Below are 243,583 nucleotides of genomic sequence, written 5' to 3'. Positions count from 1 at the left end.
GCTTGTCTTTCCCATTTAGAAAAGTGAATAAGCACTGTTGTTTTTTCCCCAATCCAAACATTTTTTCCTAGTATCCTTTCCTGAACACATCTATCCAAGTCATGTACTCATATCTCTCAGTTATTATGTAGGGCACTGTAAGAATAATTCAAAACTTTACAAATTTAGCATCAGCAATCCATTTCTACAAGAGGTGTAAACAAAAAGCTAATAATGAATTGAGTCTGTTATATGCTACTTCTTCCATGTTCACTTTAAATCCTCAATAACTTATAGTCTGCATGAAGAAATAATTTTTCCTCTTGAATTATTTTTACTCTTCGTCGTATAGTGGTTCATACAGGCAGCGATCTCGATCAGAGGTTCCTAAACATCTGCATGAGAGAAGTGCATATTTTTCAAAACAAATCAACTTATATAAATTGCATAAAAGTCAAGAAAGATCCCCAGAAAAAGATTCATTCTTAAAATAGCACGTTTTCTACATTGAGAACCTTTTCTGCATCACAACAGGGTTCACATTAGCAGCCACTGTTTTCATTGGTGGGTTGAAGGCATATGTCACTGATGTTCTGCTTCATAAACACAGATCTGAGTGACGATTTAAATGTGAAGACACATGAATTATTAACTTTTTTTTTATCGCAGGATGAAGGGGTTTCAAGAAGGACGACCATCAGCCTCGTTTAAGGAGGGTCGTACGTGTCGAACCTGAGTCGTACCTTTACGGGAGGTGGAAACGAAACTAACACCGAATCTACTTTAACACCTTGGGGCAAGTGGGTGATGAATCTAGACGCAGTGCGTCAGCAGTCAGAATTACAAAACTACGAGCACAGTGAGGAATAATATGGGCTCAAACGTGGGCTGGGCTGAAAGTGCGCACTCGGATTGTGCTGGTGGAGAGCTAAAAATTGTCAGGAGGGGTGCGAGAGAAGCATGAGGACTGGTCTTATTTTCTGATCAATGGCAGTGAGTCACTGTGGATCCACTTCGGGTACAGGAGAATGATCCAAGTGATCATGTGCCCTGAGGACAGGACTGAAACTTGGGCAGACGTGGGCACCGACAGGCTCGTATAGACACTTTCTGGGAGAGTGTAAGAGGCTGTGTGAGGGTAAGGGAGCTGCACCTGTTAAGTGATAGACCTCAGCAGCAGCAGCACGATGGCTGTGTGGGTTTGTGGTCTATAACGGATGTTTGACAGGCTGATGAGCTCTGGCACTCGCACACTGCTTCCTCCACACGTTCTCCCTCCTCTGCCTGTCTTCTCATCTCTTCAGGCGGTGGGCGAAAGCTCTCTCCCTCCTTCCCTCTCACATCCTAAACACAGTGTCTTCCCAGTTCCACTATTTTTCCCTCCTGCTCTTCCAAATCCATCTCTGCATGTTGTTTTGGCTGATTATGAGTTTGACAGGCCTTCAGAGAGAAGCGGCGAGGGAGGGGAATCAAACAATCTCTTCAATTAGACAGCCCACACAAACGCACGTCTGAACTCTACACCGTCTTCATCAGCTGTCGCAGTTTTCATCTTTCAGTCTCAGACACCTTTGTTCCAGAGCTGAAAACACACTGTTCACAACAAAGGCGAGAGAAAACCATTTAGCTTTGAAGAACAGGAAGCCACGGCGAGCTTTTAAGGTTTCTTTGCATTGAGGAGAGGGACTCTCCGTGCTTTCTATGCTTTAATTGACCGGTTTCCCTGAAATTTGTCATCTCGCCACAGTGGTACCTGAAGCAAGGGCATTTCTAAATAATTACGAGTTTAAATATCACATTTAAATGGGTGTTGCTGTGTTAAAGAAGATCGTGATGGAAAGTCGCTCTGCATTAATTACACCTACTTGTTTGGAAGATTGAAAAATTCAGTCCGAATTGTGATATTAACACTGATGCAAAGCAAAATTATTCATATCCTTCCATTTTTTCACACACTTCAGTGTGTTTTGTTGAGATATTATGTGATAGACCTGGGGTGATCGATTCCAGGCCTCAAGATCCTGCAACGTTTACACACCTGAATCAAATGGCTGATTCAGGTGAGTATGCAGTCAACTTCTCCAGAGTCCGGCTATGGACCTCATTATTTGACTCCACTTCCAGTGTTAAGTGGTCTTTACTAAAATTAAAGTTTATTGGTTCTTGAGAGCGTGACTTTGCAATATTCATTGTAATAGCATTATTCTGCTATTACAAATATACTACTTGAAAATGGTTGAGATCTTATCCTACAAACTACTTCTCAGTGCATCACTAATGGAGAGACATTGTGATGATGCGCTGAAGGCGGAGTGTTGGAAAAAGCAGGACCTTCTTAAAGAGACAGAGGCCCAATTTCAAGTTGTTGAATTGAAAAGTCAAATTTCTTTTGAAGTGGCAGTATTATGAGTTTTCCAGGCACATAGTGCCATTTCATTGCAAAATCAAGTAACTAGGTCACGTTTGGTTGTATAAAAATGTTGTATGTATCCAATACGTACTTAACTTAAAATTGGGCCTCTGTCTCTTTAAAAACTCCTGCTCTTTGTGAAACTCTGTTCAGGAAGTCATCGCAACATCACTCCTCTATTAAACCTTGAGCAACGTTTTACCAGTGTCACCCAGAAAAGTAACTTGTATAATAAGCAGTGCAGTTCCACCAGGTGTTTGCTAATTGCTGCTGGCTAGTCTAAAGGAGCTGAGTTGGGGAATAGCTGCAGTTTTCCAAGTAGCTCTGAGGTGGAGCTGCGCCTCAAAGGCGGCGCTCGGTTTACCCCAGGCGTTTCGCGCAGCTGAATGGTTGCCATGGAGATTACAGGATTTCTAAAACATTCATGAAAAATCATCAAGGCAACACTCCAGGTATGTTTTTGATGAGGGAATAACATTAAAACATGATGTAAAGCTCAAAAGAGTGAATTTTATATAATATTGCTTCTTTAAGTACCATAATAAATGAAATACTAACCAACATTTTGATGTGTAATGACGGCGTTTGGAAAATTGTAACGTTTCACTTGTTGATTTTTGTGTTTTTATACACTTTGAACTGCCTTGTTGCTGAAATGTGCTATACAAGTCAACTTGACTTGATTGATTTATTACGTTATGTTGTTATGTAAAGCATTTTTATTACAACTGAAGGTAAGTGACTTGATTATGATTATGCTATAAAATAGCACATTGTGCCTGGAAAACATAATACTGCCCTTTTAAAACAGATGGTTGCACTAGAATTTATTTAGGGGAATCAGAGTAAATAGAGCTGAATACACATGCATGTGATGCTTTTCAGATGTGTAGTTGCAAATATTTTTTTTAAATCATCCCTTTTTTCCATTCTGTAACTATATTATGTTGGTCTATCACATTAAATCCAACTAAAATACATTGAAGTTTATGACCAAAATGTGAGAAATATTTAGGGGTATGAATGCTTCTACCAGAGTGTTGTGGATTTCTCTGAAAGCGGAGACGCACATACAGTGTTTTGATGACTAAGTACCAGAGAAACACTCTAAACCTAATGATGCCACCACTGCGGAAGGAAGAACGTTCAAACAGAGCGATGGAGGAAGTGAGACAGATGACCTCCGGATAGCATACACCAGATGAGTCAATACTGTAGTAATAGTGATGGCGCAGTGCAGCATACCTGTAGGGGTTTAGACCTGTTGATGCAATCAGCACTGGATTTCTTGAGTTCTCACTCCGCTCCCATCTGTCTCCTCTCCGCTCGGCTGTCAACCTCTCCCATCTTTCCTCCCACAGCTCCTGCTCTGTTCTCCTCCTCCTCCTCCTTCTCCTCTTTCACTTCCTCCTTCCTCATTATGAATGTTGCTGGGAAAAGCAAACATTTCTGCAAAAGCCAGTTGTTCCAGATACAGATATCAGCTCCATACCTCATGGGGTAATTTACACTATCTCCTTGTGTTATTTTAGTTTTTTTTGTTGTTGTTTTTGTTGCACATCTGCTCTGTGACGTTGCTTCTTGGGTGGTGTTAATTATTGTAAAACACGCTGAATGCTAATCCGGATCCACTGAAATGGTGTTGAAGAGTTTTTTTCGGTGCTGTAACATGAATAAAAACAAACCTGCTGACATTTGGGAGATTTTTTCCCACTCCCCTCCTCCTGACAGCAGTGACAAACTTTCTGGCTGCATCCCTTCATCAATCTGCCGCTACAAATCCAGATTTCATCTCTCCCTCTGAATCTTTTCGGTCATCCCCCATATTGATCTCTCCATCTTTCAGCACTTGCTCTGCTGACCCGGAAGCCTCTGAGCCTGCTCTCGCGGGCATCATGACCATAAAGCCAAGACGTGAGGCTATTTATATTTGTTCCTAATGAGGTGAGATTTCTCTCCGCCATAGCAACTGTCTCTATGGATACCCTGCACTTGGATACCAGTCGCCCCCCCGTCCCCACCTCATCACCCTGTTTTAAACGTCTTATTATGGGCTGCTGTCATAGTCTAATTAATTCCAAGTTGCCGCCTCTGGTTGCGCGGAAAGCGGCTCGACGTCAACGCAAGTTAACAGCTGAGCTCTGGGTAATTTGCAGCATCAGGTTTATCAATATTAAAATCACCAACCTGATGAACAAATCAACACAAACAACAAGCAGCAGGGAGGAGCAGAGACATCTACAGGTGCTCTGAAGTACACATCCACACATACAGAGTACACAGCATGACAAAGTGCTCATGCTCCTGAAACGTTCTCCTGTTTTGTCACGTTATAAGCAATTTGGAGTGACAGACTAACTCAAAATGGTGCACATAGGAAAATTACATATGTAATAATATAAAAAAATTATTAAAATTAAGGAAGATTGGGCATGGTGTGGTGGCGCAGGGGCTTGGCAGGCCCCACGTTTGGAGGCCTTAGTCCTTGACGCGGACATCGCTGGTTCGACTCCCGGTCCCGGCGACCTTTGCCGCATGTCCTCCCCGCTCTCCTCGCCCTCTTTCCTGTCTGCCTACTGTCGCAAAAAAATACGAGCCACTAGCGCAGCAAAAACTCTTCGGAGAAAAAAATGGGGAAAAAAAATAATTATGGCGCAACTAACCCAGCTGCCCATTTAAACTGAAAAGTTTGGCACCATGATTACTCTGGAGGAGCTGCAGAAATCAACCACAGCCAAAAATAATCTACTGACAGGGCAAACCGTTACACACGAAATGCAAAACACGTATCTCTACGGAAGAGTGGCAAGGAGAAAACAACACAGGGAACATATAAACAAGACACTTTGGGCAGGTGAAAACAAATTGAAACTTTTCGGCTTACAAGAAAAACTGCACTTGTGGAGGAAAAACTAAAGCAAATACACAAAATATGCAAAATATAATCCTCCTCAGTGAAACATGGTGCTGGCAGAATCATGCTGTGGGGATCCTTTTCTTCAGCAGAGGAACACGGTCTGACTTATAAACTGATAGTCAGATATGCTCACCATCCTGGTCTGCGTCTCTATATCTGTAAAGCCAGTAGAGACACAGGACTGTTGTAAAAAGATGTAAAGTATAAAGTATGACTTTGGGAGACTGAATTCAAACACATGGCACACTTTTTAAATCATTTGAAAAGAAAATAGAAAGCAGAAGTAAAGAAAAGGGAGATTGTACAGTCCATCCGGGGGTTATTTGCAGCTTTCTCCACAATTGCAGCCTTATTCCAAATTCTGTTAAATTAATTTCTTTACTCAAAGTTTTACAAATACCTTATCATGCCAACGTGGAAAACATTTGTTGAGATTTTTGCAAGACACATTTGCAAAATCATTCACAGCCTTTGGCGTCAAGCTTTAAATCGAGCCGTTTCTCCTGATCCTCCTTGATGTTTCTACAACTTACATGTAGTCCGCCTGAGGCAAACTCAGTTGATTGGACTGAAGATGGAAAGGCACACACCTGCCTATCAAGGGTTGACAGTGCAGGTCAAAGGTCAAACACCAAGCATGAGATCAAAGCAAGCATCTGTAGACCTCCAAGTTGGGATTGTCTTGAGGTGACCAAGAACCTGATGGTCACTCTGTCTCAACTCCAGCATTCCTCTTTGGAGAGAAAATATCCTTCTTTGCAGCAATCCACCAATTACACCTGTGTGGTAGAGAGGCCACTCTTTAATAAAAGGCTCATGGCATCAAGTCTGGAGTTTAACTAAAGGCACCTGATGGACTCTCAGACCAGGAGAAATTAGATTCTGTTGTCTGATAAGTCTTTTCTGTGAATGCCAGGCGTCATATCTGGGGAAAAAAAGCACCTTCCTTACATTGAGGCACGGTGGTGGCAACATCATGCTATGGGGGTGTTTTCCAGTAGCAGAAACTTGCAGACTGTAATTGCTATGCAAAGTGGATCAACAAAGTATAAAGCAAAGGCTGTAAATACATGATTTTGTTTTGTATTTTTAAGAAATTTGCAAAAGTCTCAAACTTTTTTCCACATTGTCATGATGATGTGAAAACATTTTACCTTCCACCTCACAGCTACGCACTGCTTTATGCTAGTCTAAAACACACAAAAAAACATCAAACCCTCTTAAGTGCGTGGTTGTAGCACTATGGTTTTGATTACCTCAGCAAGCCAGTGAAGACGTGTGATGTCTGCCTCCCGTGCAGACACCGATGGGCGCGTCATTGATCAGGTCCGCTCAAAGGAAGGAAGTGGCTGAAGCATGAGACCCGAGCAGAAGAGCTCAGATCATTACAGGGAGTCAGCCCACTGAGGCTGGGGTCACACAGGTGTTGAGCTCCACCGGCTCATTTCCTGCCACAGAGCAAGACAGCCAATCAATAAGGCGGCAGAGCAACTTCTGGAGAAAGCCACAGAGAAACACAGAAACAATGAAAGGTCGGGGCGTATATATATATATATATATATTTTTTTTTTCTCTCTCAAAGTTGCCTGCTTTTTCCTGATGGCAGACACTCTGAGACAGCTGCATGCACATGTACACACACACACACAGGTACACACACACACTATACAGTGACAGGTGCGGCATTGTTATGGCATGTCCAACTCTGGCAGCTTGTTTTCCTCTCAGACCTCTCACCCTGTGTGATGACTCAGAGACGGGGAGACGAAAGGACAGGCAGGGACACAGAAGAGGAGACATGGGGGGGGGAAGGAGGGAGACTCTGACAGGAGGGACTGCAGGGATAACTCAAGTGTAAAAAGGTTAAGTAAATGATACCAGCAATGCTATGTTAAGAGACCACTATGACCTCTGCTTGCCTGTCTGCATATGCAAATAGCTGTATATATGTCTGACCCTTTGTCCCATTAAAGCAGGTGGCACCAGTGATGTCCGCCGTCCTCTCAGCAACACACACACGCACACCCCCACACACATAGTGGTGCAGCTAAGTACTTTCTGAGGTGGATGCAGACACATTATAGGGGGATTTCAAGGCACAAGCAGCTGTTAAATATAGAAAACACCCACTAGAAATAATTTTGCCGCTATCTTTTGGCGCCCCCTCTAGCGTCACCCCAATGTATAGACCTGAATGTTACGGCTGGAAACCTCACTACTGTCCTTATTGATGACAATTATTGATTAGTTTTTTTGCTTTAAATATCTGAAAAACTCTTATCCACAGTTTTCACTCCATGCCATTGTTTATTTTTAAGCAGTTATGAAACACTGTGGCGAAACTTGGAACTGCGCGAGTTACTCAATAGGTTGTTGCTAGGCAACCAAAGAGCGAGTGAGTTACTAGGTAACCAAAGAAGGAACGAGTTAGTCGAGTCCACCGATCTTTCTTAGCTAGCCTGAGAGGTTGAGCGACTAACGATGCGTTCACACACCAACTGCGTTTTTCAGGCGCGTCTGGTTTACATCCAATGTCTATGTGGAGGCCCGTCGAGGCCCGTCGTGGCGGGTTCTTGTATCTAGTGCGGCGCCATTGTTTTAGCGATTTGAGCGTGTCAGCGCAACCGCGTCCTGCGCTCCACATATACGTCGACGCTCAAAACGCGTTTGTTGTGAACGCACCAAAAGTGCACATGCGTCGAGCTTGAAGCGTCAGAAGCGTTTTTGACTCGTGTAACTCTTTTTGGCGTGAACGCACCATAAAGCTTTTCCTCTGCCTACTTCCCCCAGAATGCTGTGCGGTCCTAGATCGGAGTTCAGGTAATATTTTCTACATTAAATATTCTTCTAGTTGTATTATCTATTGATATTGCGAAACATTTTGTTTTTGATTTTTTTTTTTTTTTTTCGTCCGGCCCTACAGCATACCCACTTTTTGCGCCACTGCACACACACACACACACACACCCACACACACTCCTTTTCTCTACTGTCAGTCCCACTAAATCTATCGTGCTTGAAATTCACTCATCATATCAGGTGGCCTCGATGACACCAATGTGTGCACGCATGCAAACACACCCACGCATGCAGGAATAACAGCATGCTGGACCGGGCTCGATTATACAAGCGGAGCGGCTCAAAACCTGACAGGAGGAACAGGCACCGAAAAGGAAACACGAAAAAGAAATATAAAGGGCTTATTTGCTCGTGTTGTGTAAGCATGTTTCATCTTCCCACTCTCAGCCCACCCCTCACCCACACAGGTTAGATCCAATAGCTGGCGCCGGGCCCCTCTCTAAATCTCGCAAACACAAACATCTCCATGCGAAGGAATATTGCAGCCGAGCTCTTTTTCATAATCTCTCCTTCCCTGCACGCCCACACATGCTCACAGAGGGAGGGGGCGAGGGGAGAAGATAGGGGGGGGGTAAAAATGGAGAGCTGGTAAAAAAGAAAATGAAAAGAGAGGGGGTGGTGGCTGTTTGGGGCGGGGGAGAGGTGCTCTAGAGGTAGTTGTTATAGTAACTGTGTTTCTATACCTGTCAATCAGGGTTATTTCAGGCATCTTGCTTCAGTGAGGGCGAGATGCAGAAAGAAAAAAAAAAGACGAAAAAGCAGGAAAAACGTTCAGGACAAAATCTCTGAGGTAAAATTACCACCGTGGCTTTAAAGCTGCAACTGCAGATGAGTCTGTAGACGGGATGGACGACATGGGCTTAGCATTTTTATCACCATACATATCCTCCTGAGACCCAGAAAAAAAAAAGTTTTTGAATTTTTTTTTTTTTTCACTACATGACTCTTTGGAGTGAAAAAACATCACTACAATTGAAAAAGTTTCAAAACATGTTATTATTTATTTATTACAGTATGTCCTTTGGAGAGGACATCGGGACTCTCTTGTGGCAAATATGAACACATTTTGAGGCCCAGGATGTCCTCTCTAAGGACCAACAGGATTTAACACAGTGGCATGTATGGTTTCAGAGTTATGAACAAAAAAACCTATGTCCTCCACAGAGGACAAAAATGTATTGCTGGGTCTCAGGAGGATATGGTAGTATTGTGGTAGCGATGCAAATGTTGATAAAAAGCTATTTTTGCTTCTTTTTTTAAGGCAGCTGTATGGCTGTGCACAGGACAGCATTCATAGAGCCACAAACACAAACATTATACTTTGATATTTCTTACATCTTACTTAAAAAGGTCCGACTTCTGTCATGAAGCTGCACACAGTAACTGAATGTAATCATTTTTTCCAATGTATTGATAATTATTGGTACTTTCATTGAATAATTAGTGGAGAAAGTAGAAAAAAATAACATTTACGTTAATTGGTCATCATTGAATGAGATTTATTGAAAACCTGCTTATCCTAAACCAGTTAACCTAATTGGAGTACCTGGGGAGAACCCACGGCTGCACAGGGAGAACATGTAAACTCCATGCTGAAAACCCCCCAGGCAAGGATTAAAATACGAGATGTTCTTGCTGCAAGGCAACATTTTAATCTCAAACATATTTATCACTTTAACCTGCTAAATATGTGACCATTAATTGATTCATTAAGCTATTATATTCAGTCTTTTAAGGCAGCTTCCAGCTCTCCTGCAGCAGTCGTCGTCGGCCGCTTCTTTAAACCAACCAACAAAACCGTCATCGACATAATTGCAGTTTAACCATTCCTTCCCATCTAAATGCTCTTCATTAGCTCTGTCCAACTCCATAAGACGTCCCACAGCTGTCCGCCGTAATTGTTCATCTAAACACCTACCATTCAGGTGTTGACTCACGACGCAACTACGTTCGGCTTGTTCCCAAATTAACCGAGCTGCTGCACACATAGGCACTCTGCAAATGACAAACAGAGCGTCCCTAATAGAGTATCTCTATTTAATTACCAACATCATAGCCAAAGAAAAGCCTTGATTCAGCCCCCACTATGGACCAACACATGGTGAGGAGGAGAGAGAAGCGATGAGACAAAGGAGTGGGGGAGTAAGAATAGTGTGAGCACCAATATGGCTGAGTGCTGAGTTTTTGGAGCCATTAGGCAGAAGGTAATTAATACCTGTCACTGCAGTTCTCCGTTCGCTGCCTTTATTCTCTTTCAGACCAATTAAAATATGACACTCCTCCGGTGGAGAACGCCTTGTTAAAATTAAACGCCTGAGACACCTTTGATAAACATATCCAGAGCTACAATTGGCTTTGGCAGCAACGGCACGCCGTATAGATAGAGAGGGAGCGGAAGAAAAAGAGAAAAGGAGAAAAAGAAGAAGAAGAAGAAGGGGAAAAAAACATGGCAGCATCTATGTGTTGTGTCACTTCCAGTAGGAGCTGTTAGATCTGATTAAAAGTGTGCCTCCATGAGAGTTTGACTCGCACAGAAAGTACACACTGGAGATTGACGCGAGGCGATGAGATGGTTGCGAGCCAAGAAGAGACGCTGACCAGTGTGGACGCCTCGCTGCTGCCAGCACCTCACAGCTTGGGCAGCAAGGACAGATGAATGGTAAGCAGAAACAGATAAGCCATGCGAGCCGCTGAAGACGGACAAAGACAGGTGGTGTGCAGAGGCTTGAAGAGCAGAGCGAGTCACGGTGAACAGTGAGATGGGAAGGGGAAACAAAGTGCGGGAGCAGAATTAGGTGAAGGTGGAGGGCTTTTTCTGGGATTCAAAAGACGGATGAGTGGGAAACAGAGAGGTGGAGTGATGGATGCAGGCAGGAGACCAGCAGCTTATTGCCAACATCTCCATGCATCCTTCCAGACATCACACTGCGCCGCCATCTGCCTCCCAACCACACACACAGAAATACACAGGCACCGAGCACACACACACACACGCCCACACACACAGAGGGAGGACATATGTGAAATCATTAGTGTCTCATGACACTGAATAAAATATCCAGGGATGAGAACTGTCTTTAAAGAAATCACCTGCAGGGAAAATGTGATTGGATAAGATCGCGACCTCACTGCAACGTAATTTGCATGTCATCTAAATGGGATCTGACCTCGATGCTGAGAGGGGGTCAAAGGGCCTCCGATTAGGTTGAACGGGACGACTCGCGCTCCGATTGGCTGAAAGAAGCAGTAACAACAACTGCAGGTGAAGCTCCGCTTTCCCCTGTGAGCTGCAGGACTGCCCTCTACTGGCGGCCGGTCAGAAGTTCACAAACTCCAATCACATGCAGTTCTTTTTGGACTTTTATGAATGCTTCTTTTTTCAACGTGGGCCGATATTACAAAATCCATCTCAAGCGGTTTTAGTAAGCAAAAGTTTACATTTTGAAATCCACAGTGTCAAAATTACCCATACAGGCTCAAATATACACAAAGAAATTCACTATTTGGATGTGTGTCGATTCAGAAGCTGCATAACAAGCTTTTGACTTGATTCTGATGTCTTATCAGCATCATTAGTCATTTAAATAATTTGATCTCCAGGCACAGATGTTGCCTTTTAAAGGCTGTACATCCCTCAACAGCGTCTCAGTTTGAGGCCCAATGTTTTCAAGGTTCAACCATCCAGATGTTGACTTGAGATGCTTCTTTTTTCTAATTCCAACAGCGACACAACCCCACAGCATAATGCTGCCACCACTGTTACCGACAGTTGTTAGGATTCTCAAGTCCTCTAAACATACGTCTTTAAATGGCCAAACAGCTCAGTCTTTTTCAAATGTTAGAAAAACTTTCTGCAGAAACCATTTAGCTCGTTCATGTTGGACGCTGGAGATTGCAATCAAGAGCGAAGGCTTAAGTTCTGGGATTCGTGCTGCTTTGTTTGCCGTTTCTAACCTCACTTCTCAGTGGACAGTGATAAAACTTCCAAGTTCATGTCTAGAGATTCTGTGGTGCCTGGGTAATTCCTCAACATCCTCGTCAATTTCCTTTCATACAAAGTTTGGGTCAGATGGTTGAAGCCTTGGATGCCACTGAGTGAACAGGACAATGACCTCAAACACATCTAAATTTGTTGTAAAAAAGATAAAGCAGATCAATATACCTGTCAAACTACTGCACATCTACCTTTTGTTTTAATGCTGTTGGAAGACACAATGGCACCGGAACATCACGGCCCCACATGTCAGCTGATCAGTGTTATAACAAAATATTACATTAAGATGAGATCTCCAGCATAAACACCATTTTGTCAACCGGAGCACATCAAAAGTAGGTTCAGACCCAGATAACAGGTGCTTTTCAAAATGCCAACATTGGAAACGGCAGCAAAATCTTCTGGGACAGCCACAAACTAAACCAGTAAAATGAATGGACTGTGGTTAAAAATCAGTCATGAAAGGCGATCAATTTAAATGACCTCTACCAATCCTGTCAAATAATAAGCCCCAATTATGCCAGAGGAAAGATTTCACTATAGATATAATGGGGCTGAATGTACATATTTGAAGATATAGCTGCTGACAGAAGCGTTGCATCTAATTGCAAAACTGTAAATTAAATTCTGGAGTCTTTTAAAAATATTTTCACTGGAAATGCATCATCCAAAACACTGACAGATGTACGTTGATCTATCAATCTACCTGTACCTCTAAACAGCTATTGATTCTTGAACATTTTGAACCCATTGGAATAAGAGAAACCTACAGGGCGCTGCGGTGGTGTAGGGTGACAGAGCGGGCGACCCATTTACAGAGGACGTGGTCCTTGAAATGGGCATCATAACTTCAGACTCCTGGCCCGATGACCTTTGTCTTATGTTGTCCCCCTTCTTTCGCAACCCGCTTTCCTGTCAAATAAAGGCCATTAGAGTCTTTATTAAACCTTTTTTAAAAAATAAATCCACAATAAATCTAACCTTGTACAGTCAATTCCTGCTTCTAAAAAGTGAATTGATGATATGCTTTATCACTGCACCATGAACTACAAATGTTTAAAATAATTCAAATTAGCGATGAAAATTTGGGCCAATATTGATATCTGATATCAATATTGCTGTAAAGCTCAATAACTGATGCATACACTTCACTAACCTTTCTACACATTGAAAAAAACAAAAAAACAACCACACCGCTGACTTCACACTGATTTGTTGCTTCAGTTAAACGTCCCACAGTCCTTTGCTGCATCACAATCACATGACCAAACAAACACCATATGACCAATCTCCTCGCCGCCTCCTCCAGAAACAAACAGGACGGAAATAAATAAATAAAAATACTGGCTATTAACATCGGCTCAGATGTATTTATCGAAATGAGACCGATGTGCTAAAAAATGACTAATACCGATATTGTTGGCAATATTTTGTGCATCCCTAATATAAAATGAATGAGATTCCCAGCAACAACGAGAGAAGTTAAAATTCAGACCAGCCTTGTTCCTCATCAAAAACACATAAAATCATGTAAAGATACACAAACCTCCAACTGGTTGTTGTCTTTTTTAATCACATTAGAGCTGAAGAATAAAAATAAAAACATAGGATGAGAGGGCAGCACACAGATATTTTTAGTTAACCACATACAGAGTTTTATTTATACATATATTTATATAATAATCATCATCTCTCCCACTTGTACAGCCTCTGATTGTAACACAGAAATAAACCCACATTCCCTGGGCAAAAGAAAATAAACAGAAAGGTCATCCGTCATCACCTACAGTAGAAAAACCTTCAGGGCCATCTGCTTTTATACATGAGTGAGGCATCAGTATTCATTACAAAAATAGGATTATAGTTGATAGAGAAGCAGTGAAGTTTGATTAACTGAGCGAGGGAGTGACTTGAAATGACCACTCACCCAGACAATAAAGACAACCCTCCAAACCAGGAGCCTATCAGAGATTCGTCCATGAGTGTTTGTACAGCAGTCCAGCTCATTCAAGGAGTCAGTATCGGCGGGAACAAGTTAGAGTTTAAATTAATCAACTAAACCGCTAGAAAAGACAACAGAAGAAAACCTCAGGAGGAAAGTGGCTGGGATTAGTGGAGTGGAGAAAGACGGACTAGTTTAGAAAAAGTGCTGTTCAAAGACTGAAAAAAAAAGGAAAGGCAAAATTAAATTAAAAGGGGATTTGAAATTACTGAAGTTAATCATTTTATTTGGAAAAAAGTGCAAAGCAGCTCTGAGGTCCCCTGTCCTGCAGCTGCTGTTGGTGAGAAAAAACAAACTAAAGTTTAAGATGAAGAGGGGATGATTGAAATGAAGTGTTATTGCTGAGGATATTTTTTATTTGGTGTTAACATGTGAGAAGATGAATGAGGGGGATGAAGAGCAGAGTTATTGTTGGGGGTAGTAGGGCTGCTGCTGGGGGGGCTGCTGTGGGTAGCCAGGGTAGGGCTGTCCTGCAGGGGGCGCTCCGGGGAATCCGCCCTGCCCCGGGGCGGCCTGGTAGGGCATGTAGGGCATGTTGTACTGGCCGTAAGCGTAGGGGTTGTAGCCCATAGGCATCTGGTAGAATCTGCAGCGACAAAACACAAGACAAGGTGAGATGTGTTTGAGAAACGTCAACAATAATTCAGAACCAAAATATGTTTAAAATGAAGAAAAGTCATCAATAGCACCTGAAACATGCGTTTCATTACATCTTTTTTCTTAATGTTATTAAAAAAATTGCTGGAAATCAAGTTTATTACTTCTAAGAGTTGAGAATATTGTTAAAGGTGATGCATTAAGCTTTCTTGAACAGGTTAGGGTAGGTCTATGGGCTATAAAAAACAAAAACAAAAAAACATGTTCATCACATTTCTGCAAAAAAAAAAAAAAAGTTAGATAATGAAGTTTTAGTTTGCTCAGTTCTGCCCATTTTGAGCTCTTATAAGAATGAGCAGCTCAACGTTTACGCTCGCACATGAAAATAGCTGCAAACAGATGCACGTTTATACAACCATACATTTTTGAAAAGCAGAAGTGAAGCCTTCTGCACAAACAACAAGAATGCAGCAAGTGGTTTCTGAGTGGTGAGTCAACAACAAAACACAATGGCTGCTTTACGAGCACCAAAACCAGCTGACCACTTCTGCTCGAATTCCATTTGGGTTGCTATGTAACAGGTTGCTAGGTAACAATGCAGATTTTTGAAAAGGCAAATTTTTCACACACCAAAAAGCATTAACTTATTGCCAGAAACAGGTGGATAGTGTTTATAAGGGCTTTGCCTGTTTTTAACAGAAGTTGAGACCCAACTGGAAGTAAAAAAAAATGTAACAAAATGTATTTAGCATAACAGGCTCCCTTTAAAATAAGTAAACTCCAACATCTGGTTCAATTTTCCAGCTAATTTTGATTATTTCCATGTTGGAAATAAAAAAAACTCACCCTTGGTAGCCTTGGTAGGTGGGATAAGGTGGTCCTTGTGCCTGTGAGGGAGGTGCTGCAGGTGGAGGGTTACTGGTAGGAGGCCCAGTGGGTGTTGGGGCAGCGAGGGTGGCGGAGGCTGCCTGAGGAGTGAAGCTGGGTGGAGGTGGCCTAGAGGGAGGCTGAGGTTTTTGCTGGGGCTGCTGCTGGACTTGCTGAGGTTGCTGGGCCTAAAGTAAGAAACAAACAGAGGAATTAGAACGTCAGGGCGAGGATACGTCAAAGATGGATTTAGCTGTTTTTAGCTTGTGATTGCTTACAAAGACGGTTCTGGGAGCAGGGGTCGGACCCGGGGCGAGAGCTGGGGCTGCCGGGGTGGACTGGTAGGCGGGGACGTTGAAGGATGGAGCACTGGGCTCTCGGGCGATGCTCTGCTGCAACTCCCTGAAACAGGAAGTAAAGCGTTACAAGCCTCTGGTGGGACATCTCCAACAAGGCTCTTACTGAGTTGGGCCGTCATAAACAAAACATGTAAAAACGCCATAATTCTCCACCATATTTAGACAATTATGAAAATAGAAAGTTTAGCATGAGAGATATCTCTACATCAGGAAGAAAGGATGGATATAACTTGTAGAGAATGTCTGGAAATATAAACTTTTTCTAAATTCACCACGGACGTTTTCCATACTTATCAAGACCTAGAAAATAGTTCCTGTTGAAATAAGTAATAGATCAATTAATCAATCAACTGCATGATAAAGTAGAACAAGCTCAATAATTTCCATTCACAGGATTTAAAATTTTTCTTTCCTTCTCTCTTTCTACCAAAAACTGGATGACAAAAGTCTTCAGTCTGGTGAATTTGGTCTCTTTATTTGAAGCCCAACTGTTTTATTTAGAGACTTCATAGTTAATTTTATTAGTTTTTTCAGCTGTGTTGTTTATTTATTTTGGACCTTCATTAGAATTAAAAAAGAATTGTTTTTTGGGCACGTGTTCTTGCGTTCTTATACCATTACTATTATGTTACTTGAAAACAGGTTGAAAACAACAATATTATCGTTTATTGCAATAACCTCTGGAACAATTTCATTTATGAAATATTTGTTACAATAACAGGTAACAAATATTGTCATCCAGTGCATTTTACAGAACACAAAGTCTCTCACTTTGTCAAAATTAAGATGGTTTTTGCTTCAAGTTAAAAAGTACAAATCTGACAGCCAGAATACAAGGAGCTTCGTGTTCCTGTTCACGCTCTGCTTTCTCTGCCAGCAGTCATGAAATGCTCCAGTGAGTACGTACTTGAGCAGCTCATCGCGCTCTGTCTTGCGAGCGAAAACGATGTCGCTGCATTTGTTCTGGAACTTGAGCAGGATTTCTGTCAAGTCGTTGTAGAACTGAGGAGAGACGAAGAAGGAGACAAAAATAAACGGCCTGGTTTGAAGAGAATGAGAAATAATGGGCAAAGTTTCTGACACGACGAGCGTCGCTACAGTCGGCGTGTGCAGATGCTGCAGAGCGGGTACCTTGGTGCCTTCGCGCAGGTTGTTGCAGATCTCGACGTAGCTGTCGTGTGCGGAAGCCAGTTTCTTCAGGACCTCCTCCCTCTGGTTGGCCTCGTTGTTGGACTGCTTCAGGCTGCTGAACTCCTGGTGGGCCGTCTGGGGAAAGCAGCCAGATACAATCAGAACCATCAATCTGGAGGTGAGCACCTCTCACCACAGCTATTTATACAGATCCCTGCAGATTATACTGCAGAGACATTTTTAAAGTTTCTGCACCTGTTCTTTAAAATGCTTACATGTATTTTTTGTTTTACAGATTCCAGCAGGAAAATAAGCTTTTTAAACTGTTAGTTTTAGCAACAGAGAACAATGCAGACATGTGGCACGGAAGCAAAAGCAACATCAACCTGATTGTACAGCTGCAACTAGCAATTATTTTAGTAATCAGTTAATCTATTGTTTATTTTGACAATTGGATGAAATAAATGGACACATTCTGCAGATTTTTACACAATATTAGAAATACCTAAAAACTAAAAATAAATTCAATTTCTTTTTGAAATAAGAAAAACATTTTACTGTCTAAAATGCAATACCATATGCATTACTTTATTGTAAGCTTGATTGTTTGTTGCAAAGGATACATGAAAAGCCAAAAAAAAAGCTTCCAACATCAACTGGTAAAAATCTTTTCTGCTCGACTTATCGGTGCAGAGGAGGGCTGATATGCTGATACTTTTGTTGATTAACCAATTAATAACTGGAAAGCAAAAGAGGATTACAAGGTGTTTTTTTTTTTTTGAACCAGGTACAACTTGAGTTTTTGGTAGCTTTTAATTTAATCTTAAAGAAATAATGCATGTATTTTTCTTTACATTTTTGGCTTAATTACTGCTGTGGATATGTTGTTCTCTCAGAAAATGGCCTCTTTTTTTTGAGTTTGTGTACTCCAGCTAATCGATTACTAAATTAGTTGACGATTATTTAAATAATCGATTGATCCGATTAATCGCTTCAGCCCTATTAGAGCGTACCTGAACTTGCCCCAGCAGCTCTTCCTGCTTGGAGAGGCTGGCCGACACTTTGTGGTTGTAGCTCCCATACGACTGGTCGAGCTGGGAGAGCGACAGCTGCTCCTCGTTTATGGCTCCGTCCTGGGCGAGCGCCTTCAGGAAGGCGGTCGACATATCGAACGTCACGGCTTTGATTTCCCCCTCCAGCGTCTCCCTCTCTTTTTTCACCTCGTCCAGCTGGGCCAGCAGGGAGCGCAGCACGTTCACAACCTGCAGGGGGAGACGGACAGGAAGACATTTTTATCAATCCAACCACCCAGCTCTATCAGGACGACTGCAGACCGCAGCACATCAACACCTTGTCTTTTCCCCCCTAAGAAGGCAACATCGTAGCTGGAGAGATGTGTACTTCTTCCCTTTGCTCTTTCTCAGTTCTGCTTGCTAAGTTGTTTAAGCTCCCCAGCGACACACAATGCCAAGTCAGCAAACAATATGAAAAATGGGTCGGAAAAGGCCATAAAGCACACAATGTCCTCGGGGTTTACGCAGAATCTGCCTGACAGTCCTTAAAAACTAACCAGAATTCTAAAAACGAAAGTTTAGCATCATGTAGTGTAAAGAGGACAGACAGACCTCGCTGCCCTGCAGAGTCCTGGTGGGGTTGGCCGAGGGGATGGCGGCGTTGAGCTCGTTCTCGGGTTTACACAGCAGGGCGATCATGTCGCACTGGGCGTTGTAGCGGTCCCTTACCACCTGGTCGGCCTGCACTGCCTTGTCCAGGACGTTGCGGAAGTTGGTGCCCTCTGGGAGATGGGAGAGAGTTGGGGAAGGAAAGGGAGACAAGAGAAGAGAAGCACGAGTGAATAAGAGGTCACAAAGAAAAGAAGAGACGTTTGGAGAGCGTTGAGCGAAGGCGATGGAGGCGAACCTGCACGAAGCGGCTTGTACAGATCTCCAGACGGGGTTCTGTTCCAGCGCTGGTTGAACTTGCTTCTCAGCTCGTTGTCTGTTGTCTCCTCATCGTCCAGCATTTTCAAAGACTGAAACATAAAAGCAGAGTTTACCATCATAAAAATAAAAAAAATAAATATAACATTCCTCCATATGCAGTATCTTGCTAAAACATTTCAAGGTTCCTGCAGGTTTTACCAACTTAAATGTAAGACTTTCAAGGAAGTGAAGTAAATTAAAGACAGAAATGTTTGAAGTTTAATCTGCCCACTTTATTCCTGACCTGTCTGCTGCAGTCGTTCATTTTCATAAAGCTCATGTTCTCTAATGTTCTCCAACAAACCTCTGAAGCCTCTGCATTTATACTGGTACACTGGTGGAATATTAGCTACCCATGTTTTTCACAAGGTAAAGCACTAGAGCTCTGAATATGAATGCAAATCAAAACGTCCCAGATTTAATTTGCAGAAAGTTTTAAAAACCATCCATTCCTTTTCAACCACTTTATAATTGTGCACTACTATTACTATATTGATCTATTGCATAAAATCAGAAAAAAAAAATACACTGATTTTGTGGTTGTAACCTGATGAAATGTAATGTTTTTCCCAAGGCAGTGCAGTCCCAACTGCTTTTGATGGAAACTTGTTTCTTGCAAATTGATTGAAATATGCTTGAGCAATTTATAATAGAAATTTAAATTTCTGAGATTCTCAAAGATGCAAAGTAATATCTTAAGCATTAAAATTTGTAAAAGTTGTGTGTTACTTTCTTTGTGTAAATATTCAATTATTTGCAGAATGGCATTTGTCTGTTAAAAAAGCTACAGATTTTTCATATACAAATCTAAAAACATTTTTAAAAATTATCGTATTTTTAATTTATCCTCCTTGTACTTTAAAACCCATTAAGGGGATTTTTTTTTTTTTTGCTTGTACTTTTCAACTTCAACTACAAACCTGGAAGCTGAACGTGTTTTATGTTTTCCTCCCATCTGTTTAATTGTTTGTGAGCAAGATGTTAAAAACACGCTGGCTGGAGATGATAAGACTGATAGTCCTTGGCCCAGAGATCAGTGGATTAAATTCTGTGATGATTCTAATCTGGGATTCACGCCATTCGGAATGATTCTGAGTTTTTGGTATTAATTTGCTTTTCTGGTAGCCTTGGCAGAGACCGGCAGCACTGATGCCGTCCAAGCCAGCTATTAAAGAGAATTACATTCACACGCTGCTTTCAAGAAAGGAAAGCCATATGGCAAACATGCTGTCTGAAGCCTGCAGTTCTAAAAGTCTCTTTACTTTCAGAAACAGATTTGGGACTTGAATGAAAGGTTAGATGAGTGCAGTGAAACTGGCTGAGTGTTTTCCACCGGCCTCGTCCAGGATCTCTCTGTTGCGAGTCAGCAGCTCAGGCAGGTCTCTGATGAGCTTCTCGATGTTCTGCAGTCCTCCTTGCCCCACGATTGATCTGGACTTCTCAGCGATGGATTGTGGGATAGAGTCTCCAGACAGATCCTCCAGGGCAGCAGGCAGGTTCAGAGAGGCCAACACCCTGACAGAGTTAAAGACGATCCGTTACCACAGGTTTTTAGTTATTCATTTTTTAAGTTGAAGGCCACAAAGATGTTATATTTTGTTATAACATTTTTAAAACAAACTTTTGTGCATTTTTTCTTTTAATTTATCTACTCAATAATAAACTCTTTTTTTTTTTACAATCTTAGTAAGATCAATAAAATAGTCACTATTTTGTAGAAAACAGATCAGTACAAAATATAAAAAAGATGCTGCGAGATTGCATTAGCAGCAGGGCCGGTCCAAACCATTTTGGGGCCCTAAGCAGATTTTAATTTGGGCCCCCCCAGTAGCAAAATAGTAACATACCTGCTATTATTAGTGCCAATTGTAATTAGCTTACATCATACTGGTGGTCTTATGGCTTTTGTTTTTAGGAGTAGCAAACAAGCAAAGATGCTCTATTTGTATTGTGAAATTCACAGATGTATTTAAATGTTGCATATTAATTTTGCTATGTGACAGTAACATCTGCTGACAAACACTGAATTTACAGCAAACAACTTAGCAAGTTTAATATCTTTTGTTTTAAAAACCTGGAACAAGGTGTATAAAATATGCCATACATGCAATCTGTCACTGCAAAATAAAATCAAACAATGCTCTTCTGGGCCCCTTGATGGTGTTGGGTCTCTAAGCAGCTCCTTAACTCCCATATACCTTGGGCCGGCTCTCAGGTTAAGACAACTTCACAGTTTAAATGTTTTTGGGGGGTTGATTGACGCACGGCTCTGGTTCTGGAACCAGTCTCCTTGAGAGGGGCTGGACATACTTCCACTCTGGAGTTGCCCAAGGTGAGAGGCGTCGGGCAGGAGTGGGCATACTTGTTGCTCCCCATCTCGGCGCCTGTACGTTGGGGTTTACCCCGGTGAACGAGAGGGTAGCATCCCTCCGCCTACGGGTGGGGGGACGGGTTCTGACTGTCGTTTGTGCTTACGGGCCGAACGACAGTTCAGATTACCCACCCTTTTTGGAGTCCTTAGAGGGGGTACTGGAGAGTGCTCCTCCTGGGGACTCCCTTGTTCTGCTGGGGGACTTCAACGCTCACGTGGGCAATGACAGTGAGACCTGGAGGGGCGTGGTTGGGAGGAACGGCCCGCCCGACCTGAACTCGAGCGGTGTTCTGTTGCTGGACTTCTGTGCTCGCCATGGATTGTCCATAACGAACACCATGTTCAAGCATAAGGGTGTCCATATGTGCACTTGGCACCAGGACACCCTAGGCCGCAGTTCGATGATCGACTTTGTCATCGTTTCATCGGATCTGCGGCCGTATGTCTTGGACACTCGGGTGAAGAGAGGTGCGGAGCTGTCCACTGACCACTACCTGGTGGTGAGTTGGCTCCGGTGGTGGGGGCGAAAGCCGGTCAGACCTGGCAGGCCCAAACGTGTTGTGAGGGTCTGCTGGGAACGTCTGGCGGAATCCCCTGTGAGACGGAGCTTTAACTCCCATCTCCGGCAAAACTTCGAACACGTCCCGGGGGAGGTGGGGGACATGGAGTCTGAGTGGACCGTGTTCCGTGCCTCCATTGTCGAGGCGGCCGATCGGAGCTGTGGCCGCAAGGTTGTCGGTGCCTGTCGCGGCGGCAACCCTCGAACCCGCTGGTGGACACCTTCGGTGAGGGATGCCGTCAGGCTGAAGAAGGAGTCCTATCGGGCCTTTTTGGCCTGTGGGACTCCGGAAGCAGCTGATGGGTACCGGCGGGCGAAGCGGCATGCGGCTCGGGCGGTTGCTGAGGCAAAAACCCGGGCGTGGGAGGAGTTTGGAGAGGCCATGGAGAAAGACTTCCGTACGGCTTCGAGGCGATTCTGGTCCACCATCCGGCGTCTCAGGGGGGGGAAGCGGTGCAGCACCAACACTGTTTATAGTGGGGATGGTGTGCTGCTGACCTCTACTCGGGACGTTGTGGGCCGGTGGGCAGAGTACTTCGAAGACCTCCTCAATCCCACCAACATGCCTTCCACTGAGGAAGCGGAGCCTGGGGACTCTGGGTTGGGCTCTCCAATCTCTGGGGACGAGGTCGCCGAGGTGGTTAAAAAGCTCCTCGGTGGCAGGGCCCCGGGGGTGGATGAGATCCGCCCGGAGTTTCTTAAGGCTCTGGATGTTGTAGGGTTGTGTTGGTTGACGCGACTCTGCAATGTCGCATGGACATCGGGGGCAGTTCCCCTGGATTGGCAGACTGGGGTGGTGGTCCCCCTGTTCAAAAAGGGGGACCAGAGGGTGTGCTCCAATTATAGAGGGGTCACACTCTTAAGCCTCCCTGGCAAGGTCTATTCAGGGGTCCTGGAGAGGAGGGTCCGTCGGATAGTCGAACCTCGGATTCAGGAAGAGCAGTGTGGTTTTCGTCCTGGTCGTGGAACGCTGGACCAGCTCTACACCCTCGGCAGGGTCCTGGAGGGTGCATGGGAGTTCGCCCAACCAGTCTACATGTGTTTTGTGGACCTGGAGAAGGCGTTCGACCGTGTCCCTCGGGGAGCCCTGTGGGGGGTTCTCCGGGAGTATGGGGTACCGGGCCCTTTGATACGGGCTGTCAGGTCCCTGTATGACCGGTGTCAGAGTCTGGTCCGCATTGCCGGCAGTAAGTCGGGCTCGTTTCCGGTGAGAGTTGGACTCCGCCAGGGCTGCCCTTTGTCACCGATTCTGTTCATCACTTTCATGGACAGAATTTCTAGGCGCAGCCAAGGTGTTGAGGGGATCCGATTTGGTGGCCTTAGGATCTCATCTCTGCTTTTTGCAGACGATGTGGTCCTTTTGGCTTCATCAGATCGTGATCTGCAGCTCTCGCTGGAGCGGTTCGCAGCCGAGTGTGACGCGGCCGGGATGAGGATCAGTGCCTCCAAATCCGAGGCCATGGTCTTGAGCCGGAAAAGGGTAGAGTGCCTTCTCCGGGTCAGGGGGGGTGTCCTGCCCCAAGTGGAGGAGTTTAAGTATCTCGGGATCTTGTTCACGAATGGGGGAAGAAGGGAGCGGGAGATCGACAGGCGGATTGGCGCAGCGTCTGCTGTCAAGCGGGCGCTGTACCGGTCCGTCGTGGTGAAGAGAGAGCTGAGCCAAAAAGCGAAGCTCTCGATTTACCGGTCGATCTACGTTCCCACCCTCATCTATGGTCATGAGCTTTGGGTCATGACCGAAAGAACGAGATCGCGGATACAAGCGGCCGAAATGGGTTTTCTCCGTAGGGTGGCTGGGCTCTCCCTTAGAGATAGGGTGAGAAGCTCAGTCATCCGGGAGGGACTCAGAGTAGAGCCGCTGCTCCTTCACATCGAGAGGAGCCAGTTGAGGTGGCTCGGGCATCTGGTCAGGATGCCTCCTAGACGCCTCCCTGGTGAGGTGTTCCGGGCACGTCCCACCGGGAGGAGGCCCCGGGGAAGACCCAGGACACGCTGGAGGGACTATGTCTCTCGGCTGGCCTGGGAACGCCTCGGGATTCCCCCGGAGGAGCTAGAAGAAGTGGCTGGGGAGAGGGAAGTCTGGGCCTCCCTTCTGAAGCTGCTACCCCCGCGACCCGACCTCGGATAAGCGGAAGAAGATGGATGGATGGATGGATGGGTTGATTGTTTTCTCATTTGGACTGGGTGATTTGCTTTTTAGTAAAACCGGAATGAATAATTTCGGTTCTAATTGCTCCAAAATGAATATGAAGGCAAAAACTTAGTTAGTAAATGGGAATATATTTTTTGCACAAACTTTTTAGGAGGATATAAGGTATATGTAAACATCAAAAATCTATGCTAGTTTTTCTCAATTCTTGAATTGAGTTCAAGAGGCCGTAAAAAGTTCTCCAGAGGGCCACAAACGGCCCCAAGGCCGTACATTGGACACCTCCTGGTTTAGAGCTTCTAAGAAACATCTCAGAGAACTGAACTAATAAACAAAAAAGCTTTTATCCGCAGCGCAACAGTACCTACTGGCCCATTAGGGCGTGAATTATTAATATGCTTACAAACAGTGGCGCGTGATGCTCTGCACAAGCGAATGCAGAACATCTTAGGGAAACAACCTTCATCGTACCCGTTGCAGAGATTGGTGGCCTCCCTCATCGTTCCCACCAGTCTGTTCACAGTGTCGGCCTTCCTCTGACCGTAGATGCCCATGGATTGCTGAACGGCCATGGGAACCATCTTCTCAAATAGATCTGACAAGAAAAGACAAACAGTTTTAGGCAAATATATAGTTAAACACGTTGCAAAAAAGATTTTAAAATAGTCCACATGCACGTTTTACAGCTATTCAATATGTTGAACTGGAAAGGCAGCAAAGTTATACAGAAATAAGTGCTTCTAGCAGATAAATCTCTTAATTGTGACATTTTAACACTTATATAACAGAAGTAAAACCATAAATAAAGGGAAACGTAGTGAGAAACCGAAGATGCCACAATAAACACATTTTACAGAAAGTAGCCAACTAGTTTCTGTGAAATCTGATTATTCTTGAACCTTTGGTCAATCCACATTGGGGGTAGTCACAAACTTGTAACCTCTGTGAACTGTGAGGAGTAATATGGGAAAGCAAAGACAGCAGAAAGTCTGCAGGTGAACAGCGCAGAAACACAAAATGGTGAATATACTGAATTATCAGCCAATCTGGTGCAGGCAACTGAGGATGGTGCACAACTACTTTGTTTATATTCAAAGCAATAAATGGATTTAGACGGCAACACGGCGCTGAGCCAGATGGAGGGTAAATCCTAAACATGTTGTGCAGGTTTCTTTCAGTTGAATGCTGAAGGTTGTATCTCTAACACTTTTTGGTTCTGCAATCCCAGCTCAGTGATTTTAAGGCATCACACAGAACCAGTGATCTCTTCCTTATTATGAAGGAAGAAAATAATGTCTAAAGTTCTTTATTATTAAATATTTATAGATCCAGTTGTGAAGATGTCTACTGAAATGATGAAGAGGTTTCTACATTTGGTCCCTTCCTAAAAAACTTTTTTTTTTTTTTTGCCTAAAACATCTTTTGGGAAGAAAAATTTGGTGATTTTCTAAAAAGGACTCAGGGCCATTATTTTAGAAAGGTGACAATATAAATTAGGACTGACACAATGAATTGGTGTCAATTAATTAATCCCAATTAATTGGGATTAATTGATTATTGAAATAGTAAAAATAGATTAATCATTAACTAGAGTATACAGACTCAAAAAAGATCAGTTGTTGAAAAAACAACAGGGTCAGAGAAGCAATTAAGCCAAAACTGTACAAAGGAGATGTACATTTTGAATTTAAGATAACAAAAACCTTAATCTTTAATTATGATCAACACAAAACTCCTCAAGGAGCATAGCTTAAGCTTCACCTGGTTCAAATTCATCAAGCACCTTTTGCTATTCAATTATTATATATAGAAAAGGATGATCTCAGATGAATCCGTTGCTACAAATAATCATGTGTTCTCTAAAGGAAACTTGTTATTACACTGTAGGCAATAAAATGTTTATTTTCTTAATTATTTTCATTTTTTATGTATTCCTAGTATTGTATAAAAAGATTTAAATGAAAAATCTACAGAATGCACCAATGTTTTCATCCGATTAATCGACTGATTGTCTTGAGCAATCGATAACTAAAATAATCGTTATTCCCCCAATACGGATACATAATCATACCTGTGAATTTCTGGCTGAGTGGAGGTGTGATAGCAGTAGCTTTGACCAGCGCTGCCTTGCCGATGTGCTCCAGGTCTTTGACTTCGGGAACGCGGTCATGGTAGATGAAGTCGTTGTCTTTCTTGGCGGCAGTGAGCGCTCGGTTGATCTTGTCAGTCAAGTCCTTCACGCTCACGTATTCATCGTAGCGAGATGCGACGGTCTTCACCAGCTCTGCTGCGTGCTACAGGGTTAGACAATTTGATTCATAAATATAAAGTTAAATTTGTTTCTCATATTTTCTTCAATGCTTAACTGCTTACACCATACTGACAAAAGCAAGCTTTGGGAAATTTTGTTTACCTGCAGACGAGCAATTTCCTCCCCAAAACGCTTCTTCTGCTTGGCAAGGATGCTCTGATGCAGCTCGGCGTTGGCCTGCATGATGCAGTGCTTGGCTGCCAGCACAGGCAGCACTTCCTGAAAATAAAAATACTGACCAGGGAGAGGCAACCACAGAGCAGCACGCAGGCACACAAACATGAATATGCACACACACGTGCGTGACAGCAAGGCCAACCAAAAGGAGAGAAACCCACACCAGCAAGGTCAAATCACAATTGGCATCATGACAGCCAAATCACAAGTAGGCACGAGCAGCGAGGGGCGTGCAAACATGGCAGAGCACGACACAAGCACACGGACATACAGACAACAAGAGCCGCCACCAACACGAGGGATGCAGGAGAAAAAAAAAAAAAAAAGAAAGACAACGGGAGAGAGAAACAGAAGAGGCCATGAGTGTTTAACCTTTCAGCAGAAGCTGCTACACCTCACAGAAACACCCAACAACTCTTCATGTTTGTGTGTTACTGAGACTTTCAGCCACAACACAGACAACACAGTCTGGGTATGGCTTTACAGACTAGCTTCTAGTAATAAAACTCAGGACAGAGAAAGGAGGATTTCATCTTCACTTAAAAAACTATTACAAACAGAAACACCATAATCTATTTTTGGCATAAAAAAAATGAGAAGAAAATGTATTTATCATCCATCCATCCATTTTCTGTACACCCTTGTCCCTAGAGGGGTCGAGAGGGGTGCTGGTGCAGCTTTCATACTAAGAATTTCATCAAGGCCCATGTTTAGTTCTAATAAAAATTAATTCTCTAAACATCTTCCAGTAGAAACTAGAGCTCACAAAGTTAAAGACGACCAACTTTCTGACAATAAATACGCCATTAAAATATGACACGCAATTAAAATGCATTATTTTGTGCCACTAGTTAATTTAATTAGTTACTCTATTTAAGTAGAATAATACAGATTGGTATGTAGATATACATAACAATCTGTGATTAAAACTGACTATTTTTAAAATATTAAGCAACTTTTCTCATTTCAATTCACTTGACCTTCAAAATAAAAGCTTTCAGCATGAAGCTTTGCATATTCTTTTTAAGCTGCTCGTGATTTGATGGTGAGAAATCAGAAAGAAAACAGCTCAGCTTTGGTTTAGTTAAAACCAACCAATAACAGTGAAAATAGGATGAAAAAGGACCAATGAGACCAGAGAGTCTAGAACAGTCCCGCAACCCGTCTCACATGTACAAGAACAATCTGACACACAAAACCCATCACACACAGTCCAACGTCTGCATGTCTTCATCAGCAGTCTAATGGTTACACCGTGTGACTCTGGTCGATCTGGCGGCTTACCTTTGGAAGGTTGTCTTTGTATTGACACTGCTTGAAGGCTTCGCCGTAAAAATCTGCGGCCTGATTGGCCAACTTTGCAATCACAGCATCTTTCATCCGGTCTGTTGGGCAAGCAAAACATTTTACAGTCAAAGAACAAAAACAGACATTAGGATTCTAGGGAGGAGCTGCACTTAAAAGCAAATATATATATATATAGTAGAGCTGAAACAATCAGATTAATTGATTAAGATAATTCTCAACTAGTTTAGTAATCGAACAATCGCTACCTGGAGTAAAAAAAGACTAACATATGCCATATAGGAGCAGTAATTAAGACAAGATTTAAGATGGAAAAAAAACTCTCTCCATAAACATGTTCTACCAGGAACTTCTCAAATTTTAACTTCACCTGGTTCACATGTAAATTTTAAAAGTATTTAATTAACTGCAGGTGAATCCTTTGCAACAAATGAACTCCCATAACTAAAGGAATACCTTTGCTTTTCTTATTGTATTTCAGGCAACAAAATGTTTATTTTCTCATTTCACAAAGGAACTGATTAATTTGTTGTTGGGGGTTTTTGCCAAATTTTATGCATTTACAAAGACCTGCAGAATGTGCCAATTACTTTTTAATCCAATTACTCAATAAACTGCGAGAATAATCAATAGAATACTCGATTACTTAAATAATTGCTTTTGATCAGCCATATTGTAAAATGGCTACAATTCTCTGCCCGTCTAAACTAATACATGCATTGTCTCATCACAGAGCAAGAACTCATTTACGAGTAAAACGTGAACTCGGCAGATGACATATCTATTTTTAAAAAGAGGGCTGAATTCCTGGTGTAACGTAAAAAAACCTTTATATAAACGTCGAATGAGCAGCTCTGCAGACAGAATCGGGGCAGAAGCTGTGTGCAGCCTGGATCAAAACAGCCCCCGTCATCCTTAGAAATTAATCAAGACAGTAAAAATGCAGAGCTGTGTAATTAGAGAATTGCAAAGTTTGCTGTACTTGGTAAAATAAATAAATAAATAAATAAATAAAATGAGTGCAAGTTATTTTGTGATGCACATTTAACACAAGTTAAAATGTGCTGGGACATCTAAAAACATAAAGGAAGAAAAATAATAAATGAACAGCAGTAGGAGAGCAGTGTGGTGTCAGTCTGGCCTTCAGTACCTGAAGTGGCTTTGAGGAAGAAAACCTCCTGGGCTTGGGCCAGCATGATGGTGCTCAGAGTTCCTACGGTCTCAGGACAGATGTCCATGGTCGGCTCTCTGCTCAGCGCAGACAGCACTGTGTCCTTGATGTGACTAAACGCTCCACTGGCCAACTGGATGAACACATTGAGATCAGATTCAGATTTTAAAATTACAACTATCAGCTCAAACAACTCATTTCAGGATGAGTATAGTAACTAGAAATCAGATGCCGATTGCAGTCAGTACATTTTCAGCTTGATCCAACACATCTCGCGTCAAATCTAGTCAAAAACTTAAAATTCCAATCCTTCTCCTCCCATTAGTGAATGCATCTTCCACAAATGTCGCTGGGTGGCAACACTCCTGCTTTTACAGAGGGAAGAAGAGTCAAAGACTCAAACAACAAGAGTCTTATTTGACGTTTTTTCAGTAAAATGGTGAAACATGTCTGTGAGAATGAAAGAGACTTTTTAACCTGAATCAAGAGGATGAATTTCTTCAGCGTTGAGCGTTTCATCTTACAGTAGTGAGCTAATCATTTAATTGAGGTGTGTTGGAGAAGGTCTGCATCAAAATGTTTCAGGACATATTAGCTTTTGGAAACCCCTGACTAAGGTAAATTAGGAGGACTGTGTAGAACTGCATGCAGGAGGGAAAAAGCAGCCATTTGAGTCAGATGTGTTGGACTGGGGACAGATCTAGAAGTTGCAGGCTGTGGCCTCGAGGCCTGGAGTTTGACACTCCTGCTGCAGGAACACCAAAACTGTTTTAATCACTCTAAGCTTTAACACCAAACCAAAAGTTTAAAACGTCAAGTTCATAGTTAGTCTTTGTTTTAAAATAAAAATGGTGGCACATGGTGTGTGACATTACATCTGCTCCTAAATATTTATTGCTAACTCAAGGAAGGAATGCAAAATAATATTCTTAAAAGCTGTTCTTGTATCTTTTTACCTTGCGGTTCCTAAAGCAAAACTGGCATCAACAGTAAAGCTACATTATTTTGGAGTGGAATAATAATTGGCGAATATTTTCCAAGTGTTATGAACTTGCTTCTTTTTTTTTTTTGCCAATGCAATATTTAGCCAGTTGGACAGAGTCTTGTGGCAGCAGATGCTCACATCACAAATAAATGGCACTGCCCAAAATACTGAAGGTCACAGTGATGAAATCACAGATGAAAAAGAGAGGAAAGACGAAAACAGGCAGATATCACAACTGAAAACACCACTGAAATATTTGCAGTTATCACCAATGTAAGATTTTCAAATATTATGCAACCTTTGTGGACAGCTCAAAGTTTTTCAAAGATTTTTTGTAAAAATCAGCCATTAAATTGCAATCAGCGCATCTCCAAGTTTCCAACTTCTGGGACAAATAGAAAGACGTGACACTGACCCACTGACAAGGTGTGACTCCCTGCAGCAGTAACTTACCTGGACGACCTTCGGTGAAACTAAACCAAAAAAAAAAACAGCTGTTGCCAAAATAAGTGAAGTTGTAAAAAGCTATCTCTGATCTTTATAATTTATAATTATAATTTTTTTCCAGAACAAAATTGATGAAATCCTCCTCAGTTAAAGAAAAAAATGAGTTGCCTTACCAAATGGGATTTTATTGATCGCCAGACATCTCTGATGATTTCTTTTAAAAACTAATATAGATGATTGAACCCACAGTATCCACGTTATAACAAATAACTCAGGGTTGGTTAACTCCGGTCCTCACGAGTTTGGGCCCTGGCATGTTTTAGATGTTTCCCTGGTCCAACACCCCTGAATCATATGAACGGTTCTTTAGCACTCTCTGAGAACCTGGTGAAGTGCTGAGAAGGTAATTCAGCCGTACGAATCATCTGCATTGCAGCAGGGATAAAAATAAGGATGCTGGTTCTTGTGGGCTGGAGTTAGCCACTGCTGAAAAACTATGAAAGTTGTGCAACATCAGCAGTTCTGCTGTTGTGTTTCTTTATGGGTTAAAACCTCTGTCTCCTGAGGCTGGGTTATGAAAAGATTCAACAATATTTCTTTACTCTAATATATTTAAGTATGAGCTTCCAAAAATATGAAACTACATACAAAAAACAAATACTACTACACAGATCTAAACACACCTGATAGTATTTAGCGGCAGCTTTGAGACACTCGTCGTTGTCGATGTTCTGCTCTGTGGCGATCTGACTGGCCAGAGCTGCACAGTTGAACAACACGCATGTCTTCTCATAACCCAGACTGGCCAGTGCTGCAAAACAAACACAACTGTTACAGCAAAATCATCTCTTTACTTAAACGTATTACGTTTATTTTCCGTAACCTTTTATTTGATGTCAAAAATCATTAACTTGCTTATTTGACACAACAAAGATTTGTGTGGAGTGGAACAGTGTCAAACCCTTGATAAATATTTAGAAAGTGTCTCTGCCAAAACACTTGAACCCCATAATTAGGTCATTAGCAGGACTCTGTTGAGCTCGATTGCTTGCTGAGGAGGAAACTCGGTCTTTGAGCCCTTAAGGATTGGATTTTGACACCACTCTGTGGGCCAAAGTTCACTGAAAAGATTCATGACACAGTCATGAACTAATCTTTAATAATTCACCAACAGGAACAAAAGGTTCAAATGATGAGAAAGTTGGGACATCAGAGATAAACAATGTTTAAAACAAAAGATTTAATACATTATATGCAGGTTTCTTAAGAACACAAACTACTCAGATAAAGTGCAAGACATCTTTGCTTATTGTTAGGCTAACTATGACATCTGATTTAGAGGACAAAGTCAGTGCAGTAAAGCTTTGTTTCTCACAGCATGAAAGAAGCAAAAGGGGTAACGAAATACAGAAAACCAAGTGCCACAAGGGCTGAAACTGAACGCTAATGGACTGCCTGTTATTTTCTCGACACAATTATGTTTATTGCAGCATTACTCACAGAGCTTGACGGAGCCACCGAACAGAGATCCTTTATCAAAGGCATCCTTCCATGTAAAAGTTAGGCAGAGCTGCAGAAACAAAAGCATGCTTTGTTTTCAAGTTCCTTTCCATTTAATGAAGCGCTCAATCCAGAGTCATATGCGCTGCTCAATCAATTACCTGGTTTTCACAGAAGGGAAACTTGGGCTCAATAGAACACAGTTGATCGTAGTATCTGCGGACAAAAAGATAAAGCAGAATCAAGACAATGCTCGGTTTCACACTGTGTTTTACCAAAAAACAAGTCTCTACATTGTTCAAAATAAATAAGATGTAACTTATAAAACAGCCATGGGCTGATATGTGAGCATCAGGTTTTGTGACTGATAGATGTGACGTAACAGTGGAGTGGTTTGAGGAACTGCTGCAGTTAGGAATCTGACAATGACTCAGGGAAAAAATGACAAAGGAAAAGCTTTTGACCTCAGTACATCTGTGAGGTGATGTCAACAGTCTATTTTTAACTTTGAGATAAAGACAGTCAGGGAATCCCCTATCACTAGGCCACCAACCCTTCTTTTCTTAAAGAGCTGGCTTTCTATTGAGATCCCACACACTGTGCGTTTCCAGCACAAACACACACGGAGTGAGCTGTGCGTTCACACAGGAAAACTGAGACGAGGCGTGCCTTGTGGCGGAACTAAAGGCAGAGAGAGAGAGGGGGGAAAATGTCCCAGCAAACACTGGTCACCAGAGTAACACTAAGCCGTCTGTGAAAAGACCCGTCGCTGTGACTACGAATGCTGAGGACCGAGGAGCGACAACAGCAACAGCCGATTCGTCGCAGACATGTTAGTCTCAAGAGAACTGCTCATATAAGCATATATTTACAAAAAACAAATGTAATTTAGACAAAAGTAACACTTAAATTAAAAAAAAAACTTTAATACAATAATTTAGTTACTGCTCTAAGTTATTTTGACATAGTCAGTTTGCCCTGGATTGGCTCTGGTCTGTGATTTTCTTTTCCTTATTCACAAATGGGGATAATCTTGTAATTCTTATATTTTTATATGGATTAAAGTAGTACCTCTGTCAACTACCTGAGGTACATTTTTAATATGGTATAGTTTAATAGTTTTTCATTAAAAAAAATAAAAAATTGTCAGACCGTGAAGTAAACAGGAAGTCTGTGTTAATCAGGAAAAGCTCAATCTGTGCATCTCTGATTCTACCTTTTAATCCAATTCATAGAAAAACATCAGTGAAGTTGTTTCTGATTTAAAAAATAAAATTCAGAGCCAAGATATTGGGCATAAATGTCCATCTTTAATTTAACCTGACTGAAATGGATCTAAAGTCTTGGCCACAATGTCAAATCATAGATAGTGTGACAGAAGTCATGTGACCAAAAGGTGAGTAATTGCTCTGCACTGCTTCCTGTTTGGGGCCTCCCAGATGTTAACTATAAATAATGGTGAGAAAAATTATGGTTCCAAAAAATAATAATTTTAAAAAACAACTTTTGGTGGTAAAACAGTGGCACATTGGTCTAGACTAGAGTAAAATAAAATGATCACAAAGTGAAAAACTGAAAGACAATTTGAAATGCAAATACCAACATATTGATACAGACTGGGCTTTATGTTCAGACTGTGAGTCAGAACAATGGCTAAAATAAAAAGGGCAAAGTTTCTTTGTATTATAGAGGTCTGTTAATATTTAGAAAAGGTTTTCTGACATGGGCAGAGCATCCAGTCACTAATATGAGGCGTCAGTCATTGGGAAAAAAAAGGTCTGCTACGCTAACTAACAGAGCAGCTAATAAAAATCTGGCTGCAAACATGGAGAGGACAGAGAAACCTTGTTAAAGCCCAGGTGAAGCTTGTGTACTGTAAACTTCCTTTATGCAAAGAGGCTGGAACGGGGACATTTTGTTAGCCATATCTGGCTGATAAGACAGTGAAGGGACTTTCTTTTTGCTGCTTCAAATCCACAGTCAGACAGCAACACATCTGTCAGTATTGCTTTAGATGAATTTTTATGGCTAGGTTTTCCACTGACTTATTAAAGATTATTTTGTATTACATATTTTAATATTTTTCCTAATTTTTTCCCCCCACAAATATTTATAGTCTTCTTGCACATCTAATGTAACATTATTTTTACAGCACTATTTTATTGTTAGTTTGCTCTTGTTTAATTAAATGTAAATGTCAGTTTTCTTTCTTTGTTCCTCTTTTTCTCCTTTATTATTTCCTAGCTGTGGCACTTTTATCATAATATAAGAATCTATGGTTCAAGGTATTTCTACCTTGTGTCCCATCATCATTAGGAGAATTGTATTTCCAGAGTCCTTCAAAGCAACATTTTCTCTGTTGACTAAATATTTCTTTACGTTTATATGTATTTAGTTTTTCCTTTAATGTTTACCATTTTTATATCTCATTGTCTGTTTATTTTTTATAAAATAGTCACCTGTTTTTAATCTTATAGAAAACATTTTGTGTTGTCCCCATTGTGTATGAAAAGATCTATATAAGTTTCAATGAGTGAATGTCAAATTTCTGTCCCCACGTTTCAACTTGAATGACATTTTCTTGGTTTGTTTGTTGTGGGGTTTTTTTTTTTACTACAATTTATTTTTTTACTAGTTAAGTCTTAATGTTTCCATTGTAATGTTGACAGTAAAACATTACTACTGTAAGAGTAAACTGTTTTCCTTTTAATAATTCATTGACCGCCTGGCTGTTGATGTTGACCAGGAATGACTAAGCTTAATAATGAAGGCCGAGGTTTGTATAATGCTTACACTCACTGTATGTTTATTTTGATTTATGCTGTTATTTCGGAGCATTGTGTTATAGCTTATGTGTTTTGTGTTTCATGTGGGAGAAGCAGTTCAACTGAAATGAGCTGTATATGACTTATTTTAACAGAGCGTCTGGAACAACGAACACCTGAAATGACACGGATAATTAAACTTGTTAAAAGTCAACTAGCTTAATTAACTGATATATATTTACTAATCAGTCAGCCACGTTTTACCAGTGTCAATAAATCTGCAGTTGTGGCTTTTTAGCTGCCATGTTAGCAGCTAAAAGCTAACCTCTGGGTGCGGCAACTAAGCCAATTCAAGAAGCCAATAGCTAAATTATGTGTCCATTCATTTTGACTTTTATCGTAGTTAATTTTTCTGTTTCTAAGTGGGTTTTTACCTCAGTAAGATTTCCAGGGAGCTCTCGTGTTTGTCGAGCGGCCTTCCCAGCGCGCTCTTGCGGAGCTTGTTCAACTCCTCCACGGCTCGAAGGTACTCTGACTGCTCGTCCCCCGCTGGATACGAGGCTGTAACAAACTTCGACAGCGGCTTCACCAGATCAACCTCGGAGGACTTTTTCAACGGGACTGAAATAAACGTTGCCATTTCGGCCCGTGGACGCTTTAAACGAGAAAAGAAACAGGCACCGAGATCTTGAGCGAGGAACACAAACAACGGCCACCGACCCACTTCCTGGATTCTGACAGAGAACGTCAATTACGTCATGGACAACGGTGAGACCTACTGCGCAGACTCAGTAACGTTTTCCTAACGCCTGTTTCAGCACACACACAAGAAAGGTACAATAGGACTATAAATATAATATAAATTTGGTATTTCATATGTCAGTGTAAAATATTTGCTTATTCTTTAAAGTAAAAAATAACTAAAAGAGGACAATGGGTGTATAAAATGACGAATTAAGACAAATGGCCTAAATACAATATTTAAAGAAAGAAAAAAGAAAAAAAGTAAATAAATGCATTTTTAAAAAAGAAATAGTCAGTGTTGTTCTCATTCCAGCCACTGACTCATTTATTTATATTTTAGGTTTATGTCTATATAAATGACGTGAACAAGTTCTACTATTCTAACTACCAAAGTGTTTTAAAATACAATAAAACGGGCAACAAATACACAGAGCACTCATGTTGTATTACTGGCACTATCATTATGTAATTGGGTGTTTTTCAGTCAAGCATAACAATAGAATGGCTTCTTAAAAACGGGTCTTATCGTAGCTAAGCAACAGGATGGTGACCCTAAAATTACAGTCAAAGCTACAATGCAATGGTTCTGATTAAAGCTAAAACATGTTATAGGGGCCTAGTCAAAGTCCTGTTTAAAATTCCATTGAGAATCTTTGGAATGGTTTGAAAATTTATGTTAATGGGCATTTTCCAACTAATCTCAACAAGCATAAGCTATTATACAAACAAGGATGAACTAAAATATTAGAGTGGATTTGGAAAACTGGTGTAGACAGAACTTGTAGCTTTAAACAAAAAGCTTCTAGAAAGTATTTGGGGTCTGAACTCAAATTCACTACACATTTTTTCTTTTTTTAATTGTAGAAATTGTTCAAAAACAGTACATCAAAGCCCTTCCTTTTCTACTTCATAGTTGCTTCCTTTGCAACTTCACGAGTTGCACCACTTACCATCATATTAAAGACCGTCAAGTTCATGGTTGCAATGTTGAAAAATCTCGTTGATACTGTAAAAAAGCCTCTCATGTCATTCCAATTCATGTATTGGAACCTATTCCAGATTATCTGATATCCAAATGCAATTAAGTGTTTAAATTATCTGCTTGGAGGGTTCTTAATCTATGCTTTAAATTTATTTGACAGAGTCTGCCACTTGCTCAGGGGACAAACTGGGCACATATATTTGTTGTATTTTTTTCCTAATGTTCATTCAGTGGGTGAAACATAATTACATAAAACAGTAATCTTAGATACTATGAGAAAAGAGAACAGTCATCCTGAGTGCCAATCTATGAATATGAGAAAGTTTTTTTTAAACATCAGATAAAACTCAGCTGAAAGAGTATGCTCTTCATGTCATTTTCTTCTTGAATAAATATGCAGAACACAGGAGAAAGTTATGAAATTATTTATTCCCAGCACATGTGGTTGTGTACATCTCCAGCATATGATACTGTGCACATGAGAAGCATCAGGTTAACAGTGGTCACCTCTTTCCGGCTCGTGCTCACACAGATAGGCCTTTAGCAGACTTAAACTTTTTTCGTTTTTTATTTTTACATCCACTCTATTCTTATAAACGCTAGAGTTGATGAACACAGGTTTCTCTGTTGTAGCACTCGCATCCGCGCAAACGCCTCAAGAGCTACAGTCCTGGCTCTGGTGCATGTCGAGACACAAACAGCTGCTTTCATAGCCTTGAGAGTTTTATTTGTCGAACTCCTTCTGATCTAGTAAGAAAAGGATGTTGGGGGTGTAGGACTAATGACTACACATCGAGCTAGAAGTTTGTGAATTTCTTCAGTGCAGGCTTGGTCTCTAATGTATGGAAAAAGTAACGGGGGAGAAAAGTTCGGGGGATACACTCACTGACAAATTTATCTGTCTCCCAAATATCCACATGCTCTTTACTAAGTAGCAAGCTAAACACGACTTCTTTTACCAGCAGAAGAAAAAAAAAAACAACCAAACAAACAAACGTTTGACATAAACAAGATACACATGCACACAAATTCTGACACCTTGACAATGTAAACCTCTTCAAAAATGCCAAAACGGAACAACTTGAACCAAAGCAGAGGCTTCAAGCGTCGTGAGGTTTCCTGTCGCTCTTTGATAAGGCCACTCAGAACGCGACCTGTACGTTCTGCGCTAGGCTACGACACAAAGTTTCCAAGAATGATGTGGCGTTTTGGTGCATTACCACTGCATACAGGAGCATCCCAATTATTTAGAATACCATGGAAAACCTCATTGGTTATTAATTAAATTCAAAAAGTGAAACACATAAATTAAACAGAGGGAGGTCTTTAAAGCATTTATTGCTGTTAATTTTGATGGGCTAACGAAACCACAGAATTCAAATCCTCAACATTATAATACAATAAAAGACCAAGTAAATAAAAAAAAAACAAAAAACTTTAATGCAGAAGTGTAATGTTATGGCCATTTTATGGTCCACGCAACCATTTCTCTGAGACCCTCATCAGGTCATTGGTAAAGAAGCTGGCTGTTCACAGACTGCTGTATCCAACTGTATTAATGGAAAGTTGGGTGGAAGGAAAAAATATGGTACAGGCTCATAGAATCACCACACAGATATACTCAGGATATGAAGCACAATGGTCCAATTCCTCGTGTTAAACCACTCGAAAGCTAGAGACAATGGCAGAAACAGGAGTGTTGCTCAATGGTCCAATGTCCTCCATCCATATTGAAAACTAAATTTAGCATTTAATTTAAAAAAAAAGTCCCAAAATGATCCTAAGGGATCTTAAGGAAGAGTGGAGAGGCACATAAACTAAGCTGCTTGAGGTTCTTTGGGAAGTTTTCAGTCTGATCATTTGGGGCAAACTCACCTGACCTTAACCCCACCACAACCTTTTTCCTTCTTCCACTAAACTTTCCATTAATATGCCTGGATACAGCCCTTTGTACAGACTCATTGAGGTTGATAACTTTCTGCTGCATAACCATCAAACTAGCACCTTCTACAACCTGATTCTAAAGGCCTTTACATTTCTTAATGATAATAAAAAAATAAACTTTTTTGATCTCATGTAATAAGCCAGTTTTTGGAAAAACAACATTTTTGGTTTTCACGGATCATCAAAACGAACAAACTTGAAACAAATCACTCCGTGTGTAATGATCTAGTTGAGCTCCACTTTTTCAATTAAGTTACTTAAAACAATTTGGTGATTTCTAATTTATTGAGATGCCACTGTATGCCTCACCTGCTGCATAATGTTTACAGTAAAAATGGATCTGGAATCAAGGCTTCGGCACCCGGTAAAAATTTGCAGTATTTAGTCCCCCTCCCCCAACTTTTAAACCAGCTTTAGTGCTTTAAATTTGCACAAATTCAAGACCCACTGCGGTTTATTCCCTCTCAGATCACACCAGTCAGTCAGTTTCCCGTTTGGTCCACTATAAAGTATGTTTCGTTTAAATAGGCACTAATGCTCCACTGGATAGCATCGTCGAGGGGTTTCATCAACTAATTTCCAAAGTCCTCTCGCCATAATTCTGTAAACCAGTGTTTTAATAAAGCAGAGAAGTCAAATAATGATGCGTATGTACGCCGTGTATATACTTGAATTTAAAAAAAAGCCAAGCTAATGAGCTGTTATGGCACCAGAAAGAGAGTAAATTCATTAAGAGCAACAGAAAGAGCCGACTCATAATTAGGCATCAACTAAAAAAAAAAACCAGTAAAAGCGCAGGCCATACTGGACACACGTTAGCTGAGCGAGACGCAATGTCGACAGAGATATGGCTGTAAGTTTAAATCACATAGTGAGACAATGTGATAAGAACTGATGTCATTTTAAAATAGCAAAAAAGCAACAAAAAAAGCCAAAAATGAGAGCATTTCCACTCATTTACCCTGAATATTTGCTCAGCCAATTAGAGAAAGTTAATTAAGACATCCCCGTCAAAGAATGTTAAGTAAGCAGAGTAAGCGGAGTTTGTTGTTCAAGCAACTTGGTATGGATTGCATGCTGTTCAGCAGTACAGTTTCATCAAATACTGGCCTAACGCTGGTTGTTTAGGAAGGGCAACAAGCAATAAGGTGACTTTTTCTTCCTGTCTCTTGCATGCCAGAGCACCATCCACCCCTCTAACTTGGAGCCTCCAACCTCCACACAGAAACCATAAAAAAAAGACAAAAAAAACAATTAAAATTAAATCAAAATACATTGAACAATGTCAACTACCCCCTGATCTCAAATCCTCCCCGATCTCTTCTTCTAACCGATCTCCTTCATCTTAATAATGTTTTCAATATGAAACAGTGGACACACCCATGTCAGATTCTAACATTTACATGGCTTCGGCGCAGTCACTCTGCTTTCCATCGAGCGATCGCTAAACAGAGACGGGGAGGATGCAGAGCGACAGAAGGAGGCTTCTGCTCCAAAGCAGAGGGTGGAGTATTAGTGACGCCATCTGTGCTCCCCACTACTTCAAGATTAGATGAAGTCCTTCGCCCAACTCATCTGGAAAGAGAACAGTAGAGAGGAAAGGGACAGTAAATCCTAAAATACGGAGAATATGGATCATTACCAGCACTTCCTTCATTTTGGAATCATGTGCTTACCTTTGACAGTGCTGATCAAAAAACAGCTCTCGTCAGACAAGTTGTAAACCATCTAAGAGAACAAATGAGGATAAATGTTGAATTTTGTTCAATATATCTGCCAAGATTCTCAAAATATGATTTCCTGGTGTTGTAGAAGTAACATCAGAGTCAATCTGGTAATGCAAAAACAGTAGAGTATAAATAAGATTCAAATCAGAGAGATTTGCTGTTCAAAAAGCAGCAGCGTTTATTTCTCTCCTCAGTTTACAGATTCAAATCAGCACAACATGAACCTAGCTTAAGAAAATCTGTCATTTGTGAAATATTTAATATTTAACATAATTAAATGTATGTCATTTAAGTTTATATTTAATTTTTTTTCAAATCTGTAATCCTCACAGTAAAATAATCCTTCAGCTGTTTTAGTTTACAGGCGAAGTGAAGCATTCAGGCAAAAACTGTCTCAGTTTTATAGTCAAATCTTTCTCTGGGTAACAAAAAAGAAACGTAAATGTTTTTGTTGTAAGAAAATTTGTAATTCATTGTCTACATCACCTAATCCAATCAATTCCTGCTCTATTGCAGCTCACTTTAACATTGATGTCAGGTTTGGGCAAAACTGGACAAAATCCAACTTTTTTCATCCATCTTTAATTAGTTTAGTCACAGTTAATCATTTACAACCCATGACTATTTCCTCATTTTCTTTGTAGAGCATTTCCTGTTGTTTTTAAAAAAAATAATAAAATCACTTTCAGTTTCAACATGTTTACTTCTACTTTATGTTTCTCCTTTGCAATCATCACTACAGTCTCGTTTGCCTTTTCAGACTTCCACGCTGGTAAAACAATTCCTTCCGGTAGAAAGCTTAAGGTACATTTTTAAAACATACTTTTTAAATAGTCAACTTGATTAGGAGATTGTGCCAATGATGAGATTATAAGTGGAACTGCATCAACTGCTCTTTACATAGGAAACAAAAACAGATTAGAGGGATAGATGAGTATTTTGAGGCTGGAAATGATGTTGCACCTGAGTTGAGCGCATTCCTGTTGCAAGTTAAAAGACGGATAAAATGCAGCGCAACAGATTTCCAAACAACAGATTCTCTTGACTCAGTGACTTCAGGTGAATCGACATGTCTTGATAGGTTTTCATTATGGTGCACCAGACTGTATTTAGAGGTATTGGCATAAAAGGGAACAATTTTCATATTTTTAATGGGAAACACTGATTAAAAAAAAGAATGCATCATTTTCTCACTTGTGAGCAAGGGATGTGAATATTTTTGCAAAAATAGTTCACAACCTGGTCAGTGAAACAGATGTAGTTTTCCACTATAATTAAATTGCCTGCTTTTAGATGATGATGTGGTTAAAGGGAGTGGTGTGTGCATGCCGATACCTGGTCGCTTAGTAGGATGTGTATGCCTGTCGGACCCTGCCTGTACACCTGGTGGATCCTTCCCAAAGGAATGTCGCACACAGATGCAATCTTACGGATGAGTTCTGCAGCTGTGAGCTCCTCTAAGTACAGAGCATGGTATACTAAAGGGACACAGAACAGTGATGGTGTTAAAGACTTGTGCAAACACGTTTCAGTACTCCACTAGTATCAAGGAACCTTTTGTTCACCATGTAAACTAGCAGAGCTCCGGTGTTCTCCGTTTTCTATTGTGCAGTGTCTCTCCAGCAGGGGGCTCCCTTGTGGAGACTCCTGACAGACATACACTGTCATTCTGGGACGCACTGACCTGCAACAAGAGGGGACAGTTTACTCACACAGCCACATAGACAGGCTCTCGTTCAGTGTTTTTCTTCTTACACCAGACACTTTTCGCACCTGGATTTGAGAGCATTGAAGAGTCTGATCCCATCTGCCGGCCCACAAATCTGGACCAGGTCGTCCCGGGTTAACTTCAATAAATCAGAACCTGTGACAGGACAGGGTAAGAGACTTGTTGAGGTCTTGCTCCAATGGTTCTAGTGGCCCTAATATTTACACGGCAGGGCATCTGATTACAGAAATAAAACTTATAAGACTTTTATTCTGGATCCTTTAGGTGGAAACTCAAATAATTTGTACACTCTTACAGTGAAATTCAAGAACTGTAACAATTTGAAGGTATGTTTTCAAACTTTTCCAGCACCACACCTCGTCTTTTTTCAGTTCATTTGTGTTGTTGTATTTTTATTTCCAGTTTCAATTCACCCTTATATCATCTATTACTATTATTAATGTCTTGTGATAGTATTCTGCATTTTACAGCAGGAACAAGGCAAACTAAAATCTAACAACATTTTATATTTAGAAATGTTTCTCTCACACACACCGTGTATTGTACACCTGACTGGTCCGACTACAAAACACTAATTTCACAAAAAAAATTCCCCCAATTTCAATAACTAACATATAAAATATAAGCCAACTTTTATTTCAATTAAATAGCTCAATGTTGTTTTCTGGAGTCAAGCCCTGGTGGACTGGAAATACCTCCAAAACATGACTAAGGAGCCCATCGCCAAAAACTTCTAATCCACCAAATCTAATGTGTATGAGGGGTGCTGTGGTGGTGCAGTGGTTAAGCACAACCCACATACGCGGTCGTCGCAGGTTCAAATCCCGGCCTGGTGACCTTTGCTGGATGTCTTCCCCCTTCTCTCACTATCCACTTTCCAGTCAATTCACAATCAAATAAAGGCCACTAGAACCAATAAAAGCTTAAAAAAAATGTGTACCAACCTGAGAAATGAGAGAAGAGTCTAGTGTAGGAACTGAAGCGGTTCTTCAACAGCCACTTCTGAGCATCCTGTATGGAGGCAGCGGGGCTCAGCTGCTGCACAGACGAGACAACGACTTCAGTCGCGACAACATTGAGTTCAACTTTCTGTCAAAGCAATCATAATGCCAAATTTATTCATCAACATTTGACTAAATAAAGCAATAATAATCTGACCACTTGCATCGTCCTTTATGCTCATAACCCATAAAAATCAAAATAATTGTCAGAATAATTGATTGCTAAGATAATGGTTAGTTTCAGGCCTAATTGTGACCAAATCAGCCAGGACAGGCCCCAGCTCATCCACTTGGAGCAGAAACACAACTAGATACTAACCTCTGAGTTGCCTTGGCCACCAGTATCTGCTTGGTGATTGGGTGAGGACGAGTCACTGGAAAACAAAAAAGTAATTAAAAGATCAACATGAATGACTTTTCAATGCGACCATGAAAATGAATGAATTCACTAAATAATAAACTAAAGTACCTGTCCAGCACAGAAGAGGTTGTGTAGGTGGAAAGTGGGGTGGAGGTGAAGGAGGGGGTAGCTGCCTGGCTGGTGCTGGTGTAGGCGGCGTCTGGCCACGGGGAGCACTGAGCAGAGACACACACGTGTTAATACTGCAGTGATTACACACTAATAACAGTAATAAAATAAGTGAAACTATAAGTACATCTAAGAAAAGTGTGTGGAAAAGTAAGTGTAAATACTGGGAATTTAGCTTTGCACCATCCCCACTCCTCCGAATTACAAACAAGTAGCATTGCACTATCCCAATCACACCAGTTGAATGTTTACTGGTTTGAAATGGAGACAGAGAATAGATAGCAGGACGAGGAAGGAGCGGGAGTGGAGAGCAGGGTGCTTACACTGCCTCTCTTGGCCAAGGAGTCGCCACAATCAGCGGGAAGTGTCCGCTTGCTGGACTTTTTCAGCTCATGGTCACCCGAATCTTCTATGATGGGTTCAAGCCTCGTCTGCATTCAGACACACAGCAGAGGTTAGGCAGCCTGTGACTCACACCAACACACACAGACAGATCGGGGACTTCTCACTTATTACCAAAAGAAAAGTCCAAAAAACCCTAAAAGATTTTTGGCTCCATATTCTTAGGTTTCCTACACATTATTCATGTAAAAACTCCAGACTTTTCTTCAAAGTTGTGAGTTCTTTACGCCCAGGTTAAAATAGAAACGTTTCTGGAAGGAAGGACAAGCAAGAAAGGAAAGAAACGAGGAAGAAAAAGAAACAAAGAGAGGAAGGACTGAAGGAAAGACAAGAAAGGAAGGAAACTAGGATACAAGCAAGTGAGAAAAAGGGTAAGCAAGAATGGAAGGAGACTGAAGAGAAATAAAGAAGTTTATAAGATACAAAAGGATATTAGGAAGAAAGGAAGGAGGAGCAAAGGGGGAGAGTCAAAGAGAGGGAAAAAGAAAGACAGGTGGACAAGGGATGACCAAAAAAAGAAGGGAATGAAGGAAAGCAAAGAAGACGACACAAAGGACAAAGGCATGAGGAAGGAAGGAAATCATTTATGGCATAGGGAATAGAGTGAAAATACAAATATTTTTGCTGCATTTTATCCTCCATTCTTGTCCAGACTTGGTAATACTAAAATTTACTACAACTGTGCTTTGAAGGTTTTAGCAATCTACAGACCCAGCTTGTTGCTGATGGTGTGTATTTACATTTTTGTTTCTTGTCTGAAACATGCGTATCAATTTCATACAAAAAAGTTAAAAAAACAACACGTCAAATACAAATGACAAGTCGTCGTGTTTCTGTCTGACGAATCTGTACTGAGAGACTTTGGAAGCCAATCACACGAGTCCATTTCGACTCCCGTTGCATTACAGCGGTGCAGAGCCAGCAAGCAGTTTGCTGTTTTAGAAATAAGTAAAATATTAAATATTTCTACTGATGTTGGACTCTGTTAAATCATGTGATTTTCTTCCCCCCTCCTTCTCTCATGTCACATCTGTAAAGCTACATTATTAAGATAATTTGTAGAAAATAATCAGTGATCTGCAGATGTCCTGCTTGTTGCTCAGTTCACCGTTCACTCTGCGATGCAACTAGGCGTTTATTTAAACATGAAGCAGGGAACTGCTAAGATTTAAGGGTAAATCTTTTTTATTGAGATTGTCCTTAGTGTCCCAGTGTGTTTGTGTAGGTTTATAACTCAGGCTGTTGTTTCTATAGTAAAAGTTGTGAATAACAAGAGGCAGTGCACCACAGCTTTACTTCAGAAAGCCGTTTTTGCGTCATTGCAAACCGTCTTCAAACGCAAATAACACACTGCTTTCTTTTAGAAGCAGGAAGTGGTTTTCGCAACTATAGCAGCAGCCTAAACATTATATATATAAGAAGAGGCCGCTGACCCGCTGCTCAGGAAAAACTGCAGTGTTATTCTTTGAAGTATCACCAGTGGATTGAAGCTTTATGCAGCAACAGGTCAAGATGGGGTTGTTGTCACTAACCGTATCAACTTTAAAGGTTTGTTTTAATCTATTATTTTAAGAAGCCAGTTTTGCTAATCCAATGCAGCTGGATTAAGCATGTGAGCCTAGATAATTAATAAGCTTAAGAATCAAACTGTGCTTCAATTTGTTAGTCTGGTGGATTATTAATGAAATATCAATCAGGAAGGGTAGAAGTGGATGTTCTGTATAAAGATAACATCGCTTCGCTCTGTGTTTCCTCCCTGGCGCTTTTACCAAAGAGGTTTTAACAACACCTTTGTTACCAGAGACAAACAGTGATGTAATGATATGAGTGACTCTCTGGAGTAAAATCCAGGCTCTTAAAAGGACAGAACAAAACGAATGGCAGTTCTGCCCATTAACACATAATTGGTTCAGATTATTGCTAGGAGTGATTCTGCTGGAGTTAATGCAGTGTAAAAAGCTCTGGTACCATCAATAAACTGTGTTGTAAACTACATTGCTACATTTCCTTTGTGAAAAAGCAAAAATAAGCCTTTAAGGGAAATCATTCTAACCTCTGATAGGATAGTGGTATCATAGGAGGGTTGGTACTTCTCCTTCTCCTGAGGGGTGCGCTTCTCCATCTTCTCCCTGTCAGTCTTCTGCTTACGGTCTGCCCCCTTTGGCTGAACATTAAGAAGACAAGGAGAAACATAGATATAAAAAAAAAGCAACTAAATGTATCTCTTTACCACAGGGGTGCTCAATACGTCGATCCTGGAAGGTTTTCAGTCGATCTCGGCAGTAAGAGACAAACTGAACGCCGCCAAGAGGCTGAAACCAGCGAGTCCTCTTCTGATGCGCTTATCAAAATATTCAAAGATCCAAAACGCTTGTAACTTTACTGAAGAATAAAAAAAATAAATCAACAAAACGTGTTCAAATTAATTATTGTTTCAACAACGTGTTGCGCAATTCAGTGCGATATGGTTCAATTAACAAAAAAAAAGAAGACGACTCAAAGACCGACTGACTAGCAGAGCAGGAGTTTAAATTAGTTAATCAACCACCGCTGTGTTCATGAGAGGCTTATTAATAATCGAGAAATAAAAATCAAGCCTGAAAACTTGATATCGTAACGGACTGAATGTTATGTTTTTAATATAATCTCTGCTCAGCTTGCGGGGCGCAGCCGGTTGCCACGGCAACGGGTGTGCTTACAAGACAAAGAGAGAGAGAGAGTAAAAAGTTACGAGTGGTTTTGAGTTGATCACCTGTTCGGGTTATTTTACCTTTGTTTACCTTTGCTGTGGCGCATTACAGCCGCTGTAGTTTCTGAACGTTCAATAAACGACAAACGTTGGACTAATTACCTCGTTCGTCTACGTCATTCGCAACAAACATCAAATGGGACAAATATATTTCATTAAGTAACAAACAAATGATTTCTACCGAGATAATTATATGAAAATAAATTGTCTATTATTTACAAAAAAAATTGTTTGGTGCTCTCTGGCATCTTGCTTTGAGCACAGAGTGAGAGGTTTTTCCTCTTTTAAACATGCCATTTATTTTTGTCTCTTATTTAGTGGAAATATTGATGTTGATGAGATTTTCTCCAAAACGATCATCTTTTTCAGCCTTTATAGGTCCACTGTTGAAAATGAGGAGCTGACATTCACAAATGACATTGAAATAAATTCCAGTCCAACATTTGGTTTGAGATGCATCAGGAAAAACTGCATTAGGTTTTCTATCACTTTAATATTTCTGCTATAACTGACGTATACTTGCATATAAAATAAGTCAATAGAGTTTCATTTACAATTTTTATATCTTCGTGTTATGAGGTAGATCTCAAGACAGCTGGTTATAGAAAAAGTAGATCTCGGTCTCAAAAAGTTTGGGCACCCCTGCTTTACCAGGGGTAAAGGGGAACTTTACAGAGTGCGTACCTTAAAAACTTTAATCTGACAGGAAGCAGAGTGGAGGTGCTCTGTGTACTCTCCACCGTCTCCCTGGGTAAACGTGTCGATCTGGATCCTGAACGGGACGCCCTTCTCGCCGCCATGCTTCCTGGGAGTGAACTCCGTGCTGATGCAGTGCACCTGCAGACACAACCAAGGCGACATCATCAAGAGACGCCGTTTGATGTGGAAATTCAGCGGTACAGGTGGCAGCAGGCGAAAGGAGAGCGAGTGTGGTTAGAGAATGCGAGGATGTTTTTTTTTTTTTGTTACCTGAACGAAAACAGACGTTCTTTTGTTCATGTCCCACAGAAACTCTGCAGCATTGAGCTGGGAGGGGTGAGTCTTGGGCTCAACAATGCCCACTGACATGGGAATATCTGTTTCAGACAGAGATATTTGAGCTGCGCATCACACAAACACACAAACGGGACGGTAGAGAATAAACATTTCTCTGCAGGCTTCTTTACCGATGTCAAGAAGACGGTCCCCAGGACGATTCCACTTCCAGCCCTCCAGCTGCTGGTGCTCCGTGTACTGCAGCCGCCGGTCATGAAACACTACCCGTACTGTGCTCTACAGACACACACACACACCCCCACACACACATACACATGTTAGATATGTAGATATGAAGAGCACAAGATGTAAGAAGCAGATGTTTCTCCTCTAGCTGCAGCAGTTCTCTCACCTTCACCATCTTGTTGTTGAGCTCTGGCAACTCCCCTGCTTTCCTGTTGTCCAACATGCGGATCTCATAAGATTGGCCTGAACAGAAAAAAGGAGAGAAACCTGATGCATGTGCTTCAAAGATAAAAAAAATAAATAGCATCCTGGTTTTGGAATAATCCTGGTTTTGTAACAATCTTATACATATATATATGTACATTTCTTCCATACAGTTCCCAGCAGGGATAAAAACACTTAATAATTCATGAAACTTTTTATTTATCCAGCAATGAGCTGCAACGTAATAAAATGAAGAAATCACTCAGGTTTAACAATGAGATGGAAAAGAGGCAACACGAGAAACGCAACATGAGAAAAACTTACATGGCCAAATTTACAAACAAATTTACATTCCAAATAAGACTGCTTCCTGCACTCCTAGGTAAATAATCAGCTGAATAATGGCTGCCATTAAATTCGTTGTTTACATCATTCATCATATAAAAAACACCCTGATGAAGTGATTATGAAGCTACATGCAGTTTATTTTTGCTGTATGTGACACATGTTGTTTGTGTTATCAGTCTATATTACAAAAACAATAAACTGGCCATTAATGTACAGATAAATATTTTCTAATTATTTGAATGGGGGAAATTTTCATTAAATTCAATTAACCCGATTCTGGCCAAGTTAGAAGTTTTTGTTTCTTAAAGCACAAAACAATCTAAAGGCAAAATTTTAAAAATGCTTATAAAATGCATATTGAATACAAAAGGATTTCTTAAAATAAATATAACGTTTATTGTAATTTCCCTTCTCCACACTTGAAAGTGTTTAATGCCCGAGCGTCATGATGTGTCACTCATGATGAATCACCTGCAACATGCAGACTTACAACTTCTCTACCTTTGAAAACAACAAATGTCACCAAATGTACTACAGACAATGAGAGCCTGCACAGTGCTTAAATATTTAACTGACATTTATTACAGCTCATACATCCTGAATGTTTTGGGCATATCCTTCCCTCCAGACACCTGACTCGGGTGGGTGGGTAGGTACAGATATTAAAAAGTCTACAGTATGTAGCTAACGTTGCACCATATCCTGAGCTGCAATCATACTGACAGCGAACAAACAGCGAAGTAGGTCTTTACATTTTGAGCGTCATGCCCAAATCTCCTATAGTTTGTTAAAACTCAAAAAAAAGAAGAAAAAAAAAGAGTTTAACATTACGATGGAAGAACAGAAAGGAAAAGGAAAATTGGGTGTAATTTCTATCAATGTAGCTGTCTTGATATTCAACAGTTTATCACAGTTGAATGTTTTCTTAAAATTGAGCAACACTACTTGGAGTTTAAGTAGTTTAAGTGAATTAAATATCCTGTTACCTTGGTTTAGGTATGTGAGCGTCTCGTCGTGCAGCTTGACAGCAGGCGAGGTGGCGGCGCACAGCACATACTGGAATGGGGGATTTTTGGTCTTGCTTTCAGGTGGAAGGTTGGAGTCCTCCTGCTTAAAGATGGGCAGAGCCAGCACATCGCTGAAAGACAGAGACAGATGAATCAGGAAGGCGGCAGGATGCAGAAAAGACCAAACGCAAAATGACATCTGGAGAGCTGAAGCACAGCTTAATAATATCCAATATAAAGCTCAACTCAAGTCTTAATGTTGCAGAGTTTTTATCTCCTCTCTAGTGTTTATCTTTATTGCCTCATAAGCGCTATAATATTTGGAAAGCATAAACGATTTCTGCCTCAATTTGTCAAAACTGGATTCTCTTGATTCTTATCTCAAATACATCTGTCACACGTAAAACTCCCAGATTAAATTATTAAACAAATCTGCCTATTTTAGGGGTGATAAAGGCGCTTCATTGATCAAACTGGTCTCTTATTATAGATGCACGAGGCTTCAGCATGACACATGATTAGAAACACCCGCAGACCGCTCAAGATGCTGACGTATTATTTCTCACACTTCCCAGCTAATCCAGACAGTCGACCTGTCCTCAGTTAACCCAGACAAACACTAATATTAGCTGAATCGAGCGTGTGTGTGTGTGTGTTTGTGTGGATCTGCGTCCAAATCAGGAAAAATACCGAAAAATTAACTCCATCACTGCAAAGCATTCCATGTATAGGAATGTTTCACAGAGTCATGAGCGAAGCAGGAATGCCTAAACTTTCTGTTTCCTTGGTGTAAATATATGGCAGACCATTCTATTGTAACCCTACTGAGCCGTCCAAACCGCCACCCTTTGACCTATACTGGCCACCTGAAACCTGAAGAGTGGCTTCCACTGAAACATTTTGTACCCACCAGCTGCTGACTTCCAACCCAGCCCGGGTATCACAGATAGCACACTCTCTATTTTCACTAATTCACTTTGATGCATGCCATGAATTCAGCACTGGTGAACTCGCTCGCCCTCAGGGGCGACTGGCACACACACCAACGTCACACACAGATAAACAGGCAGGAGGAGGAGAGGGGCGTCTGATAAACACACGCTCATCCCTGGAGGTCTTGCCCCCTGAACGCAGAAATATCAACACCTCCCAGTGACCTCAGAGCATAGTGAAAACCCAGTAAAGGAACAGGTGCTTCACCGCAATACCACTTGCAACTTCTGGAGAGTTTAAAATAAAAATAAAATTAAAAAAAACATGGGAAAAATGTATGGATTGACTGTAAATGCTGACTTTGCCGCACAATGTTTACGCAGCCAGGATTCACTCCAGCACACGTGTTAATCATTTCAGGTTGACACTAAGAAGACAAACCTGGCCGCACAAATTAACCAGGATTTCAACAAAGTGACCGAAGTTTGTGTGATGATGCTGCAGCCAGAGGAACTGTAGTTTGTGATTTGATTGTAATAAGTAAGTAGCGATTTCCGCCCCCCTTGTGTTGCTGAACAGTCAGTCAGCTGGCTGAAAGAAGGATACAAAAACTATCCCCAAATCCTCTACCCTGCCAAATTTGCTTAAAAATATTTCTGGTTGAGAACAACAATGATAGGTTTATTTTGTCATAACCTGCAAAGAATCAGCCAGAGACAGAGATTAGGTTTCTTTTAATTTCTTTTCTGCAGAATAGGAGAATTGAGAACAGACGCGACGAATCGCTGTCAAACACTGTCTGGACTCAATTCTGCCAGATCTTTCTTTGCATTTCTCTTTATTGTATAGAAAAAGGAGGTTGGGCTTCTTCACACAGTCACACAGAGAATTGACCAACCGTCTTTACATTCTGAACCCTCTGTGGACATGCCCTTACAAGGGCATGTGGCTGACCACAACTAATCAGTTACAGATGGAACTAATAACACATGAATGTTTAACGTTTTTAGCTTCCAAGCAAACATCCTAAACAAAGTTAATAATATACTACAAAAGAAAGAGAAGTTAAGTAAATATAAAAAGAAGAAGAATATGAGAGTAATAATATAAAAAGAATAATATGAAAACATAACTTGTAAAATAAACTCATGAGTAAATGAACAGGAGGATAATTTTTCTAACAAACAACAAAACAGAAAATACAGAGAAACTAAAGCAGTATCACCTGCATCAGAGGTCTGCACCTCTCGACAGGTACTATCCTGCAACTTAGATAAATCTCTGCTCAAACACACCTAAATCAGATGAATGGCTCATTACTGGGCCTCTGCAGAACTTGTTGTGTGCTGAAGAGGAAAATCAGCCTCTGCACTCCCTGTGCTGGAGCAGAGATGAGTCTAAACGTAGCAGGACAGTGACTCAACAACTGGAGCTGGAGATGCTACAGTCTATTAAGGCAGCTGTTTTTAAAGCTACTGTTTGCTAAACTAATGGCATTAGCAAATGCTAATAAAACATTTTATACCTGGCTAATAGTTAGAAGTAACACCAGTGACTGTTTACTAATTGGAAAATTGGAAGAAATAGAAAGGTTTGATGAACAGCTGGAGATTGTTGACAAAATGTTCCTTTTTTTTTTTTTTACATAAAACAATCAGAAAAGAAAAGTTTTTAGTTAAGAGAAGATAACTCGGTGAACTCGACAATGTTCTGTAATTCTGGTTTGTCACATCAGTTTGTTATTAATTTCAAATCAATGCAATTTCTTAAAGTGTGTGCAAAACATCAAAAAAAGTAAATTATTTATATAAATGAGATCATGCATCCGATATATTCATGAATTACTGTGAAAATTTAGCAGTTTAATTTTCTGCAAACTACAGAAAATTGTACATTTAGCTTCCAAAGTTTTCTAAATCAAGTTTCTTTACCGAATATTAATGCCCGTCCAACATTTTTTGTTTATTCTCAAGAAATACTTATATTCTTATTCTGAACCATAATGGCTAAACATTACAAAAGAAAGTATAACCTCTTCCTCCCTCCAAGTATTAATCATTACTCCACGGATCGATAAATAGGTAAAGTTCACAATAAGCACCTCCCTTATTTACACAAACTTGTGCACAGCATGTTCCATACCGTCACATGCGAGCCCAGAAACATTTAAACAGAGTGAGGCCGCTGGCTCAGACCCAGAGAAAACCCTTTGCTTTCCACATACCATCAGAAACAAAGCTACAACCGTCTCCCCACGCACTTCCTAGTTGAAACTAAGTCTGTATATGTTGTAGCAACAAGCCCATTGTGCGTGGGGGAACAGGGTCAGCTGATCCGACGTGTTTACCGCCCCCTCTTCACAACATGAAACGGGATCTTTTCCGTCTACGGTTTTGTGAAATCTAATGTTTGACCTCGATCGTGGCACCCCGCAGTGACTGCTGTGCTGCAGTTCGCAAAACAAAGAGAAACCATTACACCCAATGCAACAGGGAACAACAACAACACCTCCCCAGCCAAACATCTTTAACGATTCACCATCCAGACAGTGTGTGTGTGCGCATATGTGTGTTTTTGTCCTGCATGTCTCTAACCTCATGCTGTAAGCTCCAGCCCCGAGCTCCTGTCCGATGCCAGACAGGCTAGCATCGAAGTCATGCACCAGCCCCGACTCGATGGTGGCATCGTCCATCTTCAGCACCCAGGCCATGGACCCCAGCTCCTTGTCCTCGGCTTCTACCCGGAGGGCCGCCAGCTTGATTCAGGTAAAGGCTCGGCTAGCGAGCGAGAGAGAGAGGGCTCTGCAGCTTGTGAGAGACACCCGTCGGAGCAAAGTTCTGCTGCTAAGCCCGTTAGCTGCTCATCGGCAGGCTGGGAAGGCGAACAGGTAGTTTTGCCCGGAGACTGAATTCACCACCATAATTATGTTTGGCTTATTGAAGCTGTTTTCCCTCCAAACTAGTGGCAAACTGCCCCAGAGAAAGAATAAGTTAGAACCCCATCAGCTAGCAAACAGTCGTGACGAAAGATGCGGACTGATCGTCAGCATGCTAACGTTAGCTAGCTTTACAGAGCCATCTTTTATAAAGCCTGAGCTAACCCAGCAGTCTCGTCGTCGCTTCGTCGGGTGTTTCCCCAACAGCCTGGCGAGCGTCCGTTCAGCAGAATGCAACAAGCTGAGAAACTGTATTGCAAGAGTCCAAAAGCCGCATCCCACGCAGCGTCCGCACAGCTGTTGCTACCTGGCTACCAAGCTAACTAGCATCAACTTCATTTGCTTTGAATCAGCTGCTCAGTGACCTAAACCCAGCGCTCGTCTAGCACGCTCTGTACCGTTCCGGCCAGGTCCTCTCTTCTCATAGCGGTTGGGAAATCACCGCTCGGGCTTCCCGTCTTTCAGACGTAGTCCTTTAACCATCGAAAATGTACCGTTTGATACAAAAACAGACATCAACATGGCTCCCTCGACGTTCAGACTGACTCTAGCTTCTTTGCTGGGTCGCCACCGCCAGCCTGAGGAACCATACCAGGACGAAAACCACCCAATCACAAGCCGTCTTCTGTGCCCACTGCAGACGCATTAGCCAATCAGAGGCTTCCCAGCTTCCGTCATTGTGTTTCACTAGCAATGGGAATTCCGAATATTTTCAGGAGATCCGAAAGATTTGGATCATTTTATAAACAAGAGTTGGCTGTTTTGCTGTTACGGAACTATTTATCATAGTCAATCCAGGTTTTGGTATTACTTGTATGAGTGATTTTCACACACAAATATATAAAACAATATCTCACATTTGATGTGTAATATTCACCGTCTCACACACTGCACCCACTCTCCCCATGAAAAATAATCGGTCTGTGTTTGCTTTATCTGCCATTACAACTCTTAGTTTTTCTTTCATTTTTTTGACAAGGTGTTACGACTCGTCTTTGCATCAAAGTTCATGCTTGAAATTCACTGGGTCAGTGATTCTAACCAGTTCATAAAGTATGCACAAGTAGAATTATGATTCATCTCTGCGTCACCTATAAACATGCATCAAGATTTTTGACATCGTTTAAATGAAGAAACAAATGCAACGAATCCCAAACTGTGCAAGAATCAATGTCGCATTCAAGCAGAATGTACACGTATGTTCGGAACCGTATAAAAAATACACACCGACTCTCAGTTCACATAAGTGAACCGATCACTTGAATCGGTTCCTTCTCGACTAACGCACACCACCGTGTGTTTAGCTCTCAAGAGAAACTGTATATTTACAAAGTAATAACTGTCAACAAAATATGAGCAGTGCAGACTCGGCTCGGTGAGCTCCGTACCGTGCGTAGCTGCTGCTGTCTCCATGTCTCTGCACCGGAGCCCGGAAGTTTTCGGTGTAGGACTGCCAGAACAACATTTGTGCGTCCCAACAGCTGCTGTCGCCCCGGTGCGATTCAGTTCTGCAGTAAATCAACGCGATTCAGCCCTCGGCACCACGAAGATCCAAACGAAACCGAAGCGCTTCATTTTCATGTCAGTAAGAGGAGAAGTGGGGGAAAAACACGACGTCTCTGCCACAGACTTCTAGTGTTTATCTCTGTTTGCTTTTCTCCGCTCCGCCTGGTTAGTGATTATCAGCCGGAGCCTGACTGTGTAGCAAGTGTTGCGGGGTGTAAAGTTTTTTGGGTTTTTTTCCCAAGCAGGCTATAGGCGCTATTTTGGACCGAGGGGCCCGACCCGCTCCACCCCTTAATTAGCGTCTCCTCTTAGGAGATCCAGCATAAGCGATTTATATCGAGACCCAAAATCCTTCAATTCAATAAACAAGTGATAATTGAACACAAATGAATCAATATTTTAATTTGTAGAAATACATAATTAATTGAAGGTGTAAAATCATATGTTAAAAGCGTCGGAAATTATTTATTACGTAATATAAGTAAGAGCGCTAACTAACTGAGCTATAAATAAGGTGATTGGTCTGGAAATAAACTGCTGTGCTGATTTACCAATCAGGTGTTAGGTTCTATGTAAGGTGCCAAATAGTGACATTTAAATCGTTACATAATGGAAAATAGTAAAAGAAAACATAAAAAATGAAACTGATAGGCCTTAAAGTTGTGTTAATCTAAATATTAAATGGTTTTACAAAAATGTTTCTTAAATACTTATACATCTTAACTTATTTTAAATATTTCTTAATCTATCAATGATCAAAAATACAGTACAAAATAGGAAAAACGTAAAAACACACTGTAAACAAGGCAACAAAGGCATTTTTTTCTTGTAGATATCTGATGCTTTTTTTGTACTTAAACCTAAAATTAGGGATAAAGCAAAGTTTCTTTAACAATAAATAAACAGACTTTATAAAGTAATTGTTCAAAAATGGAAAAGTAAAGCTTTTGTTTGCTGATGCAGCACATCTTCAGTAAGAAAGAATAAGAGGTTGCTGTTTGATTCATAAAAAAAGCTGGGATATGTGGACTGCATTTCATGTCTATTTCTGTATTTTTAATAAAATAAATGCATCAAATAATTTTGATTACATTAAAAAAATCAACAAGTACATAAAGGTGGAAATACTATCTTAGTTAATTTGTAGTTAAATTATAAACCAGTAAAGTTGTGGGTTAAGCTCATTGGTGCAGTCAGTGTCTTAGAAATGTTTTCACTTTCAAACTTTTTCACTTCTTATGCAACCACAAGCTTGAATATATTTTACTGGAATTTCATGATGCACCAACACAAAGCTGTGCATAATTGTGGAGTGAAAGGAGTGTTATTTCCTTCTGAGGACAATTACTACACAGATTTGAAGAACATTAGTTCACCAACAGCATCATTAAAACAAAGCAACACAGGAGAAATTAGAAAGTCGCTGGTTGTAATGACAAAATGTGAAAGACATAATGGGTGGGAATACTTTTGAGAGTCATAATGATTGATTTGAGGGATGCGTTCACTGACTTGGCCGTTTGGAAGCAGCTCCCTGGGAGTCCAGCAGATTTACGGGTCAGACCCGAGTCTGGTTCTCTCTTCAGCGGCTCCTAAATATACAGCCCAGAGAACGAACCAGATGCATACCTGAAATTCAGTACCACCAACTCAAATAGCCATATTGCAGGAGGATTAAATGTTATCTTTTACATGATACCTGGACAAGGCTACTTCATATTTAACGGCTGCATGTTGTCCACATTTCCTTCTGCCTTGCACAGCTTTCAGCAGGATTTGCTGCTCTCTTTGTTTTCTACTCAGGAGTAAATTAAAGCCAGGTTATTGTTCTCTATCAACTATAATCACATGAACCTCGCTGGTTATTCTGTTCACAATCAAAGTGATTCATTTGAGAAAGTCTAGGTCCATTCCTGACATAATATTGAAATCTTTAATTCAATAATATGTATTTGAGCAGTCACATAATAAATTAACAATACTATTCAAAAAGAAACTTCTCTCCTCCTTTTTGTTCTTTTCATTTCATATTTTTGCAAACTAATTGCTAATGGCTATTAAATATATAACAGTCCAACATCCAGTTTACCATTGTGTATCAAAAGCGGGAAAATGTGATTTAACTTTAATTTGATCTTTTATTAAGTTGTTTTTTTTTAAATAAGGCTTTCCCACCGTATGATTTTTTTTCATTAAGAGGAGATCTCTGTTGTGGACTTTGGTTGTTGGGAATAATTTTGAGAAAAAAAATATTTGTATGAAAAAAAAAAAACAGTTTAAAATTAAGTATCTGTCTTACATTTTACAAAACAGGCAAAGAAATAGTCATTTTTCTCATAACTGGTTTGAAAAGTGGCTTTAAATGTGAAAGAATCCAAAGGTAAAATTTGTTGTTTGCATGTATAAATGTGTTTTTAAGAGGATGTTAAGTACTGCAATGTTTGCTGTTATAAAAGTAATTTAAGACTCAGTTTAAATATTTTTTTCTTCTACTTCAACTAGTGACCCATTAAAAAACCCTGAAATTATTGAACTGAGCTGGAAAGGGGGTAAAAACGCGAAGAAAATATGAAGCGTTAAACCACTGATATCTATCATCATGATCTGTACAAGTTCTTTACTTTATTTTGAGCACAGCTTTTGTAAATGCACAAAGAAAACTAGAAAGTTGTAAGACAGAGGGAAAAAAAACAATGGAGAGGAAAGAGAAAAGTGAAGAAGACAGGACGTTTTCTTTCCAGATCTGTAAATAATACATTTCTACAAATTTCTTCTCAGCAGAGAAAAACAAAACAAAAAAACAGTGAGTCAGTAAGACTACGGCACGCGCAACAGAGAAAAGGAAATAAAACGTGGATGGGTGAAGGTGCGTGCCTGCACCCCCCCCTGGGGGGAAACTCCTCCTACCTGACACCGTTCTTGAATAATCAATCTTAATATCATATATAGATACATGTCCACTATATGATAATTAGCCAGGTCCGGTCATACTTCATGTGTAAAGCAGCATCTTCCTCAGAAGCGGGCTGATCGAACGTGAGCTTGGAAAAATGGAAAACCATCAGGGGTTCGTGTGAAAGGGCCGGACATCGTTAAAATTAATTTAAAACCGCAGTCGGTTTTATTCTCGACTGCAAACCTGACCGCAATAAAATGTTATTTCTTTCATCTTTAGTTTCATGCATAGCCAAACACCCCCTCCCGTGGTCTGGATTTTATCGGTACTGTGGTGTGTGTTAGTGCGCTGCGGGGGTGGGTCGTACCTCTGAGGTTTGTCAGCACCTTTCTGGAGAGAAAAAAAAAAAAAAAAAAGTAGATTCTTGGTGTGAGAAACTATAACGTATTAAAAAAAAACAAACAAAAAAAACCCCAACACTGCAGTAAAACATCATTTCTTAAAATAATCCAAACTATGACACCGTGTACATTAACATTCCCTGGACCCAGTTACTGACTGTCCAAGAACGAAACAGGAAAGAGCACAGTTTGTTTATCTCAATGTTTTATGAATATTAAACCCCTGGAAAAATGAAACCATGCAGATGCATCACTCCCTACTGACGTTAAGCTGTTTCTGAGAGCGGACATTGTTGGACAGGACGGACAAGCGACATCTTCATCCTGGGGTGAGTGAGTGAGTGAGTGAGTGGTGAGAAACCCGGGTGGAACATGAGAGCGGAAGTCGGCTGCTGTTTTTATTTATTCCAGATTTAAGGGTTCAGTCCAGTCTGAGGCCAGGGTGGGCGACACTCAGTGAGAACTCCTGCACGCGCTCTCTCTTGCAGTGAAGCTGGAAACATGAGCACTCTGTGTACTTATTTTGTGTGTATACACCATGTCTTGTTGTGGATGTAAGCAGTCTGCCCCCGTTGGTCTCCGTCTGTGTGGGTGTGATCTGAGGAGCAGATGTTTTTTGTTTGCTGTGGACAGTTGCAGTTCTGCAGTCACACTCTGGGACTGAGCGACTTCTATAGACCATCGCCTGAAGGTTCGCTGCCAGTGGAGCCAGACTGGGCACGTTTGATGTACAGATTCAACAGCTTCAGCTGCAAACAGAAAAAAAAAAAAAACAACGGTGAAAATCACCTTTTTTACTTCTTACATCTGTTTAAATAATGAGCTACACTGAAGTAAAATCTTATCACTCCAAAGTTGTTTAAGTATGACGTCTTCATGAGGTTTATGTCGGGAAGAAAGCTAAAACAGCTGCTACTAATGAGCAAGAGAGGTGGACCGATCTCTGACAGCCTCACATAAACCGGTTGTCAAGTTCTGCATTAAAGGGGCGGCATTATGTGTTTTCCAGGCACATGGTGCCATTTTATGGCACAATCAAGTAACTATGTTACCATCAGTTACTATAAAAATTATATACATATAAATAAATCGGTGACGTGCAGTGAGGTTCATAGCTGGTGAGGCACTGACTTAATCATAATCATATTTACAAATATAGACCCCCTGCATGTTACTGTTTACATAAAGAAATTTCGCACATGCGGACAACGCTGGTGGCCAAAAGACTATTCTTCTACATGTGATGCATAGCCGTGCTGCCGCCGTAGAATAATCCCGTTAAACAAAAATTCAGCGATTTTGAAGAAAAAATAATCAGAATTGGTTAAGCTAAATGATATATATACATATATATATAAAATATAAAAAAAAGAACATTTACTTTGCAATTTAGCGCCTCTGTCTCTTTAAGAAGCTCCTATTCTTTCCTGCACTCTGTTCTCAACACGTCATCACAACAAGGCCCCCCCTTTATGTCGTAAACAACCGTTCTTAGGAGTGTTGGGACTGAGGAGTAGTTTGTGCGATAAGCTCAGCAGATACCAGTTGTTGTTTGCTAATTGCTGCTGCCGCTAGTCTGGAGGAGCTGAGGAGACCTTTGTGGAAATAGGCGGTGCTTTGTAAGAGCAAGCGTCTAGGCTACCCTGAACGGTGGTCACCAGATAGTCAAGGATTTCTCAAACATGCATAAAAGAATCAAAGTTACATTCCAGAAATTTTTTTTTTTTTTTTACCCCTCCAGGGGGTCTTTTGTGGGCTCTAGTGTCCCTTACATGATAGTAGGCTGACAGGAAACGGGGAAGGAGAGGGGGGAAGACATGCGGCAAGTGTCGTCGGGTCCGGAAGTCGAACCCGCGACGGCCGCGTCGAGGACTCAAGGCTTCCAAATATGGGTCGCGCTAACCGCTACGCCACCACGGCACGCCCCCAGGAATATTTTCAATTAGGAAATAACATTTTAACATCATATGATCTAAAGTTTTTTTTACATATTACCAACCCCTCCCTGTAAAAGCTGACCAGTAATTATTTCTCTGTTTAATAAAACTATTTTATTAAAATTTTATGAAATCCATAGTTTTAGTAAAACTATGGATTTGAGGCATCTCATCTCAAATCCATATTCTTTGAGAGTTTGCCTGATAAACAGCATTCCAGTCATGATCCAATGAATAATGTCTTGAAAGAATGTTCATCCTTCAAGACACTCATATTTCTACTCATATTTTGTAGAGTTCCAAACACAAACTAACATTTTATTGGGATTTTAAGTCATAGACAAACTTAAAGTACTGCTTTATGGTTAAATGCAATGAAAATGGTTTTCAGAAATCTTTTACAAAGCTAAATTATGACGTGCATTTGCAGTTCTAAGGGGCAAAGAAAACACAGATTACCAGTTAAACACATGGAAAATGGAGTTCTGGTCAGTTGAGAGAGAAAAAAAAAGCATAATTTTCCTTCATCTTCACAATTAATCTCTACTTTATGTTGATATAAATTTTTCATTCAGGTTTCTGAAGCTTGTGGCCACAATCCGGTTTATATTCCTAAAAGCAAGGTTTTTCATGAACTGGATTTTAAAATGCCAGTGACCCGCTCACCTTGCTACTGGAGAGTTGGCTGAGGTGCGGTTTGAGGTCGTCTCCGATCACTGCATGGATGGCCACCAGGCAAAACACACAGGCTTTCCTCACACTGCTTTCAGAGTTGTCGTAACCCTGTTGGACAAACACACAACTTACCCTGTGACTGTCAAAATAAATAATCACCCCAGATTGCCAGTTGATGTCCCAGAGGCGAGTCACCTGTATGAGTCCTGGGACGATCTCGGGCAGCATGCTGGCCAGGCCCTCTCGGGGAACTCTCTCCATCACCTTCGTCTGCATCTTGATAGCAGCCAGGTTGATGGGGTAATCAGCGGACTGAATAATTGGACACAACACTTTGATGCACTGGTCTGGACTGATGGACAATGCCAACATGGCAGCCGTCTCCTCCGCAGCGCGGACCACCTTCAGAAAAAACAAAGAAAGCAAGCTTTGTTTACTTTAACTTGTGATGTTCTGTGAACAACATAGCTATTATCTACTTGGAAGAAGCTAATTTGTGGGTGGATTAAGGCTGAAATGATTAATTGGATGAATTGAATTGTCAACTAATTTAGTAATTGATTAATTGTTAGCTGGAGTATCCAGACTCAAAACCAGGCTATTTGCTGGAAGAACAACACACTCGTAAACAAGAGACATTTAAGACACAAAAAAAAATCTTTGTGAAGTTGCATAGTTGCTTCAACCAGTTGAAAAAACACCATTAAGCACTTTTCACTATCCAGTTATTAATAATTATTCAAAAAAATTAAACGCTGTTGTATTTACGTTAAGTTAATCAGAAAGAGATGAGATTTTCACAGGCTGATTTTAGAAGTATTTTTTTAGCTCCAGATTCATCCTTTGCTTCAAATAATCAAGAATTAACCAAAAGGAATGTTATTGCATTTTAAGCAATACAAAGATTATTTTCTTTTTTTTAAAAAGGAATTGGATCATTGGTTTATTTGAATGTTTGAAGGTATTTCCAATATTGTATAAAAGGGTTAAAATAGTTCACAGAAAAACAGGCAGGATGTAGCAATTTTTAAAAAATCCAATTAATAAGCGTTAGCTGCAGGTAGCCCTGGTGTGGATGACAGTACCTCTTTGTGTGGATCTTTGTGAGCCTCCAAGGCCTTCATGATGGTGAGCTCTGCATAGTTCTTGAACCTCCAAGGCTGCTTACCAAGAATCTCCCTCAGCACCCTCAGAGCCAGCGTTCGGATCACGTGCTGAAGAGATTCAAGAAGAGAGGAAATTCAGCTCTGATCTTTTTCACCGAGTAGACGCAGGTCCTGTGTGTGTGTGTGTACCTCTCTGTCACCCATCGTCTCCAGCAGAAGCAGCAGGATGGTCTTGAAGTGTTCGTCCCACACCTGCAGGGTGTTTTCGCGGATCAGCTTGAGCAGCTCGTACAGAGCCGCCTTTCTTTCTTCTACACGCTCATTGTGATTGGACAGCTCCTTGAGGAGCTCGGCCACTCGCTCCGACTGATCGAGCCCGCTGTCTGTTTTACGGAAGCAAACAGAGTTGACGTCATTTGGTCCACGCAGCGTGCGTGTTTGCTTTGTGGTTCCAGTACCGTCGGTGAGTTGGCCCGAGTCCTCCAGGCTGATGTCTTTCCGGCTCTGTTTCAGGGGCGAGTCGTAGAAGTGATCGTGGCCGACTCGGGGGCTGGAGGTGAGGAGGGGCGTGTTGAGGAGGGAAGTCTTGTTGTCGAGAGCCATTCGACCGCCGTCCATCAAGTCTGACAAGTTTCCCCCCTGGTCAAAAAAAAACAAAGATGGAGGAATAAAGGCATCTTGTGTTTTGTACGTAGTGTCACAACCTGACTCAAAGGCCACAACAAAATACAGTTTGCCCAGCTCTAGCAAGGGTTGAGCAATAAATCAATAACCATGAATATCGCTATAGACACGTGATCAATACCAAAAGATAATATATTCAATGATTTCACTAAACTCTGATCCAGAACTGCACAGCATTCTGGGAAATGTAGGCAAAGCAAATGCTTTAGCTGCTACACTTTTCATGCCCAGCTAAGAAAGGTTTGTCAGAGGAATCGACTCTTTCACTCACTGGTTCTTTGGTTGTCAAGCAACAACCTGTTAAGTAACATATTGTTACCTAGCAACAACCTGTTAAGTAACATATTGTTACCTAGCAACAACCTGTTGAGTAACTTGGACAGCAACAGTTTAAGGTTTCCCCACAACTGTTTAAAAATAATAAAAAAACAACAGCCTGGGACAAAAATGAATACAACAGCTTGAGAGGAAACTGGATACAACAGGAAAGGTCCTGCCAACAGTTAGGAAGTATTTCTGATATTTAAAAAGAAATAGACAATCCATTACCAATATCAATTGATACGATACAGAGATACAAATGTTGGCTGGACTGTAGCACAATTACACACAACTTTTGTTGGACTTAAATGTGGAGGGCAAGGCTGACCTTCTGATGACCTTATTGTAAACTTTTATTACTTTCTTAAAAATGACAGCAGCACAAACAGGAAAGCCTTGGCTTCACAAACCAGAACTAAAAGCAAATGTTTGACATAATTTGTGCAAAATTTAATAAAGTGGAGGTGGCAGCTTGGGCTCCAGGTTGACCTGGAATTTTAAAATGTTGAGAAAATAATTTAGCAGTGTGGTATATATGATAATGGAAATGGCTCAAGAGCATCAAATGCTGTATAAATAAGAGTACCATGTCACAAAATGCTCTGCATAGCTAAACCCCCCACCCAAAAAACAACAACTTTACTTCTCATTAAAAAAAATTGCAAACAAATTGACTGTTGTTTTGAATCCAGAAATTTTTAAAAACCTCCGTACATCTTCAGTTTGTTAAACGACTCTTGGCGTTGCAGCTGTGCCCTTATTTATTGACTCAAAGAAATCTGGAGTCAGTTTACAGCAATGAACAGAAACGGTCAAATTAATCACTTTCCTAGTGTTGCTACAGCGCTGCATGTCTCTAACTTGTCATAAATCTGATAAAATGAGGTAGAAAACCTTTTACAACCAGTGATGCATACAGTTTTTGCACCAGAGCCAAGTTCACGTTTAAAGTTGCAGCGTAAGGTGCAGGTCTTTTATGTCTCTAGCCTGAAAATACCAGGATTTTTTTCTCGTCGACGTTGTTTTTCAGAGACTTTGTGAAGTTCGACAAGTGATCCATCAGGTGAGAAGCAGAGCAGGGCGCAGGGTGGTCCTGTTTGTGTGTGTATGCTTACACTCAAAGCATTAAAAGGTCACCTATGTATGGGCTGGTTTGACGAGTCAGGTGTGCTGATGAAATGTGGGCTGGTTAGATTTCAGATGCATGTCATGGAGAAAATGTCAGGAGGTCACACCTCTGTACTGGAGAACACTGTGTCCTTAAAAGGGGGCCGTGTTCCTGGGAAGGGCTGCGGGACATCTCGAGTCATAAATTTACCCTCAACATGAACTCCGACGAGAGGAGCGGCTGAAAATAGCAAATTATTATTGAATTTAGGAGGCAAAGCTGGCAGAACATTACTGACATGCTAAGACTGTTTGCAGAGGATTATCTTTACAGTCACCCTTCCCATAAACAGCAACTGTACGTCCCTCAGTTCCCACGAAGAGAGAGGGATCACATGTCAGAGTCTCACACACACAGTACATGAGTGTGTGGTAAATCTAGGAAAAGACTGTTTCATTGCTGCCTGCCTCTCAGGCCTTCAAAGAACATCAGAGTTATGATCTACTTCGATATGCTAACCCGGTAACCCCGGGTTATTTTAGCCCGACTGGCACTGAAGATGTTTATGCCACACAAACCAGCGGTCAGACCTGTCACGATAAATTGTGCTGGCTAACAAATTGGCTCTGTCATTTTTGTGATACTGTTGTTTTGAGACATTTTTCAAGTAATATATTACTTGAAAATGTAAACAGTCCTCTCCAACATCCCATCAGATTGATTTTGAAGCAAAAATGAACCGCCAGTGGGCAAAAAGAAGGAGCTTTGTTGCCCATTGCTGTTGTTCAAAACTTCTGCACCAGAATTAAAGACATACCAAAAACGGGCAAATTTAAAGGTTCTTGCCTGAACCTTTATATGTTAGAAAACTAACGACATTAAAAGTCTGTGTAATGAATCAAAATGTTGAAGTCAGGGTCCTCATATATACAGCTCTTTCAGACCTCAAATAATGCAAAGAAAACAAGTTTATATTCATTTAGAAACAACAATACTAATGTTTTAACTCAGGAAGAGTTCAGAAATCGATATTTGGTGGAATAACCAGGAGGTTTTCAATGGGCTTCAGTGTAGCGGACTCTTATTTTTTCCATGGCTGTAGATGCCTCTACAGCAGAAATGTCTTAACACATGTCCATTAGGCGACGCTTAGAGGCTACAAACATGCATCGGTCATCAGAGCCTGCATATCAACTCACGTCGTCTCCTTCTCGCCGTTGGACGGGTTCGTTCATGTCCTCCTGGCTCCGGACGCTGAAGTTCTGGATCGCCTCTGTGACGCCTTTCAGGGAGCTGTAGATGTCCTCGGAATTCAGGTTCTCCGGGTCGTAGTCAAATGCACTGCAAAACACAGATATGCTTGGTTCTTTGTTGTTTTTTTTTCTTCTTTAAAAACTCACATGGTATGAATAAATATAGAGGCATTTCAAATTTTTCATGAGTAGAGCTCCAATTTTATTAGTTTAACTTTATTTCATGCTTGAGATAAATGTACAGCCGAACATTTTCTGATCATTTTTTTTCTGATTCTTTAAAAAAAAAAAAAAAAAAGAGCCCCACTGTGTCACAGAGGACGTGTTACCTTGGTGACAGGGTGTTTTGTGAGGTGATGGTAGGTGAGGTGACGGGACTGGGCCAGCTGGCTGGCGACCGGGTGGTGTGGCGCGTCAAAGGGCTTCCCATTGGTGCCTGAAAACGTGACAAAAAGTACACAGAGTTGTCGCCGGTTGTTACATGATTTTGTAATGATTTACAAAGGATGTTTAAACATCTCCCTTCTTAACTCGTGTGGCCTGGCACTTTATGTTCCAGTCTACCCACCTGGGCCGTGTTGCCCGTGTTCTTCAGATGGTTCTGAAGCAGCTTGGTGGCTCCATCCTGGAAGGTTTTGGGAAGAGCTGCCAGCAGCATGGTGAACTCGGGAGTGTTGAGTTGGAACAGGGCAATTAGAACCGCCTGGGCTGCCTGTGGAGACGCAAAATAATTCATGAAAACATTTCATTTAGTAGCAAAAAATATATGCTTTGTCATCCTACATCTGTGATCTGATCACACGGAGAGGAGTTGACTCTTACTCTTTGCGTTCAAATGATAATTTTTTGTTCTGTTTAATTTCCCCACACAAAATTGTGAAAAAGTAGCTTTATTTACTCGGCTCCGTCTACATCACGTGTCAAATACAAGGCCCGTGGGCCAAATCTGGCCTGCCGTAGCTTTTTATGTGGCCCTCTAGAGTCTAGACTAAACACGAAGTGTGATTAAATGTTATGTATCAATGCAGTTTTTATATGCTTACTGCCAAATTATATGAATCAGTCCCTCCAGGTTCTTGAGAATTATCGTGGAAATTCACATAAAATGGACAAATTCCCACGCCTTTTTGCGCTAATAATTGGGAGTTTATTGCAGATTTTTTCCAAAAATTGTCAAAAACTTTCTTACTTGTACTAGACAGCTGCCTCGGCCTAAATTGATGTCAGATTATCAATACGGCGAATCATAAAAAGTCACATATACCGTCATAAATAAGGGAAAATATATATTAAATATATAATTAATATTTCCATATTAGTACCACAAACACTTTGCTTTTTTTTGCAAAAAAATCATGAAAAGAATCACTAAATCCTGGAGGGACTGAAAAGATGTGTAATAATATTATTTAACTTTAAGAATTCCTTGATATTTTAACAGTGTATTTTATCAATACATTCTGGCAGAACCGGCCCTTTAAGAGCATTTATTTATGATCTTGATTTGGCCCAAAACAAAAACGAATTAGACACCTCTGATCTAAATGAACATGTTGCAAAAAGACTGGAAATTAACTGAACTAGTTTCAGTTCACATTTTTAAAACCAGAAAGAGCAACAGAGATGACTTTGTTAAACTGTGACTGTTTTTAAATATTTTTATGGCACTTTAATTGTGTAAATTATTGCAACTGTGGTGTAATTTTTGATGTTTTTTGGTCAGGACTCTAATGAAAAGGAGACTTTTAATCTCAATGGGACTTTCCTAGAAAAATAAAATCAAAAATATTGGGGCGGGCAGAAGATCCTGCCAAAGAAATATTCATACCTCAAGTTATAAACTTTAGTGCATCTTACTGGGATTTTGTGTGAAGAATCTACAGTTGCAATAAGTCCTACTGGACAGCTGCTGCTACAACACACACCTGCAAGCCAGCAAAAAACTAAAACTTCTCTGGCAGAGAAAAACAAAAAGCTGTACTTCCAGACCTATGATAAACTAATCGGGTTCTCAGTCTGCTCATTAATTCTGCAGCACTCAAGCTTAGAGTCACGATGGGGGTGAGAGCCGGTACCTTTCTGACATCGGAGCTCTTGGGTTCAATTGTCCAGGTGATGATGCGAGAAACCGCGAGTCGAGTCTCACTGGAGTTCACAAAGTCGGGGGCCTCCATCTGCAGCGTCAGCGTCTCGATGTACTTCAGGATGGCCACTTTCACCTGCACCACAAACACACGTTTACACAGATCACCAACGTGGGATGGCTAAAGCTGACCTGAATACACATGGTAGAAACGATACAAACACACATGGAAACAAGCACCAACGTTCACAGTGAGTGTAAAACCAGAGCGGGTCCTTTACAGATCTGGAAAATCAAACGTCTTGATGAATCGGTGAGAAGATCGTCAAACTAAACAGCATCAATGTTCATGCTTTGCGACAAATGGCAAAATAAAGGAAATAATAAATGCCAACATTCACCGCAGACTCCACAAGTGAATCCTGCCCTCATCTCACGCCTTTCTACATCTGCATCTCAAGGGGAGAACTTCCTCCAAATCACTTAGCAGCACCGTGCGCGCCATATAATTGCTCCCCCCGGAGCGCACTGACCTGGGAGGACTGGCTCCAGGCTGCGGCCTGCTCGTCTAGAGAGCAGGCGTGGCGCCGCGCTCTGGGGGGAAACAATTTTACCCCGGACCCTCCCCTGCCTCGCCCGCAACACGAGCTCCGAACAGGCTTCAGAGAGAGAGAGGAGAAGCACCGCGTCAATCAACGGGGAGACAGGGGGACGAGGACAGGGGAGGGCAGAGGGAGGGGAGAGATGGAGAGGAGCATGGCGGGAGGAGGAGGAGGAGGAGGAGGAGGAGGAGGAGGAGGAGGAGGAGGAGGAGGAGGAGGAGGAGGAGGAAATCTAGAGGAGCAGGAGAGGAAGAGGAGGAGGCTTGGGCTGCTTTAAAATTTAGCTATTACTTCGAAAAACCCAAACTGCTCGAATCACAGAAAACTAGGCTGTTTCTAAATCTACTAATGGATGGATGAATGGAAGGATTAATCCAGTGATGGAGGATGGATGGATGATTTAACCAACGGATGGATGGATGGATTAACCCACTGATTGATGGATGATCCAACAGAAGGATGGATAGATTGATGGATGGATGGATGAAACAACGGACGGACGGATTTATGTTAGTGAATGATGTAGCTGTCTGAAAACACAAATATATTCTTTCCATTCTGAATTAACTTTCAAACTTAAATAAATTCTTCTTTCCCAGACAAAACCAAACGTGTCCAAGCTTCTTACTGTTTTATATGTTGGATAATTTTTAGTTCATTCGGTCTCACAGCTGAATTAATAACCATTCCTGCTTCAGTTAAATGCCAACATATTTTCTAAGTTTTAAGAGAGAAGAGAATTACTTTGGAGTGACATGATTTGCAGTACATCGAGTAAATTGTTCTACTGGTTACATCATTTTATGCCCAAGCCTGGAGTCCAGGAAATGAAGCAGATCAGACAGGAAGCGGTGGAAACAAGGGTAAAAGTAACAAAGGAGAGAACATGGCTGGAGCAGGTAGATGGATGGGTGACGTGGGGGCGGGGGTCAGGGACTCGGAGGTCAAACTTGATGGCGTTAGAAGGCGGCGGCGTCCAATCACAGCCCAGGATTCAGGGTTTTGGGACGCACAGCCAGAGTGATGGGCAGGTACTGATTTCTGTTAATCCAAGCAGTGACCATGGCCGTTCTTTTGCAGCGCCATGTGCATGCTTCCCGTCCACTCAAGCACTTAAACACACGGCATCATAAACAGTCAGTACCTTGAGGCTGGGCGTCTGCGTCTGGTCCACAGTGAACCTCATGAGAATAGTGAACTGAAGGTCGTTTGGAAAAGACTCTCTGGAAGAGGAAAAACAAAGAGCCATACTTTAATCCACAGAGAAAATAAGCAACCATTTTATCACAGCCACAAATAATATCGCAGGGAGTATTAGCTTAAATGAGAATTATGTGCAGGCAATTAAAACTAAGAGAAATTTAACTGTCAATCACGGTTGGTGAACAAAAACGATAAAATAAAAAGAATCATATGGCAAAGTTCTGATTATTCATACAGCTGGGAGACAGGGCTTAATAACAGCATCTCTAATGTTTTTCATACCAGATCTGATTTCTAAATTTAATTGATTTTTGTTCGGTTCAAAATTTCAAATGACAGAAAATATCTTCAACAAGTGGCTTTTCCTCCAATCAGCCCTCCAGAGAGTTGTATGATGGAGTATCAGGCCCACAATACTAGAATTTATTTAATTCCAAGAATATAGTCAAAATATTAGCAGAAAACAGGCACAGTTTTACTGGAAGAAACCTATTAAAATTATGAGAAAGGAAGTTGTTTTAATGAGAAAAAAATCAGCTCTTTAAAACATGCACAATTGTTTGCATGATTGTTTCAAATTTATGCTGCTCATAATTTGATACTGATGAAGTACTTCTATTAAGTATTACTTGTAAAAGTAAAACTTCACAAGATGCTCAGCATTCCTCATTTAAATTTTGTGTTATTTTGGAGTTCTCATAAGATTACTACTCTATTCTCCTAATATTAGGACTTTTTTCTTGTAACAAAAAATGTAGCCTGGCCCTAATATTCCATCTCAGAGTCGATCTGAATTCAAAGTCCAAATAAATAGAAGAAAAACTAAGACTTTTAAATGTGGAAACTCATGGAATCAATTACGAAAATGAAATCTTCGAAAATCCAAAATTTTATTAATCCATAGCATTGATTTATTGCCCAGCCCTAATTATTCATAAAACATTTTTTACATTCTTTGGTCTTCTCCTGATGTTTTTCACAATAGCTTTGTGTACTTTTCAATTTAAAGTAACCTGCAAGGTGGTGATGTTATGATTATGATCCATGATTTAGTACTGAAAGTGCAGGAGGTAAAATGTCTCTGTAAAAAAAAGCAAACGCATCCAAATCTTTGTGTGATCTTGTCCTGAAATGCCAGCCTATGAGTGAGATGTCGGCGCTCACCGTGTGACGTCCAGAGCTTTCTGGACTTTGGACTGGACAGAACCCAGCAGGTCGGCTCCCATCTTCTTCAGCAGCTGTGTAAGCAGGACGAACAACCAGTCCAGGAGGTCGTCCTTATGGACCAGGATGAAGTCCACCAGGGTCTCCAGGAACATGCTGAACACCTAGACACACACACACACACCACCCCGATAATGCCTTATTGTTAAGGTTGATCCAGCCGTACTACGGAGTTCTTCCTCAGACACACACGGATGCATGCACACAGGTTACCCTGAGCTGGGATGATGTAAGAAAAGAATTAGTTCCCATTATGGAGTTAGTAGGTATTTAGTGTGGCAGCAGACCATTTTAAGCCCAATCACCGATTCAACAAAATCACCCAAAACGACTTAACAACAGATATAATCAGCCTTTTACTTGACGAATTAAAAGTCAGTCAGGTTACGGGGTAACCAGCGGTAACCATCTTTATGAGCAAGTAGTTGATTTCAGCAGGACAGCGAATGGTCAGGCAGGTTAGTGGATGTTAACGACCTCGATTACCGATTAACCAATCAGATTAATGAAGCAGATTTTCATTCAGTTAGATAAAAACAGTAACACCGATTGGCCAAACTTACTCTCTACAGAGAGTTCCAGGGTGGGGGTGGCATAAGGGAGACAGAAACACACATCTGTTAGCATCCTAACCAAACTTTTACTCTGCTTGTCAAACTAATATCCATCTTTAAAGATTTCAAAATCTTCAAAGTGTTTTTAAATCGAACGAAATGCTGTGTGCACTTTAGCAAACAAAAAGAAACAAAATATATGAAGTGACAGGTAGAAAAATTAAATGTAGGAGCAGAGAGATGAAGGGAGGAGAGGCGTCCATGATGAGATGCGGTACCTTGAAGGAGGCTGAGCTTATACCGGATTCTGCCGAGCCGTACACCCTGCCGGAGTCTCGCTGAAATTCATCAAATCGTCACACGTCAAACGAGTGAGAAGGGAGAAAAGCTCGCGCGCCTCACACTGGGTGTGTGAGGCGACGGAGGAGTCATAGCGCCGAAAGAAAGGCGGCAGTATTAGAAGGGGCGAACCACAGCTGATTAGTCAGAGAAGAAGAGCTGGCAGCCCAAACATTGGGGTGTGTGTGTCCATGTGATTTTTAAAAAATTTTTTTATTCATTTTTATGCAGTCAGGGTTGTTGGGAAGGGAAACGAGAGCAAAAAAAGTGAGTGGAAGTGAATGCAAAGAGCGCAGCCAGCTGGTTGACTGCTGAACGGTGACAGAGCAATCCCACAGGACGGCGGAGAGTTTCAGGTCACACGCAAAAAAAAAAAAAAAACAGGCAGGGCATGCCGTTAGCATGTTGCACTCTGCATGCCAGTGTTCATGTTGGGAGGAGTGTATCCACATGTTTTTCTCCTGTTTATCCCATTTGTTGGCCCAAATCAGTTGAAACAGGTGTGCAGAAGGACTGCTGAAGTGAGTGTGTGCGCACTGAAAGACGGTAACACTGCTTGGGATTTGGCAGAATCCGGTACAGTGAGGGATGGTGGGATAAACAAAGTTAACGGAAACCAAAATTAAAGTGGATGAATAATGACATTTGTGAGGTGATAAGTGTGTGCGTGTGTGTGTGTGTGTGTGTGTATGGGTGTATGCATGCATTCATACCTTACTGTGAGGGTCTGCAAACATCCTGGTGAAGATTTCACACAACCTCTTCAACTCCACCCGACTGAGGGGGAGAGAAAAGATTCAGATGAAAACCCTCCATGAGTTTATCTTTAAAAACAAAACAACAAAAAAAAACGTGTTTGTTCTGAGGCTGACCTGAGTGTGCGCTGGTTCTTAAGCAGAGCCTGCAGGCCCAAAAGTCCCTCCTTCCTCTCAGACCAGTTGGCACTGGCGCAGCGGTTGAGCACCTGGGAATCACAGCAAACACGAGGCAGGTTAAGATTCATCTCTCTCTGCAAGAAACAGCTGAAAGATTTGAAATTTTTTTGCTTTAGACTTTCTTTAATCCAAAATTCAACTTCCTACCTTTGTTTTTAATTAAAAAATACATACATGACAGAAAACATCTTAATATTTTTTTCTCATTTCAATCATTCCTTCTGTATGTAGACCTGAATACAAAGTTTATCGCTTGTCAAAAAAGACGGTACTTTTTAGGTGGGCTAAAATCACTCTGAACTATGGAAACCGATGGACAGAATTGGTGAAAAGAAATCCAGATTTTACAAAAAATGTAATATAAAAAAAAAATTGATTATTGTTCAGCCCTACAGTGTATTTGTTTTGTAAAAAATACACTGTATCCAAAAAGGTAACCTTAAAATGTTTCCCATTAGCAATGTAACAACCTCAAATTGCTGCCGCCACCACCAAGTTCCACAACGCAAATGGTTTATTAAGGATTTTATGTTAGTTTTCCACCATGCTGTTTGTGCAGAACAAAGTTTAGTTTTGGTTTTATGTGACCAGAGTGACTTTCACACATTAGCTGAGTCTCCTACTTGACTTGCAGCAAATTGAAAACAAAAATCACGCAAATCTTTGTGATGTCTGTCAAATTAAGTATTTCCCTCGGTGTCTACCTCAGCCACGTCTTCAGTTTGCCTCATGTAGGTGGGGATGACCCCTCCGTTCCTCGAGCTGTAGGATCTCTCCGAACAGACGCTGGATGCGTCGCTGTTGGGTTCGTCGTCAGAATACATGCTGTAGTTCTCGTACCGTCGCCGTGCCGGCTTCTTCTGCAAGACAGAAAGAACCAGTGAGCGTAAGGGGAGTGGGAGAGGCAGAAAATAAACACGACACATTCTAAAGGAGCACATCTAAGCAACAACAACAACAACAACACACACACACGACACACACAGGTATGATCCAGGAGAGGAACCTGACCTTAGATCTCATGTCTCCCAACAGCTGACAGCATTAAACAGAGGTAGAAGCCGGGATTAGAGAACACGCAGACATGCACCCGAGGAGATGTAAGCTGCACATTCTTTGCAGAGTACTGGAGTGAGTCTCCATGCGAGTTCTCAGAGTTTATTGTACGTACCAGCGCATCTGCGAGGGCCTCCTCTACATCGGAGCCAGTGTTGAGGACCCTCATGGCACTGACCGAAGAAGAAAGACGACTGGACTGGCTGATGCCAAAACCCGATCCTGTGGGCCGAGACAGTCGCAAAGAGAGGGAGGAGGGAAAATATGGAAAACCAAGCTGTTAATAAACCTTCAGGATAAAAGGAAAACGCTCTCTGTCCTCCATTCAGCCGGATCCACAGATGATCCTCTTCCTCACCAACATTCACACAACATCACATCCCGATTGTCAACCCTGGAAGTTAATGTGATGACTTGTTAGACGACACTGAACTTGCCACTGGTGGAAGAAAGGATGGCTTAAGAACACAAAGAGAGCATGTTGGCAATCCTGCAGAGAAGGGTCGAAGCTAAATTAAGAAAACAAATGGATAAAAAAACGAAAAACACAGAAAAATAGTTATCAACTGGCAACTGAACGGGCGGAAGCATGCGATTCCACTGGAGGGGGTTCAACATCCTAGAGCAGAACGTTAAAAACCAAATTAAAACAATGATCGATGAGGCACGAACAAGCAGGACAAGATGGGTGGCGCTGAAAAGGACATCAAAGAAAAACGGCGAGAGAAGTTTGGCCAAGAAGGTGGGGTGGATGGAGGGCAAAGAAATAGATGTACTCAGCCTTCACCTGCAGCCCCAAAAGCATCAGGTGTGTGGAGCGCTCCAGTGGAGCGGGAGTAGCTCCGAGTTGCTGCAACCAAGATTAAAACACACACACAGAGTTTAACAGCCGCTCACGCAAACACAAGAATCACACGCAGGAATGTGACAGTGAGGGCAACGTGTGAACACAGAAAGAAAGTCAGCTAAAGAGCAACACTTACTGCAGCAGGCTCAGAGCAATGATTTATACTATAGTTATTCAATATGCCTCAACTGTTTCATAGTATGAATGTATTTGATTTAGATATAAGATTTTATATGGAACACCAACAAAAAGTAGCTTAAAAAATAAGAAAAGTCTGAAAAAGTGTGTTGTGCATATGTCTTCAGCCAGTTGTCGGATAAGAAGTCATCTGATTTCCACATAAGAGTCATCCTGTAAATATTTTAATCTCAGTATAAATCCAGCTGCTCTGTGGAGGCGTCGGAGATTTTATAGAGAACATTAGTAAATAAACAGCAGAATGTGGTGAAATTTAAAGCAAGTTGGGTTATGAAACAAAATCCCAAGTTTTGACCGTCTCTCAGAGCTCTGTTCAGTTCACCATCTCAAACTGGGAAGATTTTGAGAGGGAGTACCAAGACATAGCAAGGAGAGCATTAATGAGAGAAGCAGCCAAGAGGCCCATAGTAATTCTGGAGGAGCTGCAGAGATCTGCAGCTCAGGTGGGAGGATCTGTTGAGGACTATTTAGTAGATAGAGCTACACAATGTGACAACACATTGTCCTGAGAGGCTGCAAAATACCTGGGAGGTTTATCTTCCAGTCTGATAATCTACGAGGAGCTGAGTCCAAATACATGCCACACTTTTCAGATATTATTAGTAAAAATGTTAAAAGCTAGTTTTTTCCACTTCTTAGTCATTCCAGCATTTTTTGTTGGTCTGTCACGTAAAACCCCAATAAAATGCACTGAGGGTTTAGAGGTGGGTAATGTGAACTTCCAAGTTTTATCACAATATTTTATGGTACTATTACAATAAGTGACACTAAAAAAAATATATTTTTATTTCTTTTATGTGTCTACATGGCTTTGGCTGCATGACACAGCACAAACACAAATATTACTCTTGAAAAACAAACCATTTAGGACACCAGTCACAAGGAAGTGTGATTTGTATCACTAAAATCCACACACTAATTGCATTTAATCATATATTCTAATTATAGATTGCTAGTGATACACCATTAATGAACAGTGGAGAAAAACAGTACAAATAACCCAGATAATACGGACAGTTCAGGGTTTCTTAAACATTAACTGGAATTTATTGTGGCAACAATAAATCGAAATCTGACGATAAGAGATTTATTGCGATAATACAATTAATGTCCACCTATGGACACCTAATAGACATCTATGTCTATTGAGGGTTTGAATGCAATGTAAAAAAAAAAAAGTTAAAGAGGTGGGAAAATGTGTTGTAATGCGCATATATGCACAGGTTGAAACCTAAAGAACCTAAAGATGACGTCACGTCTGCAGACTCGCTCATCTTAATTCTCCCTGCACTTCGCCTCTTACTGCTACTCACCAAGAGGTGTGAAGGAGCGTACGGGGCTGGTGTCCCGGCTGCTCTCCCTGCTGGCCTCCCTGCTGCAGCCCTGACTCATACTGGGCCGAGGGATACGACTGCCTCGAGCTAACGCCACCCAAACGTACATCGCAGGACAGGAGAGGAGAAAGTGGAAGGAAAGTGGTTGTAAGACAAAACGTACAGTGAAACGGATAACCAGAAGTCAGGAAATCCAAACACAAGATGTGAATAAGAGCAGAATAAGAAGAATGAAGACATGAGACAGAAAAGAGAAAAGGTGACAAACATATCAAACAAGAAAAAAACAATGAGCCAGGCTGACTGGTCCTTAGGAAGCATCTCAACACCAGCAGTCCTAACAGTTTAATACCTTCAAACTGTTAGATATGAAAAATATAATGCAGACCTATTTTCTGTTAATTGAAGACCAATCAGGATAATGTGACTGCTAATGCGTCACATTATCCTGCACACACCAGCCTCATGATGAAACATGGCTGTGGAGGCATCATGCTTTTTCTTAAGCAGGGAAGCTAATGGGAGGATCATGATGAGATGCATCTCTAAGGAGCAAAAAGCCTGCAGAACCCAGCAGCCTGACATTCTCAGAATTTATTCGTTTTCCCTCACTAAACACAGATTAGAAAAAAGAAAAGAGGCATTCAAGGTGAATTTAGCAATTGAAGCAAGTGGGTGAGAGGATGAGCGATGCATGCTCATCTTTACTGTTCTGTTCATCTTCAGCAGCTACTCAGCCATCCCGGGGTAATCACCACCTAACATGATCCTTGTTGCACAGCCACTGCTGATTAGTATGGACAGGAGGAAACATGTCCATCTGAATATGGCCGCCCATCACCACAACAAGCACAGCCATGGAGTTGGACAAATTAGAGAGAGGAGATCTACGAAGCTGAGGCAGGTGAATGGGGCTGGGATGGTGGATTTGAAGGTGATGAAGGAGCAATAGGGGGTGATTGAGGATGAGGAGAGGTCGGAGCTGGAGCCTTACCTCCTCTGCTGGCACCGTTGTAGTTTGAGCTAAGGCTAGAAGGAGCTAGAGGACGGAGGAAGCAACGGGAGGAGGAGAGAAGGAGACGGAAAATCAAGCAGAGTTGGTATTGATAAACAAAGAGTGTTTATTCATCTCCTTCATAAACATGACACAGGAACACCAGAGGTCGTGGGTTTTACGGGCTCAGTCCAGCGGAGTCGTACTCACCGACGGAGAGCCGAGTGGGCGAGGAGTCCCTGGAGCAGCCCTGGCTGCGGGGGATGCGGCTGCGCCTGTGTCCGTCCCCGGTGGCGCCGCCCAGCACCCGGTGAGCCCCAGAACCCATGGTGCTCAACGCCGTGGTGGTCAGCACGCGACCCGGAGAGCCGCTCCGACTGCCGGCTTCAGAGAGGGAGAAAGAGGAGGAGGAGGAGACACAAACAAGGAGAAGAAAGTCAGAGCGCTGTCCGTCCAACAAGAGGAACGTAGTGATGCCGCTAAAGACGACACGACATTTATAGACACTATCGCACTTTCAGTCCTGTGTGCAAAAACATTTAATCACCCTGTGCACCTTTGGCCACTCCAGGTGAAAATGTGCAAAAATCCCTAAAAATAAGTTCTCCTTTTTTTGCAGTTGAAGAATTTGACACTTAAAATTAAAAAAAATTAAGCCCATGTTTAGAAATAAATGTTTTCTAACAGTAGTTCTTGTTGTTACATCCAACAATTTACAGAATTGAAACCATTTTTATTTTTATTTTATTCATTTATTTCATTCATTTGCTGTTTTAAATGAACATGACACATGTTGATATAAACAAAAGTTTCAAATGAGAAAGAGTAGTTGGTTGGAAGAACAAAATCTCATATAGTCTACCCCTTGTCTCAAAAGTGAATTGGCTACACTATAAGCAACTAAGCAACCATCTATATAGATACATCTATAAACACAAAACAGGCAATGTGTATAAAAATAATATTAAGCAAATAAGATATGTTGTCTTTGATACAACACTCTGGGTCAATATTATAACTTGATAGAATATTATATTTTATTATTTTCTTAGAAGTAAAAATTGATCAAATCTCTTTGGTTTCTTTATACAAATTGTTCCACATATTTATTCCATGAACAGAAACCAAACGCTCAATTTGTTTAGTTGTGACTTTGTTTTATTGTTGTTTTTTTAATCTCGGATCTTCTCAAATTATAAACCCCATCTCCTTTACTACATCTTTTCACACTTCACTCCCGAGATAATCAATGTCCAGGAACCTTAAAGTTTTATTTCCTGACTTCCAGGTTTTATAAATATAAAGGCAGCTAGTTTTCAAAATGAGAAAGACAAGAGGACATGCTGTTCAAGTAAAGCAGATGCCCATAACTGCAGTCAGAGCAATAATTCAAATACAGGAACAGGTCGATCTGGAGTGACTCTGACAGTGGGACAGTCAAAGATCCCTCTCTCTGTTTGTGCTTCAATCCAAATAAAATGTTATCAAGGACGACTGAAGACTTTCCTGATGTTTTCAGTGGGAGATTACTGCCGTAGAATCTACATTTATCTTCAGGGTTTGTGTACATCTTTACCACGGGAGCCAATAAATGCACAGAATGCTGTAAAGATGATAGCCAACAACTTAAAATATGCTGTGTGTGCAATTAGATAACACAGCAGTGTTCGGTGTGACTGGAAAGAGGATTCCTGGGGTTGGCATGACGACAACCTACATTAAGTTAATATTGGAATGACACATTAGCACGGATTCATTCATATGGATAAATATATAACAGAGATTGGATAGTTTTTAAATCATGATATCAAATTTAGCTGAACTGTACTCCAAATATCTATTGAAATAGAAGATTTTTAACCATCATCAATACACTAATCTTACAATCTAATGTCCTCTTTCCCCTGGGGATCCTGTCTCCGAGTGCTAAGCCCACACAGTCTTTTACACTGCAAAAACAAAACTTGACCAAGTATTTTTAGTCTAGTTTCAATGGCAAATATCTTAGTTTTGTTTTATTTCAAGTTCAATAACTTACAAGTAACTTTTCAGCACAATATATTAGCTTGTTTTAAGTCAATAATTCCTTATTATTGATAAAAAAAAAGTGCCAATTATAAATGAAATGACTGACCAGAGGAAAAACCATATTATATTATAACTACAAATGGCATTACTGTCATTTTCCTGTTGCATTTCTTAGGAAATTTTACTACCCATATTATGTTTTATAATACGGGGAAAACGCCTTATTCCATTAATTTTTTCATTATTTAGGAACAAGCTCCTATATTCTGCTGAAAAGTTACTTCTACGTTAGTTTTGTCTTATTTCCAATGTACTAAGATATTTTGTGTTTTTGCAGTGTACTCTGGTGATTTGTTCTACCACAATCCTCAGGACAACAGTTGAGGTATGAGATGTGAGTTTGGATTAAAAAGCTCCAGCGCTCTACATTATGCTGGACTACCACAGCTCTTCACGTTTGAACACAGGAATGCAGATCACTCTACCTCTGTGTGACAGATAAAAACTGATCTAAATCCACACACACACACACCGTCAACACTGAGCAACAAGCACCCAACTTAAACATATTAAAGACAAAACTATGCTTATATAAGCTACAAAGTATCACACTGTCTGGTTCTAATCAGGCGCCTTGTTGCAAAAAGTGACCAGTTATGTTTTTACTGCTTCTTTTATTTGCTTATAGTTATTAGACACACAAATATAAGTGAAAATAAAAAAAGCAACTGAATCTTTTGCAAATCCAAACACGAGAAGGTGCAAAAACTCGACGCTCCCAGAGCGAAGCGATTAGGATGAAAACTAAGCATCCGTAATCTGTAACTACAAATCCCAGCATGCCTTGGCCACAGTGCAGGGAGCTTTAAAGTGATCTGTCTAAGTGCAATATGGGTAAAAAGACAGAAGAGAGAAGTCAGGGGAACAAAGGAAACCAGACAGACTAGAATTAGGGAGTGAAGGGAGAAAAAAAACAGTAGCGCTGTAGCCTTACCACCAACAGGGTTAGCAGACTGAGATCCTGAGACATTACGCCCATTGGTTGAAAGAAGGGGGAGAGGGCAGAGGTAAGGAGGAAGGCGAAGGAAAAGCGGGTTAAATCAGATGAGTTATGGGTTAATGCAGAAGCGTCATGGGAGCGAGAAAGCAGAGTCAGATGGGAGCGCATCCTTGTGTTTCAAAGCAACAGTGAAGGTGAAGCTTCGGCATGTTAGTCAAATCAAATTGCTAAAGAGAAAACAAGAGCACAGACGAACTGAACCAGCTGCAGATGGTTGACTGGGAAAAGCAGTGCATGTTTGGTCTACCTGTCACAATGAGGAAATAAAAATCTTTAAAAGAAAAGAAAAAAAACACAGCCTCTCTCTCTCACACACATGGGGAACATCTTTAATAGCCATAAAATGAATCCTGGAATTCAGGGTTTAAAAGTCTGATGAGAAAACCTGAAAGCGGCTCTCTGTCTAAATGTTCAGTGTTCGACTGGTTAACTCAGCTACGCCACACATATCTCTGCGTGATTTGTCCCTTAAAAAGCATTCACGCTGCTTGAACTATTCCATATAATTTATTGTATTGGGATTTTATGTGATTCACCAGAGGTCTGCAACCTTTAAGATCCAAAGAGACAGGTTTTCCCCTCAGTCTTCCTGTATAAAGCAGCTGCAAAATCTACCTGACCCTTCCCAAAATAAAACTCAAGTTTAATCTTACTTGCTAATCAGGGCTAAACAATATCCTGAAAACTTAATTCCATTTAGTGTTGTATTAACAACATTACGTGAGATAAGTAAACAAATACTTAACTAAACAGAGTCAATATCTCTCTACTTTATGTTGTGCAAACATAAAAGCCAAATAGATCCAGCTCCTAGGAAATAAAATCATTTTAATGTTTCCATCTAATCAATATGGTTTTCTTGAAAGGTTTAAATGAGATTTAAAATTAGTCAAAAACGAGTCATTTTTGAAAATAATTTAAAATGATGATGAATAATTTTTAAAAAGCACACTAGATTCAGCCAAAATATAACAATCTGAACATGAAAAATATTCCTATTGTCATTTTCCTGTTGCAATTCTTAGCAGATGTTACTTGAAAGCGTTTTCATTACCTTTAAATATCAAAATATTGGTCAGTTCAAGAACTGACTTTTAAATTTTTTCACTTTTAATTGTGAAACAAAAGCAATTGTGGCCCACATGTACTTTTGACTTGTCAAAAAGTTTGGATACCACTGGTCCATCACTCCTAAATATATTGACGTTTGTGGTTGAAAGTGGACAAAATATGAAAAAAAGAGATATGAATACTTCTGTTGACATTAGCCAAAGCCTTGCTAAGGCTGCGTAAAGCAACATATTCACCAAACCAACCTCAGTGATGAGACACGGCATGCAGGGGGAAATACAAACAATACTCTTTTTAATGAAACACCTTGATCAGAATGAGAGCAGCAGCAGGTGAGCCACCAATCCCACTGTGGGACACAAAGACAAGCACACTCCGACAAACAGATAGGATACCTGGCGTGCAATCGGATTCGTCGGAACCTGAAGGCACAAAAACATTAACATGGAGCTTATCGTTACCGTGACGGCAACAAATTGTGAAACTCCACAATCAAATCCTGAGAAAACAAGAATCCTGGCAAACACCTTACGCACGCACACCCACATGTCTGCGACGCCGAAGGTCAAAGGGAAAAGTATCTTTTGCCCAGAGAGGATGGGGTGGAAAAGTTACTTACGTTGCGACTGGGAGACCATCTTGGTGCGGCTGCGCCCTCGAGAGTCCACCTGGCTCGACACAGTGCTGGCGGTCGACAAGGGCTGCTTGGTACGAACTCGGCCTGCGTGTGAAGGAGGACGACAAACATTGACTTCCTGCCTAAAGCACACCGTCTGCAGCAGAACAAAGCCCAAAAGCAAAGGAGCGCCAGCAGCTGATGGGAAAGCATCTAACACTGAAAGTTGCTCTGTAAACATTCACAATCAGCCAGCTCCAGATGCAAACAGCAGGGATGGTTCAGCGGCAAATAAGAAAATAATCTAAAGCCACCAAATATCGCAAAGTAATTGGAGGATTTAATCAAGCAGGAAGCCTTCGCGCTGTACAATAATCAGTGGATTATTATGATTATAGTACTGATTATTTTCTTTGTTAAAGCAGAAATTTAGTTGATTATTATTATTATTGAATTAATGTCACACTACTCTGTTAGTTTGCAATACTAAATGCTAGAAGAGAAGAACTACAACATTAGCTTGAGCGTTTGTAATTTTTTTAATAATTATTTCAATCATTCTTCAACTATGGAAAATGCAGAAAAGAAAAAAACAACTATATTATATTTCTGCAAATAACTGTTGGGATCTATAACTGGGTTTTCTAGCCTAGAACATTCCCAAACACCAACACAAACCTAACAGGAATCTTACCATTGTCTGATCTGGTCCCTACAGACAGACAAAAAGGGAGCAGGTTGTAAATGCGTGGTTCCACCTTCTATAGTGTATCTCTATCATCACATGACTCAAAACACATCCTGTATGCCCTGACATAAAAATATCTGACTGGAGCAGATATTGAATCAAATGCAAAATGGTTAGATTGCTAGTTTAAGATGAAAATCATATAACTTCCATGTATACAAGATGGACAGCAGGGGGCGCTGTGGTCATAATAGTTTAAATAAGCCGGGATGAAGTGATTAAAGGAGAAAGCAAAGGGATGAAGCAGAGTGAGATGATCTTACCATCCGTTTTATCAGAGGCATCATCTTAAGTAGCAAAAAGAGCCGAAAAGCAGGAAAAGAAATAATAGCAGAAAAATATATAGACACAAACAAAAGAAATAAGGAACAAGAATTGGAAGAAAATTAGGATTTTAAATAAATGGTGTGGAAAGACAAGGAGCCAAAAATGACAAACACAGGAGGCAGAGAAGAGAAAGGCAGATAGAGGAAAAAGAAAGAAGAAAGGAGCACAAAGTGCATTAGTAACATACCATTTGCTCAAAGAATCGTGCAGATGTTGGTTACAACAACAAGCTTCTCTTACGTGACAGAGCGACACAAAGTGCAGCATGAAGAAAAAAAAAAAAACGTTTTCCAAAAGGTTTCCTGTTTTAAAAAATAAAGCTGTGCATTTCTATTTGACTCACTGAAGTTAACATTTTCAAAGAAAGCCTTAAACTCTAATTACAGAAGGCCAATCCCTGTCATCTTTGGACCTTGAGAGACTGAAAAGTATGTCCATTCCTCTTTTCTTAAAGCAGCTCAACCTCTGCCAGATTGGGTGGATGACGACAGAGAAGTGCAGCTTTCAATTTTTCTAACATATTTTGACATGGATTTAGGTATTGACTTTGACTGGGCCATTCTAGCAGTATTATACTACGCTATTCCACTGTAGCTGTGGTTGTATTGAAGTATTTGTATTGTAGGGATGATGTGTTCAAGATAATGTACAATGTCAGTCTTTCGCCACACCGTTATTTTGCCTCACCCAACTGGAAAACTCTTGCGCAGGTTTGCTGCGTCCCCTACATGTCTTGTGGTAAACATGGCCTCCATTTCCAATGATAACTCTTCTTGCCACTTCTCCATTGAGTGAATGATTAACAGTTTATAGATTCTTTCACCTGAACTGTGGATCTCTGCAGCCATTGGTTATACTAGATTAAAGGATGAATCCAAATGCATGCCACACTTCTCAAACACTTTAATTTCCCTTCCATTCCACAGCTGTGTGCTAGTTTGTGTCGGTCCATCACATAAAATCCCAATTAAAAAACCCAAAAAAAACCAGCAGATTGTTGTTGTAACGCAACAAAGTATGAACAAATTCAAAGAGCATGACTATTTCTGCAAAAATACTGCAGGTGTACAAATTGAAACAAAGTACGGAACATGCAGAACATCAACAGATCGACAGGTGGACGGGCAGGTGGGCAGGAGGGAAGAGGAGCAGAAGCGGTTCAAGCACCGAAGAGTGCGAGTCTGTGGCTTCATCCCTGAGAACTGATTTTATCTGAGCATCAACTTATCCCTGCACTGATCTGAGACGACTCCTTAGATGTCTGGCCATCTCGTTTTCTGCTGACCGACGGCCTGCTCTGTTTGATCTGTCGTCTAACTTGCCTGTCAGGGCTCTTACCCAGAGAGGAGTAGGAGCCGGGGGGCAGGCGGTTCGCTCCCCTGGTTTGTCCGACGTGCCGGTATTTAGCAACTGCTGCTGCGTTCACATCCACGTCGCTGCGGGAACGCTGCAGGGAGACTGAGGAAGCCCCGCCCCTTGAACCAGCAGGGACTGATGGGACAGCAGGAGCAGGGCAGGTGTGACGATGGGAAAGAAGGATGGAAGGTGACGGGACATACAGGAAAAAAAAACAAAAAAAAAATAACAACAACATCACAAACACATGCTGGCACTGTACTACACAACACAGAAAACATCCATACACATACACCAACATGTATATGTGTAACAATACAAAAATCACATGAGGTGGTGACTGTTCAGATGATGTAAATGGGAATGATGGGAAAAGATTTTGAAGGAAACATCTGCCTCTCTCCGTGTGTGTGATCTGAACTTCAGATTACGTGTTGAAGGAGGGTGCGGTGTGTGTGTGTGTGTGTGTGTGTTATCGGCCGCTCTGTGTGGGTGCGCTTGACTCACCTCGCCCCGGAGCGGCCGACCACTTGGAAGTCAGAGGACGGCTGATAAAAGAGGGAGAAAACTGGGTCATGACACAAACACTCAGATAACCAACGTAACAACCTGTCAGAGTTCGCATCGCCTCCGAGCAGACGGCGTGAAATCAACTTTTGTTCCCCATCATTCTAAATGAAACTTTAAAATTCTGCAAATTGTTCAGGATATTAAAATATCCTGAACAATATCTGGAGAACCTTCTGAGCATCTAGATTTAGTATATCATCAAAAAGTTACTTTAAGTGGTTTGTAAATGTAAAAAGAAAACCCTACATACGTATTTAATTTACACATTTCTCTTCATTATTATCCCAAACTACACCTATTTAGAGCACATTAGTACAAACTAGAATATTTTATACAATCAATGAAAAATGTTTTTAAACAGGGAAATGCTGTGTTCTGGTCTAAACAAGAAAAGAAATAAAGCTACAAAAGATTACTTTTTTTGTGCCAAATTTAAACATTTTAACAGAAAGTAAAGTGGAAGGATAAAATTCTGGTAAAACATGACTAATAGCAGCCTTTGTGAGATTGTGAAGGAAAAGCAGAATCAACTGTTTGGGGGAGATTCACAAGGTCTAAGCTGCTGCTGGAGTCAATGCCTTAAGAGTCACAACACATGACTGTGTCAGTCTTTGTGTTAAGCAACTTCTGCACCAGTGACAACGTCAGACATTTCTTGTTTGAGCCCAGCATAGAAGGACTAGACAAGCTATATCCAGATGCTGACAACATTTTCCAGCAGGCCTCCGAACCTGACCACACTCCTAAAAGTACTAACAATACTAACAACACCTGTAATGATCATCCCCGTTACTGACTGGCCAGCAAGTTCACCTGACCTTAATCCTATAGACTCTTTATGGGATATTGTCAGAAGGAGGATAGGATCCAACACTGCAGATGTTCTGAAGGCTGACATCAAATCAACCAAGGCTCACAGTCTCCATGATACACCGCACTGAGGCAGTAATTCATGCAAAAGGAGCCCCAACCAAGCATTAAGTGCACTTGCTGTACAGCACATGAATAAACATCTGAGTAAACTGACATTTCTGTGCTAAAAGTCATTTGACTGCTTGACCGTGATAGTTTTATTTTACTGAAAAACTGAATGTGTGGGTTTAATTAGTAAGTATGTCGCAACTATCATAATAAACATGATTATATACAGCTCTGGAAAAAATTAAGAGACCACTTAAAATGATCAGTTACTCTGATTTTACTCTTTAAAGGTAAATGTTTGAGTAACACAAACATTGTTCTTTACTCTATGAACTACTGACATGTCTCCGAAGTTCTTAGCAAAAATGTAACATTTATTTGCAGAAAATGAGAAAAAGATGCAGCGCTTTCAGACCTCAAATAATGCAAAGAAAACAAGTTCATATTAATTTAGAAACAACAATACTAATGTTTTAACTCAGAAATCTTTTGGTGGAATAACTATGAGGTTTCCAGTGGGCTCTTCATTTTTTCCAGAGCTGAATATATAAAACATTTAGTTCTCTAATTGAATTAGTGAGGTAAATAACCTTAAGTCTAAAGTTAAATACTACTGTTGGACAGGAGATGCTCTATGTGGTTTTACAACCACAGGTAGATGATGACAATAATATGTTGTTGTTTTTTTATGTAATGGCATGCCCATTTAAATTCATTCACATATTCACGGGACAGAAAATCTCCCAAGCAGGGAACGGATTAACAGGGAGGCTTTCCATAATGTTGGCTGAAAGATCAGAAATCGGATAAATCCCTTTCCTCCAAAATTACTTTAGTGCAAATGCTCGACTGCGGAGATTCAGCAAACTAAGAGCTCTAAAGTAAGAAACAGACGAGCAGCTCTCAACATTCATTACTTAAGGCTCTCTTGGGAAGAAGATGAGGAGCGGTCGCTCTGGGGAAGAGAGGCCACGCTGCCGGAGCTCTTCAGACAGGACTGCAGCGTCTTCTGGTACGACGACTCCAAGGAGTTGTAAAGAGCGTCGGCTTCACCTGGGAAGTGGTTCCTCAGGCCCCAGTAGGTCCTTTAAGAGACAAAAGTCGGGTGAGGAGGCAGAAAAACACCAAACAACAGAAGAGAGTAAAGAAAAACAGATGGGAAGAGAGAGATAAACAATAGAGAGGCAGAGTGATTGTAATGGAGTTTTCTGGAAAGCCTCTGCATCCGGGTGGCTTACTTCCGGGCCTCCACTCTGGCCTCCGAGTCGGCATCTCGAATTCCCTTTTTGATGCTTTCCACCAAAACTGCAATGTGTCTGGGGCAAAAGAAATGAAAAGCCATAAAAAAACAACAGAAGGAGCGTTAAGTGAGAAACAACATGTCTGCATTTGAAAAAACGTAAATGTAAATCTAGTAGACCTCTTTCTGCATTTCAGACTAAACCGTTCTGATCTAGTCCCCCAAACTGGAAATTGTAGGAACACTGCAGACATAGTTTGCGAGAAAGAATTTGGTATGTTTTTGCATGGTAACAAAAGAATTCATCAAGTTAAATGGTTTTTACAGAAACAAAAAAATCGAATCGTTTCAAACAACTGAATAATTTTCGGGCTTTTTTAAGTTAAATAAGTTCAACGCACTTAAAAAGGTGTGATGAACCTTTTTTAAGTGTCTTGGTCAATAGAGGTGAAATCCATTTACTAATTTTGTTACTTAACAGATCTTATTTAGGTTAATCAGAGAAAAGGGACTGGAAAAATAAATATACACAAAACCATTTTCAGATTTTATTTGCTGAGCAGTTCATCACTGAATTTGTAAATCTGTGCAACTTTTACAGGAAACCACATCACACTGCATCTACCGAGTCATAGAAAAGTCTCAGCAATAGCTCAATGGTTTTGTCACGTTACAGCCATGATGACAGACTTATAGTTGGCACAATTTACAGTTAATATTCCCATTTTTGTTGTTTCATAAGGTACATGACATAAAAGCGCTGGGGAAACATTTCTAGTTGTAAATTTTTAATCACATCATCTGCCAAAATGGTTGCAGAAGAGAACTAAAAGTTCAGTTTGTCCTGCTTTTAAGACATAAACAGTGAACAGTTTAATGTCCTCACTTTTCTAGAGAGTGGGTCTGCCATTCCTGTAGAAGATGATCCAGGAAATCATAACACCGCCTGGAAATTAGACATTTATTTTACTGTCCAATCACAAAAAAAACATCATCATCATTATAACCCTACAGTTGTAGCTCAATTGTGAGGTCATCAGCCCCACGTAAAGCTTTCCTCCTAGCGTACTCTCAGCATCAATGCAACTCATTTGTTTGCTTTACCTTCTTACAGCCACAGACTTGGACGTGCAGTTGCTGGTTATCAGAGGGATGAGGCGCGGGACGTGGGTGTGCTGCAGAAACAAAGGATATGAAATGAAAGATCTGACCTAAATACCAGATACTCTTACGACCAAGCAGGGAAATACTCACCCGTATAATGATGCGGATGGCGGAGACACCAGATGTGGCCATGACTTTGGCGCAGTTAGGAATGAGGTTGAACAGAACGGGGACGATGGCTTCGGCTCCATGGTCAAACTTATTGCCCAGGACTGACGAGAGATGGCTAAATAAGAAATAGATAGACAAAGGTTAGACATAGTTTAACATAAAATACTTTTAACCCTTTAACATTGAGCCCGAACAGCAGGGTTCAGCACAGCTTCCAGCTAATTTCACACATTGGATGTGCAAAAACAGTTACAGCTGATATACCAGCTGATCTGCAGAACCCAAGTTCACTTGGTTTATTTTTAATTTAAGTTTTTTTGTTATATTTTCATCCTTACATCAAAGCAATTTCCTAGTCTGTGAACGTGTTTAGTCGCAATAAAGTGATTCTGATTCTTTTCTGTTTTTTCTCAATTTGATCTGGACATTTGTAACAATAATCAATTAGTGCTCACACACATTTTTCACTTTTTATACATTTCCAGAAAAAATTTCTACAGATTTTTCAGTTGTTTTAGTACATTTTCAATTTGAAGTGGTAACAATTTTGTCTAAATTCACAGCAAAAATTTGTACAGAGGTCAGTTTTTAAGTATGGAGAATGGAAAGTCAGAAAGCAAAGGAAAACAAAAGGTTAAGGATGGACTAATAAAAGATGGATGGATGGACTGTAGAGGATGAAACATTGACTAAAGCATGAGAAAGAGAAATATGTGACCAACACTCACGCCACAGTGATGCATGCCTCTCGGACCACTTGTGAGCGCAGATCTTTAGCAGACAGCTTGAAGGCTCCGTCTAGTAAGCGTAGGTGCTGGTAAAAACAGTCGTAGCTGGGTGCGCCCGCAACCAGCAGGGACCGAATTTTCTTCAGCTGCAAAAACAACCAAAATGTGTTTAAGAACAAGAACAGGATGTAACGTTAAGTAGCATAATTCAAAGACAACAGAAGGGGAATCAACACACAGCGTTGCATCTCTGGTCCCAGTCGTGTTTGTCGTCAGAGCAGATCTCACGGATCTTATTAAGGTTGTCCTCAAGGTCCCGTGCGGAGTAGATCTGGAAGCGAAAGCAGAGGGATGAATATTATTCGTAAGGGCCTTATCATCACTAATAATAAGCTGCTAAAATGGATAAACGTTTAGAAACGTCCATGTTTTAGGTTCTGGGCGTATTGTACCTGAACAGTAGGGACATCTGTGAAGGCTCTGATGAAATCTTCTTCATCAACTGCTCCAGCACTTTCCTTAGACACTGGAAAGAAAACGGATGGGAGACAGTCAGTCCATCTAAAATAAAATAAATAAATAAATAAATAAAGTAAAAGTCAAATGGAGGGTGAATAAAGCCGTGATAATAATTCTCTAGAGGTCTGCTGAAACCCATAAGTCAGAAGTAGCTGACTGTGCTTTAATGGGCTACCAGCGGTAACGAGTATGCCAATCAGGATGCTCCAGGGCCTGAGTGGCTTGTTGGCCACATATCCTACAACTCCTAACTGGAGAAATGAAGACGGAGACAAGAAAGGAAACAAGAGTTCAAAAAATTTCAAGATGATCCAATTATGAAAACGGTGAGACCAGCTGGAAACAGGATGTTCACAGGGAAGGAGGCAAATCAACCATGACGGGACAGTAGAGGATACAAACAGGGAGCAAACATTACGCTACATGACTAAGAATAACACGATACAAATCTTCCTATTTCTGCCTGGTAATATACAAATACCAGCGGTTATTTTCACTCTGATCTGTCCAACTATTGTGACATTTGGGCAAGCTAGAGTGTGTGGGTGTACCTTCATTTGCATAGAGACAGAGTAAAGAAAATCACATTCAAGGCGATGTCCTGACAGAGCACCAATTCAAATTTGAAAACCATCATTTTCATGTTTTTATCCACGTGAAAAAATATAATATGCCTTTTCTTTTTATATTTTAGTTAATTTTAATTGCCTAGATTAACACAGGTTGGTCTTTAAATACAGGGATTATGACTCTTTTTCTATTACATTTTTCCTTACACTTAACTTTCCAACAACATGTTAGGTTACAACACCTTTGTTAGTAAACGTTGTGTTAATTGTCTGAGAGTGAATATCGAGTCAGCATGATTGCAGAAGTCATTATGAGATTTAAGTATTGAAATTACTTTTAATTGGTCTCGTGTAACAATCCAGTTTGAAGTTCCCATTAGCTGGAAGCCATAATCATCATAGTGAAGAGAAAAACAGGAAATTATATCACTTTGTATGCAAACTCTGGAGAAGGAAGCGTTTCATTTTTTTTTATTAATTTGATGGAATAAACTTACTTTTGCTAATAAAAAAATTATTTTGAAAATAAAAGCTATCTATTAATTATCTGTAACAGTCAATTTTAAGAACTGAAGCCAGAAAGGCTCAACCTTAAACACAATAAGGACGTTACAATACATTTACTCACTGGAGAAACACATAATCATCCTGACATAGAAACGAGCACAGTGGTAAACTCAGATTAAATAAATATAAATAAAATCATCATCGAGCTTTTGCTCATTTTGCATTTGGTGTGTGAGAGCAGACGTATATAAAATACCTAGCTTGCTGCTGGTGGCGCTGGGCCTGCGAGCAGCAGAAGACTCTGCAGGTTTCTTGGGAACTTTGGGAATCTTGAAAGCAGCCTGAGCTGAAGAGGAGCGCCCGTCCACGCTGTCGTCATCGTCGAAACTACGATCTGTAAAGGGAAGGCGGAAAGAAGCGTCACGACACGTGCCAAAATCCTCCAAAGGAAGAAAAGAGGAACATAAATGCAATAAGATGAAACGGAAGAGAAAAACTCCATTTGGGTTTTCAGGATGCAGTCGAAATTTTTCTTAAGCTTCCAAATTACAGAAGGGAAACTTTATAAATGCCAAGTCATTTTCCTGAGTAAGGGAAGAGATGCAAGGCATTTTTCAAATAGCTGCATTTAACCTGTATTACATACAGTTTAACCTTTAATTTATTTTTAGTTTGCCCTATTATTACAATATGGATCTTGTCTGAAATAAAGGTAAATTAAACTATACTGAGGAGAACACAGCTGTTCTGCAAGATTCCAGCTGAAAATAGTGCAACAACGTCTCATCAAAAATGAGTCACTGGCTGTAGCTTTTGGACAGTTCATTCAGGAATGACTGAATCGATACTAATTATAACCACTCCACTTGCTGGGAAGAAGAAGAGAAAAAAAAAACATTCGCTCGAGGTATCCAACTATTCAACCAGTGAGTGACAGACCTCCTCTGGGGGAAAATCCTTTTTTGTGAATGCTAGCAGAAATAAAGCAAGGCAGGGATCTTGGACTGAAACCTGAGACCTGTCTGCAACAACGATGTGCAGAATAACATGTGGACGCACATAAACACACACACACACAAACGTCCACCCAGGCGATCAAACTGTTGGCCCGGGAATGCAGTCGAGCTCCGGTTGCTTTGACAACCAGCCATGGAGAAATGCGCTAAAGCCACCACCCTGCACGTTGACACATACGTCGGCTCATCTACAAACGACCAGAGATTTTCTCTATCAAAGAGACGCGAGCTTGAATGTAAACAGGAGCCCGACTGTCCAATCAAACCGAGGCTCTATTGTGTGTTTCAAAGCAAAAGTAGAGACAGGTACAAACACTCGGTCTGCCGTGGGTTAGCATCCACACACACACGGCCAAGTCCATCCCTGCACTCACAGTCACAGATCCGCTGGCAGATAAGTCGTCTCATGCTTCTAGGAGGGCGTGGTGTGCTGGGGTCTCCTCTCTTCTCCAAGCCGTACCCCCAAATCAGACACACACACACACACTCTCCTCACACACACTTCATGGTGAAGGCTAACGCTGTGCGTCCAAAATCAAGATTAAAAAAAAGAAAAAGAAAAAAAAAAGTCCCTCTCCACCCAGACAAGTGCCGGCATTTTCCTTCATTTCTCTCTCCTCTCCATCCCTCCCTCTCCCTTTTCCTCAGCCTCTCTCCTCCTTCCCTCGGCAGCCTGGCGGCCAATCAGATGAGAGGTGACATCATGGTGCTCCAGCCAGTGCGGAGGCAGGCCTCTCGGTTTGTGGTGGGAGGGAGGGAGAGAGAGAAAAAGGGAGACACACACAAAATCAGACAACCCAGGAATATTAACGGGGCTGCTTGGTGTGTTCATGCCAGACCGCCTAACCTGAACTCATTACCCCTGACAACGCAGCCTCTCACTGCCGCCCCCACCCTCTGCTGCGTGTCCACTTATTAACAACACAGTCATTGTTTGAGCAAAAATGTTAGAGAGAAAGAAAAAAAAAAAACACACTTTTATATCTAGACTCTCATAAAAAGAACAAAAGGTGAGCAAGCAATCATCAAAAGAGGTGATGATTAGGATGGTAGGACCACGCCCATCACAGACCTCAATCGTCTCGCCGTCTCACCATCCTGACTTGATTTAGCACTCTTTTTTTTTTTATTCAGTTAGCCATAAAATTAAAAACATAATACAACATCTGTGAAGTTTTATTTGACTACTTTAAACCTCACATACGCACGGGGAGACTATTTTTTTAGAGTATTAAACCACTATAGTTACTTCTGAGAAGAAAAAAGAACTATACTAAAATTATGCAAGTAAAGAAGTCAACTGGACTCTAACAAATTGTAGCTGCAATTAAAGATTTGTCTGCTTGTTTCAAGTTAGCAAATAAAACTGTCAATTTTCTGTCACTTTAACTCGTATGACAAATATTCTTTTTCTTTTTAAGTTCATTTTTAAACAGTAAAATGTAGAGTTTTCCCACAAAACTCTAGGGTCATAATTGGCAATATGCAATAACCTTTTGACCATTGATTATGAATCACTGGTTATAACAGGGTTAGCATCCTTTGCTTTTGTCTAGTCAGACCCCAGGGGTGTACATGTGTCAGGGTGAAGGGCAGAACAAAGACAACAGAGAAGAGACCAAACGAACACACGTCATTAATCTAATTGTTGATTCACAAACTTTATGATAGTTCACCAAACCAAAATTTCATTCTGGATCCCGAGATTCAGTAATAATGATGAGAGACTGACAATAAAGCAGGTCCGCACACACCAACACACACCCACAAACAGGGATAACAGCTCCCCATGCACTAGGCATTGTTGCCATGGAAACTCCAGGCCGAGATTCCCTCCTCTCTCCGTTTCAGGAGAGCAGTCAAAGACAGGAATAAGGGAGGGGGAAAAAAAAGATTGTTTAAAATGCTTTGATTTGACAATATTCCCAAATTCATTTCAGCACGCTTGTGCACAAAGTCAGCAAACTCCAGCTCTTCTAAAACTGCAAATTCAATAAAACAACCAAAAATAAGCTGATGGATGACAGAAAAAAAGAAAGAGGAGAAGAGGACTTCGATCTTTCATCAGGATATCTGTTACAAGCTGACTGAAAGAAATGGGAAATCTATGCGAAAAGAGGAAAAGCTGATGAAAGACGCATTTAAAGATCTGCACAAGCAAATTTTTTATTAATGTTCTGACCACAAGGGGGCAGCACGGATGCTGTTCTCAAGGCAAATCCTGTCGGTTTAAAGGCCCTGCAATTATTGCCTGGGTAATAATGTGTTGATGTAAAAAGGAGGAGCTATATTTATGCCATGTAATCAAAGGTTAACTCAAAATCTTTAGTAATTCAACTCGGGTTCAAGCGAGCTAAGGTTTCCTTTTCTATGTAGAACATCGGTGTGTATTATAATGATAAAGAATATCCACTTCAAATATTAAATAAACATGTCGTATACAAAGATGTCCCCCACACCAGGTCAAATCTTGCACAACCATTAAGAAAAAAGAAAACAACAAGCCTGGATCCATCTTACCAGCCGAGGAACCACAAATTACATCAGCTGTAGCGTTTTAAAAAGTATAACCAGACATCTTCAGGGGGAAAAACACTCACTACACTGACCGTCTGCGCCAGTGCTGGTCTGATGTAAGCTGCAGGGATACAAGCATCTTACAAACTCCAGTTCAAGACCATGCGACAGTGAGCAGCTTCAAAAGACGGGAGAGAAAATAACCCTCATGGGGGAACAACAATAGTATGGAAAAATATTTTTGATTCTGTAGAGATTTACAGTCAACTGCTTAATTACAAAACACAGCAGCAGTTTTGCAATTACTGCTGTGTAAATAAATAAAATGTATTTTATTAAAATAAATCTGCTTAGGCAATTTCTGCTCATCTGCAGCAAATATTTATTCATTATTCAAAATATCAAAAGTGATAGAAATAAAGGCAAAATATTTACATTTGATACGTTAACAAAACAATATATGAATCTTTAAAATGGCACTTTTGTTCTACTAATGACACCAGGAGTTTTGGTGAAACTGCGAGTATCTAATACGAAGGCGCACTGAGAAACGAGAAATCCAGTTGGAAAATACAATTCAGTCCTCTTTTTGAACACTGAACGCACTACAGAAAAAAATAAAATAAATCACACTAGCAACACCTTCCATTGGGGTGTGGAAATCATTCCTGCAGGATAAAAACTCGGCTGTTTACGTTATTAATCAGGTGCTTAAAATACAGTCAGAAACAGCACAAAAGTCATAAGAAGCTTGCAAAAAGAAAACGGTTTTCTACTCAGGAATATCAGCCGTTTCTAGAGCAAGGAGTTCAAAGTAGGTAGTGACAGGAAGCTAAACATTTCACAGAGAAGTTACTCTGTTTTATTCCTCTGGAGAGTCAAACTGCTTCATCGGATCTTACACTTGAGGAATTACTGCAAGTGTGGAAATCTCTGTTAATGTAAGGATTTACTAAACCTGCAGGAAACACACAGACTGGCATTTACAGCCAGCAATGCTAAGTGTGGAAATCGTCATCACACCTATGAATACTAGAGACGTAAAACCAATTATTTTGGATTTGTTTTGAAATAAAACTGTTTAACTGCAGAGCTGTGGGCCGTTGACTGCTGTCTCTCTCTCTCTCTCACACACACACACCATGTAACATCACCTCTGCTTCCATTATAATGACAAAATGCTGCCAAAGGATTATTTACTGTTGTAATAAATGAATTGATGATTTAACGCTGCATTAAAAAGTTGGACATCTCTCTGCTGTTTATTTGGAATCGAGCTTATGATCGTATTTGAGAAAGCTGTCACAATTGCACTTTATGCAGAAAGTAAAACCATTGTTTAATTGATGCAGGATTCAATAAAAGTGGTATAAAACTTGCAAGAAACTGGCTAATTTGTGCATCGCTAACCAAACTATATGGAAGAGATGTAATATGGGACAAAAAAAGAGCAAGACAGACATGAGTCTTTAAATAAAAGACAGACAGACTACTCTATTTCTAGAACAGCTTAGAGAAAAAGATCTCATCAAAAGCAGACAAATACACACACACACACACTCCCAGCTCCAAGTCGGGCAAAAAAAAAAAAAAAAAAAGGCCCATAATATTCAGAGGAAAGCTTTGCTATGGCAACCAGTCTAGCCTGGAAACAGGGTCACAGCTCTCTTTGCAGAGCTGGCGATGCACTGAAGCAGAATGGGCATGTCTGGGAGAGAGGGTGAGTGAGATTAGTGTGCATGTCAAACCCTGTCAAAACTTAAGTACTACACAAGACATGAAGGCTCTTACTGCTGGTCAGGATGCAGCGCAATAAATACCTTTCATATCTCTCTCTCTGAGACGGGAACAAATAACGTGACGTAATGGCTGGCCATACAACCAGCCGCTATGTCATGGTTCACGTTCTCACATCAGAACTATGTTTAGTTAACATAGCTGGGAAAAAATTATGATAAAATTAGATTGTTTCATTTGTTTTGACAGTCGTACCTTAAGGTACCAGTATTTATTTTCACTTTCAATTTTGGAAGAACTTAAGCTGTGATAAAATGGAATAACTGATCTGTCAGGTTTCACTCATGCGTCTGGCTAAACGTCCCGAGTCTTTCTGTAATATTTCCTATGTTATTTTTAAATTTATAAAAGAATTTAAAAAAAAAACTGGACACAACCATGCAAACGTGTGTGTCTACAAACCGATCCAGTTCAGCATAACAGAGACAACCGAGGACACCCCAGTTTTCCTCCACATGGGCAGATGTTGTCCATCTGTGCCAAAGCACACGAGGGAAAGTACATAAGGTTTAAGCTGATTTCAATTTAAAACCATATGCTGACAGCATTTAGTCTGGGTGCCAAAATCCACAACCAGATGAGATTAAAAAACAGATCCAGTTACCAACTCATCATCCTCAACTATCACAATGTTACAGACAAAATACTCCCGTCATCTGTCTATTCACTTCTGTCCCTTTGGTGTCTAGTTTCTCCTCATTTGTTTCCCCCTCTGCCTCCTTCGCTCTTTTGTTTGCAGAGTATTGCTCTCTGTTCCTGTCATGATGAATCAGGGCGAGGCAGTGATAGGCGCGGCGTTGTGATTCGGCCTCTGGCACAGATCTCGGTCAGCTTCCTCTCCCCGTCCTCAAAGCAAATGCCAGGAGTTGGCCTAAAAGCAATGTGGGGCAAGGACGAGAGGGAACGCGTCCTTGTGCCTGGATTTTAACAGACTGTGCAAGTTTGTTCTGAAGTGAGAGGTTGAGAGGTGCGTAAAAAAAAAAAAAAAACAGACATCAGATTTCACTCATAATGTTGTTTAAATCAAAGTTTTGGATGGATTTTTACTGTAATAAGCAGATTAAACTTCACTGGTGATATCTGTGAGGAGGCAACCAGAAACTGACAATGCAAGCAGGTTGAAGAGTTTAATAAAGTCAAGTTTAGTTTTCATTAGACTGTAGCAGATGTGTCAAAGTTTGAAATGCTACTACAGAAGCATGACTCAAGACATTTCTACATCAGAAGCCAAGTTTAAAAGTGACCTGCTGCAGAATTGAATGGGCCAAGCTAGACAAAATTCTCATTTTTATGGTAGTTAAATCTAGCCAAGCAACAGTAAACATGAAGCCAATAAGACACAGATCAGCAGCCTCTCATTCAGTTCAGAAAAGACCTGGTCAAAACACGTCCTAGTAGGAATAATCTGTTTTGAGAATATGTGAGTAGTTATGTAATGGACAATGTTTGATTACTGCATATTGATGAATCTGGAAAAACAATGCTTTTAAAATGACTCATCTCTTTAAAATATATCTCACTGCAACTAAAAGCAACTTAAACAGTCTCACTTCGGCGTTCAATTCTTAAGGGAAGAGCTTAAACTTTATAATAATTTAAATATTAAGTTGTCCATTAAAACTAGATTTGCTGCATCTCTAATCATAACTTAAAATTTTAAAAAATAAAACTTTTCTGCTTTAAAAATAAATTTGTTTTACCTTGTTGCAATTAATTTATGTTGAAATTAACTCTCACATTACCACCCTGCTGCGTAGGACCGAATATCTTTTAAGACAGGGGTGTCCAAACTTTTTGCAAAGAGGGCCAGATTTGATCAAGTGAAGATGCCCGGGGGCCAATAGTTTGTTCGGACATTTTTTGATTTTTTTTTTTTTTACCCCTCCAGGGGGTCTTTTGTGGGCTCTAGTGTCCCTTATGTGACAGTAGGCTGACAGGAAACAGGGAAGGAGAGGGGGGAAGACATGCGGCAAATGTCATCGGGTCCAGGAATCGAACCCGCGACGGCCGCGTCGAGGACTCAAGGCCTCCAAATACGGGTCGCCCTACGCCACCACGGCACGCCCTGGACATTTTTTAACTGCAAAAGTTTCATGCAAATACACAATTTTCATTGTCACAATTATATTTATTTTTCAAATGACAAAATAACCAAATATAAGCCACTCAGGCAGATGAGAACAACTCTAAAAACCCAAATTCTGCTTTTCTTTCATATCTGGAGAGTCAGATAACATTGAACAAACTGTATGAAATACCTTAAATTTACATGAGTTTAAAAATATCTTTGCCTCAAGAACATTCTAAACAGGAGTTATAAGTAATGCAAAGTTGTCTGTTATTATTAAATCTTAAAACAAGTTAATTTTGCTCTTGTCATTTACAATATCTTTCAGAAAGTAATAGTTTGTCACATCTACAGGTTCATAACCAAATCTTACTCAAGAGTTTAATAAAAATAAGTGCCATAAATCCAGGTGCATAAATGTTTTTTTGGCTCTTCACTACTGATAGTGACAGACGTTGCCGTTCAAAACACTCAGTTTTATGTCCTCAACTCTCAGAGCCACACTGTTACTGCCAGGCAAACATTTTTCTCAAATTCTTGCTTCTTCTCAGGGCAAAATGTTCTCCACCATTTTCATAACACAGTCTTTGATAAATGTACCTTCAGTAAAAGGTTTGCCATGTTTAGCTATTAACATGGCCACTTCGTAGCTTGCTTTGGTGGTATTTTCTTTTGACTCACAGGTCCGCGTGAAGAATCGCTGTTGTGATGCCAGTGCAGCTTGGAGCTGCTTCAGTTTTTCAGCACGGTCACTCCCTGTTAGCTTGTTGTATGAGTTAGCATGTTTAGTCTGGTAGTGTCTCTTTACGTTGAAATCCTTAAACAAGGCAACCGTCTCACAAATTAGACAAGCACAATTGCCTTGATTTTCAGTGAAGAAGTATTATAATTCCCATCTCTCTTGAAAGCGGTGGCCCTCACTGTAAGCTTTCCTCGTTTTCTTTGCAGTGGCAGAAATGAGTGGAGAGGGGTTCGCTGCACGAACGCAGACTGATAGTATTAAAGTGGTGCTGCCACCATTTGGTGAAAGGAGGAATTACAGTTTCAAGTTTTATGATTTATTTTTTCACAGTGCAGGCGGGCCATAAATAATACATTATAAAACTGAAGCTGCGGGCCGTATGAAATCTGACCGCGGGCCGTGATTGGCCCCCGGGCCGGACTTTGGACATGCCTGTTTTAAGAGATAAAACAAAAACACCAAAATTTTTCTACTTTTTGGCATGACAAAAAGTTGAACACATGGAAAACAAGACAACATTCTGTTTTAGCTTCCAACTTTGTTTTGTAAAATTGAGATAACTTGACATTTTTCCAACTGTGATGAAATATTGAAAAGCACAAATACAAACCTCAACTAACTACCTAGTTGACAAAGACACAAAAAAAAACTATATGCACCAGAAAGAATCAAGTTTCCACTCATTCTTTCGAATAATTTTCAAGAAAAAATCTTTAGATTAGCTGAAAAAATGGTAAAAAAAAATAAATAAATACAAAAAACCTCACCAGATTTACTGCCTGGAACTGTGCTTGTTCTCCATATTCTATCTGATGACAGCTACACTTAAGTTCTGAGTTGACTACAAAAATGTTGAAAACAAGAGAAATAACTCAGTTAATCTTCCACCATCTCCACATAAACCAGGGATTACAAAGAGTCACATGTTTAACCTAAAATGCACCTTGTGAGCTGTTATTTCTTACAATTTCCCAATGCACCTTATTGCACTTTTTCACCAGTTCAAGAGTTTATCAGCATTACCACTTCCACTCTAAAGAAACAGATTTATAAAGCTACTCGGAGAGGGGACAAAAGTTATTTCAGATAAAATATTTATGAATATGGAGTATCCTATTAAAATGGCAGCACATTTGCCACACTGAACAGTGGATAGTTTTGCTTTCCTGGCCCGCTCCACTGTGACTGACTTCTTATAAAGACATCAGGTAAAATAAACAATGTAGGCGAAAGAAATAATTTTCCTATAATTTAGGTGAAGCTCAATGTTTGATCAATCCAGCAGACATTATTTGAATCTTTCATTCTGCAGTTTTAGGATCAGTGAAAAACAGAGACACACTAAAAGAATCGATTTGTCATCAGTTGGTCGGAAACTAAAAATTATGTATCTTTCTAATCGGAGAACAAGTCATACAGTTGAATCTAAAATTATTCATTCTCCTTGCAAATTTAACTTAAGTTATTGTCATTAAACCAAGAACAGGCGTCTAACAAAAGACAATATAGATGTAATATAATAATTTAAAAAAAGGTTTGGATTTATTTGCATCTTATTATGGCGTGTTAAAATTTTTTTTAATTCTGTTCCCAATTATCACTGAAAAAATATTTATTGGAATTCAAATCTCTTTTACAATAGCTGACCAGCTTTTTGAATATTCCCACTGACATTTTAACAATTTATCTTTGGTGAAGAGCTTAAAGTTTTTGAGGTTAGAAGGCCTCTTGGCCATCACCCTCATCTTTAACTCCCTCCACAGATTCTCTGTCAGAATAAAGCCAATAAAAAAACGATCAAACTACTTTAAATCAGAAACATATTAGTAAAATTAATACTACTTTAAACCCATATCTGCCAGATGCATCAACAGTTTGATGGCTAGAAGGTTACGCTAAAAACACTAGGTAACGTATATAATAGTTACTGGCAATTTTTAGTATCAGTGAGAAATTTAAAAATGAAGGGAGATAAAAACTTCTAGAAAGAAAATTATTTTCTTCTTTAGAGGTATATCAGCTCTCCATGTCAGCAGATAACAGGAAGCCGATTGTTTTACAAAAATGTGTCCCATTCTATCATTTTTTAACAGGGTTTCCCCCAGTATATTATAAGCCTGGCGGGTCACCAGGCTTTACTTGTGCCCCCACCAGGCTAAGCATTGCTTATTTAAGCTTTTTTTATTTTTAATGTTTGCATTTATGAAGACTTTATAGTTGGTGTTCAGATATTAATCTTCCAATTTTTTAACAACACATAATTATCAAGTGATATTTTCAAATTTCCCTGTCAACTTTAAACATTTAACTCTTAAAACATGACGGGCCGCTGAATGAATGACTGCCCTAACGTCCGACCACCGGGCTTAGCAAGGTTTCTAGGAGAAACCTTGTTCAGAGTACAATTCTGTCACTCATGAAAATAAAACAGTACCAAATGTTATTAGTGTTTTGCTAATCTCATGGTTGAGGTAAGGAAAATACACAGGACTGTAGTAAGTAATACTAAGTGCCATAATGAGGCACTAAAGATGGCTTAAAAACTCTACTCTGCAGTTACAGCTTTTATCTAAAAGATTAAACACCGACTGCGGAGCTGTGCAACAGTGACTGCTCTCCCACACACACAGTGTGACATCCTCATTCAAAGCAGCAAATCAGAGCTTTATTTCCATAAATACCAAGTTGGACACCATTGCTTATTTTAAATAGAGCCTGAAGATTTATAGTGATGCAGATAAACGCAAGTTTGTAACTTTTGGGTTGTCAAACAATCTCAGAAAAATTATAATTTAGAGCCGTTAAAGAGAAATTGAAAGAGTCCAAAAGTGGGGTTGGCAGGTAAGAGCTTTACAACATTTGTGATCAAAATCCAACAGGTTCATCTCCAGCAGAAATCTAAGTGATGCAGAAGTTTCTGTTGCTGTAAACTAAATTTCCAACACAAAGACAATTCTACTGAGACAGATGTATAACAAACAGATTTTTTTTATTCTAGCTTTCCAAACACCATCAGTTTTATCACCTCACAATAAAAGACCTACATTACAATAAAGTTCAAGTCCAGATCAAATGAATCACTCAATAATAAAGTAATAAAGTTAAGTATGTGTCAGCATAGTTGACATTTCTCTGAAGTCAAACACTGCTTTAGAGCAAAAACCAACCCAGCAGCAAAAGCAAACCTCAGTTCGGGTCTGACTCTGTCAGAAAACCCTCACACAAACACACTAAACCATTAATCCTGTTATGTCCTCTTACAAGAGCTCATAGCAACAAACATACGCAACCGCGAGAGCATCTGCTGACTTAGACACGCACAAGACTCCCTCCATCCAACACAGGCACACACAACGTGCTTCTGTATTTCTTATTTTATAAGCTCACCTACTACTTGACAAGAGTAAAACTATCTTCAAAATTAATCACATGACTTTGCTGCTCTTCAATATAACAATGGCAGAAGGAATGAGAAAAGGTACTGACCGTGACTTGGGCTCAGAGCCATGTTGCCAGAACTCAAGGCGTCATCAAAACGAGCAAATATCGCCTGTAGCCTGGAAAAAAAGGAGACGAAAAGAAGGTTAAAAACAAAACGCAGCCGCATGCCAAACAGATCGCCAAAGAGCATCGGTGAGTAAAATATGTGAAATGACCAGCCAGACGGTCATCATTGGCCTAGAAACAAACAAAGGTGCCATGGATCAGAAGTGAGAGCATCATCAGCTGGCAACATGTGGAGCTCCCGCTCATCCATCTTTCAATATGTGGGTGTGTCTCACTCCAGGCGCCACAACTCTAGCATGATCAGAGTCCCCAAAAAAACATGCTGCTCAGATCCAGACACACAATCAGAACCGGACTGTTGTCAAGAGAAACCTCGCCCCTGTTTTACAAGGTACAGATAAAATATACGAACTAACAAAAATAGAACTGACTTGCAATGAGAAAACAAGGAAAATGAAGCATGTTCACTTACATCCATTATTGTGTCATTTCCACAAATTTAAATATGAATTCATTAAAGGTGTTGCTCAGCCCTCTACCTGTCTTTATGCCGCTTGGCGTCTAGTTGCAGATCGACGGCCACCAGATTGCAAAGCAGCTCCCGATGACAATAATTAGCCGTGCATCTGGCTCCTTAGCCGTGCAGCGTTTTCAAGCGGCTCTCTTCCTTTCAGAAGCATCTCGCTCATCTGTTTGGTTAAATATATCCTTGCGTTTCGTCTTCAGCAGTCATTTGTCTTCGAATCTCTCCTGGAGGACTGACTAATAGGTTGCTGTGCGACGTTGCGTTACCCCCCCCATGCTAGTGACACGCTCAGGTCCTTAGCTCCCCTCGGCTCTTTGTATCCAACATGGTGCAGTGGCTCCGAGAGGGAGGGAGGCAAGGAGACGAAAAGAGGGAGTGGGGAGGGTGAAAGAGAAAGGGAGGGAGAGCCAAACAGCAAGAGACTGGAGCATGCCAGAGACATGCGACAAAGCTCCACCTACAGCTGCGTGGACACACCGCGTCCTGGCGATACACACCGAGAAATATCTTAAGATCCGACTCTCAGATACTTTAAAAATCTGTCTTTGTGACAGAGAGAGAAAGAGTCATGTGGGTCAGTCTGTGTGACGGGCAGCAAAGAGATTCAGTTACCCTTTATATAACCTCCCTTCCAAACTCAGCTACACTCATTATCATCTGAGGGGGAGGGGCTACATGGCCGACAGGAGAAAGAACAACGCTGCTCCTCCCCCCATACAACATCTCTCCACTTTTCCTTCATTGTACATTTCTTCTCCAAGGGGAAAATGTGTACATTAAGGCTGAACACTGAACTCCACCTGTATTCAGCCTAATTATAGGCTAATGGTAATCCCATCCTGTTGAGAGTCGAGTTACGACTGTGCAAAGTTCAGTTCCAGTTCTACAAGAAAATCAAGGATTTATGAACTATTACTTCATTGACTCCTAATCATATCTCCATTTAACAAGTTTGGGTCATGTCTGACTTGTTCTCTGCATTAAACAGTTTGACCTCAACCAGATTTCAACAGCTGTTTTCATTCAGATACAGCAAACCCTTCGCAGGATATTTACGTTGCCAAAAAGATAATCATTGCTGGTCCATCTTTGATCCGGCAGCTGAGACGGTCAACAAACCCAAACAAAGTCAAAATAATATAAGAGTGGTATGTTGAAAGGAATCAGGTTAAACACAATTAGTGTTGCCGGCCAGCTGACTTGCTGATTAAAGACATCCAATTATGTGGCACTAGGTCTTTCTGCAGACTTTCAGCAAGTCCAATTTATTCATAAAGCACATATAAAAATTTCTCCAAAGTGTTGCACAAAATTAAGATAAATAAGCATAAAACAGACATCTTTGATATTTCAAAAGCTGTGGAGAAAAGATGTGCTTTTAGAAAGAGACCTAAAAACACAAAGAGTGAAGATACCTGTCTTACATTTAAAAGCAACTTTATCCAAAGTTTGGGAGCCGCAAGTGAAAAATCCTGATCTCCTTTAAGTTTATGTCTAGTTGTCAACTAAAAGCAGCTAGCTGGGTGATCCAAGCACCCAAGCAGGGTCGTAAGGCATACATACATAAAGAGAACAGCAGTGTCAAAGTTAAGGCAATGATCTACATTCTCTACAGTATTCACATCCAGAGAGCCCTTTTGGTAACGTTAGTCATGCTGACCTCTAATATATGATGCAACATATGATTTAAAAGCATCAACTTTGCAATCATTTTGTTTTATTTTAGAATATTAGTCAACCGGTATCCAATGTTAGTTAGTTACTAACATAAAAATGAGAGTCACATAGTCACTTGTTAATTTATTATGTAGAAAGAATAGACAATTTTAAGATTCATAGTATTTCTCCAGTCATTCTTTCAACATTTTATTGAAAATGTTCTACTTCTTAACTCCAGTGAGTTATTTTCTGTGGACAGACTTGCCAAAGTTGTTTTATAGCTGACATTAAATAAGACAAAAATTTTTACTTTAGAGAGTACGAAACGTGACGACTGAATTATAATTGTTTTTACAGATCAAAAGTAAACAAACTAAGATTGGAAGACGATATAGTATAGTATGCTAGCTCTGCAGAGATGAAATGTGATCCAGTCACAGAGACCCTGACTGCAGTCATGCATTCCAGCCAGCAGCCATACACTAACGCATACACACACACACACACACCCACACACTCATCGTCAGACACACAGAATTGTGTCAGATTTATTCCTGGCACCTAAAGAAAAAATGAAAATATGCTCAAACTTCCCTAAATTAATTTAAAGATGTAAAACCTTTATCCTGGCAGTAGATTACCAATGTTATTAATCAGTACTATTGAATTAATGTGCTTATTGTTAAAGCATGGCCTTCCTCTGTATTTTAATAATCACAAAAAATGTAAATATGTATAAGAAAATAGAATCCTTTAAGTGAATAAATCATTGCAAATGTCTGATTTCTACATAATACCAAACACAAACAAACGCACCAGCGCCGATAAACCCTACATACACAGACCGTGTGTTTACACAGGAGACAGACTGGCTTAATATGCACAACACATGACACATGGTCGCAGCCAGCATTCACAGACACACGACTCATGCTGAGGAGTCAGCATACAGGGCTGACTGCTGCTCAGATCTCACACATGGGAGCGGGGAGAAAGACGGGATCGACGCTGCTCATGTTAAAGTTTCAAAAACAAAAAACAAAAACCTTTTTTCAGATGATTGAATGCTGTAATTTTCACCCAATTCTGTTTCTCTCTCCCCAAGCCCTTTGTGCCCCGGCTGTCCCCTCCCACCCGCCCCCCTCAGTCAAACGGCATTGTGCTCTGAATGAAAGTGCTTCTGTGTGCGATGCAGAACAGAGTGGTACATGGTGTGGCCTGGGACAGACCGAGTGCCAAAGCCCTGGGACCCACAGACCCATCGCCGAAACACACACACGCCCACCCACGCACACAAACCAGAAAACCTCCCATCAGTGAGTTCAGAACAAGAGACGAGAGCAAAAAAAAAAACAAAAAAAACTCACCGAGCAGCTGGAAGTCCTCTCTTTCCCAGGTCTGCTCTGACTTTCTCTCCGACGTGACGATAAACATCCACTAGTGTTGTTATAGAAGCCTCTCGGACCTACAGAAAGCAGACATCACCACGTTAATAAGACACACACACACAAACAAGCTGGGAGTTCACCTAGTATCTAAAGTAATTAGTCGTGCAGTTTGTAACACTTTAGTCACTTTCTTACCTAATAAATATTACACAAAATGCTGTAAACACTCATTAAAATCCAATCCCTACTGTACCTCCACTAGGAGACATCCGATTTGCTAATTCAACTGAAAAGTGTTGTGATTGGGTAGCTGGATTTTTGCTGAAGGAATTTGCTGTAAGTGAGACAGAGACAGCTTGTCAAGGCCGTTGATTGGTCGAGGTGAAATGTGGGTAGCTAATGATTGGGCACAATACAGAAGAAGCAGAACTCAGCTTTCCAATTTCCCCTCTGCACATTTACTCTCAAACCCTCACTCTGGGCTGTTGTGGGTGTTTAACAACTAGATGTTGGTGCAATGAAGCTCAGTGGGAGGTGAGGGCGCACAGCTGAGCTCATCCTCTCAGTAATGCAGAATGATACAACAAATAGCAATGCACTTTCAAGAAAATAAAGTGTTAGAAACATTAAATATAACAAACGATGCTAAATTCTCTGTTTAGTTAACAACATTAGCATTCTTGTGAATCCTCTGATGTCTGCTATTGTTAATAAAGAGAAGGATGGACACAGAAAGTAGAGTTTTCACCACTAGGCTTCTGAGTAACTGATGCACAATATACTATTATTGCAATATCAGGGTGCACATTAACAATATCACAATGGACAGTATGAAAAGTGATATTTGTGTGGTTTTATTTGCAATCTTAATGAATCACACACTCTGTATGCTATTAAGTGTTCAGCCGACTGGATGATGCTTCACTTTATAACCCCATTTCTTAATCTTGTACAGTCCTACACTTTAGTATTTACTTACTAGAAATGAATAAAAATAAAACTGTGCTTTAGACTTATCAAATATATTTCTGGAATAATGGCATTCAGCCAATGACCTGGCCTTCAACAACGACTATAGTCACTCCTACGGTCCTTTGGGAAATCTAATTGCTAACTGCTGAAGCATTTCCACTTAACATGCGTCATGTTAAGTTCGCAGCTTGGGGTTCACCCTCATCTAAAATTTCAGCAGTCTGAGTATTTCACATATATTTCACATGTAACCTCAACTATAGCAGCTCTCAGCAGAACAGATTGTTGGTCATTTTATCACTATGCTTTGGCACTAATATTAAAATAGCTAACTGTCCACTAAGGATTCTTTTAGTTTCTGGAGCTCTGACTGATTTCAGATTACAGCTGGCAAACTCTCTTCTTTCTGAGTCATATCAATGATTCTTGCCACATAAATCTGTTTATGGCTGCCAATGATCCTTTAGCTGTGCGATCGGTATCAGCTTCGAACGGTATCTGCTGCCAAAACAACAAGCTCAGCACTGTGAGCACTTGCGCTAGTCGACTAACAAAGAAAACGATTTTCATTTGATGTCATTTTTTAAAGCATTTTTTTTGCTGTTCAACACTCATTTTAGATACATTATGCAGCCATTTTTTTTATTATCATTCTATGTGAACCGATGCAAACATACTAAAATTTGTTTTCTTTGTTTATTACAATTTAGCTGATACACAACGAGAGAGAGAAAAAAAAAATCTTGTAAGGTATTTCTTTCACAAACGTCTGGCACTGCACATTAATTTAGACATTGGATTTTAGTAAGCTTGAATTGTTGAGTGGCAACTTACAGTATATGGACTGAATAAAGGTAAAAAAATAAAAATAAAACAAATCTAAATCTTTATCTGACTGAACCTGGAATAGAATCCCAAAAAATTAATCTATTTTTACTTTAAAGTCAAATTGAATTCAACAAATTTCAAAGGACACATGACTGTTTAACAACTCATCTCAGTGATTTAGGTACCAGTATTTACACACTAGTCTGTTCCAGTCTCAACATGTTTTTGCCTGCATAAATAAAGGAAACAAAAGCCAGAGCATAATTCAAACTAAATGATGCTGCTCGTCTTACCTGTGGGTTCTGATCTCCAGTCAGAGAGCAGAGATGTGGAACTAATTTGCTGAGGCTGAGAGGCTGGGCTCCATACCTGAGAGAGGCGGACAAAAGAAAAAGACAAAGTAAATACAGGGGTATTATCAGCTTTACGATAAATACCCCTTAGTACGCTTTTAAAAATTTAAGTGGAAAACTAAAAAAAAAACAAATAAAATGCTCTGTTAATGATCATTCCACTCAGTTTCAAAGCAGAAATGCATAACATCTTCTGCATTATCATCAGGCGGCAGCTTAAAACATCAACACAGAAATGCCACCTACTATTAGTAAAAAGATGCTAAAATTAGCAGAAAAATTCAGATTAGTTGGTTGGCTGTGCAAACTTAAAGCAGAGACCACCACTGTCCAACACACTGTGACAAACAAACGCATATTTATTATTATTCCTGTAAAGACGTTTTGTGCAATGACATGTTGACCCTGCTGAGCCCCGGCTTACCAAGGCTAAAATGTTCCTGCAATTCTCGGCATCCGACATGAGAACAAATCTTCTTAGAATTACGGGAGGAAGTGAGATCAAACTAATTCATAAAAACAAGCGTTCGTGTCTGTGACGCCGTATAACCGAGGATCCGTTGGGTTTGCTTTGCCTCTATGGAGGCGGAAACAGTTAAGAGGATTAATCCTAGACACAGGGAACCTGTGTGTTTCTTCGACAAAGTGGGTCAAGAAAGGTTGTAGAAACGCCACTGGTTGCCCCTTCTGGAGAAAGTTTAGCCAATTTCTCCAACTTTTCAGGACATAAAGTCATTCTATATGTAGGAACATGTTGAGGATACAGAAGGTAAACCGACTTAAAACATGTTTTCAACTCTATTTAAACGTCATCCTGACCGCACTGAAAAAGAAGAAGTTACTCACGTGCCAAGTGTGGCGCTGAGACAGAGGCAGATTCCTTCTCTGCTGCGGACGTTTTTGTGTTTAAAGCCAGGCGTCAGCCTTTCCCACACGTTCTTGATAAGAAATAATGTTAAGAGAGGGAGAAAGGACGTCAGGAGGAACAAGAAGAAAAACATCCAGGTTATAAACTTTGCTAAGCGGCGCACGAAGCACAGGGACGGTATCTGCAAGAAATGTTTGTGTGTCAACATAAAAGACAATGAGGTTGTAGCAGCTGTATTTTTTTTATTACCCAGAGGAGGGAGCCAAAACCAACAGATTCTAGTACTGAGAGTAAAAAGCATGGATATGATGTTAGGTTGATGCATCTGTATGAGGGTTAAGCATGTACTTTTACAGCAGGTAAGACAAGCAGCATAATACAACAATTAACACGAATTGCTTGCTGCCAAGTGTCTTTATAGTTAACAAAAAAATATGCATAATAAGTCCTAACTGGAATTTTTCTTGTTTTGTTATTGTAGTTTATCCAAAGTTTCTACCAAGGTGGCTTTATACACAGCTACACCTTTAATCTGAAGACGCATGCAGGATTTATCTGCTCATGTCAGCATGTGTCTCACCATGGGTGACGCGGTCTGATCCATGAGGCGAAGGATGAGAGCTTGGCTCTTCTCCCTGACCTGATCCTTACTGTCACCCAGCCGGTCCACCAGAGCTGGCAAGACTACAAACAGAGTAAAAAAAAAAAAAAGAGAGAAGACATGAGGGAGGGAACGCTGATGAGAGACAAGATGGGAATAAATCTGCTCAAGATTAAATGCAAGAAAATCAAACCACAAATGATGCTGAATTCAACAGTGTTTGGACATCAGAGGTAATAAAGACTGCCCCCAAGTGGAATGATTTCAAAACACAATAATAAACAAAAATAAAAGCTTAAATTTAGTAACACATGTAGGTTTTATCAGACTAAGAGACTCAATAACTTATAGAACATTTAACAACACAATCATAAACATGAGGCTTTGAAAGGTCGTGGAGAAAGAAAGAAAGGAAATGAGTAATGGACCGTGACTAAAATAACACCAAGGTCATCAAACGCTCACATATCAGCAAGCTCTATGTAATCCAGTGAGATAATGGAGAACAGAAAGAGAGAGTCTTTAAATGCACAGCTGAAAAAATAGGACAGCATTTTAAAGTTTAAATATCATTTGAAGCAGCATATTGGAGAGTCAAAGAAATTACTTACAAAATCTAATAATCCTCAACAATAATGTCTTCCCCCCACCCCATCTGCATCAGTAGTAAGGGCTAAAAAATGAAATAAACTTTCACTCTTGATGCTTCAAACCTGGACATGAATTGACATAGCGCTGACTTCGTTAGAGTTCTACAGTAGATGTTATAAAGATGATAAATATTTAAATAAAGTAGGGGTGTCCGATTACCGATCTTTTAAAAAGCTTAACCTGCCAATTCCGATTTTGGCCAATACCAATTTTTTTGTCTGAAATGTTGCTCAATATACTAAGAAAGTTGTTGTGTTGTCAACAGCGGGGTCACCATTGTTTATTGTAAATGTGCAGACATGACTTGGTGGGCCAGTCTGTCAGTCAAACCTTTCCCAACAGAGAACAAAAGAAGACAGTGGTTGATTCTTAGACCTTTGCCAAGCTCGATAAGATCGGTGGATAAGATCGGCTTCACATGTAAAAATTGGCAGATCACCGATCTCCCAAAATGAAGGAAATCGACACTGATAAATCGGTGCACCCTTAAAATAAAGTATTTTTATATTTCTAAAGCATTCAAATGTGATCAGAATCAGACAATGTCTGCCCTTTTTCTGGTTAAGCGAACACACCCTTACTTAACGCTGTGTCCAGTTTGTCTCAGAGGTCAAAGCTCAGATCTGAATGATTATGTCACATGCAGCTAGAGCGGGTTCCAGCTGCACGTCTGGATTATTTATGGTATGGCGTAAATAAAGCAGACACCATACAATAAATAATCCAAGTTTATGTCTTATTTCTCTCCATTCCATGCAAACAAACAGTAAAGGGGAATACTGATAGAGATTGTGCCTTAGAATGTCAGCCATTAACAGCAACATGTTCTGTGTTTACTGAAAGTCACTTATTTCCATTATCAGTGAGGTTCTTACGGATGAAGTCACATGAAACCCAAATGGGGTAAAACTATTTAAAAAGACAAGCCTGCTGTTTACTGAGGCTGCAACTTAAACAAGGAGTAAAAATTCCAGAACTAAGCGAAAGGATGAGATTTAATGGTACATGCTATGTTTAGAATATTAGCAGTCTTTTTGAAATCACAAAGTTAAGGTAAGAGTATCTATATTAAATGAAAGGCAGAGAGAATCTAAGCTACAGTTATGGTAGTCGTGCTAACCGCTAATACGAAATGCTAAAAGCTGATTTTAGACCCGACGCTGCAATCACTTTGCATTTTATTTAATTAATAACAGACCACTTACAGAAAAAAAGGCTAGAGAAAGAACAGGAAAAGCAGACTCTTTATCAAAGATCCAAAAAAGAAAATGAAAACTGCTTCAAACTGGTATCAGCAAGTCAAAACTGAGATTGGAAATTGGCCGTGAAAGTGGAATCAGTGCATATCAATGCTACATAGCATTGAGCTATAAATTGTTGTTTATAGTAAAAATATAGTTATAGTTTTGACATCAGAAACAAATCTAGTACGTTTTTTTAATGTCCTATAATTAAAACAGAATGTTCTAAATTTAAATGAGACAAAAATAGAATATAAACCTCATAAAACTGTTGTTTTGCAACTTTATCTGGTTTGGTCCGACCCAATAATGACCTCTAACATTCATTCAATTAGATACACTGTCAATAGACAGAGCGGCTGATGTACACACCAACACACACACACACACACACACACACACCAACACACACACACTCACTCCTACCCACATTCCCTGAATGAGACATCAGCAGAGGGAGTGATGTAATCTGTCCTTTAACTCAGTGTGGAAGTTATGCTACCACAACAGCTGGTTGCCTTGGCAACAAGGACAATGTCCTCAAACATAAAACACGACAAAGGGGGGGGGGGGAGATTGTTGGACACGTCACTCAGTGGAGTAAAAATGAAAACGTACACAAATCTTCCTTCAACAGCACAATCTCACTGATAAGTGACAGGAATGCTGGCCAATCACAGCCCGGCTTACCCGTCAATCTGCACACACCGACACGTAATGAAATCAGAGTGCAGCACAAAACGAGGTCTGCATGTTTCACCTCGGCTTCCACTTAGGATAACTTGGCCGGATGGCACGCAGCACTTTGTCAGAGTGCATGCACGCACATACGCTGTAAATTCAGCAGCGCTGTGCAATATGTCAGCCCTGTAAATCAATACAATCACTCAGTCTGAATGATCTCATCTTCCTCCTCCTCGTGTGCTGGTGGGTGGATGAAGAAAGGGAGAATTGCAGGGGAAAGATGAAGTCACATTGAGGAGGGGATATTCCACAGTCAGCTTTACAAAATAAAAATAAAAATTTAAAAAAAGCTTTTCAAGCCAATCTGAAACGCACAGTTTCATAATAATAGCAGCTTAGTTTAGCAGCGTCCTTGACCACGACTGGATTGAAAATACGTCTGGTGGTGAACTGCACAGTGTGCTGATGAGGCCTGTAATCCTGGAGTGGCACTGCAGGGTTCAGCATGTTTGCTGGTGACAAGATGCAGTCTGGCTTTGCAGTGACACACACACACACACACACGGCTGGCACTCACTGAACACACACATACACTCCCAATGAGTGTGAAATCTGATATAGGATTTAGCCACTAAGGTCATTAACACAAGGCGCGGTTATGGGGTGTAACAGGGTGACCTACAGCGCGGCCTAAGCATAGAGAAGTATACAAGATGAGGAATAGAAAAAGGGGGCGGAGCCAGGAAGCAAAAAAGTGGAAGCGGGAGACGAAACAAAAACACACACAGATGCTGAAAGGACAGTGACTATTTAACAAACTGCACCACTCATAAGAAAATAAACACAAAACTGATTTGCTTTTGTCCGTTAATACAAACAAGACTTTGGTATGAAAACAAGAAGGCAAATTTATGCGCGACTAACTCTTTATACCAGTAGATAAAGAGTTTGAGCCACGGGAAGAGAGAAAAGAAAGAGATCTTTATAATCACTTTTACAAAAATCTGAATAAGAAGTTTGTGTTGGCTTAAAAAAAAAATGGGTTCAAACTGGTTTGTTGGTACATGTGCAACGAAGCTGCCGCTAAACTTGTTTTCACTTGTTTTGGGCGCTAAATGAAAACAAAGCCTGCCCAGCGGATGCAAGCTAACCTTTGAATTCAAGAAGAAAACACAATTTTTTAAAAAGTACGTGAAATCTTACCTGTGCCAAAGTATCCTTTGAAGCGCTCTCCCATGCGGTCCACGAATGCCCCGCAGATGTCTATCCCTAACAAAGCCACCTGCAAAAGCACAGAGAGAAAGAAAAACAATGCTTATAACTGGCCGTTTCACCTTCATTTTTCCCACATCAAACCAACCAAACCAATTCATGTAAACCCACAGAAACTAAAACTGAAATTTAATCATTAACACTGAATGAATTTAAATTTGCTCCTTCAGATAGCTCGCATATTACAGAAAAAATGCCCCAACTAAAAGACCTGGTTGAGTTTCTAAACATACTGACCATAGATCAAAAGCTAGCATGGATTTAGACAGATTAAAAACCTCAACATTATTACAACAGACAGCAACTGACGTGCTAAAAGACAAAACACACAGAAAAGTAGCTCATCGTACAAATAATGTCAATGCAAATGCTGCAAATCACTGTTACAAATAGTACCGTCACATTTTAGCAGTACCAAACACGGCCCAGTCTCCGTCGGTCAGCGTTTACACCAATATTAGTTCATCAAATGGCAGAGCACCAAATTTAACCCGCCTATCCAGCGTAGGACTGCGCACAAGTTCAGGCACCTAATTATCGCCCACACTTTCCAGAGTTCTCCCAGTCGATCCAAGGCAGACCCATCTTCCCTTTAGGATCTTTAATATGTGGATCTTTAATCTCCCACTGAAAGATTTTGCTTGCCAAAAATCCCAATGCAGAGAGCAGCTGTTCTGGTGCAGATCTGGAGAGCCAGGTTTGCCTCCCCATGTGTGGTTCCAAATTTTTGGAATAACTCCATATTAACACGCCCTGGTAGACGACACCGAATTGGTAGAAAAACATCACCCCTGTGTGTAAGTTTGCTCAAAAGATCTTTACTGATGTTTAAATCTCCTTGCATACTTGTCAGATTTAAAGTTTAGTGCAAGAGGCCAGTAGTTAATCCCACACAAAGAAAAAAAAATGCAGCCAACTTTCTTAAAGTTAAAAATTCAGTTAAGACACTATTTAAATAACCCCTTGCACCATAAATATTAGCTTGTGACAACACTAATATTCAGTGGGCAGACACATATTTGTGTCTGGAAGTGGAGTTTTTCCACTTTTCCTCTGATTAAGATCACATCCCGATGCTGCTGAGCTCCTGGAATGCTTTTTGTTGGCAGCGTTCCGGTAAAACTGCAACAGCCAAAAAGAAAATCCATTTAAAGAATATTTGCCAGACGGTCCAGCAATAAGATCAGAGCTGGACCGCAGTTTTTCCCCTATTTTGGTCAAAGGAAGACTGAAGCCAGGTGACTGTGTTTAAGGAGTGAGGAAAAGATGGAGACGAAGGACAAACAACGTAACAGAAAACAAAAACTGATCAAACTGATGACTGACTTATATCAATGTTATTCAGGGGGAAAATGAGGAAAAAAAAGGGGGGAAAGCAACATGATTCATGATGGAAACATCCCTCAGGCTTCTTCTGCCCCTCCTCCACCCAACAAGCACCCACAACCATCTGGTATCATCTTCACAAGGAGGAACGGAGGAGAAGAAATGGAAAGGGCTACGCTTGTTATCAACCCTGACATTAGAATATCGAGGGAATAGGAGGTATGCAGAAGTACTTTGCCAAAGTATTCATCTCTCTGCAATTTTTACACATTTTAAGTTACAACCACAAATTTGAATGTATGTTACAGAGATTTTATTTTTTTTTTTAGAAAACAGAACAAATTAATGGCAAGTAATTAGTTAAGTAAGGAACCAAGTGAGTGAAGTCTTTTTACAAATAGTCATTGAGAAAAACTGGCCACGGCCTGTCACAATGACAAATAAATTATCCCAGAAATTATTGCAAAAAAGTATAATATTGCAGTAACACGATAAAATAATGGCATAATAATGCATGTTTGCTCTTTCAATGACTAATAAACTTTACCTTTGCACAGAGCACACGACACTGGAAGAGGAAGGCATTTTAATACAAAATTATTAAATAATTTAAAACAAAACAACTAAAAAATACATAAAAACTAAATAAAAACCACACACAACCTAAACCATGAATAAAACAGATTATGAAGTCTCTGTAAACCAAACTGCCCTTCAAAAAATATGAATCAGAAATTTGATTTATTACTTGTTGAGGCAGGCTTAGTAGGTTGCACATTTGTTTTAATTCTACTTGAATAAAATCAAGTATGGTTAACATAACATCTGAACAAAAGAAAACAGTTTCACACCATCAGTGTCATAAAGACAGTCTATGTAGACGTGGCAGAAATAAAAAGAGGAAGTCCTAAAACTAGTCTTTCCTATTGCATTTCTATTTATGAACTGTACATATATATTTGTGTACATAAATAGATATGCACATTTATGGAACAGTGGTATGAAGTAACTGTTCATAGAAGCCATAACAAGTCCCATTTCAAAAAAGAAAAAGTTATGTGGTCCTACGGTGACATTGTAAACACATCAAATCCTCAGTAAAGCACAGCGGTGGCAGCATGATGGTTTGGGGTTGCTACTGCAGCAATGGGAACAGCTCAGAGCCGATGGGAAGGAAATATAAAAAAAATCTCCAAAATATGTGACGTTTGTTGCTAAAACCTGACAGAAGCAGAGAAAGCTTACGGGTATAGGTGACAGGAGCAATGAGAGGGCAAAAAATAATGTTTTATCTACAAAACTAAAACATCTGAATATTGTACTAAGAAATGAAAAGGGGCTCGCAAACACATGATACCTTCCAGACTCTTAACCAGGGAGCTGGAGGAATGTGAAACATTAGGACACTGTGCATAGTCAGCTCTATCTGAAAGGCTCTTTGTAAAGGCTCGGGTTCGTAGGTGTGGTGGCTTACCCAGCTAAGTCACATACCATGTAAATGGTGTACAGGGAGGCTTAAATTGATTTTGAGATAAGAAACAAATGTTTAAATACCTAAAGATGTCCATTTAGTTATTATTTCAACAGGACATTTAACTCCTGCTAAAGCTGAAGAAATATTCCAGTCTTAATGGGGGGAAAAAAGCAGATCATCCGATCATTCCAGCTTCCACTTATTCTCACTAAATTAAATCATTACTGAATCCTCCTCATTGGACAAAACTGCAAATGAGAGTGTTGTTGTTCCGAAGTGACAGAAAACATTAATTTTGATCTCAGAGTTTCACTCTAGATGCAATAAGCACATGTAGCTTTACTTCTAATCACCAATACACAGCAGAGAAATTAAATAACAATAAAAAAAATTGGAACCATTGTCTGTACCCACCAACCAATAATGACTGTGTCACAACAGTTCCTGCAGCTGCTTCCCACAAAGCTGCATTGAATTCTCTGCGCTGGAAGGTTTTGGGGGTTTTTTTCCTATTAAGCACCTGCAGGAAGAGCTAGCCTTGCCGAGCAGCAGGCTAAGTCCCAACATTTGACATGGCTTGAGTGGAAGATATTCTTTTTTTAGATATTATCTCACTTTGAGATTTCCAGGTTTTTGAAAACAATGAAAAACACTGGCGGAACATTTTTAAATGAAGGACTTGCCTAATAAAATATCTGGCTGTTTGGGTCCATCTGTTTCCTATTAAACGGCGATTGCGCGCCAGGAGTAGCGTTGCTGCGTTTTTGGGGCTCTGACAAACAAGGCATGACCGTTTAAGCAGAAACGCACAAATCACAACATCCGGGCTTCACTCTCTGGTAATCTAATCTGTCCCCGATCACTGCCAGAAGTGTTCAGTCATCTTAACTTGACCTGCACATATGCAGCGTCGTGCATTATTAATGCTTCCTGTTTGCATTTTACAGATACGGCCACTTGTGATGATGATGAGATCAGGGTTCATGAAGTGAATCTGCTGTTCGGCAGAGAAGAATACAAAGAATGCCAACCCAAGGAACAGTTTTCACTTTAATTCCTTACAGGTGCTTGAGCGTAAAAGCTTCACTTTGAACACACTGAAACATGTCTGTGGGTCTTGACTTGACCCTTTTTTTTTTTGACAGTGTCATTTTTCAGTTTTTGCTCTCCATTAAACGCCTTCTCTGTTCACCCCCCCCCTCACATCAACTTTGTTTTTCCTCCATCAGGTCTCCTCTATTCGCCATCACCTTGCTGACTCAGTGTCTTCTTGAAACTCATCCAGCTTTCTGTTCGACAGCGACAGAAAAGATAAAAGCCTGTTGGTAAGATGACCTTTCCGGGGGACACAAACCCTACCCATTAGCAGCACATGTCAATATAAAAACAGCCAGAATAAAAGGAAAATGCTGGCTTGTGCATAGGACGCTGCACATAAAGCAGAAACATTACACTGCAGCACATCAAGAAGCAACAGTCATGTAAATCTATGTTACGATTCTGCAATGTCTTTAGTTAATCGCTGCTTTTTATCTACTTTGATTTACGTTATTATGATGCTGAGGCTCTACTTTTATTGTTTTACAGTACTTTGGTCAACACCTATTGGTTTTAAATATGTTCATAAATACATTCCACTTCCGTTTCTAAGACTAATTTGAAATTTTGAATACAAAAATGTACTTAAATGTATCACACCATGAATGCACACTTGTATAAATACAAGGGCACCGATATAAATTCAGTATTATTTGACAATTGAGATTCGCACAGAGTAGCAGTGACAACTTGATGCAAGCCAAGGCAGACGAAATGTGCTTTTAGGAGGCTTTGTTATGCTGAACACACCATCGCCGTGTTCACATCTTGCTGAGTAATACATCTATTAACTCCAAACGCAATTTGTGAATCGAATTTTAGCCTAACTACAACAAATGCGTTGAGCTGCTTTGAGTAGCACGCAGAGAAAAGTGCAAAAATATCACTTCTGTTTTTTCTGGAATCAAATTACTACTGAGAGTACATTGAGGCACACAAAGGAAAAAGTGAGAAATGTTTTTTTTTTTAAAGGAACAAAAGACACCCAAATAAACTGAGGTTACAGGAAAAAAGGGACAAAAATTAAAGGTCATAACAATGAGCCTCCTAACCCCTCCCCCATTCCATCTATAATTCCCCCTGTAGTCCACAGTCCTGACAAAGAGTCTATCGCAGACACAGACAAGCTCAACCAAAACGATAATAGAAAGCCCAAGAAACCACAGGAATGCGCAGGAAAAGTACCTAGTCAGTGGGAAATTTAAAAATGCCTGCCTCCAACGTAGCAGGATTAGACTGCTGGCCTGCCACAGACAAAAGCTCTCTGCTTCTCACTAATTCCTGGGAGCACATTCACATTAAAAGTGCCTACAAAGCTTTAATGAGTTTACATGTTTCTAGTCTGAATCATAATTTTCTAATAAGATTTTCATCTTAATGTTAGTCAATCAGTTCTGTTTTAGTTTCAGTGAACGCAGCATCTTTGTACACAACGAGGCATTTACCGATCCACTGTTTTTACGCTCAGAAGGCAAATTAGTTAAAAAAATAATACACGAAGAGGCCAGCAGGATGCTCGTCTAGCACCACGACACCCTCACACGATGACTGGGCTGTTTTTTCCCCCCCGTACCTTGAAATGGCTGGAGTTGATCCATCCCGTTAACTCGTCTATGGTCTTATCAAGCCGAGGCTTGTCCTGCTCCACGTCCGGGGAGCGATCTGGGTCGTTCAGGTAGTCTATGAGGTTCTGGCCGACCTGCAGTCTGCGTGTAACGTCCTTCTGCAGTACCTGCTGGTAAAAATAGTCCATGTTGTCATGATCCTCCATTGGGCACCCAGTGCCGAGCGGCCAGCTAGTGAAGCCGGGCCAAAGATCGAAGACAACGGTCCAGTCGACGGGGTGTAGAGAGGCTGAAATGCGACCTGTAGTCCAGTCAAGGAGCAAGGGGGGAGTGCAGTCCAGATAGTTTTCGACTCAAATTTGATCATCAATGTCTGTTCGATTAAAGATACTTATTACTTTGGTACACACATCATCCCCCAAAATAAACCAAAAAACTCCACTTGATTCGTTGCGTTAAAGTTGTAGTTTCTTTTTTTGTTAAATACTTTCCTCAAAAAAAAAAAAAAAATACCTCAAAACTCAGCGAAACTTAATTAAACGTACAACTGCACTGAACCACGCTAAGGTTTCTCTGTAAATCTGCCAAATAACGACAAGCCAAAAGTCGTTATTTACTATCTGTTATGCTAACAGAAATAGCACTTGGCTAGTTAGCGCCCATACAAATAGCTTCACGTAGCCTAGCTCAGCTTAGCTAACGGCCTATCGCCGGACTCCGCTCTGCTCTTCTACTTCATGGCCACCGGCGCAAAAGTCTGTTAGGCTGCGATGCGGTCTGCGGGAAAGTTGTACCAAACTTCCGCAACTAAAATAATAACTCCAGTCCTGCGTTAACCGATCCCGTTTTAGTCCAGAAGTATAGTAATCGTTGCTTGAAGGGAACCCGCTCAGAGCTGCTGGGAGGCTGCGCGTTGCCGGGGACTGCAGTTAATCAGGGGGTGCGACCACCAATCCTTGATCACCGCACAGCTAGCCAACACGATGCCTGATGTAAAATAACAACAAAAAGGACTCTGACTGACTACTTACTTAATTTTATTTACAGAATAAAGGTAATAATAATTTTTAAAACACGTATAATTTTTAAAAAATAAATTCTTCGGGATAATTTTCTTCCCAAATTCAGAAATTACACCTTATTTATGTGGGCGTGTCTTCTCTCAGCATGGCCCTTTGGTGACATCTAGATGCCGATCTGCCGCAGTTTTCTTCAGAACGGCCCCTCAGATGTAGAGATAAAATCCACTGAGAACTTACCAATGTTTTGGCAAAAATACATTATTTTCTCCTAACTTAGATTGTCGCCACTTCTGGTCTTTTTTTTATTTTTTAAGCCATTTTAAATAAAAATACAGAACTTTACCATAGAGGAGATTTGCATACAGTGAAACATTTACAGAATTAAAATGGGTATGGATTCTGGAAATAGGTATTTTCCATGCACAATATTTTTACTTGAATTAGAAATTTTGAAAACAAATTCTATAATTTTCCAGATTGTGGTGGAACACTGGTTTCATTAAAGAGACATGAATGGTTTACTATTAGTCATCTTTATTTGTTCATTTGTCTATTTTTTCATGTATTTCTTTATTTTTCTTAAACATAAAACTGTTAAAACTGTCAGAGGACATTAGTATAACAACCAGTCATGCCAGCTATGTATCCATCTAAATCTTAATCTTCCTTTTTCTTAATCTTTGATCCTTCCCACTGCCCTGCCTCTCTCCAAAGCCTTTAAGCACTTGGCACTAGACAGCATTTACCAGTTTTTAGTGTAGCATTATCTCACAAGCTGGTTTCATTTTGTTGGAAACATTTTTAAGGGGCTCCATTTCCATCATGGCAAGACAAAGGAGAGATCCTGTTGATCTTAAGGCATACTAAGCAAATTAAACCAGCAATTTTAGGACTTTCCAGCAATCACATTTAACTTTGCTAGGTTTTGCATCTTCTGTAGTGACAACAGGGACTCTGTTAAATCTAATAAATTATTCTGATAAATTTTCTCAGAAGTATAGGATTCTATTCTTAATAAATATTAATGCACTGCTTAGCAACAGTAAACAGCTGAAATGGAAAGATATAAGCCAATTTATAACATCTTAGAACAAAGGTAAAGTGACAGTTACATAGAACTATACTAGAGAGTCTTCCAAATAAATAAATTTATGTGATTGTCAAAAAACTTGAGGTGCCTTTGCTGAGTCTTGAAGCCAATCCTTTAGCTCTCTTCGTATTCAGTTTTGAAGCAGTTCCACCTACCAAAGCCCTGATTGATATCCAGATACACACAGCAATAAATCTGAATACTGGATGTCACAGTCCCCTTAACTGTGTGCCACAGTCATATATGTGTAATATAACTACTCAGACTCACTCTGAACAGTAATGGGGACAGGAAACCTTCCAATGTAAACAGGTTAGCCTCTGCTGCTAACCTTAATCTGAAATGTAAACAAATGCTTCAGTGTCAAGTAGGAGATAGTTCACAGGGCTTACTGACAGGATTGGACCAGGGCCTACAAGCCAGCAGAACCACAAAGGTCACAACAGAGGTCATTCTTTCCAGAAGCAGTGTAACAAAGCGCTTTTTGACCCTCAGGGTCTTGTCATAGGTCCTTCTTGTTAAACAGCAACAGTTTTTACATTAAAAAGACAAGCATATGTCTCTTTCTGAATAGACAGTCATGGACACTTACAATAAGCACTGAAAAAAAGGAGTTGCAGTTGTTTGGCCTTTCCCCAGTTTTTGAGTGAGTTGCTGTGAAGCTCATATTTTTTCGTGTTGCAAAACATTCTCTGTACAAACAGAATCAAAATCTGAACAAAAAGTTTCCCAGATGCACAAATAGGTCACATGTCCTGTTTTGTTGTACTTCCTGTTTGTCCCAAGTGTTCCACACTTCAGACTCAAGCTCGCTGTGCCAGTACTTGCACAAGATCTGCATTTCAGACACATCCCGCCTCTTGTCTCTCACAGAGCTGCAAGTCTATTAGCTGAAGCAAAAAGAATCACAGGATGGTCACATAAAGGTGACATGTGATCGGCTGAGATGAAACTCTAGAGTTTGTAACTAGTCCAGGATGGAGAGAACACCTTTTCTCTTTTTTTGTGTTTGAAAATAATGCATTTTATGCATGTTTTTGATGTTCCACTGCAGTCTGTTGCACCAAAAGGTTGGATATCACACGGTGCGTGATTCACTATGAAGTGGAGAACCTGTTTTTGTCTTTGGAGAATGAAGGAGAGAACAAGACAGAAATAAAGAAAGTCCTTCCAATCATATCTATTTCCTTCAACCTCTCCAATCCCCCCGCGCTGCTGCAGTGCCGACTGGTGAGCAGGAAGAGAGAGGAGGGGCGGTTTAAACCGATCAGGGATCAGTGGAGATCAGTGCATGTATTGATCTATGATCAGGAGCAGTGAGTGGGTCCAGCCCCTCCCCTCTCCTTCACCGCCTACCCTAGCCCCCCCTGTTCCTCCCTCCCTCCCACCCGCAACCCCTTTGGAGCCCATATCAAAGCAGCAGGACCTGTAGACAGAGGTGGCCCCCTCTGGCCCTCCATTGTCAGAGGATGATGCAGCAACGGCACAGACGCTGGCCCCCTCCATGCACAGAGGGGGGAGGCGTTACTGGGGCAAAGTATGCGTGCACTTTGATATCCGGAAGCTGGGCCTGTGAAATAAAGAAATACATTTATTAGTTTGGTCGCAAGTTTAAATCCACTTATCATCAGCATAAATGTAATTTATTTGGAGCTTTTATTGCTGCCAGGAGTTAAAAAGTCCTCCCCCTTTCTTCCAAAGTTTCTGAAATTCTGAAAACACTTTGAGTAGAATTTCCTTCCAGATGCTTTCTGTAATTGATTCGCCTAGTTCAGGGTTTCCATGATACCATCGAGCTTGAAGTGGCGTCATTACCTCGTTCTATCTTTTTCTGTTTCCTCACTGACCATGGATCAGTTATAAATTAATTACAGTTCTAACCTCAACTTGTTCTTAGAAAATTTGATCAGTACAATGGAAACCACATGCTCTATGCCCACCCACCTCATCATTAGATTTAGCTAATTTACACAGTGCATCGGCGGCTGCTTACAATCATTACCCGTCAAGTCAACAGACTGACATATAACAGAAACAATACAAAGAGTTTATTTTTTTTACTTTTATTTTATTCTGATTGTACAATTTTAAAATGTGTGGACTATAATTATGTAGCCGCTCCTCTCTGCCCCAAAGGGTCCAGGGGCATGTGCCCAAATTGCCCATTTGGTAAATGGTAGGCAGTTTATTTTTATGTGAGGATGGCAGTTTGGGCAAGCTATCTGTACATAAATGGATGCTTCAACTTTATAACAATCCCAAACACACATTAAAATAGGTTTTACATGGCTTAAAGTAAGATAATCCCAATACCCAGTTTTAAACATGATACAAGGTTTCACCCAGAAAACTCGCTAAGCCCAATGGTTGGGTGCTAGGGCAGTCAACCACGGCCCGTCATGTTTTTGAGTTAAAAAATATTTAAAGTTGACATGAAATTTGAAAATATCTTTATAAATACTTTATAATTATGCATATTTGAAAGATTGGAAGATTGATACCTGAACACCAACTATAAAGTCATTAAAAATGCAAACACTTAAAAAAAGACTTAAATAAATAATAGCACTTTTTAGTCTGGTGGGGGCACAAGTAAAGCCTGTAGACCCGCCAGGCTTATAAAAAATGTATGAGCTAGTCTGTGAGAACAAAACAAAAAACAGTCCAAATGAATTATACAAATTCTGCCTGTATGAGTGGAAAAACATCCAGCCAAAGACATGACAAAGGCCGGTTAATGGCTAGAAAAAGTTTGTGGTCAGGTATGAACTTGGTAAGAGAAAATTAGCCCAATAGCAGTGGGAGTGCAAGTATGCATTTCATTCCACATGTATACATTTTGACTTTGTGTGGAAGAAAATATCCATAATAAATTAAAATCTTGCAATGGCAGACATGCTCATGATAACCAATCTGAACGGTATTAGCAGAAAGTAGGAACTTTACATAAGCTCACCTCTTACAATACTAACATATTTTTACAGTGCTTTTTGTAACATATATGCATTTCTACTGGGCAAGAATGATAAATAGCACAGGATGAGACTTGCTTGCATAGACAAAACACCCAGAAAGGACATTAACTGAATGATGTTGAAACGTGTTTATCTTCTGTAAGGAACTATCAGCCCTAATGCCCAATATTAGAGTCAGTAAAGGGAGATAACCTCAAAATCCTCATGCAACATCGACCCACCAGTAAGTTAACTGAAATGTTGACACATGTTAATAATTACCCCACTAAATCCAGATCTATAATTATGTTATTTCAGTTTGTCAAACTAAAGAAATTTGATTTGCTAGTTGAAATTCATGCAAAGTTTGCCCTATTTACATTTATGAGCCTGTTTGTAAAATGTTGCACTTTGTTGATTTTGAAAAACTATTTTCCGCACAAAATTAGAAGCCATGTAAAAATCCTTCTCACCTAGAAAACAATGTTGAAAACAAACCAGGATTAATCTAATCAAAGAAAAATCCCTAAAGTGTAAATAAACTGCACCCTTTTCACAATAAGAAAAGCAAAAACATCTCTGTTTGTGCTGCTCACCCTGATGCGTTTGATGCCAGCCCTGGTGACTTGCTGGCAGTCGTAGAGTTCAATCCGTTCCAGACGGTGGCAGCTCTTGAGGTGCTCCAGGGTCACGTCAGTGATGAGGGGACAGTTGTCCAGCTCCACCACTGTGAGGCGCTCCTGGCCACAGGTGCTGTTGCTAAGAGCTCTGATGCCATCATCGGTGATCAGCTCACAGTGGGACAGGGACTGCCGGGGGCATGAGAGAACGGATGAAGACACATTGATATATAGCCAGGCTGAGAGGGTTCTGGTACAAATTCAGACAGTGCAGGTCTAAATGTTTACCAATGCTTGCAGCCGTGGGCAGTGGATTGACAGCTGAACCAAGGTGTTATCGGTCACCTGGGGGGAGGAAAAGCTTGATTAGAAAATGTCTTCACATGTCTACACACAGCTTTGAGGCCGACATCTCAATGTGGAGTGATGTGCTGTAAGATAATGTGTTGCAGTGAATCTCTCTCTGTCCTGCTCGCTGCATTTAATAGTGATTCAAAGGGTATGCAACAAGAATACTATAGAAAAAAAACTTCTATCCACATTGCCATACTGCTCCAGCCTGCTACAGTCTAACCTCTTCTCAGAACAACCAATAAAGTAGAGGTGAACGAGACTTGGAAATTTGACACAATATTTTGAGGAACTATTTTGATAATGAAGAAGCCTAATTTAAGTAGGCTTTTTCAGGACACTAGTTACTGAAAGAAGTGATATTTGCATTACTAAGTTGCACACAGCTGCACATTTATTGATACTCTTGTGGAACGAGAGGATTAATGTATCAAAAGTGGAGAAAATGATAAAATTAATATTTTTGTTTTGTGTTTTTTTTTAACATCATTACATAAAATTTGTAAAGACAACAATAAATCAAAAATCTTATGATGATAGAAAATGTTTCACAATAAATGATAAGCGATACACTAAATGCCACACATTCACTTACCAGAATACATTCTTCTAAGTCCATTTTTTCAAGCTCATGACAGTTCTGTGAAAAAAAAATGGATGGGTTGTTCAGAAGTAAATTCAATTCAATTTAGAAATGGTAAGTGAAATGGATGGTTGGCTCAAGACCCTTCACATTGATGTAAGACCCCACCCTGGCATCAACAATCAGCCAGAACGTGGATGACTATTACTTATGAATGCAAAATGTATACATCATACTCTCAAGAAAAGGTTCAGGCAATGTTTTTAGCTATGAGGACAAAGTATGAGGAGGAAAAGTCATGAGCAACAGGCTTTATACCACAATCACACAATACACCCATTGCAACTCATAAAAAAAACAGCTTGAGAGCATTGGTGTGATCAGATCAGTGATCAGGAGAAAATATACCAATTTTGAATGTTGTGCAATTCCATTAAACAACTTTTTGCACTCAGTAGTGCACAGTGTTCAACACATAAAGCCCTCCTAACCTTCTGCTGATAATCTGACGAATCAGTGGTGTTCATTTTCCTCACAGAGTAGCTACAACTAATGGTGGAGGCGCAGAAACCTACCATAAACACAGGTAAATTCCAGTAGTCATGTCCAGTACGACTGTTGTCCAGAAGACCATGAGTATGTCTTAATCTGATGTGAAAGGGATCGCTAAAGGAGTGACCAGTAACACAAACTAATAAAACTCACCCTTGCAAGAACTGTGAACCCCACATCAGTAACAAGTGAACATCGCGCAGCCTCAAGGATTCTTGCAAAACAGAAAAAGTTCCGATAAGCAATTGGAGGCGGGGCAAATCTTTCCATTAAAGAAATCTGTGACCAGGAGGGGATACTGACACCAATCATAAGCTTCAAATTCAAATTACAATTTTATGCATTTAGATAAGCCAGTTACGTTTAAAGTAATGCTACTTACTTGAGTTGAGGACAATTAAGTCCCAGTGCAGTCAGAGAGGCATCAGTGACATTACTGCAGCCAGATATGCAGAGGATCTGCAACTTGTGGCATCCCCGACACAAACTGACCAGGCCTTCATCTGTTATTTGCTGGTGGTGTCAGACACAGAAAAACAAGTTAGAAGAACATTCATTCACACAAACATTTCCCTCAGTTATCGCAAATAGTTAGTCCATTCAATAAAACAGCTCTTAGTGAAATGCTTGACTTACTGTGCAGGACTGCATATTGATGGTGGTCAGTTCAGGGCAGTGCTTCTGTAGGTTTTTCAGTGCGCCGTCGTCCAGCTGGATTATAGCAAACACATTATTAGTGAGATCTATTTCTATAATTTAGGTGTGCAATTAAATATTTAATGTCACATTTCTCAAAAGAAAAAAATATATAAAAATGTATATATTTTCCTAAAGAGATTAATAATTACCAGAACGTGTGTAAAAAGGCACAAATCTTTAAAGCAGAATCTGTTATAATTTTTGTGAAGGGTGGAATTTCACTTAATCAAAAATTAGGAATTGTAGATAAAAAATGTAATTTTCAGTCAAAAAGTCCCAGATTTGTTTTTAGAAAAAAAGAATCCTGGAAATTTCTGAGTTTGAAAAGTCAAAAAAATTGGACTTTTCAAACTCAGAAATTTATTTGGTTTTTTTAGAAAATTTTAGATTTTTTGCCAGAAATTTACTTCCGTTTTTTTCTAACACTCCATAGTGGATATAAAATTTTATAAAGGTAATTCATACAAACAACTATATAATAATGAACTGCAAAAAGAAACACGGTAATAAAATTAAATAGGTTGTGTGTTTTACCTGTGTGCAGCCTCTGAGGAAAAGTGCTCGTAAACCAGTGCAACCTCTAGCCAGGGCCTCAATGCCGTCACGCGTGATCTGGTCACACCATGACAGATTCAACATCTCCAGCATTCTGCAGCCGTCGCTAAACAACATCAACATGAAAACAAAAAAGGTATGAAGATCAAGGCACTTTGACAAACAGCGTTTGCAAAACATTTAAGTGTGTAAGACCTGCAGAGGTAAACGTAGGGCTAAGACTCAGGAATACCTCAGGGCCTTGAGGGAGTGGTTGGTGACGGAGACGCAGGAGGTGAGATCTAACTGTTTGAGCTTGGAGCAAAACTTGCTGAGGCTGAGGCAGGTGCTGTCTGTGATCTTGGTGCAGCCGTTCAGGTTCAGCACTTCGATGTTTCTACAGTTCTGAGCAAATGTCCTGGGAAGCAGGTGAAGCGTTAGAAAGGGAATTTCTCAAGAACTGTTTCTTTTTTTTTTTTTTTTTTTTACTTAAAAGTCAGATTGTGGGAGTGTGTGGGAGCCAATTCACAGTCTAATGGGCACTTTTCTTTCACATGTTGCTCTTATTTGAAACTTTCAACCCTTAGCCACATATTTAACTTCTTTATAGAGCATTTCAAAGGTTTTTAAACCCTTTGAAAGTGTTGTTACAAACTAATGTATTTCATTGGGACTTTATGTGAAAAAGGAGAATAACTGAAAGCTTTAAGACTTTTTCTAACAAAAATCTGAAAAGTGTGCCATGTATTGTATTTACCCTGATATTTCTGAATAAAATCCAGAGCAGCTAGGAAAAGAAAATCTGTTTCTGCGGTTTTCAAAGATTAATGTAGGCTAGAGAGCAAACGGGCTGAAGAAGGTTGTTTGTTCAGATGGGACCAATATTGAACTTTTTTTGACCCTCGTCTGAAAGGCCATCCTAATGCCAAAACAGGGTGGTGGCAGCCTCATAATGTGGGTGTGCTTTTCTTCAGCAGGGAGAGCACAGCTGGCTAGATTTTATGTGGAGGTGTCTAGAGTCAAAAATAAAGTGCATATTCACAAATTTCATTGTCCCATTCAAAGTCCAGATCTAGATCCAATTGAAAATCTGTGTCAAAACTAACATTTCTATTTACAATGTTCAAAACAATCTGAGCCATTTTGCGTAGAACAATGGCTGTACAAAGATGAACCACATTTTTTCTTATTATTTATAACACTTGGAAGATATACTTCTGTTGGTCTGCCACGTATGAAGCCTCAACAATCCTACAATTACATGACAAATAAATGAAATGCATGGCAAAATATGTGAGCAAATTAGAAAACGTTCAAGGAGTAGGAACATTTTTATAAACCTGCTTTTTATAGGAGCAATAGAGCCCATCATACAAAAGAACTGTATAACAAGAGGTTGATTTTCCTTCTTTTTTTTTGAGTGGGTACAAAGTAAACTAGGATGAAACGTAAATAAAAGAGCTCCCAGTAAAATCCCCATGGAATGAAGAAGTACAAGCTGCTTAAACTTATAATCACAGAGGCAATAGCAGCAAGTAAACAAACCAACAAGAGAATGAGTTTTTCTTTTATTGGAAAAAAAGATCAAAGCTGAAGTACACTCATCTAATCAGTGTGTGCCAGAGAGACAATGGGAATCTCACTTCATAGAAGCATCTCCAACGCTCAGGCAGCCCCTGAGGCTAAGCTGCCTCAGGAAACCTCCACAACGCTTCGAAATGTTTTCTACCACCCGGCCCTGAGGGACACAAGGCCAAACAGAGAGAGAGAGCAATGTGAGTGGGCAACAGGACAGTGGATCAGCTGAGACGTCACAGTCCACACCAAAGCCTACTGACCCAGAACTAAGCCTTCGACTGGGTAATGCTACTCAACCAATGTTCACATTTACACATGCAGCGAATACATTACTGTCCACTTTATCACCTTCACCATCAGAAACACAGGACTCACTTCTATGTCAGTCTGGAAGTTGAACAAGTCGATCTTCTGCCAGTTGCTGCCATCTAGAGCCAGGACGTTCCACGCCTGAGAGGGGGACACCAGAAGCGGACAGGGAAGTGGGTCAGACAGAGGTGGAAAGCGGCGAAAGGCATTTCCTGTAGCACGAGGGAAGCTGGTAGAGAGCCAGCCTAATGGCAAACTCATGAAACTCAGCATTAATACATTAAATACAATTTACTAATAATCTTTATAAATGTGAATACTTCCATTCCTTTAATGGTCAATTTTACTCCCTTTGGATCCCCATATGGCCAAAGCAAATGACTATAAACAGCATTTTTTTAAAAATAAACTTGATCATTAAAATATCAAGTTTATTTATTTATTTATTAAAAGCTTAATATGGGAAAATAACCTAAAAAATAAACTTCAATAATAATTAAAAATATATAATTTTTTTATGTATAGATCAATCAAAATTATTACCATTTTATTAGCAAACGTTTTTTAAGATTAAATCCAATTTGTGTACCTAAACACATAATGTATATACATTTAAATCGATATCTATGTAAGTGATATCAATGATAAATTGAAAATACTTTAAGAAAATGTAACTAGAATGTCCAAAAAACACTTTGTGATCTACATAACTTTTTCTAATTTTAGTTCCTCAGTGAATATCTCTCTAAACTCTGGGAAGGTCATTCTAAAAGCGCAGATGATGTTAATCATTCTTTACTATGACAAGATGTCCAATACCCTGAATAATTGAACCACAATCAGTCCAAATAAGAATAAAAGGAAGTAGCTTGGGACGAAAAGGCAGCATAAAGCTATGACACTGAGAAAAATCTGGAGGTGTTGAGAAAATTGTATAGTTTTCTCCCCGTTCTTATGACCTCTGAGTCAGGTTACCTTGTCACTTTGAGATCAGCAATAAAAGCAACGAGGACTGACTTATAATGTTACAAGAAAAACACCAGTAGCTCCAGAAAAAGAAATATATCCCTGTGCAGAATTGAACTTTAGTGTTTGTTTTTTTTTTTAATAGATGATTCAGTTCTAAACAGTTTTCAGTTTTTAGTAGACTATGGCACTGTTAATTTGCTTAAGGCCAGCAGAGGGCACTTTATTATTAACACTAAAAGGAAATTCAAGACTGGTCAAAGAGTTTAAATTGGATCAAAGATGTCATTTAAAAAATATTTGCTGGAATCAGAAGTGCAAGTGGGTACATTTGCATAAAGTTTTGACAGATTGTGCTTACCTTTGACACCTGTGCACATCTGCAGAGTGTAACCACGTCTAAATAGGAAAATATTCTGGAAAGAGAAACAAAAACTTCATCTTAATTTTGACAATTTTCACAGCTGTTGCTATGGTTAAATGCATTTTCTCTTCTGTGTCGTTAAACTCTTTTTTTTTTAATCCTCTCTAGTGGTGCATTTTCTTCAGCTGACACATTTACTGGCAATATAATCATAGCTGGTTCTGATGTATGGATTTTATAACAATTTCATAAAATGCAAAGTTTTAAAGGAAAGCAAAAAACAAAAAGAAAAATTAAATATAATTTCTCCCCCATTGTATTGATGACATCACATGAGGCACAAGAATCAAGATTTGATCAGCAGTCATTACAAAACAATATGGCAAGTAAACAATTATCATTAGTCGCCTTACGCCTTTTGTGATGTCACCAGAGGAACTGGCATCTGGAAGCTTAGATTTAATCTTGAAAAAATAATCTCTTACAATATAAAAACAACAGAAATCAGAGATGTTCTATAGATACTAGCTTGACTTATTTCATATAAAAGTCTGACAAGTGGCTTTAAAATAAGGGGTAATCTGTTAGATTGGCAGCAGGAGAGCCCAACATCGAGGCGGTGTTTGAGCCGAGGGCCGGTCAGCCACAAAGGGCCGCATGCAGCCGGGCTACTGGGTCAGCTCAATCCATTAATCTGCCAATGAGTAATCTCTGGCACTCAGACAAGCTGGGCCACAGACATCCAAACGTACAGTACATGCATATACATGAGGATCCAAATGAGCCCAAACACAAACATGAATGCGTTTGCCGTCCCAGTTGCCAGTAATGAAACTACTTGTTCCTTCTCAGAGAAGCTGTTTCATAGGAAGAACGTATAGAAAATATAGTTTTAAAAGATTGTCACGGTGCCAAGGTTTAAAGTACAGCTGTCGTGTGAATGTCCTTTAAAACCCTGTGAACACGAGCTGTCCATTGTTTTCCTCTCTTCACCCAGACAGAGGCTGTGTGTTTTGAGGCGTGTTGGGTCGGGACATGTTCAGACATGTCCGTGTAATCTATACCAGAGGTTTTTTGTCAGCAAAGTAGGACCACACAAACAGTATAGCATTGCTCCCAGTTCACAGACAGCACATGCACACTTCCACACACATACCACTGTACAGGAACACACAATCAGTCATCACTGCGGCTGGCCAATCAAGCTCCCGCTCATCGATCCCCCTTCTAATAACTGGTTAATGGCCATGACACTGATTATTGATAGAATGTCTGTTTTAATCAAATACAATCTAACTTTCTATTAAGTGTGTCAGAGGGGCGTTTTACCACCCACAGAATTCAGTTTCTAAACACTCAAATGAAAATCAATCAGATGCACAGAAAATTGTTTGTTGTCCCAGCCGTTCTAAGATGTGCAAAATAGAGAACATTTATGTGTAATTTAATATTATCTCAAAATTAATCCAGCAATCAGTCCAACATATTGAAGTATGTAACTGCAGAGCTGCACAATACTTCAGCTGCAGTTGTCATCACATCATCAGTTTGCAACAGATGATTATATTTTATGTACATGTAAGGCACTTGTGTCAAACTCATGGCCCGGGGGCCACATCTGGTCCACCACAGCTTTTTATGTGGCCCGCCCTAAAGGGATACATAAATAGAACTGACAAAATAACAGGGTGCTTAAATTATTATTTTATCAATCAATTTAAAGCAGTTTTTATCAGTTTACTGCCAAATTGCATCAATCAGTCCCTAAAGTTTTTTGTGAATTATTGTGGAAATTTACGCAAAATCAACAAATCCTTTTGGACTTTTTTGCACCAATCCAGAAGTTTATTGCAGATTTTTCGCAAAAATTGTGAAAAACATTGGATCCTAGTGATGGTTTACTCCCACCTGCAGGTGGCAGTATTTTTTACTTCTACTAAACAGCTACATCAGCCTTATGTTGAGTTATAATCCATAATGATACGGCAAGTAATAAAAAGTCACATTTACCATCATAGAGAAGTGCAAATATTTCTAAATTACTACCGCAAACACTTTTTTATTGCAAAAGAAAAATCAGAAAATCATGGAGGAACTGAAAAGATGTTCAATATTATGCAATTTTAACAAGTTATTTCTAGTTTAACAGTTTGACGGGTTTTATCAATACATTCTGGCACCACTGGCACTTAAAAAATATTCATGATCTCGATTTGGCCCAAAAGGAAAATGAATTTGACACCTCTGGTGTAAATCAGTTAGCATGTTTAGGGCGTTAAATTGATTTTTGACTTCCTTTAATGACCACTAGTTTGACATTATGGTGCATCATGTGACTATATAGATAAATTTTTAAAAAAAACACAGCTGAAAAATGTGCGTAAAACAGAACCAATACTGTTGCAACTTTCAGAAGTTAAATGGCAATTTTATGTTGCACAAGCTACAACAAAATGTGAAAAATGTCAGCAGTTACACTGCATTGTGTGACAGTTACAATTTCATAAAGGAGACATGACAGAAAAGGGGGAGGGAGGGGTCAAAAACACAGCACAGCTAAATTCAGAGGCATAACACCCCGACATCTTTAATAGGTTTTCCACCTGAATACACATAAGAAAGCCCTAATCCAGAGATTCAGTGCGAGAAATAAGCTAATAGTCTTTGATTGCTCTGTCAAATCCTTCCCTTTTTCTCCAGACAGGATCTTAATAGTTTACAGTGATGAAAAAAATTAACACCTGACCCTTGAAGCGTGGCAAGATAAGAGCTAGTCCAGCTTTCGGCACAGTTTGAGGCTGGTTGCTACAGTAACAGCTCAGACATAAATTTGGGTGCTGCTGGTGGGGAGCCTGCTGAGTCAGCCCTTCTGCGTAAGGAGACCCTGAACGGCTCCAAACTCTCTCTGTCAGACGTAGTTCTTGTATATCGCAGCTGTTTTTCACAGTTTATATGCACAGCGAGCCGGCCTACATAACAGCTGCTTATCATGCACCAGCTGAGAGGCAGAGGGACAAGAAAACAAAGCGGCGAACTCAGGAACATCCACAGAGATAGATTAAACATGAGCACAAACACCAAAAACAAGAGCAATTATACAGATTAACAAACTTGTAAGAAATTTTGGCACTACAGTTACCAAAATAGAGCACATGAATGACATACTACAAACACAGAGTTTGTCATGAAGCAGCAAACTAATAAACCTCCCCTAACCCTAGCAGAGAGTTTTAATTCAGACCTGCTGCTGTGTCTTTATTAAATGATAGCCTGAAAACTGAAAGCTATTATTATAATCAAATTATTACCCAAGCCAATATTCAGGAAAAAGTACCCAATGTTCTGTGGAGATGTTGTTCCTCATATCATGAATAATGGGTTTTGGACTGCTGACTGAAAAAAAAAAAAAAAAAGCGATGTGAATAATTTCCTCGAGTTACTAGGTGTTTTAAGGACAAAACAACAAAAACAAAAAAAGAAGCAGATTAAAAAAGAATCTTGTGTTTCCTAACAAATGCTTACAGATGATAAAACCCTTTAGCCATCTAATTTAATTAGCATGAGTTACATTCCCTGGTTCATCATGCAGTTGATCTTGAAATGACACCCTTTGTGATGCTAAAAAGTGGAGTTTCCAATCCAGGTTTATTTATGAACACATTAAATCATCACACAGGACTAAAGGATAAATCAATCTAAAACCACCTTTAATATTCTTTACAACCCTACTTCTATAATTTTGGCTTTCAGTCTCCTTTCTTTTGAGTTTATTAGCATGTCACAAAGAATAGAATAGAATTCAACTTTATTGTCATTGCACATGTCACAAGTACAAATCAACAAAATGCAGTTTTGCATCCAAGTTTTTGTTTGTTTGATAATTCGATGTGTCTACCTGAGGAGGATCGGAGGTTTCCTTGCTAGACCATTACAGATCTTGAACTTTCTTCTGGGAGAGTCAGTCTTTATCTGACTTAAATCAGTCCCATCAGAAGAAAAGTAACTATTTGTGTTCTTCTTGTGATTAATAGTGCTGCTTTTTTTTGTCAACTGCGATCTGTAAAACTGTGACATAAAAGTTCTAGTTTAGTTTCATTAGACCATCAACTTTCTCCCACAAGAAATTAACTTGTTTCTAAAATCCAAGTGAATCAGGCTTCTAATATAATTAATAACTGAGTTTCACTAGATTATTTCCTATTTATGTTTTTTACAGACTGTTAGGGATTTGACTGAATATTTTTCTAGATGTATTCTTCCCTCTACAAGAGAAAATATTACCAAAGCAAAAGCACAAATCAAAGCGTTGAGCATGCTAACCGGCTACATACCTCACAGTTTGAACAATGATTTAATGAGACTACTCCCTAATGTCATTCAAAAATGCTTTTGTCCTTTGAAGCTAAAATATTCGACAGGGCCACATTCGCAGATCACTGTCATGATCTGCGAATTTGGAGCATTCCTTAGATAACTAAAACCTTGTTTTGTTTTACAGAGTGGAACTATGATAAAACAAACAACTTCAATGGATTAAAAAAAAATAGAATTGGGCGCACAAGAATTTATAGTATGTGGATACACTCCCTCTAATTGGACAAATGTCCCTTTACAAATTACACATCATTAAACATCCTGTTGGATCGTTGTTTTAACAATGTGATCCAAGATGTCACCCTCAAAGAAAGGAAAGCTGGTTAGAATAATAAGAAACAACAAAGGAACCACTAAGGCACAAGCCTCTCATAAAGTGGAAGAGCCAGAGTCCACAGCAATTTTTACATCAAAATGGAGTCACTATAATAAAATAAACACCTTGAAGTTCAACTCAAATTTTCAGTAATCGATATGGACAAGGTAGGTGCCTTCTGGAGAAAGATTTTATGTCACAATGAGAAACACATTGAGATGTTTGAATATACTGCATTTATGAACACTTTAGCAAAGTGTGTGGAATGGCCTCAACCCTTCTGTGAATTAATAGTCTATACAAGCTGCGTCTGTGCCAGGAAATCAACCGATTTAATTAATAACCTCTCATAGCAAATCCTGATAGAGAGAGCAGTCAAATATTCAAAGTCTGACATTAAACTCTATGGTGAGAAGAATTCATCTGAAGACTTTCACTAAACAGCAGAGGTTTGCACCACCATCTGATCTTCTGGACTTGTTCATGAACTCTTCCGTTCCTATCCTTATTTCCTAATTGTGTAACATAATGAGAAAAAAAAAAATTCATACATCTCATTTGATATAAACTATCAGTCTTGTGGCTGATTTCCAATCACCTGTATTTTTAAAGTTCTGACTTTATGAAGCCATTTTCTCTTTGGACAGATTTCACACTGTTTTTTCCATGTCCTCATACCATGAGAGGTCATTAATTATTCATATTTGGAAAGGAGGGACACTATGCAGTGGACCAGTTAGTAGTAATGCTGCCTTGCAGCAAGAGGGTCCTGGGTTTGAAATTAGGTCAACTAGAGTTTTTAAATTGCTGCTAGGTTTGAATGTGTGTGGACATTGTGATTTGTCTTTTGTGTTGTCCTATGATGGACTGGAGACATGTGCAGGGTGTACCTCTTGCACAGTGTACCCCACCTCTTGCTCAATGTCTGCTGCAGATGGGAACCAGGATGGATAGATGGATGTTAAACTGTCATTAGCATCCCATATAAGCAATTCACATTACAAACAGTACATGAAAAGTAAGGGAATGGTGAATTGTTTTGGTCTTTAAGGGCCGGTATTCTGTACATTAGTTGTCTCAAACGCCTGTCCTAAAGGGCTGTTGTCCTTCAACATTTAGATATCCTTCTGCTGCAGCACACCTGGTTCCAGTACTACCTCATTAGCATGCAGTCGTGTAGTTCAACTGAAAGCTAGTAAGGCAGTTTTGCCATTTAATTCAAGTATGTAGGACAAGGGACACATCTACAAGTTACCGAACCTTGAGAACTGCAGTTTGAGACAACTACTGTACATTTCAGATATCTTCCTGCTGGAACATCCCTAAAAACAGATGATTTTGTCATTATCAGGCTCCTGTAAAAAGGCCTATAAAACATCTATAACACACTAGAGCCTGTCCCTCAAGGACTAGCATTGCCCAGTTTTGCTGCATGTTTATAAGAGTATGAGGTTAAAAGCTCAAAAGGACAAAATTTGAGATTTCTTTCCTCAGTGAGAATGTTTACACCAAAGAGTGTTATCATCAAAACAATCAGGTAATCCGTACATATGATGGGTTCACTGTTTGGAAAAAGGTTATATTTTTGGTTTTCCATCATCCAGTGAATGCTGATCCTGCTCATTTTTTGTCATATTTCTAGCAAGAAAAGGGAGTCATGGTAATTTTTTACTTTAAATCTTTTATGCTTTCTTTTTTACTTTCTATCAGCAATTTAAAATTCATCGCCATAAATCAGTTGATTTAAAGTATGAAGCTTAGTTTATGCTATAAACAAACTGTTAATCTTAAATAAAAAATTAAACATTAAATCTTACATTTTAAGTCTGATAACTTTTTCTTTTCATCATAAAAGAAACCATTTCAAGCTACTTTAGAAACTGTTTTAAGCACATGGACATCATAGTGTCTTTCACTGAGAAACAAAATTATAAGCGAGAAAAAAAAAGAAGCTCCATCTAAACCACAATCCATGGTTTACAAACAAGATTTACTGCTGTCACAATGAGTCCCCCTCACAGCTGATGTTGTGCAACTGTCTTGATATGACACATGTGACAGTGGGTCATGTGTTGCAGCTGGAAAGCGTATTCTACCCTGTCCGACCAGTGAAAGTGTGATGGTGCTACTGGGTGGACTGGTAGCCTCTTTGGAGTGCAGATGGAGCAGCAGAGGAACACAGCACTGCGGAATTCCCCACAAGCTAAGACAAACTATTTATAGCACACACTCACTCTCTCTCTCTCTCTCACACACACACACACACACCCATATACAGCTTACACAGGCCTCAGGAGTGTTTCACACATGCACACGCAATCTAGCATTGCACAAGCACAGAAATAACATCATGTATCAGAGGAGGTACCTGCAGCTGTGCCTCTTTCCAAGACATAAGCTAACCCATACGGCACATACAGATCACCCTGGGAAGATGAGCACGTGTGAGGCCATGCATAATGCCAAATTTATGGAGCCTGTGCAGCTGGCGTGAAACAAAATATTGGTCTGTGGGTCACACATTTAAACATGTCAAGGTAAGGGGCTGATATACATCACACAGGCTATCGGCTGATTCAGCTAATGAATAACCCTGACCTAAGAGTTCAGTCAAGGGCAATTTGTGTCGTGTTGTGGGTGAGAGATTGCGTTACTGCTGTGTTTTCAACCCTACCTGAGAAGAAGCTCTTTGGGGAGCTTCTTGTTAATTGGTGCTTCATCGCTGTTTGAGAACACCTGCAGAGACACAAGATAAATAGCAATAATGGTGAGAGGATTGTAAGTTTACCAAGCTCGTAAAAATGTGAGGGAATCTGTGTCCTACGAGTGTATAAACAGAGGCAGCAACCACAACCGTTTAAGGTTTTATTTATGTCAAACATGAGCAGAAACAGAGCCCTACAACTTGTTTACATTAGTCATCCAAAACTGAGCTAACACATCTTTAATTTATACTAATAAACACACCAGAGACACATTTGGCTTCTCATGTCCCCTCCCTGCAACATTATAATTCTGTCAGCCTGGTCAGCTTGTTGGCATGCTTATCTCAATTAGCCTACTCGCTGGATGTCTGGCCATCTGCTGAGCGGCACACACATACACACGTATGCTTAGACACACTCGTAGGTTATTAAAGCCTGACCGTTCTGGGTGAAGAACAGTTTCAGAACGTTCCCAATCGAGCTGGGCTATGAATTCAGATTAGGACAAACACCCGCAATCAAACAGCATCTGCAGGCACACGCACATCCTGTCAGTGACACGCTTGGATCCTAAAGGAGTCAGCAAGTGTATCTAACGTGGAGGACTCCCTGCTGTGTCACATGCAAACAAGAAAACAAAGGGGAGGGGAGTGATCGCTGTGCAGGATGAGCAGACATAACCTCTTTGAAACAGAAAGCAGTCAAAAAGAGCAAAGAGACGACTAAAAGGGGAAGTAAAGATCAGAAGACAGAAACTGAACTACCGTGAAAGACTAGAAAAGAAAACAAAAATAAAGATTATTTGTTAAAAACCACAACGTAAAAGAAGAACCAGGAGAAAAATAAAGAGACAGAGTTTAAGAGTTTGAGAGGTAGAAGAGACAAAAGAGAGAGAGATTTTCTGCAAAATATTAACCAAACTGGTTTGAATGTTAACGACTCTGCTATGGCAACAGCAAACTAGACAAAGATGCTTGAAATGTGTAAGCGCACTTAAGATGTTCATCACAGCTCACACCCTTGCTACTCCATAAAGCTCTGTCGCATTTTTTATGACTAAAACACATCGTTATATTGAATTTAAGCATCAACCACTGCAGTGTGCCAATTTAAAGGTTTTTAGATCACTTCAAGCTCCTCCCTTATAGAAAAGTTTGCTTGTTATCATGATGTTAGAAGTCTTTAGTTTAATTTGATTGGAAAACACTGGAAAGGCAGAAATTTTCCTAAACCTTGACGTTTTAAACATTTAGTCAAGAGAAAGGCAAAAAATATATATAAAAGTGTTTCTTTTCAGGGTTTTGTGACAGACCAAAACAAAGTATCACATAGCAGAAGTGAAAAGAAAATTATACACAATTTTTAAAGGTCTTTGCAAAAAGAAAATCAGACAAAAGTGGAATGTGTTCAGTACATTTCCTCGGTCACCCCTGAATAAAACTGCAGCCAAATGCAACTTTTAGATGTCACATTATTAATAAGCAAGGTCCAATGACGTGGACAGGAACACAGCAGGCAGGTATGTAAGAAAGTTGTGGAGAAGTTTGAAGCGGTGTTATGTTATAAAACAATATCCCAAACTTCAACACTTTACTGTCCGAATTCACTTATAATTATATGACAAAGTAGTTCATTTTTGACTGGGAAGCAGAAGCTATTCATATTAAATTAACTGGAATATAACCCATATAAAACTTAAAAATGACGCAAAGTAATTAATAAAATGAGCAATTAAATTAAATATCAAGAATCCAGTATCTAGATTACTTTATTGATGCCACCATTGCTATAACATGGCTTTAACAATCAATTACAACATGTGTCTGTACAATCACTCCACAGGTGGTTTGAGGAATTGAGTATTATTCTGTCAAATATCTGAACATGAAAAGAAAGGAGAAAAACTGCCTAATCCATTCACCTAAAGCTGGCATCCTGGGCAAGGTGAGCATCAATTTAAACAACCAGCCAAGAGACCCACAGTAACTCTGAATGAGCTGCCAAGAGCCACAACTCAGATGGGAGACTCTAATCTAATTTTGCACCAGAAAAATCTGTACTTTATCAAATAGTTGGAAGAAGAAAATCACTGCTGAAAGGAAGCTTTCATGTATCCTATTTTAAGTCTTCCACAAGCCATGTAGGGGAAACAGCAAATATGTGGAAGAAGGAGTACTCTGGGCAGATAAGACCAAAATTGATTTTTTTTTTCTCCCCCATCTACATCTAAAAACAAACATTGCACATCGCCATAAACACACCATTTTTTCAGGAGCTGGCTGGAGTTTATGAGAAAAATAGATGGATGCAGGGCAATCGTGTAAGGAATACTGCAAAATACTAGAGACAAGCATACAGGTTCCAGCAGAAAAACAACCTCAAACATCAATCCAGCGCTAGAATGAAGGAGTTCACCATGGTTGAGGATCTGTGGCAAGACTTGAAAATTGATATTCACAAAAGCTCTTCATCCAGTCTGACTGATGTTGAACTATTTTGGAAAAGAAGAATAGGTGAGTACACTCGTTTTGTACACTCGTACTTGCAAAAACGAGTGTCTATGATGTATTGAATCGAGGGGATAGAACTCAAAAGCATGCCACTCTTTTTGTAAAAATATTTGAAAACCCATGCATCACTTTCCTTCCACTTGGAGAATGTGGGCCAGTTTGTTTTAGCCCAATAAAACACATTGAGATCTGTGAAAGACACTGTACATTACTTTTTGCAGTTGGTCTTGAAATGTTTTCAACAGCCTAAAAATCCTCCAGTGGAGATGATAAACAGAGCACACACACAACTCTTTCCCTTAGGTCTTACAGATGACAAATGTCAAAATAGAAGCTGGAACCTTCAAGTGTTTTGACGATGGAGAGGATACTCTAAAATTTTTCAGGAATTGAAAGTCCCAAAAAGCACAGAAGCCATTGAAACATTTTGTAAAACAGAAAAGCAAACGCAGAATGGTCTATAAAAGGTCTAAATAATGAGATCCAGAGGGCCTTAATGGAAAATAAGTCAGACTTTTATGACACAGTTGCAAGACAAAAGTCATAAGATGATTAAAGGTTCATGACAGCCTGCTGAGAGGAAGCAAATTGCCTTCTGAACAACTCTTAGTGTAGTTAGGAGCAAACTCCCGTTGTCAGATTAAATAAAGATTAAACGATACGATCCCGTTTCCTCCAGCATCTGCAGAGGGATATGGGCTGCTCAGAACCACCTTATAATTACCATCTTTGCGGTCTGAAATGGTGTTGGCAGCATCCTGCTGTGGAGATAATTTTCTGCAGCAGGTACTTTGTGATTGGTCAGAACAGAAGAGAGAAAACGTTGGAAAAAAACATCTGGGGAAAAAAAATTTTGATCTCTGACTGGAGATGCAGCTTTTTGGGGAAACTTCAGCAGTGATCCAGCCTTATTCTGGAACATCACAGTACTAAAGTGCACAAGAATGCATACTGCCACTTGCAACTAATCCACATATATTTTCAATAAACAACTCTATAAGTATTTTATAATCTAAAGAAGAAATTATGTTGTCCCTGCTACAAGTGTTTTACCTAAATGCTCCAAAAACAAAAGTAAATTGCGTTAAATAAGTTTTAAAGCTTGTTTGTCATATGACAGAATGTGGAAACTGTGAATCTATTAAATAAAAAAGTCCTGAACCTCAACAGGGAACATAAAATGTTGAGGTGATAAAATGTCTAAAAAAGAAGACTGGAGCTAAAACCACCTCTGAAACATGTCACTTATCTTTTACTTTAGCTTAGAAACTGAACATTTTATTGAGTTTATTTCATTTGTATACAACTAGCATGCAACAAATGACCTCTAAAAGCACTTAAACTAAAAATATACCATTTATATACAGAAATGCACTGTAAAATCAGTCCAATCATGTAGAAAGGTTCAAATTTAATGACGTACATTCCAAGTTGATTCTAGACGGAAAACATTGCAGATAGTTTCTGTTTATTATGACAATAGATAAAATATTTCCATCTATTGAAATGCAACCAACTGTACTGAGGCACTAGCTTTGCAGCGGTCTGTCATACTGAACGCACATGTGATAGCAGTGGAGAGGAAAGGCCACATACACTAAACAACAACAAGATAAGCAAAGAATTGGTCGATTTACAGGCCTAACTACAAAATAAATTCTTCATGCAATGCGTCAATTTTAAAGGATTTAAGAGCAAATTCCTAAAATAAAACCAAAGAGAAACACAGAAAATCACAATGAGTCAATGGACAAAAAAAAACTTGATGATGAGTTTTGGATGGAGACTTTAAAATCTGCATTCTAAGTTGATTATGGAGCAGATAAACCTCAGCAACTGGTTCTTTTATTTATTATAACAGCAGTGCAGCTTCCCTAAGCGGTGAGGTGGCGTTCCTGTTCCTAGAGAGCTTGCAGCAAATTTGGACAGCCTGAAATTTTCTTTTTTACCAAATAAAAACTGCTTTAAAGAAATTACAGTTGTACTACGTCAATAACGGAGCCTTTCTGTAAAACCGACTACAAAATATCTCAGGTTTCTAATAGTCAGCTAGTTAGCGTGATCTTTTCTCGCCAGCCCACAGTTTGTTTGTTTTTTCCACAATACACTGGTTTTCATGCAAGAACACCAACAAGTTCACTCCCACTGAGTATGTGAGCACACCCAACTGAGAAAGTCAAGTACCATCAAGTCAAACCCTAAAGAATCTCAGCAATGTGTGAACAGCACATCAGATAAACCGTGCTCAGCGCCTGTCGGACTGGGTGATATTAGGACTGAATCCGCTGTGAAGTCAAATGTTGAGAGACCAAAGTGTTTTAGTGGGCCTGTTAGGAATAAAAGCTTGTGTTTTGAACTGCTTCCCTGTAACAGTGGATTTTGTGTAGCTAATCTAAAAAAACACTCAGTGTGTTTAATGAAGCGTATCATGGAGTCATTGTTCTTAAAGTCTGCAGCCAGCCGTGGATTTAACAAAGGAGTTTGTAAACTAGTTTAAAGATACCATTCGACTTCACACTGACATGTCATTGGCTGTGACGGCTCCTCTGTCACGGCTTATTTGCAGCAGACAGTGCTGAGACTGTACATATCACTCATAAAATACTGAACCAAGATCAATGCTGATCAGGCCCAGAGTTTCCATAAAAACTCTCCCTTATCCGGCTAGCTTTTATGCTAACAGAGCTGAACAGTTAGTCGCATGGTTGCCTCGCACGAGAAGGTCCTGGGCTCAAATCCCAGGACCTTCTGCATGTAGTTGTATGTTCTCCACATTTATTGTAGGTTTAGACAATGGATAGACGTATAAACTGTGGAGGAAAAAAGTATTATATTTGTCTAACCTACTCATTCGGTCAGGTGACCATGCTTTTCAGTGTAGACATCTGGCACAGTTCGAATGCTTATGTGAATGCCGAGTGGACTGGAGTCTGCTCCAAATGTAGGAAGCGGACTAAAGCGCAGTGCGTTCTGGGTAAATACAACCAAAACAAACGCTAGCAGGAGAAATGCCTCCTGGTTTATTGCCAAACACACTCAGTGTCTTGATCATTTCCTTAAGTAGTTCTTGGTGCAGCGCCACTATAGGTGGTAAGCAGGCTTTTCAAAGTGTGTCGCTTGTTAAGACACTGTGCAAAGTAAAATCAAGCCTCACAAGCTGAAAATGTAACAGATGTTGTCACTTTTGTCCCCAAACAAATTGAGTCTACCGTACTATCAGGTGTGAAAACATCCTAACAGATTTTTAAAAATCCAAATTAAACCTTAAATTTAAATGACGTTTACATTTGTTTAAATAATCTATAATATGTGAGAAATGAAGAGCTCTTGGGCCCCCGTGCTGGCCTCAAGGGGTCATAAGCAGCAGCTTAGTTTGCTTATACCTTGGGCAGGCTCCGGCCCTCATGTGTAGTATGTCTTTTTTCTGGGAGGGGGCAGGGGGCTATTGGGGTAATCCAGCCCGTGTCTTCTGCCCTATCAGAGTGAAAACTATATAAACGCTGCAGCTCTCTCTGAAAGCCTGTAACCTCAGGCGACAGACCCTGATATATTGACTGTACACTCAGCCACAGCCCTGCTGTCTGTCCAGCAGTCCCCAGCTCCGTGTTTTCACTGTCTGCTGCTGGTGCGGGAGGACAACAACAGGATTTCGGATTACCCTTGACCAACAAAACGCCTCAGCTCCTGACTGCGTGTACAAATTAGGAGCAAAGCCCCACGCACACACACGCACACACACACACTCAAACACAGTTTGCTTATACAAGACTCCCTACTGGAGACAAACAGTTTAACCGCTGGTGGTCCACTCCCTCCCTGTGTCATTACCTCGAACCGGCTCTTGGTGATACCGTTCATGTCTGCGGCGGCACCTTCCTGCTACAGACAGAACCAGTGGAGCCGCTTCTACGGCCGATTTCGTCGCCGTTTTATTTTCGGGAGCGTAGGAGCCGAGCTGAAGCTGGGTCTTCACAACCTCCTCCTCCTCCTCCTCCTCCTCCTCCTCCTCCTCCTCCCCCCAGCCGCCAGCGAGGCTCCTGTCTCCGGGTCAGCGAGGAGGCGGCAGCGGTGATGGTGGTGGTAGCGAGGCGCGGTGTGGGTTCCGGAGCGGCCTGCGGTACCGTGAGCGCTCGCTGTCTCGGAGAGCGAACGGCTCCCCAGCACGTCTCATCACAGGGCTACCAAAATAACAATAATAACATGGACGGTTCTGTCAAGTGACTTCACTTCCGCCTCTCCCTTCATCGTCGCGTACCAGAACCAGTCAGCTGCGCGCACCGAAACCGTAAAAAAACACTCGGTGAATGGGGGGATTAACGCCCGTCGCTAACGCCCCATCGCTTATTTCTCACGTCGAGCTCCGTTAACGGCGGAAGACACGAGCGCTTTCCTCGCTCTTTTCTGTTTACTTGCTGGGGGGGAAGGGGAGGGGCAACGTGACGTCATTGATGCGGGAAAAGCACGCGTGGTCGATTTGTTTTGATTGTGAGGTCCTCCGGGGCCTGTTTCTTCACAGCGATAAGGGACACGGGACGAAAGTTGGGTGTAGCAGAGACTGTCTGAGGGGAAAGAAGCAATGATGAATTTATGCTGTTTCATTTCTGGAGACATCCAGCTCAAAACTGTTTTGTTTTTTTTATGTCTGAAAAAGACAATGACCGCAAGTCCATGAGTGCAGTCGAAAGACAAAATTAACCCTATTAAATTTTCTTAAGCGCACAAGTAACTTTTGTTTTGCAATTTAAAACTGTTTCCTCGCAGTCAACACGAATATTGAATATTACCTCGCGGAAAGTTGGAGTTGTCCTAGAAACAAGACAATTATATTCGTTGTTTTATACTTTACAGCCATAAAAAAAACAAATAACTGCGGCTTTTATTTCATTAAGTATGCATAGAGCAGAACAAAAACCCTGAACGCTAAGCTAAAGCTACAATTTAATGGTTGCTATCAAACCTTATTCATGTGTTAGAAAAGCCCAGTCAAAGCTAAGAACTGAATCTTAGAGAAATCTTGTAGAGGCAAAAAAAAAAAAAAAAAATCAAAACTGTTTATACAGGCTTTCTTTATACAGGCTCTCCATCCAATCTGATATTTGAGCTTTTGCACAAGAAATATGTAAATCTACATGTGCAAAGCTGGTACAGACACATGAAAAGAGTGTAGCCTAATTGTAGCTTTGACTACAGCAAACTAATGAGCACGGTGAACACACGATATATCAGTTATTATAGCTACAAATCCATCCAACACTTTTCAGATTTAATAAAGTGAAAAATTATGTAAACGCAACCTGCCATACATATGTTTTATGGCAGGTTGAAGATAAACAGACCTTTGGGAAAAACGAATCATGTGTTCTCCAGCTCTGTGGCTAGAGGGCGCTCTGACATAACCAGCCTTATCTGATAACCTTGCGACGTTTCAGCTGTGAAAGTAACGTGATTTAAACACTTGATTAGCAGCAAAACGTTATAGAAAGAATGTTCTGTGCTCATACTTTCTAAATTGTTCTCAATTTAGGGAATTTTATACTTCTACTGCACAATTGCATCAAGTCAGTCAACACAGTCAGCTGGATTTCGTTTGTTTAAGACTTCTGGAGTAAAACTTTCTTTTTTTTTCATTTTCAGTATTGACAACATATATTTCCTTTGGCTGTGCAGTAACTGTGCAGTTTTTATTCTGCTCAGTGTCTTAATAGTCTTAAATGGCTCCAGCCATTGAGGTGCTAATTAAAAGAAAACCTTATGAACGTTTCATGAACTCACTAGTTTTACAGTTACACTTTACAATCTGCCCTTTTAGTTGCTGCCACAACATTTTTTATGTTGCTTATGTTTTTTAATCTCTACCAACCCTGATTTGAATTAAAGCATGCCCGACAACAATTTGTGTTACAGTTTAAAATAACAGAGTAAAGATCAAATAATTCAAAAAAGACCAGGAAGTTCACTAAAAATAACACAATTACGCATATTAAGACATAAACTGACTAAAAAGATAACAAATAAACAAGAAAACCAACCAAAAATTAGTCAAAAAGTGAACCAAAATGATAGCAAAATTAGGTTAAATGAAAACCCAGACATGCAAAACAAGCATAATTAAGCAGCAAACATAAACATGAAAATTAATAATAAAAAAAATGTCTAAGAAATCATAATGGGTATGATTAGCATTATCCTCAGACAAAAAAATTTAACAAAAAAACAAACTCAAGTAAAAACCATGCCAAAGAACTATATCATAATTTAATGTAAAAGTAGCAAATGATTTACCAGAAAAAACTGCAGCATACTGATAATGTATTTGAAAGATGTAGAACTAACAACACAGCCCAGGAACAAATAACTTAGAGAGTTTGTCTTTTTACACAGTTTGTCAAAAATAGTCATCAGAAAGCTTCAGTTTCCAGACAGAAACTAAAGTTTTCCCTCTGGTCAATTAGTACATCAAGAAACATCTCGTCTAGAGAGACAAAACACATGCAGGCACAACAAATCCTAAATATTTCAGCATTTTTCTGGAAATGACGTTCACGCAGCACATTTCCACAGCTCATTCCTGTACATCAGAGAGTAATTAACAATCTCCCATCAAATGAGTTAGCTCAGTCCTTTGAATAGCTGCTCTCATCACTCATCATGACTCAGCTGAGCATGGCAGCTCAGTGTAGAATGTGTCTTAACGATCGCAGTGCGTGGAGCAACGTCAGCCAGGGTCAACCGTCACGCACACGAGTCTTCAACACAGGCTGACAAATTGCTGAAAGTGTTGATGCAGGGTGCATATAAATTTGACATGGGAGTGACAGTGCTGAGCTTATGTGTATTATTCAGATGGAGAATAGAGAAGATATGAGACGTTCTTCTCCTGATTGGCTTGTTTAGTCCTTTCTTACTGATATATTTTTTATTTCTGCCTAGCCCTTGTTTTTTTGTTTTCCTGATCAATTAACAGAATATGTCAAATAAGTGGGTAACACTTTATTTGACGGGTTGTGAATAAGACTGTCATGACACCGTCATAAACATGACATAACAGCTGTCATGAACATGAGTAAGTCTTCATGAATATTTATGACTGATGTCATAAAGTGTCATTCGGTAAATCATGACACTTTTAACACAAAGTTGACATCATTTAAAATGTCTTTGTCATGGCAACTTGACATTAACCAAGAAATCATGACCTGACATAAATTTGTTATAAAAGTATTACTGATTAAACTTTAGCTTTAATAACATAAAGCTACATAATTTTTAAAGTTTAATCAGTAATACTTTTTTAGCTACAGGATTTTGACATCAAGGTGATACAAGTGCAGGAGGAAACACTGCAAGTTGCTCCCGAAACCACATTTCCTGCTTGCTGCCTCATCTATAAGCGTTCACAGCGTTTCCTGTTTGTGTGAACCTCAACCTTTACTGTGTATCTCATGGTGGCCCCCTGCTCCGCCATTATGACCAGTAACTTCCTGTGAGTCAGCCAGTCGGCAGCCCAGCTCCTCCTGACAGGACATACGTTCACATGGGAAGTCGCGGGTCTCACACATACGACAAGTAATCTTGCGGTTGTGCATTTGTGTGTGCCTGCGTGTTTACCTTCACAACCCATGACATGGAAGCCTACTGGAAGCCCTGTGAGATTACACACCTGTGTGATATCTGAATGACCGTCTGTCTGCAGACAAACCCCCCAGGGGACACCTGCTGCAGGCATCATTTTCACCAGACTCCCTATGGGAGATCAGGTGTGAATTGCTGTCTTTCTCGTACTCACCACGGCTCTCCTTCTGTTGTCAGACCTCCACCTCTCCAAAAATAACCACAGTGCATGAGTCAGGGTCTCAACCTCACTGTTCTCCGTATCCTGACCTGTAAAGTGGACATGCATGGAAGTATGAGTGGTCTCTGACTGGTGGATGAAAGAAAAGTGGAACTGACATGCAGAGGTTTGAGTAATGCAGCTGTGGCTCTAGTGACACAGAAGAACCAATAAAACTCATGAAACTGAAATAAATGAGTAAGAGAGATACTTCATGAAGTTAGTAGAATATTCCTTTGCAACAATATTAATACTCTGGAAACTTTTCCTAATTTTGTGTCATTTGAGCCACAACTTTAATTAATATTAGTGCAATTTTATGTTGTGGATGAACACAAAGGGATGTAAACTTTGAAGTGGTGAATTACAGTCCTAGATTTCAAAATGTCTTGTTTGTTTAAAGAGGCTGCATTATGTAAAATATCATATTTATATCATATTAAAATGTTATTCAGTGATTTAAAATGTACCATGAGTGTCACCTTGATTATTTTCTCAGGACCTTCTTGCTGAAAGGCAACGGTGCTATCAATTGTTCAACCATGCATAACCAAAAATCTCTCCAAAAACATGTAAAATCGTCCGACTATCAGGAAAAATTAAATGGATAAAAATGTTTACTCACTAAAATATTTCCAGGCTCCACATGTGGCTCACTTTTGAGATCATTAATTGCAAATAAGTTGAAAACCAGGCATCATGAACCTCCCATGACACAACAAAGCACTTCTCAAAAAAGCCTGATTAAAAAGCATTAAATACATAAAACTTAGATTCACATGAGCGCTGGGTCAACAGATTATTACGAAAAGGTACATTTTAATTTTTTTAATAAAAGAATTTACAAAGAGAAAAATCCAATATAGATTTCTCATTGTCAGTGGTATATTTCAATTATTTCTGCTTATGTGCTTAGATAAGACGCTTATGCCGTCTCTGTTTTAGGAGTGACATGACACAAAAACTATGACAGATGTAGTTGATGTCCAAATAAATAAATACATTTATTGTACATGTTCTCAATTTTATGAGAACATGTACTTTGAGTTTCCATTAGCTGTAGACTTAATCCTCTAAAGTGTCATAGATAAATTCTTGAAATATATCTATTTATGTTTAGTGAGTCTATATGGCAGTTTCCCCTTATAGCTTTTAAATACTGAAACAAATTAAATTTATTGAAATGTACCTGTGATGAAATATTCCTTTTCCACAAAATTCAAAGGGAACTACATTGTGTCAAATATTTTATTTTAATTTCCAAATATTTTATAAACAACAAATAAATCACATTATTATTATTATTGTTATTATTATTATTAATAATAATAATAATAATAATTATTATTATTATTATTATTATTATTATTATTATCTACCCATCTATTTTCTGTACACCCTGGTCCCTAGTGGGGTTGGGAGGTGCTGGTGTCCATCTCCAGTGAACGTTTCGGGCGAGAGGCGGGGTTCATCCTGGACAGGTCGCCAGTCTGTCGCAGGGCAACACAGAAACAGACAGGACACACAACCATACACACACACCTAGTGAAAATTTAGAAAGACGTATTAACCTAACAGTCATGCTTTTGGACAGTGGGAGGAAGCCGGAGTACCCGGAGAGAACCCATGCGTGCACAGAGAGAACATGCAAACTTATATCTTTGTGGCGCGGTCCATGCTAGCGAAATTAAGTTAATATGTTAACTTAAGTTCGGAAGCATGGCCACGTCCAGACCACACCTCTAATTATAATATAATTAGATAAATACATATTATGTATTTATCTAATTTCATCCCTTTGTCACATCCATCCATTTTCTTACACCCTTATCCCATTGAGATCTGTGCTGGTGCCCATCTCCAGTGGTCAACTGGTGAGAGGCAGGGTACACCCTGGACAGGTCGCCAGTCCATCACAGAGACAAACAATCATATACACACAAACGCAGACCTAAGGAGAATTTAGAGAGACCAATTAACCTGAACACATTTCATGTTTTTGGACTGTGGGAGGAAGCCGGAGCACCCGGAGAGAACCCACGCCTGCACAGGGAGAACATGCTAACTCCATGCAGAAAAAAGGCCTGGAATTGAACCCAGGACCTTCTTCCTGCAAGGCAACAGTGCTACCAACTGTGCCACTGTGCATCATGCCTTCTTTAATAAACTTATATCTTTGCGGTGTGGTCTGTGCTTGTGAAAGTCAACATGTTACCCCCACACTAAGTCTTCACTTCTTCACCTCACTTGATCCCCTCATTCCCCCATCCTTTCATCCCTTCTTCAATAAATCTTTAAACTTCAATCTTTATGAGGTGGTCCTTGCAAGTGGATTGCAAATCTTCATCCATCCATACATCCATCCATTATGGTGAGAAGCTTCATGATCTTGGCCCCTAGCATAAACAAGCGTTACTCATTTTCTTCAGTAGGCTGCTTTCTCTTCCATTTTTCCGGTTTCTTCAAACCCAGAGCATGTCGAAGCTTTTTCAGAAAAGGTTTCTTTACCGGGAGGGGAGCTTGTGCTTCGGCAATTACCTCCTGATCCTTCCTTTTTAGCTCCTCAGAGAGCTTATAATTGCGTGAAAGTTGGCGTTCTATTTCAGCTGTTGACGCATCCAGCTCTTTCCTGTATTTGACTTCATTTAAAAAGAGGTCGCGTTTAACTTCATCCAGCTCCTTCTGCAGCATGTTCTTCTCCGCGTGGAGGAATTTGGCCCTCTTTCCGTTACGTATCTCGACCTCTGCATGACGATATCTTTCATCTCTATGCTCCTGCTCCATTGTTTCTATTTCTTTTCTAAGGGCTAAAATTTCAACTTCAAACTTCTGGACCATTTCTAGACTTGCGTCTTTGGCTTGGTCCAGCTCTTTCTGGATGCATCTCTGTGCCTCTAGGGAATCGTCGTGCACTGAAGCCATTTTTTGACTAAGAGTTGCATTCTCAGCTTGCAACTCTGAGTAAAGCATTTGGTTGATTTTCACTATCTCAGCATGAGATTCCCTGTCGTCTTGCAGCTCTCTCTCCAGTGAACATATCCGTTTCTTATAAGTTAAAACATCATTTTCAAATTTCTTTGTCATTTCCCGTTTTGCCTCTTTGGCTTGGTCCAGCTCTTCCTGGATGCACCTCTGTGTCTCTAGGGAAACGTCGTGCACTGCAGCAATTTTTTGACAAAGAGTTGCATTCTCAGCTTGCAGCTCTGAGTAAAGCATTTGGTTCATTTTCACTATCTTTGCATGAGATTCTCTATCGTCTTGCAGCTCCCTCTCCAGTGAACATATCTGTGTCTTATGAGTTAAAACATCCTTTTCAAATTTCTTTGTCATTTCCCGGTTTGCCTCTTTGGCTTGGTCCAGCTCTTCCTGGATGCACCTCTGTGTCTCTAGGGAAACGTCGTGCACTGCAGCGATTTTTTGACAAAGAGTTGCATTCTCAGCTTGCAGCTCTGAGTAAAGCAGTTGGTTCATTTTCACTATCTGTGCATGAGATTCTCTGTCGTCTTGCAGCTCCCTCTCCAGTGAACATATCCGGTTTTGATGAGTTAAAACATCCATTTCAAATTTCTTTGTCATTTCCCGGTTTTCCTCTTTGGCTTGGTCCAGCTTGCTCTGGAGACATGTCTTCAGTTCTGTACTCTGTCCTGTGTTTCCATCTTTTATCATCCTAAAAAAGCTCTTGTTTGTTTTTGTTCGAGAGTTAGCTGTTCTTTCTACGTCCAGCTCTTCCTGTAAAGTTGCCACCTGTTCTGACAGATTAAAAATGTCAGTTTCTAGCTTAGCAAGGACTTCCTGATATAAGGCCGTACTTTCCTGCATTTCTCGCTGTAAAAGTGCCTCTTTTTCTTGAGAAGATTGTAGCTGATATTGGAGGGCTTTATTTTCCATGAGGAGCTCAGAAAACACGATGTCCTCACTGGCATTGGATCCTTGTTTTGCTTCACGGCACACGCCAACATCGTTTTCACTAAACTCGCATTTTTTTAGTTTGAGTTTCGCGTCATGCAGTTCTTTATCCAAGTTGTTTGCTCTTTGGCGTTCCTCATTGAATCTGGCTCTTTCTGAATTCAAGAGCATCTTTAGCCTGTTAATTTCCTCCTCCAAGGAATCACCGCTTTGGGTATCTTTGCCTTCAATCCAGGCATCCTGACTATGCTTGTTTTTCCGTCCATCTTCCTGGCATTGAATCTCCTCTTCAAAGAATTCCTTATTCTGAGTCTCCATTTTTCTCAAAAACTGTCTCAAAAATTATCCAAACAGGGTTTTCTGTAGAAGCAGTCGTCACTGTACCTTGTGCTTTCTGACAAGCACAAGAACTAATCACTGAACTTCAAGTGAAGTTCTGTGGTGACATCACAACATGTCTTGTGACATCATAGGATTGTCCAGGCTATGGTAACCTTTGACAGTGTTCTAGAATTCTGCACCTTGTTTATTTTTAAAAAATGAATGTGTAATGAAGAGATCTTCATTATTCTATTCATCTATTTTTACTTAAATCACTGTATAGCACTTTTAAAAGCACTTTTTGCACTTTATTAACAAGCACTTTATTTAGCACTGCACTTTGAGCATAGATTTGCACATAAATATCAATTTGCACACAAGAAGTCTTAATTGTATTTATTGAGCATTTTTAGAGATTAGCATGCAGCCTTTTGTTCTGGGCTCTGCACAGCTGCTCCTCATTGAGAGGTGAGGTGGTTGCCTGTGAAGGGAGGATAATTGTTACTCAGAGCAATGAGCTACTGGTGGGTAAAACTGAGGAAATGTTTGTGCGTAATCTGTTAAGTGTGGATTTCTAATATGAAGTGACTACTTGTCTTTTCTGTGTCCTCTCCAGGGTGTTTGGACAAATACCACCCCAGGGGTCCAGACACCACGTATAGTGTCCGGGAGAGGCCATTGAAAAGTGTGTGTGGGGGGAGGAGATTGTTTATGGGTTTTGTGGTGTTTCATTATGGTGTACTGTAATGATAATTCAATCTGAAGAGACTCAGACGGAGATGAGAAGACAATTAGAAGAGTTTATTGACAAACAGAATTTAAAGTCTTTGGCGCTCAGGCCCCGGCTGGGGATAACGGTTATCGCAGCGTTAGCGATAGGCTTCAGATGAGCATCCCCGATGCTGTTAGGAACGTCATCCCCCAGGGCCCGGCACTGGTGGTGGAGGTTGAAGAAGGGTGCGGGCCTCAGGACCGGGCGAATGGAGGAGAAGGGGTGGTGGTGGGTTGAGCTCGGCTGGAGAGCGTAGGACGCCATGAATGAAGGTCCTTATCAGCTGGGACTTGGTCGATGATTGGACGTGACGTGGCTTGGTCCAGCGTTGATAGGTCAACGATTGTGGGCAGGTCGCTTCAATTAACGGGTCCCGGTGGGGATAAAAGAGTCTTCCAGTTTGAATTTGCGCCTAGGCTTCATAACATAAAATATTTATAAAAAGTGGAAATATTTGTATTTAGTAAAAGGTATTTTATTTAAATAGGTGGAGATTGATGAATTGAGACTCCCCTGTGAATTAAAGGTGGTTTGGTCGGTCACAGCTGGGACTATTTAAGGCTGCAGTTTCACCTGTGAAGTGTTGTTGATGCTGTGTGAAGAATAAACCACTGCTGTTTCCACCTGACTGCCTGAGCTTTTCGTCCTCACTGTAAAATCCAACCGCAAAACGCCGCCTTGTTACAGAATGAAAATGAATTGAGTTCCAACCATATTTTATACAAATAATGAAATGAAATGAAATCATCCAAAGTTTCTGTACTTTCTGTGCTTTTTATTCAAGAATATGATCTGATTACATTATCTTGAGTTGATTTCTACACTTTTATATCCTCATTATAAAGTAATTACTAACAGTCTGGTCTCGCTGAAAAGCAGCAGTCCTGCTCACCTCCCTCTGCCCACCCTGGACATTTTGAGCCGTGACGTATTTACTTTCGGGAGGATGTGATTTTTCACACAGGTGCTTCATCTGCTTGCCAGTGCGACTATTTGGGGAAGATAAGCTGCGCCTCTTCACTCCTGAGCCGTTTTATGTTTCTTCCTTCAGCATCCTCACTGGTTGAAGCGCAGTTTTAGTCTGTGCAGCCAAAAAGGAAACAAATTGCTACTTCTGCCTGCGAGTTTGTGAGTAACTCTTGAGATTTTTAGGGCACCTTTTCCAAAGCAAAAAGATATTAGACAGACAAGGGCTGAAAAAGATGCTTTATTGTTCTAAACAAATAGTTCACTCCTTGTTCTTTGGATGCCTGGCTTTTCTTGCTGTGACCTCTGTTGTGAACGCAGAAGGTAAGACAATATTTAAAACTTTTATTGCTAATGGAGTCATATTTTGGAGACTTTTTAAGGTAGTTTTCAAAACATCATTTTAGGTGCATGCCAAAACATAAAAAATAAAAATGTAAGCGATAAGAAATAGTGACGCACAAAACGTCAGCTTTTGCGCCCTGGTGAGCAATAGTTTGGTACACTGTAAAACACAAACTGTTGGGATAATAACAGTGACAAAAATGATCCAAGACATTTAAAATGGAATAGTTTTACTCATCACATTGAGGTGAAATTGCATAAATGTAACCCCAAAGGACCTCTAAGTTATTTCATTTATCAAATTTCAAAATGACAGAACATGTTAAAATATAACTAATATTACAGATATAACTTGCTGTTTTCTCTTTTGCAGTAGAATCATAATTAAGAACAGTTGTTTCTTTTATAATGTAAGATTGTGGTAAAAATTAACAGAAAAGAAAGCTTGGTTTTTAGTTAATGTATGAAATATGACTGAAATAATACTGATAATAAAGCTTTTAAAATATATTCTAAGAAGGTGGCATATAACTTTTTAAAAAAGTGTTTGTGAAAGCACAGTTAGCTAGAACTGTCACTAAACTAGATAAAACTTAAGTTTTTGATCCACTCACCTTTCTTAACTAACAATCTTTAAAACTTTTGCTAGGCTATTTTGTTTATAATGCAACCCATACATAATGTGAAAAATGTTTACTCTTTTGACACCCTGAATAAATATGCAACGCACTTTTCAAATAATAATTTTATTTCTTAAGCTAAAACTGTCAGGATCTGTGTTTTTCCGTGTTTAGTTAGAGTTTTTTGTGTCCTTGAGTCTCTTCGTTGTCCTGTCCTCCCCTTGATTGTTCCCAGGTGTGTCTCGTTCTGTGATTACCCTCCCGTGTATTTAACTCCACCTGTGTTCCTTGTTCCTCGTCGGGTCCTCGTCTATGTTTCGTCAATGTCCAGTCTAGTCGTCGTCAATGTTAGTTCTGTGTCGTCAGTGTTTCCGTGTGCCTGCTGCTCGTTGTCTGGACTAAGTTTTCTCATTAAAACATCATCTATTCATCATACCTGGGTCCGCTGCCTCTGCCTCACCACCAACACCACACCGCTTCCTGACAGAAGGACCCGACCATACCGATCGGTGAGGCGGCTAACATGGACCCAGCATTCAGGAGGTTACCTCCTAAAGGGCAGAGCGGCCCGAGGCGGAGGTCCGGCAGGGAGGACAGGGAGCTGGCTGAAGCCCTCGCCGACCTGCAGCGGGAGCTATTCCGGGGGACAAGACTGGTGTTGGCACCCCCCGGATATGGCCCCCGTCGATACCTCCGTCCGGGAAGCCAGCGACCTGAGCCGCCGGTGGAGCCGGCCCCTCGTCGCTTTCCGGAGCCGCCACCTCCGCTGCCCGCTCGGAGACAACGACGTGAGCCGCCGGTGCACCCGGCCCCTCGTCGCTTTCCGGACCCGCAGCCGTTTCCCAGGCTTCGCTCCGGCTCACCTCCGCAGCCGTTTCCAAGGCTTCGCTGCGGCTCGCCCCCGCGGCCGGTTCCAAGGCTTCGCTGCGGCTCGCCCCCGCGGCCGGTTCCAAGGCTTCGCTGCGGCTCGCCCCCGCGGCCGGTTCCAAGGCTTCGCTGCGGCTCGCCTCCGCGGCCGGTTCCAAGGCTTCGCTGCGGCTCGCCTCCGCGGCCGGTTCCAAGGCTTCTCTGCGGCTCGCCTCCGCGGCCGGTTCCAAGGCTTCTCTGCGGCTCGCCTCCGCGGCCGGTTCCAAGGCTTCGCTGCGGCTCGCCTCCGCGGCCGGTTCCAAGGCTTCGCTCCGGCGCACCCGAGGCCGAGTCAGCCGGCGTTCCAGCCGGCGCACCCGAGGCCGAATCAGCCGGCGTTCCAGCCGGCGCACCCGAGGCCGAATCAGCCGGCGTTCCAGCCGGCGCACCCGAGGCCGAATCAGCCGGCGTTCCAGCCGGCGTTCCTTCCGAGACTCCCAGTGTTCCTTCCGAGACCCAGACCCCCAGCGCTCCGACTCAGACTCCCTGTGTTCCTCCAGAGACTCCCTGTGTTCCTACCGAGACTCCCAGTGTTCCTCCTGAGACCCTGACCTCCAGCGTTCCTCCTGAGACCCTGACCTCCAGCGTTCCTCCTGAGACCCTGACCTCCAGCGTTCCTCCTGAGACCCTGACTCCCAGTGTTCCTTCCGAGACCCAGACCCCCAGCGTTCCTTCCGAGACTCCCTGCGTTCCGACTCAGACTCCCTGCGTTCCTTCAGAGACTCCCTGCGTTCCGACCCTGACCTTCTGCGTTCCTCCTGAGACCGAGACCCCCAGTGTTCCTCCTGAGACCGAGACCCCCAGCGTTCCTCCTGAGACCCTGACCCTCTGCGTTCCTTCCGAGACCCCGACTCCCGAGACCCTCTACGTTCCCTCCGAGACACCGACTCCCGAGACCCTCTACGTTCCTTCCGAGACCCCGACGACCAAGACCCCCTGCGTTCCTCATAAGACTCCCAGTGTTCCGACTCAGACTCCCGGCGTTCCCACTGAGACCCCCTGTGCTCCACCAGAGACCCTGCCTTGGGGGGCTCGTCGTCGCCGTCTGTGGGCGGCCCCCGGGACTCATCATCGCCGCCTCCAGCGCCGCGGACGGCCGCTGGACCGCCTCCGTGGTTCCCGCCGCCACAGACGGCCGCCGGACCGCCTCCGTGGTTCCCGCCTCCAGCGCCGCGGACGGCCGCCGGACCGCCTCCGTGGTTCCCGCCTCCAGCGCCGCGGACGGCCGCCGGACCGCCTCCGTGGTTCCCGCCTCCAGCGCCGCGGACGGCCGCCGGACCGCCTCCGTGGTTCCCGCCTCCAGCGCCGCGGACGGCCGCCGGACCGCCTCCGTGGTTCCCGCCTCCAGCGCCGCGGACGGCCGCCGGACCGCCTCCGTGGTTCCCGCCGCCGCGGACGACCGCCGGACCACCTCCGTGGTTCCTGCCTCCTTTGCCTCCGCCCACCCTGTGGGTAGTTTTTTGTTTGTTTTTGGACTCTTGGCCCTTCTTGTGTTTCCGCCCACGATGGTGGGTTGTTTTTTGTTTTTCTGGACTCTGGCCCCCCGTCCAGCGCCCCTCCGCCCACCCTTGTTGTGTTTTTGTTTTTTCTGGACTCTGGCCCCCCATCCGGCGCCCCTCCGCCCACCCTTGTTGTGGTGTTTTTTTTTTTTGGGCGTCTGGTAGCCGCCCTTGAGGGGGGGGTACTGTCAGGATCTGTGTTTTTCCGTGTTTAGTTAGAGTTTTTTGTGTCCTTGAGTCTCTTCGTTGTCCTGTCCTCCCCTTGATTGTTCCCAGGTGTGTCTCGTTCTGTGATTACCCTCCCGTGTATTTAACTCCACCTGTGTTCCTTGTTCCTCGTCGGGTCCTCGTCTATGTTTCGTCAATGTCCAGTCTAGTCGTCGTCAATGTTAGTTCTGTGTCGTCAGTGTTTCCGTGTGCCTGCTGCTCGTTGTCTGGACTAAGTTTTCTCATTAAAACATCATCTATTCATCATACCTGGGTCCGCTGCCTCTGCCTCACCACCAACACCACACCGCTTCCTGACAAAAACATAACCCAACCTGGCTCTCCAATAAAATATGGCTGCCCTTCATGTTAAATCATGAATTAAATGTGACAACCATATTTTTGGTTCAGTTCCTCTGATTCCTACTAGATTTGAAGAATTAACAACCACTTAAATAAAACCTAAAAATAGGATGTACGCTAAAAAACGGGATAGATTTTATTTGAAAACTATATTTTTGCTTAGTCAGGTTATCCTACTCTGATATTAACATTTGTTTGATAATCTGAAATATCTAAGTGTCACAAATAAGTGGAAAAACTGAAAATGTCTGTTAGGAGATATTAACAAATCAGTCAATTTGGTTCATGTGATGAAAAAGACTGATCAAAAATCTTCTTTTGAATTTCAGTCAAATTATTTTGGTTTGATTTGCTGAAGAGAATAAACATTATTGTTGTTAGAACATAACCAGAATTGAACAATGCCTTTAGAAATTGCCATGTGTTATTTAAAACTCTATAAATTCAATAACAGCCATTTTATTGCCAAAATATCTGCTTTTAGGCATGTTGACTTTTCTGTAGGGTTTGCTCTGGTTTTCTCGTCTCATTCAACCTTCTGTTATATTTAATTACTGCAGTGGTAATTTGAAAATCCCACAATATATCTTCTTTTGCAAAAAACATTCAGAGTCTGTTGCTTTGCATGCTGACAAGTTGAAGGGAATGCTCTGATGTTAATTATAAAAGGGGAAAAACCAATTAGATTGGAGCTCGTCTTCACTTGCCATATAAAAGTGATTTTGTACTTTAGCAAGATCTTTAACACATGGTGTCACATTTGTCTCAGTTTTATTACATATGTAAACATTGGGAGCAACATGGAGGAGACTATTATCTATGATTGGTTTTCCAAATGTAATTTTTTTCTTCCTAAGATATTACTAACATTGAGAACTGAGCATACATACTTGTTAGGTATAGAATTAACTTTGTCACATGTGTTTTATTTTGGTTTATTTGTCTGTTTTGTTAGAATACAAGTCACCTCTGTTCAGACAAATTACATAGCAATACTTTCACTAAATGAAGTCTACTGTTTCTCAGCTGAATAAATTTCATTTAGTGTATTCTCACAGTTATTATCTGTGACTACCTTTTGTTAATAACAGAAAGTAATCACATACATCACATAAAGATAGTCAGAAGGTCTCAATTGATTTGATCCAACCATTGAATATTAGCAGAGTAATAACACTGCAAAACATCTCAGACTACACAAGTTTCATTAAGTTGAAGGATTTATCTAGACGTTTTTTAATACATATTTGAATTCTGTACAGAAACAATCTTGAACTCCATCTTATGATAAAAGTGTAATAAATCTCCTACAATTGCTTAAGTCTCTCAGTCATGGGTTGATGAATTAATTATTATTATTATTATTATTATTAATGCACTGTTGTCAGAAAACCTTCTGACCCATCGCGTCGTCTCTTCACAGGTCGTGTGTTTGTTTTAGACCCGAGGAGCTTGCAGGGCTTCGGGGAACCAGAGCAGGCGTGTGCCTCACAAAATGCCCGCTTGGCGTCAGCGGAAGAGCTCCGTCAAGCCGTGGTGGAGTGCTTCTTCTCTCACTGCACCCGTGGGTGGCTCTATGGCGGCACGGTGGGGTAAGAAAATAAGCATTTACCTTCCCCGCCTTTGAGGGGATGAGCAGGGAGATTTCTGGAGATGATCAAAGCGCCCATAAGTGTGTGCGCCGCCTGTGCGTGTGAGGGAGGTTACAGGAATGGGTGAAAGACGAAAGGAAGCAGAGGGAGCGCTGTCTGTTTTAGCAAGTGTGGGAAGACACATTTCAGGGAGGAGAGAAAAAGCAGGGAGCAAAAGACGGAGAAAGGCTCCTCTGTCTCCTCCTGAGGGATGAGGGAATTCTGAGCCGGGGTGTCATGTCGACAACCGCCTCCATTTACGCCCCACATCTCCACAGCAACGTGAGATGCTGCTTTCATCCCCCAGAGAGACAGAAGCAGATGCACGTTTGATTTAGGAGGGAGACAGGTACAGTGATAGATGGCTGACAGCACGCACAGGAACTTAGGTGGGAAGAGGAGATCCGAAACTCATCCAGTAGGTTTTGGGTTATTTGGTTCAAATGTAGAGAAAAGTGACAAAACTCATGTAGAAAGATGGAAGCAATCATGATGTATCACTACAGCGGTGACAGACATAATGCTCGGCATGTTTTAATTTCAGAAATGATCTACTATTAAAAGTTGTTTTCTGGGTGTGATGGGCGGTTGAATCTCATTTATTAGAGTCATCAAAAGATGGATTTTTGTGCAAAGACGTTTGTTTTATTCATCTATTTTCCTTCAAGGTTAGATTTACACATTTTTGTGAGTTAGTTAAACAATCACTGCTCTCGAGTTGTTGTTTTTTTTTTTGTCTTCCTAACTTTTTCTGTCAGTGGTGTGAACTTTCTTTATTTTTTTCTCCTCGGATCCATCACTATTATCTTACAGTCTTCACTGAAACATTGTCAGAGGTTTTTCTGGTGTGTTGCTGTAAACCAATACCATTCATCCTAACTCCCATACATTAACATCGTCTTCTTACTTCTCCGTCACTGCAGGTCACTGCAGGTCACTGCTGTGTGTTGCTCCTACAACACTATACTTCATACATACAAATGTAGACCTTTTGGTTTCACATGTAGCATAAAGGCAATAATTTGACAAGTAGCTCTTCTTTTATGTGACAAATGTTACTTTCTTTAACAGATGCTTGCAGGTTTAAAGGTCAAGGTTTTACAAGTCTGTGTTTTTCTTTTCTGTATCTATTCTCTCTTTTCTGTTACCTAATACTGATAAATCATGAGCCATGAATAACACTTCTTCTCCAGACACATTTTTCCCAATCGTTTGATTAGTTCAGTTGTACTAAGACTCATATATGTCAATATCAACACCTACTTACTTCTAAGCTTTCGTTTTCACTTGTATTCAGGCTGGTAGCCCATGACAGTTACATTAATTTCCATGTCCAAAAGCAAAAAATATCCCCTGAAAATGATTGAAATACTGAAACTTGCTTAAACGTAAAGAGAGCATTCATAATCAGACTGAGAATGCAGTCGAAAGCTGCTGAGGAGTTACAATGTTACACGTAAAATAACTAAACGAGGGATCAGGGAAAGATGCAGTGACCAACAAAAGATGGCAAAGATTTTAGTTCAAATTTGCATGGAAGTGCCTTTAAGTTTTGGAAGAGCATGATGTATCTAGCATAACAAATACAAGTTTTGTAAATTAACTTTATTTTTATTTTTATGTCTGGTTGATGCCTTACACAACTGTGAAAACAACGCAGAATTTCCCTTCCTCTTCACAACTATGAATTACTTTATTGTATCAAAAAAAGTCTGATTAAAATACACCTGATGTTTTGGTTCTAGTGTATGGAGAGCCATTTCAGCCAAAATTAAATAAATAAATGAATGAATATTTTTAAAATGACTTATTTGTAAATAAATGTACAAATAAATATAATAATAATAATAAATAAACAAATAAATAAAAATAAGGCAAATGTGATTAAATTAAGAAGCCAATTAATTATATGCTTACTTATTTATTTATTTAATTAATGAATTTGGGCTGAAATAGGCTCCATAGTAATGTGACGCCATTTTTAAAGGTTAGATAAGAGTAAATACTTCTGAAAGTCTGTTGTCGTCCCATTTGTGTGTTTGTCTGCAGGACGACAGTTTGTAGGGTTGAGGGGAGTTCACTGAAGGCTGTTAACGTGAAGACAGAAAATGCTACGGAGGACACTGCACACCTGAGTGCCTTCTGCATGAAAGACAAAAGTCAGTGGTGTAAAGGTTTTTATAATGATACACTAAAACTGTAAAAAAAAACACTGGTTCCATTCAACTCTCTTTGTGATATTTTCTTTTTGGGTGTATGTACAGTATTTGTTCTGGTAAAGCTAATGAGTGTTTCTGATCAAACTTCAACCATAAAGGAATATAAGTATCACTTAACATGAACAACAATGCAGATACTTTTTGACTTTAATATTTTATACACATTTTCACAAAACAAACTACTTTTTAATTCATCCTAATATTGACTTGAGTGAAACGCAGCGTCATTTATATTACTTTGAAGAGAGTAATCTGTATTTTACACCATCCGTGTCATTTTTTGATGTTGGTAGCTGTGACCTGTGGGGATCCTCCATCGTTCCCCAACGCTCGCCTGCAGGATCACTCAGGGTTTGAGATGGGAGACGAGCTGCTGTACACGTGCACGCCTGGTTACGTGATGCCCAGCGGTCACTCTGCCTTCAGCCTGCTGTGTGACAGCTGCGGAGAGTGGTACGGGACCGTGCAGATATGTATTAAAGGTAAAAAAAATTAACATTTTAAATGTCTCATGGAAGGTTTTAAAATATTAAGGAGCAAAACCAAACAAAAAAATGTGAATAAAGGGAAGGGTTTCATGTTTTGTTTCTTCAAAGTTTTAAGGCGCTTGTATCTTGGCTACAAATGTTCTGATGTGAATTGTGATGAAAATGTCTGCTTTGACTCTCCATGATATGGCCATGTTAATTTTATTTTATTTTTTTTAAAGTCTGCTGGTTTTACCTTCAACCAGCTCTGAGCAGACTGTTGGGTCTGTCATGTTTATGGCTTTGGTTTTTAAATGGTTTCAAACATGAGGATTTACAAGATGGTTTATGAATGACAAACCTGTTCCAGGCCTGTTGCATCTGATATTAGCTCTGCAGACTGTTGTGGATGGATTTTTTTCTTTAACAAAGAGTGAGGAAAAACTGTTTCAAAACACAAATGAAACTGCCCTCACCCGATGATGCAAGTTAATAAGGTTTTTACAGTCGGTCACAGTCGCAGGGACGAGACCTCGGACTCCCCTCGTTCAATTTGGAGGTGGACTGAAGACAAACTCCTCAGATTGGTCAATGCATCCGATCTCTCGTCGCCCTCGACCTCTCCAACTCACCGGATCCTGTTTGTGACGGCAAACTGTTGAGGAAATTTTTCTTTAACAAAGAGTGAGGAAAAACTGTTTCAAAACCCAAAGAACCAGAGGAAGAATATATGAATTGGCATTTATTCAAAGGCTCTATAGAGTTCAAAGTCTCTGCTCACTGATCGCAGTCAGGAGAAAGAGCCTCGAACAGAACACAGCTTACAGTTTTATATTGAGTTTTATATTTCATTCACATAGTTTGATAATCTACTTGGTTACAGAACAGATAGCAAGCACGCATATCTTCTTTCATTAGGGGAGTCAAACACGTCATGAGGGTACATAGAAGAAACAATTTAATAACTTTATTGAATTACCAAGGCCAGAAGAATCATTATTCTGTTATGCATTGTTGTACTTATAATCATGTGGTGATCTTAAAATTTTCTACTACAAGACTCATGCAGACAATCTTAATATGAAACATATAATTTAATACGATGTAGTTCTAAATTTGATTAATGTCTTGTCATTTTACCTTTAGGTGGAACTGAAACCCATGTAGACTATGAAGACAAGCTTGAAGATTCCTATGAAGAAACAGATCGTGATCGTGACAGTCAAGAAGACATATTCAGAGATACTTCTCAAGATGGGAAGGGGATTCTGCAGCAGCAAGAAACAAAATTTTGGGTCAATGTAGAAGAGGAGCACCAGGATGGCCATGAAGTGCACGGTATTGGAGTAAAGGTGATTAATAGCAGTAGAACCTTTGGAGGAACTGTGGATGAAATAGCAATGAGAGAGGAAGATGCTTTCACAGTCCATCCCAGGTTTGAGCAGGACAGTACCAAGTTGGTCCGGACTGGTGCAGCTCCAGCCACAAAAGAGCCTTTTTCTCTTCTCTCCCAAAAACACATGTTCTGGTTCCCCTCTGAGACTTTCCAGGAGGAGGTACTGCCCATCTCCAGCAACTCAGTCACACAAGCAACACAGAGAGCTTCTGGTGCCCGGTCTGAGGAGAGCAAAGAACACGAGAGCCAAGAAAGGCTGGAAAGCACCGACTCTGTCGATCAAGATGATCATGATGGTGATGATGATGATGATAAGAAAGACAGAAATAAAGATCAAGATGATAAAATATATGAGGATCCTGGTGATGACAGAGATGATAATGATAATCATGATGACAACCTCCGTGATGACCTGGACATCCATGAAGACGACCGTACCGATGATCACGATGATCACCATGATCATGATGATCACGATGATCCTGACAGTCGCCAGGAAGAGGATTTTGATGACAATGTGAAGCAACCGACTCGCTACGACAATTCGGACAGATCTGATCGGAACAGAGACAACGATGATCATGATGACCATTATGACATGGGCGAGCACGAAGACGGCAGTGATCGCACCAAAGAATACGATGATCGTGATGATGCGTATGACGATCACCCAAGTCAGGAGAATCATGATGATGATCACAGGGACAATGATGGAGAACATCCTGATAATTCAGAAGAACATCCAACAAGTGACGATCGTGATGATGGAGAGGAACATTACGATCACGATGAAGATGACATTCACGATGATCGTGATGACAAAGATGAGGAGAGCTATGACGATCATGATAGTCATGAAGACGATGATCATCACCCACATCTTATCATTTCTGTAGCCAATGAGCGGTGGCCAAACATCACCCAGAGGGAAGCAGGAAGTAAGAACTCTAAAGATAATACTTGGCTTGATGGATATCCTGTCGATCTATTTGACACAGAAAATAGTGATTCCACAAAAGGGCAGATGGGAACCAGAATGGCAAAGACAACAGACAAACCCAACAATGTGGAAGTACGTAAACGGGTTCCTCACATCAGTTTGTCAGACGGAGATGTATCCTTCACTATGGCACCTAAATCCGACCAAGGGAGGGAGAAAAAGAACTGGCCTGGCTCCAGGACTCCAGCTACCTCATCTGACCATTCAGAGCTTTCAAACTCCCCCTCAAACTCCGACACCCTGGATTACGCAACACAACAAGTTGCTCCCACCCACTCCTGGCTGGACGACCTCACCAATCACCCCTTCCTCGATCATGGCCCAGCTCCCCCGGTGCATGATGGGAACACGTTTCCTGGAGTGATAGAGGAACACACTGTGGACAATCTGCCAGGTATGATGGGTGAGATGGAAGGAGAGAAGAGGAAGACGATCTGTGTGGGTGAGGACTGTCCTCCCCACCCTCCAAGCTCAACCATCCAAGGGGCGAAGGTGGCAGCCATCATTGTGGCGGTGTGTGCCATGGCCACCGCAGTCATCATCGGAGTTTGGTGTTACAGACGGAAACAGCAGAAAAGTTCGCTGTACGAGATGAACGGAAAAGGTCAAAGCCAGAGCAGACAGGGTCAACAGATAGAGATGCAGCAGAAAGTGTAGGAATGGAGAATGAGGACGTTAATGAAGAGCAGAGACATTTAAAGATAGAAGAATTAAGATAAACAAGAGGAACGAACTTCCCTACATCATGTTAGACACTACTGCAGGTGTGAACACTTTGGGTTTGATAACAAGCTGCATTTCTGCTTCAATGAAAAAAGCCTTGCTGAATTAGCTATAAATATACCCTCATATTATTACGTTAAAACTTCTGCATGTAGCTGGATGCAAACGGGCTGTGCCTAAAACAAAGAAATTAGTAAATACAGGGAAGCTATTCCTCCATGACTATATCAACTGGGACTTCCAACTTTAAATGTTTTCATCATTTTAGTGATGCTTGTTTGTATTTCCTTGGGTTTCTGCTGTTTTTTAAACTGTTTTGAATACCTTGATACATTGATGTAAATCAAGAATGTCAACCCTTGGAATCCATTGTCATAAAAGCTTTAGATCTGTTGCATCTTCAATACGCCTATTTACTTAAATGCTTTTAACAGGTATCTGCACAACTTGATAATATTCTCCAGTTGTTTGAATCAGGTGTGTTGTACAGGGTCATGTAAAAACATAAACCCCAACTAACATGTGGCTAAATCTCTCTTTGCTCCTTGAAGACAAGCTTTTTGTAGCCATCAGCAAACTTCTGACCACTCTGTTGGGAGAGTTAATTTAAACTGGTAGGTTTTCTGGCGTGGTGCACCAATTTTCAACAGGATTTAAGATGAGGTTTTGCTTTGCTAACTCTACGCTAATAAGATTTAGCCATTCCAAAACCAGTGTTTATTTACAATGGAGGTCAATGTTTTGTTTGCACAATGTGGACGGAAAGCAGCGTTTGATAATTATTTATTCCACAACAAACACCCATCTGACCAAAACTATCACTCTCAAATGAGAGATTGCCCTATTTTACTGAGCTATTCATTTTTTTTAAGTTTAAAATATGCACTTTATTCCAAGTTATTTACCTATATAACATGACTGTTATGACTGGGCAGCAAAACATAATCCACCAGTCATTTTACTTCATTTCTTTGGGTTGCATTACTCATTTGGTAATGCAAAACAAGTTACAGTAATGCAGATATGCACAATAATGCAAAAATAATCAAAAAAGGACAAAATAAGAGTGGTGCTGGGTCGGCTGGTGAATTTGACCTCAGTTGGCCCCCCAAATGAAACTCTGCTTAGGAACTGCTTTAAATATGGGCTGGGTCTGATCAGCATCACCGTTCACAGTGAAACCAGTTTTACTTTACCATGAACTGAGAGGACGATGGCAAAGAAATTTTAAAATGTTTCTGCTTTGAGATGACATGTGTTGTGAAATGGCGCTATGCAAACAAATTGAATGGAATGGAATGAAATTGAATTGAATTTGATTTTCAGCTGACCAAACAAATGCCTTCTGCAGAAAGTTTTATCGGGCAAAGTTTGAACTTTTTGGCCCAAATGCAAAGACGTATGTTTGGCAGAGTCAACGTAATAACACTCAACCAAGTGTCAAGTATGGTGGAGGCAGCATCATGCTGTGAGGTTTTTCTTTACTGCCAGAAGTACAAAAACTGATCACGTCAGGTTTCCAGGCTGTTGGAAGACGACTCAGAGCGAAATCATGAATGCATTTAAAGTTTTCTCCTCCTTCGTGCAGAAAGACCTTAGGCTGGGATTTGAACGCAGTACTAATGTCCTGCAACACAAATGAGAAAATACAATTTTGTGCAAACACTTCTCCTTCATCCGAGTTCCTCCATGTTTTGACTTAGCCCTTGAAAAAGACATCAGTGAAGATATTAATTCATTTTTCTACCACTACAGGAAAAAAAAAACTGTCCCAGGTGAATTATGTGTAATATTAAAAAAGTATGAACCCTGTCCCCTCAACACACATACTCTAAATACAAACTTCCTCTGAAATCTTCCCTGGAGAAGATATCTGGAGATGTGTTCAGTACAGGCTGGTTGAAAATGACTAAGATTGATTAATTTGGTCAAGTTAGCTAAATGAGTACAACTGTGTTTATGTGTGCACTGTAAATGTGGCATTTAGTTGTTCTTCTGTCTACCCTGTGACAAATGCCAAATAGAAGATGTACTTTTAAATGTTAACATGTAAACACATTTAAGTACTTAAAGGAGTTTATATATACAAATATATCAGTTTTTCTAGTTTGGTAAGCAAGTTAGCATTTGAAACAGACATTATATATAATTAGTGTAAATGTTGTTAATGAGGTGAGATGCTTTGGCATTGTTGTCTTGTGTAATTCACTTTAGCTCCATAAAAATGATGTTTAAACTGCTGTTATTTCAGGAATGCTGGTGAAGAAAAAGAGTAGTTGGATCTGGCAGCTCTTTGTTTGCCTGATTTACTTCCTAAACTTTGAAAAAAAATCGAGGAGTTATTTTCCACACTTTGAAGATTGAAAGATTAAAGCGATGACAGGATGGACAAGACATTGAATTTCTCTTCATGTGAGTTTGTTTTATCTGCACATGTATGGCAAATATTATGCCTTCTTTATAAAGAAAAAGAATTTGTGTCAACTTGAGTCAATAATATTATTTTCTTAGTTTGTCAGGAAAGAAAAAATAATTTCACACTATTTTTGGTAAACAATTATGATTATAGTCATTATTAATTAACAATAAAAGAAAAGCATGATGATAATATTAGAAATACAACATTTCAAGTAATTATTTTGGTTATATATGCAGTGACTAAAAACACTTTTAACGTTTCTGTTGATCTCAAAGTGTAAAGATTAGTCCAGAAGTACATCTAAAGTTCACTGTGAAGGTAAAACATGTTTGTACATGTGCTTTCTTGGTCTTAATAAACATATAAGATGTGTTTCTGTAATTTTGATTGAAATATTCTATAGTTAGGATGAAATGCAGATATTATCCTGCATGGAAAAAGTAATATATTCATAACCACTTTTTCACATTTTGTCATGTAACAGCCACAAACTATGTATTTTATCAAGATTTCATTTGATAGATTGTAAAGTGGAAAAAATTGATTGATGGTTTTAAAAATCTTTCTAAATAAAAACCTGTAAAGTGTGGCATGCTTTTATGTTCAATCCTCTCAAGTCAGCACTTTGTACATTTAAAAAAGAGAATGCGTGATCCAAATTAAATTACTTCAAGTAGTTATAAATGACTGAATTACATTTATCCAAATTAATTCATTAAGTTTATCAAGTCAAAGTTCAATTGTTAAATTACTCGGAACCAATTGAAGTAATTTATTTAAGTTGGACGTTTTGATTAACTTAAATAAAGTATTGCCACAAATTCTCAAATGGATTTAGGTTCAACCTTTGACTGTGCCATTGCTTTTCTATAAATAACTTAATTACAGTTTACTTTTTGCAACATGTTTTGCTACATTGTCTTATGGTTAATTTAATTGTTGCTCTATAATATTCACAAACAAACCTCCAACACATTCACAAAAAGCTGGATTCATCCTGAGATTAAGTCTGAGGATTTTAGTTAGAGGTGACGGGGGCTGAAAATCAGATTTTTGTTTATTACGTATTATTTAGTTTGTCTGTCAGAAAAGATCCCAATAAATTACGCAAATGTTTGATCTTAAAATATTTTATAAATACTTTATTAAGGCACTGTAAATCATGTTAACTCTGCTTCCTGATGCCTGGCTTTCTGATAATCACGCCTGCATCTGCTCGTGACACAACAGGTGTGATCATTTGCAGTCAACTTTTTCTAATTAATCACAACTGATCAGTGCAATAAAAAAAAGGCACAGGGTTACGGGGTGAAATGTGGTCAGTGGTGAAAGAAAGGCAGTAAAAGAGACAGAAGAGAGTGAGAATGCAGACAGGCGCTAACACAGGGGGGATGTTCCCCAGTGGGTTTCTAACACCATTGTGAGACAAACTGCACAGAGACTCAATGTTCACATGTTAATAACCAACTCAGTGTTTTCTCTGAATGCCTCTGCTCAGCTCTTTATTACGTTCTCCACAGCTCTTTTGTGACTTTTTCCTTTTTAATTAAAGCTCAAGTGAAAAAAGAATCTCTGGACTGGAGCGGAGAATTAGTTCATTAATTAATCAACCAAGGTAATTATTTTAAGCATGGACACTAAAAATAATTCATCAGACTTTGTCTAAATATATTCTGGATTTCTTATTTCGATTTGAATGAGGATCTATTTGAGCTTTTTCTTCCTTTTAATAGACAAAGCAAAGAATATACCAAAGGAAATATCAACATCCTTACGCCTAACATCTAAACATGGAAGCGATGGAAGAAAAAAACTCCGGAAACTTAGTTTATTGTCATAAAAAAATAACACCATTCACAGTATTGAATGAATTCAGAAGATGGTAAAATTGGATATTTGCTACACAAAATTACAAATTACAAACACAACTAGTGCTTTAGAGGTGGAGGTAAAACCAAAATATTAAATAAAAAGATGCAGTATTCAAATAAATACAGACTGTTGGAGTGTTTAGTCATTTCTAATTGAGCATTTTGGAGTGTTTCCATGTGTGCTATTGGTCCTCGTCCAGAAACTCGTCTATAAACTCCACCACTTCTCCCTGTGAACACAAATACAGCAGATCAAATTAAAAGGTTATGTTTCATTTCAAACCAGAAACTCTCATATATTTTATTGCTAAGGAGATTAATGTCTAGGACTGAATTTGACTTACAACATAAAACATATAAAATTTACACTTATTGAGATTCTTCAAAGTACCACAAGTTAGATTAGGGTCATGCTGCCCTCACATGTCTGTCGGTGGCATTGCAGCCTGGTGAACCATGTGACCTGACTCAATTATCCAATTTCTTCTTATAACACTTTGATGAAAACTATGAGAGAAACCAACAACCTAGTCCTACATGTTTACATTTTATTAAGCATATTTAATATGAAATACATATAATGTTCCTTTTATTTGTCCCCAAATGTCCAGAAACGAGGGATCCCGTAATGCACAAACACCCACAAATATGTAAGCACAGACACACACCTCATCATCGCTCACAAGGCGTTGCTTCGCAAACTCCAACATCTGCAGCTGCAGGGTGGTTTGATTGTAGTATCGCACTGCCTCCTGCAGCACACACAGAGAAACAAATATGTTCACAAAACCACTGAGAAGGACTTTTAAAAAAATTTCAGTTGCTTAAAATCATATATTTTTATTTTTCAAACAGTCACAAGAAACTCCACATACTATATAGCTAAAAGATTTTTTTTAAATGTGTTATTATGCAAATTTACAGTTTATTTACTACTAAACCTTGTAAGTATAGTTATAAGTCATAAATAAATAGTAAAACTTATCCTTGCATAAAATATAGTTATTAAATATCACTGTAGAATATTAACCCAAAACTGAATTTTTGATCAGATATGTCACCTTTAGCTTCATATTAACGCCATTTGAATTAGCTCAAACAATGTAATGATGGATTATTCATAACTTTAAAAAGACGGGTAAAAATAAACTTTAAAATATTATTTTTGTAATTTCACCTTTTCCTGGAAAACTCAAATAAAAAACTCAAACTGGAAAATAATTTTCTTTATTTGCTTCCATTTTTAATGTACAATTCAAATTATATGCTAGATTGCCTTCCAGCTCTTTTTGTATAAATAGTTGAGATATTTGAATAAGAGTAGGTAATTTATACATAAAGTATGCAAACTATAACATTTATTTATTTTTAGTTTCTTTACTGTTAGACTGTTCAAATAGTTTGTGTTTGATTAGTTTGGGCAACCTCCTTCACTAACATTGTGTCAACAAACCATTTCTTTGTAAGTCTAGAATTTTTTATCCACATGTGAGCAACAGACAAGAGGGTTTTCTTTTGCTTTAAAAAAAAGTTTCTAGAACCGTCAAACTCAAACCAGAAAATAATTTTCCAAATCCTAACAAAGGCCTAACTTTTCACATAAATAGGAGAAAGGTTCTCCATGCAAAAACAAAAAAATAGTAGAAATTTTTTCACATTTTATTCTTTTTTTTCTGCTTGTGAACATTTCAGATGCAAGCATAGATTTTACATGTGGAATAAAATGTGGAATAAAAGAAAAGGGATGTTACTCACTACTCTGGGGAGGAAGTCCTCCTCCGTCAGCTCCCACTTGTTTCTGTGGTACTTGTAGTAGGCCACGTTGTTGTTCATGACCTCATCGTTGGGGTCAAACAGAACGTAGCTGGTTGCACACGGCACCGCGTTCTTCAGGTCATTCACTGAGGAAAACAAGAAAATTATCAGCTGCAGGGATTAATTCTCGTAAATGCTGTAAACCCTGGATGCTGGTTCTGCTCACATTTATAATAGGCAAACTGCAGGTAGTGATACATCGTCGCCACGAACTTGTCAACGACGAAGCCTCCGACGACGGGTGTCAGGTCACTTTCGCACATCACTTTTCTCTCAAGGACTTCAGTGTAGTGATCTAAAAAAAACCCCAAAAAACAAATTCATATTTAAGGTGGTGACGTCTAAATGTGTTCAGAAACCAGCTCTGACAGACTAAGATGAACCAACCAGCTATGGAGGCGTAGAAATCTTTAAACTCTTTGACGTGTCTCGGACCCTCGGACGCAGCCAGGCACTCGTCGTAGACCTTGAAGAAGTCCCTCAGTGCCAGCTCCATGTCTGACACCGATGTCCGGAAGTTATCACCGTTATACGCCTTCACGGAGCGCACAAATAAAGTCTGGGTAAAAACAAAACACATAGTCATGATGCAATGCTGCTGCATTATTTACACGTATTTCATGCATTCATGAGTCCCTTCGTTGCTTCTAAGGAGTAAAATTAAACGAAGCCTCCACTGAGCTGTGTATTTAGCAGGCTATTGAAGCTCACAACACCAGGGAGGCCCATTTGGCCTGAAAACCACAGGCTGCAAACCCACAGAGCCAGTAATAGGACTCGTGGGTTTGGGCTGGACGCACCTCCAGCGATCAGGCGGCTTCGTGTTTAAACAGCCTTTCTGTTTAATAGTTATGCTCCAAATGACTGACATTCAATACCAGAAAATGCAGTTACTTGTTCAACTCATTTGTCTGGTTCAAGAGGTATACATTTATTTTTATGTCTGTGATTTAGTCTCTTTCACTCTTATTAGTAAAGTTAAAAGCCCTAAACGAAGCCATTTTTTTTTATTGAAGTAGCATAATCTCACACTGAAATGCTAAATATTGAAATTACATTTCAGTTTATTTATTCAGTGAGGATAACAAAGAATCTATATAGATAAATAATCCCTTTTAATAACAAATACCACACCCTTCATATTTTCTCTAAAATTAATGTACTTGTACTATTTTATTATTTATACTTTACTTTTTAAGTGAGTAACCATGAGTAACCTCATGTTTTCTAACGAAATAGTGGGAAATGCTCTCTTAATCATTTCTTTGTTGCATCTAGTGCTTTAAGCGATACTGTCCCACTGCATAACAGAGCCACTGCCATGCTTCACCATTAATGGCTGATTTGTTTTCATGTGATCTTAAAAGATAAACTAAATTCCCAAATTTAGCATTAAGATTTGATTTTCTCTGTTAATACAAGTCTGCAACGCAATCTTGTAACAGTTTTTGAAACATTTAAAAATAATATAACATTCAGGTCTTTGTTAAACTTATTGATCTATGAATGATGTCAATTTTGGTGGCTGTGTTCTGACTAAGAAAACCATTAATTATTAACTAATAATTAACTAATTATAAGGTCTCTATTTTTCAAGAGACCTTATAAATTATGCCAAACACATCCCAGTACTTTGCTTCACCCTCCTTATTTGTTACTAGATTAAAGCAGTTTTGTTGTTTTTTAACGACATTTGATGAGCATATAATACCAATCACTTTCACACAACTAATTTAGAAACATACACCAAATGCTAAAATTTAAAAATAAAAAAAAATCAGGCTAACAATGCCAGCTGTCGGGACTGTGAGCATGCATGCACCTCATAGGATTTGGTCTCCAGATCTTTTAGATGCTCTTCAGCTCCCGGTAGACTCTTGTAATAAGCCATGTTCTTCTGCATCATCTCATCATTCGGGTGTTTCAGCAGAAAGGTGTGAGCAGCAGACACAGCTTTGACCAGGTTGTCAGACTGTAACACAAAGATGAAAATAAAGCAAGAAAAGATATACAGTATTTCATGATTGTGTGTGTGTGTGTTTTTTTTTTTTTTTTTTAAGGCAAATAAATCTGGCAATACAAAGACAGCTTAACAGTAAACTAGTCACAAGTCAGTCTTACTTTAAAGTAGGCATACTGCAGGTATTTGTAGGGCTCTCTCCGGTCAAACTCATCGATGGTGTCTCTGCTGGGCAAGCTCTGTCTGAAAGCTGGCAGCCCCTGCTTGCAGCGCTTCAGGCACTGCGCCCTCTTCATCACATTCCCGAACGCCCGCAGCTCCGGAAAGTCCGCAAACTTCTGCTCGTCGTCCAGCCGCACGGAGCTGCAGTTCAGGTTGCAGAAGGCCTCGCTGTCCCGCAGCAGGCGGTAGAGGCGCAGCGACACCTCCAGGTACTCCACCGTTTCCTGCCACTTCTCCGCCGTGTACTGGTCCAGCCCGTACTTGTAGGCGGACTCCAGGGGCATCAGCTCGTGCCTGGGGAAGCTCCTGAAGCTGTACTTTTCGTACTGGGAGTTCACCGCCGAGATGAAAAAGGCGAGCAAACACAGAGAGAAGAGGTGGGAAGGTGTGGAGGGAGCCATTTTTGAATAAACAAAAAAAAAAAATAACAAAAAAAAGGAGAAAAGTTTGAGCTGGCAGAGGTTATTCAGGAGTGATTCTAGGACCGCCTTACGTTCCTCCACGTATCCGGACAAAGCTTGAAACCTCCTCAGGGCGCAGGGAAGGATCAGCAGGGTCCAGCAAGGGGGGCTGCCAAGTATGGCAAGCTGTTTGTGTAAATAATCCGCATCCTTCCAGAAAGTATCAGGTTTCAGTTCCTACTCTCCGATCACTTTAAAATATGGGGTTTTGTTATTTTTTTTATTATTTTAATCACAAACTTTAAAAAAGTAATAATAATAATAATAATCAAACTTCATTTGGGTTTCATGGGAATATGAATGATCAATGCTTGTGTTGATCATTAAATTCACACAGCAAGGCCAAGTTTTCAATGTGACATGCAACTTCTTTGAGCTGGAAGACCGTAGATTCTGAATCGTGGGAGGAGTCAACCATTTGAGTCATATGTTAGACTCCGCCCACATTTAATCCAGCCCCAAACTACACATGGCAGACAGGAGTAATCAAGGATATGGAATATTTTCACTAACGGCTTGCCATACCCCGAGCTGCTCCTCCCATGAAATCACAGTTAAAATCACCGCTGATTTGTGTTCTCGTAAAACTACAAGTTAAAACATGATAAACTGAACCTTTTTTTTTTTTTGCATAGTATTGTGAGGTTCTCTTTAAAAGGGAAGCTAATAACAATTTATTACACTTTTAAAAGCTGAAGGGTAAAATCCACACAAAAAATTTTTTTGTAAGGAAAAAGTTGTACTTTTTGACGTTTTAACCAGGCTTCTCCCTCTTACTTCTAATTGAACCCCTGGTGAGAGTGTCCCTCCCACTCCCACTGCCACGTTGGAACATTCCTGGCTTTGTCTGCATAAGAACCCCTCTGCCCCCCACTCCCCCACCCCCCCCAAAAAAGGATTCAAAGTAAAAGAATCCACACGACCTGCTCATTGTCTCAACCTCAGCATAATTAAGAGGCACGGCCACAAACATTTTTGGCTATGTGAGGCAGAGGCCGTGCCTCTCTGTGTGTGGAGACCCCTACGGCACCACGTTGACGTGTCTGTGCAGCTTCACTGCGCAGGAGCAATACGTGGAGCCCAAGCTATCCCACTCGGTCCCCACAGGGTCAAGGTCGCCCAGAAGAGTTGAAGACTTGCAGGAAATGATCTATTTGATTTCAAATTAAGAGCAGAGTCACCGGGCTGAAAACTGATTGTACACGTGTGTGAAGATCACACACACACACGGTTCTTGTGTTCGACTTTAATCTATTTGCGTGTAGTGCGTCAAAGTTTGAATTTCAGTGTTCAGTTGAGGAATTAATGTTCTAATCATAACCGGAAGTGTTGCGCGTGTTCAACAAATTGACTCTGCCTGCGCTGGTACCAGGGGCAGGACTTCTTCCCAAGTCAGAGTAGAGGAAGCCAAAGTACATGGGGAGCAGGTAGCAGCCGCTGTGCACAGATTACAGGGCTTCACCACACTTATTTGCAATCTTAGGAAAGTTTAGTGGAGGGGGAAAATGATCGAGTGTGCGCTGGGAATGTTGTCTCTGTCGCTCCTAGTGACGTTCGCCGCCTGCAACGCGCCTCCGGTCCCGTTAGACGACATCCTTATAGAAAAAACCTTCGTGCCAGAGCAATGCGTCCGCGCAGTCAAAGTTGGGGACTTCGTCCGGTACCACTACATTGGCATGTTTCCTGACGGGAAGAAGTTCGACTCAAGGTGGGTTTTACTTGATTAGCAAGAGTCTCGTTCAAGCTGCGTGCAACGTAGATGAGCGACACAGTGCAAACGGCGTGCGTGATGCGTAAAAGTGCGCGTTTTGGTTCGTCCCGGTGAGCCACGCAGGCAGAGTGGGCTTGAATGAGTAGTCCAGAGGCTCCAAAGCATTTTGAAAAGTCCTAGTGCAAGTTCTAGTGGCTATGTGGTTTTAATCACATAGCCATTGCAAACTTTTCCACGTTTTGTCACATTACAACCATAAACTTCAGGGTACTCCATTGGGAGTTCACGATGGACCAACACAAAGTTGTCCGTAATTGTGAAGTGGAAGAGAAATTGTAATTTTTTTCCTCACTATTCTGGACCGATAAATTTTTATGAAAAACGCGGAGTACTTTTTTCAACCTCCTTTACTCTGACACCTTTAAAGAAAAGTCTGCCATTGTATAATTTAACATCAGTGTAAAACCAACTGTTCTGTGAAAGCTTTAGATGTTTGCTAGGAAACATTAGTGAACAATCAGGATCTTGAAGATAAATATCCCAAGCATTGGAAATCTCTTTCTATTCAGTGGTTCAAATAAAACTGAAAAGAAAATGCTGCAAGTGGAAATATTTAAAAATATATCGCTCTCCACCAAGCAGCAAGAGGAAACTGTAGGGATCCATAACACTTGTGCACTCCCAAAATTTGAACCGTTGAGGACGAATTGGAAAGAATGGTTTTGTTTTTGTAAAAAAAATCCACAAGTATGTTGAAGTAGGTCCTCTGGGCAAATGAGACCATAATTGAACTTTTGGACCAACTTGCAAAACCCTATGGGTGTCAGTAAACTTACAGCCTGAGGAAATCCTCTCTGTGGTGAAAGATGGTGGGAAGAACTGATGGACATATAGAGGATCAATCCTGTAAGAAAACCTGTCAGACTGCAAAAGACTTCAGAATGGGGCGGGGAAACAGGAAACCAGAACCAGGGGCCAGAAAAACTCACATATATCAGAAGAAATTTCTAGTACAGGTTTCCAGATTATACATAATTGTTCTGCAGATTCCCATATCAGGTTATATTGACTCTAAAATATTGACTTTTTTTTTATAGAAATATTCTCCTCAATCCTCAATTTAGGGTTCCTACGATCCTCTGTCTGTATCGTTAGACACAGCAAACAGCTAAGATGCTAAAATATGAATATTTTTAGCACCTTTAATGACTATCTTTTTTTAAATTTAGGTTTTTACTCGTTTCAAAAGGTTTTAACTCCTCCTAATTTGAGTTTTAAACATGAAATACATTGTAGTGTTTCTAACCTGGGTGTGTTTTTGTTTCAGCTACGATCGCGGCAGCACCTACAACGTGTTTGTTGGCAAAAAGCAGCTGATAGATGGGATGGACAAAGCCCTGGTGGGAATGTGTGTCAACGAGAGGAGCCTGGTCAAGATCCCTCCTCACCTCGCCTATGGAAAACAAGGATACGGTATGAGTAGCTTTACAGATTTCTTCTCATTTTGCTTATGAAACCCAATTTTTATATCAGATAAAGATAGCTTAGTTGAAAAAAAAAAAGCATCTTATTTGAATAACCAAGCTATCCAAACTATAGTGGTCCTTTGCGAGAAAGTAATTCCCATTTAGACCTTATAAGTGCAGGGTTATTGTTCATAAATGGTCTATTTAAAGTCATCCCTCAGTTGAAGTTAAGTCCCTACTGAATAGACAACTCCTAAATCTAAATGGTTTTCTTTCTGAACCATTTGGAGGTGGGCTCGATGGTGCACCTTACCCAAGTATTCTTCAGTTTAAGATCACAAAAGGTTGTTCTAATTTATGGTTTCAATATTTACACCTAGCCATCCTAGGCATATACTATATATACTGTATTCCTCTTCATCACACTGTCAACATGTTTGACTCTCAATATGATATTCTTTTTATGAACGGTGTTGCTTTTCTCCCAGATGTGTCCAGATGCACAGCTTAAAAGAAAAAGTTCCATGTTGTCTCATGAGTCTTAGCCATCACCAAGATGTTTTGTCATCCATGGTGTTTGCCTTAGAAATCTCTCGATCTCTCTTTCTTATTGTTAAATCACAAACATTGAGACTGCATGTCTCTCTGGTCACAACTGAGACCAGAGAGACATGCAGAGCTTTAGATGTCATTCTGGTTTTGTCCATGCGCTCTTGGGGAACGTCTGGTTTGGGCACAACTCCCTGAAAGCTTCACCATTGCTCCATGTTTTCCCAATTTGTGGAAAGTGGCTCTCACTGTGGTTTGCTGGAATCCTCTGAAATAACTGCATAACCCTTTAGAGACTGATAGATGTCAATAATTCTTTATTGAAATAATTTAGCCTTCTTTATTTTGTGAGACAGGTTGTTGATTTTGCAGTATTCAGGCCGGTGTGTAGTCACTGAATCTGAACTCAGATTTCCAGACTTTGCAATAATAAATGAATGATTACTTTTATTGCTTAGAGCCAGATTGGCTTTGATGGCATTTCTCCCTTAACGATTGAAATTGTCATTTGAACACTGATTTTTATTCTCCCCCGGAAATTATAAATACACAATGTTGGTCCAACTCATCTGGAGCTGGATCATACAATCTGAAGCTGATACTGTTGATTTAGATGATCTTAGAGCAAACAGGAAGTTGATATTTCCTGAACGTCCATGCAGAGTGATGTCACAAGTCATCACAGAGCAGAAAGCTGCATAGTGCCAGAGTTGTGGCTTTCAGGATCATGTAGACGACCTCTACGGATCACTCTGTGTCTTTGTGACCTTTCTTGCTTACAATTGCAATAATAAAGGAATGCTTACACGTGGAGCCTGCTTTGTCATTTGCGTGCTGGCATCAAGGGCTTAGATAATAAGAGAGGAAAATACGGGGGGCATGTGTGGGCTTGTTAGACCTGGGGCCGTGTCCTCCCCAGTCTGTTACTGGGAGACAAAGGGGAGGAAAAAACAGAGAGAGTTCAGAAATAAGAGGCGACACGGACCGCAAACTCACCAGCAAAGGTTTAACGAGTGTGACGTCAGACATAATTCATTAAACTGCAGAGGAGAGATAAAGCATCAGCTCTGTAATTCATTTAGGAAAACAACCCTCTCAGGTTTTCCAAACAAATTACCAGCCATGTTTCTTCCCACACCTGTGCCATACAAATTATTATTGTTCATTGTTCTCCTGAGTGGCTGAGAAATCGTGCTGGATTCTTTCCTCAGGTGGCAGATTAAAGTTTTAGCACTTCTTGGGGTTGAAGTCTTTTCTTGATCCTGCACACAGAGGAATGAGGGCCGACATTCTTGAAGTGTCTTTGACTTATTTTAAGCAATCAGAGACCTTTTCATTAGTTTTTCTTATTTATAGGAAAAGGCTATAGTGGCAGACAAGAAATGGACAGAGAGAAAAGACAAGTCTTGGTGTTGAAAATTGAACATCAGATGAGTGCTTCAAGGACTAGTGGCCCCTCTAAACACACAAAGGCTTGCTATTTAATTTGAGTTTTTTTGTCTTGCATTTGTAGGAGTCATGTCTGCTTACAATATGAGGTGAAAATGATCCACTGAGGGTTGTTAAAGTGGGGGTTATTACGTAAAATCGATTTTTGTTCAGCTTTAAATGATGTTACAATGTTATTCCTTCATAAAAAAAACCATACCTGGAGTGTTTCTTTAATTCTTCTAAACATGTTTGAGAAATCCTTTAATCTCAGCTCCTCCAGACTAGCGGCAGCAGCAATGGGCAAACATTTGATAGAATGACTGAGCTAATTATACAAACTACTTCTCAGTCCAACAATCCTAAGAACGTCTGTAAACGGCATAATGGAGGAGCAATTGGCACAGACATTTTTTAAGTTATTTTGGATATACGGCATATGTAACAACTGAAGATAATATAGTTACTTGATTGTGCCATAAAATGGCAATATGTGTCTGGAAAATACATAATATCACGCCTTTAAAAAAAATAATAAAGTTGGAGCATCATGCTTAAAAGAACAACTCATAGCTGTTTATTTTACAATTAGAGTTCCTCTAGTTATAGCTACAGGCACAAATATATATTTTTACTTGCTGCATGAACTAAGTTAAATTAGAAAACAAAGCAGGCAGTGAAAGACAAGTAAACACCTGCACTGATGTGTGAAACCAGTCTGACGGAGTTTTTGTATTGAATACCAATAACCGGCTCTGTTCTCCTCTTCAGGTGATCTCATCCCTCCGGACGCCATCCTCCATTTTGATGTTCTGCTGCTGGATGTGTGGAACCCTGACGACGGCGTCCAGATCAACACCTACCACACTCCTCCTACCTGCTCCAGAAAGGTGGAGGTTTCTGACTTTGTGCGCTATCACTACAACGGCACGCTACTGGACGGGACACTCTTTGACTCCAGGTTTGGCCTCCATGCTCACTTGTTTTTGATTATTTTTAAACAATTCACACAAATATGAAGATGTGACTTTATGTTCTTCTCTTTATGTCACAGCCACACTCGCATGCGTACTTATGACACATATGTTGGGATCGGGTGGCTCATCGCCGGCATGGACCAGGGACTTCTGGGAATGTGCATCGGAGAGCGGCGCATCGTCACGATGCCTCCGTCACTCGGCTACGGAGAGAACGGAGACGGTCAGTGTTCTTGACTTTTAGCCTTTTTTTCTCCACGTTTGCAAGTTTCTAAGACTTGAAAGCCTCAAACACAAACTAATATGGATTATTGTAACACTAATCAAAAACACTGCAGACACATTTAAAATGTTGCAAGAATAAATCTTATATTTCTCTAATTCCAATTAATTGCAGATTTACATCTGTAATTAATTCAAACATTTCCATAGCACAGAGCAATGCTGCCATCATGAGGCCTTCCTTACACATTAAATATTTAATGCCACATTTTTCACATCTAGCTCCAACCCAAGTTATCCCAGCAGAACAAATTCTTACACATAGACACAATACGTAAATAAACAAATTAATAATAAAAACACATTAATATAATTAGTAAAAGTTGTTGTGTTATGTGTTTGCTTGTTTATTCATATTTTTATAGCATAAAAATAACTGGTGGTGAGTTGTTGGGGGTTTTTTAACACAAGCATTTCTCCATTCTGGAAAGTTCAGCAGAGTCAATAACAATACTTGTGTGTTTTATTTTTTGTTGTTGTCATTTCCCCCCTCAGGTAGCGACATCCCAGGACAGGCGTCTCTGGTGTTCGATGTGGTCCTGTTGGACCTTCATAACCCCAGAGACGGAGTCACGGTCACTAATCAAATCGTTCCCGAGTCCTGCATGAGGAAGACGGAGCAGGGGGACTTTGTGCGCTATCACTACAACGGCAGCCTCCTGGATGGGACGTTTTTTGATTCCAGGTTTGTATGTTTCCCGTCTTCTTCCGGGTTTACTGCCGCCACAGTTTAATATGTGCTGTTCCTCTAAAGGCCTCATGGTGGCAGCATTGCTCTTTGCTTTGGAAATGTTTGAAGTTTAGGATGAAACGAAACTTAAAAGTTAGTTTAATTACACAACACTGAATGTCTTCATTTCTTGTTGCTCTTCCTGTATGGCTTATTTTATATAAGAAGTGCTGTCTAAACTCATAGATGAGATCAAACTGGTTTTATTTTTTAAGCTAAAGATTTAAAACTTTTATTGTCTTTTTGCACATCTGTGTCCCTACTCCAAACAAACTCAAAATATTTTACAGATTCTAAGAACTTTTCTCCTGAGAGTCTCCTGAGTTTCTGGTCATAAACCCTGACCCGTGCAACAGAAAGTTTATTATTACACTTCATCATCTTTGCATTACTTTTTGCTTGGGTACGTTTATTCTCCACCTGCCCAAATTGAATATTTATTGTTTATATGCTTCTTCAAAGCAATCTGTGTTTGTGCAACCACTGCTGGTCGCCCACAACCCTGTGGTTAGAGCATGTTGCATAAAGAGGTGTGTGTAACAAAGGAAACGGTCTGTAATCTGTCTATGGAGACACTTCCCTGCAGAAGCAGCAACTCCTGTTTTGTTCTGACTGGGTAAAGAGTTATCTCTTTTTCACTTGCATTGTTGTGGAAAGAGTGGCTAAAATACAAAGGTTAAATTATCACACAAAACAAGAGAATCTCCTCAACTTGGCGCATCTGTTTCCTTCTGGCCAGAATAAGCAACCACTTATTGGTTGGTTTTTCAAAACTGTTAGATATTCAAAGTGCTGAGTGAAATTAATCTTGTGGACTTTTGCACCTCGTTCAATATGGTAGAGTGATAGCTGTCTCAAAAAGTACTTACAGGATGTATTCTTACTGAGATTCCTTGTAGTGTCCGCTCTGACCTGCTGTGTGTTTTTCCTAAAAAAAAATTTAAAAAATCAAATCTGGACAAAATTTCAACTTGGCAAGATGATTGAGCTGGCCTTCATAAATGCAGGTTGTGGGTCAAACGTACGTACTTATTTCTGTAAGATGTTTATTATTAATGACTAGGCTGGAAATCATGACCTCTGACCTGAAGCTGTCTTATACACATCTCAGACGCCGAGGTGGCGCAAAAACAATTCCAGGAAGTCAACCAAAAATAACATTTCTTGGAACAAGGTGCAAGGTTTAGGTCAAACGGAAAATTAGACAGAACATCATGACATTGTTCAAACCGCAACTCCACATATATACAGAGTAGATAACGGACGTGTGGTTTCCAATAATCGCCTTGCTCGCTTCACACCCCGAGAGTTCAACAGCTTAATCAGAGCAGGTGCGAATACTATTTCATCTTTATCAGCAGTTAGGTGTCCATACAGAAAGGAGGCTGTTGAAGGGAAATGAGCTGCCCTCACAGACAGAATGACTTGTGGGTTGACTCTTCCCCTCAACGGAGCAAAAGGTGAGCAGAAGCTCTGAGCAGCTGCTCAACTTCAAGAAACACGCATGATAAATGAAAGAACAATTTAAAAGAAAGAAATAACAGTATGAATAATTATTTCATTTGTCAATAGAGACAGTGACTTTTTCACTCCCACTGAAGGAGGCCTGCAACGGTGACCCTTTGAGAATCAGAAACGGCTCTGCTACACCAGAGCCTGTGTCTTGGATATATTAATGTTTCCCCTTTAATGACTCCGCTACTGTTGCTGAAAACTACAATGCCTGTTTTGTCTTGGATGAGCCCCACACCTCATCTGTTTCTTTCTTTATAAAACAAAATAAAAATTAAGTTAAAAAAAAAAAAAGTACTTAAAGAGATTCTTTTGCATGTTCTAGAAAAAAAATGGAGAGTGGAGTTAAAAAAAAAAACAAGCAAAAAGCAGAAGCTACAAGTCTGAAGTGAGGCAAACCTGGATTACCTTGTTCACTAATTATCCCTAATAAACTGTTGAGCCCTTCTGTCAGGTTTAAACACCTATTGAGACAGATTAAACAAACACAAGAAAGACAAGAGAGTTAGATTCTTTTGTACTCGTGAGGAGAACAGCCAGAGATGTTTTCAGTCACACATCTCTTCCGTTCTGAAAACATATGTGTCCGTTCTCCCTTTTTATTGCTGTTAGGATCCCTGTTACAGAGAGCATCTCAAAGGGGCGGGGAAAACACTTCAATCACATAATTGCAACGCAAATGCTAGTCACTAACAAAACACATGGTATCTACACACTAGATTATTCTGTTCCAGACGCAGGATAACACAGAGCAAGTCGTACGTCTTCATGGCGACAGTTTTATAGCATCTAACAGGTCAAGGATGCAGAGGTTTCTGCTGAGCGATAACCTGTTGAAAACAGTTGTCTCTGCTCTTCCTCAGAGAGGCCTTCTGAGAAAGGAATCAAAGTAATTCAACAACACAGAAACATTCTTTATGCTAAGATGAAACAAATAAAGGCATATAAGACAAGAACATTATAAAGGCACATGAAACAACAAATATTTGATAATAATATATACAATTTACCTAACACCTTCATTTAAAAGCTCTAAATATGCTGAAATCATGACTTCTTAATTCAACTAGTTGCTCTAAAATTTTAATTAGAGTAATCAAAGTAAAGAGATCTAAATGCATATGCCTCACGTACATATCTGCAACAACACTTGAAAGCTCTACATCATTTTCCCTCCGTTTCACAGACTATGCTATACTTTGAGTCGTTCTATCATATAGAACAACAATAAAATATACCAAGATTTGTAGCTGTAATGTGACAAAATGTGAGTATTTCTGGAAGACGCTGTACTGGTGAATTCATCCTTATTTATTTATTTATTTTAATTAAGGCAAGATAATTTCCACCTTTATTGCATATACAAAGACCCATAAATGTGAGAAGTGATTATGATGAGAACATCTTGTTTTTATTTGCGCTCACAATGGCGGCATTATCTGTTTACCAGTTATTCCCGTAATCACACCTATGACACGTATGTGGGTCGAGGGTACGTCATTGCCGGCATGGACGAGGGTCTCATTGGAGTTTGCACTGGTGAGAGACGAACCATCACCATTCCACCACACCTCGCCTATGGAGAGGAGGGCACAGGTGTGTGTTGAAAATATTCTCCTTTTTTTTGTGCGTTTCTTATTTGCTTCATGTCGTATTAAACTCTTTTCTAACTTAATGACACTTTTCCGTCAGGCTCCAAGATCCCCGGTTCAGCTGTGCTCGTATTTGACGTTCACATGATCGACTTTCACAACCCGTCAGATCACACCGAGGTGACGGTCACCTACAAGCCAGAAGAATGTGATAAGCAGACAAAGAAGGGAGACTTCATCAAATATCACTACAACGGCACCCTGCTGGATGGGACGCCTATCGACTCCACGTATGTAAACCTGTTGAGGTTTTTCTGAAAACTTGTAAGGAAACCTAAATTTACTACCGAAGTACTTTATGCATGTGTTTAAATAAGTGCTTACTGTGATGTGCTTTATGTAAAGAAAGAATCCGCGCTCACTTTGCTAAACTCTATTTGCCTGAGCCTATGGCTACTGGAGCTCAGGATAACCTAGGAAGCCAGTCTAACTGTAAACTTTATTAAAAAGTAATAGTGTTAAAAGAGAGGTTTTAAGCCCAGTCTTGAAAGTAGACAGGGTGTCTGCCTCATGGACTACAACTGGGAGCTGGTGCCACAAGGGAGGAGCCTGGAGCCTAAAAAAATCTGCTCCCCCATTCTACTTTTAGAAACTTTAGGAACCAGGAGTAAACCTGCAGTCTGAGAGCAAAGTGCTCTGTTAGGAACATAAGAAACAATCATATTTCTGATGTATGATGGAGCTTGGTTATTAAGGGCTTTTAATATGAGACAGAAAATGTTAAATTCTGTTCATGCAGCCAATGAAGAGATGCTAAAACAGAACAAACATTATCTCTCCTTTTAAGAGGCACCAAACGCATCAAAAGTTTAAGTTTAGTATTAATCGTCATTATGGAAAGAGGGTTGTAATAGAAGAAAGAAGCAAAATCACACAAAAAAAACATATAGTTATATTATAGACAGATCATTTAGAGGATAAGAAAATCCAGTGTGTTTCCACATATGCAAATTATGACTCAAAATGCAGATCCTTCACAATCGTTTTTTTTTTATCTGCTCTGTTTCAGGCACAGTTATGGAAAGACATACAACATTGTCCTGGGGGCAAACCAGGTGGTGCCGGGCATGGAGAACGGGCTGATGGACATGTGTGTGGGAGAGAAAAGACGTCTTCTCATACCCCCTCACCTCGCATATGGAGAGAGAGGAGTCAGTAAGTGTTGCGAAAAATCATCCAAATATTCCTGCACCAGTCAGTTTAATACTATAAACTGACAACTTTGGAAATGTGAACTTCTGTACAACATCTTTTTATTCTGTTGACAAAATTTTTTATTAATCGGTTATCAGATGCTCATAAAACAAGAATAAACTCTCTTAATTGTCTGTCTTTTAACTTTAAAACCCTGAGCATTCAAAATATCAAATATTAAAGCCAACAGGAAAAAAAGAAAAGCAGGCCTCACTTCAGTCAGAGTACATCTCTAAAAGAAAAATAAATCTTTCTGTTGCCCTTTTAGGTAAAAGTAATATTAGAAAGTAATTTTAAAATGACTAGTGTTTAAGAGTACATATTCTTTAGACATTTATCTTATTTGAATGTGTTTTATTTTCAGATTCCTGTTATCTACATAAATAAACTAGATTGAATTTAGCTCAAATAAAGTCTGAGCTTGTAAGAAAGTTTACCCATCAATTCATGCAAGCAGAGGAAGGCAGTGAATTAGACAAAGGTGGAAGAAAAGGGGCAAACACGCTAGATAACTTGTCTAACCTCAGAGTGAATTTTCAGTATTTATTCTCCTGATTCATCAGCATCTAATAGGTCGATCTCTTCAGCTACTCATCCATGGTGCTGTGTCGCTGTAGCTCAGAATAGAAAATATAAATTTTAATGGTCAAACTTCCAGTTGTCACCTATCTTAATGTGCTTCCACACTGTAGAACAATTCTGCCTTCACATACTTTGCCGAACTTTTGGAAGTAATTTTGTGATGAGATGCTCTGTCCACCATGTTTGCTTTGAAATAGTAGTGTAAAAAGAGCCGCATCTGTTTGGAGGAAAGCAGCTGTGTTGAAAGGGGAAAAGATTCTAAAAACTTGTGTCAACTAAAAATATTGACGGTGATTGATTTTTATTTTACATCTAGTCAATTGCATGATTAGACTACAGCCCCATTGAGGTTGAGTTTTCTGTTAAATGAGCTTGTTTGTGTGTCAGATTAGATTCTGATAATGTTGTGTTTTGCAGCTGACCAGGTTCCAGGGAGCGCAGTGATGCTGTTCGATGTTGAGTTGGTTGAGATAGAGGACGGACTTCCTGAGGGCTACATGTTTATCTGGAATGACGAAGTTCCCCCAGGCCTTTTTGCTGAGATGGACAAGGACAAAAATGGAGAGGTGGAGCCCTCTGAGGTACCGAAAATGTATACTTTATAGGTTTTAGGATTAACTTCTTCTTTGCCATCTGTTTCTTTTGGGGGGTTTTTTAACACATCCCTCCTCGTCTCTGCAGTTCACCGACTACATCATGCAGCAGGTGAACGAAGGCAAAGGCCGCCTGGCCCCTGGCTTCGATGCTTATCGCATTATAGACAACATGTTCTCTAACCAAGACCGCAACGGAGATGGAAAGATAACGGAAGAAGAGTTCAAACTCAAAGCGGATGAAGCGGCCCATGACGAGCTATGATGGGACTGAACGGAGAGTAGATCCGGGCGTTGGGTGAAAGGTCTGGACGTCGGGAGGTGGCGCGAACTTTAAAGTTTGTGGGTTGTGGGGTAGAGTGGAATAAAACTGCATTGAGTAGAAACTCTGTCTTCAGAGATTTAGATTTTTTTTATTTGAGGACTGAAATGATGTCCAACAAGAATAATCACCAAAATGAGAATGAAGAACAAGAGGATTTGGCTATATAGAAGATTAAGAACAAAAGCATGTTGAAAAGTTTGACTTAAGGACTAAATGACTTTGTTACCTCCTTTTTTATTTTCGTACTTCATTTGTGCTGAAAATAAAACGGTTCTGAATAGGAGCGCATCCTCATACTGTAATTCTCTCTGAACATTCATCACTCCTTCAACTTTCAGACTTTTTCAGTTGAGTGAATTTTTTTTATTCTCCATAAGTGTTATGCTTGCTCCAGAAGCAATGAGTTGGCCAAGATTTGTCTATAATATGACAAAATGTGTTTTGTTTTGTGGTTTACAGCTAAAATTTTCCCCAAAATTTGTGTTTTCTGCTGTTGAAAATCCTCCACGTGACACTGGAAGATCTGATGTCCTTACATGTTGTTATGGGTTTAAACTCCATTCGTTTGTTTTGGCCAATAGTTGCTTCTGTTTTTTACTAAATGTCATTTTCTGTAGGTTTTATTTTGTAAAAGCGTGCGCGTGTATGCGTGTGTGTGTGTGTGAGAGCGAGAAAGAGAGGGCGATAGTGAGGGGGTGTGAAATGGGTGATAGTCGTGTGTGTTTGATCCAGGAGAAGAATTTGCCAACTGTGTCAGCTCTGTTCAATAAATGATCTGACTTTAACAACTACTTGCTCATATCGTCTCCCTGTTTTCTGCTTGAACATGTTAATTTGTAAATGTTGCAACGTATTAGCTAATGCATTTGCATTATTTACAGCTTTTAAGTTTTGTTTAGCATTCAATACTGTAAAAACAAAAGTGATTTCTTTGATCACACTTCCCTGAATACACTTCCACTGCATGATAAGCGACTCCTTATCAAAGCAGGAATAAAACCCAGATAGAAGTTCAAACGGTACGAAACTTGTAGGGTCCATCTGGCTGTTTCTTCTTTTATCTAGGTTGCAACAGACATTGTAAATACAACCCCCTCTTTCAACAGAGAGGATAGGTCTCTTGAGAAAACAGGAATTTCAGTTTGTTCTCAGACAGTGTCTTAACTTTTGGTGTGGCTATTATTTTAGGTGTTCATACCTCAAAATGTGTAAAAGGACCTCCTCTTGTGACGTTTTATGTTTTTATTGTTACTATATGCTTCTTGCTATAGTAACAATATATTTCTTATTTCTAGTGAAAGAGCCTTCGAACAACTAAGATCGAATTAATTAAACCCACAAAGTAACGAGTTAGCACAGACGTAGACAATAGATTAAAAAGCTGCCTGCTTTCCACCTCCAATTCCCCAATCAAAGAGTTGTTTATCACTATATAACTCCTAAGTAACATCAGGAAAAGAGGATTGATTTGAGGGAAAAGAAAGGCTGTGAACATGTGAGATAAGCAGGACTGACATTTTTTTGTAGTTGTTCGGTGAATCATTACGGGCCTGTAATGATTAAAGGAAAAGAAGAAGGTGAAAGTGGAGGAAACCACCATTCATAAGAACCCTGAGTCTAAACCATGGTTTTTTACCAAACCACTGCAATAAAACCTATTGATTTTGTGTTTATAAAAATTGTGTGTAACTAAAAAGATTGCATCCTTTTCTGGTCGCACATGAGTAGACGCAATGCTGGTGTGAAACAAACAGAGAAGGTCCTTGTGCAAGTTGAAATCTATTCTACAATTTATGGTAAACTGATAAATATTTACTCTTTCTAAATGAGCACACTGACCAAAGTATCGCAGCTACTGCAGAGTTCACCAGAACAAGAATGTGATATTGAAGAATGTGCAACTGTTTATTTGAAATTCCGCTTTATGTGTGACGCACATTACCACAGTCCTTATCACTGCTTTCTCCAGCTTTCCTTAAATTTAATTTCATTTCATTTAACCCTCCTGTTAATTTGCGGGTCAAACTGACTGAGGTTTACTTTTTTTTTTAAATAGTTGGAAGTATTTTTTTGCACAAAACTTTTCCTATTTGTCTTAATAGGCACACTCTACATATAAATGGAAAATTGTTTATTTTACACATTCGTGCCACCCCCTGTGTCTACATATTACATAGATACTGTACGGTTCAATTTGACCCGGCAGTCAATTTGAAGGGTAAAATAGGTCCAAAAATGTCCAATTCTATTTGTTTCCTTGCAACTATGACACATATTGAAAACTGCAAGAAAGCAGGTGTTCATACTATGTTTGACAGGAACATTTTCTGTTCCTGTGGGCAAACTCCACCCACACTGAGTGGACACTCAGCAGAAGTGTGGGAAAACATAAAAACTCTCTGCATGACTCATTTGTCTTGATTTTAATCAGTGGGTCAATCTGACCCAAAACATAATATGTGTCTCAAGTTCAATTATAAAGATCACCCATTGAAAAAAAAAAATCAAAATGTAATATAAAACAAATTACAAAATATCAATTTCAAGGATAATTATTGTTTTGTGTGTGTGTGTGTGGGGCGGGGGGGTTTCAGTGGACATAAAAAAACTCATTTTTTTTTATGTCCAAATGAGTAAATGAGTAAGTTGTCATCATTGATCCTTTATTTGTGAAAAAGAAACAACAACAAAAAACGTCATTGCACAAATATTGATTGAAATGGTTAGTATTGGAGTTAATAATCAGGTACAAAAATGTTTTGGAGGATTTTTTAAACACTCCCCGGGTCAAATTGACCCCGGAACATTATTGCTGTACTTCAGAAACGAACATAAGAGGAGGGTTAATTTAATTTAATTTCCTTTTAAAATATATTTCATTTATTAATAATTATTATTTTATTTTATTTTTTGCTAAATTGTTTATTTATACTAACAAGTTATTTCTTTACTTATCTACTGTGTGTAGATAAAAAATAAATAAAATAAAATAAAAAAATGCTCCAAAAATTTTGAAGTGAACACAGTGCGCAGGCGCAGCTTGTGGGTGCCATAGTAACCAGAGCCTACTGGCAGCTGTTAGCCCTCAAGCAGACATCAGCGGTCAACATGGTAAGTCCCTGTAGTTTCAGCTTATTTTACTCGCTGTTTGGTTATTTATTACTGTTAATACGTGTTACCATAGAGACGGTCATGCAGCCTCTTCCAGCTGATGCACACCGGTTTGGCTGTAAAACTACATTTAGGAGAAGCTGATAGCTGGCTAACATCAGTTCAATAAAGGCTGGTTTATTGTGTGTGTTTAGTTTACTGAACGACGTCAAATACAATTTTCTGTTGTGTGTCGGGATGAACAACCGGCATTAATAATGGTTGTGATCCAGCATGTTTAAAATGTTGGGGTTTAGATATAAGTGTTTATATTGTGACGTTGCTAGCTGGCCCTGGTTACCTTTTCCTATTCTAGTCTATCATCATTTAATAACAGCCTCGCCTACTGTATAATGTTTAATGTCATGTCTGCAGGCCAAGGCAACCACCTTGAAAGAAGCTTTAAACAAATGGGTAAGTGGGGGACAGAGCCTAGCAAAAGAAACACAACAAATGTTGTACTTGTTTTAGGTGGACATGTGTTGATTGAATTGCTGTTTTGAATATTTTGTGTATGCAGGAAGAGAAGAACGGGGAGAAAGCAAATGAGGCTAAAGAAGTTAAACTGTACGGTCTGATTCCCCCTATAGAGAAGATGGATAACTCTCTCAATGCATTGGGCCTCTGCGAGTAAGTCTTGTTTTTATGGAGCATCTGGTACTCCATAAAAGTACGAGATACTTTTACGGAGTAAAAAGTATCCTGGCTTGACAGAAAGACTACAGCAGCCTGTTTAGAAATATTTCCAGCCATAAATACAAAGACATCGTTTTTGTGAGAAACTACATAAGGTTAGTCTATTTGGAAAAGTGTGTGCAGTCTGTGCAGGAAGCCAGAGTAAATAATAACCAAAAATTGTCTTGTTACATCCGTGTTGCTTGCAAATTGAAAACACATTTTTGTTCTCTATGCTTTAAATTTTCGTGGACATGCGTGATACAGTCAAATTATATTGTTATACTCAAGGTTATTGTAAAAACGGTGAAGCTCCCACCATGCCTGTCCAGGACTGTATCGATCTGCTGCATGTGCTCACTCACACTTCCAATAGGATGATTTTACTTAGTTGATTACTATTAATTTCTTTTACAGCAGCACAATTTGAACAGCTATTTAATTCAGTTTTATCAATCCCCAAAACGATAGTAAGTGCGTTTATTGACTTGAGTGCACTATGACATGTGAAACAAAATACTCTTTGACGGTGAATCAGATATTATTGAGTTCATCCTTCACATACCTTAATATTTTTTTGTCCCATGCTCTGCTTAGGAAGCTGTCTCTGGCCACAAACGCTATTGAGAAAATAGCCAATCTCAACGCCCTCAGTGAGTACTACCTGCTAGATTCAGTTAACTCAGAGGCGCTGTTCTGTCCAACAAATGAAAACTTGAGCTAATTTATTGTTTATGTCATTTTAGAGAACTTGAAGATACTTTCATTAAGCAGAAATAACATAAAAAGTCTTGTAGGGTTGGTAAGTTACTTACAATCCTGAATTAATACTAAATAAGTAAATTTTCTGGTGTCATAAAGTTTGTGTCTTTTATTTTTCTCCCAGCAGAATATTTTTGGTTTCACCAGCAACTGAGCTTGTTTTGTTCATTTTCTTAACGTGTGCATTTGCAGGAGAGTGTTGGAGACACTTTGGTGGAGTTATGGATTTCCTATAATTTAGTAGACAAACTGAAAGGCATCAGCTCCTTGCATAAACTGAAAGTCCTCTACATGTCCAACAACCTTGTTAAAGAATGGGGTATGCTGCACTCATCAAGACTGATTTTTTTTTTTTTACATTACCAAAACTTTCTGTGTCGGTCTCTTTAGGTAATTGGCCTTAATCCATGTTAGTGAAATTATTATTTGAGGGATTTCCTTTTAAACTCACCGTATGCATTCAGTGTTAAATGTGTTGCTTTCTCTCTGTTATGTAGCAGAGTTTGTGAGGCTTGCTGACCTGCCCAGCTTGGTGGATCTGGTTTTTAATGGAAACCCGCTGCAGGAGAAACATGCCACGGAGGGAAGCTGGATGGACGAAGCCTCCAAAAGGCTTCCTAATCTAAAGAAACTAGACGGTGAGATTAACGAGCTTGCATGTTTCTGAAATTATTTTAAAAGCTATGCCACATACATTTCCGTATTTTCAATTGTTCATTACTCATTATAGAAGTTATCATTGTCCTAACAGTTAGAACAAAAGTCATCTTTAGCTTCATCATCTACTTACTACAATGATTATATAATAAAGAATAATATTTGAAGTGCCAACCAGAACACAACCTTATATACATGAGCACTTTCCCCTCATTGATTTATATATTTTACTTAAGCGATTTCAACACTTAGGAAGATATAGGCTGCTTATTTTGACAGTAACCAACGCAGCGAAACACTCAGACAGCATGATGCTGCCACCGCTGTGCCTCACATTTGGGATTATGTTAGCAGGCATCATGAATAGTTGTCAGTCGTCTTCAAAGTGCTGGTGTGGGGTTGCTTTGAGGTAAAAGGATCTGCAGACACGGCTTCAGATGAACAGCGAAGGATATTATTTTAAACTTCAGCCCATATCACGACATCTGACTCAAGAGGAACCTCGGCTGAATCATAGAACTGTTTCTATGAGAGACAGCTCATGCTTGTAAACTTCCCTCTTTTACTTCTGAATCTCACAATGGACATGATGACGAAACACTTCCGTTTTAGTTTCATCAGGCCATGGTGAAACTAAGATGTTCCCAAATTTATTTATTTTTTCACACAGTGCATTTACTGCCTCCAATATGGTGTTTTATGTTGCTTTTGAATAAATGGATTAAGTGACATTTCAGTCTATGTTGGCAAAGAGAACAATGAACCAGCATCTTTACAATGTCTTGTTTTTGGGTTTTTTTGTGGAGTAAATGTGCACATTACACACCAAAACACACAGAATCTTTTCCCTGAATAGAGTGATTGTGTTTCTACTTTTAAATTAACTGTTTGAACAGATGAAAATTGTACCTGAGGTTTAACCAGATTTGTGGGCATTACACAGCGAACAAAAAAAGTTGTTTGTCTTTTTATAACACGTATCTAAACACGTGGTTTCAACTGTATGTGATCAGCCACTTTCTCTTTTTATTCCAGGAATTCCCATCATCAAGGAGGTGGACGAATAAGATGAAACAAGCAAAAAAAAAAAAAGAAAAAAAAGACAAAAACTATTGTCTTTCCCTTTTTTATGTTGTGCATATTTTATAATGGTGCTTTCAATTAAAAAACATATTGAACAAAGTTGATGACTGCTGTTCAACAAGCACAGAATTTCTCAAATCTCCTTTAATTTATTATCAGTCATTGCCAAATCTCAGATATTTCTCAAAACTTGCATGTGTATTCACATGGACAGCATTTCTTTTAATGTGATTTATAGCGTCGATTTTATTTTATTTTTTATCAGACTGTTAAATAAAAAAAGATGCTTTCTGACTAAAGCTCAGCTTGGTGGACCAAAACTGTTTGGTTGGTTGAATACATTCTCTAAAGTGTCCTTCATTTTACTTAAGAACTTAAGTACAGAGTAAACACATACTAAAGAGGAAAATCAATTTCTAGGTTCAGTTATGAAGCACTTGAAAATGTTTTCCGTCATTATATCAAAAATGTAAAAACTTTTACTTGTTCGTTCTGATTAAGGAGATGCGAGTGGGTTGATTTCTCTTCTGGACATTTATTAGATGGGTCAGTGTGATGAGAAGATTGCATGGTGGTCATTTAAGACTGAATAATATACTTGAGAGATGCAGGGAGGAGAGACTGTGGTTCTAATTTTGTGCTTCCCAGGAATATCGGTGCTCTATACCAGCATTATCTATTGACTGACCTTGACTGCCGACTGCAGCTGCACAATGTGTCCACAAACTATGATAAATCTCTGCAGCGCCCTGAGCTGTTGAGCATTGCCGATAAGAATACATGTCCTTATATGGCATATGAGGGGCCTCTGTTTGGAGTTAAAAAAAATGTCTGCCTCAACAAGTAGCACAGTTTATACCGTTTTATCAAATAAGAAATTTGTAAAAAAAGATATAAAGCAGATAGAAAATACAGTATTTTGCCTTTAAAAACAGTTTGCTTTTGTTTGAAGAGAAGGGAACCATATTTGGGATTAATGCAGAGCCAAAAATAGCAGAATCAATATTAACATGACCAAACTAAACAGTTTGAAGTGCTGTTTTAAAACATTTGTTCTGCTTATCAGGATTTTTTATTTTTATTTTTTTTACTGTGGTCTGTTTCATTGTGTCACTTACAAAAAAATAAGTTCAGTGTGTGTTGCATGCCTTTTACTTCCACCTTTTGAGGTAAAAGGCTCTGCAGACACGGCTTATGGTGTATAATATGTTGTATACTAATACTAATTTGTGAAATCATTTATTTCTTTTTTTTTTAGACATTGATGTTCAGAAATGAGTCATGAAGCAGGCACAATTATAGAATAATCAGTAAACTTTAGGTTGTGCTTCCCATTACTTTAACTAATAAGTGAATACTTTGAATAAAAGTGGTGAAAGATCACAGGGGAGAACAGGAGGAAGATATATCAGATAAAACTCCTTTAACCCCAACCCTTAAGGTCTGTTAAAAAATCAATAAGCCAGCAAACTAAATTATGGCTATTGAGAAAGCTGGTTGACTGTTTGTCATGTATGCCTGCATTTCTTGTTTCACAATGTCAGTCAAGAATCAAGTGATCTGCAGAGTAGGGGCTCCTCAAATTGAATTGCTTTTAGCTTTCAGAGTAAATATTGTAGCGCTCCATGTATGTAAATGTGATGGTCATGTGCTTCACAGTCATGTGTGTGTTGTTTGTCAGTAAAAGAAAAAGCTTTGTTCTCTCTCAGGATATAACTGCGACATATAAAGGTGCCCCACTCCACCATTGGGTCCAGGATTTAAAGTGTTATCAAAAAAAAAAAAGGCTTCTAGCCATAGTCAAAACCCTGCCTCTTCCTTGGATAAGTAAGCATGACCTTGTAAAGTGCCTCACGATTTATTTACTGACTTGCTGCTAAAGCAAAAAAGGTATGTCTCCTAAAAGTTTTTTTTTTGTTTTGCTAAGACTTCTTGATTAGGCTAAACTCTATGAACGAGACAAGGGATGAAAACATGTCAATCCACCATTTACAAAGTGCAGACACCAAAAACTATTTATTCAAGAAAACTGAAAATTGCATGCATTATAGTAGAATAAAGTCAGAAAGATGGTATGATTTCTTCTTGTCAGATGTCTGAGAAACCCCCCCCCAGAATTTAAGCAGTAAAGAGTGCTATGCTAAACATGTAAAAGGTTATTTACACATTAAGAATTGGGCATGTGGCTTTGACATGAAAATGTCTTATTATCACAGAGATTTGTGTGTTTTTGCAGTTTGACATTTCTTTTCCGATCACGGATACTCCCTGTTCGAGTTATGAACACTACAGTGATTATAATAAATCTCATATTAAAAGTAACCATATTTTCGTCATTGTTTTTCTTATGAATCCGTTAGAGTATAAAATGTAATCAGAAATGAATAAGGTAACTTGATCTGTTGGGAATGTTGGCATGAATATTGCTTGTTTATACCATCTTGTTGTCAGTTTACTTTCGTATAAATAACCAAATCTTTTTGGTTAAGTCGTTTTAATTCTGGAATAGTCACATGTCCAATATTTCACTGCTAACTTTGTCTAAAAACTTTGCTACTCTAGCCACAATGTTGTATTTAATCACAAGGAAACTGATGAGCCTTTTTGTTTTTTTAAAGTGTAATGTCAATTGTTACATAACACCTGATCATACTCGACCACTTAACATGTATATTATCTTATGTTAGATATTCAGGAGAATGGCAGTGCTAGAACGGTGATGCTGTTGAAGAAAAGTGAAGAGACTGAAGAAGCTCTGGTGAGGTCTTCAATTAGTTCATTGAAATTTAATTTTTAAATAAACTAAGCTATTTTATTATGAAAACAGCAGGTCAGGGGCGACTTAGGAGAGCCAAGTGGAGCTTCAGGGTTTGAAGATATAAAAATTATATTAGTTATTATAGAACTAGAAAGGAGAACAGGTGAGGACTGATGTCAGGTTGATTTTGTTTAATGTTTCAATATTTTTTTTCATTATTTCCACACTAAGGGTAATGGTTATGATGACATGATCGGCTCTAATCTTTTGACCCACATGCAGACTCAACAAGTCCAAGTCTAGGAAAAGGGATTTATTAACAAAAGATCGAACACAATTGACAGGTCCACGTAGCGTCTCAGGATAATGGAAGTGATCCACAAACGGCGGCACCTGGAACAGAGCTGTGTTATTGGTGGTCAGAGGTGAGTTGATCTAGATGCAAATAGGAACTGCTTACTCGTATGACGATTCTGGTGAACTGTGGGGGAAGGTTGTCCTGAAACCCATGTGGAGTTTGGTGAGGGTAATGTGAGCCAAAGGTCCAGATGGAGTTAAATGATGGCTGGGAATGGGCAGAGCAGGCAGGCAGATTCTTCGCAGGTAAGAGACTTGGAGAGTGAAAACAGATGGACAACTAATCCTGTTAAATGTTGTAACTGGAGGAAGTCATATTGCAGCATACGCAGGGTGCATGGTAAGAAAACAGGCAGCTGAAATTCAAAAAGTTAAAACTGATAAGAGAATTACTTATGCTGAAGCAGGGAGAGAAATAAAGAACAATGTTAATGATTCAAAAACACATTATGAAAGGAAAAGAATTGCAGACAATAGTCAGTGTAAAATTACATTGGAAAAATTGATTCCTTTTCTTGCATATATCATAAATTGCTCAGAACAAGCAAGAACTAAAACTGAAAAAATAAAAATCATAGTAAAGGCAACTACAAAGTTTTTTTAATGTCAAAGATTTTATCTTGGGGAAAAAATCCGTGATGAACTTAGACATGGTGAAGGATCATCTGAAGCTGAGGCTTCTCAAATCGTCACATAATTCTAATATTACAATGAAACGCTCGCAGTCTAACAGCAAATGGTCAGGAATTTAAAGGTTTCAATAATAATCTAAATACAAAACCAGATGTAATATGCATTCAAGAAACATGGCTCAAACCGTCATTACAGTTTAGTGTTCATAGTAAAAGTTCTGCAGAGCTGTGATTCTTGAAATATGCTGTCTCCTTTTAAAGGGATGTAAGAGGTATCTGTCCAGCCTTGTGCCTCGACACACACGCACACCTGGACGCAGAGGGCAGGGGGTCACCGCTGACCCCCAGCCCTTATGTCCTGGACACACACGCACACACACACACGCACCCCCCCCCCCCACACACACACAGATGGCAGGGGCTGAGGAAATCCCTTTCTTTCAGGGCCTGGGGCTCAGCCCTGCCACACACACACACACAGACATGGAAGCTGATACATACCTTAGCTTCCTGAGGTTAGTATCAGAAAGCTGATTGTCTTCCTGATACAAACCAACCTCTAGTTTTATTACCTCTGTTTAAAACTAGAGGTATTAAAACATTCTATTTAAATATACTACATTGTATATTATGTAATATTCTGCTTAGTGATTAACTATCACTTATTGCTTTTCATACTTTAATTCCCTCACAAGTGGTCACATGTGCGCACACAGATGGCCTGCTGTAGATCTTGAGAGCTGATAATCGACGAGCATGGTAACCAGAAGTTGCGAGGATGAACCTTTAAATTGCACCTACTGGATCTGTAGAGGAATATAATTATATTAATAGTTAAAAATTATGTTGTTTGGTGGGTTCGCACTAAGATATGTTTTAACCTAAAAGAAATGTATTGTGTCAAATGGACTGGGTCAATCTGAAGAAGCGGAAATACTCTTTATGGAGTTGTTTTTTACTGAGGAAATCTGGTGCCGTTAAAGGTCAGTTTGACCTGAATAACTTGGAACTCCCTTCCCTTCCCTTTTCTTGCTTGCAAAGCATAAAATTGGACCGAAATGTGATGGGAGGAAAGCTGTTTAGACTAATAAGGATAACATATGAGTGATGGAGTGGCTTGTTTACCACTTTTGAAACGGAGCAGATGTTCGGGGTCAATAGGTCAGAAGATTCCCAAAGAAACTCCAGTACACACTGTGATTGAATGAGTTTACTGACGGACCGGAACCATGTGACCACACATGCAGGAAATCAGCCGACACAAATAATCAGACTTTACTTATTTTATTCTTTTTTAGCGCTAGAAAAGAGAGACGCTTACCCTCACAGGCTAATTTGTTGTGGAGTGAATATAACCGAAATTATACAGCATCTGCTCAAACACGGAAGACACATTGCTTATATCCTAAGGTCCGCCTCCTGGTCTGCTGATGTGTCACGTCACTAAAGGTCCTCCCAGTGGTCATCCGATGCTCTAAATTAACTAAAGTTAAGTTTCGTTTCTACAGAAAGTTTCCATATAAAACAAAAGGCTTTTGTGTAGAATCTTTGTGTCCATAGTTTGTGTGTGTGTGCATGTATGGTGCGTGTCTGGAGTAAACGTCTCAACACATCCAAACGGCTTACTTCCCACTCACATTTTGGTCCAACTTTGTGCTTCGCACGCAAGGAAAAGCTGGGAGGTTAAGTTAGATTGACCTTTAACGGCGCCAGATTTCCTCCGCAAAAAAAACAACTCCATAAAAAGTATTTCCGCTCTTACAGCTGCGCCATAGTTTTTAAAGGAAAACATTCAATTTATCCAGCTCCAAATAATATCAGATTTAGAAATTATTGCTGTAGAAATTTGGACAAATGATGCGAATATTAAAATAATAGATTATTACAATCCTTGCAAACAATTAGAAAAGTTAAAGCTTGAAACAATCCTAGAGCCCTGGAGAGGGAAAATAGTTTGGTGTGGGGACTTCAATGCACATAGCACTTTATGGGGAGATCAAGATGATTATAATGGAGGAATTTTAGAAGAGATTGAATAAAAAGAATTGGTAATATTAAATAACGGGGAAGGCACTCGGGTGGACTTGGTAAGAGGTAAGGAATCGGCTATTGATCTGACCTTAGTTTCTCAATCTTTTGCTGATAGTTGCAGCTTGAGAGTGTTTAAAGAAAACACGATGGGGAGTGATCATTATCCAATTTTTGTCAGGATAGGAATAGACACAAAAGAAGACCAGGTAGAAATTGAGGGGAGGTGGAAATTAGGGAAAAGCAAACTGGGATAGTTTTAAAGTGATGAGTGAGGTTAATATGAAATATGTAGATACAAATAAACCGATAAATGAATTAAATGCAGAAATTAGTCAATGTATTATTAATACCACTACTTCTAGGATTTATTCCTAGAAGTAGTGGTATTAAAAAAAAGAAAATAGTTCCTTGGTGGACACCAGAATGTTCAACAGCAATTAAACAGCAGAATAAGGCTTTTAAAACACTTAAGAAAATTATTTGTTTCCAAAATCTAATTAATTATAAAAGAAAACAGGCAGAAATTAGAAAAACTATATGAAATGATAAAAGGGATTATTGGAGGAAATGAATCTTTGGGGAAAAATACAGCTTTAGACAGGGTTTGGAATACTATTAAAAAAATGTCTGGAAGTTCAAAATAATATTTCTTCCCAGTAATAAAAGATAATGGAAATATTATAATAGATCATAAAAATAAAGCTGTTATTAGTTAAAGTTTTTGCAAAGATTCATAGTACAGAGAGTCTAAATAATAAAGAAAAAGAGGACGTGAAATAACATTACAGAGAAATATTGAATTATTTCATAATGATGAAGATTGCAAGGATTTTAATAATATGAAGTTTTCTTTGTTAGAATTAAATAAAGCATTGAAGGATTCCAGTAAATCGACTCCTGAGAATGATCAAATCGGTTATAGTATGTTAAATAACCTTAGTGATATGAGTAAAGAAATATTATTAGAATTGTATAAAGGCCAATAAATCTTTTTAAAAAACAAATTCTGAATGTAGTTTAGTTCACATTCTGTGCTTTACTGTAGTGTCTGTTGTAAATACATGAATCCTTGAAGGGTCATCAGGACGCAGAGAGTCAGAGTGAAGGAAAGACAGTAACACATAAAATAGATATTTAAATGTTTGTGACTGAAAATGACAGGAGGATAAAAACCTTTAGGCTTTTTGGCATCAGTGTTTTCCAACCCTTTGAAAGCCGGGGCTCATGTTTGGTAAGTTATCGAATGCAGAGCTGGAAAGTGAGAGCTAAGGTGTCTGTTAGATGTGAAAAGTATAATTTCTCATTATATTTGTAGGGCAAGCTGTTGCACTGATGTAGAGAGTTGTTCTAGAAGAACAAAACTTGTTTTTTAGATTTTACTTGTGTTGGTCAAACTACTTTATTGAGTTTAAAACTGATGAGTTTTATCCTGTGAGTTGTTTTTTTTTTTACTATATCACAATCTGGTAGCTAGCTTGTGTGTACTACCAGAGTATTTAGCTTGCTAGTTGTGAGGCAAATGATAAAGTGTTCAGTCCTGGAATGTCAGGCATTTTGCTGGTTAAAGACTCAAGCCATTTTGTTCAAGAGGAAGTGGAAGATTATGTTTTTTGGGCAGTTTGCCAAAAGAAAATGCCCAAAATAAAACATATCCCCTGGCAGTGCTAGAAAAGGGATGTCAAGTTTTTTACTCTCTTAAGCCACCGCAGCTTTTGCCCAAGCTTGGAAAAAAGCTTTCTTCCTCCAAAGAGACGCAGGAACAACTCATCTCAGTGACATGTTTAATCATCTTTTCTTTTCTCTTCTTTAGATGAGGCTCATCGGCAGCATATGAATTAACATGTGGTCACATGAGCAGTCTCAGAGTGGCCAACATGCGGTCACATGAGTTGTCACAAAGTAGGCTGAAAACCTACAAACCGGTAGGAGAAATGTTAATTACAGACAACAATGAGTTCATTTTAACTTTAAGTAATTTCTCAAGTAATGATTTAATAATTTACTTGTAAGTTAACAGTGAATGAATAAATAAACTATATTCTATATAAGTAATCTGTGTCCAAGTACATGAAAAACATTGCATCAAACAACAAGTCTACTTTGGTCTTCTGAATTCAGTCTGAATCATGTAAACTGTGAATAATGTCAATTTCCTACCAGTGGTGTCTTCGAGAAAGCTTTCAGTTGAGAGTCTTTGTCTGTAGAGAGACCAGGTTACCTTGCAGATTTAGCTGCTGAGCTTGAGCAATGAAAGGGACGGGAGCGCTTGATTCCTTGTGAAGTGTGTGGCAGTTGGGTGGAGATGTTGAATGCATTCAAAAGTGTTGGATTTGCGGATTTAACTTGACACACATATGTAATATATAGTGTAGTTAATTTATTACCAGGGGTGGCATAGTTACTTTGAAAAAGTAACTTGATTACTCAATTAAAAAATTCCTCCATCAGCTAGAAAATGTGCGTCTCTCTTTCCCCTCCATTCTTTACGTGTGTGATGTTACTCCCCAAGGAAAAAGACGAAAGCAATAATATATGTCTTTACTACATAAAAATGACAAATATAGTATCATACATAACTTTGATAGTAATGTGTTAGATTACTGGTTACTAAAACAAGGGGTCAGATTAGAGTAATGCATTACTAACCGACGTGTTGATGACACCATTGTTTATGACATTTCTGTCAGGTTTACGATATGTTTACGATATTCCCTGTAGCTCAAAGAATAGACTTTAAAATACTGTTGTTAGTTTATAAATCACTGAACGGCTTAGCACCACAACACATTAAAGATCTGCTGTTGTTGTATCAACCTTCCAGACCTCTCAGGTCTTCCGGTTCTGGTTCTGCTCTGCATCCCCCAGAACCAGAACCAAACGAGGAGAAGCAGCTTTCAGCATCTATGCACCACAAATTTGGAACAAACTTCCAGAAAACTGTAAAACAGCTGAAACACTGACTTCTTTTCAATCTCGACTAAAAACCCACCTGTTTAGATTTGTATTTGAAATGTAATCAATTACAAATTTATTGATGGAACTTGACTTAATGATTGATTCTGTATTGCATTGTGTTTCTGTGTTTGTAATGATGTAAAGCACTTTGAAATGCCTTGCTGCTGAAATGTGCTATACAAATAAAATTTGATTGATTGATTGATAGGTCCCCAACCCCCAATGATACACTCGTTCCTCCCGTCCTGCTTGAAGCGATTCAATTTTATGGCACTAGTGAGGTTCCATAGAGGTCCGCGGGAGGTGGGAGGAGTCACAAGTCAGAGCGCTTAAATATAACCCTGGGCGTTAAATAAACACCAGATCGGGGACAGTCACATATCATCTGGATGGGAACTGCAAGGAGATTCCTTTCTGCTGGGAAAGTTGACGCTTGTGGTGAATTCCTGCAAACTCATTCTGGAAAGTGCGCCATGACTTTTTAGGTTTGTCCACAACGCGAGTTGCTTGCTCGACCATGGAGTGCAGCCTTTATTGCCAGGTGGGTGACTTCGTTCAAGACCGTAAAAACTTTCAACCTTTTCGTTCGCCAGTGATCCGCATGGCGTCGGTTAAAACCTATTATCGGGCCAAGAGCGCGCTTTTCGGAACGAGTCATGGTTTAACCGGATCAAAATACACTGACGTTAGATAAATCACAGTATTTGAGCTTCTCTTGTTAGTTTTTTTTTCCGATCGCAATTGGGGAGAAAACGAGTAAAAGGAGGCATAACGTATAATATAACATAGTTTTCACACTATTCCCAACATGACGATATTTAGTCATGTTGGGAATATATGACAGTTTTTATATTTTCGAAATGAGCTTTGAAATCAATATTGGTTACATTTGTAGCCCGCCTACAAAGGGGTGGTTGTTTCCATTTGTTGAGCCAGTGAAAGCCTCTTCTCTGCCCCGTTTGATTCCACTTCCTTTAAAAAACAATAAAACACACACACACACAAAACCCTCCTGAAATAACTACTTCTATCGATATATGTAATCGTCATATTTTGGAAATGAGCTTTGAAATAATCAATATTAGTAGTTGCATCTACAACGAAAAACAATGCGTGAAGCGTTTAACCTACAAGTAAAAACAACAACAAAAAAAAGCACAAGCTTTGTTTTTTTATAAGAGGCGCGGTTCAATAAATGTGATACAGGAAGTGACCTCAGCCATGTGCAACTGTTATTCCTTGGTTTGGTTGTCGGTCTAAAACACGCAGTTATGATGAACCCAGGATCAAGTTTCTTTCGCTTTAGCTGTTAACGGAAAATTTTAATGTTATCCTTTCACAACCCATATCCGGTTCCTTTCTGCAAGACTGAACGGAACCAGCAAAGTCTGAGTGGAGTTTTAAACATGAAATTGTGGATGAGACTATGCGGTTGTGATTTAAAAATAAAACAATATAGGCTTTTTTTAAATGGAAAGATAAATTGTCTTAACACAAGTTGGCAGTAGGTTTTCCAAAGCTTACTTTACACATCTGAATCTGTGGTTTCTTGGTTCCTTGCTGTAAATAAACTCAAGGTTCATCTTTGATTAAATGTAGGCTACAGCTGTGTCTTCTACTAAATATAGCCAAGCCATTTCCCCAATTTATCTTTGTCGTACTGTACTGGTTAGACTGACATTTATGTTACAAATATTCATCTGCCCATATCTAGAAAAATTAGGTAGAGTTTGTAAGAGTATATCCAGAGTTTACCAGCCTCTTGTTTAACAGTTTCATCCATTAATATGTCTGTACACCCATTAATTCCTTGGAAAAGAAAATGGAACTAGAGAATTTTTGTTTTATTTTATTTTATTTTTTCAGTTAACAACATAAGCATATTGTGAATTATTTGTCAGTACTGTCTCAGTCACCGTTTGAAATATGAGCCATTACTATTGTCATCTACTCGTCTCTCGATCAAGAAGGAGAAACTGGAGGTGGGAAGAATTTTTGTATTGCCTTATTTTTCTGTTTAGTTAATGGAAAAAATATTTTTCTTTAAAAAAAAAGATCAAGTGTGTGGGGGTGTACGTGTGTGTGTAAAGCATTTCAAACAGGAAGGAGCTGAGTGATTGGAGGAGGGGTGCATTTCTGGCACTGACTAACCCTAACTCATTCCTCTGACATCCTTAACCCAGGCAGGGGGTAAGAGGAGACAAGAGTAGTTGGTGGAAGTAGAGCTTTTATATTCACACCAAGTGTGTTAACAGCTACTTTTCGCTCTCTATACTATGTATACATAGTATACATGTTTTGTCAACTTAATGATGACTACTGTCCTGAAAATACAGCCTCTTACAGAAGATTAGATTTGCTCTTGGGGATTGGAATTGGACATTACAGTCACATTTTTAGCTAACGGTTTTGGCAGAGTTGGGGAAACTTCCCATATATTTTCTGGTATGTTTCCCGCTGCAAAACTCTACCATGTTTGGGGTTTTGCAGAAATTGGAAAGGAAGTGGGTTTTGGCTATAATTTTTTTAATACATGTGAAGTATTGCACATCTAACCATTGTGCAGGCAGACGTACTGCTTCTTACCCCCTGGCTGTTATTGGACCAACCAAAAAATTGTGCTTTGTGGAAAATACAATACAATACAAACTGAATGCTACTCTTGTAGGTTGTCTGTGCTTGAATGGTGCTTTCCTCTTGCCAATTAGATTTTGCCTATTCCTTGTCTAACATAGCTAATACGTTAGCTTGGATGCTTTACCCTTTTTGCTTTTAAAAATTAATCATGATCAATAAAAAAAAATTTAAATTTACTGCACAAATATTCACCACTTCTAGAGTGTTGACCTAAGTCAACAGAGATCCAGTCAATTGGTGCTAGTCATCTCACAATGAGTGAACTGTAGATTATGAGTGATTGTCTGGAAGGTCCATTCATCTGTTGAATATTCACGGCTACCATTTCAGTATGAAGACAAAAAAAAAACACTCCAAGCAAATCAGAGAAAAAGTTATTGAAAAGTACAAGCCAGAGGATGGATATAAGGCACTTAACATCCCTCGGAGTTCAGTTTAATTAATCACAAAATGGAGGGAATATGTAGCCTAAAGTCCTCACAACCTGAGTGACCATACAAGAAGGAGACCAGTGAAAGAGAACATCTTATGGTGAAGGAGTTTCAAGCTTCGATAGCTGAGATGGGAGAAACTCTGCAGTCAACTGTTCCCTGGGATTGTCACCGGTCAAAACTTTGAGTGAGAAGCAATCCACTGTTGAAGAAAACTCATGTGAAGACTTGAATAGAGTTTGCCAAAGAGACTCCATGGTCAAGAAAGTTCTTTGGTCTTTTTGGCCGTGAGACAAGATGCTGCAAACAGGAAGGGGAACTGAGTCTCCAGGGTCGTTGCACAACCATGGACTGAAGAAGCATATGATCCGAAAAAGAGGAAGAAATTGCTTGGTCCCCCCTGCAAGAGATCTATGACATAAGAGAATATTAATTTTTAATCAAGACAACAACCTGAAGCGTCCAGCTAAAGCTACACAAAGAAAAGAGAGGTTATGGAAAAAAACAACTTGGATGTTCTGGAGAACATCCAAGACTGAGGTCAAAGCCCAGACCTCAATCTGATGGAAAATTTGTGGTATTTTGGTTAAAAATGCCACCAAAGCCAAATTCTGTTGATCATGATTGGTTTATAAAGGCAAAAAGGTCAAATCAGCTGACAGCTCAAAGACGAGGTGAAGGCATTCTTATTTCTAAACCTTTTCAAAAGCACTAATGTCTTGGTTGTTTGGAAACTGCACATAAAAAAAAATCCTTTGCCATTATGAGACATTTTGGCTGCGTTCACATTGCATCTTGAAGTGACCCAATTCCAATTTTTTTTCTTTTTTTTTTGTCAAATCAGATTTTTTTGCTGTAGCCGTTTACACTCCCAAATAAATGCGACCTGTATGTGTTCCGCGGTGTGAACGGGCAAACAACCTGAAAGTGTCCCCCATGTCAATAAGGTCAGTGTTCTGCCAACCGCCACAAAAACAAGTGGTCAGTGTTTGTGGAAGTAAACATGGATGTTAAAGGTGGAGCATAGCGTACATATTTGAAGTTGTTATCCAACCGGAGAAAGCATATTAACAACTTAATCCTCATTATAATCCGTCACAATTGTTGGTTTTTCTAACTGCTGGCGCAAATCACGACGCAGAATACTGACATTTGTCGAGTGTCGGTGACGTTCAAGTCGGATGAATGTGACCTGGAAGTTAGGTGGCATTTGAATCTGATGCTCATTGGATACACAAGTGTTCTGTGTCGCATTCGAAAAGAATCCGACCTGTGTTGTTCACACTGTCATAAAAAGGTCAAATACAGGTTGCATTATAAAAAAAATCGGAATTGGGTCACTTCAGGCTGCAGTGTGAACACAGATTATGTTTAGTTGACTTTGTGTTTCTGTGTTTGTTATGATGTAAAGCACTTTGAAATGCCTTGCTGCTGAAATGTGCTATACAAATAAAATGTTATTGATTGATTGATTAGCTCTTAGAGGTGGAGAAAAACTACTGAACTTTTTTTACAAAAAGTAAAGGGTTGCATGTTAATATTTTCTGGTCATCTGTTTTCTATTTAAGCTGGCATACTTGTTTTATACAAATAAAACTGGTTGTTAGGTTGACTTAACTTGGGGAACGTTTGACTTTCTGTCTGTATCTTTTCATTGTTTTTGTAACATTTTCTTTGCTACTTTTTTGGGGGGGGGTTTCCACAATTGATGTGCAATGTTGAGGTTTTTATGTTGTGTTTAAGGATCTACACTGATGGTGTGAAGTAAAAATTGTTTTATTTCTCTTAATTTTATTTAATTCTTTTACTCGTTTAACCACATTAGTATTGATCAATCTGTTAGAGTATGTAGGCTACAGAGTTTCTGCAGAACCAGAGGGTTCCCTGCAGCAACTGCAGCAGGCTGATGGCGACAATGCCTCACCATACATACCACAGCAAGGTGCCAGTATTTAATGGAAAAGAACAGATAGTTTAGATAATTATAGTGTGATGGAATAAGCCCTGAGGCTTAACAAGTTTCTCTATAGAATGTCATCAACTCAGAGTTTTGAGAAATTAATGCACCTGCTGGGTATTCTGGTCTGACAATGTTCAAAATTGTTCCATTAGCAAACCTGATTCTTGGAGACTCACACATTTAAACAAGATGTTTATCATCCAAGGAGTTAACTGACCCTCCAGTGAGGACGAGGTTGCACTCTCCCCACCCTGTGGTTTCTGACCTACATGAAAATTGTTCAACTGAAACTGGAGTGACCACATTGTGTGTCATGAGTTCTATATATTGTGAGGGCTTGCAGCTCCAAGTCAGAACTCGGAGCAGCTCGCTGCTGTGTTGTTCTCCGTCTGCAGACTAAATAAAGCTTTGCTCTTTGCCTTTTGCCAGAGTCTAAGCCTGATCTGTTATCACACAGATTTTGTCCACAATGGTAACTTCAAAAGATGTACAACAAGACAAAATTGGGAAGAGGGGTGATATATTAACATTTGTTGAGGTTTATGGTGCGTAAAACAATTTATCCCAATTTATTGCAAGAACTACAAAATTAAACATCTGTCCTTTGGGATAACAAGTGGTAAAGTTGTCCAAGATGATGTATTGGAATACATAGTTGGCAACATAATATATTGAAAGATTTTTTTCTTGGGGGGGGAGGAGAGGGGATGCCTAATCAAAAAGAATCACCAAGATGGAAATCCCCAAAATTAGTCTGGGACTTATTACTTGCTTGTTGAGAAGGAGAGAATGCATTGAGTTACAGTCTGCTGGTCAAAACGCGAACAGACAAAAGAACTGCTCTAAATTTTATACATGGAAAACGAATGCAGGGCAGAGGCTGGGGGAACTCTAGAATTGAGCTGCGGAGGGTGGCAGCATGTTGGAGTACCTCTGTACTTTCATAATAATACTTTGATCCCCTAAAGGGGGAAAATTTTGTTTGTCCCAGCGTAGCACACAATAAAAACTTTATTTTAATCAATATGAATAAGCATACAACAATAACAATGAGGAGTGATAGTCTTGAGGACACACACCTATTGCTCAGTAGGTTAAATATATAATCAACATTTAAAACGCACAGCTCTAGAGACTATGTATGAATTATAAAGTCTGATAGCCTTGTGTAGAAAGGACTTGCTGTAGTGTTCTTTAGCACATCTGGGCTGGAGTAATCTTTGGCTATGTCTGCTCCTCAGGCTGTCCACTGCACTGTTGAGGGGATGAAAGGGGTTGTCCTTGATAGCTCTGATCTTCAGCATTCGGTCTCACATCACCTCTTCCAGTGGAGCCAACTTGATCCCTACCACTGACTCAGCCTTTATCAGTTTAAGTTTGCATGAGTCTTTCATTGCAGCCCACCATTGCATTGAAGATGAAACTAGCTAGTGATGACTGATAGAACATGAAGAGCATCCTACTGCAGATGTTAAAAGACTTGAGCTTCCGTAGAAAATAGTCTGCTTGTGGCCTTTTTGTAGAGCACATCAGTGTTCGTAGTCCACTGTAGCTTCCAGTCTAGTGTAACATCAAGGTACTTGTAGGATTGAACCTGCTCCACATCTTCCCCTGAGGTAGAGGTTGGGAGTAAATGTGTTTTCTTGTTGCAGAAACTGACAACCATGTCCTTGGTGTCGTTTACATTAAGCAGAAGTTGGTTCTCTCCGCACCACGTCACAAAATATGAGTTTTGGCGTGGATATGACCCAGATTGCACCAATGGGAATACACCATGACAGCCAATCTGCCTCCTCTGCACTTGCCGCTGGTGTTTGTCTTTGTCAACGCGGATGGTATTGAACCCGGGGAGGGCTACCGCTGAGTCGCGTGTCTGTTCATGTAACCATGTTTCAGAAAAGCACATGATGCTACATTCCTTGTAGCATCATCTGCTACAAGGAATGTAGCACATGATGCTGGAGAGACACTACTAACTTCCATTTTGTTGGCCAGTGAGCTTCACAGCAGTCCGGCAGCCTCGTTGTCTTTTTATGCGCAGCTCAGGTGGTATATTAGGTTTAACTCCATGCAGGAGGTCTTCATGCCTTAGTGGTGTCTGCTGATGCAATTCTAGCATGGGAGTCTGGCATGGCTGCTCGACGTAAAGGTAAATAGTCCCTTTTAAAAAGTTCATAAGAAGAAATAGTCCAGACCGGCGAACTGTCATGTTGAATTCTAAAATTAATATAAAAATTACTACAAAAATTCAATAATGGTAAAAACAATCAAATGCTCACAGTTTGGGACAGGCTGCCGTTGTCAAGGCGCCATAGCAACGTCAAAATGAATTGATGAACTTCAAGCCCTGAGAAGGACTCAGCAAGAGTATAAGGAACGCAGTATTATGTGTTTTACGGAGACATGGCAGCAGGACTGTCCCAACACAGTCTCTCTGCCAGGCTTAATGACTGTACAAGCAGATAGAGCTTTAAGAGCAGTAGGAAAAAGAAGGGAGGTGGATTAGCAGTGTTTGTGAATGACAGGTGGTGTTACCCAGGACATGTTACTGTGAAGTGTTGTCTCTGCAGTCCAGACATTGAACTCTTGCTTCACTCCTGGTGAAGAGGCTGCCTGTTAGGAAGATTGCTGTTAGGAAACGGTCACAGGAAGCAGAAGGGCCCCTCCAGGCTTGTTTTGAAGCATCTAACTGGACTACTTTCTGCCAGCCACATGGTGATGACATCAGTGCCATGACTGAGTGTGTGACTGACTCTATACTTCTGTGTGGACAGCACCATCCCCACTGGAACAGTGAAATGGTTCCCAAATAACAAACCCTGGATCACCAGTGACTTAAAGAAACTTTTAAGCAAGAAAAAAGAGCCTTTAGGGAATGAGCCCAGGAGCTATTGAGGAGTATACAGAAGTAGCTCAAAGTCAAGATTAGAGGCAGCAAGGAGAAGTACATGAAGAAGCTGGAGAATAAACTGCAGAGGTACAATATCAGAGATGTGTGGTCAGGGATGAAGATGAAAGGCTTCAAACAAAATGAGGATCAGATAAATGGAAGCCTGGACAGAGCAAATGAGCTGGACACATTTTTCAACAAGTTCAGCTCAGGAACAAGCTCATCATTGTCCTCATCCATACAGACATCTCACCTTCCTCTGACCCACTTCTTTCCTGTCAAACCTCAGATGTTCCATCTTCCACCTCAGTCATGGACTCTTCTGCTTCCACAAGTTTGTCTTCATCCAAATCAGGAGATGCTGCTGCTCCCTTTGCCTCCCCCTCCCACTTTTCTGTATCTAGAAGTCTGGTGAAGAGGCAGCTGGAGAGACTAAACCGGAAAATGGCTGCAGGTCCAGATGGTGTCAGCCCCAGAGTTTTGAAGGCCTGTGCACAGCAGCTCAGTGGGATTCTGCAACATCTCTTCAACCTTAGCCTGACTCAAGAGAAGGTTCCACTGTTGTGGAAGACATTCTGCCTGGTTCCAGTACCAAAGAAAACTCACCCATCAGTCATCAACGACTACAGGCCTGTTGCCCTGACATCCCACATCATGAGGATCTTGGAGAAACTCCTGTTGGCCCACCTGAATAAGCAGACAAGCTCATATCAAGACCCACTGCAGTTTGCTTATCACCATGGAGTTGGAGTTGAAGATGTCGTCATACACCTACTTCAACAAACCCACTGTCATCTGGACAAAGCAGGCAGCACTGTGAGGATCATGATTTTTGATTTCTCTAGTGCATGTAATACAATTCAGCCTGATCTGCAATTTGAGAAACTCCAGAAGATACAGATGGAGGCCTCAACAGTCGCCTGGGTCTATGACTACCTGACAAATGGATCACAGTGTATGGGACTGAAGCAGCATCAGAACCAGGGACTTAAAAAGGCTCAACAGACTGATAAAGAAGGCTGTTTCTGTTGTGGAACTTCTGGAGATGATTATGCAAAGTATTATGGTGGGTGAGGTGGCATAGCAAATGTATGTTGGAGTTCTGTCTGTAAATCAAGTCATTCATGCCCTTATTTGCAAATAAGGGCTCTATAAAACGTTTATGGATCAAAGATTTTCTGGGTTTGCAACATGGAACAAATTTGCTACGCCAGTCAGTGAAAAAGATGAACTGCCCTCTGATCAGCCACAGCATTAAACCACTTGCCTTACATTCTGTACGACTTATGCCTCCAAAAGCAAGTCTAGTATGTTGAGTTAAGAATGTAAAAGAATCTCTTTGGTTGCAGATTCTGCCATATGATGTGCTCTTTGGAAGATTGGTTGGTTCAAATACCAATTGAGCCATTTTGCCACTTTTTATTGTTCCTCTCAGCAACATTGAAGTTGCATGGATAGTGACAAGTTCTTTGGGTACGTCCTACTGACAGGGCATGTTGGACAAGATCAAATATTCCCTCCTGCTTATTTACTCTTCATTTGCCTGGAAGAAGTGAGAGAGCTTTGAAGGGAAGGCTAATAGTTTTTTTCTGGTGTCTGCAGCCTGCAGAGCTCTAATTTTGCCTTTAGTCCACAAGAACACCAAAGGGTTGAGTTTTTAAAGAATTTTGTTCTAGTTTGCAGATCATTTAATCTCACAGGAGTTTAATATTGTGGCTGGTTGCTGTTAAACTTAAAAGACAGTTCTTGGTAAGAATGCCATTTCCTAATCTAACATTTGTCAAATATGGTGAAGTTGACTTTACTCCCATGGGTGATCTAAAGATGAAGTAATAAAAAATTGACCTACTACGATACAAAATGTGAAATTAAGAAATGTCACTGATTGGCCTAAAGTGGAAAAAAGGTTGTGAAGCAGCATTACTTATTCATAATTTTAACAATAATCAAAATAGTAATTATGTTTAATGTATCCAAACTTTGGATTATGGATACATTTGGATTAACGGCTACTTTGAAGACTGTGTACAGATTAATTAGATGGCTGATGTTTCAACGTCTTTACATCTCTTGGTATGTTTAATACCTTGTAAAAGGTTTTTATTTTCTATAAGTACTATTAATCTTACAAGCCTCATCAGAATGCATATACTAAGTTACTGAGTAAGACTGCATGACATTCACATTTAAGTTTTGGCCTTGTTCTTAGCACCAAAAATGGCCTTCCAGGGTGCACTACTGAACCCAACCTCACCCGCCCGGCTGTTCCTCACAAAGCGTCCCCACCAATTTGCAACAAATTGCAAATTGTTGCAATTTGTTGGCGGTCGGAAGTATGCATAAATCTGTGTGTATACTTCCGACTCGGCAAGATTTTCTAAGGGTTTGCTAGGGAACAGAAGCACAACATTTGACTCTGTGCACTATAACTGCACCCGACGCTCTCTCCTGTAAATTATTGTATCTGATCCAAAGATTACTGGAGTTTAATGTAGGTTGTTGACTTGTAGTGTTGTGTTGAAAATTGATCGTAGGTGAGAGTTCTGGGAATAGAGGAGCTGAAAGGAGACCGGTGTTGACCAACTGAAGCATGAGACGCACACACGGACCAGGACAAGGGAGGAAACGAGAAGAATCGTGCGCATCAACTCAACACTGGGCTATTACTATTTGGACTAAGCACCACTGAAGAACTAAACGGCAATGGCAAACCTAAAAGGGAATTTGGTCACAACTGAACATTTGGATTTGCCTCAACTCAAAAACTGCTGTTGTAAATGACAGTTGTGTAGAGCTAGACAAAAATCACAATATTATGTTGAGAAAACATGGATGTGAAAGTTGATTTTGTGTTGATCTTCTGGTCAAAACAAATGTGTTCATTGATGGAAATCCTTGAATCTTGACCATTTGGATGAAGTGTGGTTTCAGTGAAAAAGCAAACAAAAACAAAAAAATGATTGTAGTAAAAGAATATATGCATTGCAAATGTTATGTCTGATCTTTTATTAATAGATTTGTTATCTTGATCAGTTGTCTAATTGGTAACATTAGTCATGATGTTCAGTGTCATCTGTTCCTTTTTTTTGTGGATCAGAAAAATAAGTTTCAAAACTGATTTTTTAAGTGTCACAGGCCTGCTATTGTGCATTTTCTCATCTGTGAGTCTTGTCATTTGAGGTCATAATTTCTAAGGGGGACTCTGGCAAATTACTTGTACACTTCCTTAGTAAATTCAGAAAACAAAAATAAATCTGCTGTGGTTCAGACAGAGGAAAATGCTAATCTTTCAATCCTTTTTCATATAGACCCATTTAATGAATTTTGCAGTTTAGTAACTCTTGGCAGAGTGTCCCTTGAATGGTGACTGTATTTTTTTTCTTGTATACTATATTCTGTTTTCTATTGATTTTCTTTAGTTGTGATGTTTGAACAAATTTTGATAACCCATTCACAGCTGATTAACTTCAGAATTTATCAGCACAATTGTGCAAAAATCCTACCAAAGAATTGATTAATCTTAGCAGTTGGTGAGTCAATGATTACATGACTTGTGACCACAATTGACCAGTTTTAGCTTGGCAAGTTATTTGCCAATCTAAGCCACACTTTTTCCCATTTTCCTTCTGTAAATGGGTAATGCTGTATAAGATTTTTTCACACCAAATTATTATTTTTTCTTTCCCAGTTTGAAAATAATTCAAAAGGCATGATCTGTTCATTTGTGTAACTTTAGAGCAATTACTGTTTCCTGAAATACAAGCAAGGAGAAGTAGTGTCCTTTGAGAACACAACTTTTCAAAGGACACTACTCATTTGGCTGACCACCATCACTGCAATGAAGACTGAGTCCAAGGACCAGATTCAAGACTTTGGGACAAGAGTGTTTTGTCAGCTTTTATGTGTATACATCCTGTGCATGCAAAATGACAATAAAGTCAGTCTAAGTTAGCATAGGCTGTAGTTTGGTTTTAGTGGTTTGCATTATTTTTATTTTTTTTAATACTGTGCTGATGCATTCTGTACTTGGTGTTCTGATTAATATTAGGAGAAAACCTGCATAAACTGTTCTCAAAGGTGGGTGGCAAGGGCCTTAACCTTAAAATGGATGTACAAATTTTATTTGCTTTTACTAAAGCAATTTACTCACATACATACTGAAATTGTTTACCATTTGAGAGAAAACTGCAGCTGACTATGATGTCACTGACTTTGGAGCAATCTCTTCTCCTAGAATTAGATGCGGAATCATTGGAAAGTAAAAATCATTTTAACTTGAAGACCCCTCTGGCAGAACCTGGCCCAGTGTGAACAGTCATCTGACGCAACTGAGAGAAGAGTGCCAGTGGGCTACTCTGGCTATTGCTTTCCTATGCTCTTCCCCTTGATTCACAACTCAGTCCGAGCTTTCTCCTGCTGACATGGATTCTGGTAGTTTCAACCTGGCCGATCAGTGAACAGAAGGAGAGGTTGTAAATGATAGGTTGTAAGGTATTCTTTGTGTTGACCAGAGAGATGACCTAAACCAAAAATGTTTGGCAAAAAAACATTTTTGCAAATGGTGCTCTGTAGCCCCAACTTGAAGGTAAAAGTCTAAACATGTCAAGCATGTGTGGCATCTGCAGATATGTTATCTGCCCTTGACCCCTGTTAATTCTAGATGGAGGGATGACAGTACTGATTGTCTCTGCAGATCTGACACTTCATTGTAGTCTATGATGGATAATGCTTATCCATCATAGGCACTATGATGAATGTGCTTAGGATAGATGAAATAAAGGATGTGTAGATGACAGGTTCCATCGCAATTTGCCCTTCAGTTGCCACAAGAAGTACTGTACAGTCTGAACCTTCAAACAGTGCAAGTGTGAAGAACAGCTCATGTCAAGAGAAAAGGGCATTTTCTAAGAACCAGAAGTTCTTGGTGGCCAAAGAAAAAGTGTTCTCTGGAAATCCATAGTCATCACTACACTTGAGCAAGTCAATGTCCAGGGTCTACTGAGTGGAACAGTGGACCTGTCAATTCACCTTCTGTCTACATTCAGGTTGTTCTTGATCAGAAAAGTGACAGTGGTGAAACTCAGGAGTTTGCTGAGGGTGGGTTTCTCAAGCAGCAAGAAGCTACAAGCTTTCTTCTGGTGGCCAGTTAGGAAGCTTGTGACCCAGTGATGGTAAGAAGCTGCTCCTGTGAGATGGTTGGGCTTCTGGTGGAGGATACCTGGGTTGGTGGTATTCAATTTAAGACCAAGCTGAAATTGGCTTGGTTGGATTCTGGTATATCCTGGGTGATCAAGGTGAAGCAGAATGAAGTGTAGTTCCAAGTTGGCAGCATTATCCTCAGCTCCTGTAGCTTTCCTGGTCTTTTAATGCTGAGAGTTAATTTACATTTTCTTCTGAGATCTTTGATGTAAGTAGAGGACCTGAGGGAGAATAGTTGGTAGAGTTGTTGGTGGCCAAATGGGTTGGAGGTCACTTACTGGTTTTCAGACATGCACAAGGTTGTCAGCCAGTTGGAAAGTGGGGGTCATCACAGTGTGAGGAGATGGGCTCTGTTAGTTAGTGATGGCACCTCCAAACTGCTGCTGCATCGTTGGTTAAGAAGCAGTTTTTACCATGGCTTCTTTTCCCTAAAAGGTGCTCTTGGTTCGTTTGTTTCTTGTCTGCTGATCCTACCCCCGGTCCCGACTGCTATAAGTTTCTTTGGTTCTACACAGCTTCTTCAGGGTTTATTGTTGTTGTAAGTGTGAGGTCTTGGTTTGCACATGGCTGTAGTTGAAGATGTAAACACACTACAATTTGTGCAGTCAAATCAGTCCTGTGACATGAGTTTTGATTCATCAGTCCTGGCTGCTGGCTTTGAGGTTTTCATTTTGTGTCAGTAGTTTGGAATGAGATGAAGCATGCAGTGATCAGTGAGTCTTAAAAGCTGTGTTTGTGTATCTCTGTGCAGGTTTGTGCGGTCTAGAACAAAAAGAACTCCTTCAGTGAGCAAAGTTGATTAAAAAAACCAGCCTGGTATCAGTAGTGTGCTGCCTTGGATGTCTTCACAGAGATTTGGTTGCAGTGATGTCAAGGATGGCATATCCACCGAGTTTTGCCAGTGTGCAAACATTTACTGAGTGGATAGACTAGAGCAAAGCACAAAGTCCGCACCAAGTTAGAAAAATTTAGAAGTGCACAACAAAGTGCTGCAACAGTGAGTGAGGTCATGCACAGGAGTGTTGGTGAGCTTGGCCGTGCCGTATTGCACTGAGTTAAATGCCTCAACTATAAACCTAGTTTTTATGATGAAGGTACTGGTATACAAAGAAAAAAAAGATACATTAACGTATCTAACGCAAAAAGATATGTCGGATAAAGATTAATAGTGGAGTGTGACAGAAGAAGATAAGGGAGAGACGGATTAAAGCGTCACTGAACTTACTTAGCTTGTAGTTATAAAGGATGTGTGTTTTGGGGGTTGTGATAGTGCAGCTGCACATGACTGGTGAGAATTTCCCTACACTTTCTCTGGACAAAAAAATGATTATACCACAGGAACACTATGACAGAACATTTTAGTGATTTTTTTTTTTTTGTGGGCTCTAGTGTCCCTTATACGACAGTAGGCTGACAGGAAACTGGGAAGGAGAGTGGGGAAGACATGCGGCAAATATCGTCGGGTCCGGGAGTCGAACCCGCGATGGCTGCGTCAAGGACTCAAAGGCCTCCAAATATGGGTCGCGCTATCCACTACGCCACCACTGCACACCCCACATTTTAGTGATTTTGAAACTGATTTTTTAAAATATATCTCGGTATGCCTTGAAACGGGTAACCACGTCATACCTAGATCTAACAAGGACAAAAAGGGGCTTGGAAGTTCAGAAGGTGTCCTTGCATTTTACCAGCACTCTGCATCTTTCCTTTTGCCATGCTTTGAGTTGATTATGTGTCCACTGATATGTTTATTTATTTTTTTATTGCTAGTTTGAGCCCCCACCCCAGCCGTGTATGGCCTTGTGCCATTTGGCAAGACATCTCACCTACCATGCCTGCTGGTGGTGGGCAGAAGAGGTGATGGCATGATATAGTAGGCTTCCCCACGGCAGCTGTGGCTACAATCCATAGCTTGCTGTCATCAGTGTGTGAATAGTGCATGAATGGGATTAACCGATTTCATTGTAAAGCACAAGTCTGATGTCATAAAATGGGCAGCAAGTATTTGTATGTTTAAAGGAATTTTGCATCCAAAGAATTTTTAAGTATTTCTTTCTATTTAAGTTTTCTTTGTTTTGCAATGTCTGCTGCTTGGTGCGGTATTTTGATTTGAAGATTATTCAACCAAGCGAATGCAGTATTTGCAAGAAGTACTCTGAAAAGAGACCTACCTTTAACTGGTGCTGTGATTCATTTAAATTAACTTTATCAAGTTGCAAGCATAGTCACAGAGCCAGAACATTCATTGAACAAGCAAGTGTGAGGTTTAAAGGGGCAGTATTTGGTAAAATCAACTTTTTTGAGCTTTACATCATATTCTCTCATCAAAAACATACCTGGAGTTTTGCTTTGATTTGATTTGAGAAATCCTTGAATTTTCCTCGGCAACCATACAGCTGTGCAAAATGCTTGGGGGGAAGGAGCGCAGCCTTTGGGGACAAAAGTCCTCCTCGAAGCTGCAGTTTCCAAACTTCTGCATTACAGAACAGGACCCCACTCAGCTCCTTAAGACTAGTCAGGAGAAATTGGCAAACACCAGGTAGAACTGTGCATCATGTGCTCATAAGAACTACTTCTAAGTGAAATACTGCCCCTTAAAATGCACACAACACACATTGTTCTCAAAGATATGCGCTCACATTCTCACTGCACGCACCACCCAAACCTGTAAAAATGTGTCTATAAATTAAATCAGATTTAGGATTTGCAGTGAGCTTGAGAAAGCTGAGCATTTTTTTATTTATTTTTTTTAGCTTTTATATTTGACACCTACTTAGGTGGTCACACTGACTGCACGAGGCAGCCAGTGTGCAGAGGCAGGGTGTTGAGAAAATGAGTTTATCTAAAAGGTTATGTTTTCATATTATTCTTTTGTGTTTTTACTAGGCTCCTTTTCTTTCATGGTACATTATTAACTGTTCCAGGACATGGGGACAGTGGTTACCAGTAGCTTGTTACTCGCTGAGATGATATCCGCAGAGAGACACAGGAAATAATGCCACGTCAATAGTCACACTCAGTCTTAAAGAAAAGAGCTTGTATTTAAATTATGTGTAATCAATTAGGCCACGTTGCAGCTGTTTAGAGCTACAATGTTCATGTGATTAGGTCATACTCTGTTTCAATAAAAGGTAGTTGAGGACTGAGAGCCAGCGGAGTTGATCCCAGACAGTTGTTTGACAGCGGCTCTCCATGTCGGGCTTCTCTCCCCTCTTCTGCAGAAAAGCAACTTGTGTTCTTGGCAAAATAGACCTAACACACAGACAGTGTGATTAGTGTGCACTCCCGACTTCGCGCCTAGTTCAATGCATCAACTTTAGACCCACTTTGTTATCACTATTACTGGTGTATAAAAGACATGTCTAAAATAAAGAACTGAGACTTAACTTGGCGGGTGGATAAGTAAAGGAGAAAGAACACTGACCATCGTTGTAAGATATGGACATTGTTTTATGTAAAGTTAGATGCTGTGTGCATAGTTATTGGTAATTGTTTTCATGTGCATATATAATTCTTCATCGAAACTAAGTGGAGATCAGACATGGTTTTTATAGGAAAGGAGTCCTATGCCGACTGTAAGTGGCTTGATCAAAAATGTTGACATGCTAATTTCAATAATTTCCCTCTTGCTTCCCTAATTCAAAGGGACTGTAAATACAAATTGGCTTATGCTACAATCTATTAAAGTGCATCAAATGGTTATGTTTGATCTGTCCCTTCCTAAATAGTTTATCATTATTAAAGCTTATTATAAATGCACCCTTACGAGAGTTTTCCTGCAGAATGTCAGCAAGGCTACATAACTTTTTAAAAACATTGTTTCAGTAAATCTTTCAACTTATTTCCAAGTTCATGTTTTTCCTAGCAGTTGCTCGCTGTTCTGGACAAAACTAATCATTACTGTAAAGAAAGAAGGCACTTTTTTCCAAATTGTAATGTTCACAACTTGTTTACTCTTTCCTCTGCATCGACCCTGATTGTTAAATAATTATATTTGTTCTGGTTTATTTTTACTTGTGTTTTTATGTACCACTTTTGTATAATTGCATGACTATTCTGATTTTTACATCATCTGCCCCCATTTTATTTATTTTTTTTTAGATCTGTTGCCAAAGATTTGAAGAGCTGCATCATTTTAAGAAACATATGACTGCAAAAAAACATCAACAGGTGAGAGTTGCAGTTAATCTTTCTCTAAGTGTTTTGTTTCGGTGTGTGTTAAAGGAAAACAAAGGCTATGTTGATGCAGGAATTCGTGGGAAAAGGACCTTAAAGTATTGAGAGCATAGTAATTAATATACCTTTCTTAAAACTTATATTTCTGTTTAAAGTCATTGTTTAATTAATCTTATAAGAATGAAATGTAATTGCAATGTGTGTTGGAATACTTTGCAACCTTAGTACTGTGCTGCAAGTATGTCAGAGGTACAAGTCAGTTAGGGTCAGAACAGAACGAAGAATGCAGAACAACAAAGAGGAACTTGGAAATTGAGCAAGAGTGAATGTGGGAGTAACTCCAGATGGCGATTGAAAAGGAGAAATGAGTCACAGTGGGAGTTTAACAATGCAGTTGAGAAGTCGCATAGTATCTAGTTCCCACAGCCAAGGGCTGAAAAAGTCTAAAACATTCTGGAGAGGAAGAAAGTGCCACGTCCCAACTGTAGTCAGAGTGATGCAGACAGAATACCTACAGAGGACCGCGTCCCAGAACTAAGGAGAGACCAAGACTCTGCACTGCTGAAAGGGGGAGAAGCCAACTGCCCTCACCCATGGCTCCAGATTAGACAGCCGTCCTTCACTCCCCTGCAGAGATCTCAATTTATTGCAACAGACTTGGTCGATGGCCAAGGAATTCACAGCTAATGAGAAGCTGAACCATCCAGAGGACAACGACAAAATCTCTTATGTCCATCCCCTGGAGGGGAGGGAAAATAAATAAATCACTTTGTGAAAAACTCTTTTTGAATTGTTACTGAAACACATGTATATTTTGATTATTTTTTAGACAGAAACGTAATATTTTGACTTGCAACCTCTTGTTAATCAATGGTTTTTCTAAAGTGGTTAAAATGGAAGTGAATCATATACTGTAGCATGTGACTTTGACACGACTGTGTTATGATTTAGGTTTCCTCTAAAATCTTTACCTCTGTATAATTTTCAGAAAGACCTGGACTGATTGAAATGTGTTTTATATTCAAATTGCACCCTGTTTTACAGTAAGCTAACAATACCTAATTAAACAGAAATGAAGAAAAATGTCTAGCTTACTGAAATTGGAAAGTGCCAGAAAAAGACAAGCTCTTAAGAATGGCCTTTTAATTAAATTCATCTTTACTGTTTTCCAGATGCTTCAAGATGTTTTCCAAAAAGGTAACATTCACTCTGCACTCTGCTTAGCTGCCTTGTGTTTGTTTCACAATGTTCTTTGTGCATGCTTTGTGTATTAAAATGACTTTTTTGTTTTTTTAATAAAATGTTCCTCCTTTCTTAGGACGCATATTCTGCACTTGTAAGTACATTTTTGTGTGTTTCATAGTTTTGACCACATCTGATGGTTTTTTTTGCTTTTTAATTAAAAAGTACAGATTTTGCTAAAAATCAAGAGTATATTATGACATTCTTACTGTTCATTTTAAAATTAAATTTTATGTTTTGTCCACAGAAATTAATCTGTAATATTTCTTTTTAAGACCAGATACCCTACGTTGTGTTTGTGGCTCCAAAGCGCAAAAAAGAGTTTCAGAAATCTGTTGGTGAGTATGCTGCAGTTTCTCCATTTTCGGCACTACATATTTACATATTTTTGCTGCTACAAAGTGTAATAGCTATAAGAATGCTATATATATATATATATTATATTTTGACTTTTGAAACATATATACAAGTCGGCTATAATAACTGAATACATTTAGATATTAGCTGGATAAATTGTCCTCCCATTTGCTGGATTAGCCAACCTGAAGCTGCTTAATAAACGTATCACTAGGAGCTGGCAGGCTATTGTCTTAGAGCAAGATTAGCTTCACAATGGTTGGTGCTCTTTTTTTTTTTTTTTTACCACTTCATGAGAGTGTTATTTTGTCACCAAAATAATTCTGAGGCACAGAGTTTGACTCGTTTGTAATCAAGGTAAAAGTGTGGGAACACTTGTTGAGTCTGCTTAGTAGCATTGCTTTGTTGCAGGCGGGAGAGGGGCGAGGCTATGCTACTCTACACGCCATGCACTCGGAGAAAACTCTAGTCACTTTGGTGCTTTTCTGGGATCTTATTAAATAAACATTGAACTGTAACAATGGTGTGATGGAAAATACTGAGGCAGTATTGAACTAGTATAGCACAGTAGAGTTTGCTCAGGATGTCCTGGTACTCTAGAACTTGACACCCCCAATAATAATAGATTATTTGTTTACCAGCAGGCATGGTAGGTGAGATGTCTTGCCAAATGGCACAAGGCCATACACGGCTGGGGGGGGGCCTCAAACTAGCAATAAAAATAAATAAATAAACACATCAGTGGACACATAATCAGCCCAAAGCATGGCAAAAGGAAGGATGCAGAGTGCTGGTAAAATGCTAGGACACCTTATTTGGGAAATTAAAGAAATAACATGGTTAATGACGGGTAATTCATGGGGTGAGAGAATACTTTTCTCATAGGGCCAAGGTCCCCCCCCCCCCCCCCTTCTTAAAATATTAAAAAACATAATCTGAAATTTACTTATTGTATTTACTTTGGACTTTTGTCTGATGTGAAAAGGAGTTTGATCTAAAGTGCTTAGGTCTGTAATAAAAAGTGAAAACAAAATAACATGATAAGGGGGAAGAATAATTTTTCCTAAAATTATTTCTTGACACCAGTAGCTGCTAATGTTGTGAATTTTTATTTTTTTTCTTCTTGTTGTTCTTCAGGAAATTCCTAGTGAGAGTTTAATGTTGCAGAGTTTCTTTAAGCAAAGTACATTGACAACATTTGGATGTGCATAGGTCATGACCTCCTGGTTCCTGACTTCACACCTATTACTTTGAAACACTAAATGAGCCCAAGTTTTATTTTTCTGTTTGCACCTTGTCTGGTTGCAGATTGCAGACTGTTTTGTGTATTTGTGGTTTACTAGGAGGTTTTATTTCAGTTGGAGGTAATTGTTGTATTCCTATTTTCTTTCAGGCCTGTCTCTGATCACTCTGTGTTTCAGTCAAAATCCTGATTCAAGTTTTTACCTCTGCCATGTTTGTAAGGATAAATACTCCATGAACACAATTTTATGCCACACATTTTCACAAAGCCACTGCTTTCACTACTTTGTAAGTATTAAACATCTTTAAATGACTATTTAAATGAAAATCTAGAGTGAGATGTTAACCATATCTATATACATATATATTTAAAGGTAAATACAAACCCAGATTATTTGAGTTTCTCCTGGAAACCCGAGATGGACATGACGACCCTCCTGGGGTGGAAGCTCAAAAGGGAAAGCAGAAAATCTGAGCTTCAAACCTTGCGGGTTGGTATTCTGATGCTGTAAATTGTCAAAATGATAAATGGTGCTGTCAAATAATGTAATTAAACTTATTGTTTTTCATCAACATTAAAAACACTGTGCAGGTGAAGTTGGTTACAATCTTTAAAGAAATGCATCTCTTTCTACCGTGGCGGTTAATCGCATGTTACTTTTCTGTAGCACTGTTTGACACTGTTTGCTAGATATTGTCATCTGAAGTATGTTTGCCTTTTTGTCTATTTCTTAACGATGGTCAAAAAAGCAGTAGAAACTAATCAAATGATTTATAATAACGTTATACCATGGACACAGTGTAACTCGTACAGAACTGGAGCGGTTGGTGCAACAAGCTAACTGTGATCAACGACACTGAGACAAAAAGAATGGGGGAGCAGGAAATGACTGGAGCAAAGCTAAAAATATTTTAAAATAAAAAATACCAAACCAAAAATACACAATTAGCTACAGGTGGTTCTCAATAAATGGCAGTAGTACTGAAAAGGTAATCTATTTCAGTAACTTAGTTCACAAAGTGAAGATAATTGTATAAATTGCAGATGGATGTTTTCAAATCTTTAGTGCTGTTAATTATATTTTCTTCCCCCATTTCTCAAAGCTTCTAAGATTAAGCTTGGTCATTTTTAAAGGTTTTTTTGTTACTTTTAATCAAGTGAGTCCAAAACAGGTATTTGCCATTTGTAGGTTGCTTTTAGCATCAATAATCTTATAATTTTTTAAAATCTGTTTTTATAGTTATTGCATTTACCACCACTGCTCATGAAGAAGCTCATGTTATCAACCTACTCAGAAGGTATTATTTTACGATTTGTTCATTTATTTTTATTTTTTTAAATGTGGAATAATGACTATAATCTTGTGATTATTCCCAGTGATGCAAACCTTATGTGAAAATGACAAACTTCTTGAGAGGTTTGAAGGTGAGTATCTTTTTTTCTAAATGATAATTCAAAGTTTTATAAACTAAGACTGCACCACATTTAACAGCTAGAACCTTTTCTTTTTGTAAGTTAAATGAAGCTCTGGCATTTTATTTACTGATGATATTGAGAAGCAGGAGCACAAAGAGAAGCAGTGGACCGTAGTGCTTCTACCGTGGTTAAACATGAGTCCTAAACATTGTGCTTCAAAGCCATGGTGTAATCACCTGAAATGTGTACACAGCACACCACCAGATTTAAAAAATATTGGATATGATGGTATGCTTTGTGCTGCTTTTGTGGCTTAACAAGCTTTAAACAATAATCTGAAAAAATAAATATAGTTAAGTTAAAGAAAACACAGGTACAGAGTCTTGCAGAATGCAAATCTGCTCCAACCTACTTGAGTTCACACTCTTACCCTATGGGATACAAAATAGATTGGCTGACAATCACCAGATGTCTATGTTGGTGTCATGGAATTGCACCAACACCTGCATATTGCTTGTTAAATAAAAATTTGCACTTTTCCACTGCGAGGCAGTAAGGCAGAAATATACTGCGGTTATTTCCTCCTATGCAAATTTTTTATTATTTTTTTTTCCGCCCACGTTGGAGGGTTTTTAAGCATGAACAGCCTATTTAAGGTCATGAAACAACATCTCTCAGATTTAAGTCTGGACTATGTTTTCCACTTCAGAATCTCCATTTTGAATTTTTTAACCATTTAAACTTGAACACAGCCTTCGTAGACATGTAATTAATCAGTTGATTATTAAGTAGTAAGGGGTGATTACTTTTTCACACAGGACCAGGTTGGTCCCTGATAGGTTTATTTTAGTTCCTAACCTGCAAAGAATCAACCAGAGACACAAATTACTTTTCTGCAGAAGAGGGGAGGCTGAGCCCAGACGCGGAAAGCCGCCGTCAAACACTGTCTGGGATCAACTCTGCCAGATCTTTCTCTGCATTGCTCTTTATTATGTATAGAAAAAGGAGGTTGGGCTTTTTCACATAGTCATACAAAGAATTTGACCAATGACCTTTACTACAAGATGTTCTGGAACCTTCTGTGGACATGCCCTTACAAAGGCACGAGGCTGACCGCAACCAATCAGCCCCACAGAAAGCTGACAACACAGGAATGTGCAAACGTCTCTAGCCTCCAGGCAAACATCCTAAAACTGGTTAATAGTGTATCACAGAAGGAAAGGAGTCAAGTAAATAAAATAAAAATGATAATATGAAAACATAACCTTTCAAATAAACTCACAAGTAAATGAACGTAGATAATTTTTCTAACAGTTCCTTAGCAAATTTTTATTTGAAAATGGCTCTGTATATACCCATCTTTACCCGACAACTTTGTTTGACGCTATAAATTATTTCGATTCAACAAAACATGAGCCTGGGAATTGACATCCAGCATTTAATCTGCCATACAGCCTTGTTGAGAGATTCATGTTGTTTTTTTTCTTTTTGTTTTTTTTAAAGTGTTGTTTGGCATCTCAGCATGAAGAAAACATATCAACTAACCTGGCTAGCTCAGTCGGTAGAGCATGAGACTCTTAATCTCAGGGTTGCAGGTTCAGGTTCCACGTTGGGCACCATTTTAATGGAGAGTGAAAGAAAAAAAAAACAAAACGAATCATCACACCAGACTGTTTATATCTGCTTTTTTTGGGCCAACGTTGGAGGGTTCTGCGCATTCCTGCATTACACAAATCACATTCTCAATATTCTCACAGAAACCCCCAATTCTCACTGAGAGCAAGTCCTATTTATACTCAGATATGTTCATGTGTGTGTGTATGTAGCATTCTCAACCAGTCCAGTTCCTTCTTTGGTTGACGCAGATCTCTTGGCTCGCGTTTTGCTGAAAGGATATGGGAATTTCCCGGAATCGCTCACAGCTGGGACCTTTCAACATTTGGCTGGATGGATATTTACAGCAGTTCAGGGATTGTTATTCCACATCTCTCCAAATCTGAATTCCTTCCTGACTTCTTGGCCAGAATGACCCAGTACATTTAACACAGTGCATTTCCTTTTGATAAAACCATACCTTAGTGCAAAACAGCCAAACAGCATAATTATCAACTATTAGCATAATTTTATTCCTCCACAATAAAAGCTCACCTTGTCATCAGTGCAGTCAAACATAAAATATTGTTTGACTTTCATGTATTTTTTTGTTGTTGTTTGAAGCACAGAATAAATTTGCAGGTTTTATAACTGAAATCATTAAATTGCATCCTGCCACTGTCATTATTTAAGAGAGGAAATATGAACTGGTGAGATGCTGTTGTTGGATAATTTTGTGTTTCTTCAATGGGTGTGGTACTCTCCAGCCTTGGAGCCAAACAATTAATTTACATGTCTGCAACAACAAATCTTACTCAGGCAGCTAAACTGACATTTTGAATGTGAATCAATGACTAGTTTAATAGGATGAGGAAGAGTTTATGCAAAGAAACAAAACGACAGACATTTGACTCATGTTTGTTAATTTTTTTTTTTTTTTGCCTTCCTTCCAGCTATGCACCAAAACAGGGTGACTCTTCAAGGTTACCACAGCAACCACAACAGACAGCATCCGCTTCTTGGTTTGTAAAAAAAACAAAACAACATGCCATTTTAAATGTCGATGTTATGGGTTGACTGTTACATCTGCTTTTAAAATAAATCATTCTGAAAATAAACTTTCCATAGTTTTCAAGCTGTTTTTAAAATTAAAATGCTTTGTTAGCCTTTAGTGAAGCTGCAATTTTTTATTTTTTTTCTTAATTGTGCAGGACTGCAGCACATTGTTGAATGTGTTTCTTCTGAGCTAGAACAGAAGTACTACCTCTGCACACTGTGCCAGCTTGTGATTCCCAGCCACACGATCATCGGACATTTACTGAGCTTTGACCACGTGCAATTGTATTTTGTAAGTCGAGATTTCTTTTGCTTTTGGTGTTTCGTGACACTTAAATGTTTCAAAAAAGGAAATGCAGATAATCAAGAAATAATCTGAGTAGAAACAAAATATTTCCAAGTTTCCAAATAAATTAATCTCCTCAGGGAAATAAAACCATTTAAACCAACTTTTCCCAGTGTGGAAAAGTGATTTTGAGTTCAGTTTTATTAGCAAAGTGGGCAAAATGATTTCCACACTGATTAACAACTTTGGAATAGAAGCACAGAAAGGCAAAAGGCATCCTAAACATTTATGCTGCAAAGTAATTATAACCTATACTGCTTTTGTCCTGCTCTAACTCATTCATCCTTGCCACTCAGACTATGTACTCAAGTTAACACGTGACATTACAAGGCCTAATATTTGGTTTGGAGCACATTCCTAAACAAATTATGAAAGTGGACAAAAAAAAGATAAACTATGGTTTCCCAAAGGTGCTTGAGTTACGTAGCTAAAAATCAGAAAACTGAAAATGCAAGAAACACATGATTGTCTTTGGGAAGGGGTGGGATCACACCAACTGATTACATAATTTTATAGAAGTGACAACATAACAAAATCGGTTTATAACCAGCAAAAGGGGAATAGATGAACACTAATCAGATTAGATAAACACTAATCTGTTTATCCTGCACAGAAAGCCTGGCATCCCTCAACACTGACCTCAAAGGAGTCGGACAGGAATAGTTTCCTGCTTGATTGTGCAAAGCAAGCTGAGAAAATTCATGCTGCTGAAAATATTTCTGTGCAGGTAGGTGATGTTAAAAAAATATATATATATGAAAGCATGAATACATCAAAAGTGATGTAAAAATTTATTCTTCCCAGCAAGTGAAACTGCAGCCCGATGTCTTCAAGTCGGTGAATTTTGATTCCTATTCAGAAGGTTAGTATTGGATTTTAAATCTTTGGTTCACCAAATTTACTTTATTTAGGGGTCAAAGCCAATTGCACACTGTCATTCAGATAAAAGAAAAAAGGGCCTCAATGCCTTTTGTGTATCATTTTTAAACCATAAATTACACTTTGAAAATCCTTGGAGAATTCTGGATTTTTGTTTTTACACAAAAAATTCTAAATTCCTTTTTATCTACCAGTTGTTTAGCCCAGAATTTGTTTTTCATGTGCATATTTCATACTGAGATTAAGCCTAATTAGAATAAAGATGTCTGGTTCAGCCACATGTGAACAAAGTTGAATTAGCTAAAGAGCTGAATAAGCAAATCTCACGCACCATAACATTTGGATAATTTCCAGCAGATGAGTTTGTAAGGTTTTACAGTTTTGATCGCCATTCAATGCAGTTTAAATTAAAAATTAAATTAACCTGGAAAGTGGAGATTTGCCAGGACAGGACTCAGTTTGCAAGAAGAGCTTGGAACCCTGTCATAACTGCTTGCAGCTTTACTGTTAACACTAACCTTAGTCGAGCAGTGAAACACTTCGGTTTGTTTTGTTTTGTTTCGTTTTTAAAAAATATATTCTGTCTTTTAGCTTTGAAGAGCCTGGAATCCGTCACAAAGAGATGCTTAACCATAAGCATTAAACCAGGCGACAAGATTGGTATGTGTGATGTCAGGATGCACAAATCTGTGTAGTGATTGTGTGAAATTGTGAACTATCGGTTAATTTTATCCTTTTGCGTTTCAAACAATATTTTAGCAAATTGTTTTAATTATTTCCATAGTTTCTTGTTTTAAAAATTGTAAATTTGAATGCATTTTCCCTTTTTAGATCATCATCCAGCTTCTGCTCCTTTAACTAAGGACGTCAAATGCATGGTGGACTGCCAGGTGATAAATTGTGATACATGCATAACTTTAAATGTGGTCAAATCACAGTTTGAAACAAACACTGACATTTCCATCCCCATTTCCTGTTCTTCTGCATCTCTTTCTATAAAAAAAAGAACTGCAGTAAAGGTTTCTCCAACATGTTCAAGTATTTGGAGCATTTAACAAACGAAGAACACAAAAGGGTAAGTAATTTTATCTTACCCCAAAATTCTTAACAAACAGGAGTTGTTGTGGTCGATCGCCTAAAAACTGTAATCTTCCACAGATGATGCAGGAACTTTCTCAAGGTAAAAAGCTTAATTTAGTCAAATATGAAATATGTGTTTTGTGTTTAATTAATGTTTTATTAATTGAAGTTCTTTCTACAGATTGGACAGGACATTTTTATGAGCGAGGTATGTTTACAGTCTCGATAATCAAAGCTTTAACAATATGTATCTGATATTCAATAGTAAAAAGCTCGTTTTTCCTTTAAACATTTCTCTTAATCTTTTGTTTGGTAGCTCACATAAATGGCATTTAATGAGAACAGTTTTGGGGTCTGAGCATGAAGCTCAATGTTGTAAAGGCTGTGCACAATTCTGTACTACAGTAACAACAAATGGAGAAATTGTTTCTCTTTTGTAACTTCAGACATCTGCTAATGTTTTTTTTTTTTTTTTCTTTTCCGCTCCTGATAGGAAAGTTCTATGTGCACCTGTACACGTACATCAACGAGTCTTTAAAGACAAATATGCCACCTGTCGGTAAGGTCACATGCACATTTATGTTATATCTGATGCTTAGAAAATATTGACCTTTTTAAAATTTATTTATTTTTGCATTTTTGTGCCGCAGGAACATCACTGGTTATAACGTGCCTCACCTCGGTTTCTAAAGATGACCCATTTTATCTGTGCATCGCCTGTCGGGATTTGTTTCGTCAGTCTGACGTCCGGAATCATTTTGAATCCCGGAAGCATCTAATAAGCACTCAGGTTAACTTCTACTGTGATAAAGTTCTGTAATTTCTACATCTTTTTTATGTATGTCTTTCTGCACCTTCATGTGATTCCACGTTAGCGTTAAAAGTCAGAAAATCAGGTCTTAAGCGTTTTCAGTTAAACTATTGTTTCCGTTGTCTGCAGTATTTTAAGAAAATGTTGTTTCCACCTGGTTAGGAAATTAGCTTCTTTAAAGACTTGTACTGTTAAGATGACATGTTTTTAAAATTTATCCAGCCGAAACACCATATATAAACAAAGTGAAAACATAATGCTGTTTCCATTACGATAGATGAAAAGCTAAAGCGGTGTGCCTCATAATATTGGATGCAGCAGCTGTTTATTTCAGTAAAACATTTCATTTAACCACTGGCTTGTTTAATATTCTCAGTTGTATCAGAATCCCTGGCTGCTGCCTTTTGCCTGGGATGGAGACCTGGACGACAGTGCCCTGAGGTGGACGGCATGGAAGACGGAACAAAATCGAGGCCGGATCTTCCTGAAGGTGACCTGCAAGTTTTTAACAATATGTTTGTATGTGGAACTTACTGCTTCCTCTGGGTGTCTTTTTTTTAACACAAATATTCTATATCTGTTGTATTTGTAGATTTTTGACGTTCCATACTCCGTATTTCATTGCCTCGACTCTCAATACGAACAAGGTAAAAACTAAAATGTGTCTCTCCCTTAATTTTGAAAAAGCATGTTTGTGGAGCCTCACAGGTCTCTGGTGAAATAACCCAAAATTTACAAATCTCTATTTTTGTTGTGACTGCAGTATTTCACAGCCTTCAAGTGCAGTATCGTGGTTTTACGCATAAAGGTTTGTAGAGTATAACGATAAAGAATCCAAAGTAAATCGAAATCACCTGTTGTTCTAAGCTGATGCACACATTTTTGTAAAATGCCCTTTCAGTTCCACAGAGCAAGACATACAGCAAACATGAACAGTTCCCTCTGCTAGGTGAGTAGCCTGTTTGGCAGTACTTTTGTAAAGTATTGATCTGAAAAGAAGAGCGAACAAACAGATCCACGGTGTCCCTTATTGTTTTGTTTATTTTATTTTATCCACTTTATTTATCATTTAACAGAACAATTAGACTGTGTTAATGAAATGCTGGTATTTATTTTGGTATTGTCAAGAAAACTGGCATGGGGTGTGAGATCTTTCCAGGTACACGCAGAAAAGGTATAAAGGTTTGGAAGAAATAAAGCAATCTTGTGGTTTGATTAAAATAATAATTAAGTTGAATATGTATGAATACAATCGGTAATATGGGTATAAGTGATAAATCAATAAACTCCTGCAAAATATTTCTGAATAATGATCTGTAATGATTTAACTATGTAATAATTATGGTTGATGATTTATAATAGGTGAAAGATGTGATTAATTGTTAATGAATAACAAAACATGTGATGATTTGAGATCAATTCAAATGTTTGAATGTGTTTAATAAGATGTAATAGATAGAATAGTGAGTTATAGCAGAGAAAGGAGAATAAGGTTAAGTCAGCAGGATGGGTGTAGTCCTGCTGGCAGATGTCGCAAGTTGGGGAGAGAAGGAACTTTCCATAAGTGTCAGCAAAAACAGGTTGGGGGCCGGCGGGGTTTTCCGGAAAAACAAAGCAGAAGTTCAAGAAAAAAATAGTAAAGCAAACTCCACATACACACAAATGAACGTGAAAAGTATAAGAGGGGGCTGACATAAGGAAACAACTGTTCTTAGTCCGCGGCGCTGGAAGAGAGTCAACACGGAGAAGCAGATTAAGAAACAGCAAAGGACCGCACCTCTAAACCACGGGAAAAGTTGAGACTTCACGCCGCCGAGAAGGGACAAGATCCGACCGCCAAAGCCCGGGTTTCTGATTCGATCGTCGGCCCTACCTCAACCCACCAATCTCAACACTCTGCAACAGACTTGGGGAAAAGACAAAGGTCCCTGAGGGATAAAGAGCTGGGTTTTCGAAGGATTTGGATCCGTTCCGCTTTGTTCTATTCTAAGGAGGATTTTTTCCACACAAGGACAAAGACTCTGACCAAGGATTCTGGAGGTTTCTGTTGCCAAGATTCACCATCAACTGGGTGTGAGTTGCTTCTACTCCATAAAAGTCCATCTCAGAATTTGCGACATAAGTTAGGGAAAAGAGACAGAATAGTATGGTTATACATGTTGATTTTATTATACTGCTCTTGAATTATATGCAATTAATTACTGATTTCTATGTCATATACCCCTGCTTAAGCTTGCTTAATAAATTTGTACTATAAAATTCTAATGAGGTTGGTGGACATTGGAATTAATTGAGTCACTTGAATTATTTTTCTGTTCTCTTACTTGAGGTAAAACTAATGTACATGATTCTAGTAAATAGGAGGCTTCATAATTTCCTTTAGTGAGTGTAAATAATGACCCTGGGACTTATATCTAAGTCACTAAATTTAATCTAGCCGGTTCCAAGAGCGAGTTATATTTTAGGAAGCGAGCTACCGTTAACAGAAGTGGTTATTGGAATTATGCAGCTGCGAGGGCTACTCAGCTGATTGTTTCTTAACTGTAAAGGGTTGTAACTTCTGGATCGGAGGTAGTTAGAGCTAGACGAATCGCTTTCGCCACCAGTTTGAATAGATTATCTCTTATAAATCTCTTTTAGGGTAATACCCAGGTCTTAGGGATTTTCCGGACCTGTTAGACAGAGAACTGGTCAGTAGTCAGCCCAGGAGAGTTGTGAGGAGAGGGCGGGGCTGGCTATTGCGTAATAACAAATATTTTGATTGATTGTCTGCAAGTGCTTCTGAGGCCCGAGCAGCCATTGCGGGGTCTACTCTTTATTATGACGCCAGCTCTCACTGCTCGCTGTTTTCCTGTTTTGTCACCAAAGTCTCCAATAAACAGGGAGAGTTTAATGGAAGGTGTCCAAAAACTTTCCCTGTTTGTTGCTAGTCATTTTTTTTAAATAGAAAAAGTCATTAAGTAAACATAGCGACACCGTTGCTAAGGTGGCAACAGTGCACAGCCATCGTGTTCTGCTTCGCTTTACGGCAGTACTGCTGCAAAGTGCCGTTTATGTGTCGATTCGAGACAAGTTTGACTGCACTACTACAAAACGGTAGATAATGTTATGAATACTATTTGGATTTAGAATGAATATACATGTATATCCAATCCCAGATTCGGATGTAACGCCCGAACTTTTGTTATTTCTGAAACCACGTGATCAGGGTCGATTTCCAATCACGTGGTCTGATCGGGACGTCACACGTTCACACCGAATGAAAATAAGAAATTGCAAAAGGTGAAAAACCTGCATAATTTAGAATCCATCAGGTGAATTCTGGGCCAGATGCATAAAATTTCACAGTAACGCTTGGAGTTTATTAAGGTTGTATTTATGTGTTGTGTTTTACAGGCCAAGAGTTCCTCGCTCTACACCACGTGGCCGTCGCACCGAACGAGGTGGAGGTGGGATGCCTGTGTTTGCTCTGTGAAAGGAGGGTGTACAAAGAGGAAATTGAAGCTCACGTCTTCAGTCGGGAACACGTATCAACATTTCTGGTCAGTTTCATGTTGTTTGTATGTTCACTTCTGCTGTTGTGTAATGTGTCTTCAGATTGTTTATGTAAAACACTTAAGTAGAAAATTAAAATTGTGATAAGACAAAAGCAGGAAGTTCAGAGTTGTATAAATGTGATATTATATTGACATTGACGTCAAAGCTCCACTTTTGCCCTTTGTGGAGTCATATAGTTGGGACTGTATGACTACATATGCAGCAAAATAATCATAGTCCATACTGTAATGTTTGTTTGTGTTTAGGACTGTTTTCATCCGGACTCACTGACTTCCTGTACTGTGGACGCTGAAACGCTTCTGGACTTGGCAAAGCAGGCAGCAAAGCTTCACTCTCTGTCATGCATGCAGGTATTTCATAATTAAAATCAAATTTCTGGCCCATTCGCTAGTTGTAGCTATGTTTTTGGTATTAATATCCTCTACTCTCTAAGAAAATTTTCTTGGACGAACCAATCTGGGATTCATGCAGTTACCAAGAAGGTGATCCTTTGGATTCTTATAAATATCAACCCTAGCATCTTTAACTAGATTGTTTTATTAAAATTGTATATATATATATGTTTTATAGCAAAGATGATCCTGACAAATGCAAAGTGGACAACAGATAATGAAAATCTTGTACCTCCAATAAACCCGATGCGGAAACTGGGTAAGCCAAAACTAGATGTTTTTGTAAACAACACAAAGATGTGCAACACTTTTTATTTTACAAAAAGGTCATATACATGTAGGTAAAGCAATCAAACTTTCTCCAGCACCAGACCTAGTTAAGCACTGGAACCACTTACTGAGAAAGTCTTGTCAGACACTCGGGGTACAAAAAAAGAGTATTTAAAAAAAATAAATTTAGAAATGATTGATAGGTATTTCCTCAACCTATATAAAAAGAACCACAGACAACGTCACTTAGTTTTTCAACCAAACTCTTGGAAGGGGAGAAAGCACAGAAAATCAGCCTCTACAAGCCGTTTCCAGTGCGTTCTGCCACCCGTCTGTAAAAGCTTGTCCTTTATTTGCAGCCGGGAGGGCTATCCTTACAGCAGGGAGGGGGAACACAGAAACTAAATTCTGCACACAGACAGTTTTACAACAACTAAGGAGTATCCCAAGAAGATAAGACACCACCTGCAAAAACATGCTCGAGGTTAAGGGAAAAGCTAGTTTTGTCTTTACACAGTTTATCAAGTTCTTTCTCTCTAGGATGAGAACACTCAAACCTTTAAATGAAAAACAGACTAGTAATATAAAACTACTAATGTAAGAGTGATAACAAAACATAATAATTCTAACAATGATAATTCTATAATCTATTTTATACAAGAATCACTTTGATGCATCATTTGTTTTCATTTTCTATGTTGGAATGGCGTTCTTCGAATCTTTACCCATTATCTTCTTATACTTGAACTGCAAATTTATTTACGTTAATTTTGCTCGCATGATGAATGAATTATATTGTTGTATTCATAGTTGAAATTAAATGTGCCTTTTTATATTCTCTGAATGTGTCAGTTTCCAGGATCCCTCCAAAACACACTAACAAACAGCTGCAGACAGCTGACCAGAAAACAGGCACCGTCACTGACACGAAAGAAAAAGGCCTGAATCAAGAAGAACAAACTAGTGGCCAGGAGGCACTGTCGAGAGAAACCAAAGTTGCTGCAGAAAAAGAAGGATCTCAAAAAGTGTGTCTGAAGGATTTAAAAAATGAAGGAGAGACTGTCCTGTCAGTGAAATTGAGCACAGAAGAGGCTGTGACTGAAAACCCAAAGGAGACGGTCGTGGAGAGCCACAAAAATACTGAAGAGAATAACAGTGCTCTGACTAAACCAGAAGGCAGCTCAAGTATCAAACCGGAAGCAACCCAACAACAAAACAACGAGAGAAAAAGGCCAATGACTTCAGATGAAACCAGTGGAAATGGATGCAAAATGAGCCCAAAAAGACAGCGGCTCACCTCCAACAAGTCTTGTTTTGAAGAATCCACCAAAATGTCACAAGAAAGTGGCACAAAAGTGATGAACACAAATGCAGCTGATAAGGAAGAGGATCACAAGAAGGTTATACATGTTTATACATACATTATAATTTAATTTGTTGCCGAAATGCCTCTCTGTTACCTTGATGAAGTTTAGTTGCGGATCTGCCACAACATAATGTTGTGAAACATTATTCATTTGTACTTTAACAAAGGAAAACTGAGCATTCTGCTAATTCTTCTTTTTTTTTTTTTCTTTTTAAAGGCTGTGTGTTCTTCCAATGAGCGAGGCGCAGCGCCAGGCACATCCAATAAAAAACCCACAAGCAACACAGATCAACGGAAATCATCCCTCTCTGAGAACTCCCACACTTCACCTGTACCAAAAAGTAACAAAGAGCCCGCCGACGGGAGAAACAGTGCTGGTTCAAGTCCTCGAAGCACAAACACAAAATATAAAGCAGACGTTTCTCCAACCAAAACGAAATCATTAACGTTTGAAGGATCTACTAAATCTGAAAAACCGCAAACTGTTCCTTCCACCACTCCATCGAACACGTTGAAATCTACCGCAGGCCCTTACACACAGACAAAAACCACCACTTCAAAAACATCCACTCCAGAGTCCCAAACAGCATCCATGGCACCAAAAAGTAAAACACCATCTAAAGAAACATGCAGGGCCGCATCCTCGTCTGACACAGGATCTGCAGCGACGCTTAAATCCGAACATCCTCTCAAATCCAAAGATCCAGCAGCACCTAAGACTAAGGAAACATCATCTGCCACTTCTGAAATGGCTAAACCACAAGTCATAAACGTAAATACCAAATCATCTGTAAACACATTGACGGGGGGAAACCCAGACTCTGAAACAGCTGTTCAGAAGAGGAAACCGCCGGCCTCTCTTCACCAGAAACCAGAAGAAATCAAGAAGGTACGGAAAGACCTGCCTCATGTTGCTTTGAGCAAGACGATGCCTGGTGGAAACTTTCCTAAAGTTGGTAAGCATCATTTAATTTGCAGGAAATGTTACCCCTGCATGCATTGGAGTCTTTTTAAACGTGTGCACCTTGTTGCCATTGGACAGGAAAGAACTACCTGGTTGTGGTGTCCTGTGAACGAAAGCAGCAGGTCTATTGTCTGTTGTGTTCAGTCAGACTGATTGCATCCAGCCACCTGATGGACTCTGTCCACCAGTACAAATATGTGGTATGTGAATGTTAAATCGTGATCCGAGTACAGCTGCAGCATAGAAGGAGGAGAGTCAATACATAATTTTTTTTTTTCTTTCACTAGAAACTGAAATATCCTGAATGGCCTGGGAACGAGAAGATGGAAAACGAGTTAAACCGCATCATTCATAAGTTGGCAAATGTTGACAAAGAGTTGCCTCACACTCAGATTGTTCAGGTGTGTTGAAATAAATCATCTTTTTGTGACTTTTGGAAAATAATGCACCAGAGAAAGAGAATGAGATTTACATTGAGTTATAATCTTATTCTCTCATTAAAAGAAAACATGTTTGAGGAATCCTTGAATTGCCTATTTCCACAAAATTCCTCCTTGGAGCTGCAATCTCCAGTTGAGCTTCTTAAAAAGTCAGAGGCCAATTTATTTATTTATTTTTTTATCAATGTTCTATTTGGACTTTATGTTTTCCTTTTTTTTTGTTCTGAAGGAATTCCTTTATTCTTGTGTGTACCGTATGCACAAAAAATGTACTATTCAAGGTTTTACATATGCCTCATGTTGTTTGTGTGGATATTTGCTTTTCCTAGAGATTGGATGTGAAAAAGGACGTGTACCAAACGCTGGGTCAACTCCCAGACCACTTGGGTAAATATATAATAACATTTTATTCTGCATCTCCTAAAATCATACTATAAACTGTTAATTTGAACTAATTTTTGAGACAGAATTTGTGATTGAGGAGAATATTTGGCAGAAAAAAAAGTTGCTGTATGGCACCAGAAAAAAGCATAGAAACTGCCTCTTTTTTTGGTAAATTTTGTGCTCCTACTTATGCTTTTGTGCCTTTTGATTCTCAGCTATAGAAACAGTGAAAACACTGGTGAAACAGAGAGACCTAAAGGCCTTATCGTCTCCCTCAGTCGATAACACGGAGCATGCTTCCAAGGGCATTTCCAGTCCCTGTGACGTTTCAAGCTCAGGTGATTGTAAGTTTTAATGTTAGCTTGGCGTCGCTTCCTCTCATTTACCTCTAATTGTTAGGCAACACAAATGCAGCTGATAAGGAAGAAAACCCAAAGGAGACGGTCGTGGAGAGCCACAAAAATACTGAATGTACACCATTTGTTCACGTTTTAGATGTTCGTTAATGTGTGTGAGTGACATTCAGCACAATGGTCAATATTTAATGAACCTCTTCCTCTAAATGTTGACTCTCAGGGATCCCAGCGTTTCACGATGAAATGTCAGATTCTGCAGACGGCCATCAACTCTGGGCCAGCCTGGACCAAGCGTTGGGTGAGATATCAAATGAGAGCAATTATACAGATCATTCTAAGGAGTCAGTGTAGTTTTAACCCTTTTTATGTCTTCGTATACAGAAATGGAGTGCGTCGATGAAGATGCTTTGTCTCCAGGTCAATCATTTAGCGAAAAGAGCTCAGATGAGGAAGATTTGCAAGTGGATGAAGAGATCCAGGATGTAGCTGAGACCATGCAAACCCAGGATCCACAACAAGTCTTGGATCAATGTGCTCAAGCTGAAGATACGGCAGGTATACAGGATAAGTTTGTTTTTTTTTAGGTTTTACATTCTGTCTAGAATAGAAATGTATGAAGTCTGATTTAAGTCTTACACAGTAATAAAGACCTGTCCACTTTTCCTGGATGAAATCATTTTTAAGAAAAATAAGAGTACTCGCCTCCTTCAGTTTTTATGTTGAGGAAGAGCAGCCACACATTCATTTGAAATAGTACAGTTGAAAAGCCATGCGTTACAACCGTTCCTGTTTTTAAGCCTCAATTGCTCTTTTTGTATCAGAAAATTGTCTTAACTAAACTAATCTGCTTTAAATGCAGTATCCAATTGCAATTGGTTTATATTTTGGACCTTAACAAGTTTTAGTTGTACTAACTCTAAAGTATGACATTTGTTGTCTTTGCCAAGCTTGGAAGTTGAGATGTTGTTGTGCAGCATATAATATTTTTTAATATATATTTTTAATATTTTGTCCCTCTTTTCTCCGATCCAGAGACGATCCTGACAAATGCAGAAAGGCGTTGTCCAGCTGAGTTACAGAGACACCAGCGGTCAAGTGGTAAAGATCTAGAAGCACAAAATCTGATTCAGGAGCACCAACAATCGATGACTGACGATAAAGCTGGAGACGTAGCAGGTATGACCTTTTCAACAACGTTTTCCTTTAGAAAGTTGACAAAGTTTACAATTCCAGTTTAACTGAAATAGTTTTTTATGTTTAATTTAGAAACTGCCCAGCTGAATCAGCTGAAGGTGCAAGATGACAGTCGGTCTCATCGTGAAGTCACACTTGTCGTGGCAGGACAACAGAACCAGTCAGGCAACAAAGCCAAACCAGCTCCTATACTTCACTTACGATCTGAAGAGCACAGTTCTTCACAGGCAAACTCCACTAGTTTGACTGGTTAGTGCAGAGCATCAAAACTGCGACTGTTCTTTGGTATTTGTGCACGGATTTTTAGAAATATGTGGTTTTTACAGGACAAGATTTTCTACAATCGAGTGATTTTCACATTTTCCTGACGGAAAGTAATCAGGATCCTAATAAGGTTGCTGGTGAGTGTCCCTCTATCAGCGTATCCTAAGCATCCCGTCTCTTCGTAGAAGCATGTAACATGTTAAAATTGTTTGCCTTTACCAGGCAGGGCGTATGTGTGGGAGTGTCATAGTTCATATCAGAAAACCTTCCTGTGCGAAATCTGTGAAGAGATGCTCTCATCCCGAGATATCTGTCGACATATGGTCAGCCTCGACCACCAGCTCAAATACTTGGTGTGTATTGGGAATGACATGCAGCAATTGTTCAAAAACAAGTTAGTACAGTACAGACCAAAAGTTTGGACACACCTTTTAATTCAATGAGTTTCCTTTATTTTCATGACTATTGACATTGTAGATTCACACTGAAGGCATCAAAACTATAAATAACACATGTGGAAATATGCACTAAACAAAAAAGTGTAAAACAACTGAAAATACCCCTTATATTCTAGTTTCTTCAAAGTAGCAACCTTTTGCTGTGATTACTGCTTTGCACACACTCTGCATTTTCTTGATGAGCTTCAAGAGGTAGTCACCTGAAATGGTTTTCACTTCATAGCTGTGCCCTGTCAGGTTAATAAGTGGGATTTCTTGCCTTATAAGTAGTCATGAAAATAAAGAAAACCCATTGAATTAGAAGGTGTGTCCAAACTTTTGGTCTGTACTGTATCTTTTTTATAATGTCTATGTTTTTCAGCGGAGGGAGGACCAAAGGTTCCTGGACATGTTTTGGCTGCAGGATGACTTACCTCTGCACTTTAAAAATCAGGTTTTAATGAATGTTATCCAAGCACTGTCAAAGCGGGAGATGGCTCTTAATGTTAAACCAAAGGTATGTTGAGTCAACGGAGCATTTCTGTTATCTGGTTTCGTTCAAATGTTCTTCACTTTGACGCTTTGCGAAAAATAACGAAAAAGTACCGACTTTGTGTTTTTTCTTCAAGTATATATGGCTGACACCTGAGTTGCATAAAGTTCTCCTAGCAACGCCTTTCAGTAAAGGTAACCGTCAACTTAATTAGCAAATGCAGATGAAATTATTGTTCTGTGTAAATTGTACCTAAAAAGAACTAAAACGCATAGTTTGTCTGGAGAAATGTGTAACATGAACCGTGCTTTTACCCTTTGAACTTTTTCACATTGTCACAACCACAAAACTTTGACGAAATTAGTTGTGAAATGGAAAAAAAATTAGATGTCTCAAGATAATTCAAACATAAATCTGAAAAGTGTGGTGTGCATTTGTATTCAACCCACAAAGTCAATACTTGGACTTCAAATCCCAGGTTTAATAAGCCTGGCGGGCCACCAGGGACCCACCAGGCTAAGCGTTGTTTGTTAATTTTAAATTGGGATATTTTTATACACCAATAACCGACAGTAAAGACAGAATAAGCCAGATTTATAGTTTACACATTGACCTGGCGGTAAGGGCCCTCCCTGCACCCGCCTATTGGCCTTACGCACTATTATTTCCAAATTATGATGCCTACTTGTGCACCTTAAAAATATTTGTCATATTTAATGTTTTTTTTAACCCCAAAACTCAGTAGGCCTGGACTGCCACCAGGCTTAGCAGGTTTTCTGGGAGAATATCTGAAATCACCTTCAAGATGCAGCAAAACCTGCTTCTGTCTCCACCAAATTTGCACATTTGGAGATGGAAGGTTTCGCCTACAGCTCAAAGCTCAAGTCAGACTGGATGAAGTTGTTTGGTGAAAGCTCAATTGTGAATTCTTGCCACAAATTTGAAATTGGATATATTTCAACCATGGTTTAAACCTCTTCCAAGCTTTCTCCCTGTTGTGTATTTTGGTCTCCATGATTTTTGATCACCAATTTTCTCTCATAAAACCTCAGAGGCCGTCAGAGGACAACATTACTTATACTGAGCTTAGACAACTGTTGGCGCTGGGTTTTATTTGAGGATGTCATAATAAAGGGAAATGAATACAAACACACCACACCTGCCATGATTTTATTGAAAATGTATTATTTTAGTTCGTATGAATACTTTTGTCATCGACACAAAGCTCACGCTTAAATCACACATTGACATCAAAGTAAATGAGCAAAAAACACAGTTTTAAGAAAACATTTCACAATCTTGTTTTGTACTAATCTATTTTCTGTGCATTCACTTTGCTCTTTGTAGCATTAGAAATTTTTAAAAGCATCAGAGATGAAGATTTGAGAGTTTTTCATCCATCTGCCTCTGCTGGTCATCAGACGAGCGAGCGTCACAAGAACGGTTAGTATGTATAGTGAAAGATGAGCGCTACAGCCTGCTTTGTCAAATTATGTCGCACCACTCTACTTAACATTTGCTTTTAATGTCCTAAATTTCTTGCCTCCTCCCATCTTCCTGTGTATTCTTCAGTTACAAAGCATCTTTCTTCACATGCTTATGTCATATGCACAGTTTCTGCTTCTCCTGGTTGTGTTTTGGATACTTGTTGTGGGAAGCTCCTCTGTCCATGACTAACCCTCTTACTAACCTCTCTGCTGCTTCTGTTTGCTGTGAACTGAAGCAGCAGCATCCAGTAGTCTGAAGGACAGCACCAGTCTGCAGCCTAGACTGTCTTTTCATATGTAACAGAGGGCTGAGTGCTGGAAGTGGCATTAAAAGTGAGACCAAAACTAAAATGCGTTTAGTTTTCATCTCAGACTTTCTTCTTGGCCTTTCATTAGTTTGCAGCTGTTTCATGTTTCTTTCATCTTCAGATGATGGGTTTGAACTATGCTAATTTTAGTTGTGAAATATTTTTGAAAACTGCATATTCTCTCTTTATTTCACAGCTAACGCTTGACTTTAACACGCACCACACAGCGCTTATAAAGCTGCATGAATTAACCTTGACAATTACGCAATAAACTCTCTTAATTGAACATTTTATTTCTGTATTACAGGACAGCAGACTGCAGAGCCGCAGAGCATACAGGAGTCTCTTCCTGCAAATAGCATGTCGGCTCAAATACTCCAAAAAGACCAAAGAAGGGAAATGGGTAAGAATAACTAAACTAAAAAAAGGCTCAATATGTTCTTTCTCTTTAGTAAAAACTGATATGTTTCAATGTTTAATTTCATATCAACAATAATCATGATAGGATGCATATATAATTGACCGTTTTTACCGTTCGTGGAGAAATTGTTAATAATTTGGTAGAATGATTAGTCTGCACTGATTGCCACAATAGTAGATTTGGAAACCTTTCCAACTAAAGTAGTTGCAGAAAAGTTAACTATGTATTTTAATTTTAGTAAATTATTACCTTTCTTTTATTATTCTGTGTTTTCATTTTTTTTTGTCTTGTATCATGTTTTTAAAGCTGATCAGAATCCAGATAAAGCACAGCCTAAAGAGCCAACCCTGGCTGAAAGTTTTGATGCTGTTGGAAGTGGAAGAACCTCAAGGATGGATGTAATCTCTTCCTCTTCAAAGACTGACCATGCGGTCCTTCCAGACCCAAATGTTGGTGCACAAAACCTAAGGCCTCTAGAGGCGACTCCTCCAAACTCAAAAGTTGATCCTGTTTTTCCTTCAAGCTCCACTGTTGTAGCTCTCGGTCTAGAGCCCTGCAGTAGTTCTCTCCAGCCACACTACACATCGTCTGTCTCTCAGATTGAAGGAAGCCCTCGTCCTCAAGAGCTGAATGCTCCTTACTCGAAAAATAACCTTGTTGTTCCTTCATGTCCCCCAAATCCCAATCTAAACACATGTAGTGGTGATCCTCTACAGCCAGGATTCAATCCGGGTGTCTCTCAGCTCAGACAAAACTCTGGTCCTCTTGAAATGAACTCCAACTCAGTAACTGATCTGATTCCTTCAAGCTCTGTAAATCTCAATCAACCGATCAGCAGTGTTCCTTCACTGAGAGATATAAACTCTATGCATCAAGATTTCTGGCAATTTACTTCAAAGCTAGTCTCTGTGATCAAGACTTGCAATCAGTCAGCTTTAAATACTGCTGAAAGTAGAGAGGTCATGAAGATGAGCCATTCACTTGTTGTTCCTCAAGGAAATGCTATAGTTCCCACTGCTGACCTCAGAGAGCCGCACAGGTTACACATCAGTGTTCCTAAGGACATCAGCAAAATTGGAAACCCAAAGCCCAATGAGACTGGGATCAATCAGCTGCCCATTAATACCATCATAACGTCCAGGTCCAGCCACATTAAGCAGACGTTTAAAGGCCAAATTCGCACTGATGTGAGCAGACGGCAACAGCCGCCAACACCGAGCCACACCAAGACTGTGGCGTCTCCAGGAGGCGTCAACCCTTACATCCAACCAGCTTGTCTCCCAAGTGTGCATCCGGGTTCTGTTCTAACACAGAGCCAGCTTCCCCTCGATGCTTTTTACCGGCAGTATGTGTATCCAAGCCAGAGCTACCTTCAGCCGGTAGTGAACCCCACGAACATGCCTTCATTCGGTTGCAGTTTAACAGAGCAGATGCCTGTAGTTTGGACGAATGCTGATATGCAGGTGTACTACTCCAGGAGGCCTGAAAGTGAGCAATGACTTTACCCAATTTTGTTTGGTCAGCATTTTAAAAAAAACCCAAAAAACAATCTCTTCAGCTCAGTTTGGTGCTTTCTTTGTTGTTTTTATTCCAGAACTCTGTCTAATGTAAATATGACTTCAAATTGTGGAGTCAGTGTTGTCTTGTTAAAGTAAATAGGTGTTTATCTTCTGACTTATTTCAAAGGCTATAAGTGAGCTCACTATGAAGACGTTTTTCTACTTGAAAATAGTGTTAAGCTACCTCGGTATTTTTGTGCATGTGTGATTTTTTTAATTTTTTTTTATAAACGGGCATATTTCTTGTTTGATGTGTCTGTTCAATGTAAAATGTTTTATTTCATTATGAATTTATGAATAAAATGTATGTTTTTTCTACTTTTTTAAAAAACACTTTAGTCTAATTGTCTATTTGGACTAAATTATGCACTGTGCATGACTTAGAAAAATCTGAAAGAGTTGTTTATGGACATGAATGTCATAATCAGAAAACAAACTTGTGGATTTTAAATCCAGGCATTAGGTTCACAATGGATTTATAGATGTATCCAATCAACCCAGGTCTAAACTATACACATAGCACCTCTAGTATAAAGATGATTGTGCCTTTATGTATTTTGTCAGGGATGGTCTTCATGGTGCTGATGTAGTGAAGCTTTAAGAGAAACGGCTGTCACTGCGCATTTTGCG

At 39.7% G+C, this 243,583-nt stretch overlaps 9 protein-coding genes and 1 long non-coding RNA gene across 55 annotated transcripts; 4 read left to right on the top strand and 6 right to left on the bottom strand.

Annotated features, from left to right (window-relative positions):
* Positions 1-13,710: 13,710 nt before the first annotated feature.
* Positions 13,711-35,589, bottom strand: pdcd6ip (programmed cell death 6 interacting protein). 2 transcript variants are annotated; one of them, XM_032580861.1, is made up of 18 exons: positions 35,272-35,589; positions 32,234-32,288; positions 32,073-32,142; positions 31,256-31,383; positions 29,120-29,273; positions 27,949-28,049; positions 26,590-26,721; positions 26,248-26,470; positions 24,648-24,771; positions 20,435-20,612; positions 19,036-19,147; positions 18,741-18,910; positions 18,129-18,377; positions 17,116-17,250; positions 16,892-16,986; positions 15,904-16,027; positions 15,605-15,813; positions 13,711-14,747 (listed from the first exon to the last, which is right to left on the bottom strand). In XM_032580861.1, exons 1-18 carry the CDS (start codon positions 35,475-35,477, stop codon positions 14,567-14,569), a joined length of 2,646 nt encoding a protein of 881 aa, XP_032436752.1. In that variant the 5' UTR covers positions 35,478-35,589; the 3' UTR covers positions 13,711-14,566. The 2 variants fall into 2 exon arrangements, with proteins under 2 accessions (XP_032436752.1, XP_032436754.1); XM_032580863.1 differs by having other exon boundaries at positions 26,590-26,706.
* Positions 35,590-36,972: 1,383 nt separating this feature from the next.
* ubp1 (upstream binding protein 1) lies at positions 36,973-54,984 on the bottom strand. 6 transcript variants are annotated; one of them, XM_032580748.1, is made up of 16 exons: positions 54,681-54,984; positions 49,404-49,555; positions 48,032-48,108; positions 47,811-47,916; positions 47,614-47,720; positions 47,329-47,481; positions 45,949-46,059; positions 43,817-43,924; positions 43,434-43,540; positions 43,284-43,338; positions 42,908-43,052; positions 42,008-42,098; positions 41,800-41,918; positions 41,570-41,712; positions 40,184-40,235; positions 36,973-40,082 (listed from the first exon to the last, which is right to left on the bottom strand). In XM_032580748.1, the coding sequence occupies exons 1-16, from the start codon at positions 54,755-54,757 to the stop codon at positions 40,045-40,047; spliced, it is 1,641 nt and encodes a 546-aa protein (XP_032436639.1). In that variant the 5' UTR covers positions 54,758-54,984; the 3' UTR covers positions 36,973-40,044. The 6 variants fall into 6 exon arrangements, with proteins under 6 accessions (XP_032436639.1, XP_032436638.1, XP_032436643.1 ...); XM_032580747.1 differs by lacking the exon at positions 54,681-54,984 and adding an exon at positions 52,952-54,601; XM_032580752.1 differs by lacking the exon at positions 54,681-54,984 and adding an exon at positions 53,691-54,599.
* A 2,402-nt stretch (positions 54,985-57,386) lies between these two features.
* On the bottom strand, positions 57,387-119,169 carry clasp2 (cytoplasmic linker associated protein 2). Of its 37 annotated transcripts, XM_032580708.1 has the most exons (46): positions 118,245-119,169; positions 112,705-112,783; positions 108,905-109,008; positions 108,303-108,394; positions 107,397-107,472; positions 105,283-105,380; positions 101,710-101,780; positions 90,340-90,477; positions 88,941-89,014; positions 88,727-88,819; positions 88,489-88,634; positions 87,740-87,875; positions 87,590-87,660; positions 87,372-87,431; positions 86,484-86,561; positions 86,163-86,330; positions 84,262-84,302; positions 83,737-83,889; positions 82,335-82,358; positions 82,018-82,035; positions 81,327-81,428; positions 81,103-81,129; positions 79,571-79,597; positions 76,759-76,932; positions 76,549-76,593; positions 75,534-75,641; positions 73,963-74,025; positions 73,291-73,397; positions 73,131-73,154; positions 72,824-72,979; positions 72,057-72,148; positions 71,898-71,961; positions 71,124-71,183; positions 70,855-70,857; positions 70,232-70,395; positions 69,009-69,087; positions 67,255-67,398; positions 65,748-65,891; positions 65,509-65,615; positions 65,126-65,267; positions 62,272-62,452; positions 62,003-62,196; positions 61,793-61,921; positions 60,903-61,109; positions 60,699-60,815; positions 57,387-58,844 (listed from the first exon to the last, which is right to left on the bottom strand). In XM_032580708.1, exons 1-46 carry the CDS (start codon positions 118,440-118,442, stop codon positions 58,767-58,769), a joined length of 4,656 nt encoding a protein of 1,551 aa, XP_032436599.1. In that variant the 5' UTR covers positions 118,443-119,169; the 3' UTR covers positions 57,387-58,766. The 37 variants fall into 37 exon arrangements, with proteins under 37 accessions (XP_032436599.1, XP_032436606.1, XP_032436602.1 ...); XM_032580715.1 differs by lacking the exon at positions 71,124-71,183; XM_032580711.1 differs by lacking the exon at positions 73,131-73,154.
* A 603-nt stretch (positions 119,170-119,772) lies between these two features.
* Positions 119,773-144,192, bottom strand: fbxl2 (F-box and leucine-rich repeat protein 2). Its single transcript, XM_032580753.1, has 14 exons — positions 143,592-144,192; positions 137,223-137,284; positions 129,856-129,910; positions 128,595-128,669; positions 128,285-128,379; positions 126,895-127,059; positions 126,642-126,768; positions 126,045-126,119; positions 125,791-125,921; positions 125,562-125,622; positions 124,869-124,913; positions 124,211-124,267; positions 123,899-124,111; positions 119,773-121,918 (listed from the first exon to the last, which is right to left on the bottom strand). Exons 1-14 carry the CDS (start codon positions 143,619-143,621, stop codon positions 121,811-121,813), a joined length of 1,299 nt encoding a protein of 432 aa, XP_032436644.1. The 5' UTR covers positions 143,622-144,192; the 3' UTR covers positions 119,773-121,810.
* A 9,543-nt stretch (positions 144,193-153,735) lies between these two features.
* On the top strand, positions 153,736-167,726 carry susd5 (sushi domain containing 5). Its single transcript, XM_032579834.1, has 5 exons — positions 153,736-153,883; positions 158,923-159,091; positions 161,180-161,289; positions 161,643-161,831; positions 162,963-167,726. The coding sequence occupies exons 1-5, from the start codon at positions 153,796-153,798 to the stop codon at positions 164,867-164,869; spliced, it is 2,463 nt and encodes an 820-aa protein (XP_032435725.1). The 5' UTR covers positions 153,736-153,795; the 3' UTR covers positions 164,870-167,726.
* A 1,441-nt stretch (positions 167,727-169,167) lies between these two features.
* Positions 169,168-173,799, bottom strand: crtap (cartilage associated protein). Its single transcript, XM_032581357.1, has 7 exons — positions 173,162-173,799; positions 172,863-173,012; positions 171,428-171,599; positions 171,207-171,335; positions 170,981-171,126; positions 169,894-169,977; positions 169,168-169,455 (listed from the first exon to the last, which is right to left on the bottom strand). Exons 1-7 carry the CDS (start codon positions 173,621-173,623, stop codon positions 169,408-169,410), a joined length of 1,191 nt encoding a protein of 396 aa, XP_032437248.1. The 5' UTR covers positions 173,624-173,799; the 3' UTR covers positions 169,168-169,407.
* A 1,241-nt stretch (positions 173,800-175,040) lies between these two features.
* Positions 175,041-187,475, top strand: fkbp9 (FKBP prolyl isomerase 9). The gene is made up of 10 exons (XM_032581356.1): positions 175,041-175,391; positions 176,722-176,867; positions 179,609-179,798; positions 179,892-180,037; positions 180,592-180,781; positions 183,789-183,934; positions 184,031-184,220; positions 185,000-185,145; positions 186,184-186,347; positions 186,448-187,475. The coding sequence occupies exons 1-10, from the start codon at positions 175,189-175,191 to the stop codon at positions 186,622-186,624; spliced, it is 1,698 nt and encodes a 565-aa protein (XP_032437247.1). The 5' UTR covers positions 175,041-175,188; the 3' UTR covers positions 186,625-187,475.
* Positions 187,476-189,713: 2,238 nt separating this feature from the next.
* Positions 189,714-195,333, top strand: dnal1 (dynein, axonemal, light chain 1). Its single transcript, XM_032579810.1, has 8 exons — positions 189,714-189,795; positions 190,210-190,248; positions 190,355-190,464; positions 191,107-191,162; positions 191,256-191,311; positions 191,464-191,590; positions 191,769-191,909; positions 192,964-195,333. Exons 1-8 carry the CDS (start codon positions 189,793-189,795, stop codon positions 192,993-192,995), a joined length of 564 nt encoding a protein of 187 aa, XP_032435701.1. The 5' UTR covers positions 189,714-189,792; the 3' UTR covers positions 192,996-195,333.
* Positions 195,334-196,067: 734 nt separating this feature from the next.
* LOC116730772 (uncharacterized) lies at positions 196,068-208,504 on the bottom strand. Its single transcript, XR_004341409.1, has 4 exons — positions 208,493-208,504; positions 201,391-201,396; positions 196,230-198,379; positions 196,068-196,162 (listed from the first exon to the last, which is right to left on the bottom strand). It is a non-coding gene; the product is annotated as an uncharacterized LOC116730772 (long non-coding RNA).
* Positions 202,085-243,286, top strand: LOC116730771 (uncharacterized). Of its 4 annotated transcripts, none has more exons than XM_032580248.1 (45): positions 202,085-202,285; positions 218,963-219,031; positions 220,210-220,234; positions 220,356-220,373; positions 220,560-220,617; positions 222,030-222,166; positions 222,253-222,369; positions 223,120-223,177; positions 223,257-223,304; positions 225,842-225,910; positions 226,100-226,236; positions 226,904-227,017; positions 227,095-227,152; positions 227,761-227,829; positions 228,001-228,059; positions 228,176-228,244; positions 228,328-228,349; positions 228,431-228,457; positions 228,743-228,808; positions 228,900-229,039; positions 229,437-229,550; positions 229,653-229,707; positions 229,824-229,868; positions 229,962-230,009; positions 232,457-232,602; positions 232,864-232,968; positions 233,052-233,100; positions 233,189-233,269; positions 234,133-234,680; positions 234,864-235,602; positions 235,689-235,810; positions 235,898-236,011; positions 236,380-236,437; positions 236,650-236,778; positions 237,011-237,088; positions 237,172-237,345; positions 237,823-237,966; positions 238,057-238,233; positions 238,311-238,385; positions 238,471-238,601; positions 239,068-239,202; positions 239,315-239,372; positions 240,526-240,621; positions 241,281-241,376; positions 241,701-243,286. In XM_032580248.1, exons 3-45 carry the CDS (start codon positions 220,220-220,222, stop codon positions 242,891-242,893), a joined length of 5,991 nt encoding a protein of 1,996 aa, XP_032436139.1. In that variant the 5' UTR covers positions 202,085-202,285; positions 218,963-219,031; positions 220,210-220,219; the 3' UTR covers positions 242,894-243,286. The 4 variants fall into 4 exon arrangements, with proteins under 4 accessions (XP_032436139.1, XP_032436137.1, XP_032436136.1 ...); XM_032580246.1 differs by having other exon boundaries at positions 220,555-220,617; positions 236,650-236,772; XM_032580245.1 differs by having other exon boundaries at positions 220,555-220,617.
* The last annotated feature ends 297 nt before the right edge of the window (positions 243,287-243,583 follow it).

This window comes from Xiphophorus hellerii, chromosome 13 (genome assembly GCF_003331165.1).
Source record: "Xiphophorus hellerii strain 12219 chromosome 13, Xiphophorus_hellerii-4.1, whole genome shotgun sequence".
NCBI lineage: Eukaryota > Metazoa > Chordata > Actinopteri > Cyprinodontiformes > Poeciliidae > Xiphophorus > Xiphophorus hellerii.
The sequence above is the reverse complement of the archived record's forward strand: the minus strand, read 5'-3'. Positions and strand labels throughout refer to the sequence as shown.

Excerpts from the sequence above, each read along its gene's own strand:
- pdcd6ip (XM_032580861.1), bottom strand. The coding sequence starts at position 35,477 with ATGGCAACGTTTATTTCAGTCCCGTTGAAAAAGTCCTCCGAGGTTGAT. Across the intron at positions 26,471-26,589 it reads AGGAAATTGCTCGTCTGCAG|CACGCAGCAGAGCTGGTGAA; the intron begins GTAAACAAAATT and ends CTAACCCTGTAG. Across the intron at positions 18,911-19,035 it reads GTACAAGCCGCTTCGTGCAG|AGGGCACCAACTTCCGCAAC; the intron begins GTTCGCCTCCAT and ends CCCATCTCCCAG.
- ubp1 (XM_032580747.1), bottom strand. The coding sequence starts at position 53,067 with ATGGCCTGGGTGCTGAAGATGGACGATGCCACCATCGAGTCGGGGCTG. Across the intron at positions 48,109-49,403 it reads GCTCACATACCTAAACCAAG|GCCAATCTTATGAGATCCGC; the intron begins GTAACAGGATAT and ends TTTTCTGTTCAG. Across the intron at positions 40,083-40,183 it reads TTTGATCAGCACTGTCAAAG|ATGAGTTGGGCGAAGGACTT; the intron begins GTAAGCACATGA and ends TTCTCTTTCCAG.
- clasp2 (XM_032580708.1), bottom strand. The coding sequence starts at position 118,442 with ATGGAGGATCATGACAACATGGACTATTTTTACCAGCAGGTACTGCAG. Across the intron at positions 81,130-81,326 it reads GATGGTCTCCCAGTCGCAAC|GTTCCGACGAATCCGATTGC; the intron begins GTAAGTAACTTT and ends TTGTGCCTTCAG. Across the intron at positions 74,026-75,533 it reads ACGCTCCTTCACACCTCTTG|CAACTCGGAGCTACTCCCGC; the intron begins GTGAGTAGCAGT and ends TCTTGGTTGCAG.
- fbxl2 (XM_032580753.1), bottom strand. The coding sequence starts at position 143,621 with ATGAACGGTATCACCAAGAGCCGGTTCGAG. Across the intron at positions 124,268-124,868 it reads ACTTAGAAGAATGTATTCTG|GTGACCGATAACACCTTGGT; the intron begins GTAAGTGAATGT and ends TCCTCCCCCCAG. Across the intron at positions 121,919-123,898 it reads CTGGCATCAAACGCATCAGG|GCCCAGCTTCCGGATATCAA; the intron begins GTGAGCAGCACA and ends TTTATTTCACAG.
- susd5 (XM_032579834.1), top strand. The coding sequence starts at position 153,796 with ATGCTTTATTGTTCTAAACAAATAGTTCACTCCTTGTTCTTTGGATGC. Across the intron at positions 153,884-158,922 it reads CTCTGTTGTGAACGCAGAAG|GTCGTGTGTTTGTTTTAGAC; the intron begins GTAAGACAATAT and ends GTCTCTTCACAG. Across the intron at positions 161,290-161,642 it reads CTTCTGCATGAAAGACAAAA|CTGTGACCTGTGGGGATCCT; the intron begins GTCAGTGGTGTA and ends TGATGTTGGTAG.
- crtap (XM_032581357.1), bottom strand. The coding sequence starts at position 173,623 with ATGGCTCCCTCCACACCTTCCCACCTCTTCTCTCTGTGTTTGCTCGCC. Across the intron at positions 171,600-172,862 it reads TGGAGACCAAATCCTATGAG|ACTTTATTTGTGCGCTCCGT; the intron begins GTGCATGCATGC and ends GTTTTTACCCAG. Across the intron at positions 169,456-169,893 it reads GCCTTGTGAGCGATGATGAG|GGAGAAGTGGTGGAGTTTAT; the intron begins GTGTGTGTCTGT and ends TTGTGTTCACAG.
- fkbp9 (XM_032581356.1), top strand. The coding sequence starts at position 175,189 with ATGATCGAGTGTGCGCTGGGAATGTTGTCTCTGTCGCTCCTAGTGACG. Across the intron at positions 175,392-176,721 it reads GGGAAGAAGTTCGACTCAAG|CTACGATCGCGGCAGCACCT; the intron begins GTGGGTTTTACT and ends TTTTTGTTTCAG. Across the intron at positions 183,935-184,030 it reads CTATGGAGAGGAGGGCACAG|GCTCCAAGATCCCCGGTTCA; the intron begins GTGTGTGTTGAA and ends CTTTTCCGTCAG.
- dnal1 (XM_032579810.1), top strand. Across the intron at positions 190,249-190,354 it reads AAGAAGCTTTAAACAAATGG|GAAGAGAAGAACGGGGAGAA; the intron begins GTAAGTGGGGGA and ends TTGTGTATGCAG. Across the intron at positions 191,591-191,768 it reads CAACCTTGTTAAAGAATGGG|CAGAGTTTGTGAGGCTTGCT; the intron begins GTATGCTGCACT and ends TCTGTTATGTAG.
- LOC116730771 (XM_032580245.1), top strand. The coding sequence starts at position 202,262 with ATGGAGTGCAGCCTTTATTGCCAG. Across the intron at positions 237,346-237,822 it reads TCAAGCTGAAGATACGGCAG|AGACGATCCTGACAAATGCA; the intron begins GTATACAGGATA and ends TCTCCGATCCAG. Across the intron at positions 238,602-239,067 it reads ACCACCAGCTCAAATACTTG|CGGAGGGAGGACCAAAGGTT; the intron begins GTGTGTATTGGG and ends TATGTTTTTCAG.